At 38.6% G+C, this 288,358-nt stretch overlaps 6 protein-coding genes across 20 annotated transcripts; 4 read left to right on the plus strand and 2 right to left on the minus strand.

Moving 5' to 3' along the window:
* Nucleotides 1–13,528: 13,528 nt before the first annotated feature.
* On the minus strand, nucleotides 13,529–23,108 carry tedc1 (tubulin epsilon and delta complex 1). Its single transcript, XM_056767076.1, has 8 exons — nucleotides 22,938–23,108; nucleotides 22,691–22,781; nucleotides 22,389–22,600; nucleotides 20,790–20,963; nucleotides 20,601–20,690; nucleotides 18,542–18,628; nucleotides 16,914–17,120; nucleotides 13,529–15,077 (listed from the first exon to the last, which is right to left on the minus strand). Exons 1-8 carry the CDS (start codon nucleotides 23,067–23,069, stop codon nucleotides 14,715–14,717), a joined length of 1,356 nt encoding a protein of 451 aa, XP_056623054.1. The 5' UTR covers nucleotides 23,070–23,108; the 3' UTR covers nucleotides 13,529–14,714.
* A 1,206-nt stretch (nucleotides 23,109–24,314) lies between these two features.
* On the minus strand, nucleotides 24,315–26,792 carry dnal1 (dynein, axonemal, light chain 1). 2 transcript variants are annotated; one of them, XM_056768184.1, is made up of 8 exons: nucleotides 26,710–26,792; nucleotides 26,267–26,305; nucleotides 26,054–26,163; nucleotides 25,898–25,953; nucleotides 25,756–25,811; nucleotides 25,541–25,667; nucleotides 25,255–25,395; nucleotides 24,315–24,441 (listed from the first exon to the last, which is right to left on the minus strand). In XM_056768184.1, exons 1-8 carry the CDS (start codon nucleotides 26,710–26,712, stop codon nucleotides 24,392–24,394), a joined length of 582 nt encoding a protein of 193 aa, XP_056624162.1. In that variant the 5' UTR covers nucleotides 26,713–26,792; the 3' UTR covers nucleotides 24,315–24,391. The 2 variants fall into 2 exon arrangements, with proteins under 2 accessions (XP_056624162.1, XP_056624160.1); XM_056768182.1 differs by lacking the exon at nucleotides 26,710–26,792 and adding an exon at nucleotides 26,508–26,644.
* Nucleotides 26,793–27,851: 1,059 nt separating this feature from the next.
* Nucleotides 27,852–110,071, plus strand: fut8a (fucosyltransferase 8a (alpha (1,6) fucosyltransferase)). 3 transcript variants are annotated; one of them, XM_056768378.1, is made up of 11 exons: nucleotides 27,852–28,017; nucleotides 51,316–51,375; nucleotides 70,869–71,386; nucleotides 87,652–87,770; nucleotides 95,947–96,109; nucleotides 97,306–97,420; nucleotides 99,693–99,930; nucleotides 104,296–104,542; nucleotides 106,586–106,762; nucleotides 107,598–107,748; nucleotides 108,738–110,071. In XM_056768378.1, the coding sequence occupies exons 3-11, from the start codon at nucleotides 71,184–71,186 to the stop codon at nucleotides 109,068–109,070; spliced, it is 1,746 nt and encodes a 581-aa protein (XP_056624356.1). In that variant the 5' UTR covers nucleotides 27,852–28,017; nucleotides 51,316–51,375; nucleotides 70,869–71,183; the 3' UTR covers nucleotides 109,071–110,071. The 3 variants fall into 3 exon arrangements, with proteins under 3 accessions (XP_056624356.1, XP_056624358.1, XP_056624357.1); XM_056768380.1 differs by lacking the exon at nucleotides 51,316–51,375; XM_056768379.1 differs by lacking the exons at nucleotides 27,852–28,017; nucleotides 51,316–51,375 and adding an exon at nucleotides 57,998–58,217.
* A 21,297-nt stretch (nucleotides 110,072–131,368) lies between these two features.
* gphna (gephyrin a) lies at nucleotides 131,369–210,381 on the plus strand. Of its 10 annotated transcripts, XM_056767589.1 has the most exons (27): nucleotides 131,369–131,473; nucleotides 158,384–158,462; nucleotides 164,046–164,103; nucleotides 164,551–164,643; nucleotides 166,743–166,837; nucleotides 166,962–167,028; nucleotides 171,659–171,931; nucleotides 172,896–173,012; nucleotides 174,062–174,193; nucleotides 186,101–186,142; nucleotides 187,250–187,324; nucleotides 189,284–189,346; nucleotides 191,316–191,358; nucleotides 191,433–191,570; nucleotides 192,638–192,793; nucleotides 197,550–197,642; nucleotides 197,843–197,898; nucleotides 199,723–199,842; nucleotides 200,790–200,848; nucleotides 201,044–201,197; nucleotides 201,281–201,402; nucleotides 201,641–201,728; nucleotides 202,155–202,228; nucleotides 202,847–202,911; nucleotides 207,881–207,984; nucleotides 208,067–208,163; nucleotides 208,936–210,381. In XM_056767589.1, exons 1-27 carry the CDS (start codon nucleotides 131,410–131,412, stop codon nucleotides 209,067–209,069), a joined length of 2,661 nt encoding a protein of 886 aa, XP_056623567.1. In that variant the 5' UTR covers nucleotides 131,369–131,409; the 3' UTR covers nucleotides 209,070–210,381. The 10 variants fall into 10 exon arrangements, with proteins under 10 accessions (XP_056623567.1, XP_056623571.1, XP_056623569.1 ...); XM_056767593.1 differs by lacking the exon at nucleotides 192,638–192,793; XM_056767591.1 differs by lacking the exon at nucleotides 189,284–189,346.
* A 460-nt stretch (nucleotides 210,382–210,841) lies between these two features.
* Nucleotides 210,842–234,767, plus strand: pals1a (protein associated with LIN7 1, MAGUK p55 family member a). 2 transcript variants are annotated; one of them, XM_056768400.1, is made up of 15 exons: nucleotides 210,842–211,046; nucleotides 220,723–220,834; nucleotides 223,486–223,993; nucleotides 225,545–225,753; nucleotides 228,372–228,449; nucleotides 228,792–228,941; nucleotides 229,793–229,954; nucleotides 230,121–230,198; nucleotides 230,304–230,487; nucleotides 230,674–230,745; nucleotides 230,887–230,958; nucleotides 231,103–231,270; nucleotides 231,580–231,782; nucleotides 231,865–231,966; nucleotides 232,148–234,767. In XM_056768400.1, the coding sequence occupies exons 3-15, from the start codon at nucleotides 223,552–223,554 to the stop codon at nucleotides 232,322–232,324; spliced, it is 2,097 nt and encodes a 698-aa protein (XP_056624378.1). In that variant the 5' UTR covers nucleotides 210,842–211,046; nucleotides 220,723–220,834; nucleotides 223,486–223,551; the 3' UTR covers nucleotides 232,325–234,767. The 2 variants fall into 2 exon arrangements, with proteins under 2 accessions (XP_056624378.1, XP_056624377.1); XM_056768399.1 differs by having other exon boundaries at nucleotides 210,846–211,046; nucleotides 231,856–231,966.
* A 738-nt stretch (nucleotides 234,768–235,505) lies between these two features.
* Nucleotides 235,506–238,475, plus strand: eif2s1a (eukaryotic translation initiation factor 2, subunit 1 alpha a). 2 transcript variants are annotated; one of them, XM_056767825.1, is made up of 8 exons: nucleotides 235,506–235,671; nucleotides 235,999–236,265; nucleotides 236,345–236,424; nucleotides 236,506–236,657; nucleotides 236,751–236,857; nucleotides 236,974–237,071; nucleotides 237,673–237,816; nucleotides 237,910–238,475. In XM_056767825.1, the coding sequence occupies exons 2-8, from the start codon at nucleotides 236,025–236,027 to the stop codon at nucleotides 238,033–238,035; spliced, it is 948 nt and encodes a 315-aa protein (XP_056623803.1). In that variant the 5' UTR covers nucleotides 235,506–235,671; nucleotides 235,999–236,024; the 3' UTR covers nucleotides 238,036–238,475. The 2 variants fall into 2 exon arrangements, with proteins under 2 accessions (XP_056623803.1, XP_056623802.1); XM_056767824.1 differs by having other exon boundaries at nucleotides 236,018–236,265.
* The last annotated feature ends 49,883 nt before the right edge of the window (nucleotides 238,476–288,358 follow it).

The raw sequence follows: 288,358 nt of genomic DNA on the forward strand, positions 1-288,358 counted from the left end.
TTTTTATTATTTGTTGTATGTGGTGGAAAATATTGAAACATGAAATTGAAAATATTTATTTTATTTAACTATTTAGTTTATTTGGCTGTTATTTATTTCATGCATTTGCATTTATTTGATTTATATTGATTTATAGTATGAGTCCCTGATGTCTATGTTTCATGTTCTCTTGTTTGTTGGTTTTTAAAAATAAATAAACCAACATTTAAAAAAAAAGGATAGATTTGTACCGTTTTGAAAAAAATAAAAATAAACTTTGAATTTATAATCGACAATATTGTTGTTTCATTTAACAATCATTGTTAACATGTTCAGACTGAGCCAACATACCATTTTAACAGGATAAATTGAATATTAACAAAATGTATGGGTCTAGGTAAAGGAATGTCATTTTCATGAATTTATTCATGAATCATGGATTTATAGCGTTTCGGAAAAGAGCTCTTCAAATATATTGGAATTAAACTACAGTACTTAGCGAAAGGTTTAAGTATACAGTGCGGTACTTGGCAAAAAAGTGCACAAAAATACACTATATTTGTATTAACAGTGCTTTATTTTCACAAAAAATGTGTCTTTAATACATTTTCTATATAGTCTAAATGAGAGACTAACTGTGTTTATTTAAGACACCATAAACAGAAGTACTGAAGGTAGTATATAAACTGTAATATGTGAAAATAGAGCACTTATGGAAGTTAACAGTCCTTGGTGTTATTAATTTAGTGCACTATTTTTTGCCTAAGCTATTTGGCCTATACTGGTTATAAATCTTTTGATTGAGATATACGAATTATGTTATCGACTAGATGTTATTCCTCTTTTAAATGAGTAGCCTTATAATATTTCTTCCGCATAGTTTTACACACGGTCGTATAAACGTACATATTCCAGTTCACATAGTAGCAAGTCAACGTTGGGGTGAAACTGCGAAAATAAAACATGCATTGAACTGAAACGGATCTTTTTACACAGTGATAAGAATTCATCATTCTACTGAAAGTACCTTTTCAGCCATACATTTCAAGTATAAAATGTAATACCTAAATAGGAAGTTAGTAGCACAATGTAAATAGCAAACATAATACATAAATAGTAAACTAAAGTATGATGTTATGTTCACTTAAACTGTGCATTGAAGCATAAACCTAGTAAACTAAGAGTACACTTCGAATTATAGTTTTATAAATTAAAAATAGTTAACCAGTGATTTCCCTTATAGTATAATTGCAGTACAACGAAAATGCTGTTGTAAACAGTACTGAAAGTTTAGCTACTATTGGTACACTTAAAAGTACAATTTTATAAGCTAAAATGTGTCAGTCCCAAGAAAATATTTAGTCCCAAGAAAGTAGTATTGAAATAATACACTTACTTCCATTACATGGATATAAGTAAACTATACTCACTAAATAAAGTTATATCTTATATGTACTTGAGCTTAAGTAAACTGTTTAGTGGCACGGAGATGTGCTTTTTTATATATGTTTTGGGGGATTTTTCTAAGATTTGTTACCTAGTTGCTTTAAGGCAACACAAGTGAACACTATTGCACAATAAACTATCATTCATTTTGTAGACTGACCTAAGAGTATTAATTCCCATGTCACTTTGTCTCCTCTCCACTATAGTTAGTATGAGTTCTGGCACTCTCTATCTACCGTAAAGCATGTGAGAACGCTGCTATTTGAATGCAGTGTAACTTATTTGTTTGTGTTACTATTAATATTAAACCGATCAAACAACATGCTTGGCTTGCAGATGAGAAGAATCCTGTGCAGACAGATCGAGCTGACGTGAACTTACGGTGGGTGCAATTCCATTAAAGTACTGTGAAGCATGAAAGAGTAGAGGTGGATTGCACATCTGAGAGCTGCTTGTGTTTGCGGATGTGCCATGTGCTGCCCTATGGGGTTATCAATATCGCCTGCCAGAATCAGCCACTGCAGTTTAAACAGATGATGCTAAACATTCCCCCTCTCCTTTAATGTCTGTATATTTGCTTTGAACGTTTACTTTGGTTTGCCAACCAGCCTGTAAGGTGACCAGTCTGTCAGGAAATCCTGTGTTATCTATGCCCAGCGGATTTTTCACATTCCCAATGGTCATGTGACAAGGCAGAGATTGTCCGAACTGGCTGCATGAGAGTTCATTTTACTAATCCCAAAAGCCGAGCCCTCCCTGATTCTATATTTCTGAAATTCAATTGCTTGTCTGTGGGAAAACCAACCTGTTTCCATTTGAGTGGTTAACGCTGACAGATTATTGAACTCTGCTAACATTTGCTTTGGATTTTGTTTAGGAGAAACATGTCATGTAATTGTGCGTTCATCATAACAAGTATGTAAAAGAAAGCATATCAATTCGACTGGATCCCTCACCCTGTCCACGACATAGCGGAAAAACTGCTGAATATCAGCAGTACCCTAAATGAGTTCCATGGCAGATTCTGATAAATATGCCGTACGTCAGCATTTGTTAAAGAGTTCAGCTGATGGGTGGGAAATGTGGATAGCCCATTAAACTGTAAATATTTACCCTATTTCTGAGTAAAAACACCTTCTTTATCCCCGGGGGTCTCGCTAGGTCCATTTTCTGATTGGCAGGCTGTGGAGATGTGTTTGTGTTGCAATAAATATATGAAAAACATGTTTTTAGCTAACAATATGAGTGTGGTGTCAGCTCTCATCATTATTTCTATTTTACAGAATTCAGCAGGTTTTCTAAAAGAAGGAAGCAGAGAAAATGAAATAAAAGTTATATTCTGAAATGCTTCTAAAATGTGGAAAGTTTATTATATAAAAATCTAGGCCCTGGTTTTACAGACAAGGTTTAAGTCTAGTTGCTACACTAAAATTTTAATTAACTGAATATAACTTTATCTACAATATCAGTGCTATTGTTTTGTCTCAAGATGCAGACCAGTCATGTTTTCTTCCAAGGCATTTTTATAAAAGCGACATAAATATCTTAATTCACAGCCCTGGCTTAAGGTAAACCGTGTCTGTGTAACCGGGCCTAGAAGTGCTCAAACTTTGCATTAGTACGCTTTTTTGTATACATTTTTAGACTTTAAAAATTGCGTCTAGACCTTTAAGCATGGTGTTTTAAGCCAGATGTTGACGTGTTGAGCTGTCATTCATGTCTATCAAAGTTTGAAGGATTTTTTACCTGGCTTGAATCAACTTCTCAAAATAAAACTGAGTAGTTATCAAACGTTATCAGGCCATGTGGCCTCTTAAGGAAGACTTTCCCAACAGCTGTAATGTCTTGCTCCATTGATATTTCCACTGTGTTAGTACGGGAGCCGTTGAGTGATGTCAAGCCATATACCTTACCTGTGATATAATAGAGGTTGTTCCTTAAAAGGTTAGGATACTCCACCTAAAATGGAAAATTCTGTCATGAATTACTCCCCAGCTACTACTATGGTAGTCCAGATGTCCCAGAAATGTCAGTTGCTAACATTTTGCCAAATCTCTTTCATTGTGTTCATAAGAACAAATCAATTTGGAAAAAGTTGAGGGTGAGTAAATGATGAAATAATTGTTGGGTGAAGTATCCCTTAATGTACATAATTACAGAACCAGTAACAAGTTGTGTCGTTTGTAAATGATGTTTCGCCACCAGCCATTTACCTGGTTGCATTTGAACCGGCATTACGACCTCTCAAGTGACGTAAACCAATCGACAGCTTAACATTTAATAACAAACAACTGGAGGATGCCGGGATGCAGGATGTCTGTCAAGGGTTTTGTAATAGTGGAGATGTAGACATATGTGACCCTGGACAACAAAACCAGTCTCATAGAACACTATTAGGGGTCGAAATTTGGAGTTTTACATCAAAGGAATGCTGAATATATTAGCTTTCCATTAATTGTGGTTTGTTAGGATAGGACAATATTTTGCCGAGGTACAACTATTATATATATTATTATATTATATATATATATATAAAAAACTATAAAAAATTAAGAAAATTGCCTTAGAAGTTGTTAACCAGAGGCGCTGTAGCAGGCCGTTGCTCAGACGAGACAGGTTTGTTTTAACACCATCTATGGGCTTATCGCTGTAATGACGTTGTGCCGAGTAGATGAACAAAAGAGCTGCATTTCTAGGCTTTACAACCAAACTTGACTGGCTAATTTTCAAAGAGCTGGCAGCAGCGAGAGAAGTTTGTAGGAGTGTTTCTCGACATTTTTGTTAGCAATTAAGTCCACTCTCAAAAGTTGATACATTTACTATAGGAGATTTACTAAATATATTCATCTTCAAGGTCCTAATGATTTGGACAGAAAAATCTATAATTTTGACACACGGCCTATATGGTTTGTTGGCTTTTGCCACAAATATTCCCGTGTTACTTAAGACTGGCTTAGTGGTCCAGGCCAGGGTCACATATATTGACGAAATCTACAACAATTTAAAGTGCTGCACTTTAGCCGTTAAAAACGTTAATTCGGTGCAAATCAAGCTTTGCTAGTAACACCAAGGTCATGAGCTAGACCGCTAGAGAATGCAAATACTGATATAATGTAAACCCTGAATGCAGCGAAACTGTTTTGTGCCAAATGCATCAATGTGAGAATGATGGCATGATGCACTGTAATGTTTAAATTTAAGATGCTTTGTAATGATTATGGGGAAGTATTCTGTTTGGTGCATTTATGCATAATATGCAAAAATATGTGGTAGATGATGCTGTTATCCCTTCTGTTCTACTGGAATAATACACTCTGAGAATTGATTTGGATCATTTCCCAGTTCTGTATAATGAATGGCCTGTGTGCGTGTCAAATCATCTGGAATTAGCCAAGTGTGCTGGTGCGCTCCTAGGATTTCACACATTGTTACGCTGTTCCAAAACCACTGTGGGCTAATACCTACATTAGTATGTAAGGCCTAATAGCTAAATGCAATGGAAACATGTATACACTATTTAAAAAAAGCATACACAAGGTATGGATGATACATACGGTATATATTGTACATATAAGAATTTATCCACCATTAAACAGTCAATTCTTTATGCTTAATATTGAATTCTGATGTTCAAATAGATTTTTTTCTTCGTTGCCCATGTACAGTTCAGATAGGAAATACGTAGTTATGTATACGTAGTTATTTATCTTTATGTAGCAGTTTTGGGTGAGACTTTTGCTCCTTTTCCCAGCGAAAGTGTTGTTTTTCTTACTATCTGCATTGGCCGTTTATACTGTCAAAATGTTATAGGACTATACTGAAAGGTTCTGCAGATTCAGCTTTAGCTAATGGGTTTATGGGTGGTGTTTGAACATTTTAGGAAAGATCCAATGTATGGAGGTTCTCTCTCACATTCCACTCACGTACATTCACCGTAATGCTGTCATCTACGAACCCAGAGTCTTTATTGACGTATTTATGATGGTTTGGGGTGGGTGTTTGCAGGCGAGATAGAGGAAGTTCAGTGAATGAGAGATTGGCCCGCTGGGGTTGAGGGAGCATTTCGAGCTCTATTTATTGCCGTGTATATCAGACAGCCTGTATGCATGACCGGGGGAATTTGGTGAGGGGCTTTAGCCAGATAGTGATGAGCAGCCAAAACATTCCATGGAAAGCTGATATAATACAATGTTAAGGCATATTACAAGGCTTGAAAATAAATGTATTGTCCAGATATCAATTTTGATATGGTGTGAGGTCAAATTATTATGACAAACTTTCTCTTGGAGTTTTGGTTCAGGAAAATGTCCCTAGCAGAACCAGTGAGGCAGACAACTTCAATAAAAAGGGATGGAGTAAATTTTAAATGGTTAATAAGGGTCTGGTCTTACAGATAAAAGAGCAAATAGGTTTTTTTCTTCAATCAACTTAATAATGAAAACAAACAATATATACAGCTGATCTCCTCAATGTTCAAGTCAAAGAAATAGTCCGATCTTTCCCTTTTCTGCTGCTTCAATGCAATGATAACACTGGCTCTGTTCTGACAGTTTTTACTGAGTACACCTCAGAGATTGTATAGCGATGCACCACAGAGATTGTTTTTGTATAATCATATTTCTCCCTTATGGCACCTCTTTCCTGATACAAACAAGATTTATTCTCACCAATATTGTGTAAATGTATTCTGAACCATAAATCTTCCTGAAGCATATATTGCAGTATTGTGCTTCGGTTTTACCTTTTTCAGTTTAAATGCGAGCAAATGTTTTTATAGCTTTGCAAGTGTTAGAAGGAAGAATTTATAATTCATATTAACAATCACAATTAACAAGACGGCATTGCATTATTTCAACATCGCAGGCTTAAAACAGTACCTGTATTATCCAAACATTGGAAGATTACCAGAAACAGTATGAGAAGACGAGCCACTCATAAATTAAATTAAAATAGATCTGTTCGGGTATCTGATTTACATAGCCATTACACACTGTGCCAGAATAATACAAATTATACCATGGTCCGTTTAAATACTCAATTCTGATTGGCTGGAAGGTGCGCATTAAAAGCGTTTAATGCACAGGTAGTTCCAGACAGTTTGATCAATGTTTGAAATGAACTGATCAAAATTACACTGTAATGGGGGGTTCACACCAAACGCGAATTAATCGATTTGTGCGAGTAAATGACTTACAAAGTCAATGCAAAGACAAGAAATTCGCATGAGTGACACGAGCTAACAAATGTTTTCAATTTAAGCGGAAGACAGAATGCAGCCCGTTTCTTGTCAATCGCATCGCCTTCGTTTTCCAATTAAGTTGAAAACATTTGTCAGCTTGTATCACGAAAATAACTAACTTTTCCCGCGAGTAAAAAAGAACCATTTGGTGTGAACCCATCATAAACATCAAAAGTACTGTGGCCTCATGAACGGCATTACTGTTGCCTCACAGCAAGGTTCAAGAAGGCTCGAACCAGGAGGCCTTTCTCTGTGGAGCTTGCATCTTGTGCCTGTGTCAGCATCCCCACAATCCAAAAACAGCAAGTTAGGCCATTTGAAATCAATAGAATGCCCTTGTGTGTGAATATGTGTGCGCTGTGATTTACGTGCCATCTACCCAGGGAGTTTTCTGACTGTGGACCGAGATACTGGGATAGACTCCAGCCCCCTGTGACCCTGAGAGGACAATTTACATTAGTTTCTACTTTGAAAAAACTGCATTCTTGTTTGTAGGGAAGTAAAGAATTACTCTGCCAAATCCAAAACATAGCTAAAAAGGGTTAGACAAACGTTAAGGATCGGGGTCAGGGTTTGATGTATGACTAATATTTATGAAATTGTATTCAAAATCTCAAAACTATTCTCCTATACTGATATATGAGGATCAAATAGAAATATTTTAATTTCCATCCTAATAATCCCATCTGACTATTTGCACCCTATACATATATATCAACCGCGGCTCTCCTGTTTTGGCCAAGTGGTTGATATCCTTAGGACAACATCATGTTGACCCTGGGACAACATTTCAATTAACCAATCAGATTTCAGAAATATTTAAGTTTTTTTTTTAAATTGAATCTTACCACCAGGATTAGGTGCTTCTAGACCATTGTTTTTCACGCATGATTTTGTAAGATTCTGGCATTCAAGTATTTCTATATACTGTATATCAAATATTTTGCTATATTTGTATTGATTACCCTCTACACAGTTCACAACATCATGGTTCTATCCATGCTTGCTTGTTTGTTTGTTTTCTTGTTTGGCCCTGTTATTTGATGACTGGCCAGCAACTATTTTTCTATTGTGCGACTGACTGAATTATAGAAACTGCTGCTGACAATTAAAAATTGATAAACCCTATCCACCCATACTAACAGCAGACGTGGGCCAGCACACCTCCGAGGAGATATATCCCCTCATTTTGACAGATTTTTTTCCACTCAAAGTAAGTTCTACTGTATGGTAAAGACATACGGTCAGTTACCACCCTCCTCTTCATGTCAGGGGGTCTAGCCGTGGATTACCCCTTACTTAATGCATGCTTATAATGAAAGTTATAAAGAAATTGCAATAAAGCAACACACTGTTTCTTACAAGTACACTTTTTTATTTGAGATTCAGTTTATAAGTTATTTAAGCAAGTATACCTGTATAAGCTGTAGTGAAGTACCTGTATTATCTTGAGATGAGCAAAGTCATTTCAGGTTGATTTCAGGCAAACTGAAACTACCACACTGGTTGCCCAGTGGACTAACCTGCTTTCAAAGGACTTTAGATTCTGATCTGTACTGATCTTCAGCAATCTGCTGCTCTGGTCTGTATGTTTGATCCTTACAGGCCAAATACTGGGTTTAATGTGATCAATCCTTCATGCTCAACCGCTTTGGTCTGAGGCTTGCTGAGAAGATACAGGAGGGATCAATAGAGGGCTGTAAATCCTCTAGCCATTGTGATGGGTATTGATTTAGCGCTCAGAGCCCGTACTGTCTGCTCCATGGTACAATCACAGACGTACTCTCTCCTATGTGCCATTGATGTGCCCTGGGGTGAGATCTCACTGTTTTATCTGTTTCTCTCTCTATTATAGATGCAGAATCACATTAGTCTGTTCTCCATAATTGCTTTGTTACTGAGGTCCCCATTGATGGACTAAAGAGTCCCTTGGATAATTACTCTAAAAACGAGTCAAATGGGATGCGGGTCCAATTTGCTTTAACGCTGTGCTGGCCAATGTCTAGTTTCATTTGTTGGAATTCAAATTATCAGAATTACTCTTCAGATGCATTCTGAATTTCAATAAAGTGGCGGATTCTGTGGCGGTTGAATGGTAATTCATTTTCTCAAAAGGCATTAAAGTATTAAACAATTTGCGGTTCTTAAATAAGACTGATTGCTCAATAAGTGATGAGAGTCGAAAAACAAATACTGACTTTTAATGGACCAATATACCAATATAATGAAAAATATATTTTGCCCAGATTTGAAAGTTTAAAAAGTAGCATAAGCGTATTGATGGAGATGATGTTAACCTTTGGAGATTTTTGTCTGTAAATTCCCCCTCTGGGATCGATACTACAACGTATAATGTTAAATAACATGAACTAAAATTGCGCAATAGTTTTACAGAATTTATTCATAGTTTACATTTGTTTGTTTCATTCATAACGAAACAAAGAATTGTTAAATCATATTAGCTAAGAAAGTGGTTCTCAAACTGTGGTACACGTAACACTAGTGGTATTGGAAGAGACCACTGGTACTAACCGACACGAAATTAAAAACTTTATTTGAACTTACAATTCGTGTTTTAAATACAATTTAAAATGTTTAATACATGAATATGAAATTCGGAATACATATCAGCCTATTTGAATGAACTATCGTTTATTTAGGCCTATCATTGATCGATGTAACTCAGGCGTGTGACAGCTCAAACACAGAGCGGGAGCAGACAGACGGTTGTGCGTCTCTCATTCACTCTCTCTCTCTTCCGATGAGCTCCGTGTAAATTAAGCTTATGTATTACTGCACTTGAACCGCTGTTTAAAGTTGTTATGGCTGTAAAGTGCTTAACTCAACACACGTCTGCATCTACTCGAGGTTAAATCAATGAAGTGCGTGTTGTGATTGACGCGCCGCTTTGACGAACAGCTGCAGTAAAGTTTGAGTCACTGTTTGTTATATACAGCTGTTCTTGATGTTTAATTATATGTATATACATCTTCTGTTTTAAATACCCTTTCCACATTTTTTGTCTTTAATACAGGTTTGTAGACTTTCTGCATGTCCCAACAAAGTTAATAAATCGCCCATAAAAGTCAATAGTGTCCACTATTACTGCTGACTAACTTGAAAACATGGAAAAAACATGGTAAAAGGTGTTTGTATTATTAATATCACATTCAAATTGGAGGATGAGGTTTAAAGATAAAGATTCACATCTCTCATCTGTTTATTCAAATTATTTTCGATGGTGGTCTTAAGCTGGTAATTTATTAAAGGTGGTACTTAATTGAAAGGTATGAGAACCACTGAGCTAATGCATTAAGTACTCATACAACCTTATGGCAAGGTGTTACCATCAGTATTAATATCTATTTTTTATTATCAAGTTGAAATCACATCTTTATGCTGCTTTAAATATAACTGAAACTATACAAATCAGCATATCGCTGCCGTCCTTCTTGAACCTTTTTTTGCCATTAATCATTATTATAAGTCACCATTTAAGTATTTTTACTAGGTCTTGCAATAAAATGTATTAAACTCTGACAACACACTATTTAATCGTTGAAAAAGTAGTGTTTTTTCCATGTCCTGAAAAACAGCGAATTTGGACACAATGTTTCAGAAGGACAGCAACGATATTTCATTTATAACTGACTGTTTTTATTTGGATTTAGTCTTCCTGACTTTCCGTTCTGTTCCGTTTGTTCTGTCTAAACTACAGAACAAGTTCACTCTGTCTCAACATTTTATTGAGCAATGCTTAAATAATGCACCTCATGTCTTTATATTCTGATGGGGTTTAAAGGCTTGACTATAGCTGCACTTGTAAGGTTATATGGGTACAACTATAAACTCTAGTATCTAAACGTGGTTTTATGTTTTCAGATTTCATCTCTTGTTTCTTTAAACTTTAGGTATCAGATTTCCAGAAAAAACAAGCAGTTCCCAATAAAGCAACCAACTCCCTATAAATCAGTCCACCTGCTTGCATATGTCATGAACTCATAAACATTTTTCGATCCTAAAGTGCTCTTTTATCTGCATTATGTCCCTGAGCTGTGGAGCCTGACGTCTTCCATGTTTTATTGGAGTTTCAAACCCTCTGCCTGCAGTAAACTCAAAATTTTTTAGCTGTCACTATATCTGGCACTGACTGTTAGACTGCTTTTGTGCTCCTACACCTTTGAAAGCGGATGAAAGCGAGATGCCATCCGTGTGTGCCAAACATCACAACTCCTGCTTCATTAATTAGTCTGATAGATCCCTGTGCTCGCGTATGCCTACCGGATCTCCGAGGGGGTTCGGAGTCACGCCCCCTGGCCCCTCTGCCCCCCGCCTTGGAGAAAAGGCAAAGGAGAGGGCGGCCAATTAAATAAAGAGACATACCGGGAGAATTCTTGCAAAACGTTCTCTAGTTCTGCACTGTGGGTACTTAGCCAGGGCCCTGTTGTACATCAGGGTCCTCAAGGGTAAAGTGAGTCTCCATGAGGGATGACGCCCGCTTTCTCGTTTTTCTCCTTTCCAGCCGAATACCTTTCAGAGGCATCGCAGTGACGATGGGCTTCTCTAATGGCCCTCTGTCTAAATCAGATGCAGCAGCGCGTGCAGTCGTACCGCACTGACCCTGTCGTCATCCATTAGGGGAGGCGTCTTTGGGAACAGTGGGCTATCTGCTCCATGCAATGGGAGATCTCATTTGTGGCATTATGTTCATTCCCAGATGGAGGCTGGTGTTTTGTAATGAGAGCAAGAAGTGACAATGTTGGGATTGGCTTGAACATGTAGAAATGGAAGAATGACTCTGAACCTCCAGAGAAAGGCATAATCAGGATTGTGACACATCTTAGGCACTACCGGCTGAGCATCTTGGTGATTTTAAGGCTGTATCATATACATCTCGCATCTGCAGGGCGTATTTCTTTAAGCTATATAGCTATACAATTTAAAATGGTTATGGCGAAATGGGCCATTTAGAACGATAACAAACTTCATTTCGTCTGCATACAATTAATTTATGTAAGGAGAGGATTTACATTTTAATGGTGAATAATGCACATGGAACCCTCAAAGTAAAACTGATGAAATTATCCAAATTTAGTCAAAGTCTCTTTAGAGAAGTTGTAGCACTTGGCAACCGTTTGCAATGCCTCCAGGTGGCTATGTAAAACCAAGTCCTGTCTACTAGGATAAGGGAAAACAGATCATTCTAAAATCATAAAATAACAATTAAATAACATTTTTGACAGACAATTAAACCTGACATCAACTGTACCATAACTTTCAATTTTTAATCTCAAATTGCACTAAAAACACTTTTTAGGTAGCTTCAGCTACTCCGCAAATTAGAGGCTGGCAAGTGGCTCACAACTTTCAATTAATTATTCGGCTCTCTTTAATTTAAGGCGGGACTTTCTTCGCTACACAGCCAAACTAAGTGTTCCATTTCCTCACATTCACAGTAATAGCAGTGTCTCATTTTGTTAACATTTATCATCTTTGATTTAGTCAGGTTTACAAATGAATCAGCATGGTTAAGGATGTCTAAAGCTGGGTTAAGACTTGTGCCAACAGCAGATTAATGAGCACTGCGATCAAAGTTTTCTTCCGATATTATTCTGCCAGTGTTAGAAGTTTAAGACGGTGTCCCCGCAGCATGGCTTTTATACTATGATAATGTTGGATGTAAAAGACAAGTCTTCCTGCATGTGTCAGTTTTATTTAAAGTTCTTTTGACATAATTACCATACAGAGGAACGACATTTCAGAGGAGATAACTTTATGTTCCTACATGTAGCGGAATGAAAATGAAGCTCACTTGACTTGACTTGACTAAACTAATTCAAACGTCCTTTAAGTTTGTCGGAGCCAATAGCCTTGTGGTAAGTGCTCCGACATATGGCGCTGTGGCACTCCGGGCGACCCAAGTTTGAGTTCACCCCCTCTCTTACCCATTTCGCTTTCTGTCGTCTTTCTCCTACTGCATTAATAAAGGCAAAAGGTGAAAAATAAATCTTTAAAATAAGTCCTTTAAGTGGTGATGTATGGTTCTGTGTACCTCGCACACCTCTCCAAATGTAACTACACATCAACTCCATGCAGAGTGATGCGGACCCTAATTGTTCTGCAAGCACTGTGATAAGTCTGCTTGAACCCCTCCCTCAGGTAATAAACTCTGTAAAAGCGTCGCGTTTTACTCATAAGCATTTCCATGTGAATTATATAAATTAATTATTTACTCTATAGTTAACCATTTGCAACAAAATGCACCATTTTTTGCTATCTTTTTGTTTCATTCTGTGAACTACTTACAATATTTCTACCAAATTTTAATTAAAAATATTGTTTCTACTTGCATTTATTTCCAGAAAATGAAAACTCAACCAAATAACAGAAAAGATGCTCTGTATTCTTTCAGATCTCCAATTCACTTTCAAGCAATTCAACAGCAATATTTGTATTTAGAATGGATTTTGACAAAGTAAAATACTTTTTTATCAGTTTTCATGCATCTTGTCATGCTGTCAGTCTATTACATTGTTTCTGGATGACTTTGTCCCCCTCGGGTTTCATTTTTTTTAATTTAACAGAAACTGGACTGTGATGGCCAGAATGCTTATAGAAATGCTAATTAAATTAGAATTTAGAATGGTCTCTTAATTTCTCCTCGCGTTTTTTAAATATTAATATCCCTCTACATCTATATGTATAAAAAAATGCCTTAGAAATAAAACACTGGGGACCAGGCTAAAGTCCACATTACATCTTATTTTGAAAAAGCATATTGATCAACTAATCCCAGATGCTTTTGTTTAACACGGGCAGGTTATGAAATAACCTTTACTTTAATTATAGTTGCATCAGAAAATATTATGTAAATAAAGATGTAGGCATCTTTATACCTGACCAAAAGAACAGAGCATTTCAGACAAAACTCAGAAAACAAAGCACAGTTATACTTATATATCTCCTATTAATGTGCTGATCAACAGAACTACGATGTTCATCGAAAAGATTTTGGAACAGATATACGTTGTAAATAATATGTGTGAAAAAAGGGCTTGTTATTCAAATATTCAGAAGTATTCTGAAAGTTGTAGCCACCCACACGGGCTCTCGTCTCTGACACTGGCTGACCCTCTTCACAACAGCATAAACACAACCTTAAATTTCACATACATTAGTTCATTTGAAAAAGCAGCAAAACAGAATCGCCATGTCTGCATTCACATTGTAAACAGTAATTCTGGCCTTCCATAAGAAGGAGGAGGGTAATGGAGAGAAAATCCTTTTAGAACTTGTCATGCAGCATCTAGATTAGGATTTCTGAATATAATCCTAACAAAAATCAGTGTTGGAAATTACTTCCTTAATAAGCTAATACCGTCGCCTGTGCCAGCTGATCTAGTTGCCAACCACTCATGTTATCTTGCACACCTAGCTTGTTTACAGCTTTCCAAATGTAATCGAGACCACACTGGTATTGGCTGGTATACTAACACACTCAGCATTAAAGGTGAAATCTTCCTGTATTATGAACTGCTGAGCACAAACCATGTTTTGGTGTCTGAGGAGTACAGAATATCTGCTGATAATTATTGGTGTTTGATATCTCTCTAACATCGATCGTAACTTTACAGGTTGAAAAACATCGAGAAAAATGACCTACTTTGGAAACCGCAGGCTGTTTTCTTCCAAGAAATGGCAGGCATTAAAAAAATATTTGAAACGTCTACCATTTCCTCCTGCACAGAGTACTCGAGCATAGAGGTCATCTTATTTGTTTGAGTCAGTCATTAGAGTTGTATTCAGTGTAGTTTCATATTCTTCTGTACTTGAACTAAACCTTTTTATGCGAGTATAATGAACAGCCTTGAATGCAGCAAGTCTCTTTATTTCCAAACACACTGCAGTGCAGTAGGTTCGAGTAATAACAGACTGTAAAACTTCCATCTTCTCTACTATATATTATACATCCATTGTTTAGGAACTCAAACTTCAGTCCGTCAAACTTTATAAAAGATTTTCCTTGTATATAAAGTGTCACCAAATGTATTTATCTCTTGATTGGTGGGATGAGTACCACCCCTTCCATTGTGCTGGCAAGTTTATGAATTTCACCTCTCATATTTTGCCTCAGTCTGTCCAGCTGCCATTGCAGTACGGCTTCTCCGTCCCTCAGCTCTTTTAAAGCCCACAATGCCTGGAGCTTTCCAGCTGTCGCAGTCAAGCCAGGTTCCCCCGTCTGGAGCCTGTGAGATGGCTTTGCGGGAGGCCAGTCTTGGAGATATGGCAGGAACCCTCTTGATGTGATCGTGGAGGCGTTTGTGAGACGGAGGCCTTCCAAATAGCCTGCAACCTTCTTCTCCACCTCTATTCTTTGCCTTTCAGAGAGCCGTGAGACCTCCTGATGTCTTCCCTAATGAGAACGAGAGCACAAGTAATAACAGACTGGAATACTGATCAAACTTCAAATGGACACTAATATCAAAAGGAGAGGCCGGAAGATTAAGCCGGGGTATAAATAGTTGACTTTTACAGCGCAAAGAATATTTTGAGAATTGATATGAAGAAAACATTCATGCTAGCTTCAACTATGCCAGACACTCATTAATCCAATTGGTTATATCCATCTGTGTATCATAGAGACCACCTAATTATCTGTCAGACCACACTGGATTTTCATACAAAGAAGTATAATTTATTCAGGCAATAACAGTATGCAGTGATGAGATGACCTAGTTTTTAACTAAAAACCTTTCTCATTATCAGGATATTAAAACCCTTCTGAAGTCTGTTCAAAGAACCTTTGAACACAGGTAATAAAACACGATGAAGAAACTTCGCAGCAAACCGCCCGTCTTAAAAAGAAATTGGGTGATGCGGGTGAAACTTAAAAGAAGGATTAAGAAAAGATTGAGAAACAAACTAGGTAAGAAGGCTGAATTGATCTCTGTTCCAAAACCAAGCAAACCTAGCTGCTTTCTAAGGTGAAGGCTATACCATTAAGATTATAGTGGCCAAAACCAAAGTCTAAAGAAGCATTAAATCTATTTTTTGCGGAAAATGTAATCCCAGAATGCATTGTTTTGAGGTCAGGGAACAAAAATCAAACCAAGAGGAAGGTTGATTTTGATGTACATGTATTCAATACAAAAAAAAGATTTAAAAGAATACATTAGCATGCACTATGTGTATTTATACTCAATAGCTTATTATTGTTAGCCAAGCATGACTCGGCTTGTGCAGCATGTATCTCAGAATGCTGAAAATGATTGCTTTGTTGTATTTATCTTCATTAGCGTATCATTGTTAGCTTAGCATCACTCGTTTTGTGCAGAACAATTGTTGATTAAAAACAAACTAGTATGCGCTATGTTCTGTATTGTTTATGCTCATTAATGTGTCATCGAAAGTTTACCTAGCTTCGCTTTGTTAAGTATGTAACCCCAGAATGCATTGCTTTAGGGTCAAAACATGATCTGAAAATATTGACGAACAAAAATATGAAGATGCGCTATGTTTATGTTCATTAGCGTATCATTGTTAGCTTAGCATCACTAGTTTTGTGCAGTATGTAAATACAGAACAATTCTTAATAAAAAAATATATTTATGCTCATTAACGTGTTATCGAAAGTTTAGCTATGTAGCATTTGCTTTGTGAAGTATGTAACCCCAGAATCCATTGCTTTAGGGTCAAAACACAAAGATTGCAGACAAACTGAGTGGAAGGTTGTTTATGATGTTTTCGGTGCTGAAAAATGATTGACAAACAAAAAATATGAATTTGCGCTATGTTTATGGTCATTAGTGTATTACTGCTATCTTAGCGTCATGGTCATTCGCATTGCAATTCCAGAATGCATTGTAATATATATATCCTAGGTATATTTATGTTTAATAGTGTATTGTTAGCTTAGCGACATACTAACAAACTGGTCAAATGTGAGCCACAAAATGCAGGAGCACAATTTATGCATCATCAGTCATGTATGAGATAAACTTAGGATGTTGCCTTCAAAGACAGCTTACTAAAATTTAGAACAGAGCCCTCGATACAGGAGTGAGTCAATATAGATTTTTGTTTCGTGAGGCTTTAAGCCACGCTGTCAGCATCTTAAGTACCAAAACTGACAGAGCTTGAACTTCAGTACTTCAGTACTTTTGTGGTAAAAACCCTGACCTTATTATAAGTTTAAGCCTTCCTGTCAGGTGCTAGTGCAGGTGGATCTTATCTACTGAACGGTCATTACCTGTGAGGTGAGTGTGAGAGTGGACCGCTCTATTCTTCTGACCCTTAGTTCTGTCTGCAGCCTCAGCAACATCTTGTCAAGCCGTCTGACTGCCCTCCTGACCTTGTCGCCGTGGGGACACTTAAGAGTGACAGCCCGCTCCCCTGGTGGCCAATCGGCGGACTTCACCTCGCATGCATCGGTGAGGGAGCTGTCAATCACACTGTCCTGATCAAAGACAATGGAGTGAGCGCAACAGGTTTTCCAAGGTTGAGCTATATTGTGCGTATAAAGCATGCCAGATCAACATGAAGAATGCTAAAAGAATGAGAATGTCCTAAATAAAAATTTCTAAAAAGCTTTAGAAGACTTTATTGCTTTGTCTAAAGACATTTTTATTTAACATCAACATGATCTGGTTCTTACGAAATCCAACTTTCCTTGAGTGCCTCCAAAGAAAATCAAAGAACCTGTCCTATTCAACAGTGCTTCGACCAATATCTGAGAACTACGATCCCACCTATGTGGACAAGACAATTCTGTCCAAATAGCACTCCATCACCAAAATGTTTGGTTTTCATCAAGCCCCATAGATTTTCCATTGACACGGTGGAGCTGCTATTTGATTTCCATTCCCCGACTTCCTTTTTATTGGACAAAAGAATGTCTGCTCGCGCCTCAAAGCCGAAGATTGAATTTCTCACTAAAGGCCTTGAATTTACAGGGTTTAATGTATTTTTAAGAATCCGCTTCCTCTTCAATATGCCTAGTTTTATAGAGGTCTTTTATAACTCAATGAAACTAAAATAATGTTTACTTAATGCACTTTATTTTGATTGTGTGTCTTCTAATGACTCTAAGGAGCAACATAAAGGAATCACTGAAGAAATATTTCAGACCTTTTAAAACACTGTTTCCCTAGGACAACACAGACCCTGCTCCATTTGTCCAACTCAAAGATACCCATGAGATCACCTCTTTTACTGAAAAGCAGTTAAAACATCCCCTTTTGTACTTCAATATGCACACTCGGAATGAAAAACCGAACTCCTGCCAAGTGCTCGGAATCCACTCCCGCTAGCCGGAAACTTCTTTACAACTTCATTTTGACTTGAATATGTGCCAACCTGAGTGAGGGCTCTTGTCTGGCAGATTCAGAGCCCGGCAGTGCTAGTGTATCACCGTGAGTGACAGCTCAAAGCTGGGCGAGGTTACCATCGCCGGAGCAGCAGTCTGGCTCTCATACAACAGCTGGGCTAATATACATATTAGATTTAGAGTCATAAGTAGGATTTTAGATGGGGGCATGTGCGGCATGTCACTTCAACCTACCAGGCATGCACAAATACATGTGCTAATCGACCACTTAACAATGACGCAACAGTATAAACAAATACTTTGTTGTTCAAACAATTCTTGCTTGGATTAAACAAACAATAAACGCTCAGACTGGTACATTTCACAAATATAATTAAGTCGTAAAGATGTTTGTTCAAAATTTCAGTTCAGTTCTAAATTTTCCATTGGTTGCATTTTGTTCAAAAGTGTGTACTGTTAAAAATGAGACGGCAAAAAAATATTACATGCATTATGGATCGAATGAATTGAAGGTGGTCTGTGAACGTGCCATCTGACTATAGCAAACATACCATCCAGCTGTAGAATAAAGGCTCGTGAAGTTTCCAATCCAGATAAGCTTCCAGAATTCCGTTCAGGGTCTGTATTCGCTCCAGTTCCTACAAGACGAGCAAAGCGTAAGAAGCGATTACACGCAGTCTGGCTATGATGATTTTAGAACAATTAAACCCCCAGTGGCCCTACAGTGCAAGTACAGGTTAGTGAATGCTTGGCAGACACTTTGATCTTTACTCCTGGGCAATTTTTCCCTATAGGAGCCTGGCTAATGCCTCACGTCTCTGCAGTTAAATAGAAGTGCTCCAGGGAGTTGAGAGAGATAACTCCTCTCTGTACCCCACACAGATTGAAGGGCAATGGGGAGAAAGAGAGAGATCCCTGATCTGCCCACTATCCTTCAGAGAGCTAGAGAAGAGAGTGCCATTAGCATCTGTCTGGACTCATCCCACATCGTATTCTCCCGAGAGTCAGACTTGACAGAGCACCCCGCCCCCGTGCTCACTTCTGCATATTCTTTGACAAACTGAGAAACAAAAAGTGCAAAAGAAAGGTATTTGAATATCGCCCAATGCCCACCTTGATTAATTTCTGTGAATATTTTTTTTAAATTTGAAAAGTTGAATCAACGACTCGCTCAAATAATTTATAAAATGTGCTGCACAAATAAAAAAAACATATATGTTGGTAAATATTTTGATTAATTAAAAGATTATTAATAATAACAATGATAATAAACTTTATTAATTAATTAAAAATACATTATTTTATAATTAGCAATTACTATTAATCTATTAGTAATGAAACTAATAGTCATATTAATAACAATAATTGAATAATTATTTTTATTATAATAATAAAGCCAATAATTATGTAACCACATTGTTAATAATACAAATATAAATTTTTATGTAAAAAAATATCAATCAGTAAATATTAATAATAATCTTAAATAAGCGTATGCAGGGGGGCACGGTGGCTTAGTGGTTAGCACGTTCGCCTCACACCTCCAGGGTTGGGGGTTCGATTCCCGCTTCCGACTTGTGTGTGTGTGGAGTTTGCATGTTCTCCCCGTGCCTCAGGGGTTTCCTCCGGGTACTCCGGTTTCCTCCCCTGGTCCAAAGACATGCATGGTAGGTTGATTGGCATCTCTGGAAAAATTGTCTGTAGGGTGTGAATGAGTGAGTGTGTGTGCCCTGCGATGGGTTGGCACTCCATCCAGGGTGTATCCTGCCTTGATGCCCGATGACTCCTGAGATAGGCGCAGGCTCCCCGTGACCCGAGGTAGTTCGGATAAGCGGTAGAAAATGGAATGGAAAAAGTGTATGCAATAGAAAACATGTCTTAATTGTTAACTATATTATGGTGCAAACATTTTTATCATAATTACTTTTCGGATTAAACATCTAGCATCTAACACAATGACCGTTTGGATCAAATGTTGGTTCCTCGGATTAATAAATAAATAGCCTAGCCAGGTTTTAGTTTTTCCTCCTCTTTCTTGGTGTCTGTCAATTATTTTCTCTTTCCGAACATCATAAACAACCAGCCCTTCGTTAGATGTCAGGAGGAACACTTTTTCTTTCAGGTAAAATACTCCTACAAAGCCTCTAAAGAGCAAGGGAAAGATGAAGGGAATGAGAAAGCGTGTGCCTCTTGACTTCTAAGATCAAGATCCAGCCTCATCACACAAGGATTTCCAAGCCTGTCAACCTATCGCACAAAACTCCGCATCTGCAGATACACAGAGGTGGTTAACTCGCTACAACCTCCCCAGCAAAAGCCAGGAGATAAAAAACAGTTTGACAGCTGCGTGCAATCATCCCTTGATCGAAACGAGTTTGTTACCTAGCTTACGGCGGTTATTATCGAGCGTTGATCACCATATGCTCTTACGAAAGATAGATGTACTTGACGTACGCCCAGGGAATATAAATGCAAAATATCTCCAGAGCGAATCTATATTAGTGAAGGTGTTAGTTGTCACGTAATGACAATTATTAAGGGCACAGTAATGGTAAATTCACCAAGGTTAAGCCTATATTTTATTCAAATGTTCTTGAGTTTTCAGGTCACCTTGTCGAGTCCAGTTGACGTCATGTTGATGTGATGGGAACCAGAGATGTTAGTCTGACAGATAGCAGAGGCGTTGATATTGGAGACGACCTGAAGAACAGATCACAGACAACTGATGTATTACGTTTCTGTATTTTAAAACGGATTTTCAAGTATTTCTGACTATAGTACACCGGTTGAGTGACTTACCCTGTGGGTGAGTCTTGACCTTTCCTCTTGAGCTGAAAGTAAGCTCTTCCACTGAAGCCTTAGTTTCCCATATTGCCACTGTAGTATCTGCAGTGTCTGATCATTCTTTATAGCGTCTGTCTCTTCTTCTTGTGGTCCGTGTGGCAATATGTTCCTTTGACCAAGCATGATACCCTTAAGGACAACATGTCCAAATGTTAAGATATCATAACATATATAATTCTTATCGTTTACTCTTTAAAATATGCACAGGTAAATCTTAATGGCACAATTCCAGGGTGCTATGCATACACCAAAACCCACAAGGTGGCCCAACTCAAAATTCCTGACATTCTTTTTCCTAGATGTGCCTTGGGTCCACGTAAATCTGCAGTATTTTTCCCATCCACCAAACCATAAGTCAGACGTCTGAATGGTTAGAATAGTAATTCTCCACTCTCCTCGATCCACACAATGCTTACCTTAGCAATTGCCTCTAATAAATAGATACAATTTAGAAGATTCTGAAAGCTTTACTAGATTAGAGGTTTAGGATTTGACCAATTCGATTTCCAAGAATGGGCGAAACAACTTTAAAATTGATCCAGAAGCAAACAGGATTTGATTCATTCAGATCTCTTTGCGATTTATTTTTATTAGAAAGTAAATTACATTAGGCCAGCCAGGAGCACACAGAACCGCAAGGTAAGCATTCAGTTTATGTAAAGTCTAAAGCTAACATTGTTCCTGAGAGGACAATGATAAAAATGTGTACACCATTGTTGTTTTTAATAGTGCGGATTACATTCTTGTGCATCAAAATACAGTGTGGTGTTATTCTGCTCTCTGCTGGCTATAGACAGAACAGCACTTAATAAGCTCTCCCATTAGAAATCCATTTATTTTGCATTAGTAGACTTATTAAATTATTCATCTTCCTCATGATTCACCTTCAAAGATTAAAAAATGCACCAGCAAGGTTACTGCCTTACACAAAAAAGAGGGATCATATATCCCCATACTTTGGCCTCTTTATATTGGTTACAAATTCATTTTAGAACAAAATATAAGGTCCTTCTGTATACTTTCAAAGCTTTGCATGGACTGGCACCAAAATATGTTTCTGATCTTATAAACTTTAGCAGCTCACAGAGGTCTTGAGATCCCAAAACCAGTTGCTGCTTGAAACTCCTCATGCCTAAAAAGCAAAGGAGATAGTGCTTCTTAGTCGCACCTTGTGGAATAGTCTACCTCTGTCCATTAAAAGTTCTACCTTAGTAATCATGTTTAAAACCCACCTTTAGACATATTTGTTTGATGAGGCTTTTTGCTAATATGTCAATTAGTTTTATTATGTGACGTTGTTTTTAGATTTATTTTTTATAATTATTATCACTGTTTTTGTTTTACTTAATCTATAGTACTATTTTGCTTTTTATCATTATATTATTGTATTTGATATTGTAATATTGTATGAAACTGTACAGCACTTTGGTACACTCTGTGCCTTTGAAGGTGCTATATAAATATAATTTTGATGGATGTATTGATTGATGATTGGATTTCAATATTTACATATTACATGGTCATATCATAACTGCTCAAAACTCAAGGTCTCACCTTTGGTGGAGATGAGAGTGTGTCTAACTTATAAACCTTTTCTGCCAGCAAGGACTCCAGCAGATTTCGAAATGACAGCACCCAGCCCAATGCTAGAAGCAGATCTCGGCTTCCCACTTCTTCTATGTGACTAGGGGGCTGGGGTCCCACCACCCACAAGGCCCCGTAACCACAGTGCCATAAGGCACTCCTTACAAACAGGACCTGCGTGTCTGGAAAGACAATAGTTAAATGGGTTACACAGTGTGTTATTACATAACATATCACACATGAACTTTAGTTATGAGCAGCAATAAATATACCAAAATCTTTGTCTTTAGAGTCCTGGCAAGCACAATCCAGCACAAATGCCCTCTGCAGTAGACTGCTTAACAAACTCCACATGTCCACTGCCTAAAAGCAAAATATGTTTTTGAGCAGACTGGGATATTTAAGTTTCACGTTTATCAAGGTAATGAAGACACAAACTAGCATTACTAAGTTACATAGCAAATCCGTACATCCGTACACTATATATTTACAGGAAGCATAGCATGGAATATAACCTACTGCATCCATTCTGTTAAATTTGGCTCTCCTGAACGCTTCGGCTGTCGGGATCGATTCAACATTCAATCCTGAGAGAAGTCTACAAAGAGCCGTTATAACTTCCTTCACTTTAACACTCCTTTCGCGCTGCATTTTGCTGGGTGTGTAGTTTGTTTACAGCGTGATAGTCGTTAAGCAACAGACACTTCCTGGTTGGCTGACATTTACGCAGTTTTGATTAGTTACTGTTTTGGCGCGTTATATGATTGACGTGAAAGCTGTCCAATAGGAATTCTAGACTTTAAAGGCGTCACATGAGCGTTACATTGCTTGCAGATATGTTTAAAAAAGAAAAAAAATATTTTTTAAGAATATTTATTAAGTAATATTTTAGAGAACAAATTTCTTGATGCTTTATTATGTGTATCCTTAATATTATTCTGTATTCTGTTGCACATAATAAAATGAATTATTGTAAAAACGAAGAAAAGTACTCAAAGGATGATCTATCTGTAAAAATCTGAAGGGAGATCAAACCGTTTATTTTATTTATTTATTTAAATTAAAAAACCCTTAAAGAACAAAAAGTAACATTCAAAGAAAGTTATTCAAACAATCACAGAATAATTAATTAATATGATACGTAACATGATAGATTTTCTAAATAGTTTGTTAATGTCTTACAATTGTAGAAAAACTGGAAACATATAAGTGTTCATGATGATTCATTTTGAGCTAAAGTCAGAAATGTATGTTTCTGTTACTGGTATTGTTTATAAATCCTCTACTGCCCTCTGCTGTTGAAGACTTGTAATCTCGCCTTAATCAAAATTGTAATGCATTGCGACACAAATCTGTTGAAAATAATACAAATCTAATCACAATTTATGGCAGAGGACAACATTTTTTATTTTTCTTGGGATATAAAACAGTAGACAATTTGTTTTATCTTCATACCATTTAGAGATCACAGACTTCCTCTTTTATTATCATTTCTTAACACATGGTACACATGTTTGCGTAGTTAAAAAACGTAGTTATACAATTTTTAACAGGGAAAAAATCCAATAACATTAATTTGTGTGTTACAATTGTGGTTATAGCGCCACTGCCAAAACATAGTAAGTTACTCATTCCCAGTGATTTTTAAAATTACTCGTAAGAAACAGGCTTCAATATCAAAATAATCACCTTGTGCTTAATATTTACTATAAAAACAATGTATAATAAAGAACCCGTAGGGCAAAAACTGCCCATAGATTAGACTTATTAAAACCCTCAAATAAATTTTAGATTCAAAGCAGTTTTAGTTACCTTTGTAATACAGACATTATTTATTCGAGAAAGTGAAAGTAGCTTTGCAGCTTATATAAATACACAATAAAAATGAAAATAATACAAATATTGCACAGAGTTTTAATTGTTAAAATGCTGGTGTTTGACATAAAACAGACCAATATTAGAATAAAAAAGCATTAACTTTCCCCTTCAGCTTCCTCTTCCTCTCGCTTGATGACTGGGATGCCTAAAAACAAAAATAATTATTTTTCCGGAATCAAGTTTTGCCATCCTGTCATCATAAGCTGATGAAATAATTGAGACTCTGATACTGATTACAATTATGCAGCAGTTTTGATTGGAAAAGTTTGATTGATTCAAGAGGGGCACTGGTCTGTTGTATGGTACTGTATGCTATTTAAAGGAGTCATATGACACGGCTAAAACGAATATTATAATTTGTTTTAGATGTAATTCAATGTGTATACACGATTTAAGATTCAAAAACACTGTATTTTCCACATACCGTGCATGTTTGTATCTCCTCTTTGCCCCGCCTCTCTGAAACACGCAGATTTTATACAAAGCTCATTGCTTTGCAAAGCAAGGTTTGCTATGATTGGCCTGTACTGACAGGAAAGTCATCCTTACTTGCGTATACATTTGGGTGGTCTTAGTCAAATCATACCACAAACTTATGTAGATTTGTGGGGGTGTGGTTACACGAGCATTTCAGGCAGGTCTGGTGAGCTTTCGCTTTTAGATAGAATGCATCTTTTGTTCCGACACTTTCATTTTTGCAATTTTACGTGTATAATACATGCATTGGCAATTTATAACACACCAAAGACAAAAAATCACATAAAACACGTGTTCGCACCATATGACCCCTTTAATAACACTTAATTTACACCAGAACAGACTCTGATTAGTGCCTTTGTACTAAATTTTAGCACTCTTGCTTGAATGATATTGCCTAAAACACCATCATCCTTAATTCATAATCTGTTTAAATTTGGCTAAAAAAGAAGCATTCAGAAATTAGACATATCCTACTCACCATCTAGCTTTTTAAGCTTGGGAAGCCTCTTTGTAGCTTCCTCTATCCAGTTGCCATCAGCAGCGTACTTTTCTTCTAATGGGTTCCCCACAAACACAAGATCCACCAGAGATGGAAGGTCTGCCATTTTCAGAAACTCAGCTGAAGAAACAAACCATAAACTCTTAAATCTTATAAAAGATTCCACGCACTGTCAAAACAAATTATTTGGTAATTCGATTGTGTCATAACACATGATTAAGTTAATTTGCTTCCACACTTAAAGTTATCTTTCTGCTATGCTCACCCCACTCCTTGACCAAGTTGTTGGACATGTACAGAACTTTGAGTTTCTTCATAACATGTATCCCCTTTAGCTTTTCTATGAGGTTATAAGAGATCCACAGCTCCTCCAAAGTATCACCTACTGCCTCCTGTGAGGATCAGAAAAGGCATAAAAGAAATCACTGACATCCATGTCGAAAAATCTCCTTCAACATAACCATTTTTTTTGTAACTTACAAGTCCATTAAGGTTTTTGATGTTGTTCCTCCCCAGGGACAGTATTTTCAGGTTCTCTGTGAACAAAAATAGTTTCATTATTATACATATTTGATAAATATGTATACACCAGCTATGCATGTGAGGGAATTCAGATACTTACTCAAGCCATTCAAGTTGGCAATTTTCTCAATACAGTTTGTAGATAAGGATAATCTCCTAGACAGTGAGGATATATTTCAAGTTACAATATCTGATACAAATGGCAGCTGTTTTAAAGGAAAAAACACAAACTGAGTTGCTTATTTAGTCGACTCACTCGCAGTTGACAAGATTGGAGAGGGATGCGTCCATTTTCTCAATGGGAGGAATCTGACAGTAAAGCTTCACTGCTGAGGCCTCGCTCACCTTTTCTTTAGTTTTCTCCTCCTAGTAAAAAACCCATTGCAATCTATGAACACAGCTGAAAGTGACACAGAGCAGGACATATTTAACATAATGTATTTACAGGAGCATATAATACATATTTTACCCATTTCTCCAAAGCCTCTTTGATTGTTGTTGCTTTTGCCTGAGGGAAAACAAACATAAATGACATGTCATATTTTTGTGAGGAATATTACAATGTTAAACACTGCAGCAATACATTTATCATTGGATTTATTCGAAAATCAGCACAGAGAAATTCACTACCCTTAACAACATTTACGGTGACGTGTTGTCTGGCACAACTTGCGATACCTTTCACCTGATATTAATACAACGTTTAATACCTTATACATCGAGATATATCAAATCCATCGCTAGTGTCTATCTGCTGAATACAGATTCGTACGGATAAAGATGCGCAAATTTTTATCATAATACTTATAACATCAAATTCTTACATTACTAATTTAGTAAAATGTGTTTATTTTTCGCTATGTAACATCGCACAATAAAGTGTATTAAATGCAAAGAAGAACGGAAACTCACCATGTTGGTTTATGGTTGCTATGGAACTGCCCTGACGCAACGCGCGTGCGCAGAATACTTCCGACGTGCAGTCGTTAACATAAACATCGCGCTTGTATAAGTGCAAACAAAAACAAGCACAATGTCCATGTATTATTAAGGATAATGATTTGTAATAATTCGACCTCTTTATTATAGTAAAACATAACCATGTTTTTTGGTTGACTGATTTCTAGTTTTGTAAACACTAACAAATAACAATTGTTTTTACAAAGTTTATACATTGTAATTATTCCCCCGTATTTATTGAATTTTGCTTTAACCTTTATATTGGATATAAGTCTGCTTTATCCCTGGAATTCTCCGACTAAACCAGCGGAAATTTGACTGGTTTAAAAGAGTCCGTGGTGTGATTCTAAAGTTTCACCGCGAGGAGGGAGTGATGCAACAACGAAATAATTCCTGCTGATTCGGTGTGGGAAGACCCTAAAATAACGATAAAATATTGCATAAGTGTGTGTGCAGGTTTAACTCTACTTTTGAAGGCCATTTTGAAGATGTACTCATAAATTTATTGAATAATGTTGAAAACCGACTTTTAAGGACGTTTGAAGTTGCCGTCACTCTTTGGAATGCTCATAAATTGACCAGGTCATGATGTGCTTTAAATCAAATGATGTCAACATGTTTGCGTGAAGGTTAAGTTCATGGGCAGGACCAGACACGTCATATGATATGTTTTCGAGCCTGCTTTTAGACGGAACTTCATTGTAAATGTAATATGCATCAGTGTGTAATACACCACTGCGTTAAACATTAATAACAATAATCATCATTATAAAATAATAATTATATTATAATGTTATTAAATTTTAAATAAAACCAAGAATGCTTAAATATGTTTATTTGTCACATTTATACAGGTAGACAAGTGGAAACTACTTGCAGTGAAATGTATGTGATGTGAAATATAGGTTAATGGACTGCTTTAAATAGCATCCCTACATTCCTATATTAGTGTATTAATATACTGTGTCACACGTATACTGATACAATCAGCCAATAAACTATGAATAATGAGATCCAAGATATTGTTTTCAGTGCTGAGGAGCGCCTTGTATCGCGAAGATCTGACACACGCATGCGCAGTACAGCCCAGTGACAAGCGAGCAGCCTCCTTAAGAGCCCAGCAGCGAGCGAGAATTCAGACAGCAGCAGTCTCCCCAGTTCCTGTTTCCGCCACGACTCCAGACGCACATCGCCACAAAGCATCAATTTCAATAAAGCATACGCGCTTTGGAGATACCCGTATTCTCGTGCGAAAACAAGGTAAGCGTCTCGCCGCTATTTTACGATTGCGTTACGTTAAAGAAAGCGACGTTTTTTTTCCGCCGGCGAGTTGTCTCCATCCCGGCCTGTTGCTAGCTACCTCGAGTGTTGTGCGGTAAAATAACGGTCAGGTCTGCCGCTCGAGTTCATTGTGTTGTCGCACCGTGATATTGAAGTATGTTTTGCTCACACAGACAGTCATTCTGGCACCATTATGACAACGGCACACGGTGTAATGTGTTTCAATGCTAGAAAGAGGTGAGGACGACTGCGAAAAATTACATGTCAAATGCAGAAAGCATACTTAAGCACAGACCTATTAAAATCATCCACACAAATGGACACGTTTGAATAAATGGCAGTTGAAGTGGTGCAGCGTAAATGGCCGATATGTTGGGCAGACGTTCAGCAGAAATCACAGCAGCAGTACAGCGTGTCTGTGTTTATGTGGGTAGAAAAGGAAAATGATAAGTTAACAGTAGACACTGCCTCCTTTCCTGTAATAAAGAGGGTTTACCTTTAGACCCTTGTAAAGAAGCGTGTGTATAACTGATGATCTCTGCAAAGTGGTGGTTATGATTGTAGTCAACATTGGCCTAATCTAAAAAGTCTGTTTCTCAAACATTCAATAATAAATAATGGTTATCATGATGACTGTTTTCCCTAACTCAGTTCCCACAAGTCCTTTCATTACTTAACGTTATCCGTTCTGCATTAGGATCAGCATTTGTTATCCTGAGCAGTCTAGTAAGTTATAATTGGGCATCATAGACAGCCATTGTTTGTATCTTCTGGTGTTTCCACTTAATCCACTCTTATATCACACCCATTGCACTCTTTGGGACGGGCACCGTTAATTATCGTGTTATAACTATTTGGCTTATCTCTTTTAAAGTTGTTTGTTTAATCTCTTTGCCGTGTATTCCACATTTTTCATCCAAAAGAATGAGCTTCACTTAGGAGTCTTGTAAAATCAATGTCTTTTACAGATGTTTGGTCACGCAGTCCCTGTTTTCCAGGTATACACATTGACAGACTTTCTCAGTCAAGGGTGGTATTTCATCTACGTGGAGTTTTGTGCATTCTCTCAGCATTCGTGCATCTTTAATGACGCTTTCATGAAATTAAGCAGCTTATCTTGCTGCTTGGGATTGAAGAATACAATTATTCACTGTGATAGATGATACCTTTGAAGGATTCTGGTCGTGCTTTGGGTTTTTTAGTTGAGATGATGAAATGTTTCGCCTCTCAAGTCAAATAGTTTGCATCAAAATATTAAACCTGTTTTTTTTTGCAATGTATTGGATATTGAGCAGCACCGGTTTTATGGGTCAGGTAGAAATAGCCCTTTTGGGAAGCAGCTGCAAGTTTTCACTTTACACAGCATAGTCTGACAAATTGATGGAATTTATTGGACATTCCTCTATTGTGTTTATTCACAGTGGTCCTCAGAGCTATCTTATCCATTCCCTGGAAACTCCCCAAAGAGTTGTTCATTTAGCCATGGGTCTATAAGGGGAATTAAAAAGAAAAGTCTCACACACTGTTAATATGTTTTGTTAGGTGACCTAAATGTCTTTTATTTGGTTTCATTGTAGTACAATTTATTTTCAATATGACTAGATCAAAAGTATAAGGTAACCCAAAGTAAACAATTACATTAGAGTAATTTTATAGGTTAGGTGGTATGTATTAAATAAATAGTTCACTTTCAAAATGAAAATACTGTCATCATTTAGACGCCCCGTTGTCATTTCAAACCTGTATGACTTTCTTTCTTCTGTTGAACACAAAAGAAGATATTTTGAAAAAATGTTTGAAAACATTTTTCAAATGATCTTCTTTTGTGTTTTGCAGAATAAAGAAAATCACATAGGTTTAAATGACAACAGGGTGAGTAAGTTATAACCTTCACTTAAAACTTATAAATATTTTCATTTTGAAGGTGAACTATTCCTTTAAAGTGATACTCCACCCAAAAATAAAAATTCTGTCATCGTTTACTCACACTCAGATTGTTTCAAACCTGTGTAACTGATCAACACAGATAAAGATATTTGGAAGAATGTTAGGAATTTTCAGTTCTGGAACATCATGCACTACCCTAGTGGGAACATTTCTATTATCTTTTGTTCTGTTGAAAACAAAATTAGATATTTTGAAGAATTTCGGGAAACAAACTGTTCTAGGGCACCTTTGACTACCATTTAATTTAGCCTACTAGGACACTCAAGGTTTACGAACAATAAATGACTAACATTTTCCAAATATCTTTCTATGTGTTTATCAGAAGTCATTTATACAGATATGAAATAACATTATGGTGAGTAAAGGAAGACAGAATTAAAAAAATTTGGTGAACTATCCTATATGATAACAACCGTACGGTTCCACTTTTTATCGTGCAGTATCAAACTTCATGTTCCAATACAGATTGTAATGAAATAAGAGCAAAGAAGGTGCATGAATGGTTAAGCCTTTATCTTCAATCTAAAGTGCTTCTATTTGTCTGTGCTGTTGGTGAAAGAAAAGGTTCTGGTGCCAAAGTAAAGCTTCAGTGAATCTTTACTCCACAATAAAAATTTATCAGACTTTTATTTTTATAAATGTGTCTATTAGTTATTGAAGTTGTGTTAGCGTTATTAACATGTCAACTTTCTAAAAATAACAAAGATTACTTTGTCACAGGCCTCTGGAGTCTCATTTCAGTTTCTGCCACACATGAGTGTTTTGGTATCTGATCGGCCTATTACGGTCATGAAACATTAACTCAAAAGCATCATGTGGTTACGAGATTTCCATATTGTGAAGCTCAGTATCGTCCCACATGATTTGGATCTACGGTACCTGTCCTGTGCGTTGCAAGTGTTTTGCCCTCATTTCAGCAGATATTTAAATGAATGATGCTGATGTGGAGGCCGCACACGTCGATCACATGATCACGTAACAGGACACTTTGTTTTACGGAAATCCACTGCGCATAGCTGTCTTGTCATATTTGTCATATTTGAGTAATGAACTGAGAAATCTAATAATGTCTGCGATATATAATTGTCTCCTGGGGTGAATTATGAAGAAAATTATTAACCCAGGAAAAGACGGTTCTGGTTTATGCTCATTTTATTGAGATTGAATGGAGGAGTAATCGAGTGCAGGGGCTTTGCCACTTTTGCTTCATACATTGCCCTCGTGCTGCGATGTGAAGGTCATGACGGGGCTGTAATAAACCTCCAAATCACAGATCAGACGGGAATGAAGGGATTTTGACTCCCCTCCCCCGCTGCCCATGCTCATCTCCTCTGTTCTGCCAATATCAGGTGACTACTCTTGGCTGAGTTTCCATAGCAATGTGGGCAGTGGGCGGGGATAAAGAGTTTCTGATCAGTTTTAATGATAGTGTAGTTTGCCTCTCTGAGAAGGAGATGAAAAATCTCGTCCAATAGGGTTTGATTGGAATGGAAAGGAGGAGTGGGACGGAGCGGCACGGAAATACGGCGTAGCGTGTGCACGTGCAGGTGTGTGAGATGGATGAGGAAGCCAGCAGTTGGGATAATCACAAGGACTAGATTGCTGGCAGGGATCCTAATAGCAGACCATGTACCTTTCCACATGATGAACATTTGCACTCATTCTTACCCCATTATTGTTGCGTGGCGAGTATCAACAGCCCCGCCTTTCTTTTTTACTCTCTCCTTTCCAGAATGAGGAGACCATGACAAATTCTTCAAAGCCCTGTGGACATAGTAAAAATCTTTGTGTGTGTTTTGCTGGTATGTTGTTGGCTGACTGCTTTTGCACCCATCAGATTTGACAGCGGCCAACGTCTGGGAGCTGTATCATCGGCTATAAATACCACACTGCAATGTGGAGCGTCGCTCTAGCAGCTGCAGGGGAACTGCTTTGCCATTGGCCACAGACAAGCAGAGAAGGGTCAGGATTACAGCATGCGCAGACCTTGTGTGACCCCTGCACGGTTTTGCATAAACATTCGGTCAAAATGAATAAATGGGCACATTCACCCTGCAAGCCTTTCATTTTGCAGTCACTAAAGTCAATGATTGCCTACTGGAGGTCTTCTGTTAAACTAGGGGAAATTGGTAGCACATGGCAACGCTTTACTCTCAGAGTCCTCTGTGCCCTTGCCGACAGATGAACATGAACCATTTTGCCAAGTGAACATCTGCAAAAGCAGTTGGGAGACTCCTAGACTGTACAGCGGAGAACTGTTGATAAACCAAACCAAAGACACTTTAATGACACTTTAAACTTGGAGATGAGACCCCCAAAGGCAAAGTTTGCACTGTGATTTTTTCTTCTGCCTGCTTGCAGAAAATGAGGCCAAGGTTACTTTATTGCAGAACAAGGGTAAACGCTGGAATTAGAACTAGACCACAGGTATCATATAGCAGCTAGAAAATACAATCTGTAAGCAAAGTGTTGTTAAGATGTAAAGCAACATAGTCTTAGAGCAGTTTGTAACTATTTAATGAGGTGGCTAATTCTGATACATTTTTAAGATATCATTTATATGGTTTAGTATGATTTGCTTTTGCGCGACAGTGATGTTAAAGTTTAAGGACTCGGGCTACAGTATTGCTTTTTTCAACTAATCGTGTGTTTTTGTTTGTTTCACATCGTACGAATTCATACGTATTAGCCACCATCGTAACAAATTCCTGTGAGATCAGTCTGTAAAAAAGACATGAATTCATGAAAACCCATAATTCCTATATGAGTTCATGAAGTGGGGTGTAGGGCAGTTGTGTCACAATGTGGCTGTTTGGAAGATACTTTGGCGACACAAACATTTTTTAATTTGGAAAGACCTTTTTTGCGACCCCTTCAAGTATGCAAAACACTCTAAGGAACTCGCCTTTGAGAAGTCTTTCCTAGGAAAGCACCACGCCCATGAATAATTAAGTACAATGTCTTTTCATTGGATAAGAACATGGAGTCTCTTGAATAATTATGAGACACTTACAACAGCTTGCAGATTTTGAACCTAAAACATCGCCATTAATTTGTTCCAAATCTGTGTACATTTCTTTGTTTTGATGAGCACTGAGAAAGATATTTGGGAGCATGCATGTAACCAAACAGTTCTTGGTCACCATTGACTACCATAGTCGGAAAAATTACAATATTAGTCGAAAGGGCCCCAGAACTGTTTGCTTTCCATACATTCTTCAAAATATATATTTTCAAAAAATCAAAGAAATTTATTTCGGAATTAAAAGAAGACATAATTCAAATTTTTCATTTAAAATATTCAACCCACTCATAGTTTAAATGATTGACTTTTTCACAGAATAAATGACCTGCCCATTACAGGAAGTCCATAATTCCGATTCCTCCAGGCATGTAGTTTTCTTTTCTATGACTGTTTGACAGACACTAGCATGGTTTCTGTTATTGTTACACCCTGTAATCTACCTTTGTGCCAAAATACACACCTTGCCCTATCAAACTTGAGCCCTACCCAAGAAGACACCAACACACCCATAAACTAAGGTACCTAGAGCCACACTGCAAAAAAGTGAGAGAGTGAGTTAGACTAAAATCCCAAGGGACTCGTGTCCAGGGTAAGGAGGATGGAAATATTTTTGAAGCATTCGTTCTGCATTGCTCAGCAGTTACCTCAGCAATAATACGCTGTCTCAGCTCATCCGGAGCATGCTCAATGGCATCTCAAATGCCTTGTGGATCACTAACGGCTTCTGTGGGACAATTAAAAATCTCTTCGGCGCTCACAACGATAGATGGGGCTCCGTGTAAAAAAGCAACAGGGGTAGGGTCAGAGGGCCAGTGAAGATGTCTATTGCAAAGTTATTAAACAAACCAGATTTGTAGGGATAGGGCATATCATCTGCTAAGTGCCAGACCTCGGGAGACATGGCTATGGTTGATGGTTGTCAGAACGGGGCACATCAGCATATTGTATCCTTGAAGCATTGTCGGGGGATTGTAATGCTAAGAGGATTCAGAGCGATGTGGCTAGATTGGTATGATTGGATTTACCTTGTGCCGATTGATAAATCCAGTACTGTCAAGCATATAGAACCTATATACTATGTTTGTATCAGTGTCTGTAGGAGCATTGTGGGTAATATACTTCACATAATACATAGCTGCACAAGGTTCCCTCTTTATCATAAATTGGTCCGTATGTCATCTTGGCTATGACTTCCATAAATCCTTGGTGTCGCCTTCCCTCTGTTTTTATAGGATACAAACCATGCATGAAACAGATGTACAACTTTAGTTATAGTTCACCCAAAAATACAAAATTCTGTCATTTATTCACCCTCTTGTCATTTAAAACCTGAATGACTTCCTTGCACAAAACCAATGCAAGTCAATGGGTAACGTCGTTGCTCAGATACCGACATTCTTTAAAATATCTTCTTTTGTGTTCTGCAGAAGAAAGTTATACAGGGTTTGAAAGACAAGAGGGTGAATAAATGACAGCATTGTCAATATTAAGTGGACTAATTATTAAATATAAAGAATAATTATAACTTTATCCTGTGTTTTATTCACTATTTATTTGCTCGAATAAAAAATACAAAAATGAAATCTCTTTTTTGTCACACATCATGTACACAAGTGAAATGATGGTGAAATTCTTAGGTACAAGATATGGAAAATGTACAATATACATAAACAACAGTATACTGTACACACTTTACACAATATACATATATTTACACAATAAATAATAGAAAGTTTGCCTATACAGTACACACATTTCAATAATATGTGTTGCTCTGTGTGTATGTTGCAATTTCTTTAATTAAAAGATCGTTTTTGTAAGCTTTTATTAAGACATAAAAACTGCCAGGGAAAGCCTCTGGGTTTATGTGTATTTGACGATTTTATCAAATACAGGCTGAACTGTCACAGCACCTCAAGAGTTTGTGTAAAGTTTTGACATAAAACACTGCTCCATATGCTGAAAACATTACAGAAACAACATAGTAATGCTTATTCTCTTTGAAGCGTGCAGCACATGCAGACTTATTTTGCGGTTTAATAATCACACTTGGCCACATTGCGATTAGAGTTTGATTAATTGTGCTGCCTGTTCTTTTGATTCATTTTCTCTAAAATGAAATTTCTTACAGTTCTTCCTTATACTCCTTTTACAGTTAATTCCATTTTTATGACTTAGTTTCTTGTATCAATTATGTCTTCTTATTTCAGTCCTTTGAATATTGCCATCCAAATCCCAAGTTATCTGCTTCTACAGTCCCTTACTTTGAATCCAAGGTGTGCTATGATATGTTAGAGGGAATGTTTGATGAGCCAAACCTTTCGCTTTTCCTGTTTGAACTTTAGCCCTCGGAGAGGTAGGAAAATATTAGCCTCACTCCATTGATGTTTACATAAGCCGATTCAAACTCTTGAGTTGTTTGTCATTGTTGGTTTTGTGTGCAGATCTCAGCTACCTTATGGCTAGTGGCCAGCTGCCCTGCGCCCAATGAGAAAAGTTGTTAGCCGGAGGGTTTGATCAGGTGGGCTCTACCACTTACACAGAACAAAAACAGCAATTGGACACAACTAAAGAAAGAAGACCAAGGCTGTCTTGTTATTTAAGTTTGCGTGCAGTCAGTCATATACTGTAGGTTAAAATATGTCAGATTATATGCAAACATGCAGCAGTTTAATCAAACATTTATGAACGTAGTGGTATTTCATCAGATCTATTACTTGATACAGAGGAGTAACTGCTGTTCAAGTGAAATTAAAATCTGGGTATATTTGTCCCATTTCTCAAAAGCTCATGATCACGGATTGTTTATCATCTGTTGGTGTCTAACAATCGGCACATGATACGAATGCCAATTTGGTTCAGAGCCACAGAGGCAAACCTCACATGACATTGATGTCACAGAGCGAAGACGTGTCACATTTGATGTTTTTTTTTTGCATGTCTCACTTCAATCTTTTTGAACAGTGCTGAAAAGGTTAGGCAGGTAACCTTTTCACTTCATCGTGCAGGTGAGTTATTTAGCAAAACCACCCTGTCTTTATGCCTTTCATTTCCCTGCTTTAACACTTCAAATGCAGTTTAGACACCATAAAGTAAGCAGCACCAGCCTGTGCCAGCGAGTGTAAGGCAGGGAAGATCCTGTTCAGAGAGATAATCTGATCAGTGGATTTGGTCGACTTAATTTTTCTCTAATCCTCATAGTGTTGTGGCAAACCCCTTTTGTGTTGAAGCACAAGCCCAGGTTGTCTTAATTGGGATCAAGAGTTGGATTGCCGCTCATGCTAACTAAAATATACCTTGGTTTTATAAGACAAATACACAGAAACGTTTAATGGATATTGATCTCACAGTCATGTTGAGTAAAACTATTATTCTTGCATGACTTAAACTGATAGATGCGTCATTAAACAAAATCATTGAAACATCATGGCTGGGGCTATGTTCAAAATATCGATACGGCGATACATCGTCATGAGCTCCTGACGATGTGCATCGATACATCTGCCTCCGGATCGATTCTGCTGCACTTTTCAAACTTGCCAATTACTATGCAAAAAATATTGTGTAACAATTATTAGTGTTTCAAAAGATCTGATCAGAGTTTATCCGTGTTTTGTATGGATCGCCCCTCACAATTCTATATCCATGTGCCCCGCGGATTAACTGCAAGGTTTCACCATCTTAAAGTGAAAGTTTAACGGCACGCTCGCTTACCTTTACTCTCCATCCATGAGCGCAGTATACATGAAAGCGCATTCTAGAATCATTCAATTAAACAGTTGCGTCTAAACGCAAAGTGTATAGTTTAGTGTGGGGTAGGAGCTAATTCAACACATACATGACACAGCACTGCTTCTGCTTTATCAACCATAAAACTAGGCCTATTGCACTAGTTTAAAATCAATCAAACTGCCACCGCTGGAGTAATACGGTAACGCGTTTGAAATGACGTGAAAGAGCCAAAGAAAAGGTGAGTGTAATAGATAGTGAAGAGCAAAGGCCTGCTTAAATCTTACAGCTACCTTACATTTATAATCTTATATCTAGAAATCTAACATGTAGAAATCCATCATATATTTTAATTATATTTTCATTGCGGTGGAGGTCTGGAAGATCCTTTAAAAAAAAAAAATGTAATCAGTTGAGCCCAAGCGAATATGTATATAAGAAGTAAGCATCTAATGTATTATCAGGCCATTTATTTTATATTCTCATACCCACAGTATGTATGAAACATAGAAGGAGTGTTAACAGAGAACATGTGTTGTAGGCTCTGGTGCTAAAGCCTAACATGGCATGCTGATTATTAATGCTATTAATATCTTTAATGTTTAATGTAGATACAAGACGTATATACAAGCAATCTGTCACAAACCTATAAAGCAGACAGCTATCCGTTTGACAGCTAAAAAATACTTTATTAGGCTGCTTCATTTTCGTTTACAGTAAAAGTGTCCATTTATTTTCCTGTTCTTGTTGTCTGCAGGTCTTCATGTGCGACGATGGCGAAGCAGCACTCGCGGAGTGGAAAGGGTTCAAATGAAGCTAATTTGGCGTTAAATAAAGATATTATTAGATATCGGCAAAATACGATCAACTTAAATGTCCCTGAGTGCGTGTGATGTGTACAGCTCAGTTAGATGTGCTGAAACTACAGAAATAGTCTGATGTTTTATTGTTTAATTATGTCTCGCGGTCCGGATGGAACGAAGACTGGTGAAAACCGGTCACCCAGTGGTGACTGAACTTTTGCTGCTTGTCAGGTGCAGGGCGTGAATCTTTTCTGTACTTTGACTCTGAGCAGGACAGCGAATCTTGCCATTTTAACCACACTGGGAGCGTTTAAAAACGCAAATATTTTAATCTGCTTTTCAGATGGATGACGTGCCATATTTTCAGACAGGCACTCTGTGTCCGCTGATGGGAGTGTGCTATGAGGACCTATGTATTTGCGCGCACGTGTCTGGAACAAACTCCCTCTTGCCACAAGATCAGCAGATTGTGTAGTTGTCTCTACCGTAAACATCTGACCAATTAGTATAGTCTTCTACTTCTTTTCTACTTTCCTCTCCCCACCAAAAAACGCTTTGTCTACTGTGGTAGGCTAACTGAGACCAGTTTCACTGCACTTATGCATTGTTGATCTTTTGTTGAACAAATTGCTTCTATTGTTTTCTTCGACTTTGTAAGTCGCTTTGCATAAAAGCATCTGCTAAATGACTAAATGTAAATATGTGTGTGTGCGCATCGGGCAGATCTTAATATGGAGAGCAGAGGAGAATTGTATACACGCGACCACGTAGAAACAGAAATGGCATGCCGGTGTGTAAGATATATAACATAATGCTATTTAGTTTATTTAATAAAAGAACAAGGAATATACAATGTCTATAGGAAAGGTAACCTAAAATGACTTCTCTTGTGATCAATGCGCTATATAGAAAATAAAATGAACTTGACCTTCAAAGGAGGCGGGGGTTGCAGTTGGAGGGGTGGGACGCCCACTAAGGTAATGGTAGGGGCCTTGCACAAAGAATAATTTTAACATAGGAATGAGTTAATTTCGTATTTTATTTCATTTTCTAATGAAAATCTCATTACCATACACATCCAGCTATGTCTGAGTAGCTACATGAATCAAATTAAAACGTTTCGAAAAAGTAATTGGATGTTCTACTAGATGTTCTCAAATGATAAAAAAAGAAATAAAAGAAATTGACAGAATATTTATGTATAATACAAATAAAAAAATAGTGGGGAAAAGTTCTCATCCTCCGCAACATTTTCAAAGGAGAGTTTACACACACACTTACACACACAGATCATTATATTAAGGTTGATTTTGTTAGAAGTAACACGTCTACCAGTACCTTCCTAAAGGCTACCAGGCTAAAAGATGAAAAAAAAACAAGAATGTATAAAAACATTTAAAAATACTCTTTACAAGACTATATTGGTTATCATTACTGTAGTTTCCCACATTTTTATTTAAAAAAATCGTTAATGTATAATTACTGTAGGTAGACATCATGACTTCTCTCTTTTATTTATTTTTTGCAAAACATGCTATTAAATGGACAATTTTACGCTGTTATAGTAATGTGATTTTCAAGTCAAATTTAGAAAAAATAAAAAGTGTTGGAGTTTTAAAATTAAACTGTCTAAACATTTCAGACCATGTTTGTAGATGCAAGTATATTTTAAAAGATTATGTTTGACATCTTTGACGCCAAGATTTCGTGAGAATTATATGACGATATGCTAATAAGAAATTACAAATTTAAAGGTAGCCAAAATATCTGACATACTGGCATGTGATAAAGAAACTAAGGTAAATTTACTACGCTTTCAAATGTATCACCTTGCCTCGGCTGAGATTTGCAGGAATAAAGAATACTGATAGCATGTCAGAGAACAGAAGAAAGTAGCTGACTAACCATACAGGAGAGAAACAAGGACAAGTCTAGTATGTGGTTTATTTTGCTGGGGTCTAGATATCGAGGGAACTGGCCTCTTTAGTGATCCACTGACATGCATGGTTACAAGCATGCTTAGTGACAGACGATGCAGTCGCTACTCACTTGAGTTTAGTGCGAATGGATGTTTCGGTAATTCTGCGATTTGCACGGTTTATTGGTGCGATCAGAGCGCCTTTTGTGAGCATAAAGAATTGCGCGTAAACAGGCTTTTCGGGATGGCAAAACTGAATTTCAGGGCTGTGAGAATGCCCTCGGGAGACAATCACAAAGAAGCTTTGCAATGTTTTGGGATGCCTGTGGCCTACCGCACGGCAAGCACTTTGTGTTCTTCTGACATTACCGCATTTGTTTGAGATCAATCGCCACTATTAATTCACCTAGCAGCTTCTTCTGTGCGGTTTGGGTGATGCATTAGTATTCTTCTGTATACCTTCCATGTGGGTCCTAATGTGCATGGTAGCTGGAAACATAGCGTGACATAAAGCGGGTTCTAGCAGGAGGCATCGGGTGAGATAGGTATCATTTGTCTGAATGAATCACCTCATCTCCTCCTCTCATGCCGCACACCCAGCGATTTTTATAGCATCATGTAATTGGCCACTCTGTTTCCCATCTGTTGCCTGCTTGCATTCCTTGTCATATTCCCTCTGCTGTCCTGCCCACCCTCGGCACTGGCGGGCGGCACAAGGGACTTTTGTGATTTGCCAAACAAGAAAGATCAAATAGAATTCATAAAAGTCGATAAACATCCGCCAGCCGTTTCATTATCTTTGCATCTCCTTTCTACAAGTTGTAGGTGTGGGTGCCATTTATTTCCAAGGAGAAGCTCTCTTCGCTCTTGATGAGAACATTTTCGTTCTTGCCCTCGGCGATGTATCAGATTGACGGGGTTACTTGCAGCTGAGATCTCTTCCACAATTCATCACCCTGTTTTTTTGTTACATTTTTCCTTCAGACAAAGTGTGGTCCATTACATACTGGCCCGTGAGAAATAGCTGTTTGGTTCCAACCCACAGCCTATTTTGTTTGGTTTCTTTTGGATTCTTTTTCGTTACGGTTAGAATACGGTTGGGTATAATCTGGGCAGCTTGTTTTCAGTGTCGAAACTAGCATTGCTCAGACCAAAGATTTTCCGCACAAAAGCTTATTGTTAGTGATCTCTGATTTATTGTCTTAGAGCAATGGCTGTCGTAGGGTAGGCTCCTACACTTACTGTTGTGCACAGAGGCCTCTTTCACCCTATTCTGAGAGCACAGTGTTGTTGGATTTACCAGTCTTGAAATGATGTTTGAGCTCTTCGTTTTAAGCTTTTCAAGCTATGGGTTTGAGAAATGCAAACAGATTTTATATTCTATACACAGATGTCAAGGACTCAACGGGGTGATGTTGACTACAGGATGGATGATAAAATCACAGATGACAGGTTTGTTTATGCTACGCATTCTCGAAAACAATCGTGAAAGATTGCTTGATGTTAAAGGGTGAAAATATGACGGATTCGTAACTGTAGGTTTCTTTGATGTTTTTTGGAAGGATTTTCCAACGATAGATGGGTCAGTTGAGTTTGTGTGTATATATATATATATATATATATATATATATATATATATATATATATATACAGTATATGTGTGTGTGTGTGTGTGTGTGTGCGCGTGTTAGGCTTTGTGCCGGTGTTCGGTAACCACACCACGGTTGTGAAAATGTAGTGAACTTTTCCTTTGACTGGATAAAATAACACTCCGTTTATGCTGCGTTAGCGTGCTCTGATGTATACAGCCCGGACAACCCTCACGTGGATAAGAATGGAGGTTGGCGGAGCGCTGCCGACATAAGGTGACATAGCTTCCATGTTCCCTCAGTGGTTAGAGCCTGGCACTAGCAATGCCAAGGTCATGGGTTCAATCCCAGGGGATTCCACACAGTCAGAAACATAATTTAATACAATGCAATGAAAATCGCTTTGGATAAAAGCGTCTGCCAAATGCATAATTTTAAATATGAGTTATGTCAAGCCACTAATTACATGTTTCTGAATACCACATAGAAACAAATAGCTGAACTAAACGCCAAAATTGCATGGATTAGATTATATTGCCATCTGCATTCCTGACAGTTAAAGAATTAGCTTGGTCCGCCAGCTATGGCGTTTTATCATATTTAATTAAACACACGACAAATTCTCATTAAGCTGTTCTTTCTGATTTATTTCTTATTATTGGTTGATATTTGAAAAAGCTATTAAACTTGTTTTTGACCCTATAACACTGATATTGGCTTATTATTTCAACCTGTTTTAGTAAAGCATTTCATCAACGTGATACAACCATCTACCATAGTTAAAGCTTCATCAATTACCGACAGATAAAAATGTACTACCGTCACAAGCCTTGTGTGTGTTTGAGTACACACACAGTATTTGATGTTTATTGATTTCGTAGACCAAATTAAATCCTGTATTCGGAAAATCGACCTGCTCTTTTTGTTTTAAATCATGCTAGTCATGCCCAGTTTATTAGTAACATTGCACTAAGAACGTTTCAGTTTATGAGGCATTTTATTGCCTAGCCCAGTTTCTGATATCAGCCCAGCTCCGGGAGAGCTAACCAGCTGTTTCTGGTTTCCTTCCTACTGGCACCTACACTTGACATGTGTCTTGATTCAGATTCAGCTTGTCTGTTGGATGTTTACACTTGGCCACAGTCATGAGTCAACTCAAAACTGATCATTTATCCGATCTAATCCGACACTGTTCTTCTGCCACATACAACAGTTCACCCCCATGTTAATACTGCGGGTAGTAAAGTTGTTGCTCTTTATGGCCGTTAATGTTTGAGTGCGATGGTTGGTCGTTCCATGTGTCCATGAGACACATTGATGGCTATTTCTTGTACTAGTAAGTACTAATGTAGACTTGTTCACAAGTTTTTATTTCTTTCCTGTACTGCTCTTGCTTAAAATAAATGGTATTTCATATGGAAAATGGGCTGCTTTTTTATTCAGATTATGTGATTAGGTGCTTAATCAAGCTACATTTCAAAAGAAGTCTAGCACTCCGTCTGTGCCTCATTTTAATAAAAACATCCTGAGCGATTACGAGTATCACATAAGCTTGAATGAGGTGGTAGGGCGGTAGTGATCCTTCAGCTCCACTCTGCCTGTACCCGCCTCTTCAGCACAGTACGACCACCCTCAGCCAACTGCCTTCAAATCAATATAACCATCTCCAAATTAGCTTGAGTCTCTGCCCAGAACTCACTGAAAACCATCTGTCAGACAGATTCTCAGAAACACACAAGAACACTCCCTAAAATCTGTCTCTATGGCATAACCAATTGCCGGTTTGCTTCAGTCTTTCTTGATCACTGAATAGGCCCAGTTTCTCCGCCAGCCACATTACACTTACACGCATGCAGCAATTTGGTGCAGAATGGTAAGAGCCTAATGATACTGAAACTCATCACCCTCGTCATGAAAGGTCTTTCGTGTAAAGCAGCGTGTGAAGATGTGCAAGCACCATCAGGCCCAACGTTGAGTGAACTTCCACGGGGTCATGTCTGGCACGGGGTCTGCGGTACTAATTGCACTCCCACTACATTTATCTTTATAATTCTGTCATTTATGTGGTGAAACTTGCATTTAGGATTTTCAAAATCTGTTGGGTAAAAGGAGTTTATTCAGAATTGTTGCTATATTTAGTTCCAATCATTTAAAGAGTACATAATGTGAGATCATGAAAATAATTGTATCCAGTGTGTAATGTTGCCGTGTGTGAATGTAAGCAGTCTGCCAAGTTGTAAATCCGAAGGTGAATGAATAACAAAGTTATTGGCTTGGAAAAAGGGAGTCAACTAAACGAGCCGTCCCCAGTCCGATTCAGGAACCGCTGCGGATTTACCTCACTAAATATAGTCCCCGCCCATGTTTTCCTAGGACTGCCCGCGAAAACTTCAATCTTCTCCCCCAAACACTGTAGCTCGTGAGTCTCATTCGCACTAGATCAATCACAGCAGACTAGACCATCTGACCAATCACATCAGACTAGGCTTGCGGAAAGGAGGGGATTAGACAGATGAATCGTTAGGTTGTTCGTGCTCCGACATATGGCGCCGGTGCATCCCTGGCGACCCAAGCTTGAATCCCAGCTCGTGGTCCTTTCCCCGACCCCACCCCCTCTCTCTCATCCACTTCGCTTCCTGTCCTCTCTAAAATAACTGTCTATCAAATGCAAAAACACCAAAAAATAAATCTTAATAAAAAAAAGAAGTGAGGTTAGAATAACTGACTATTATTACAAAATAATAGTGTTTTTATACCTTCTACGTACATAAACTTGATGTTGAACTCTTCATATACCAAAGTAGGATCTTAAATAGTCTTATTTTTATTTATGTTAGGTCTTAAATTTTATAAGACATTTTAAGTTAAATATTTTTATATTTCATATAACGTTAAATAACATGATCATTTAAAAAGTACAGTGTTTTTTCCATTTCCTGAAAAACAGCAAATTTGGACATTCAAGGTTTCGTAAAGACAGCGACAATATATAACATTTCAAACAGTCTTAACGTTTTTCAAGTTTACCCAGTCCCGTGTTCTGTATTTGTAAAATACAATTTCTCTTGTCAGGCAAATTATATCACCTGTGGGTTGAAAGTCTTTTGGGTACATGCCAATAATGTCATTTAATAAACACACCATTGATCTTTTCTTTTGCAAATTGGATTATCTACTCCACATTATATAAATGATGTCGCATCTATCAGATAACCAGTGTGCATGCTTCGTAAGCCCTGTTCTTAGTAGGATTCAGCTAGGTGCTAATATATTTGTTAAATTCCCCCCTCTTTTCTTCACTGGTGCTTCAAAGACAAAATCCGTAAACCTATTTATGGCTCAACATTAACGCTTGTCCGCCGGGACTATTGGATGTTTTATATGGGCAAGTGAGAGAGAATTTCACTTGCCCGACCAGACAAGTAAATTGAAAAACCAACAACAGTGTGACATATATGTAGAATTATAAGAATATGTGAATTAGACAGAGTGTAACAATAATGTTTGTGTGTTACAATAATCAATGGCGCACAATTGAGTCCATGTAACTAGATGCGGAAGCAGAATCCTGTTATTTAAATGTCATCTGGCTGTTCTGCATGTCTGAGTGAATTATGTGCACAGTTTAACATACAACACAAGTGATGGCCAATGATTTATCTGCGTCTGCACTGTATTAGGAAATGAACACATAAACTCCAGAGTTGCTAGTTTATTTTACTACAGTTTTTCTATTTAAGTGAAGCTATCGGCAAACACAAAAACTCAAGCGTCTTCCCGAAGACCTGTCAAAATAAAAGTCTCTTTAAATTGAACACTCAGACAAAAATACTGTAGTGTACTATAGTATTTGCTATTGAAAATCGTAGCGCCCTAGTTGTAAATTGATAAACACTGTATACTATAGCAAAGTTCAAAAACACTATAGTAAATACTATAGTATACTGCGGTAATTATGTGGAAAAATATACCACTATTGTACAGTAAAAAATGAAAAACACAGAACTTAGAAAAATTCAAACAAATTTTGGTAAACTTAACATGATATGGCCCTAATTTATGCATCTGTATGTATCATTAATGACATTCCTCAGTTACCTGCCTATTCATGATGATCTGCACTTGACAAGTAATATTTGATTTGTAAGGACAACCACATGACAATGCTTAATGTAAAGACCTGCTACTCTCTTTTTGAGTGCGTTGTCCCATGCCATTTGCATAACGGACATAACTGATTCCTCAAATTTTTTGTTTTTTTGCGTAGAGGTATGCTCGTAACTTCTGAGTGGTTGACCTACGATGTTCACCTAGCTGGCACATGCACAAAGAAGCAAAAGAAATCCAATAAACTTAACATTAAAAAGAAATCAACAAAGAAAAATAGCTTTTCATTAATACCATAGTACTTTCTTAGCCACACCCTAGCAACCAGCCCTAAAACCCTAGCAACACAGCATGTCGAAAAAAGGACATGGACTCTTACCCTACTTCATTGTATAAAGGTCAATTTTAACATTGTGATGGCTAGTTTTTCATGTCTAGTTTAGAATGATGATCTGCAAAAAGCTGTTCCAATTTCTATAATATGCATGTAGCTTGTGGTTGCCTATCTTCTACTAACAGAAAGACTCATTTTATCTGCCTGCTCTTGTTTCTCAAGCATTTCATTTTCTTCCTATGTGGGTTGTGTGCTCAGAGGCTTAATATTGTTGTCATTTGTCAAACAAGACACTATTGATTAGATCAATTTATGCAACAAGCGGATGAAGATTTGTATACATATTTGACCTCATATACCTATAGAACCCGTAACCCCGGGCAACTGATCGAGTTACTTTAGGATGGTTTACATACAAATGGTACTACAGTACATGAATTGCAGCTGTCCTACTGGTGTAACCTGAGGTTAAATACCTTGTTTAAGGTCACAATTATTGAAGGACTGGGAATACATATCAACACACAGTCCATGTCATCAGCTTTCTTGGACACAAAATTGAGCGGAGAAACAAATATTTGTAGAAGTGTGAATGTACAGAAATGGAGTATGTACTCCTTAAATAGACTGTCATTTTATTGAGGTAAGACCTGCTAATTCAATGCTAGCGACTTTCTAACATTCTTCTGAAAGGTGGCCTGGTGCCACAAGAATTATCTTCCTTTGTTATCGTATTTTGTTTCATCAATACATTTAAATTTAACCAATCGCTATCAAGGGTTTTCTTTAAAAAACTGCTGGATGAATTTAAACCCCCAGCAAAAAAACAGTTTAACATGCAGCATTATCACAGGATGAATATGGAACAAATTGGTGAATGTGGCCTGAGGAGAAACCGTGTTTAGCTTACTTTATTCTTTAGCGCTCTTCCCAACAGCACCTTCACATGTGTCGTCCTGCTTTTCGCTCCCCAAGGCAACTTCCAGCGTTGCTTTTTCTGAAAAGACAAGAGCTTCTCAATCTCATCAACACTTCATGTAAACCGACTTAATTCCACAACGAACTTCACTTAATATTCACATGATCAGCTAGCAGCACCATGTATTGCCGTTTGTCTCTATGAATGCATGCCGCCATGTATAAATTACCTGATGCTCTAAATATTTACAGTCAGCAGCTTTATAAGCAAGTTATGTTTATATCTTGTCGTAACCATGAATGCAACTATAATTCAGTGACACAGACCAATCATACCAAATATTTGAGGACATATCGACTTGAGGAAATGTGAAGACAGCTTTATTGACAATAATGGGAGCAATTTGCTTTTGACGCATCAGTGTGTTAGTCAATTAAATAAGTGAAGCGTAAGGGTGCACATGTGCCTATACTTTCATGTTACTGGAATTATATATGGCTTCAAATACCCTAGGGCTATCGTTCCACGGTGCTACAGTTCACCTTCCCATAATGCTTATAGTGGAAACCTGCAGTCCCCATGACTGCTCACACATCCTTATTATCTACTATGCAAATTTTCCCAACCTCCGTGGTTTAACTCCTCATCTGCACTGCCTGCAGGGCTCAAGTGATGCAGGGCTTTTTCACACCGTCTGTAGTTTGGAAATTTATTCTGTGCGTAAAATATATCACACATTTGCAGTACTGAATTGGTTCATAGCCATTAAACATTCATTTCCTGGACTCAGAGGAAAAGTTCACCCAAAAATGAAATTTCTGTCATTATTTGCTCCTCCTTATAGTATTCCAAATCAGATTTCTTTTCTTCTGTGGATCACAAAAGGCTTTTTTCCACGTATTTATATGGGGCATGTTGTTCATGAGACTTGTGCTCTTTATTTTAAGTTTTTCTGTGTAAATAACAGCCTGAAATTCAAGTCATTATTCAGTGATTTTCCCCTCCAGTGAACTGTCAAACTTCCCAATCATTGAGTCAGTAAGAGCTGAATCTGTCTGGTTCATAAATGAATCATTCAGACTGGTTTCGTAAACCAGATCTACCAATTCATTAAAACAATACAATTCAAAAGGACATTTTGTTCAGGAATTTGCACAGTTTTACTCTCATCATTATGAATAGAGCTTATGTAGATTGAAAAGTCTTTATGAGTAGAGTAGCTGTACTTGACCATGTTTATAATGCTTTATAGATTTTAGACAGATTTTGTACAGAACACTCAGTCTGTCACTGTTAGCGATTGACAGCTCTAGTCCTGAATATTTTCTTTTTGTTGTTGTTGAAAACCTTTCTTAAATATAATTTTTCGTGGTACACAGAAAGAGGAAACTCATAAGTGTTTGGAACAATAATGGGGTGAGTAAGTATTGAATACATTTGAATTTTGGAGTGGAGGATTTCTTGAAGATTTCCTTTCTTTAACTCTTTCACCGCCATCGACGAGTTATCTCGTCATTTAAAAAAAAACGGTTCCCCGCCAAAGACGAGTTATTACGGCAATCAGTGTTTGTACTGTTTTATAGCAGGTGGTACTATTACAAACCTTTGGGAAAAAGAATCCCAGAACCTAGAACGTATATGTTTTGGCAGTTTTTAATGATTGTTCTGAGTGTAATCTGGGCGGAATCTTTGACAAAAAACTTTAATTATCTCAGTGATTCATTTTTGAAGAAACCTACCCACATCTACAGAGTGATTAAAAACGAACAAATGAAGATAGAAGAATACGGTTCCTTTTGTTTCTTTTGCTGAGACTCGGTTCTTTCATTTGACATATTGTTTGTCCATATATTCTTTACAGAAAATTTACTGTGAGCCATTAAATTTGGGTGAAAATTAAAAAAAACGCTGGCGTAGGCTGGCGGCGAATGAGTAAAACATGTACATTTGTTGTGCAAATACTTGTGATCATGTCTGGGGAAGAAGAGAGGAAGAAACAAGACTTATTTCCAAACAAGGTTTCAGACTATTTCAGTCCACACTGCACTTTTCTCTCTTTCTACTTCCTTTTTCTTTGTCTCATCTGTGTAGGATGTGTAGGACACACTGAAACTTGTGCCGCATGATTGCTTTGCAGTCTTACCTAAAATCTGTACATAATACAATTCTCATTGTGTAAGGCACAATCATACATCTTGAATTGTTTTTCTCACTAATGGTCAAAAAACTGCCTTGTGTGTTTAATTCTTTAGAATCGGCCAATAATGGGTATTGATTAGAGCAATTTTTCACACGGATGGCTATTGGTCGTTTTTAAAACAGCTGATGATCAGGGTCGATATATCCTGTCAATCAAAAGGGGACAGGAAAATGCAATGAATTTGTGCAGTGACTGAAAATGTTAAAGGGATACACCACAAAAAAATACAATTGTTTCAAACCTGTATAAATTCCTCTTTTCTTTTTAACCCATAGAAAGATATTTGGAAAATGTTAGCAACTGACAATTTTGGCACATCATTGACAACCATAGTAGAAATATTGCATCATTCTTTTTGTTCTGTTGAACAGAAAAGAAGATATTTTGAGGATATACCTTTGACTGCCATTTTGTTCTACTATGATAGTTTTTATTGCCCCAGAGTTGTCAGTTGCTAACAACTAAGCAAAGAAATGTATTCAGGTTTGGAGTAAATGATGACAGAATTTTCATTTCTGGGTGAAGTATCCCTTTAAGAAGCATCACCAGTTTGTTCAATATAATTTTTCATTATATCAATTAGTAACATTCAGAAAGTTAAGAAATATTAAATTAATCTTCAGAATCAACATCGGCAGATTCCACTATGAATAACATCTTTTTGATTTGAATATTGGTATAGGTAGAGAAACGGTCGCACAGTACAAAAAGACAAAAATACATTGTATGGGTCAAAATTTTTATTTTATGCCAAAAATCATTAGGATATTAAGTAAAGATCATGTTTGATGAAGATATTTAGTAAATTTCCTACCTTAAATATATAAAACTTTTGTTTTGTGAATGGAGGGCCTACCGCAGTGCTTCTGATGAACAACTTCGTAGGCAATTTTCTCAATTTTTTAGACCAGAGTTTTAAACGGTTGTATCTCAGCCAGATAGTGTCCTATTCTAACAACTCATACATCAATATAAAACTTATTTATTCAGCTTTTAAATTATGTTACAATCTCAATTTCAAAAAATTGACCCATAAGACTGGTTTTGTTGTCCAGGGTCACATATGTGAATCTCTACTGTGCCGTGACCAAAGTCAAGCTAACTGAATGCTAAAAATGAATCTAAAGAGCAATCGTAAAAACATAATTCAGCATTAGCTCAATAAGGCCAAGATCTCAGGGGCATATATAGGTCTGCCAACACCGCCCACCGCGTTTGACCCTCCAGGAAACACATCCATCCAGAAATGCCCATCTGCGCTTCTACCTCCTCCAGTGAGATCCGTGTGCATGCGCTTATACCTGGCAGCTCCACATTGACAGTGCAAACACACTGCAGGGGTGTTTCCGTGTCCCTCTGTCCCGTCTCCTGTACGCTTGTATAAAAGGAGCTAGTCTGCACCACCTGCACAGCGTGAAGAGAAACAGATTACAGTGGTGCCCATCACATCCCCGCTGACACTTTACCTTTGGTTTCACCTTTGATCTCCAACACTGCTGACTTACTGCAGTAAAAGGCTCTGCTCAGCAGTCGGTGCTTCTAATGAGCTTGATGACATTTGCTTTGGTTCGTGCATGTGCGCAAAACATTGCAGCCTCATAGGCAAGAACCGCATATTGCAGGGTTTATGGAGGCTTATAGGCACTGAATTTTTGTCACAAGAGTTTTTGTCACATCAAGATTTGAAAGCGAAACAATGCCTCACAAATAAGTGGCCTTACCTTCATGAATCTGTGCAAACATATATATATATTTTTTGATAGTTCACCCGAAAATGAAAGATTTGTCATCATTAATTCACCCTTTGGTATGAATGGTTGATGTGGTGATGAGATGTGAATCGCAGCAGGCACAATTGCTACATTTCTTGTGCAAAGAATTTGTCATCCCGAACTGTACGAGCAAACATAGTGCCAGACAACATCCCTCGACTGACTGGGATGCCAATGACCAAACCCATCATAAATCATTCGGATTGGACTTTGTGTAGACTGCAGCCACACATCTCCCCTTCACCACAGTCAGAATTCCAATATCTGCCGCTGAAATATTAAGCACCAGCATCTCGTAGGTGCACTAGCTCTGGAAGAGAGCATTTAATAAAACATAACTAGCTTCTATATCTAATATCTCTAGCATAGGATTTGGTATCAACTCTCCCATCAACTCTCCCAGCTTTGAGTGCTTTGAAATGAAGAAAGAATTCTTTATACACCCCCACTGTGGTTTTGCCTTATTTGCCATGTTGTATCTTAATTATTATTTATATTCATATTTAAGTTTGTCCTTACATTTATGCTAAATTGATCTCTTTAAAGGTGTTTATACAGCATGTGTATGTTTGTCATTGCTTTGGAACTGAGCTTTGCTTAATGGGTTTCTGTTACAGCTGATGGAACCATCCATCCTAAGTTCTGTTGCCACGGCAGCAGGGGAGAGTGAGTGTGGCGGTTTTGAGCCCTCAGCATCAGCACCCGTTTGTGATTGAAACTGCGGGCATCTCATATACACCCTTCTCCTCAAAACTTTTACTGTTTTACTTTATGCGGTAACTTGTCAGTTACCCAGATGCTCTTTCCGGTCCTCCATGAATACCCTTGAGGAGAAGACAAATTACCCCTGTCTAAGAGCTCTTTTTTTGCTGACTCTAAAAAAAACGAGAGAATATTTACCGTGTCAGTGATGTAATTTGTGTGTGTGTTACAGGAGGAGAGAGAACCGTCCGCATGTGTCACAGCTAAGCATATTTATGGGACGCATAGTCTGGTAAGTGGGATATGCATACACATTTTGGTTGCTTGTTTTACTGAGATAATATTTGTCAACACAAATAGAACAGAACAGAACACAACAGAACACAAATAAAACAATGTTTTGAAAAATGTTGGTAATCGAATGTTTGTTACCCATTGAGTTGCATTGGTTTAGTGTCTATATATAAGTGAATGGGTACCGCCATTGTTTGGTTACCAACATTCTTCAAAATATATTATTTTGTGTTCTGCGGAGGAATGAAAGTCTTACAGGTTTGAAATGAAAAGAAGATGAGTAAGTGATGACAGAATTTTCTTTTTTCTGTGAGCTATCCCTTTAATCCATATTAAAGATGCATGTTTGTATGTGTGCATCCATGCATACAGCATCCAAACATACTTCTGCTGATGTATTTTTTTGTATATCTTTCTACACACTTTGCTGCGAGTGTGCGTGTTACAGGTTTTGCAGCGATGAACACGAGGCTGTTTCTCTCTCAGTGAGTTAATGTTGTCCTCCATGTGGTTTGTGGAAGTACTGAGTGAGTCGGGCCTGTTACTGCTGTCTCTGTCCAGACTCAAAGCTGCTCAGTGAAGGAGAATCCCAGCACAGAACCCCCCCCTCCCTCTTAAACGTGCCTTAAGCATCTTTCAGCAAGCCAACTAGAGCATGACAGGAGCCTCTCAGCCTCATTCTCCCTAAACCCCCTGAAAACACTCTTCCTCTCTTTTCTCGCTCTCTTTTTCTGCATTCTCTCCATCGGACGCCACAGTCAGGGGGCAAATGTGTCACAAGAGCTCAAGAGTTTAGTTATTTGCCTTTCCTAAAGATAGACATTCGGGATGTGGCTCTTCATTTTTTCCCTGTTTAAAATGTCAGGCTTCAGGAAGTCTAATGTTTCACCTGCATATCTCTGTAACATTCTTACAGGCTTTTCTTTTAGAGCTAAGCAGAGTTGCTAGGAAAAAATGGAACATACTAAATTCTTAAGACCTCACTTGCAGGACTTATTGTAGATTGTAAAGCAGAACTGTGATTAGGAAATGTCTTGAAATTTGTACTCCCTCAAAAATCAACGTACTAACATGACAACTTCCACAATCGTAATTCTGGTCTAAATTTGGGACATCCTCTTTTTCAGTTTCCTCTTTCATGCCAGCATGATAGATGGCAATGGCAATTGTTAATATTGGTTAACATGAGATGCAGTAATTGAGTTTTAGTCGTTTTTAGGATCTTTGTAAACCCAGATTCTTTTGACAGCAGTGTTATGTTTATGTGAAACTTTCTATAACTAGAACTTTTCTCTTTTCACTACATCGGTATCATTGTAACAGGGCCTGGAAAACTAATTTGAGGCTAGATTTTCTGAAATAAGAAATCCTGTAGGTCTCTTTAAGCAATACTTTGTATGTAAAGAGCACACCTGAGAACAGAAGAATCACTTTTACATTTATTTTCATAACATTGTCTCAAAAAAGCTCTGTAATGGAAGGCTGGAGGTGTGGGCTGTGAATATAAAAAGGCTGTAAAAATACTATCCTGTCGACATTTGACAAACTGTCACATAAGGTTCTTTCTAATTTACTTCATTTTAATTCATTACATTAACATTGTTGGATGCAAGCAACACAGAATTCAAATAAGCATCTAGACTTCTTTCTTGTTTGACTTTTTTACTTAATGAAACGGGGCAACACGCACACATTATTATAATCATCTCAGATACAGAGATGTTTTAACTTCCTACCTGTTATCACAGGCTTTTCACAGAAACTCACCGCTCAGCTAGACAAAAGACTTTTGCACTTGTTACCACCCCCAGATGCAATCAGCAGAATTTTTTTCTAAGGTTTTCTGCTTTTTGGGCAAAAGCTTGATCATGGAATTAAATATTGTAGAATGTGTTAAGTGGAGCCTTCAATACAACACTCTTAGAAGCTAAAAACAACACAGACCAACCACATCCATGAATTATTTACCGGATTGCAAAAGTCATGATTGTACTTGATTAAAAAAGCTTAGATCAAACCTGTTTTGAAAACAAGACGGTTTATTTGTATGTTGCAATGTACCGCTGAAATTGCGAGCATTGTGATAGTCTGTGTATTTAAAGAGGATTTGCCCTCCTGCAGATGCTGAAGTTGCTTAGCAACAACTGTTAGTGGTCTTCACGAGATGTTGGTTCCAAGCTTTTTTGCTTGACAGTGCTTAGAGGAGCTCCCTTTACTAAATACCAATAAATTGAACTCACGGCATCTCTTTTGAGAACACGCACATACACTTATCCATATGGCAGGGGTGAACGGCCTTTTTATTGATTTTAACAGCAATGTCCGCTGTTACCTTTCTGAAAATACTGAAGCAATTACATAAACCAGGTCTGGCGTAATCATCCAAATAGACCACACGGCATTTAAGAAACATTTTATCTGACTGACCGTATGTGGATCCTTTCACTGGATGCATCCGCTTATGAATGTATGTGTTACAACATGGTGGTTTTAAACTCCAGCGGCATCGTGCAGGTTTAAACCTTCAATCCAGTTGAATTTTGAAAAAGCCCATGGATATAATGTAAATGCACAGAACTTTATAGCATGTCTTTACAATGCCTGACATCAACATAGTGACACAGATCATTAAAGCACTAACATCAAAGTTCAGTGACTACTGGTGGTTGGTCAATGGAACAATAAGCTTTTCTTTTGAAATGCCTTTATACTAAAATTCTAATATGTTGGGGTGGAACACTGGCATGTTATTTATTTATGATTAAGAAATTATAGTAATATACTGCAATTATCAGCATGCAATGACATACCGATGTAATAAGTCATGAAATCAGAAGCCATCCCCTGTCGTCACTGGAGATGTGTGAGACATACATGGTATTACCAGCTGAAAGACACAGTGACTAAGAACTGGAATGTAAAACATGAAAGCAGTGATTTTGTGACACATATTACTTATCAAAGAACAATGGCATGTACATTAACAGAAGTGTAATACAAATGATGATTACACTAGACACACCTACATGCATTTAGGGTTGGTGCGAAGAAACAATCCCATGACGTAAACAAGAACTTCAAAATAAAAAAACGTAAAAAATGAAGTCATATCTACAGAGTCCCACCCATAGAAGCAGCATGTTACACCCAATAAAAAAAACAAGACTTGTAGACCAGGACTGGTAAGAGTTTATGGCCTGTTTTTGTGAGGTGGTTCCGGCTCTATTATTTGAAATATATACATTTATTTTTTTCCCTATTTTATGTATTTTAAATTTAATCGTGTGTCTAGCATGCTGTTAGTCTTTCACATTGCTGTTGGAAGACTGTTGGAGCCCCAGACTTTTAAATATTCTCAGAAAAGGCTTAGTCATGTGGAAGCGCCTTTCCTGAAATATACACTGCATATTTGCTTTGAAGCTGCTGGCTGGCCAAACGTTTTCACCAGAGCCCACGTGAGCTGAATGCTGCTCCAGCGGTGCAGAGGAAGAACGGGACGTGAGCTGACCTACATCATCCGGAAGAATGCTGTGATGTTGACATTTCTGCCCGCTGTGTCTGTTCGCTAGAAAACCCATATCATAGCAGCCATAAACAGTACAGACAGGGATTGGCTTGTTTAGGAGATTGGAGATAACGTTTGTGCAGGGACTGGTGCTTGTGTGGTCATGTTTGTTTGTGTGATGTGTAGTAGTTCGCTCTCCAGGCTGTAACGGCACAAACTGGGAGCAGGCCCAGACTCTGCAAGACCCTTTCGGCATGCCGGCTGAAGTCCACCCTCAACTTCCTCCATCCACATCCAGACAGCCTTTGAGGAACTGCGATTCGAAGAAAGCATCGCCTCCTTTTTGTGTGGGTCTAAGATTAGATATTTGGACTGTGGTCACCCACCTCTTTTGTTTCCTTTTATTTAGGCGATGGCCTTGAGGGTAGCTGTCAGAGATCACTGCCCTCGGTTGTTTAGAGACGCTTAGACAAAAGCGTTTGGATGCAGTGAGAGCCTCCATTGTGGTTGGATGAAGGAGGTTGATGTGCCAGGATCAGCCAGGACTCTATTGTGACTAAGATAGCTGGCACAGAAACCCTTAAAGTAGCAGCACTTGAATTAAAAGGGAGATGGAACTAGTACCTATGTTAAAGGGAAATTTTACCCCAAAAAGAAAAATGATTTCATCATTTATTCACATTGAAAATCCATATGACTCTTTTTTTCTGTGGAACACAGATGAAGATATTTTGAGGAACGCCTTAAAAGTCAATGGGGTCTGATGTTGTTTGGTTACCAACGCTTAAAATATATTCTTTAGTGTTCTGCAGAAGAAAGAAACAGGGCTTAATGTTTTCCGGCACCGTGCCGGATCACCGACTTGCCACGTTTGACTGCCGAAAAAAAAGATTTACTTTAAAATATTACATCTAAAAAGCTTCATTAGTTCGCCTACCAGTGGAATGAGAGGAACATGGCTATCACTCTAAACCAAACAACATTATTAGCCAATCAGAATTAAAATGGGGCGGGTCTTGGTTTCCGGAGTGGAAACGTCAAGTTATAGAGGACGTTAGCAGGGGATATAAAGCCTGAACCGGGGAGCAGCTTTTAAGTCCACTTTGACAAACTTGACATACACAAATTGAAAACTGTAACATAAAGATCGATAACTATGTGTTGTTTTGGCAAATCATCAGACCTCCGCTTCCACTTCTGCGCGTCACACACACTCGCTCATCCGCGCACTAACTGCGATTGAGAAATCAAGGATCGATTTCTAAAACATTTTCAAACTTTTTCACAGCTTATTGCACCAATCTCATAGTTAGGTCATAAACATAGGGGTTTTTATCTGAAGTGAGTGTAAAAAGTTGAGAAAGAAATCAGACGGCAATACATTACTGACAGCAGCCTCATATTCCTGCTATTCTATGTGGTTGATATTTACATTTATGCTTTTGGCATACGCTTTTATCCAAAGCTACTTAAATTGTATTATCCTATACATTTATACGTAGGTATTTGCAATCCCCTAGGATCGAACCCACAACCGTAAACGCAATGCTCTTACCGCTGAGGTACTGGAAAGCTTTTTGAGATATGACTCAAAACAAAAAATTAAAAGAGAACTACTCACTGCTGACTCAGTAACCTTTATAGTTTTAATAGGAATTTATATTCTTTTCGTTTCACAGCTTGTAGTGTAAAATTTGCCAGTAGGAGTTTAAAAATAGAAAAAATCTGCCCCCCACTAATTATTATAAAAAACAGGCTCAGATAGGGGATCACTTTTGCTTTTTTGAGGGCTCATATATGCTTACCTGCTTTGACCAATTGTGATCTCATTACTATGTTTTGTGGATCTGACTTGTGCCATATCATCACCATTAATAGCTATGAATCTAATGATTCAATTACTACACATAGTGTACAAAATTGTTTAGTAGAGTAGGGCAATTCCAGCGTAATGGACGTGACATTTTGGGTTATGGACGTGAAATAATAATGCTCAGAGAATGAATTTGTTACAATTATATTGAACCATTTGTTTATATTTTACCGAACCCTTGTTGGTAGAGTCTAAACATCAAAAAATGTCATTCTATGAAAAAAATCTATTTAACAAAAGAGAAATGTGACCAAAAAGGCTACGTTTTTTGGGAGACAATAAACTTTGTAGGATATCTGTAAAATAAAATGCACAATCCTGAAGCAATAATACCCACTGAATTGAGAAGGGATGCCTCTTTATAGAACATGAAATAGTTACATTATATACATTTTCATGTGTCCATTTATGAGGAATGTGTAGCGTTATGGATGTGACAATCCTGAAAATGGCACTTACCTGACTATGAAGAATCATGAACTATGAATAAAGCAAATGCTTTATAAATTTGAAGAAAGATCTCACATGGGTATTTGAACCACCAAATGTTAAAATCTGTGCTGTTACCATTGTAAAAACCACAGGTAAAAACTTATTTTTTCGTGGTAAGGTTGACATTTTCTCACGGAATTACCCAGTACAAAACTCATCATAGATCTGGTCACTTTATTTTTCTCTCAAAATTCCACCCTCAAAAGGACAAAAAAATGTGAGTCTTATTTGTTCTTTTTAAAAAGTAGGATTTTTATTATGATGAATTTGGTATGTTAATCTATGTTTTCATACCATTGTTGCATAAAACTATGGTTGTGTGGGTTATAAATATCCCCTCACTTCTTTCTAATCATTCTGTGATCATAACACATGGCATAGCATGAAAGTTTAAGTAACGTCTGTCTGAGAAGCTCAGAAACGGCCTGTTACTAGTTAGTTTCAAGGGAAATAATGTTCAAATATTGTGGGGTTTTTTCTTTGACAAATAACCCTGCTTATGTGTCTACTCTCGAAACCCCGGACAAAGAAAGTTCAGGCTTAGCATTGTCTTTTGCTTTAACCCCCTGAAGTAAGTCATACATATTTGAAATGTCATTAGTAAATGCTTGACGCATGCTCTTGCGTCAGAGTCAGAGGTGTGAAGATGGGCAGAGTTCTGACACGCCCACTCACCCTCACACAGGTTTTAACGTGTTCATTCATCTCTCAGTAGCACTCACAAACCGATTAGCGCTGCGCTCCTCACCGAGACCGTCTCCTTATTAACCAAGCAGTGCTCAGATCAATAGAAGAGCGTAAGCCAGAGAAGACGCTCCGAGACCGATTTCAAACAACTGCCCGGACCGTCCAGAGACTACATTAAAGCACGTGGAAGGACATCTCACTCAATTCCTAACACGCGAAACAACTGGTTCGGCTAATTGCTTCCAGGTCCACTTTGAAGGGAGCATACTTGAAGAAAGTGGAGGTAATTGATTTGTGTTCTCCATCTTTTGGTCGGGGGCCTTTAGATTTCTCTTTCATTATCTTGTCCCAGGATCTGAAAAGTTGTGAGCGTTTGTACTTTCAACTCTCTAAACACTGCTTTTTCATTGTTTTGTGATTTTGTTTCTTATTTTCGGGAGTCTTGGGTAGGGTTGTTTGACAGTGAAGGAGTGTAATCACCACGTCAGGAACGCATACCGTTCTCTCACTCATAGACACGCAAATGGAGTGTTTGAGACTGTCAGGCTCGGAAGACGTTTTTGTCTCTAAACACATCCAACATTACTTTGCTTCTCGCACTCATGACCCCAGTCTCACTTCTTTATTTTACCTTCTTTATCTGAATGTTTATAATATACTATAGTACATTTTGAAGACAATCAAATATAGTCAAGTATATAATAATGTAAGTATACTTTACTGAAAATCGTATTAATTTTTTCACTCGAATGTCATTCAAAACCTGACTAGAAGATATTTTGATATCTCTCACTGATTTTGTGTCCATACAATTGAAGTCAATGGGGTTACCAACATTTTTCAAAATATCTCCTTCACGTGTTCTGCAAAAGAAAATCATACAGGTTTGGAATGACATGAGTGTGACCGGACCCTTTATTTATTTTGCTTTGAATCCCTCTACACATGTTTTAGTACAAATCATAAACACATGATTCTTAACACAGGGCAAAATGAGAGTTTGCCTTTTTCTCGATTTCTCTCTTTCTGTCACATTCTGGCAAGCATCTCTAGCACACATGATGAAGTAAAGGTCATGTGTTGTATTAGCTCATAAAAAAGAACAAGCCTCGACTCTGTCCTCATCTGCTCTATCATACATCCTTAGTAAGCTAACTTGACATTAAATAGATTTGACGCCCTTCCAGGGACCACTGCAGTGATGCTCGACATCTAGTGACTGTTCCATTAAGACAAAATATGGCTTTGTACTGACTTCTTGGGCAAGGCTATAAGGTGTTCCTACAAGGTCCGTCAGTAAAATATATTTGATTGCAAGAAATGGTCTAATGCAGTCGCTTCAAGGAAAACAACATAACAGGCCTGTGTAGTAATGTGTGCATTTGACACCAAAGTGTACGATAGATGACTATGCCAGATGTGAAAACTGGTCAAGAAGGACTTACAGTATCATAACATTTTTTTAGACATGCTTAATGAAATCTGGTTTATCAATGTTCTGTTGTGTTCAATAGCATTATCTAACATATAACAATATTATTGGCTATTTCAAAAATCCAGTCATGCACTAATGTCCCCTTTAACTCAATTCCATCCTCACACGTTTCAGTTTTAATTTTGACGGCTGTAAATCTTTCTAAACATCCTTCCAGCTTTAATCTACTGCTGTGATGGATGGAAATAGATTTGACTTTTTGATCTACTATAGCTAGTCCGTAAAACACGCACCAACACCCTTAATCTTTAATAAGAAGTTAGATCAAAGTTAATTTCACCCACACACGTATAGCACCGATCTCACTTGTGGCCCACTGAGAGTCATCAAGTCTATTACAGCTCTTGACTAAGAACTTCCGCAGCTGATTCATTCAGAGTCATTCTGGATAATCTGGTTTTTTTTAAGCTCTATCATAAATGTTGCTATTAAATAAAAAGGACTGTTTAGTAATATATAGTGTCACCGGAGCTTGGGTGTTATTGATGTTAATGGTGATCGCCAAGCAGGGTTGGGTGTGACTAGTTACGAAGTAATTAGTTACTGTAATGCAATTACTTTTCCCTTAAAAAAGTAAAATAAGGGATTACTCTTGTGCTGTAGATGTGAATTGTTCTATTTGTGTGCTCCAAATGAGCTAGATACCAGAGTATCATAAAGACTAGGTGAGGGGGTGTCTCTTTCACTTGGCCCAACACGCAACCACTAAGCAACCAACCTAAAACAACCTAATAATGTCAAAGAAACCCACTAAAATCCATTTAAACCACCTTTGCATCTGGCAACAACCCACATCTTTTTGGGTGATATCATGTATTGTTTTCAATGCAATTCTGATACAATAAGAGACACTAAGCTCTGTTTCGTTTTCTTGTCATCTAAAACCTTGGATGTACAGATTTGCTGTTTTTCAGGATATGGGCATTTTACATGATTAAATACTGCGCTGTCCAAGTTGACAAGCACTTCTTAATACTTTTTATTGGTTAGATATTTGCAAAACCCAGAGACAAATAGAAAGGGTAACTTATAATACTGAATTATGGCACAAAATATAAATCACAAAATAGGGAGATACAAGGTTCTAGAAGGAATCAGTGATATATGTGACCCTAAAATCCATTTAAACCACCTTTGCATCTGGCAACAACCCACATCTTTTTGAGGGATTTCATGTATTGTTTTCAATGCAATTCTGATACAATAAGAGACACTAAGCTCTGTTTCGTTTTCTTGTCATCTAAAACCTTGGATGTACAGATTTGCTGTTTTTCTGGATATGGGCATTTTACATGATTAAATACTGCGCTGTCCAAGTTGACAAGCACTTCTTAATACAAGAAGGGAGATACAAGAAGGAAGTAGTCAAATATGTGGCAATTGACTTTGTACACCGACGCATGTGTCATTCCTATTTTGCACCCGTGCAAAGCGCGCTTTTCCCTCCACAGAAGCACGTCGCTAAACTAGTGAATGAACTTGCGCTCCCTGGGCGGTTCAGCGCATAAAAGGAGGCGTGTTCCGGCGCAAACAATCCCTGGTGCTATTTTGCTGTTCCATTAAACAATTGCGCCACTGACCAGAAAAAACCTAGTCTAAAGTCAGTGGCGCGTTGCGCGTTGTTCATTATGCTATTTTAAGGGCGCATGCTTGACCATAATGTATAGCGTACACAACGCGCATACACTTTGATCATGTAATCTACACAGATGCAACAGTTAATTTTGCAAATCATAAATTTTTACATTAAAAACATATGAACACATGAGATGACGGAAATCATTTTGGTGTGCCACGAGGATGTGCAAAAATAGGCATAAATCTAGCTTACAAATTATTCAGGCTAATTGTAGTAATTAAGGATCAGACCTGTTTGCCCAATAGTGGCAATAAGACATATATGTATATAAGGACATCTGACAAATTGGTTTGTCCGTCAAGAACCAGGAAAAAAAAAATCTACTGAAAACTGAAAAAACTGAAAGACTGAAAAAAAAGACTGTGAAATCATCTTTACCATAATGTAAGTACATTAAAAACCTTAGTCTTCAACTTACCAGTTAAGTTGAGCGTGCTCATATTTTTGCGCCTGGTAAATACGCCATAATAATAGGAATCCATAATGGAACTTGCGCACCTGCTTTTAAAGGGAATGTTGGATGACGCTCTGATTGGTTTATTTCACGTTACGCCCAAACCACACCTATGAATAATGAAGCTACTTCAGACCAACCCATTTTATATTTGTGCCGGGCGCAAGAGCCTTTTATCCCGCCGGGAAAATAGCAACAGCGCCGAGACCCGCCCAATACGTCAATGGAAAGCTTATATTTATTGAGCTTTTAGATGATGTATAAATCTCAATTTTGAAAAATGTACCCATTGTCCAGGGTCACATACTGTCTGTATAGCCTCAAGTATTTAGTTAACTTCACATCAGCTTTGTTGTACAAATACACACATGCTCATACACACACACAACTACAGAGACAACACCAGATTGCCTAACAGGTGTTGCCTGCCTAATGTGACACTTATTGAATATAAATTTGATGAAAGAGACAAACCAAAGCTTTCCTCTCCTAATTGCCCTCCCACCCCCTGTTCAACAGGCCCACTCTTTTGCATAATTGTTTTTTATACACATGAACCCTTGGAGAACGTGTCTGTTCTTTCTGAGCAGGTGTGACCTTTTCCCTGATAATCAGAGATAGCCTCAGGCCACACCTTTTACATAAACTTTACTCGTTGTCACAGCAGACTAAAACAAAAAACACACACAAACAAAACTGGGGTAACAAGTTTGCGGTGTCTTGCTTCAACGTGGCTTCTTCGCAACCTTTCAAGTTTTCCTGCACAACTTTCACACGTTCACCCACAAACTCAACAGTCTCACGGTGCATCTCAAAAATCTCACACAAACTCTGCTCACAGCTTCATTTGCAGAGAATTGTTTGGATTTGCTCACCCTCAGGTTACAGCTACATCAAACAGGGCCGGAAGCTTACCTTCTTTAAAAGTAAAATCGGCAAAAGTGAAAAGTGCTGTATTCTTTATGTATCTCAAAAGCCGTAAAGACCAACTTTCATTCACAAAATTAACATTTAAAAAAATATATTTATTTTTTATCGATCACATACATCTGATTGGGTTGGTTGTAGTGTTTCTTTGTAGTTTCGTTCCATAGGAGAAAGTCATATGGGTTGGTCTGGCATGAGGGTGTGTGTAGGATGACAGTTGGTTAAAACAAACCTGATGGTTCTAGAATGACTGAATAGCATCATTTGTTTTTACATATATTCGATTCAAACAAACAAAAAAATCACAGACACAATGTCCATGTGTTACAGACAATGCTTAGCTTAGTCCCAGACTTAAATGCATGTTTAGAATGTCTTAACTGAAAACAACTTGTATTATACAGTATCAGTCTCTTGTCATAAGATGTGCACCAGTAATGTTTAAAAAAGGCATGTTTATAAAAGGTGAAAGTGATCAGATGGTGTTCCATACTTGGAATTTTTGCTCTGCATTCAACCCGTTCAAGTGCACACACACCCAGAACAGTGAGCAACCATTGCAGTGGCGCCCGGGGAGCAGTTGAGGGGGATCGGTGCCTTGCTCAAGGGTCTCACCTCGGCCATGGTATTGAAGGTGGAGGAGAGCACTGATCATTCACTACTCAACCTACAATCCATGCTGATACTGAGACTCAAACAGGCAACGTTTGGGTTACAAGTCCCAGTCTCTAACCATTAAGCCACGACTGCCCATTAGAAGCTTTCTAAACTAACTTAACTTGTTGTTGTCATGTTTACATTGGATATATGTAGTCAAAAGTTTATTCAGGCTATCTCAGAAAGTTTTCATTGTAACACAGAAAAAAACAGTCTAAGTAGGTGAAGTAGGTGTATAAATATATCTTGAGGGTCATCAAAATGGGGCAGGGTGTCCTTGTTGTGCCAGATAAGTTCAGTTCTGCTCTTGCACACGTGCCAGTAGGTCCAGAGACCATGTGCAAACTGGCCATTAACTTTTCTGCAGATCGACTACAGTATGTCGCGCATCCATGGACCTTGAAGACACCTGATACTTGCACGTGGGTGGATCGGTCACTCCAAAGGTGTGACCTTATGCTGGATTTATAGCAGCGGTAATGAGGCATGGTACACATCAGGTGCACCTCATGTCATCACACCCTGCCAGCGGTGGTGCGTGTATGTGCCTATCCTCCTAGCCACCTGCTCCTGTTGTGACTCTGGACCTGGGCCGGCAATAATAGGGCCAGAGGGCTGATAATTGGAGGGTGGACAGATCCTCTTTTGCTTCAATTGGGACTTTTGGTGGGCAAGGGAAATCCTTAACTACCATTTAAATAAATAGTAATAATAAGTGCTTGTGGAGAGGTTTTTTAAGTATTTTGAGCAAGCACCCTCTTAGATGACCCTGCTTTGGTGCTTTATTGAACTTCAAAGAAGTTCTTGTCTAGTGGAATAAATTCATTGATTTGATCAGCCTGTATATTTCTGCATCTTTGGTTAAAAAGATTCAATAGGGAAAATTGAGGGACCTATGTGTGGATCTATTTAGTGCAATTCATTTTTATGTCTTCTTTTGAGCACGTTTTTTTCTATCTACCCAGGAACGATGCGTGCCGATTCCTAGTGATATGCAAAGTTTGCAAATTTAAAATGCAAATTTTATTGTCAGTCCATTTTTCCATTTATTTTTTTATTTTTTGGTCTTATATATATTAATATTAATATATAAACACATTTTAATGTTAATTTTCATCTTTTCTTTATTTGCCTATTTTTTCTGTGAAGAACTGGCGTCCCTGTCACTTATTTAGAGCAACCTAGCAACAAACACGCCACATATTGTGCAGCGCCTGGTTGTGGAAGAACACAGTCGCTTCCTTCGGATTCTGATATAACAAATGCGTGGATGAAGTTTACTTTTAAAGACGTTCCAGCGTTTGTTCGCTTCATTTCTGCTGGATTTGCAGTGAGACTGAGATGACAAAGCAATGCTGTGCCGTCAAAATTGAATCCGACCGGATTTGTATATGTACGATGCGTTACTATTGCTTCTTTAGCGATCGCTTTATATGTCCTGATTATGTGTAGCGTACCTGTCTAACCTTTTTTACAGAAGGCTCCAACTAAGCATGTAGCTTGTCAATGAGACACAGAAATGTACATCACAGAGCACACTGTTGTTTTTTGGAACTGTTATCTAATCATCTTCAGTGCGGCCTGCCCTAAAAAAACGAGCGTTTCTCAAGCCATCCTCAAAACCGCGGTAGAAAATAGCCTATTTCTCGTTTATTTTGATGTTTTTTAATGTCATAAGCAGACATCAGACAACAGTATAAAATAACAAAAAAGGCAAGTTCAGGACACCTTTTAGTAACTGAGATGCGGGTGAATGCTTGAAGTTATTTTTGTTACTAAATAAAATATTGAGGAGACTAAAAGGACTGTCGTAAAATACTCCAACCAAACCTATATCATCATCGTCATACAATTCCTATATACAAACCTTTTTACACGTACATTTACCACCAATTCTACTACTAACCTGTCAAGGGCATTGAAGAGTTCAAATAAACTAATGCCGATGTCAGTTAAAATTGCCGACCGGATGCTCAACTATGGCAGATGTTAGCACAGTGGGTCTGGGTCTCTGTGTGTGACAGCTGCAGTGTGTTTTCTTTAACTTAAGTAAGTCTAAATGTGCTTCCAGCTATAGAGATAAGGAGCAGTTTTTCTTTGCTGTGTAAACACCTGATGGTCTAAACCTATTTGTCAATGTAAGACAGAAATTACAGTGAATAGAGAATCCATGGAGGATTTTAAAATGTTGAACATTGGATGTTAACTGTTAGTCATGGTGGGATTTAACTTGGCTATGTGCTTTTTTTAATAAAAAACAACATATGCATATGGTATTATTTGAATACCATATGCATATGGTATGTTTAAATGCAAGTTTTATACATTAAGCATTATCATTTTTCTTACAATGTGATCCTTTCACCTCCGATGCATAAGAGGTATGTTTGAATGGTCCACTTTTAAGTGGGTTGCCTTAAGAGATAACAACTGTCCTCTGAGAGGTTTTTAAGAGTAAAAGTTATTTTAAAGATCACACATCATCCTTATGGGGCTGTATCCACCAAAGCGCTTTTACGCGGCTGAAAACGGCAGGAGCTCGGCTGAAAACCCCCCCAAGTTGAGCAGTTTTCAAATTTGGGGGCTCGATCGAACGCCGGCACTGATAGTGGGAAAAACACATAGCACCAGCGCTGAGCACAGAAAAAGTCTCAAGAAAGCAAGGCCTGCTTTTCATGTGAAACATTGTTGCCTTTATTTTTGTGTTTGTGTGTAATAGTGTTATTAACCCTCTCACACTAAGCCCCCGTAGGCAAAGCTGCACTAGATATTGTATAAAACACACTTATAGTTCACAAACACGCATACAGGCCACACCTGAAGTTCACATCCTTGTATTTCATACCAAATAATTAACTCATTCTTCGTCCTCCTTCTGAATGATTAATACATTGATCTTCTACTTAAACTGAAAGCTTATAGGTTATCAGAGTTTCTCACAGGACATCGGATCTGTACTGAAGTCTGGTGGAAGAATAGGCTGGATAATGCAGTTAGAGGGAGTGGTCGATAGAGATATAGGGCTCCCACAATGCACATCTATTGATGAAAGGAGTTCACCTGACGTTTCCGAATGGGAAAGAACGTCAGAGAATCTAGTATGTTGTGTGTGGTTCATCTATCAAAAGGCTATCGTGTTTATTTATAGCTGTATAGTCAACAAACTGAACTAAACTAGTCGGAGTAATCTCAATATTTATTCAATAGAACATATAGTTGGAAAGATTGGAAAATTATTGCTCTGGATAATATTTTGTATCCCCTTTAGTGTGTTTCTGCGGGTTTATGTTTCTGAGTATTCCATTTATAGCTTTAGACAGCATAGTGACCATTTTTATTGATTCAAGTGTAGTATTTGACATAATACTTTTGTACATTTGTAACAAAATGTTTCTGAAAATTACTTCTAGAGGACATATATCCTGACAGATACAAATACGCTCCTGAAGGCAACGCTGTTTAAAAAAATGGTTATAAAATAAGTATAACCAACAGAAGAAGCTAACATATAGGCTACCCTAGGGGTAGAGGGGGAGATTTGACTCGTGTAAAATGTAAATCTGCATCCGGCAAGCTTAAAGTAAACAATGTTATCGTCTATTAAGGCATGTAGTTGGTTCTTAAATTACTAATCCATTAAACCTGTTGGTGCGTCCTCATAACACCTGTGTTTGAATGAGAGGTGATGTGGTTCATACGACAGAGAGAGAGAGATGTTACAGACTTTTAAAGACAATTTATGCTGTAGTTTTACATCACTGCATGGAGCGGAGGTTGGAAAAGTGAGTAGATGCTTTTATTATTCACAATTTCTATCCTGCTGATTGCTTGAGAAGGATGCCAAACATGTTTTGGCTTTGTGTGAATAGCGCTTTTAGTCAGATTTGTTTGTTGATGACAGAGGTTTCTGTTTACTCATCTCAAAGTTTCACCATGACTGACAGCAAACAACTGTAAGAAAGGGAAAAAAATGGCAAGCTCAGATGTCTCAATAACCTGAGACATGTAACAAGTTTATTTTTCAACCACATCGTCAGGTGCCTAGTGGTTTATAAGTGAATTATTGTAATAATTGCAGTTTTAGTGATAGTCCAAGTGAAATAAAAAATGACAATTCAAATTTTTGTCATGAAATATTGCAGCGTTAATAGTAAATAGCTTATTAATGTGGGTCATTTTCTTTTGAAAATCCATGTACCGTCATAATCTTCAGTTAAAATCTGAAAATGCACATCCGGATTTACAGAAGTAAAAATGATCGCAACTTCCGTTTCACGTGGACTTAACTGACAATGCTGGTTTGGTGTCAATGAGGGGGTGAGTTTTACTAATGCTTCCGCAGAAATACTGCATAATATTCGTTTAGGAAACACTGTGGGACAATGTGAAGGTAGCAAAATTTGTCAAGGTAGCATTCAATCGATAAATATTGATTTTTAAATATTAGTATTTGACACTTTAAGATTCTGTCATACCCAGCTGCTCTATGAAAAAGCGTTGCATGGAAAGTTTGTTACAAAGCGCAATTAAATATTTCATGGTACGTTGAAGATCTGAGGTATGAAAAACCTAATAGTGGAAGTCACTGTAGCATGACTGTATAAATGACTGCTCAGCTGGTTCGAGTTTACGGGCTCACTTTGTGATTTATAGTTTTAAAATGAAGAACAAGGTCCGGTTGTGAGTTCTGTTAAAGACAGAATTTTCATTTTTGGGTGAACTATCCCTTTAACTACAAATATAAAAAAATCAGTAAAACCAATGTGTAGTTATATGTTTTTCATAAATGTGATTTATATGTCATTACTTTGTTGAGCAGCATGACCGGTAAGAACCGAAGCGCCATCCTCACCTGAGCAGGCTGTTGTTCTGCTCATAAATGCAGGCATTAATTATGGATTTATTGCTGTCCTTGCCTGCACGCTGCTGCTGTGTCACTATGCAGATCTCAATTATTCATGACTTCTAGGAGCGGGCTACTGGAGGGTGCACTCATGCAGGACGGTGCAGTTTACAGATTATTTCTCTTTCAGGACCAAATCGTCCGGTTCGGTTTAATGCAGCATTTTAATGACTTGCTCCCCATTTTCCATTTAAAACTAAGACTAATAGCAGTGAATGGAGACATTTCTGTAATGAGGATGTTGAGCGTGAACTTACACTCGCTGTCTCTGATATATGTTTGTGTAGGAAACGTGGAATATCCAATTCACCCATCAGTGTACCAAGTTAATTATAAGCTTAAATAAGTACAATGTCATTGTGAAGAGACACTTTATATAGTAAATAGATGTGTCTTTCGGTATTGCACACTTCAGGCCTGAAGAAATGAAATGTCATTCTTTGTTACAAATACATTTGTGCTGCATGACACTAGACTTTTTGCACGTTTTATTTTGCTAAGCAGGTGTCGACATTTGTGGTTAGTTAAAGCTGCATTTTTACGTCTTTAAATTTAGAAATAAACAAAGAATTGTTATGTGTACAAGTGCATAAAATATAAAAATAAATCTTTGTTGAAAACTGTTTTCTAGGCCCGATTCTCAACTGTAAGATTGTAAATAATGATTTATTCTGTAAATTGAACTGTCGGCTTTGATTTTGCTGAAAATGTAAGAATGTTATTCAACTCTTTCCCACATAATAATACATTTTTACAATTGTATACTGTAAACGGTGATGAAAATACACACACAGAAGTTACGGATGCACTTTTAAAGGTCTAATGTGTAATTTACTGGAGGATCTACTGACAGAAATGCAATAATAACACCTGTATATGATGTGTAAACGCAGGCGGTAATGTTGATATTCTTAGCATTACATCACTTCTGACATCAGTGCCATGATTTCAGAATGAACTTGTTACAATTATTTTTAGAGATGTTAAAATGTATAATGGTGAACTGTTTTGTCAAAAGATTTCCATGTTTTAGACCTGTTTTAATAAGTAGGATGGATGCATAAGATCATAAGATGATGTTGTGTATGCTAATAAGAGCGCGTGCAACGACTTTTGTTTACGTGTAGCTCCCGATGCACATACGCCCTGTTGACTGCAGTAGTGATGTGCATAAATAGCTGCCGGTCTGCTGTACTCAGACACTAGCAGAAGGTCACTCTATTGATTCAGTCCCGCACTGCAGCCTTTGATTACCGGGTCTGACACACCACCGCAATCTATAATGCATGTATATGCTCCGCGCAGAAATCCATAATGGGTCTCTATATTCCGCCCTCATTCATAATGAAGGATAAGCACTGCCTGCATTCCCCTATCTGTCAGATACTCCCGTCCGTCGGCCTCGTTTTACATGCACAGTGAGTGGCACGTTATTCCGGCTCCGTAAATGCTTTGCTTTTAAGATATGCCGTGGGTGCGCCGTGTGTATTAACTTTAGATTGTGCTACAAGTGCAGTTCATCTGTGATTGCTCATTTAAGTCAATAAATGAATGTACAAGCGGTCTCGAGTCGAGCGAAAGTCACAAGGCAGGTTTGTGCGTGCCTGTCACGGCATGTCCCGCGCCGCTTTTCAGCACCGACCCTCAATCTGCGCTGCCACGGCGAAATGAATTATTGTGAGCCGTGAGTTCGTCGTCTGAATTGAATGTGATGAGATAAAAAAAGACAGATTGCCGTACATAATACAAAGACAATAAAAGACATCTCTTTCTGTTGCTGTAAGTGTTCCTAGAGCTTAAATGGCGCTTGCAATGGTAAGGTTGAGGGTTCCTGCATTGAATGTGTGTGTATAAAAATCTAAAGACCACTCCAGTTTTGTTTTGAAAGCGGCATTTCTGCTTGTATTAATTGTCATTTCGGTCAAGTGTCATTTGAATTTCAACAGAAACAAACCTCAGGAGTGACATAAAGTTACTCAACAGTAATGTGTATGACTGACAAAATGCAACGATGCATGAAAGTTGAGAAAAATGTTCCATCATATAATCTTCTTTGAGCTATTTGAGCTTAAAATACATGAAAAAAAATATTCACTACTATATATATGTGTGTGCGTGCATGCATTCATTGCAGTCAGATGCTGTTTTGACATTAACAACAAATTTGTTTAACAAAGCAAAATTTGTAGCATGCAAATAGTTCCATTCTAGAAGCTGCAATAGTGAGATGATCATATTACTGTATTAGATTGACATGACTTTCAATACATTGTTAATTTCGCTAGTTGCATCCAGTCATGACCTTAGAAAGACATTGGCAAAATATAATAAGCATTTTAGTAGGTATTCTATTCCATGGTCACATGAAAGTTACAGGTCCTGAGTGCATTGTACAGATACAGTATCCCACACTGTGTAGTGTGCGTACAAAATATTTGCATACTATCCGTCATACTGTGTATATAACAGGAGCCCTATTATGGTGTTTTATGCAGTTTCCTTTCATGCATCAAAAGAAATCAATCTACATATTTGCTGAATCATAATACTTAAACTATTACAGAATATTTTTTTTCCTCTATTAATACACTTTTCCAACATGCAACTCATAAGTTCATAATTCACACTAACTTTCTGCTGACTTGAATCTCGCTCTGACTTCTTGAGCTCATTTTAATCTTCTTTAATAGCTGTGCGACTGTAGCTTTCGCAGCAGTGGAGCTCATTCCAGTCTTATATCCATGTGGAGGAAAGGGCGGAGCTGATAATCTCAGACCTCACTTATTCCTTTATCTCTCACTGTTACTGCAAGCATGTCCTGCCATCTCACTTATCACACACGCTGCTGTGTTTTTACAGAGGCAGAAATCCTTGGAGACGCCCTGCAGGAAGAGGAACTAATCTGAGCCATCAGTCCTCTGAAGTTCTCAGAGGATCTCGAAGCAGGGGGAAACAAGATCCGGGCATACTCGAACGCTCCGCTTCTTCTCCCCGAGGGGCCGCTGCCATGATATAACCTCTGAACGACTACACGCACGCAAGAAACGCCCCATCGACTCCTGACATTCACCCTCTGCTGTGGAGGAGCCTTGAGGTGGTGCGTTGCTGCTGGGGTGAGCATGCCTCAGACTCCTGTGTTGTGAAAGGAGTGTGTTCTGGGCAGCAGTAGGCGCCATGCGTCCCTGGACGGGCTCGTGGCGCTGGATTATGCTAGTGCTGCTGGCCTGGGGCACGCTGCTTTTCTACATCGGGGGTCACCTTGTGCGGGACAATGATCATCCGGAACGGTCCAGCAGGGAGCTCTCCAAGATCCTGGCCAAACTGGAGAGGCTGAAACAGCAGAATGAAGATCTGAGACGTATGGCCGAGACGCTCAGGTGAGCTTTTGGGATTCCTCAGAATTCTTTACAAATCTCACTGTGTTTTAAAGGGATTCTCTTTGAACGTGAAATGTGTTGAGCTGGTTATGATTTAACGTAAAACTGGGATGTCCCTCATAAAAATACACTTTACAATAAGGTGCTATTTGTTAAGTGGTAAATGCATTTACAAACATAAACTAACAATGAACGATAATTTTTTTCAGCATTTATTAATCCTTAATCATGTTACTTCATGTCAATACAGTTATTCATGTTAGTTCATGGTGCATTTAATAATGTTAACTGTGACAATGTTTGATTTTAAAAATGTTTTAGTAAATGCTGAAATTAACATGTACTAAGATTTATAAATGCTGTAAAAGTAATGTTCAGTGATAGTTCATGTCACTAATGTTAACAAATACAATTTTATTGTAAAGTGTTACAAAAGTAGTACAAATTATTACAAATAAAACGCATCCTAAACAGAAATTAAAGGGGTGATATGACACGGCTGAAAGGAATATTTTCGTAAGTAATGCGTAAAGTATACACAATTTAAGGTTAAAAAACACTCTATTTATTGTATTTTTTGCCTCGCCGCTCTGAAACGCACAGATTTATTACAAAGCTTATGGCTCTGAAAAGCGAGGTGTGCTATGATTGGCCAATTAACCAGTGCGTAGTGATTGGTCGAATATGGCAAGCGTGTGACGAAAATGTTACGCCTCTTACCATATTTGGAATATCAGGTTTCAATGCAGTTGTACTGTCTTAGTCAAATCATACCACAAACTGACGTAGATTTGTGGGTGTGTGGCCACACGAGGCGTTTCAGGCAGGTCTGGATGAGCTTTCGCTTTTAGATAGAATGCATTTTTTGTTCCGACACTTTCATTTTTTTAATTTTACGTCGTGCACGGGCAACTTATAACGCACCTAAGACACAGAAAAACACGTATTCACGCTATGTGACCCCTTTAACTTTGGTTTATTAAAGTAACAATATGTTTTTTACATTTATGTTATTATGACTTACAGTGACTGTATAAAATGATGTTTTTTTAAGAAATAGTTTGTGTTAAATAATCAAATGTGTAAAAAAACTGTTTTAAAGGGATAGTCTACCCAAAAATGAAATTTACTTTACATTTTGGGTGGATTATGCCTTTAAGCCAATAAAAAGAAAATATAAAAAAATATTGAGATTTGTATTGAAATTTTGCTAAATATATAAACAGTTTATGCCCAGCCCAGTTACCATTGGACCTCATTAGACAGCGCTGGTTTTATAAGGTCAGGCCGTTATTAGTTCCTTTCTACTATGCATTTTGCGGTTTGACAGGTAACCACAGAGCTATTTCTGAGCTGCTTTGTTAGTTAAATGATCAATAGCATGGAGAAGGCTTTATATCATCAACCAACATAAACACGCTGCTTTACAGTTTACCCACTGCATGCATGTGGTTCAGGTATTATGAAACATGTGTAAAAAATTGCATTGAAACATACTAGTCTGCTCTGTGTGTATGTTCCAGGGCAGATTATTTCAGTGTGTATACAATATGCAAACTCACGCAGTTCATGTCACTAAACTCAGTGGTCTGTCATATATCTGGTTATGCATTATGCAAGCTCAGTTATCGGTGTCATAGTAAATGATTAAAATGACCCAGGTGACTCAAACGTGCCTCTTAATCTTTCTGATATTTGACTGCATACATATATAAACAATTTAATGCTTGCACTGAATCACTAGAATATGTTTCAAGTTTTGATTGTGGATATACATGGTTTCCGTGACATGTGTAATGTTTGCAGTTGGATGTGTGTAAGAATCAACATTTCTTGTTAGAAGACAAGACTGATGACATTTGAGTATGCAAATATACCAATGAATGTCATCGCTGTAGGTTAGGTTTTCTATGGTAAGCAATGTAAGACAGTGGGGGAGTTTTCTAAATTGAATCTTGCATTTCTTAACTAATAGCTGATAAAGACTGTAAAAGAATAGATGAATGTAATGAACTGTTGTTTTCTGTGTCGACTAGTTGGAGCTGTACTGTTGAAACGACAAGTCTCGCACATCGTTAAACTACATAAAGAATAGTTTATGTTTTTCATCCCATAACTTTATTAAGTTTAAGAATATGAAAGTTTTTATAGAAAAAAAATGAAAAATTTCCTTGAGGGATCTCAAGTTTTCACATAAAATGTGGATTTCATAATTTTTCATGACCATTTCCACCCTTGTCCCTTTTACATTAAATTGGCTGATGTTTGCTACTGTGCCTTTTTTTGGACTATTTTAAGGACCAACACTTTACATGAAAAATGAAAAAAAAAAACTGCTTACTGCGACTTTCCTGCTGGTCCAATATACTTGGCGCAGCTCCATCCTTCACAAACAGCCCCTCTGCAAAGCCTGCATTACAGTGTGACAGGATCACAAAACAATCAAGGCTGAATTATGCTGCATAAACACGCACTTTTGTTATGTTTTAGATTTATGACAGGGCTCGACAATAAGGTTGGCCCGGGGCCAGTGTAAGAGAGATTTGGGCCAGTTAATCGAACTGTCAGTTGTCCTATTGGGGCAGTGCTGCATGCATGATTTCAGTTCAGCAGCGCAATTCGCGCCTGCATGTTGCAAGCGAACAACACAAAAGTACATACTTAAGACAACATGCAACAAAGCAGGCAGGCAGCAAAAAAAAAAATATTGTGTGCTGATACTGAACACATAAACTACAGGCAAATGAGTAAACGCACGTTCTTGCGTCATTTTTATGGTTTGAGATTAACAGGAACTTTTTAGTTCCTGTTTATAGGATCCTCTCACATGTTCTGCATTCCTTTTCACATCTGGGTAGTTGACAAATATGAAAAGAATGGAAAATTAATGAATAGTATATTATTTTAAATTATTCATTTAGATATTTATTATTTAAAATAGCATAAGGGATTGTTTTCATTTTCTAGTTTTTTTCTACATTTTTTGTGGCACAGTCACACCATAGGATACATTTACGGTATATAACTCCATATATACCTTTTTCAAACAAAAAAAATGATGTTGAATTACAATAATTACAATTATTCATTACAATAAGCTCACAGATTTTTATGTAGTTGTTCAGTAACAGATTTAAGTTTTTTATCTTTAATATGCATAGATGAACATCTATTGTATACTGTAATTTATAATCAACTCGTATGATTTACTTTGACCACGTCCCCGTACATTTACTTTCTCTCTGTTTGGCATTGGTTAAATTACACTTCTGTAATGAATTATCTGCCCAGTTGTCACAACGTAAAATCCCTTTTGCAGATTATTCAGAACATAGTACATAAGTAAGCTTTGGTTAACATCAAACATCAAATGTATCTTTTTTATATCAACACCATAACTACTTATGACCCTTCCTCTACGGATAATATGAAAATCAGCCTTCTGTAAACAAAAAGAGGAAATGCAACATCCTACTTCCAGCACGGATGTAAACAAGCTTATGAACAAAACAATAGATCTGTTTGGTGCTTTACTTGGCAGAACATCTACAGACAATGTTTGTAACACAATTTTCAGAAGCGTTTCCAAAGAGAAGATTTTTCAGCTATTTTGAAATCGAAGGCTTTAAATAAATGCCTGTTTCAACTGCACACGATTTCAGTGAGAAGCCGATGTATTTCTACACTACAGATCATTTAAGTTACATACAGTTCAACACCGATGAAAACAACTGCTGTGAAAGCTATTCAATAAAAGACCAAAAATTATTATAAAAGTATGATTTTAGTGACAGGCATTTCCCTGGCATAAAACAGGGCACACTTGGCCAAGTCTTTGTTTTAGTGCAATAAGATAAATTGAAATCTTTTAGCACCAATATGTGATGTTTCTTCTTTCTATATAGTGCCACACAGATGATTTTATTAATATTTGGGTTGAGCAGAATAACATGTAAAAAATAATAATAATATATATGTGTATTGGAGGAGGGACCTGAGCATTGCAGTGTATAGGGACTGTAAGCAACCACCCACAACACTCTAGTAACCATATAACAACCATACAACAACCCTCTGAAAACCAACCAAAACGCTATTTATTATATAGCATTCTTATGCTAACTACGTACAGAACTCAACAGGCAAGTTTTGCATAAGTGAGCACCACTTGCATTTCCTCAGAAGAAAACAACCATTTTTTTTAAATGTTTTTCTTTTCTGTCTCCGTCTTTCTCTCTTTAGAAATGGGCATTGAATGTTGTTTGCTCTGTACTGTTTACAGTAGCTCTGATCTGACTGGTAAAGTAAACAGTGCTGAACAGCGAGAACACATTCTGATTGAAGTGTTTGCATGCTGCAGATATTTGAATTCTCGACTGTGTGTGTGCTAACACAGAGTTGGACTGGATAAAGGAATACAATATTGCCACACATCACAGCGAGGGGAATTTTTTGTACATACAGCTATAGAACAATACAAAAGATCAATGTGTGAGGGCAGGAAACATGGATACACTTTTGTATACTATAAAAAAACAATGTGCAGAATACAATGCACAAATTTGGATGCACTGCATATTACCTATTAACGGATAGCACAAGAACAAGGAAGGCCTTAGATCTGTTTAACACATATTGTGCTTGTAGTGCGGATTCATTTTGGCGCCCAGATACTGCACGTGTGAAATGTGGCACATGCTGAACTCAAAACAGTAACCTACTTAAAAACGCTTTTTTGCAATATGTGCTTTGAAAAATGTGAGTGATGCAGTTTCACATGCAATGACAGACGCAAACACATTCTGTTCAGTAAATCCGACTGTATTCATACTTTTTACCGTCATTTAGACATTTTACAGTCTACATTTTGGAGGTTGTGGTAGCATGTAAATGAGTTACTTTGGATGGGATTGAGCCCGTCCTTCTCATGTAAATGAAGTTGAGGTCTATCATCATTCTCAATGACCTACTCCCTATAACTATTTCTAGTTTCTGGCTCGCTGGGATACTACATTCTGATTGGTCAATCACACCATCCAGCAGTCTGATATTCCTGAATAACCAGTGCACATGCATTACAAGAATTAAGTGGCATTTGAAGCTCTTGCTAGACAGTTTAAGGATTCTATTTAATGTATTACTTAATAAAATGTTTCAAATCAATAGCCATCCATTCGTTTTCAATAGACAGTTTCAAAGCAACAACATAAACAAACGTTACTGCGCATGCACGCTTTTGTGGTCCAAACTGAACTTCCGTTACACAACCGCAAAGAATCCTAGATTATTTCTGATAACATGCTAAATAAATAACAAGTAAATTACAGTTGCTTGCAAGTTACAAGTATGTCTACACAGTATTATTTTGGGTAACCAGTAGAAGAACCGTTACTTGGCTAAACTGAAATGTGATAAAGTTAAACAACAAATATAAATAAAATTCAACAAATGTTTATTTAATACAATTAGTATACAATAAAATATTAATATAAATTAAATATAAATTGTTATATATTAGCCACTAGCCAGACCAACCAGCAAACACAGTTAACTACCGTCTATACTGTACGTCTGGGTCATGGGCAGTGATGGAGCCCATTCCATAACTCAGGCCAGGAGATACTGTTATTTATTTATATGGCAAAAATTGTACAGTAATATGGTCATATTCGCTAAATAAACTTATTTCTAGTGATACAAGATCTAATCACCCTGTCTGGGTTTATTTTCAGATAATAATCGTCTGATATATGTAAAGGATACACTCAATGTGGTAGTCCAGTGTGCAAGCTTCTGTAGGCCTGCTGTTACAGTCACACACCCTAAACACGGCTATTTGAAAAATGGTAGATTAAAACGCCTTGAAATATATAAACCTCTACAACCTTAATGAATTGTAGCACTTAGTTCTCCTCCTATCTCTTCTCCACAGCATAGTATCAATACTGTCAGTCCCTCATTAAACCCTACCTGTAGGATTTATCAGGTGTTGATAGGCACACACATACACTGTGATTTCCCATTAGAGCCTTCATCTCTCTTTATATTGACTTTTGGATAAATGAAACACGCACAAACACACACACAGAGGGTGAGTTCAGCAGATATGGGGATAAGTGACGAGGCAGGCTAAAGATGGTGCTGTGATTGATGGAGAGGCAGGCAGCTTGATGGAAAAGAAGGTGTGTGACTCCAGCGCTGACAGGCACTCATTACTTCTCCCTCACACACCATACACACAGAGTAGCAATGATGTGCAGTAATGCAGTGTTGAAGGGGACTATCACAAAGCAATGATGATAATCCCCCATTTACAGACAGAATAGACTGCCACATATACTGTATACTTTAACATGTGTTAAGATAGTGGAAGTGATAAAAAATGATAAAACAATTATACATTTAACAAAATGAGCAAGTAATTAGATACTGCATGTGTTGAATATCATCAGAAAGATAAATAGTATTGAAATGTTTGTTCAGACGGGAGTGAACACCAGGATAAGAAAAAGAAGTGGACTTCAGCCACTGAAGGCGATGTGCTTTTCTGATAAGAACAGATATTTACATTTTTTATGACAAAGGCTGCACATACACACACCCTTTTTATCAAGGCATGTGCCAGCATGTGTAGGACCCTTTGGTTTTGTCACATTTGAGGCCGTTTTATGTCTTGCTGACACACACTTCTGATGTATGAATAGCAAACGCATCTCGTTCAATTTATTAAGCTATTCATAGGCCCAGTTTTATTATGTATGTCCACACAACATTTTAGCATTTTTTTTTAGAAAAGTAGAAAACCAATTAAGGTTTGGTTTCGAGGTAACCACGAAAATAAAATGCCACATAGTTCAATCTTAGCATTTTATTACATATATTTTATTGAATCTATGACGTTTTGATCGTGTTTAAGTTCCTGGAGGATCTACCAACTCATAAGACGTGATAAATGCAACCCAGTTAGTTTGTTTTGGTAAGCCTTTCTCTGCAAATGTATAAGAAATTGACCCCATCAGATTTCGCTCCCCTTATGAGGTAGCAATGGGTTCTTCTTATAATATTACCGCCCATTATTCTGCACATTTCCTCCACCGCAGCTGCCGTAATTGTTGTTTCCGCAAGCTACCGCGGTGAACTTGTTCTGACATCATGGCAAAAGTTCGTAAAAAACATGAAGATGAACACAAATCATTATTTAGAGGCCTTGGAGGAGACAAGAGTGGAGTGTATTTATTTTACTTTTAATGGAAATCCCTCAGAAACCTGTTAAAATCTGCCTGTAAAAAGCCAGAGTGATTTATCAACCTGGGACAGTACAAGCAGGATTGGCTTCAAAGTTATTCCTCAACCAGGGAGCAAGACCAACTGAACGAGGGAAAATTATATAAGTAATATTTATCAACAGTCTGAATTGACGTAAATGAGCAGACCGTATATGAGAATAACGTTAGCATATGATAGCGAGAGAAACTATGTTGGGCTAAATAGAACATTCAAAGCCAGCTTTAAACTTACTCTATATTTATATCTTATTTTTGGAAAATGGCACTTGGAGTTATTTGGGTTGAAATGTTTAACTGCTCCTAGCTGTCACTAATGATTATTGTTTTGCAAATGAATGGCGAGATAAAGTGCTTTTTATGGGTAGAACCAGGGCGAACACCGCGGTTAAAACGAAACTAACCGCGAAGGAGTTCGGGAAATTTCATTTAGCCAAACGGTTGCCATGGCAGCACTACAAGTGTGTTTTGTCGACACGCCGGACGTAAGAGAGGTGGGGTGTGCAGTAAAGGTCTTTGTACATACAGTCCGAAATGTTTGTATGCGTTTGTATTTGACGCATGTTTGTATGGTGTCTCTGGATTGTCAAATCGCCTCTAAAAAATGCTTGCTACGGATGCGAAAAACCCAGAAAATTGAATCCAGTGTTATAAGTTGCCCATGCATGTATTAGATTCGTAAACTACCTAGACCTGCCTGAAACGCCTCGTGTAACCACACCCCCACAAATCTTGGTCAGTTTGTGGTAGCATTTAACTAAGACCGCCCAAATGTAGACGCGAGTAAGGAGGGTGTACTTGTAAATCTCACTGTATTGTCACCGCCGCAGCCATGTCGCCGAGACACTGTTTGTTTTGTTGCGAAAAGAAAGACTCTTTGTTTGCCATGCCAAAAGATGAGACAACTAAAAATGAACCGTTACATTTTATTTACAACACTGTTCCAGAAAAGTACAATCCGAATGTTCGAATGTGCAGTGCATTTCTCTGACGATTGCTTCACGAACGTGGGAGAGAGATTAAGACCGGCTATATGCGAAAGCTTCGCTTAAAAAGTGGGGCCATTCCAACAGTTACAACTTCGCCGGCACTTCAGATTCGCAGCCTGTAAATATATTTTCATTTTAAAACACTTTGTTACGGACTAACGCGGGTTGAGTTTGTCATGTGTTTGTGATCTGCTAACGCAGACACCTTGTCAACCTGAAAAAAAGAAAACATAAGTCCTAATAATCAGTAATAATGTTCCAACTAGAGGCAACAAATGTGGTGTTTATAATGTCTTTTTATTTTGTAGTTATTTTGGGTTCATTGTCTTTATTGAGTCGTGACGAGACACTGGTTGATCAAGAAGGGTAAAAGTGCTCGCGTTATTTACTGTTACCATTCCCTGCTGTAATGCTAGCTTGTTTCTATCTTCTATCTGTATGATGTATATGGTTGTTTGTTTATAGTGTTTTTAACGTCGTATATAAAAGGTAGAACAGTTAGCTATAGTTTTAACTATTTAACATAATATTTTTTTATAAAACCTTACCAATCCTTTCCATCCTGCTCAAGTCGAGCTGGCAAAGTTGATTTATCTGCTTGATCATCTTCATTTTCTGTATCAGATTCGGGATCTAATTGATATAAGGAAGTCTCAATAACATTTTGTCACCTGTCAGTACAATTGCTTGGGAACATGATGTTGCGAAAATGGTAAGGGGCGTTACATTTCCCTTAGGCTCTTGCAGTATTCGACCAATCACTACGCACTGGTTAACTGGCCAATCATAGCACACCTCGCTTTTCAGAGCGATGAGCTTTGTAAAAAAACAGCGCGTTTCAGAGAGGCGGGGCAAAGAGGAGATACAAACATGCACGGTGTGTGGAAATACAGCATTTTTTAGAGAGTACTGGTGTTTTAGGAGAAAATCTGGATTTATACAAAAGTTTCCATTTGCTGTCTTGGAAAAACAATCGAAATATTAAATATCCTTTGTGATTTTTTCTTTCCTATGAGGGCTTTGCATTGATTTTAATAATTGGCCTGCCGATAAATGCATCCTGGAGGCCAAACATGCGTGAGGTTGGAGCCAATCACATTGCAGGATATATCGCCATAGCGACAGTGAACTGTGGATTTCGGTGACAGTCCATTAGTGCCTCTTAAATGTGACTAATTACACTCGGGTGTAGGCTCAGCCTTTTATTTGGCTGCCCTGTTTGGTGCAGCTGTAATAAAATTTATCAAACTCTAATTAGATTAGATTTGTGTAGCACAGCCCTCCCACCACACACACACGTGCACACTGAAAATTGTTTAAAGAAACTTTTTTTTTTCGTTCAATACAAACTATGCTTGACAGAATTTACTGTATTTGTCAAAGCAAGAACACACTTTTTTGACCAAATGAGCACTTTAAGAGTCTCCTCCTGCTTTTTACAACAAAAACAAAGAGACACACTGTGGGACCATTCCTAAAATACTTACCTTTTATCCCATTTATGTTTACATACTTTATACTTTTACATTTGTAATAAAAAACAGCATAACACTTTCTACATTGCATAAAACATTAGCTTTAAACCTTTTTAATGGAGAAAGGTGCAGTTTACCTTCAAAATGAAAATTCTGTTATCATTTACTCAACCTCCTTTCATTTCGAACCTGTAAGACTCCGCAGAAAACAAACGAAGATATTTTAAAGAATGTTGTTAACAGCACCCAAATTCACTTCTGAATGGGAGACGTTGCCGTTCTGTTACCAATATGTTTCCAAATATCTTCTTTTGTGTTCTGCAGAAGAAAGAAAGGCATACAGGTTTGATGACAAGAGGGCTTGTAAATGATAACAGATTTTTAGTTTTGAAGATGAACTACTCCTTAAAGACCACATCTAATAACTGTCAGAACACACTAATCGTTGCATCGATACATGCATTATAACTGTTATATATGGCATATGTTTATTCAGGAATGTATTTTCAACTTGGTTTTAACTAGTTTGCTTTGATTAATTGAAATGGGTCGTGTCACACTTCTTACTGCTGGTTTTCCGCACTGGTTTGTCCCAAGCTATCCAGCAGGTCAGTCCTGTTTATTTATGTAGTTTCAGCCCTTCTGCTGTGGGCTGTGCAGTTTTGTGGGTAGTGTCGTTTGCTCACCCACATGGTGTTCCTATCCTGTGTTTAGCTTTAGCTTTAGCTTTCAAGTGAAACATTGTAGGAAACAAGGATAAGTTTAGCAGATAAGTATAAATCTGCACTGTTCTGTTTTATAATCAAAGTGAATGGGGACTAGAGGCTATCAGAGCAAAAAAATTGACAAAAACGCAACCTTTTATTTTAAGTGTTCTGAATTAAGTACTGAAGAATGTAGTAGTTTTTGATACACATTGAACCCAGCGTGGAAGTGTCACGGAGGGGGTGAGACATGGACTGAGGACCCAGGCGCATACAGCGGGTAAGGGGTTTTAACAAGATGTTTAATAATAACAAAGACAAAATCAAAAACATGCGCGGGGGTAACATAAAAAAACAGGGGAATATAATAACATGACAAGACAGGACTAAGACTAAGACTAACTTCACTTAAACAAGACTAAAGTTAAACATTTGACCTTGACTTGACTCGACTGAGGCACTGGAACTCACCATACAAGTCACAACCAACCAACACAGGGGCATTATAAAGGGATCAAATAATGAGGAAATGAGGGGGCGGGGACAAAGACGAGACCAGAGAGAGTGCATGACATGTCAAAACCTTCATTGCCATGTCTCTCTCTACACTAAACACGAGGCTCTGTCATGATCCTGCCACTAGATCAAGAGATACATGACATGATGGGACAGAATCATGAAAGGAAGGCAGCATCAGTTTCGTGGTTGTATGTGGACAATCAGAGTGACGTGGGTGTCGAAACTCGGTTAGGAGCAGCTGTCTTAAAGAGACTGTTACCCTCAAAATGGAAATTTTGATGTCGATTGCACACCCACATACTGTTCCTCACCTGTGTGTGGCTTTATTTCTTAAGTGTAACATTGTAGGAAATAAGTAAAATTTACCAGATGAGTTTAGAACTATATTTCTGTTTTTTAATGAAAGTGAACTCTAATTAGATGTCACACACACACACATACACACTGAAAGATGTTCAAAGAAACTTTTTTGTACAAAACAAACAACCCATGATAGAATTTACTGTATTTGTCAAAGCAAGAACAATAAACACAGAGCTTTCCTGTAGCTCAGTGGCAAGAGCATTGCGTCAACAACGCAAGGTTGTGGGTTCGATCCCAGGGGATTAAACATACCTGAGTATAAATGTATAGGTTAATGCAATGTAAGTCGCTTTCCTAAGCGTCTGCCAAATGCATAAATGTATTTAAATGTAATAATCCAGCAGGTCAGTCCTGTTTATTTCTGTAGTTTCAGCCCATTCTGCAGTGGGCTGTGCTGTGCAGTTTTGTGGGTAGTGTAGCTTTGTCATAGGGAATGAAATCTTGCACCAATAACATAAGAAACAGTTATCACAGTGGGGCACTGCTTTTGTTTTTTGCTGTACTCGCAATATTTTAAGCAGTTGTTCCCAACCAGGGGGTGCGAGAACCAGGGTACATAATCAGATTCTAGGGACTACTGTTCAGATTCATTGTGCTACTGTATAACAGAAAAAAAAGAATCGTGATTAATGATTTTGTTCCATTCTAACCAAAAAAACGTTAATGGACAGTTTCATCAGACGCACACGTCTGGCCTGAAGTTAACTTCCACTCTATGTTTGGTTATAGTATAACAATTTATTTTCTATTCAATTTATATTCATATTCATTTTTATTCATATTTTATTGTACTTCATTAAAATAAAACGATTTAACAGTTATTGATACTGGTCAACCAGCAGTTGTTAATGTTGTTGCCATCTGAAACTGAATAGCAGAATGTGTCCTTTTATTCTTTAAGCTGAAATTTGTCAATTTTGTTGGTTAAAAAATACTTGAATAAGTGCATAACAAATCACAACAATTTACTACAATAAGCATATAATAATGATTTAGAAATTGTCAGGTACAATATTGTGGCTAATGTCAGTTTGACGTCATTTAAATTCAACTCCCATAAAGATAAATACGTAACATGCAATTTCCTGGTTAAACTAGAGATATAGAGTCAAAAGATTTCTGCTTTTTAAAATGATCTCTTGTAATAATAATGATAAATAATATCCCATATAATAGGAGTTATAAGTATTGCCAACACCAAATCTTGGTGTTGGTAATACCAAGTACAAACATTGTAGTCCCTCTATTATTGAGTTCATTCGTGGTGTGTGCATAAAGAATTTAAGAATTTGCAAAATAAGAATTGTCTGTTGGTTTTAGACAGAATCGAGCATGTCAACTTCTCATTTATTCATGACCACACAACTAGGGCAGGGGGAATGTGAATTTATTACAGGGACAATCCCGCAGGATTACCGTGAGGTTAAGTGGCTCGCTCAAGGACAGAATGGTGATGGATCGTGATTGGCTCCCAGCGGGAATCACGCCCGCAACCTTTTGCTTACCGGCCCAGTGTGGTTTTAACCGCTGCACCACACGACCCCGTTCGATCTGACAACTTGAAGCAGCAGTCGAATTGTGGCATCATTTCATGTTTTCAAATCTGAACGCACCAGGAATCAGACAAACCGTTGTCCAAAACGTCAAAAATAACTAAGGAGGTTAGCTGTCTATCTGTCACTCAGAGAGAACAGAACCCATAGCCGGAAGCAAGCTGTGGGTTCTTCTGCCTGAACGTGTGACAGTTTTATGTGTCTTTTACTTTCCGTTTTCACACACTTTCCTGGTCCCGTCTGCGAGCGCATGTGTGTGCGCGAGCGTCCTACTTCAGTACATGTGTCTCAGCGGGCTGGTACAACGTCTCAGCATCAGCAGAAAACACAAGGCCTCGTGGGATTTCCATCACACCTCCCTGACAGCCATTCTCACAAAGCGCAGTGTGTTTCTAAATGTTTCTCTCTGTCCCTGCTGTGAGTGATGCGTCCTCATTAGCTAGTGATGGCTGGTTATGTAACACCACATGATGAAGCTCAGGTGTCTGAGGCGAGGTGATGTGTGAGGCGAAATGGAGAGAAAGGTCAGACGAGCGTCAGGTGGAGCAGGCGTTAAAATAACCGGATTAAAAAGACAATCGAATGTTTCTTACACCCAGCGTGGAGGGAGTTTTGTGGCTTTATGTGGACTATCAGAATGACGTGGGTGTCAAAACTGTGTGGAACAGCAGTCTGAAAAACATAGTTATGCTCAAATTGAAATTTGGATGTCGTTTGCTCACCCACATGCTGTTCCTTTCCTGTGTGAAGCTTTATTTTTTAAAGTCAAACATTGTAGGGAACAAGGATAAGTTTAGCACATAAGTATAAATCTGCACTGTTCTATTTTATAATGAAAGCATATGGGGACTAGAGGCTATCAGAGCAAAAGAATTTACAAAAATGTAACCTTTTATTTGAAGTGTTCTGAATAGTACTGAAGTAATACACTAGTTTTTGACACACATTGAACCCAGCATGGAAGTGTCACGACCGGGACATGGATAGAAGACCCAGGCGCATACAGCAAGATGTTTAATAATAACAAAGACAAAATCAAAAACCCGCGAGGGGATAACATAACAGGGGAATATAAGACTATATAACTAACTACTCTTAAATAAGACAAACAAATTGTGGTTGTATGTGGATAAACAGAGTGACGTGGGTGTCGAAACTGTTCGGAGCAGCTGTCTTAAAGAGACAGTTATGCTCAAAATGGATATTTTAATGTCGATTGTTCACCCACATGCTGCTCCTAACCTGTGTGTGGCTTTATTTCTTAAGTGTAACATTGTAGGAAATAAGGAAAATTTACCAGATGAGTTTAGAACTACCGTTCTGTTTTTTAATGAAAGTGAATTGGGACTAGAGGCTGTCAGCTCAAAAAGGACATAAATGTACACTTTAATTTTAAGTCTATATACAAATACATCTATACAGTCTATATAATTCTATATATGTGAAATATATTGTTTAGATGTTTAAAAGTAGACATCAATGTAAATGAAACAGAGTGTCAGAGTTTGGCTGGCATGGTTAGTATGGTTCCATTAGCCCCTGCTGGTTGAATTTATAACAACATCATTTTAGCATGATTAAAACTTTGATCTATTGATAGCCATTTGAAGATAGCGGTGTGCTCCGATGAATTGAAACTTTCAAAGCAACATATTTCATTACACTTATTGTTGTTTATTGTGGGTTTATTTACTCTGAATGCAAGGCTGCTTTTAAATGGCCAACAATAAAAAATATGCTTTTTCAGGGACCGGCAGGTGCAATTACAGCATCTGTCACCAAGAGCTAACTGGCCTTTGCTAGCCAGCAAAACCTTGACCCCTCTGGTTTTATAACACCAACATTGATAACATTACTAATGTAATTGTATAAAAAAGAAGTCATGTTGACCACCCCCTCCCTTGTCTATAATTGTGTACTTGGGCAAAACATGTTTAAGGCCTTAAAGGAACACTTTCTCCAAAAATGTAAATTGTATATTTCATCCTCGAGTTGTTCCAAATCTGCATAAATGTATTTGTTCTGATGAACACAGAGAAAGATGTTTGGAAGAATGCTTGTAACCAAAAGTTCTTGGTCACCATTGACTACCATCGTATATAAGAATTGCTTTGTAAATTGCTTTTCTTCTGTTGAACACAAAAGAAGATATTTTGAAGAATGTATGAAAGCAAACAGTTCTGCGGCACTTTTGACTACCATTGTAATTTTTCCTGCTATGGCAGTCAATGGGGGCCGAGAACTGTTTGGATACAAGCACTCTTGCAAATATCTTTCTCTGTGTTCATCAAAGAAATGTATACAGATTTGGAACAACTCAAGGGTGTGTAAATGATGATAGAATTTTTATTTTGGGTTGAACTGTTCCTTTAAATTTGGTAAATAAGTGAATTGGATTCAGATTCCTTAGGATTAACACCGTTTATTTTCCTGACATATCGCTCAAACATAAAACAATATCCCCCAATGCACATATACTCATTTTCTTACTCTCATTTCGTCCTTGACCAGCCAAGAATTACATAATTGTTTGACATATCAATTTTTCTCCCAATTTCATCGTCCCTTCCCCACTCACACTCTCGCACAATCTCTCTCTCTCTCTTTGACATCCATATTATCATTTACATCCAGGTGAAATAGAAATGCATTGTTTACCAGTTCAAAACCCCTCACATGCCCTCCCGTAAATACATTTCCATCCTTTCCTCTTCGGATAAGACTTCCTATCCCGCTCCTCATTTTACTCCCTTTCTCTCTATCGGCGTCTCTCTTTCAGGTGTGGCAAAACTTCACAATGATTTCCATTCACGTCAAACGCATTTCACATCCAGCTCAGATTTCCATTGCAAGGACACAGTGGCTGCGTGAGAAGAGACACCGCAGCCCTGTGAAGCAATCCTCTGTGTGTGTATAAAGTTTTTCATCTCATAAATTAACTGCTGGTCGAAGGAGTGTCAGGTAATGATGGAGGTTCAGGTCTTGGGATGTTTGTCTGTAATGAAGTTTATGAGATAAAAATATGTGTGTGTGATAGGTGTTAGGAGCCCACGCCGGGCAGGCTCAGGTCAACAGTTTGTGTGTCAGTGTATGTGATGAATAGCTCCTGCCACCAAATGAACTGCCCACGTTGGCTGCCGCAACAGATCATTGCATTAAATTGGCACTGGAAGCAAGGAGCATGAGAGCAAAGACCCCTGGGAAATTAGCCAACCACAATTCACCTTGACCCAGTAGACCAGACTCTCACATTCACTCTAACTCATACAACCGCTGATGTTCACAAGTGTGAATGCACGACTGGTAAACGCAAGGCTTCTCCAGGCGAAGCTCATGCTAACTCTCTCTCTCTTCCTCTCTTTCTGTCTTCCTCTTCCAGGTTGCCTGACGGACAGGCTGACGCTGGTCCTGGAGCCGTGGGGAAATTACGCAACCTTGAAGAGCAACTGATCAGAGCTAAGGAGAAGATCAACTCTTACCGCAGTCTCCCGGCTGATGGTGTGTGACAACTCATAAAAAACTATTTTTTATAGAAAGCTAATATGTCTCAAGAGACTTCATGCTCATATTGCTGACCTTGAAAGAAATATGTGATATATTTATCATTGATAAAAACTTATTTTTTAATAGAGAAATTTCTCTAAGACAATAGCCAATGATTTAGAGTGATATCTGCCGATACCGATTCTGAAGATTATATTTATATATCTTAACATTCTGAATGTTATTAATCGGTATAATGTCTATTGATATTGAACATCAAACTGGTGATGTTTTGTAGGCCGACCTGGAAGTAAGTGCAGCGCTGGTTTCCTTGACCAAAAGCCTAAGCATTTATACCATAGACTTTTGGAAGATCGCAAAAAATGTAATCTGTGATTAACAAATATTCATGATGTTTAAACGTTTTGTCTATCAAGATCATCTTTACAGAATAACACAATATTTGCAATTTTTATGCCTAAATACAATCGGCAGATGTAAAAAGCTAACACGAGGCTATAAAAAGATATGGTCACTCAATATCGTCACAACCACCAAGCCTCCGATAATTGTTTCAAACTTGAGAAAAAACGTGTTCACTGGTAAAATATTACTCTGTGAAAAATCCCAAACAATGTTTTTGGAGATTTTTGCCCATGTTGCATTATTTGTGGGATTAAGTATATGCGAACTGAGGTCTAATGTCCCCACGAAAGGAAGTAGTCACTTTAGCAACTTGTTAGCAACCGGCATTTTAAAAACACAATAAAGGTTTAAAAAAAATCACGAGCAGGGGATAACTGGTGTTATATGTCATAGATTAAAACGTCAAAATATTTTGCCGGTTTGTTAACCACCGACCTTATTTCATGCGATTAACCAAAAACACATAGTCTTTGGGCCGATTGAATCGGAAGTGTTAAAATGCTAACTCGCTTTTGGGGTTTGCATACAAAAATACGTCATCTCTTAGATACTCTATTGCTATTGTACTCTATAGTGTGAAAAAAATGTAATCGACCGATACCGATTATTGCCGATTATTTTTTACTATCATTTTACAACTATTTTATTATACAAATTTAGTCATTTTATTTTTTAATTCCCCCCAAAATATAAAAAGAACAATAAATTATTTCGTTTTATTACACAGTAATAGCATTTTACGCTCTGTGACAACTAGAAAGGCTTTAGCTGTAAGATGATGGCATACAGTTTGACTTATTACTGCTAACTAATTCTTCACAACACCCTGACAAAACCTTGTCAGATAGCTTGACAACTATTTGCATCATCAGAATTTACAAAACCAAATGCTCAGAACATCACAGAAAATCACTGTAAGTCTTTGCAGCGCTTAAAAACACATTTACATGATATGAAAGCTCACTGGAACATAAGAACGTAAGCACTGGTCCGCTGTGACACGTGTGTCTCCTGAACGCTCTTAATGCCTTGCTGCTAATGTTGAGTGAAGGAAAGATGAGATGTTTATATCGTCTTGGTTACGTATGTAACCTCAGTTCCCTGATGGAGGGAACGAGACGTTGTGTCGAGAACGACAGATGGGGTTCGCCCTTGAGAACCAATCAACTCTGACTACTATAGAAAAGGCCAATGAAATTTGGCGAATGCAATTTGCATGCCGGGCTCCGCCCCCGGAAATCCGGTATAAAAGGAGGCCGGCGTGCAGCATTCACTTACCTTTGTTCTGAAGAGCCTGAGACCTCTCAAACTGCAGCAGAATACGATACGTGTTCGTGGCATAAGGGACACAACGTCTCGTTCCCTCCATCAGGGAACTGAGGTTACATACGTAACCAAGACGTTCCCTTTCTGTCGGTCTCTCGACGTTGTGTCGAGAACGACAGATGGGGTTGCCTATGGAAAACGCCACAACGCTGTATCGCGTCACAATCTCTAGCGAAGCGACGGTAACAAGCCTGGGCGTGTCATCTCGAAGCTTTCGTGAGACTGTAACCTTCCAGTGTGGTGGTCGGGGGGTTCCAGAGCTTTCTTGGAGAAAGATGGGTACAGCCCTGACCGGTAACTTTCACGGACGGGGCCTTAGCTCTCTATAGGCGAGAGGCCATCCAGATCAGTTTACACCGGGTAAGCGCGACTCTTAATCAGAGAAGCGCTACAGAGGCCACCTCCTACCCGTGGGGAGGAATATGGTGGATATAGGTATGGTCTCGTCCTTGGAGGAGAACGCATGGAACGTGCGGACTGAGTAGTTAACCGCGAGGTGGAGGCCCACCTGGGGAAGCTCATGGGTTACCAGGAGTGGGAACCATTCTCATGAGGATACATCAGACGGAACAGCCCACGGAGGGGGTGTTACAGACGTCCGGTAGCACTAGGTCCGGTTAGAGCTATCTGTGATAGCTCACATGGTATCCCGGCCTAAGGGGGAAGGCTGCTCTGCCCAGCCAGCCCCCAGGGGGTGCTTGTTTGGTGATGGATGGAATGCCTATTCTTAACCAGTGTCTGGGTAAGAAGGGAGGCTGGTGAGGTACCAGTTTCTTAGCGATGTGTTCGGGTAAGAAGAAAAGGTAAATAGCACACTGACCCAACCTGTTAGAGGGTGGAAAGGTGCTTTCGCAGGCATACGCCCCCCCGGATGCCAGTCCTACATGTCGCCACGCAGGACGTGGGCTGACACCGGGTTTACGCGAAGGTTGTTAACCCTTGCGAAGGTGTTTGGGCATAGCCCAACCCGCAGCTCTACAGATGTCTGCTAGAGAGGCGCTTCTGCCAGTGTCCAGGAGGTGGCTAAACTCCGTGTGGAGTGAGCCCTCACTGCCAATGGGCATGGGAGATTCTGAGATCGGAATGCCGTCGTAACGGCGTCCACGACCCAGTGCGCCAGCCTCTGTTTGGAGACAGCCTTCCCCTTCTGCTGTCCTCCAACAGACACGGAGCTGGTCAGAGCTTCAGAGCTCTGCGTGCGGTCCAGTACGTACTGGACACAACACTAATCGGGTTGGGTCTTCCTCCCCTATGGGGAGCGCCTGCAAGTTCACCACTTGGCCCCGGAGGGAGTAGTGGGAACTTCTTGGGCACGCATCCGGGCCTGGGTCTCAAGATAACGTGAGAGTTTCCAGGGCCGAGTTTAAGGCAATCCAGGGACACGGAGGATGCTCGGTGGTCCCCTACCCTCTTGAAAGAAGTGAGCGCCGTCAGGAGGGCCGTCTTACTCTATGAGGAAGATCGGAACCTCCGAGGGGCTCTTTGGGGGGCCCTGAGGCTCCCCAGGACCACTTAGGGTCCCAAGAGGGTATGGAGCGGAGATGAGGCGGATTCCGCCCTCTCGCTGCTTAGGAACCTGGTGACCAGGTCGTGTTGCCCTAGAAACTTTCCACCGACTGAGTCGTGATGAGTGGCAATAGCGACTACATACACTTTCAGTGTGGAAGGGAGATGTTAGTCTCCAGTCTCGTGAGGAGGGGAACACAATCCTGATCAAGCACCTCAGTGGGTCTTTCTCGTTGAGAAAGACACCAGGACGAGAAGAGGCACCGTCTAGAGGCGTGTAACCGCCTAGTAGATGGGGCCCTAGCCTGGGTGATGGTCTCAGCCGTATAGGGGGAGTAGCCATCTTAGGATCTTCTCGTCCCGTCTAGAGACCAGACATGGGTGTTCCAGAGGTCTGATCTGGGATGCCAGAACGTGTCCTTCCCCTGAGAGATCAGGTCCTCTGTCAGGGGAATGGTTCAGGGGGAGTCGCTGTCCAGAGCATCGGCTCTGAGGCCAAGTGCGGTTAGACCGGTGTGGTGTAACCAATAACACTTGGTGCTCCTGCTCCCTGACCTTGCACAGAGTCTGTACAAGAAGGCTCCTGGGGGGGGGAAGGTGTGCTTCCGCCCATCCCGCGGCCAGCTGTGCGCAAGGATATCCGTGCCGAGGGCAGGGACTATCAAGCGGGCAAATGGTGGTGTTACGGGAGGTGAACAGGTTTTACCTGGGCCTACCCGAACAGCCTCCAAATGAGCTGGACTGCACGGGGGTGGAGTCGCCACTCTCCACGAGGCATAAACTGGCGAGAAAGCACGTCGGCTGTCTAGTTCAGTTTGCCCGGGGTGTGTGGCCTGCAGGGAACGAGTCACCTGTTGACTCCACCGGAGGAGGCGTCGAGCAAGTTGTGTTTAGCTGCTGTGTGCGAACGCCACCCTGACGATCTGTATTCGCTACAGCTATAGTGCTGTCCTCGGAACAGCACGTGCATGTCTCGCACGAGAGGCCGTAGCCTGCTCAGTGCAAGTAGCATAGCCCACAACTCTTGGCAATTGATATGCCAGCGCAGGCGGGGGTTCGTCCAACACCCCACCTGCGTGCCCGTTGCACACTACACCGCACCCCTGCAGGGAGACTTCAGTCGTCACCACGACCTGCCTCATAACCTGCTCAGAGGGACCTGAGTCCGTCGAAAAAGTCATAAAGACTAGGGGTTATGGTGCGTCGGCAGCAGGGCGGCATCACCATGCGCCTGCTGCCGGTGTGCCACGCTCTCCTCGGAACTCGACTCTGAAACCAGTGTTGGAGCGGTGTCATGTGCATCAACTCGAGGGGTATTAGCCCGCGAGGACGCCATGTGTCCCAGGAGCCTCTGAATTGTTTCAGGGGGACCGCTGTCTGCCTAAAAATGTTCATTTCAGACAGTTCAACACTGGTTGGGCACAACTGCGGACAGGTGTGCCGACATGGTGACAGAGCTGAGTTCCATACCGAGAAAGAGGATGCTCTGCACTGGGGAGAGCTTGCCCCTCTCTTGGTTGACCTGGAGTCCCAATCGACCTAGGTGCCGGAGCACCAGGTCCCTTTGTGTACATAACAGATCTCGCGAGTGTGCCAAGATAGGCCAGTCGCTGAGATAGTTTAGTACCCGCTCGCCTTCCTCCTCTCAGGGAGAAAGGGCGGTCAGGGACAGACCGAAAGGGAGGACTCTGTACTGATATGCCCGCCTCTCGCACGCGAACCGTGGGAACGGCCGGTGTCGAGGAGGATCGAGACATGAAAGTAAGCGTCCTTCAGGTCGATTGCCACGAACCAATCCTGACACCTCATAGATGTCGGGACGCGCCTCTGTGTGAGCACCCTGAATGGCAGCTTGTGAAGGTGCTCTGTTCAGGGTACGCAGCCTTTGGGGGCAACCCGCCGTCTTTCTTGGGAACGATGAAGTGCGGGTGGTGACCCACTGAACATCTTGGTTTTGAGGGACGAACTCGATGCCTGTTTTGCCAGAAGGGTGGGGACCTCTACCCGAAGTACGGAGGCGTCCCTGCCTCTGACAGAGGGAGAGATGATGCCCCGAAACTTGGGTGAGTCTCTGGCGAACTGGATCGAGTAACCAAGACGGACCGCCCTCATTAGCCAGCGAGACAGTGTGGGCAGCTCTCGAGCTCCCAGGGACTGTGACAGGGTGACCAAGGGGACGGTCTGCTTCATCATTCCCACGGGGGGTGGTTCGTCGGCTGGCGGAGCTAACCATGTCGCGGGGAGTCCCCGGAGGGAAGGTTTTTGCTCCGCCTGCTTACCTGCCTGGCGGGACAACGGCACGCACTGTCGGTTTGAGAGTGGTGACGGCTGTCGTATATGTGTACGACCTCACGCCTCGCCAGGGTGTGAGGTCGGTTCTCCGAGCACAGTCCAGTGGAGTGTGCGATCGGCTGCAAGTAAACCCGGGGAGAACAAAAAACTCAGTGAGTAAGTGGGCGCCAAGCCCTAACAAGGGCCCGGCTTTGGTGACGAGGCAGGAGTCGTCCCGTACCGACCGATCAGAGCCGTGGCTGTGAAGGTTCGGGCCCGATGTTGTTCTCCCTGGGGTCTTCCCGTCAGTGTCCCTTCTCGCGAGGAGGTTGCTGACGGGGTGGAGGTTTCCCCCTCGACCTCTGCTTCCGGGGTGCCGCCTGTGGGGGCACAGGAACCGGAGCCGATGTCGAAAGGGTCCTGGGTTGCAGGGAAGCAGACGTCACGTGAGATCTCGGAGGCCTGTAGGCGGCCGAGTCGCGGCGTGAAAAAAATGTGGTTAATTGCCACTGTCTGCTTCGCCGTCAAAAAACTGCTGAGCGCAGTCCTCGACGGTGTTACCAACAACCCACCCTGCGAGATGAGTGCATCAAGAAAGCGGACTTCCTTGCTGTCACTCTTCTGCACAAGGTATAGCCGGGGGTGTCTCTCCTGGACCACTACCGTGGACATCGTCCGACCCAGGGCCCGTGCCGCCGCCTTAGTCGCCCGTAGAGCGCTGTCAGCGGTGGCACGGAGATCCTGCATTATACCCGGGTCGGCCTTACCCTCGTGGAGCCCTCTCAACGCCCTGGCCTGGCGGACCTGCAGGATGGCCAAGGCATAGAGAGAGGAGGCAGCCTGGCCCGCAACATCGCAAGCTTTCGACACCAGTGATGCCGAAGTCTTACGTGCTTTGGACGGTAGGAGTGGTCGATCCCCCCCCAGGTGGTAGCCGTCCGCGGCACAGGTGCACCGCAGGCGGACGTTCCACCCGGGGGATCTCGACGCAGTCCTTGGCTGCCTCACCATCGAGGGAAGTAAGGGAGCCGGAGCTGGTTTCAGTTTTACACAGCTCCTCATGCACCTCCGGGAAAAACATGGCACCCGGGGTGGGCGCGGTTTGCACCGCGCACCGACCTCGGGAACCACGTATCCCCGGGTTAGCACGGATGACATCACTTCTGCTTCCTCCTGAACTCGACCGCTGGGGGTGGAGTTTGGATTCGGCAGAGTCGGATGCCAGTCTCCCTCCGATGCTGCGAGCGACATCTCATCTACGTCACACATCGTTTCCGAGTGTGTGCGTGAGGATCCGGACGGTATGCCACCGCCGGTTGGGGAACGTTCAGAAGAGCGAATCGGGGTGCGATCGGCCCGTGAGCACTTGGCTGGCGGGTTTACGTTCGCAGAGTTCCCCGTATCACTAACGCTGCTAACGTGGGTGGTCATCGGGGCCGTAGCCACAGATGTCACAGCCCGGGTAGCAGACGAAATGGTGGCTGGTTCCCGTAGGAAGACAGCCACCCGTGACCGCAACTTCTGAATGACAATCTGCCCGCAGTGCAGGCAGATGTGTCAACGAACGCTGCTTCAGTGTGCTGGACGCCCAGACACCTAATGCAGCGATCGTGTCCATCCCCCTCCTCGATGAGGGTGCCGCACCCAAGAGAACAGCGGGACATGCCGCGCTGGAGAATGCTCAGTCAGTCCTGAAAAGGACTTTTAGAAAAAATCTCTAACACCTCCGGAACCGCCGAGACGCCCAGGGGAAGGTCGCTGCAGAAAGGGACGATCCGCTGTAACACGTCGTAGCACCAGCGTGTAGTTGTAGAGGATTGAATCCTGAGTTGTACTCATGAGCGATGGCTCTGAAGAACAAAAGGTAAGTGAATGCTGCACGCCGGCCTCCTTTTATACCGGATTTCCGGGGGCGGAGCCCGGCATGCAAATTACATTCGCCAAATTTCATTGGCCTTTTCTATAGTAGTCAGAGTTGATTGGTTCTCAAGGGCGAACCCCATCTGTCGTTCTCGACACAACGTCGAGAGACCGACAGAAAGGGAAACTAAATTAATAGGAGCTTTTAATATTGATAAAAGGGTGTGTGCGTGTGTGTGTGTTCATGGGTTCACAGTGAAGGACGGTCATATCGCTGTCTGAAGTGATCCGTTGTGTTCTGACACACAACCTTTTAGCATTTTTGGACAGTGAAAAAGGGGAATTATATAAGTTTTACCTTTTTTTTTTGCAAAGACAGATGTAAGTAAACCATTTGTAGGTAGATGGAAGTATAAACTGTAAGTTTGGTGCTGTCAAAAAAATGCTTAGGTTGTTTTTTTGAGCATCTTGACTAACCTGATACAGCAGCAGTTCAGGAGGCACTTTTGTAACAGTATATAGATCACAGGTATGTGCAGGATTGTCTTACAGCCACTGATCCCCTTATTCACTTACACTATTCTGCACTCATTTACATGGCTGAAGTTCCAGGACACACATCTGTTTACTGCCGGTAGCACAAACACACACACATGACACATCATGGGCTACAGCAAGTAAACCTTTCTTACCTGAAATGCAAAATGTGATGTAACTACACTAACATTTGAAGTGGTCAAATATGCCTTGTCATTTTTCTGCCATAAAGTAATGAATCTTTGTTTGTTTGTGCTTTCTGCAGGCCCAGGAAAAGATCAGGAGGAGCTGAGGAGGAAGGTCGAGAACGGCGTTAGAGAACTGTGGTATTTCGTACGCAGCGAGGTGAAGAAACTGCCGCAGGTGGAGACTGGAGCTCTGCAGAAACATGTCGACACTCTCCTACAGGACCTGGGACACCAGCAGAGGTTATACACGTATACATGTCAGAGATTCAGTAATAGATGGATATTTATATAGCCGCGGAAATAAAATACGAGACCATTCCAAATTTTCAGTGGTTCAGCGTTTCTAGATGTATTTTGGCCATTCCAATCCCATTTCAACAAAATCAAACCTAAAGAGTGACGTAAAGTCACCCAACAGCAATGTGAAAGACTGATGGTTGAAAGATTTCTTTACTTTTTCTAAATATATGTTCAAGTATTACTGTTGTATTTGTTAAAAGTGAATGTAAAGGTGTTCTTTTTTTCTGTTTTTGAGGTCTGAAAAAAGACATCTTTTCTGTTATTTAGACCTCTTTTGAAAATTTTTAAATGCAAATAGATGCAATATTTGGGTTTGAAATTTGGGAGAAACATTGTTTGTTTTATTCATTAACACCATTCCAGCATCTCAAGCTATATTCATGGCAATATTGTTAGTAGTTCATAGAATAAAACCAAAATAGTAATATTACCTATAACATATATCTATAAACTATAAATTCAAAAAAACTCTTGATCTTTGAAATTATCCTTTTTTTATATTATATTAAGATGATATTCCGTCTATCCTATTGCGGATAATTGATACTTTAATAAAATGCATCACAATGACAGAAATTGTATAAAGGAATTAAATAAAGTTTCCTGTCTAGTTAGGGTTAGAGTAAAACATGCCTAGCTTAGCTAGAAGTGGCTTTCTTAATATATAGCACTCGAGTGGAATATCTTGACACACGCAAACACACTTTTTCACGCTTAAGATCGCATCCACTTGCTATAATCATGTGCTACATTTCATTACAGGGAAAATTCTCTCCCTCTCTAATCTCTTTATAAACAGCTTTAATCTCACGGGCTTGTAATGCCATTACCCAGCTTTAATGGGTGTGTACGTTAAGATCAGCGCGTTTGCTCGCACGTCAAAAAAAGTCGACCGGGTAATGCCGTGCAGAAGCTAACAAATGATGTCATTAATAGAGCGATGCTAATTGTGGTGTGGATGATTAGCCATGCTCAGAAGCAAGGCCCGGCTTTGGTTGAAACCTGACCGCCAGATGAATTTAATATTATGTTTCTGTGGAAAATGCTCTTTAATTAGTCATAATTGATGGCTTTCATTAACTGAAGCTTCTTGGTGCGGTTGTTAGGAGTTGTAAACTGTGTTTTGTGATCTTAAGGTCCATCATGACAGACCTGTATCATCTGAGCCAGGCAGACGGCGCTGGAGATTGGAGAGAGAAGGAGGCCACAGAACTCTCCGACCTAGTGCAGAACAGAATTACGTACCTACAGGTAGATCACACACACAAACACACGTTATGTCCATATTGGTGGACATAATCTTATAATCGGTGGAAAAGTGATTTCCTTCCATCCCTCACAGCCTCAATTTAATTTATCACATTAAATAGGGCGTATACTTTGACTAAAGCCTATAGCAGAACAAGTACACTTAAATGTACACACCCTGCTGCATTCCCCTGTAAAGGCCATATGTCAATACCATTTGTATAAGAAGGGTGATTATATAAAGCAGTTGGTGGAACAGCAGTGTATTGTCTCGCTTCATGAAATGAGAGTAGGAACAGTTGTTTTGCACCAAGTAAAGTGTACAGGGTGTAACCAGCTGAGCTTGATTTTGTTTAAGCTTTAGAAAAACTTTAATCTGCTGTCAGTTATGACATATGACAATATGCACATTTGTGATATATTTACTTGTATCACTGACTAACAGTGTATAGACGGTTTCAGGAGCAACAACATGAACAAACATTATGTAATGGCTAGAATACACAACTGATTCCAACTATCAATCACGCCACCGGCCCACCTCACGGCTCCTGTCACGTCTTCATGACCACATATACAATAAAATATGAATATAATTAAAAAATAAATTGTTATATTATAACCAAATACAGACCGGAAGTTAACTTCGATAAAACCATATATCCTAAATATGACTTAAATTGGCTATATATTGAGCACTGGTAATGTCAATAAGAAACGGTATTTTGTTAACAAAAACAAATACTAGATAAATAATAATTATGATTATTATTATTATCAACAAAAATGTTAAATTAAATGCTTTTTAAGTGAGAGTAAAACGGAGTATGAAATTGTGGAATTTAATAAATGAAAGTAAGTAATTCAATTAAATTGTTATATTAAAATTGTTGTTTGACAAAAAAATGATTAAATTTAAAGACATAGATAGACATAGACACAGATTAATATTGTTCCACATCTGTCTCCCAAATAGTTTTCAGTTTTCCCACGAAGAATAATACCTATAATGTTATATGTCTTATGTTAACTATTAGTCCTCACCAACTTATTATTTATTCTAAGCTTGTGCACTTCAGTTTTACATAATAAATGTGCAAATTCCCTTAAATATGTATGGATTTAATTTCAATTTTTTTGTATGTTCATTTTTCATGACCTAGAAAAAAATGTGAAGTGACCTGAACAATATTGTCTCTTATATTTATCTTTATAATTATAGTTCTTGTTGTGAACAGGCCTGTACTCTCTACATCAAGCTTGATCATGTAGCACTAGTTAACTTCCAATTTCATTTTGAGCGCTCTCCATCAGACACGTATGTGTGTGCGTGTGTGTGTGTGTGTGTGAGAGAGAGAGAGAGAGAGAGAGAGAGAGCAGTAATGAGTATAGAAGTGTGATTAAAGTGATGGAGTGTGTTTTATTGTTGGAGTGAGAGAGAGAGACAGTTTAATAACAAAGAAGCCTGTCTATGTGTCTCTTATGAGGAATGACAGTTGTGCCTGTCTCACTACAGCACTGTCACCATCCTTTATCTACAGCTCACCTGCTCTCTCTCTCATCCTTTTTTAAATCTCTGTGGTCTCTCGCTCATCCTTTTCATCCTTTTTTCCATCCTGTTTTTTTCCTCTTTTTTATCAAGACCAGATCATTCACACATCATACTCTTCTGCCATCAGGTCCACATTTATCATTTCCTCTCGCACATACTAAAAATATTCTTAAAGCATTTCAAAATCCTCAACCTATCATCAGGGTTTTAAAGTGTCTCCTTCAAATGTTGTTTTCCTGTTAGTGAGAGTTCAGTGACAAACTGCTCACAGATTACAGTAAATGTCTTACAATTTATTTAAAGAACGCATGAATGTTTAGCAATGATACAATCTGTTGTTAGTCACTTTTTATGTTCACATGAAATTTCTTGTTCCTTTTTTGTTCATGTTATTGCGTTTTTTCTAGATTTATAAACTGATGGAGATGTTGTTAATCACATAAAGTGTCGTGACAAATAATGTCTTGAAAAGAGTGAGAACCCTAAATGATGTTCTCCACCCTGTTTGTTTTGTGTTCCGTCATGTTTTTTTCTTGCTGGCTGCCTTTAAAGCTTTATAATACAAATGTCTTGGACCTGCTCTGTGAGCAGCAAAAAAACACTGAGCTGTTTGTGTTTGCCAAATGCTAATTCATGTGGTGTTGTGCAATGACATCTGAGAGAGCAAGAAACTATACATTCAGAGCGCTCTTCAAATCTTTCTCTGCTCATCTATATCCACAGAACCCACAGGACTGCAGTAAAGCGCGCAAGCTGGTGTGTAACATCAATAAAGGTTGTGGTTACGGTTGCCAGCTCCATCATGTGGTTTACTGCTTCATGATCGCCTATGGCACGCAGCGGACGCTCATACTGGAGTCACAGAACTGGCGTTACGCTACCGGCGGCTGGGAAACGGTCTTTAAACCTGTGAGCGAAACCTGTACAGATCGTACCGGCGCTTCTACAGGACACTGGTCTGGTAAGTGACAATTACAAAAGATTTTTGAAAAGGGCGTACACCATTCTTATAGCTCAAATGACTGTATTTTTGTGGTTTAAATAGTGTGGTTCCTCATAGATGGGCACAGGAAATTAAAATAATTATGTTTGAATTATTATATTTTATGGGTGAAGAGCTATCCTTCTCCATTTGTTGGGCATTATTGCTGCTGGTTTGTGAATTTTTAATTCACAGAAATCCTTTTTTGGCCTTTTTTGACACATCCCTAACACATTTCTCTTAAAAAACATGTGATCTTTTTTTATGTCTGAGCTCTATCAACATGGGTTTTGAAAAATATAAAAATACGATTCAGTATACTGGTGATACAAACATTATTTGAGAGTTCATGTGTCAAGTTTTGACTGACATACAAAATACTTGAAGTACCCTGGCAACACATACAGCTTAGCGTTAGCAACGCCAAGCTCATGGGTTCGACTCCTAAGGAATGCATGCAGTGATAAAAATGCAAAGCTTGAATGTTCTGTAAGTTATTTTGGATGAAAGCATCTGCCAAATGCATCAATGCATGAAACAGACTTGCGTTCGAGTCCGTTGCTGTAGTATCAAGCTAATAGACTGGATTTGGCATTCGGGGGAATCTTTCTACAGCTGGAGTGAGCCTGCTGTGCCTCTCAAAAGAAAGCCGAGGGGAAGGAGACGCTGCCTTTTAAGCATGAAAGAAATGACCTCAAAACAAAGCAGCGCTTTGCTGTCACTCTTTCTTTCTCCTTTTTATCCCAGAGGACAGAATCTCTTTAAGTTTGCCCTAAAGCAGAGTTTCTCACTATTCACTGTTGGAAGAAAAAACTGGCCAAACCAGCCTAATCTGGTTTTCAACCTGGTTTGGCCAGACTAGATTACAGTAGGTTTGGAAACTGGCCAACCAGCTAAACAAGCCCTAGACCAGCATAAACCAACTAAAACCAGCATAGTATCTCAGTGTGTCAGATTATAGAAGTCTGTTTTCTTAAGCAGGTTCAAAGACCAGAGACAGCGTAAGCCATGTTAAAATCGCTATTTTAACTTCTGAACCTTTCTTAACATTACAAGATTTTGATAGTTGTCTAATGAATTCGCGTATTTCCAGCGGAGCTTTCGTGAAACAATCCCTGCAAGGATCATAACGTAACCCTCTTAATATCTCCCGTTCTGACACACAGGAGGTCAAAGTTCAGACTGAATCCCACAGAATAATCCAAACGCGCACTGCATTAAAATGAGCGGGTGTCAGACACGGACACTACGAATTAAAAATAATAAAGATTCGTCCTCCCTGGAGCCCCCCTTCAATTTATTCATCAGGATACAAGGACAAGATGTAATTTAGATTCTCTTGCAGCTCTAATGAGGATGAGAAAGTTATTTTGTTTATCAGTGCAGTGAGGGGTGCTGGCTTGGAAAAACCCCATCTCCATGCAAACCCTGACAGCAAGGTTATATAAGAACAACTGGGGAGATTCTTCAGCTGTTCTTCGTGGGAAGCAATGCTTTCTTAACATTTAATGCAGTACATGGCAGAGTTTAAGCTTGGCACATGCAGTACCGTCTGTTTAAAAGCGTTTGATGAGGATTGTCCTGATGAATAATTTTGGTTTAAACTTGAACAGGAATGGGAATTTGGTTTAGATTGATGAATTATGTTATTAATGATAAAAAGAAGACCAAAGCACGCACATCAACCTCAAGTGGGTGCTCGACCAAAAATAATAATAAAGAATTGTATATCAAGTCGGCACACCAAAGCTCCAAAAATATCAAAAAAATATTAATTAAAAAGACTTTTGTATGGCTAGTGATGTTTCGAACGCACCGGCTCTTCATTAGACGTTACTGAATGTTATTGATGATAAGCAATAAAATGTCACTAAAATATAATATATGTTATTCAAAAAGTTACATTTATTAAACTAATAATTGCTATTGTTTTTGAATATTTTCATGTATGCTTCCAAGATATTCCAGATAAAAACTAAATTTGTATATTACAAAAATGACTATATAAAAATAATAATTAGTGTTAATATTATGCATTAAAATATACATTACTGGTCAAATGTTTAGTGTCACTTAAATGTTAAATGTTTAACCTTTTTAATTTAAATGAATTACAATTTTGAAATTCAGCGAATTCGTTACAAAACAAACATTTTATTATAAAATGTTTCTTTGCACTTGGAGTGAATAATGAAGAAAACTACTGTCATTCTTACTATTATTATCGGTTTACAGTAGGGCTGTGCAATATATTGAATTATCGCAAATGTGTATATCGCAATATGCATTTCGCAATGGTTTGCAATAAATTAGCTATTTAATTATTCGAAAAGATATGTATGGTGGTCAAAGTTTTAGGTCGATGGGGATCGTTGTATCTATCTGGCAAGCGGATGTTAGTTGGGATATACGTGCGTGCGAATGCTAGCGTCCATGTACTCTGTCGCAAATCAATCAACAATCTGCGTCGCAAACCTTTCATAGCGAGCAAAGCCATGAGCCATCCCGAGACATCCGCAGTGCTGCTGACGATTTATTGCTAAAACGAAGAAGCACCTCAAAGATATGGCAGTATTTTTTAGCAATCTTTTAGAAGTTGTAGTCATGCTGTCTATCTCCTAAAATAATGTGAAACATATGTTGGTTATATAATGTTTTTAATATGTTTTAATACAATTTAAATGGATTTTAGAAAAATAAATATCGTATCGAATACCGCATTATTTATCACTTTTCCTCAATATCGCACAGTCCTAGTTTACGGTAACACTTTTTTTACAGTGCTCGTTACACATAATGTACAGACAGCCAGTGCTTCGTGTCGGGTCCTGTTCACACTGTCGGGGCTTATTTCGCGGCTTATTTCATGGCTACTTGTACATTATCCCGCTTATTACACGGCTACTTGCCACATGAGAAAAATACTGAACATAATATGTAAATTCTAAATATTTTATTAGCTAATTTTTACCGAATGCGAGGAAAAGCTGTTTAGTTTCGGTTTTAAGGTAAGATAATTATAGTTAATGTTTGTGTAATATTAAACTGCCCTTCTCAAAATGATTTGCAGCATCCGGGTTACAGGGTGTTTTTAGTTTTGTGCAGTTGTTATTTGAAAATTACAACCCTTGGAATTTCGCCAATTAGAATCAAGCATTCAAATGAGCCGTGTAATACATTTATTTACTATACATTTTGCATAGCTACAATTAATTAACTCTAAACCACACCCCTACCCTAAAGTAAGCACATTCAAATTTCATTATTTATTTCTAAAGCACATTTAAAAACAACTAGTGTTGGCCATAGTGCTGAACAGGGGTGCGTTTCCCAAAAGCATCTATGGTCGCAAGTTCCGTCATTCCACCATAGTTTAACGATTGTTTCCCAACCCCATCGTTGCAACGATCATTCGCAAGCAGCATCGCAAAGTTGCGTGGTTGGAACTGCAGGTCTAGAGCTGTGTTTAGAAGCATCGTTCCTTATTATTATGACAACTAGACTTTTTATCAAAGTAAGCAAGCAACATGCAGTGCATTCCGTATCCATCACTCGAAATATATACAAGTTTAATTGAACATCTTTAAGTTTGTCAAGGAACGTATTAATTACTAGATGTCAATACTCCACCAGCTGTGTGGCGTCAATAACTAGATTGCTGAACCAACTTGGTTCAAACAATTGATCTACGATGAGTTACTATGGTTTCGGGAAACAGTCCCAACTACATTGTTAATTCCACCAACAATGCATCTTACTATGGTGGTTAACCAGCGAGTTATGTCGTTGTTCGTGAAACGCACCCATGATCAGGAAACTCAAATAAAAAAGAAAATCCTAAACAACATTTCAAATATATAAATACACTGTAGCACTTAAAATAAAGTGTAACCAACTTAACTATCATTCTTAAAATTTGAAAAAAATATAAATTTAGAATGAGTAAGTGACTTCTGACTGGTAGTGTACATGTACTACATTAAATATATATCTAGATTCAGTTTATATTAGCTAGCTACCTATATAACAACACATGTTGTGAAATAGTGCATAGCAGAGACATAAAGAGGTGTCACCCCCTCAAATCCTGAGGTTTGTTACCCACATTAAGTATTTCCAGCGGGACCGTGTGCTAGGGATGTGTTGGCCAATCATTTGCATCTGTGTTTTGCTGTTCCCAACCCACGCTGTTCTGTGCGTCTCTGTCAGGCTTTATTGATTCGCTAATTGTAAATTAATCTCACATTTGAAAAGCGTTTCGTGCCAAGTTACAGTCTGTGCCACTTTTATTTCTTCTCTTTGTTCCTCCATCATTTCCACTCATTATTGTGTGTTTGTCTATAGGTGAGGCTAACGATCGGGACGTTCAGGTTATCGAGTTGCCCATCGTGGACAGCCTCCACCCGCGCCCCCCTTACCTGCCCCTGGCCATCCCGGAGGACTTGGCAGACCGGCTGCAGAGGCTTCATGGAGATCCGCCCGTGTGGTGGGTTTCTCAGTTTGTCAAGTACCTGATCCGCCCTCAGGCCTGGCTGATGAAGGAAATGGAAGAGGCCACTGTCAAGCTGGGATTTAAGCATCCCATTATAGGGTGAGACATACTAAACACATCTTGCATTGCTTGTATTATAGTCTTATTTTGGCAAGTGTAACTATTGCTGTTATGCTTATGAATGATAAGAGATTTGAACACACCCTTAACCCTAAACATAAAACTTCAATGTGGTCAGTCAAAGATATTTTAATATTAGGGAGATATCAAACCCCTCTGCTCAACCATTGGAAAACGTAACGGCTAACTTGAAGGATCTTTTTCTTTTATTATTTATTTAACGTGAATTCATTACAGTTCAAAGGCATATACAGCAGAAAGATTTTTGATCATTCTAATTTACTTGTTTAAATCTCAAAGCAGTAGAATGAACACATTATTTTTTTAACTATATCAAATATTCTACTGTTTTTTATTGCTACATTCTAAACTATTTATTAAAATATTTCATTAAATGATGACACCTGAAAGATAAATAAAGTATTCATCAATATTTGTATTGTCTTCAGACAAGTGGCTCTTAAACTTTTTTGTTGTAAGACCCCCTTTGTGTAGAGTTCATTTTTTTGTGGCCCCCCAAATAAAGACTTATGATCTCAAACTTAGAAGTTCAATTAAACCAAAAACATAATCAGTTATACAATTTTGGGACATCGATTGTTTTAGTTGATGGTCTTATTTTTCTGATGTTTGATTGCATAAAATGTATGATCGATTTCTAGATTTCATAAAATGCCACAAAATCTTTGGTCTACCTGGATTCTGGCCCTCAACTTGAGAATAACTGCTTTAGACAATATACATTAAATAATATTATGCAATTTCTTTAAAAAATAAATGTTATAATATAAATAAATATTAATACCGGTGGTGATGTCGTAGATGACTCCTAACTGTCGCAACATTCTCTTCTCTTCCTTCTATTATAAAATAGCGTCTTAATCCTATAAAAACCTACATTTACTTACCAACAAAAGTATTTTTTGCATAAAACCTGATTAGCGGCTTTGATGGTCAGTATGTGCAGATGATAAATATATCATTATGAATTAATGCCTCCAATGTTTAGGAAATGTTAATAAATCTGAATAAACTACTCTCTTCAAGGGAATAAAGTTCATTTTGCCTCTAGTCATAATAGTGTAGCAGCTTGAGCATTAATATATAATGTGACGTTACATAAGCGCTCTACTGTATTTCTTCTATTTGTTTTATAACTTACAGGTTAAGAGAGTTTTTCTTCTGTCTAAAAGTAAAAAACAAAACCCTTTTTTAAAATCTTTTTAATTCATGCAGCGTGTATGTGGCCTTGTTTTTATATCCTGGTAGGGACCTAAACCTGAATACACACCAACACCTAGTGACTCGTCTCATGATGGGGACCAAAATTGAGGTCCCCATGTGCAAAATAGTGTAAAAATCGTACAGAACAATATTTAAACAAATCTAAAAACGTTTTCATTGATCTTTAGGTTTAGGGGAAGGGGATAAAATATACAGTTTGTACAGTATAAAAATCATTACGCCTATGGACTGTCCCCACGAAGATAATAAACCAGACAGGTGTGTGTCGACCTATGATGTGAAGCCCAAATGTAGGAAACACAAGCACTGATAGGTTTGAATGTATGTGTGTGTGTGTGTGTGTGTGTGTGTATAGAGATCATGTACTTTGCTCTTGCCAAAGTGTGTGAGGGCACAGAGCACTCAGCAGGTCCTACAGGAGAGACCAGGGGATAGAGAGAAAGACACTTTCACTCAAACCAGCTCTGCTCCAACAATCAATCTCCACTTACATCCACTTTGCCGTCTACCGGGAGCCCGAGCGCTCGCAGCCATCTCCTGTGTCTGTCTCTCTCACACACGCTCGCCTTTTTATTCCGCCCCTCCTTCCGCCCGCACACAGGCACATGATGGCTGGCGTTTTCCGAGCTCAAGTGTAAAACCTTTAAACATCTGTTAAAAAGAACTGGGGGAAATTTTATTCTGCCGTACTTTATTTCTCCTGGTCTTTGTTGACCTTGAATGGTTTTCTCCGCGGACGCACAATCGGTCTGACCCAGGTGTTGCCTCTCTCTCCAGGGTGCATGTGCGGCGGACAGATAAGGTGGGGACGGAGGCTGCCTTCCACCCCATAGAGGAGTACATGGTGCATGTGGAGGACCATTACAAGAGCCTGGCCCAGCGCATGCACGTGGATAAGAAACGCGTTTACCTCGCCACCGATGACCCCTCTCTACTGCAGGAGGCCAAGACCAAGTGAGTGCGGAAGGCTGTGTGAAACATGAAATGATGGGATCTCGACAGATCATTGAAGATGTATTCTCAACGGTTTATATATAATTTAGATATCCTATAAGTGGCTAGATACATAAGGCTGTACAGCACAAGGTTACTTTCTTCACTAGATAACAGACTCTTAAAGGAACACTTCACCCAAAAAATATCATCATTTATTTACCCTCATGTGGTACCCCCAGAGATTTTGTGTCCATACAATGGAAGTCAATGGGGTCCAGTGTTGTTTGGTTACCAACGTTCAACCAATTTTCAGAATATCTTCTTTTGTATTCTACAGAGGAAAGTCATGCAGGTATTGAATGACATGAGGATGAGTAAATGATGAAAGAATTTACATTTTTGTGTGAATTATCCCATTCAGTAGTTCTTACAGTTGATTTTAGTGGAGTCTGACTTTAGCATGTTGCTAGGCTAACATCTGATTTCATAATATTCACAGCACTTACAAATGATTTATTTATTTTTCATTTGTATCTCTACTTTTCAAAACAGAATATAGAAATCTAATTAAAACTAGTCTCAGAAATCCTGTAATGCATTCTGGGATTGCCTTATTCACAAGGTCTATTGTGATATACCATACTGATATATACACAATACTAGAATGTGGCTGAACCGAGAAGTTTCTTAAGATTAAAAAATTTTCCTCCCTGCTGTTTAGAACAGTTTTCACATGAGGAGAGCTCTTATAATGTTGGTATCTGTTGGTGGCAGTTCACGGTTTCGAACAAAGCCAAATATTTGCAGTATGAAATGTCTATTAACACATTTGTTTTGATTTGTGTGCATTCAGATATCCTGATTATGAGTTCATAAGTGATAATTCAATTTCATGGTCGGCTGGGCTACACAACCGCTACACTGAAAATTCTCTGCGAGGAGTCATCCTGGATATCCACTTCCTGTCTAGGACCAACTTCCTCGTGTGCACCTTTTCCTCACAGGTACAGTAAATTTGGACCACTTCTTGTGAACGGTTTTGTTCTGTTGGTCTCTCAGTCACCTACAGTACGTTTTGTCCTTTCACAGAACTCATTCAACTGTGTGATCATTGTGGGTTTTCTTCCACATATTGCCCAAACCTCCTACTACATTTCTGTAAAGTTAAGACTTGACCCAAACATAACCCCTCATTTTAAACCAGTCTTTTGTGGCTTTGCTTTAGAATTTTGTTTCATTTTTGAATCCATCTTTGGTTATCCTCAGCTTTTTTATATGTTCTCTTTTCTCTGGTACAATGTGGATTTTGTGGTTTACTTTGAGTTGGATAAATGGCAAGTTAATTTTATATTCGGTCTGAACATGCGCTTTTATCTCCAGACATGTTGTCTGACAATGAATAGCCATACAAAGCTTTGCTTTGACCATCATCAGAACATCTGGTGCACTTTTCAATTTATTTTGGCTTGAATCCTTCGACTTAGACAGGAAGGTCTGACAGGCTGTTACACCACTTTTTTTATCGCACTTTACAGGGCCGGTGAATTTAAAATGTATTATTACAAATATTTCAGATTTTCAAATTTAAAACATACAGTACAAAACATACAGTGATACTCAATGATCTCCCATTTACGTACTGCTAAGTACGTACTAACTTTGTAAAATCCAGATTTCCCCCAAAAGTGGTTGTTGCAGCTATGACTGCGGTTGTCCAGCAAACCGATAAAACCTCTGTGTCTCTGAACGTACGTAAAACCAGCCTATCATATCTTTTGCATCCAGTATAACGTGAACATTGTGCAGGTACTTTGTTCCAACGGTCCTTAATCTTCCCCTTCTGCTTTTTTATAAGGGGCAGTCACCATTTTAAAGTACATTCATCTTTGTCAAGTGCACCTGCATGTGCTCTCATCTCCACTCTCCACACAAAACCAAGCCCTGCTTTAAAGCGCCGCATGAACAAGCATCTCTGTTTTTCTTCTCCCCGCAGGTGTGTCGAGTGGCCTACGAGATCATGCAAATTCTCCACCCGGATGCCTCTTCCTTCTTCTACTCCCTCGACGACGTCTACTACTTCGGCGGCCAGAACGCCCACAACCAGATCGCCATCCACCCTCACCAGCCGCGAAGCAGCGACGACATCCCTCTGGAGCCCGGAGATGTGATCGGCGTAGCGGGCAATCACTGGGACGGGTTTTCCAAGGGCATCAACCGCAAGACGGGCCGCACCGGTTTGTACCCGTCCTATAAAGTCAAAGAGAAAATCGAGACTGTGAAGTATCCGACATACCCAGAGGCGGACAAACTGATCAAGAAGCAGTAACGGTATAAATACTTGTGTACTGAAATGAGGAAACCCTGGACCACCCGGACGGGAATGCACTTTGTGTGTGTGAATGTGTATGAATGTATTCATGCGTGTATGTGTGTGTGTGTGTGTAGTCTAGGGCTTCATTACAGGGTTTCGGACACGTCCTTAACCCTGGTGCTTGGACTTTGAGTCCCTCGGAAATGGCTATCAGGGTCATGGATGACAAAAGGAATAAAAAACAAAGAGGAAGAACTTGACAACAAACAGAAGGCACTGTACTGTAGGTACTGTCTAATTAATATCCGGTTAATGAAGGGAACTGATACGTTTATTTAAGAACACAACTGGACGACTCTGCAACCCCTTGAACTGATCATGAAAATAAAAATGAGGACCCGGTTACTCTTTTCCTCCTATGCTCTTATACCTCCTTGTGCACAATGATGGCATTCTGTACTCTAGTCGCACTTCACCCGTTTCTCTTCGCCAACTGATACTCCACAGCCATGAGCTTTTAATTTCCACTGCCATACTGTGCTTTTAAATGTGACTTCTTGCTGTTTTTAATTTTCATTGTATGGTTTATCATGTGTTTGTATGTGCGTTTGGAAAACGGTGCCTGTTAGGGCGGACGACTGACTTTTAGGAATTCTGTGATATTTGACTCTGGAGCCTTACGGACCAGCCTTTTCACGCGGATTTACACTCCACTCCCCCTTTCCACAAGGTGTCTTATCCACACGCACCCACCCCTCCATCATGTTTTTTAGGAAATCATTTTATGTTGTTGCGTTTTAAAATACAAAAGAGATAAGATGAGAAAAATGATATGTAATATGAAGATAATGAAACTAATATTATTAATAATGATATGAGATGAGAACGAGTAATTATAGGAACAGTGACACTTGTTGTCATTGAACGTTTTAGCTAACCATGAAGGAATTGTTCATTGTTTTATGTTTGCGGGCATTGTCTTTGGTGAGCAGATCAAATAAACTTGATCGGCCAAACTAAGATTCTGTATGTATTTTTAAATACTCTGTGTGTGTGTGTGGACATGTTTTTATATCCCGGTGGGGACCTAAACCTGAATGCACACCAACTCATGGGGACTCGTGTCACCGTGGGGACCAAAATTGTGTGTGTGGACTTGGTTTCTATATGTTAGTGGGGACCTAAACCTGAATACACACCAACTCATTGGGACTCGTGTCACTGTGGGGACCAAAATTGAGGTCCCCACTGGCACAAAGGCTTATAAATGGTACACAACGGTGTTCAAAAAAAAGTTTCCAAAAAGTTTTCTACAATGTTTTCAGATCTATGATGATGGAATTTGAATAAATGACATTTCACACTGGGCGTGTCTGCCCAGTAAAAAGCCTCAGAAATAGAAACCAAGTTATCTATGAAATTTGTCGCTCCTTCTGCGCTGTGTAAAAGGTGACATGTACATAGCTGTGAATTTGGACAACACCCTCAACCATCATTCATGCTTTGACAGGGGCGTGTGCATGGGTGTAGCCTTGGGAAGAGGTTTAGATCCTGTCAAAAACTAAATACAAATGATGTTTGTGTGCATTTGTCTCATAGTCCAAATAACAGCCCTGTGTCTTACCCCCAGCAGTAGACTAAACAAACACGATGTGAATGTCTCGCAGGTGATTCTCAACACAAGGGTCTCTTTAATGAAACCACAACATTTTGTTTGACATTTTAAATTCATTTTATTGATCAATGAGCCATCTTTCACAGGGGAAAATATAACAAAAAGGTAAATACACTAACAGCAAGACGTTATGTTGTTCTTGGAGGCTTTCAAAAGAACACACCTATCAAAGGACCGGATCTGTGCCTTTTGGGTTCAGCATTGGGGGACTGTGAATTGGATGATATCATCAGTTACTCATTCTCAGGTTGTCTACACCTAGTAACTCCAGCCAATTCTGTCATGAATTACTCCCCCTCTTAAGTTTTTCCAAACCTATATACATTTTTGATGAACACAGAAAGGTATTTGGAAAAATGTTGAAAACTGACATTTCTGGGACATCATTGACTACTATAGTGGGAAAATGTTAAATGATAGTCAACAGCAGCTGTACTCTTTAGGAGACTAAGATGAAGTGCTTCAATAAAGACCAACATTTTGTCCAAGTAGGAATTGAAAAATACCTCTCGAATAAGTTTTGCAGAACGATTAGCGCCCAGTCTGCCTGCAACCTCAATTAACTGCCAAAGACCCCCACATCACTATCTCTTTCTTTCTCTCTCTCGTTGGCATTAGTTTGCATGTTGGCCGTAACAGCGTGTTTCTGGTCGTCGAGCATCTGGGCTTTTAGGGCTGTTAGCAGCTGGGCTGATCTGATAGCACAGGTGATTAAGAGGTTGCGTCTCCGCTGCGACACACCGAAAAATTGCAGCATGGCTCTTATCTCTTCACACGTTAAACGTCTTTACTTTTACAGCCGGTACTCATCTTCGCCGCTCCATCTGTCTTTTTCCGCTTTAGATGCCGGACTGTAGAATAGAGATTTGAAGGGAACGGGGACAGTATTATTCTTGAATCAATCTCAACTCTGTTACTGAATGTCAATATGTACTTAAGGTAAGCCTTTGCCTGCCTGATGGTGAAGACTAATAAGTGGGCTTGACTTTAGTCACTCTGTAGACATTTACCAGTTACCTTTTTCAACGCAATCTCACAGGACTTTACGAAGTGGCTTATTCGTATGAATTCATACAATCTTTTTTCATTTTCAGTACAATTTGCTTTAGGGCTAGTGATGTTAGGGTTAGGGGAGGGGCTTCACTATTTCTTTTCTCTAACTATCATTTTTTTTGTACTATTCACAGTGTATGAATTCATACGAATTAGCCATCTAGTAAAATAGTTATGAATTTCTGTGAGATTGGTAAATGTCTTCAGAGTGAATTAAGTCTGTGTACCTCAGTGTACCACTTGAGAAAAAAGAAACAAGAAAGAATCTCCACAATCCATATTTGTAGTCCTTCCACATGAAACTGTAGTTTATGACAATAAAAAATCTGGTCATTTGCTCCAAGGATGTTTTCTATTCATTTTACAGACATTTCCGTTAACCCAAAATCACAACGCAATGCAATGCAAAATACAGGTTGAACAGCTGTAAAAAAAAAAAAAAATGTTAATGCACGTATTAATGTACAATGTGCCTTATTTGTAGAGATTTTTTGTGGGTGATTTAGATTTTAAGAAATTACGATTTTAATGAATATTTTACGAAAAGACAATTTTTGCAAAAACACAATTTTTACATGTTTGCTGTCAGAGCACTTTTTGAGTCTACACATAGAAACGCATGTTGGAACTAAAATGGCGGTAACTCATGAATTCTTTGGAATACAGACTTTAGGTTGTTAGGTTTGTTGTAAAAAATAAATAAAAAAAGTTTATATTTTTCTTTCATTAAAAAATACATCAAAAAAATACGGGTCGCAAAAGGATAAAAAAATCTAAGCTAACTCTTTATAAAAAGAATCAAATTCTCTACACACATCAATTATTTTAAAAGACACCAAAGAAATCTGTATTCTAGAGTCTCAGACCTTTCCAATGATATATAGTTCGTCATGAATCGATTTGAAATTACATGCACAATATTGACGCAAACTTAGGTGTCCCGTATACGGAACGGGTGACAGTTAATAGGGCTACACACTCTGAAATGCCTATATTGCTCTTTTGTAAGCACATTAATGGAAATACAATCTACATTACAATTATAAAAAATATTGTGACATTTAGCGGTGAGGTTGTGAATTGCAACCAATGGTTCACTCCACTCCTCGGCCCTCCCATTCGAATCGCTATGGCGACAAACGTCTTCGCTTCTTTGCTGAAGGAGATACCATATTTACGAAATGTGTTACATGACTTAAATACTTGCCATAACTGCCATGCATGTTAATTTCTTGCATCTTTAAAACAATACAGCCCTATTTTATGAGTCTACGCATAACAGACACTTCAAGTGATGCGTCCTTACATGTCTCTACACTGACTGCACAAAAACAAAGCCTTTCTAAACCAGCTTGCCAGTTAAACTGACCTCCACTCTGAATATGCAGCGGTTCTCTGACGCTTCTAGAAATGATGTCAATGACCCCAGAAGCTTTTTAAATGAAGAAACTTCCCCTCTACGTTTTCACTCAGCCGACTGGAGGCGAGTCGTATGGATGCTTTGAAATGACAAATGACTTCGTCAGCGCTTTAAATGAGAAACCGCTGAACTACATCAGACAGCAGATGGAATCCGTTACTTTAAAAGCTTTTTGGGGGATTTTGCATTGAAAAGAAGTAATTGTCTGTCATTTGGACTGTCATTTAATGGGCTGTGTATGCTTGCGTGTGCATGTGCACGAGAGCATGCTGGGATCGCTGCAAGACCAATATCCCACTCTCATGAGCTGTTTTATCGTACCGGTAATGCTGCTTTAGTCCTCTGAGAATGAGACATTTTAATTAACGCTACTAAAGAATAAACAAACACTATTAAATGATGAGCGCTGGCCGTGACCCTGTCGGGCAGTTAGTGAGCAAGCAAGAGAGAGAAAAGGAGCTTGTGAAAGAGTTGACCGATCCCGGGAACGCAGGCCATCCATTGTAATTAAGCTGTCAATCTTAGACACTTAAATAAATATGTAGTGAAGGCAGTGTTGCTTTGGAAAGACAGAGGGGTGAATTTAGTAAACGCTTGGGACACTTTTGGCACATGGTGATTCACTGTAAAAATCTGGAAATAAAATCTGTTTATCATCTAATCACTCTTCTGTCATTCCTAACCTCTATGACTCTCTTTCTTCTGCAGAACACAAAATAAGATATTTTGAAGAATGTTTGTAGCTGAACCACAACGGTACCCATTGACTCGCATTGGATTTGTGTCCATGAGTGAATAAATGGGTACCGCCGTTATTTAGGTTAATAATATTCTTCAAAATGCAGTACCTGCAGACGTAAGAAAGTCATACAAGTTTCAAACATATAATTCAGCATAGCATTACAATTTTGCTTCATTTTAATCCACTTTCCCCTCACAGAATGACAATATATGTCAATATTCGCTCTTCTTTTCACCCTCCTTAAGTTTCTATTCAAATCTTGAACAATGACTTTGTGCCACATCTGGTCAAACCTGAAGTCATCCGCACCTGTGTGTATGTTTGTGTACTGTGATGAGTGTCTGTGAGAAAGATAAGTCCTTGGTGGAGAAGTGAGAATGAGTTGTACGTGTGAGAATGATGGAGCGGCGGAGTCCCCTGAAAGCTTCATTTCCCAGAGTTCTCTCTGGTTCAGCTGCCGCGACTGCCGTCTGGTTATAGCTGAATAATGAGTCTGTTAAAAAGAGGCATCCCGTGCGAGCGGGTGTGGATGGTTCGGTGGGCAGCTGGCTGTTAGATGCGCTAAATGAGCGCTTTTTATTATCATTTCATTTTCCAGACGCTTTTCAAGAATCCTATTGCTGTTTGCTGGCCACCCCTGTGAGAATGTCCCATCTCTTTGTTTATATTCCCTCGTGAGAATAAAAAGGAAATAACAGAGGAGTATTATATTGAATTCATGTTGTTTTTTTCCTCCTTCATTAAATATTAAACGAATGCGGTCCATGGCACGTAATGAAATCTAAATCACTGAAGGATATTATGCCAATAAATATGATAAGTGTTTCAGTGAAACCATGCTCCAGGTAACAGTATGATTCTGTTTGGTCGGCAGTGCTTAATAGAGAGTAGAGTGTTGACTTTAAGAGCCATTGAACAGAGTTAGATCACTGCAGAACTCTCTAGTGTGCTACAATTGAACTCAACCATTGGTGACCGCAGCGGGTGAGACCTCAATGATGTCACCATGAGCTAAGATTTCTGTGTTCCTAATACACATCAACCATTCTTTTCCTTTTATACAGGTTTTCCTACTCATAAATGCTTTGATAAAACTGTATTCGATTACAGTTAATATAACATTATTGGGTAAGACTTTATAATAACTGCACGCTATGAATCATTAGTTAAGCATCAGTACATAGTTAATTAATCATTTATGAATTATTGCATTTGGGCAAATTTAGTGTTATCAATGTGGAATTTTGGGTCAAAACAATAAAGGCATAGAGAATGTATTCATTACCAATATATTGAATCTGAATCTGTTTAGATTTGACTAAACCCCTAAAGGTAGAGTCCAGACATCACATATGCACTAGTTTTCTGTAAAAGAGAGAAAATGTGTTATTGATGTGACAAAAAACGACTTTTCTGTGAATTAAAATGTGCTAACTAGAAGCAATATTGAGGATGACTCTCTATAGTACATAAAATTGTTACTGTATTTTCATGTGCCCATTATGAGGAATATAGACTGTTATGAACGTAACAATTCAATATGACCTGAAAACTGTTTTAAAACTTAAGAGACTTAGGTATTTCAAACCACAAAATATAAACATCTGACCTATCAGTGGGTTGAAATTTGCATGGAATTGCTGATTTATTTATGTGCAGTATATGCACAGCATGTCTGTATGTTGTATATTTTCTGTGAATAGTAAGTATTCATGAAAAAAATGAGAAAGGAAATTATATCTTAGCCTTCTTTAATATCTCATTTGTTTGTTTCTGTGGTGTGTATTTTTCCTCCGATATTTTAGGAGAAACATCTAGGACTGACTGAGAGCTCTCAAGTCTCCTGAGGTATGAAAGATTGACCTTCAAACCATGAAAATTTAACCAGGGTCTAAGAGCCTCACAGTGATGCTATATATGTAAAAAGGGGCTATTGCCATGATAACTTCATGCAGAAGTTTTCAGTGTGTGCGTGCCTGGAGATTTTCTGCAGAAGTCAAAGTTTAGCTAAACTGAAGGAGACTTTGAGGCTGAATAATTTAGAGGAACAGAGAGGCTTGGTCCACATGGTTTGCCCTAAAGAATGACAGAAGCAGAAGCTTTGAGGACATACACTGCGTGTATTTGTGTGTGTGTAGACAGAGAAAGTGTTCTTAAATGTAAGAGTTCACAACATTTCTCTCTCCCTTAGTGACCTTTGAAGAAATATTATGTACAAAATGCAATTTCTGTCATTATTTACTCACCTGCCCCACGTTGTTCCAAACCATATTAACAGCTCTTTTCTGTGGAACAAAAATCTGATTTTAAAAAGCATCTTCAAGCAAATCATATAAATGCCTTAGATGGTATTTAGGAAATGGAACGAAAACACTGTACTTTTTTAATGATGAAGAACTGTGTCGCCAAAGTTGACAAGCACTATTTGATCATTTTACCGGTTATACAGTATATTTACAAAACAAAGTGATAAAGGGTGACTAATAATAATGATTTATTATTTTAAAATGGAGATAAATAAAGGTGCTAAACAATGCCTTGGAAAATAAATTTGGCTGTATGGTGCTACCTTATACATTTTTGTTTCACAGAAGATTCTTTTTGATGGAAAAATGCTCGTTTGACTATAATGTACAAAATAAGTGTTTCTTTTTAAGAACCTTTGACAAAATGGTTCTCGGGGGAACCAAAAACTGGTTCTTCTGCAGTATTGTTGTGAAGAACCTTTTATAGCACCTTTATTTTTAATAGTGTAAATGTTTAGATGAATTTTCATTTTTGGGTGAACTGTCTCTTAAACCAAGCCAGACTCTGACACTTTTTGACTGGAGATGTCCTTCTTTCCACCCCCAAATCAAGATCTTGGCATGACATGTTTCATTTCAGCTCACTTCGAGTGTAAAAGGACATACTTCATGTTCTTCTCCCCGCTCTCCCTGCTGATAACTGAGATGGGAGACTAACGTCTCATTCGGATGAATATTTGATGAGGCTTGTGTTCTGACAGTCTGCTGGCCCACTATAGATGCAGGAACTTGCTCTTGGGTGAAACTCATAAAGATCTTTGGGTCAGTGCCCAGATCTTCTTATATCTGAACATGAAGGCGTTAACAGCTCCTGACTGACAGGAACGAGTGGTGCAGCTGCGAAGCTGTCAGAGTCTACAGCCCTGTGTGACGCCATGTTTGAAATAGTGATAAAGGAGAAGTGGGCTGCCCTTGTGGTGACAGCTATAATGGGATGAAATGTGCTGACTCTGCACTGCCAAGGCCCCTGCGGACTACAGTGAGGGAACCTGTTACAGTGCGGGGAAAGACTCTGTGGATTCAAAGTGGTGTTGGGCACATTTTTATTGATCTTGAAGCATCTACGAGATCTATAACATGAAGAGAAATCTTTTTTTGTTGACATTCCCATTTATCTTAATAGCAATTGCTCGGTTTTAGGTTCTAGATCAAGCGTCTTCTGATCCAAATGGTAATGCTTGTTAAGAGGATAGTCGCCCCAAATAAAATTTAGGTCATCATTCATATACCCATATGTCATGCAAAATCTCAAGCACACAAAAAGATAAATGTCTCTGTGGTTTTTGTCCATACAATGGAAGTCGATGCGGAACAACCGTCTTTCAGATTCCAAAAAACATTACATGGCAAAACAACATGGTGAAGGGGAAGTGCGGTGTATGTAGATAGAAACAGCTCATTCTAAAGTAATAAAAACATAACGCTTCATTATGTGAGGTCTTTACACACCTATGAAGACATAGTTATGTATATTATATTGCATTTCTGTCAATAGATCCTCCTTAATATTACACATTGTAGCGTAATACCAACGATCACAATTTGCTTTTAGTCAAATAACCTTGACTGAAAGCAGGAATGAATCTCATGGATAAAATTAAACTGATTAAAAATAATTATGATTTGACCGCTTCAAACTTCTCTGTTTCAGTACAAAGTGTAAAGCTCTGGCTCGCTGCTGTGAAATGCAGTACGGTGCCTCCCAATTAAAATGTGATGTTTGACAAAGATGTTCACCAAGCACAAAAGCTTCATTTCACACGATAAAATCATTTGGTTTGAGTCTGTTCATTTGCGCTCGGGCAAATGGACAGAGAGAATGAGGTTATAACTCTAATTAACAGAGCTGATGTATATGGTTCTTCTAACAGATTGCGCACAAGCTCTCGTCTGATTAAAACAGATTTGGTACAAGCTTTCCAATCTAACAGAACAAAGTCGCTGATTTCTCATACATTATACTTATTAATTTCACCCCAAAAATAAAAATGATGTCATCATGTATTCATCCTCATGTGGTTCAAAACCTGCACACTGTAATTCCGTCTTCTGCAGAAGACAAAAGAAGATACAGTATTTGGAAGAATGTTGGTAACGACAGCGGTACCCATTGACTTGCTTTGGTTTCGTGTCCAAACAATAGAAGTACATGGGTACCACTGTTGTTCGATTAGCAACATTCTTTAAAATCTCTTCTTTTGTGTTCTGCAGAAGAAAGAAAGTCGAACAGGTTTGAAACGAAGAGAAATGTTGACAGAATGTTCATGTCTTTAAGCACAAGACAAGGGAATACAGTTTTACACAGTTTTTACACAAAGGTTATACACAAAAATATGTCACATTTTCATTACATATATGAAGCAGACAATTTTATAATATTTTGAAATTCTTGTTACACAAAAAGCATATTTGAATATCTTCGACATTCATACATGAACATCCATAAATCCCTTTTTTGAATGTAGTTGGAGAAAGACAAATGTAAAATGCGTCACTTCTGGAATGGAAAGCGTCTGCTAAATGACCACTTTCTCAATTATTCCTCAAATGCATTGTTATTTAGTGTTTCTTTGTCTGTGTCGATTCTGTTGTTAGTTGGGCTGGACATGCCTCGCACAATGTTGATGAAGCTGCTTAAATGGACTTGTTTACTCAGCTGACACAAACACCGCAATCCATCACATGCCCGTCCGATAGAGAGAAAGTACAAACAAAGTGTCTCTCTCTCCTCCGCAGGGGAAGCTGCTTTGCCAAGTTGAGACAGAATCCAATCACCAAACCAATGCTGACACACAACAAGCGGGAGCTCTCACTTTGATGAATAATTCCTCCAAGTTGACATATGTGTGAGGACACACACACACACACACCAACAGTCAATTTCAGCAGCTGGTCCAAGTGTTTCACTTTTCCAAGTGTCTTGTAGTAAACTAAGGTAGTGTGGGTGAACATATGGTCAGAAAGACACTGTTAGCAGAAGATAAAGATGTCTCTCTCCATCCGGTTCCGTGTTTGTGTATTTCTATCATGGCCATGGTAATCTCCTACCATTTTTAGGTATTCATTTACAGATTGTTTGTTTATCATTCTCTTCCAGGGTTCATTTACAACAGCCTTATCGTAAACCATAGGGGGCTGTTTGCACATCAACGATGAAGAAAATGGAAAGGTTTTTTGTTTGCGTTTAGTTTGAAGTACACATAACAACGTTAAAAAACTATATGCGTTCACATGCTGTAAAAATGCTGTAATACACATGCCAGGCCAGTAGATGACAGTGTCACTGTGTAAAGAAACACTTTGCACACACATATTTAAGTTTAACCCCAAAGTTTGTTTTGAGTTTGTTGATATATTTGTATGTTTAAAGTTTGATGTATGTTAAAAATGTGTCTCCACTGGTTGTAGTGGTGCAGTTAAGAAACGTTTTGCGTGAGAAAAGTTAATTGGTGTGTTGTGTAGCACAAACACACAGTCCTATAGGCCGCCAATGTTGTTTCGAGTACACTTCCCTACTAATAAAAAAACATCTTAAACCAGCAGGCTACGTGTTTAACTAACTGGTCAGGCTGAAACCCACCAGCTAAAACCAGCTGAACTTGCAGGTCTTAACTGGTTTAAGATGGAGGTAGCTGGTTTTAGCTGGTCCACACAGCCCGGCAAAGATGGTTAAACTGGTCTTCCATCCTGGTCAAGCTGGTTGTAGCTGGAGTTCCAGCCTGTGCAACTAAATCCCGCTTGACTAGCTAAAAAGTGTCCAAAACTTCTTTAAACCAGTTTGTTTAACAAGCTAACACCAGCCAACCAGCTTAGGCTTGTTATAGCTGTTTTATTTTTCAGAAGGGTTGAGCATACTAAGCACGTAAAACGTGTGTGCATGACATCACCGTATTCCAAATTTTGTGTTTTCACAGTTTATACAGAGATGGCAGCAGCATTATTTTTTAAGGTGAAAGTGTTGTCGTATAAGTGGCTTCTAAGTCTTTCTGATGTAACACACACTTATATGTTTAGAAAGGACAGTCGAGCTCTTCACAAATATACAATTTTTGTGTTTGCAAACTATGTTTGGTAAATATATTACCTTTTTTTTTCATTACACTAGCTGGAAAAGGAAGATTAAATTGAGTACATTGCATTGTGGGATACATCCACGAATCGAGCTCTGTTGCACATTTTGTCAAATGTTCCAGGTCATTAGATTATTCCATGCATACAGAAATGTCCATACTGTGCACAGTACACATGCCGTGTTATAGTATGTCTTTTCTTATTCTCAGAGAGGCAAAAATATTCACAAATAAGAACCATGTAAATTACACCCAGACCACTTCACTGGTGGGCACAGGTGGCAAATCAAATGAGGTGGGCGGAAGATCCCTGCAACCTCTCTTTACCATTTTCGCCAAAGCCACTATAATGATGGCATTTATTGGGAATGGATGAAGACCCTAAATTGAATCTTTGAAATATTCTAGGACCCATTTCACATAACGTTGCCTACGTAATATGAGCGCGATAATTAATCGGAAGGGGCAGAGATGAGAGGCCGTGCCGTACTGAGTGATGGATGGACTGGCTGAACGGGCATAAAATGGAGTAACTTCTTTCTCCTGTTGCAAGTGCCTCATTTCCACATTTAACTCCACATCTCTGGTGATTATTAATGTGGGAATGATGTGAGAAAGAGAAATAGAGAGTTCACATGAAAGGAGAACAGACAAAGGGAAGGACACGTAAAGAGAGGAGAATTGGGGACAAGGGAGGGTGAGAGAGGGAAAGAAAGGTGTTTGGATGATGAAATAGAGATACGGATAAAGTTAAGCAGAAACTAGAGAGCGCCCAAGTAACAAAACAGGGGTGGAGTCCACAGAACAAGAATAGGCTGTGTGTGAATGGGTGGGTCTATTTGCAATGAAGAAAAGAAAAGTGGGCCGTAAGAATGCAAAAGGGAATAATACGAGAGGGAGGAAAGGTTGATAGATTCAAGGTCATCATAACAACAATATAAGGGTCTAAAACACCTGAAAAAGAAAAGAAAGAAAGAAAGAAAGAAAAGGAGTGTTGACAATAGGACCACATGGACTCTGTCCCTTATTTAACATTTTAAGCAGCGATCGAGAGGGGGAATTTGCATAATTCTGTGGGATGGATTTAAATATGGTAAAATGAGATTAATGGAGCTGAAAGTGAGCCATTGGTATCTAATGTGTGTTCCCGTGACACTTTTTTTTTCATCAGAATATCTGTCAGTTTGTGTGATTCCATTTATCAACATTATATTTGAATAGATTGCAAAATAAAATAACATTCCTTCATTTTTATATTTAATAAAATGTATGTACATGCTTTTATTGCCTATGGGTTTTCTTGTTTTATAAAATGCTTTTAAATTTTTCTATTATGCTGATCTTGTCTTACTATCTTACTATGGTTCCAAAACTTTTAGCATTTCTCAAAAATCTTTTTTGTGTGCATTCCAATTAATATCAATCAAACTACATTGATTTAAGCCACAATAACTGAAACAATCCAGCTAACTAACACACTAAAACACAATAAAAACTTGTTAACGTTACAAAAAACAAGATTTTTGAAAGAAATTAACAAAGTAATGTCTCCTTTTATGATCAATTTTCAATAATACTAACACATTTAATTCTATCGGAGCGCACTAAAACTGAATAATTGGCTACTATTAATTCACAGTAGTGTGAACCACCTCCTCCCTCCAGTACATCTACACCGGGCGTGGTGGAGGAAAACCTGAAGGATTATTACAGACTTAAGTGAGAGAGATGGTCCATAGCATCTTGCCGGCAATGCGACAGCTTTTTCCTCCGAGCTATCAGACTTCTGCACTCTGATACCCTTTGCACTTTATTAGTCTTCACTGGACTCTTTATTAGTCTACGCTGGTCTCTGACTAGCATATCCCATATCCACAGCATATGAATGCTAATGCCTGTTACTGCACTCCAATGCCACATACTGTACCGAGTATATTGTGAATTATTATGTATATATTGTGAATATTGTATAATCGAGCAGTAAGTGAATTGTGTATGCCATTATTTCTGTAGGCTATATCTTGTCTGGTCACAAAATCTGCAATGTTTCTGGAATTGCAGCCAATATTTTTTTACTAGCTGCTCTGCTTGTGTTTATAGTGTAGTGACAGGAAAGGGATTTTATTATTTTTAAATGCAAATAGAACAAAGTCCTATTTTTTTTTTTTATAAATTAGATATTATAAGAACCCTAAAAGTACTGTGACAGGGTCACAGGTTGGAGTCTGTAGGTTTACACATTTGGTAACGTGAATAGACATTGTTTTCTTAATTGGCATTGACATAAAACAGTTACCTCTGCATCTCTTCAAACACACTCATATGATTGCAACAATGTCAAACAAGGGCAAATGATATTTTCAAGTTTACTGGCTGTGTGGAGGAGCAGCACAGAATATTAGAATCAATGTTTTGTATTTCTCCACTTTATTCCCACTAGCGACCAAGAGAGACACGGCACGGTGGCGCACACCCTTCTCACGCATCTCCACGACAACACGCAGCCAGGTTAAATCAGTTGTAAGTCTCACAGGGAGAAGGCACATTATCTCCAATAATTCCTCCCAACTAAAAAGCTTTTTTGTTTCGCCGTGACAGGCGTGCAACCAGTGGGAAGCGCTCCATTTGCCAGTATCAAATAATGAGTGTGAAATAAAGCTTGTCTTTTTTCATTTGTCTCCTCTGATGAACTGATAAAATGGGTTGGCCTCTAGTGTATGGTATCCATTTGGATGCTTCCTAGCGTTTGCATGTTTCCATATTGGCTCGTTTACTTAGAAAAAAATGCATGCCATTGTTGACCATAGAGAATCAGAGTTTGGATACTCACAAGGTTTGTATGTTAACTTGAAAGACAGTAAGAAATAGGATTCATAGGCTTGTTTGAACAGACACCCGTTCTTTTGTGTCCAAGCTTTAGGACACATTACAGTCAAGCTGTCTTGTTTATGTTTGAGGGTTTTAGAAGACCATGAGACATTTTTGAACAAGTGTGTGTGTGTGTGTTCACATTCTTCATACCTAAGGGGGAACAGAACACAATAGTTGAAATGTGATAAAAGACATATAAAAACAGCACAGATGAAAAAACGCCAGGAGAAACCCTTAGGGGTGTGTTTCTTTTTGCTTTGAAGCGTAATTGGCTTATTTTTCTACACACAGGAACTAAAGGTCCCTCAGCTGCTATTTCAGTCTGAAGAAGACGGAAGAACAAACAAGTGATGGACATCCACCCAGCCACAGAAAAAATTAGATGAACATATTTCAAATTATTTTCAGATTTGTTGAATTTACTATTTAGGTCAAACGATCATTTTTGTTTCGTTCTGTGACCTCAATTTCAAATAAAAATATTGTTTCTCTTTGCATTTATTAAAAAAAAAAACTGGAGAAACAGCTCAGAATATAAGAAAAGATGCTCTGTATTTTTTTTTGACCTCAAATACTGCAAAGAAAACAAGTTCATATTTAAGAAATACAACAGTAATATTTGTACATGCATTTGGGAAAAGTAACAAAAAATCATTTAATAACCGTCATTTTTATCACAGTTTTCATGTGATAAATGCTGTAATAAATGATCAATTTCAGTGTTCATGCTGTCAGTCTTAAACATTTCGATGCAAGTAATACATGGTGAATTACGCACAAATACGTCTTCTTCTCATTATAAGCAAATATTTTCTTACACTTTTTGTACTTGTGTACTAGTGCTCATTCTAACGGTAAGGGATCTGAACAAATCCCTGGCCCAATGTATCAAACTTTGTCACGTAACTCATTCCATACTGTTTGTGCTACAGACATTAATCAAACAATGTGCAATGTGGATTGAAGTGTGCTATTATTTTTCTAAATGATCAGACTCCAGATTTTGCCCTGTGGACAATAAAATATGAGAAAAAAATCACATTGATTTCCACTGAAGGAGAAACCCAAGCCACATAAAGGTGCCACCGCCAGACTGAAAGACTTGGTTGTGCCAGTAGACAACCACCTACACGGAACACCATAGCAACCGTCTACCAGAGCCCTGGTAACCACCACCAGCATCATGACGATGAGTTTCGCACACACTGAAAATGTAAAAATGTAGTTCTTATCATTATCCTACCCTCCTTTGCTCTTCCCTGTTAAAATTCTGAAAGTGAGAGAGAGAGAGAGATTACACGTTAAGTGATAATTGGAATCACACAGAGATGCAGTGTTCATAATTGCAGTGCTTACCTCAGTACAGCAGATTTTCTAGGTAATGCAATAATCACGATCAGAGGGGTGTGTTTTAACAGCCTTTAGCACATTGTGTGATATGAGGCCTTTCTGCATGTCTAATCCACCTAGATTTTATGACCCTGTGAGTATATTGCATTACATTTATGCAAAGCTATAAATCTAGACATGAGAACGAGCTCTCATGCAAGTAGGGAGTTGAGGTTAGATGTTTTCCACGGCTCACAGATCACAGGTCTCTTATCTGTCTCACTAGAATTTAGGTTCCTCTCTTCGCTAGCATTCGCTTGGCCTGACAAGCACTTTTCTGTGCTAAGCTGGTGAAATCCTGTTTTGACCTTCTTGTCTCTTTGGCTGCCTTCATAACCCCTCCATCTTTTCCTTTTCCCTGTTGCGACACCGTATGGCTGTGTGTATTTAAAGAAAAAGTTCATTCAAAAATGAAGTTCTTTTAAATTTCAGACAAATTTATTCTGTTTGGTACACGTATCAAATGTGCATGTTTGTCTGCTCTCTTCCATATAATGGAAGTGGATAGAGACCCGGAGATGTCAAGCTCCAGAATTCATCATAAAGCATCATGAAAATTAGACTCCACTACTCTTGCACTACATCTCATGTCTTCTGAAGGAATATGTTTGTGTGAGAAACAGACTGAAATGTAATATGCAATGGATTGAAAGTGTTGCGATGAAATTTTTGCATGCCAGCTGTGGTCGCCATGCGCTTACATTGCATTTAAAAGAGCCACCTGGACATTATACTGAAAAACTCCTGCCATCCACAGACGAAATAAAATCATTTTTAAGTTTTCAAGTTTTAAACATGCGAACGAGTAAATCACAGGGTTTTGATTTTTAGAAGGAACTATTCCTTTCAAGGTTTAAGAAAGCTGTAGGCTGTGTGTAAAGGACCAGGTGTCGGTTTAACAAGCTTGAATGATGCCGGCTGGATTTATAGAACATATTTCAGTACCACATGAGACTACAGGAAAGTGGAATAGACAGTGGGGCTGTGGGACCATTCCGACACCTTGGTTGTCAAATATAGTGCTCCTTGAGCTCGGTGGGTTGAGGTGGAGATGACACCACCTGATCCAAGTTCTGAGACAACAGAGGTTTGTTTCATTTCTGTTCTCTCAATTTCATACAAAACTTAAGAGTGTGTGTTATTCAAGGATGGCTGATCATCGCACTTACATTTGTCAATGCCTTTCTGCCACCATAATCTTAGAAATAACACTAGTTCTGGCCCATTTGCCTTTAAGAGGTGCTTTTTTGCGTATACCCAAGGGTTTATTTATGATAGCGTCCTTTTTTTATTTTGCACTTGTGCCACGATTAACAATAAGATGTGCCAAAATAGTGGCCAAACAACACAATAACATGTGATCATAATTGAGTGGAATAAACAAGGATGCTGAGTTCAGGCCCACCAGCACCTTTCATAAGAACGCTGCTGCCATCTACTGGACACTTTTAATCGTTCAGGGCACCAAAGCAATGCAATTCAGTTTGAGTCCGCAGGTCTGTATGTTGAGCACAGCACAGACCAGTGATGTGTAAATTCGCCCTAGTAATTCCTTAGAGTAAAATGAACACAAAATAACCTCGTTTTTGTGTGTATAGTTTGGCTACAGGATCATGGTAAATGATTACTGGTTTTGTTGCAAATGAAACTAAATGAAACCACTATGACTTACTTAATCTATGGTTGATTTTCGTAAGGAATAATACCGATATGGTAATATAAGAGTAATGTTTAATACATGTTTTATTAACGGTAGTTGGCGCTTATGCAAAACGCACCTTTAAATGTCTCGCAAGCTGCGAGATTATGAATATTTATAATCAAAGGCTCAGCCATTGGACGGTTTCGACGCAACGCAAACACTCTCTGAATATTCATGAGCTGACACTTTACAATAGTAGAATTCATCAGTTTCCGGACCCAATGTATATGCGTTTTGACCTGAAAGCTACGCTTCAATTCTCTTTATACATAGTTATTACATAGAATGTATCTTCTATCAACTTTTTTATTTCATTTTTCAACTAACACACTGTCTGCATTAGTTTGATTTTCCTTTGTCATGACAGGAGTCGTCTAAACAGACCCCAAACAGTATGTTACAAATTAATCATGATAACAGGATGAAAGTTTTGCATTCTTAAAGGGTAATGGATCGTTTTAATTGTGCATTTGCACGAATGCTCTCTGGATGGAGGTGAGAGGTGGGCCTCATATGAGAAACATTCAGCGGTGGGTTTCAAAAAATAGACACATATAATTGTTGAGAATTGAATAATGAGTTATATTATATATTATATAGCAGAGTTTTTCAGCTGTCCCCTGTTTGTTTTAGAGGGTCACAGGGTATTGTCTCGAAGGGTGAATCAGAGGGTCATGGGTCTTTAGGGACACAGAATATAAATGAACTGGATATCTTTATTGATCAGTCATACAGAGTCAAGGGGATGCCAAATAGAAATGGTGACCCCTGCAAGCATATTTATAGAAAAAATGATGCATCAATGTTTTAGCCTATATTTAGCTCAAGTAAATTTTGAGTTTATGTCATTAATAGATTCATATCAATATATTGCAAATAAACAAAACTCTGGACCTTGGTTCGTGAGGACAGTATTAGTCATAAAAGACAAAAATGATCAAATGTACACCTCTGTTGAGTTTTGGAAGACTCACTTTTAGTAACTGTTTTGTTACACTGTTGTTTTGAGCTCAGTGTTTTGCCAGTATGTAATTTCTGTGTAACGATACCGAAATGTATAAATTTGCGAAAATATTTTTTCGTTTCTTTGTGAGTAGGCCTACTGTTAATGGGAATTGTTATTTTTTGTACTCAGCATGTTAAACTGCATAAAGAAACACAACTTTAAAAAAAAGTGTTACATTGTGCTATAGGTGGAACCAGAAAAGTGTCATTAGTAGTTCACCACTAATCTGACAATATCTGATTGCGGTCCTGAGTTTCTAAGAAACCTTTTATACCCAACAAAAATGATTAAAAGTACTGCATCGGTCACATGGATTCAGTGTGATTTTAAATTAAACGCTAATGAACTACACTGAGAAGATCTGAGCACTTTAACAGGGATCTGCTGATTTAGTTATCGAGTTGCTGCACATCCTTGTGGCTTGATTAAAATTACGATCATTGTTGCGGCTCATATGAAAATGATATGTTGTTACTCAGCAGGATGGTGATGGCCACTGGCTCCATCATTACCCCTCCCCCTTTACATTTCCCCGCCAAGACGAATCGATGGCAAAAATTAATTCAGATGAACCTAAACCTCGCCTTTTTGCGGTCAGAGAATGTCCAGCGATGGCTGTTTGTCTTGCTGGCTGTAATACATCTGAAATCCAATTACAAAGAAATCGCAGTGGAAAGATGCTAAACTGAAACACGCTAAGATGAAAAATGGATCTAGAGTGCATTTCGCTCACTCGAGCTGTTTGGTGAGGCCGGGGCACAAACTCAGTTAGGACACACTCGCTGGAAATACACATTATGCTGACATTAGCATAAATGGGTTATCGATTCTCATTGAAGTTAACCTTCGGTTCTGTCCTGCGGAATTAGCAGGGTGAACTGAAAAGCTTGGGTGTGCATGTGCACGTGTAAGGGAGAAGACAGTAATGAAGATGTGACCTTTCTGTTTGCCCCCGCCATGACCCACCCACATCGTACTCACCTCTGCACGCACACACGCTCCTACATCAGTGTCATCCAGCTCACTTCAGACATGCCCTGTTCTTTCATGAGCTGTCATTGTGGACATCTACCAGCCTTAGCCCTCTCAAGTCCTTTGACAGGAAGTTTTGAAAGCTTGAGCAATGAGAGGATGTCTTTCCCATCATGCAAAGGGGGAATGAGAAAGGGGTGGAGGGACATGCGGTGGAGACTGACCAGCGAGGATGGCAGATCGGTAAATAACAGTCACCCCGGGGCCGTGTCTGGGGTGCCTTCTCATCTGGCCCCTAGTCAATTTAATTTAAATGTAAATTTCAGAGATGCGTGGCGTTAAAAGGCTTATATTAGCAAAAAGGGAAAAGTTAATGAATGTATTTCAATCTCTGTAACCACACGACCCTCCTCTTTTACCTCTTGAAATATATGAGTGGTGCCTGCTGGAAATTGGGACTGGGGTTATGTACATGAATAGCCTTCCTGTTAAAACAGCGCTCACCAGTCCTAAATCCAGTGCATCGTCTCGGTTTATGATTCACAACTGAGTCGAAGAGGAACCAAGTTGTTACAGTTTAGACAGCACACGTTGTGTTTTATCCAAGAAACAGTTTTTATTACACTTGAAAGGACATAAATTCTGTATTTAACTGTTAATTGAATTCATCTCAACTCTGTCTATTCAAATATATCGTCGCTGTCCTTCCAAAACCTCGGCTGTAGCATTTTACTGTTTTTAAGGAAATGGAAAAAACATTGCATAAATTGAAATGGTAACAAATAAAAATCACGAAATATGGAGATACAAGGTTTCAAAATTATTGCAGCGATATGTCAGATTACACAGCCGGAAACCAAGACAAAAAACTAAACAAGAAGTAGGTTGCCTTTACATGTCTCCGGATTGACCCCTCCTGTCCAGTTGAGTGTTTCTTGGCTAGAAAAAGCTTTTGCTTTTTGAAGCTGGTCAAAATTATAATTTCCATCAGAACAACCAAACCAGAACTAACCAGCTTAAACCATTTTCTTACCATGGAAATGTATTCAAGAGCGAGGCTGAGAGGATGGGGGAGGTGAAAGAATTGAAGAGCGGCGTGATCTTGAAGGAAGTTGCCAGGTTGGTTAAAATTCTGTTCGCATATGTGTGAGTAAGAGAGCAGCCGCTTTTGCATGTGCTAAGGTTTTCTTCTGAAATTTTCATGCCACTTCTAGTCATTGCAGTAGACGCATAGACCACAGTATGGTCATATGGCTTTAGATAGTTAATAATAGAGTAAAAGAGCAATACCTGGCGAATCTCAATTATTGTGCCTTTCACTGGCTCTTGTGTGATGTCAGAGCCAGAACAAACATCGATCGAATGCAATAAATTATCACCTTGGCTTTTATGTGATATATTTAAAAATCCCCCTGTTATTTAACAGTATGTATGATACATATGTATGGGCCGCATGGCCTCAGGTGCTTCAATTAGTGTTGGCAGTCATGTACATGGTAAATTAAGACATTTAAGAGATGGATCTTGATAAAGAGGGCATTTCTATGCTGTGTTTTTGTGCTCTGCCAGCAGAAAACAGGCGCTCATTTTGTTGGCTTGAGCTCGCTGCCAATTAAGAATGCTTAAATAATGACCCGCAGAGAGCCGTTGTCCTACGAGGCCCGTGCCGAAGTGCTGACTTTTCACTCAACTCCAGAAAAGTCAGACTTCCTGTATGGCGTTAGGTGGTTAAAACTGGTTGCCAGTAAATCGTTCCCCTGACCCCTGCAACGTCAGGAGGAAAAAAAGGGTTACTTTAATTTTCACCATAGCATTATCACGTCTATTAACGGACATCCCTAATGCCTTCTATTGTATTTCCCATAATGCTCATGTGCTCGTGTTAATAAAGCTGGAGTGTTTTCACTGAACCTTATTCCATTATTATTGCCGAATCCATTATCTGAGCTTGGTTTTCTGCGATGCTATAAAGTGTGTAATTAATTTCTGATACAGGTACCAATTCCCCTGGTTTCATTTACAGAGGATGTATCTCTTACTGACACCTTAATTTCTTCTGTAAAAATCGGGCCTTGATAGGAAGCTGAAATGCCCTCTATAAAGGGATTCTGAAGGTGACTGACCATCACATGTAAAACTCTCGGGAAAAACATGCGAACAGTACAACATACAAATGAGTGCAGGCTGCAGACGGGCGGTTCATCTTTTTTTGTGGCAAATCACTATGGACAAGTCATAAAATTGGATTCACTTTTTGAATTACTTTTTATTATTTCACTCATCCGTTCGTTTGGTTCATTTTCTCTGAGGCTTCAGAGTATCTGCAGAAACATTTGTACCCTTATAATATAAAAATAACTGTGTTTAAATGATAGCCCTATTCTAAATGTGCAGCAACAGGTGGGTCTGTAGTATTGCTGGGATTGTGTCTAGTTACAAAATTCAAGCAACGTTTAGGCATTATATTTTACGGAACAGTGTGTTTATATCAACTGCTATCCAATGATTATATTAATGTGAATCCATGAAACACACTAACATGTGTTAAAGCAAACCGGACACTACTAAAATCCCTATTGATGGTAGTTACACAGCCAAAATGTTTAATAAATAGGCTACAATGATTTAAAGAACCCCTTGCACATGCTGTGTAGGTTAAATCCCTTAACGTTTTGACCAGTTGCAGTAATCTGAAAATGTGTAATTATTTTCATGTCAATATATTAATATAAGGGCTGCTGAGTAAAGACAGTCTGATTTATGTGAAATCATTAAAAGTTTAAAATGCATTAAAATGGACATTCCTGCCATAACCCTTTGCAGATTAGTGCTCATGGATAATTTACCTATAAACAAAACATCTGAAATTATTTAGGTAAAAAAGTGAAATCAACAATAATAAATTACGTCAACCATAAGTAATACTATAGATGCCCGACACCTGAAACGCAATGGCATGCTGCTTTCTTAACAAAATTCCGTACACGAAAAAATATCAACATGCATGTACCATACCATCAACACACTGCCCGTTCCAAAGCGCGACTCAGGGTTCGGCTGCTTCTTCCTGACTCCGCCCCCTCCGCTCGACGCGCTCGCGTCTCGGCTCTCCTCAGGCTCGTCAGTGCGGGCGAGAGCGCTGCTAAACATGGCGTCGGACGGAATGATTTTAACTAACCACGACCACCAATTCCGAGTTGGAATATTAACAGGTAAATACGCAATGACACCCGCTCCTTTACCGTCTCGTCGCTTATCCTCACGTGTTTTTTCATGCTGTTGCTCGTTGCTGTCTGTCGTGCCGGTTATGATATGTTAGCGTGGTGATTCCTATCTGAGCGACTTGTGCCTGTCGCGCGCGTTCCTCGACTCCGTTTGCAGGCGACGGTGTTTAAAAGCGGAGCTTTTATTCTTCTGTGTGTTTCGTAATTCAGTAACGCATCTGTGCATGTGTGGATCCGGCTTTCTGTGATGTGCCTTCGGTCTGTCATGCAGCAAAGCTCAGTATCAAGACAACAGTTTGTGTGATGAATTATTCATACCTTGTACGCAAGACATCCAACTAACATAAAGCAGAACGCCGGAAAACCCTCGTATATATGTGAATGAACCGACCAATCGCTGACATATGCCTTTCCTCAGCTGTATTGATGTGTTTGGCAGATGAATATTGCTGGTTTATGGATAGGAGTTGGTATTTGGAGTTGGTCACGGAACGCAGTGTTTTTTTCACATGGATTTCTGCACAGCAGCATCTCAGCTTCGGGGCTGCTTTCAGGCTTTATTTGTACACATGCAACGCGATATATATAAATAACACCCACAGCAGCTCGTGCAACAGATCCAGCTGTGTTCGATGCATTTTAAAAGCGACTTTCAAGGTTACATATAATGCCTTTAAGTATGTGCACGCTTTGCATTAGGCGATGCATTTGAATAGTCTCCGTTGATCGCCACCCAAATTTTTTTCTTCGCCTAACGGGAGACGAAGCAGACGCCTTACCGTTAAATATCGCCGTTGGTGCCCCACGGGAGCGGGACGGAATGAGTGATGAAATGCACACAGTGGCTGAATGCAAATGTCAGTGAGTTTGCGGTGTGTCACGTATTCATGACATTCCTCTCGGCTTGTTTCTGCCTTTCTCGTGTGCACCTATACCGCGAGCACGAGCCTCTGCGATGATTGTCGCGAGGGGGACTGGCATACAACAGTATGGGAATCCCCCTCCCCCTATCACAAACACATGCATTAGCGCCCGCGCGCACACCCCTGTCAAAGCTTCTTGTCGAGGGTGCTGTCCATCGCTTTTTAGTGCTGAAATGTCGCCAACTTCATATTTGCGTCGTTTTCAAGCTCCATACAGCCACGAGAGAAATATGTTTGAGATGGTGAGGGGGATTTTCCCGAGGACATTATAAGCCCCCCTTTCTCTTTTCTCTAATACTAACATCAGCTGATGTAGTCCATCATTAGTCACAGTCACGCCTAGCCCTTCTAGGAGATTGCTTAGCATGCCTTCACTGTGTAGGGGCATTTCGTGGTAGCGCACGCTTATTGATGAGGAACTCTGTGTGTGTAAATGTGTGTGTGTGAAGGAGGCAGGGAGGGAGCTGGAGTATGGATGCCTTGGAGTGAGATGAAAATGGGTCCAAGCACACAGAACTACGGAACATGCATACTTAATAGCGAGCAAGCTTATTGGCAACAGAGTGAGGGTTTTAAACAGTCACGCGTTGGCAAGCCAAAACCTTTTGACCTGTGGGGCATCCACGCTTAAGATGTTGCAAATTAGCGAGACGGAAACACAACGGAGGCGTTCAGATTTGGTAATAATGGTTCATTGATTGTGCTTTTCTATAAATAGATCTATAAAGCCTTTACCCTAGGCATTCAAAACTGCATTGAAAACAGAATATGAATTAGAGGCTATTGATTTTGGGCTATTCGGAGTTGATTTGATTTCGTATTTATTTTTAGGGTGGTAGTTGAAAGTGAGTATGCACTTTGCAGATTTTCTAAGTGGTTTCCAGGCAAACATCATGATTCAGGGTGCTGTCTATTAATATGAATGTTTTATATGTAACTTCCATAGCCTGCTATACATTTAAGAGAGAAAACTGTTGGATAAAAAAGGAGCATATTTGGAATTCTAGCCTGAGGTTTTGTTGAATGCTAATAATGGAGGCTTTAGGTTTTTAAACTTTTTCTCTTAGATTACAATATGTTTTATCAACAATTCACTTTCTGAAGAGAATAATGCACATGTAGTGACTTAATATGTTTATTGTTATGTTGTAAATGGTTACATGCATGAAGTTTGTTTTAACAACACTCACTTATTAAGCTTTGACGTCATGAAGTTTTTGCACATGTGAATTGGACACTTTATAGTGTCCATTGGTAGATAGTTCAGAGTTTTCTTTGATACGTGAAATAACACGTAGAATAAAAGCTTCTAGATCAGAGTTACATTCACGGCTGCAATAGCTGTCAGGGTCTGTCTGAGATGTTCAGAGAGATCCTCCCGTGTGGAAACGGCTCCTCTATGTTTCCTCCCTCTGAACAGCTGTCGTGCTTCAACGAATAGACTAAAGTCGGGTATTTTCTCAAAGACAGGATATCAGCAAGTTTTTTGTTTCGTGTTGTTGCTGCTTTCTGATCCACAGAAAGTGAACTTATCGCCTCGGAGTAAAATAGTGATGGCTTCAACAGGAGACAGATTTGATTTGGAAACCTGTTTGAAGTTACACAGAAATTACACAGTTTAGATTTATTACATGTTCCTGGTCTTATTGTGCAGTTTATTTGTGCATGTTATTGGAAAAAGATGACTTTGCCATCAACAATTCATATAATGCTCCTTTTCTAAAACAGCTTTTTGGTCTTTAAGCTCTCCTATTTTTAACACCTAATAATGACCACATTTCTCCATTATCTTGCGTAATAGACACTTCATGATCCAGTTAATTTCTAACTACTGCTTTAAGTTTTTACCTCAATGTAGATAAATCCTGTTGTATTCTGAAAGACTTGGGACCACCTTAGGATCCCACGTGATTCAAATTTCCTTAAAGAACATTTAACGGGTGCCTGTTTACAATTTCTACAAAAAAATATGTTATTGATGTCGTTGAGCGGTTTTATAATGACTTGGCTATTATTGTCAAAGTGATGTGATGTGTGAGGCCAAGTATGGTGTTTCATACTCGGAATTTGTGCTCTGCATTTAACCTGTCCAAGAGCACACACACAGCAGTGAGTAACACATAAACCATGAACAAACACCCAGAACAGTGAGCAGCCATTGCTGCGGCGCCTGGGGAGCAGTTGCCTTGCTCAAGGGTCTCACCTCAGCCGTGGTATTGAAAGGATGGAGGAGAGCGCTGATCATTCACTCCCCCCACCTACAATCCCTGCTGGTAACGAGTCTCGAACCTGCAACGTTTGGGTTACAAGTCCATATCTCTAACCATTTTGCCACTACTTCCCACGATTGTATTTTAGTTTATATGTTTTATATACTATTATATAACCAAAGCAATAGGTTGACACATCAAACATTTCTCGCTTTTACTGTTGTTTAGTTATCTTATGACCTAGCATTATATGGTTAGCCTATTGGCTTAGTTTATAGATTACAGTTTAGTGTTGGGCCTACACAATACAATCAAGTCTCATTTTACAACTGTGAAACTCGCACTGTATAGATGACACACGCCTAAATTTATGACTGCCCTTTTCGTGCTGTATAAAGAAAATGTGTCTGCGCAGCTCGTGCCTAGACGCGCCTCACTTTGTAACGCAGCAGGTCAATGTCATCGTCGCAATGCTTCACTGAAGACATCATCCAATTCCAGTTTGGTGGACATCACCCAACCTTACTACAGTTGCACTTGCCCTACCTACTCTATATTCACAAGATTAGGGGTGGGTGGAATGGCAAAAAATCTATTTCACGAAATGAGTAATTTTGTTTCATGGTAACAATCTCCTATTATAATTCTATATCTTATATGAATTCGTACAATGTAAATGAAATAAACAATGTACGATTTTGGCATCGGCCAAATACCGGTTTCAAGGTATAGTGCATTTGGAAAAGGTCACGGTTTCTGTTTTACCGTTCCCAAGGTATGAGATCTTTTACTAAAGCATATGAATAAGACTGTTTAACTCAGCTACCTTGTAATTTTTTTTACGAATTTGCGTTAGATTGCGATGGGTGTCATTTCAGACAGGGTAGGGATCACAGTATTGGAAAAGCATTGATGTTGGAGTGTTTTATAAAAAAAGTTTGATGGAACAGTTACAGAAGTTTATCTTGGTAGATTTTTAGATTCTCAAAATATTGCCTATTAGTCACAAGTCATGATTTGTTATTTATATTGCAAGGGCTGGAACGCTATATCGTGCAAGTCTTATTACGGTTAAATGCAGCCACATCCGAAAGTCAGAAACTCTGTATATGGGACACAGAAGAACTACGATTTACACACGTAGTTCAAGGAAATGCCAATGGTCGTATTCTATAGCTGTTCTTCAAACCTTTTCAGGTATTTTATGATAATAAAGTATAAAGTGTTGCTTTTCAAATACGCATTGTGAATGACTCAATCTCGTAGTGATTTCAGATCGAGCTGTACTACCTACTGATCAAAGAGCCGTAGTTCACGGGAGAGTTGTGCAAAAAACACAGAATCTAAGCCCTTGAGATTTCAGAATCTCCCTAGACAGGTATAATTACTGTAGTGTGAATTGTTATATACATTGTCCCAGCCCTACGTAGTACCCTTCTGAGCACTGTTTTCACATGAAGTTATTCATTGCCATTGTGGTGTCAGAGCATGTTAGCACCCATGTGAGTGGTGTTTTTCTGATAACACTCAAACACACACCCAAACCTGCTTCTTCTCTTAAGTTTGCACTTCAGTCCCCTGTAACACCTTTCGACACCCTCAGCTTGTAAAGGGGCAGATGTTGAATAGCAATTGGGAATCCTTGTGCCAGACTTAACGGCAATAGAGGACCTTGTCTTTGAAAGACATTGGCTTCTGCCAAGATCTAATCTCAGCTGAACGTCAACAGTTGCCATTAATAAGCCTTAATGAAAGATAGTTCAGATGTCAGCCCCCAGGTATCATTTCGAAGCTATCAGTATTGAATTACAGGGGTATAATTTCACAGGTGCTGGAAATTCAGACAAGATCAGCCCCGTAGAACACTGATAACCAAAGCTTTCTGGTCAGTGTTCTCAGATTGACCCATACATTACGTCAACACCAAGTAAAATCAACTGTATGGCTTTTTTGTAGTGGTTTATACGAAAACCCATTTTGTGTGGAGGTGTATGATATTTTTGTGGATTTATGCTTGTGTTTTTGGACTCGGGTTTCACTTTAGGAATGTAGAGGACAAATTACTTCAACGTGATGTATTTACATTTATGCCACTTTGAAGTTTGTCAGCCTTTTGTTTTGACCTAAAAAGCCACATGTAAGCGTTTATGCACCTCATTGAGGAGGATTTTGAAGATGGCAGTTATTTTTTAAAGCTAATGACTTTGTTGAAAGACAAACTTTATTTAATTTGGCAATATTTTACATGTCTTCTTTTGTATAGTTCTTAATTTTGTTTTTGGTAGGGCTGCTCACCGATTTATCACACAGGACAATTGTGTTTCATATTAATTTTGTATGTACACTTGTACAGTAAAAACACATATTCAAAAATAACCAAAATTTATAGACATTTATATATAATTTCAATTATATATTAATATATCAATGCAAATATTTTCTAAACATACATGTATGTGTACGTGTTTATAAATACAATATAAATATGAACAGTGCACAGACATATATTATGTAAACACAAACTTTTATTCTGCATGCGAACAACTTAAATTTTTGTTACTATTTATATTTGTCTTTATTATAGCTTTTGTTTTAGGTGAAAGTTTGACATGTTAAATTATTATAATGTATTTCAGCCGTTAAATAAAGGTAATATGATAAATATAGTATGTACATGAAACAGTTTGATTATTTCATAAGCATGTTATTATCACCTGCATATAGTCCTTAAAGGCTGAGATTCCTGCTCTCCCATTGGTCTGCATAGCGATTGGCAGTTCTCCTGTCCCATAGCAGTGTGTTCCAGCAGGGTTGGCGCCAAGGCCTGCCTCTATTACCACATCACGAGCTCCATTCATAAATGTGTAATGGCTCATGAACGTGTTGGCTCTGTGTCTGTGTCCTGCTGGGGATTTGGAGCGGTGGGAAATATGATCCAGCAGGACTTTTATGCCATATCGTCTAGCCTATGCTTCACTTCCCACTTGCACTCAAAGCGTGTGGAAAGCGTGTGAACTCATTGCAGATGGTTTATTGCATTATGCTCACAGGGATTGTGTGACCATTATAGAGCCAGTCACACGGATGATCATATCACAGACACACACATTTCATTTGAGTTGAGTTGGAGAGTAAAACATTTGAAAATACATCTACAAACTAGATTAAGTGTAATGTCTGGATGCATGGTGGGTAATCCCCCATATATATGCGTATATATATAATCTAAAGAAATCGTCTTTACGTTGTTTTCCACCTTTATTGTAAAGATTGTATCTGTAAAAGAATGTACCTCAATGTGTATTTTTTGTATTTTTAGCTGGTCATCTCATGACTGAAAGATGGTCTTTAACTTGTACATAGACAGTTTGTTACATTCTTTTAACATGATAAGTGTATTTGTAGGAAAACAATATTTTTACAGGCAGGTGTGTTAGCTTCATAATTGATTGTGGTTTTTGTTAAGTCTTTTAGTACTTTTGTAAAAATATAGTTTCTAAGATATAATATAGACTAAGATTTAATTTTAGTTGCACATCGAAATTGTAGTTTTTGTGTGCTTTATTGTTAGTCCTTTTAGAACAAAAGGCATTTGCAAAAAATAGCATGTTTGAGCTAAACTCAAACGTGAATGAAAATTGAATTCTACGCATTCAGAAGACATTGATTCGCTCAAATGCTCACAAGATCCATTTCTGTATGACAATATATCACTTTCAACAAGAGATTATTCGCAAAGTATCACTTTTAGTTCAGTGACCTCATGTTTTGTTCTTCTGTTAATAATTCAGAAATGACCTTTACCCTTCTGTGTCCCATGATGCCCTGTGACCTGGCCTTCAAATGCTGGATTTGACATGCTGCTGATTAAATAGACCTCTAAAGGGGTTCAAGGCTGGTCATATATTTGTCACATGATCCATCTTTTGTGTCCCGAAAGCCGTTAAGAATCCTTAACAGACACTGGTTTGTGTTATAGACTTTTTTGATTTAATGCAAGGCTAATGAGGTTTTCTGTGAGAAGATTTCCAAAACTATGGGCCATTTTCACAAGTTAAGCCAAACCCATACACACACAGATGTACAAACGCAGGGGTTGAAATACAGCAGTATTAGATGGTGAGCACAGCAGAGGCTGAAAATGAGCATGATAATCCTCATGCAGTTTTAATCGTCCTTTAATCATTACACTCATTACACCCCTCCACTGTCAGTCGCACTCTATACACACATTTGTACAGAATTACAAGCATACAACCATGAATACACAACGGAAAGTCCATGAATCTGAGAGATTGACAACATAAAAGGGAATGTTTTATATGGGTAGGGATGGGTGTCGTTAAGGTTTTAACGGTATTACTACTTTTATCGGTACCACTTATCGATCCGGTACTTTAACGGTACTCTTATCGGTAATTTTTGTTGTGTTTTTTTTATGAAAGATAAAACTAAAGCTGGAGTTGTTTTACTCTTATCGGTACTTTTTGTTGTGTTTTTTATGAAAGATAAAACTAAAGCTGGAGTTGTTTTCACTATTTAAAACATTCTTTACTGACCTTACATATCTTAATGCATGTAAAAGATGACTGATTCCCGCCTATTATTCATAGAGAATTAAAATAAAAATGCATGGGGGCCTAAGTTTGTTTGTGTTTTGTTGTTGTTGTTGTTGTTTAATACAGAAAAGGAATTCCAATTATGTGTTGTGGCTGGAGCTCTTCTCTTTTGTGATGATGTGTGTAGTGTAGCACATGCACATGCATCAGCAACAGGCCCTGTCAGGTTCATGCCTTAGACACTTTATACATTCAAGTCCTTGCTATCAGATGCCCAGATGTCATTTCAAATCATGGTCTTGTCCTGGCTGTGCAGTGTAACATGTTTGGGCTTAAAAGTTATACAGGTTTGGAACCTCTTGCAATGTACACACACACAAAAATGTTAAACATTTTTTTATGTATTTCATCACTACAAATTAATTTTTAGGGAAGCTCTGCTTTATAATTTTTTTAGCGTAATTTACCATTATTCATCCTTTTTAAATGCAGTACTGTAAAAGCATTTTTTATGTTTAAGATTTATTTAGGCTACTGCAGAAAAAAAAACTCTAAATATGTATATATAGGCTATTCTTTAATGTGATGTGTGTTTATTAAATTATTACATACTAATTTAAAGAAACCTTATGCAATGTTTATGTCGGCGGTAGGCTACGTACCTCAGGACGTGGATGATGAACTAGTAGCTAGGTTGTCGAAATCTTTGCATTTATCTGTCTGCCCATTAATCACTTTTGAAAGATGTTTTGTCAGATTGTTTGTGTTTCGGCTCTTTCAAGCAAAAATCTTGTTTCACTTGTCGCAACGAGCATTGTCTGCATCCACTCGACCGTTTGATTCTCTCCGCCATCGTCACTCTATTAAGCGCGAACTTTCGTGTTGTTCGCGTGCTCGCGATTTCATGTTGTGTGTGCGCGAGCTCTGTGTAGTGTGGGACTGACGGACATTTCGCGTGCGAGATTGTGATTAACGAAAATGCAGGTAAATGTCTTTAATTTTACCGCATATTAGAAATGGTTGGTCAGTTAAAATATGCTAGGTACGTTTATTTAGCAACAAGAAATAGGAAATGTTTTTCTTAATTTATCCAGTACCGACAGCAGAACCGTTAACGTCAGAGCTTATCGATACTTCGGTCTTTCATAATTCAGCACCGGGACCGATAAAGTACCGAGTTTCGGTACCCATCCCTATATATGTGTATGCCTTTTTGTTGCCAAATTTTTGGTGGTTGAATTTTTTTATTCTAGCAGTGACAGTATAACAAGCATCTTAACTAATTGTTGTGTAATAGTTAATGGTTTAGTTTTTTGCGCACCTCTTAAAGGTGCTGTGTGCATTTTTTTTGGAGGATCTATTGACAGAAATGCAATATAATATACACAACCATGTCTTCAGAGGTGTATAAAGACCTTACATAATAAATAGTTGTTATATTACCTTAGAATGAGCTGTTTCTATCAACATACACCACAGGTCCCCTTACATGGAATTCACCATGTTGTTTCTACAGTAGCCCTAAATGGACAAGCTGCTCTACAGTTTTGTAAATGTGTTATATCTTATGGCAAGGAAGCAAAACGCGACGACATCATACCTGTTGGGTCAATTCGCAACCTCACCGCTAGATGCAGCTGAATTTTACACAGAACTTTTAAAGTGGCACCTGCAAAAATATTTTAAATTTTAATTAAAATTTTCACTTTAAAGGGGTCATATGACACAGCTAGAACAAATATCATCGTTTGTTTTAGATGTAATGCAATATGTATGTATACAGGATCCATATACCTTGCATGTTTGTGTCTCCTCTTTGCCCGGCCTCTCTAAAACTCGCAGATTTTTACAAAGCTCATCCCTCATAGCGAGGTGTGCTATGATTGGCCAGTAAACCAGTGTGTAGTGATGCATGCGTGTGATGGAAATATAACGCCTCTTTCCAACATCAGGTTCCAAAGCAGTTGTACTGACTGGTACAACCACCTTACTTGCGTATACATTGGGGCGGTCTTAGTCAAACCATACCACAAACTTACGTAGATTTGTATGGGTGTGGTTGCACAAGGCGTTTCAGGGCAGGTCTTTTGACCTGTGAGCATTCACTTTTTAGATGGAATGCATATTTTGCTCCGACACTTTAATATTTGCAATTTTTCGTGTCTAATACATGCATGGGCTTGTAACACACCAAAGACACAGAAAAACACGTAATCATGCCATATGACCCCTTTAAATATAATAAAATAGTGTTAAGGGGTGCTTGTGTGCATCAGAGTTTTTTTATTAACTTGACGATATGTTTGTATTTGTTATCATTAGTTAATGCATTAAAGAACATAAACTTAAAATGAACAATACTTCTACAGGACCTGCATTTATTCATGTTAGTTCACGTGACTCTTGCTGCTCTGTGTTGCGGGCTGCAAATCACATTGTCAACAAATGTATGGAGCCCGCAAGCTTGCATTCTATAGAGCAGATGCGACTGACTTTATAAGCTTGCGTATAGAGAAGATGAGTCTGACTTTATAGCTGCGTAATCACCCCTACCGGTCTGCAATTTTTTTTTCTTCCAACTGTGCGCGTAAGTTTGATCCGGTATACCGCCCAGCACTAACTCATGTTAACTAATATAAACTTATTTGAAAGTGTTACCAGTTTTATACTTTCATATTTGCTTATCCTTTATCTCACCCATATAAGCAAACATTATTTGTTATAAGCTTGATTATGGTTTGGTCTAATAAGTAAGTTTACAGTATAAAAGTTACTTATTACATGAGCTGTCTGGTAAAATTTTATTTGAGTTCAACCCATGTAATAATAAGTATTTAAGGTAATCTGCATTTTTAATAAAGAGTCAAAAGATTGCTATTTTCAACAAACAGTGTCAATAAAAATGTCAGTTTAAGCCAAAAAGAGTCAGTTTAAGCCAATCATAAAAAAGTTCAATAAACAGAACAAGAGCGCTCATAATATACAACACGAAACACAACAACCGTGTTATTTTGTGGAAACACCCCTTACAGTGAGGTAAAACTGTACCAGTAACCGCTCCAAAGCCCCATATGCTCGAAACAGACTGTGTGAGCGAGAGAATCTGCCAAAGTGTCTTAGTAATGATCTCTTCTCTTGAACATGCTTCCCCATCTGAACGTCCCTGCGTTCTGTTGGCTCGTGTCTTGATGAATAATTTAAGTCAAGTCTTATCTGGACACAGAGTGACTGTAGCGTCTTAGATAATAGAATGCAGACATTAATCACAGACGTCCCCCACTCACTGCTGAAGAAACCCTCTTTTCTCAGGAATCTCTCTCTTACGCAGATCAAACTGACACTCAGCTCTTTACATTTTTCTTACCTGTTACACAAGGTTTTTCCTGTATAGAGAAATTGGAGGCGGCCGACTCCATCAAATGTCGTGCCGCCTCAGACTCTCACAAAAATTTTGTTGGGTGTCTTCAGAAAGCATTTAACAGACTGTCATTTGCAACTGCAGTTGCGGCATTACGCCACAGTAAAGGTGCTGTTTCGTTATCAGTACACAGAGGCTCTAAAAAGAGTTGCAGAACAAGAATTAGCTGGGTTTCACAGCTGTTTGTTTTACATCAAAGTACACTTAAATTCTTTAAATTTCTTAAATTGACATGACGTACATCATTGTAATGTCTTTAGCTGTGCAGTTGGATCGTTGAATCATCGTATACTGTACATAGCGAGTTCGCCAGCATGAACGCACATCATTGTAATGTCTTTAGCTGTGCAGTTGGATCGTTGAATCATCGTATACTGTACATAGCGAGTTCGCCAGCATGAACGCACATCATTGTAATGTCTTTAGCTGTGCAGTTGGATCGTTGAATCATTGTATACTGTACACAGCGAGTTCGCCAGCATGAACACACATTCCGTGCAGAACCACTCGCACACGAATGACTCATTTGAACCGATTTAGTTAAACTATTTAACTTTTCAGTCATTAGCGAATATATAAGGTTATTCATTGAAGCATAAGTAACCACAGAGAATGCATGATGGAAGACTTGTTAATTCAGCTGGCTATTGTGGGCTCTAGAGTTAGTTGGAAATGATCAGAAAAGCTTTATTTGATAAAAAAATCTGTTTTGTTGAATAAAAGTAATGTTTTATATAACTTAATAATTGTAATTTTCATCTAATTTTAATGTAACTTTTAATATGTCGAACAGTCAAAGTCACCTTGGTTAAGCCACGTGAAGGTACGGTAGGCCTACATGTGTGTACAAGATCATGATGGCACCACCTCAACCTCATTTTGAGCCAGGAAAAACTCTTGTTACAGCTTGTTCACAGTGATGGTTAATGTCATGTTGGTAATGTTTTCTGCGCTTGACACCAGCTGGGTGCATTTCTTTGTCTGAACTCCATGAGGCTAAAGCAGGTTGTTGTCTTAGGCTGCATGGTATTGAAGAAAAGTGTGACATGCTATAATTGATATATGCAATACGTTAATGAAGTGTATTAAAATATATTTAAAAACGAATGATTATTTTACAAAGATGCATGTTTCAAGTTCTTCCACACATGCACGCAGACACTGACATTAGCATGTCTGATATCATTAAAATATAAGGCTTTCAAACGATTAATTGCGATTAAGCGGACTCAGAATAAAATTTTATGTTTACGTAAATGTATATGTCTATTTACTGTAGATTTTTTTTGTATTTATGAAAACATACACATACATGCATGTATTTAAGAAAAAAAAGAAAAGAAATTGAATAGACATTTATTTAAAATTTAAATGATGGGTAAATATAAATAAATAGATGTTAATATTTCCTAAATATGATTTGCACAAAATAATATGCACAGTACACAGACATTATGCAGTAAATGTAAACAAAACTTTTATTCTGGATGCAAAAAATGTTATGTATCGAGCGGTCCTAGCGGTGTCAGACACAAAAAAGGCATAGTGCTTGGTTTCTTATTCAGAAGATGTAAAATTACTTGACCCAAGTGTGAGAGGATTGGTTATCCTTGCCAAAAAACAAGAGCTGGTGTTTAGCAAGGATGACTTTTCTTTGCCAAACAAGAGAAGTCACATTTGCGTTTAATAAAGTGCATTCAATCTATAGATTTTTGTACTATGAACATTTACTGGGAAATGAATTCACAACCTTTGTGTTGTTAGAGCCATGCTCCCGTAACATTAGAAAAGAATCAGAAAGTCAAACAAAAACGTGTCAAATTTGAATTGGTTAATTTGATCCAATTTCATAAGTTGCAGAATGACAGTATGGAACGGGTGTGTACACGTTATATTCCTTGCACATATTGGGGTTTATAAAAATAAACTTTCCCTAAATACGTTCTATACACGAAGACCCAGGTTCTATTACTTTCACACTACATCCACCCCAAACCTGTTATTTAGAGATTCTGAATTACGATTTAACATAATACTTGGGTCATATTGCAATACATATTGCGGTTCTTTTCATAAGCAGAAATAAGAACAATATTGTAGAACATCAAGACTTACTGGCTTTATGAGACATCTCTTGCAAATTGCATGTTTCATATCAAGTTTTTGTTTCTCTTTAATGCTGTTGAAGGGCAAAATGAACCAATAGACTCTACACAGTGAAAAAACCCTTTCATAATACTAGAAAGTATTGACTCTGTATTGTGATACGAGAAACCTTATTATATTACATTTAATAATTTATTTAACATTGAATTACATTTTAATTATTCCACCTCTAAATACAATAGCCTGTTTAAAATGTGTGATTGTTTCTACTTGCATTTCAGTTAGAGAAACATGCACATAACACTGTAATTGGGCAATATAACATGATGTTGTGATTAGATTGATTGTGTTTTTCAGAGAAGTCAGTGAGTAGATGCCTTGGTAAGGAGTGTTTTGTTGGGACTCCTGCATGTGTTTTAAAACCTCTTAATGTATTCTTTCTGACAGTCTTCTTTTCATTTGAATTCTTTATATACATTCTTTAACGCATGTACTTTTTCAGAGTAACGAGTTAAAAATATTTTACGCCATTAACGCAACATCCGTTTTTCTGCATCATTGTCTAGCGTTACATTATATAATCAAGCTCTTATTCATATAAAGACCTTTAAACTATTAAACTTTGAATTTGTTGTATTGACACGTGCAGTATAGAAGTTAGGGCTGGGTTTTGCGACCAAATTGGCGATTCGATTCTTATTTTTATAGTTTTGAGTCGATTCAATATCGATAAATTATCAGTACTTAGATTAAAATGCTAGTTTTGCAGGCATGGAATCCACATTTAAGTATATATGCTTGCGATATAATGACATGATATGGTGACATACAGTCAGTTGCCCTGGAGGTCCAGCCGTCACAGGTAAGGGCAACTCTTTCTGCTGACTGGAGAGATGATGCGACAGTGATCTTAACCTCGGCATACTTTTTCGGAATTGCCTTTTCACTGAGGTACTTGCGTGTCACCATACGTATCTCGGCTCCAAAACATTGATTAGATTGTGAAATCCCTCGTTCTCAACTATCGCGTATGGTCTTAAATCCTTGCAAATCATCATTACTATAGCATCAGTTATTTTCTTAGCGCGAGGTGAATCTGACTATAATTTGCAGGCAAAAGCAACATCTAGCGATTGCTGTCCAGAATCGCATCAACCAGATATCTCGACAGGTGGTTTTGTAGGTTTGTTGCAAAATCGTAGCTCTTGCGCGCACAAATTGCAAACAACAGTTGTTTGGTCGACCTCACATTTGCCGTCATTGCCTTTAAACATAAAGTTCCTCCACACATTAGACTTCAATTTCGCTGCCGCTGGGGTCCATTGGCTACCATGGGCTTCTGCCATGATCCTTTCTCCCTCTCCCACTTTTTATTTGAATTTATTTTGTTTTATTTGTATCAGCGGGATTTCCCGAATCGATATTGTTTCGTTAAATTGAAAATTAATTAAAATCGAAGAATAAATATTTTTTACCCATCCCTAAAACATTGACAGCTTCTGGCAGTGGAACACGGCTCAACGCAACGCGACAGCTGTCAAAAGAAAAGAAGAAATCAATGTGATTTTGTAGCTTTAATGAGGATTTTTCTGTATTTAGCATTAAAGACTTTAAAGTGTTTGAGAACTTAAACAGGTATACACGTAGGAAATGGACACTTATTATAATGGATTGGATAAGTAGAAAAATATATATTTTTTTATAAAGACATCAGCTGCAAAGCAAACAATATTAGAATGTTATATTATGAACAATATTAGAATATTAGAATGATTAAAATTATTTATCTATTTACAGCCCTAATTCTTTATCGTTTTATCATTTTTGTGATCACAGAAGGCAACTTGACTTCCATATATTGATAAAAAAAGCATCACAAGAATTCTTCATTTGTACCTTCCCCTGAAACTTGCTGCATCGAACCAGGAGCCACCAACTTCTGGGGGTGGTATAATTTACCATCTCAAAAACAAGATCTCAGTCTGGCAAAACTGACGCAAAACAAAACTAGATTGAGAAGTTGTTAACACTGGAAACGTTTTGGCAACGGGCTAGAGGAACTACAGAGTAGCTGAATGGAATATCTTTGTGGTTTGTGTGTCTGTGTTTGCCCAGCATATTAAGGACCAGATTCGGATGCAGCGTTGGATTGTGGGATTACAGTACTCTAACACTGGAGCACGACTGAGTTTCCAGCCGCAATATCAATCCCCACTGATTAAACTCCCACTGTTTGCTAGTCAAGGACAATACTGCTGTCACACTACCCAGAGATGATTTTGGCAAGTAATCTGCAACCTGAGGCCTTCTGAAAGTTGTTGCGTTAGACTGTGGTTTTGAAAAAAATTGACTTCATTGTGTAGGCACAAATCCAGTCAAGGATTTGAATGACATGATTGTAAATTAGTGGTGGTCATAGATTATTTTTTTTTAATCTAGATTAATCTTGGAATTAATCTAGATTAATCTAGATTAAAATGGCTCATTTGAATTCTGCCGAAGGCATTCAGAATATGTGTGCTACCCAAATAATGACTAAAAGTAAGTCTTTGAGAACGGGTTTCTCAAGCCTGGTGGCGCATTAGACCAGGGGCTCATCTCCTGTTTCCAAAATGCATCACAAACTGCTTGAGAAAGCTGTTCTTCTATGATAATTGGTGATGAAAATAAATTCTGTTCACTAAAATGTACTTGTGTTTACTTCCGCATTAGCTAAGGATGCTTTGCGTTAAGGTGGTACTTGAGACTTGAAGAGCTCCTACAGTACATTTACATTTAGTCATTTAGCAGACGCTTTTATCCAAAGCAATTTACAGAGAGTTAGGGAGCAACAAGCGATATGTCATACAGGAGCCATAATACATTAGGTGCCAATACAAATTTACTGGTTTCAACTAAATCTAGACCACTACCTGTTGAGAGAAAGTTTTTTTTTAAAAACCAATTCCGCATTGGACAAGGTGCAAACAACCTTAGTCTTGTCGATGTTTCCATTGGGAAGCTTCTTAAAAATAAATTTTCCCTGAAGCAACACGGCGGCTTCAAAGCTGCATCCATGTTAGCACGTCACGTTTGATATGGTAATTTCACAGTAACGTTATGTTGTGTTCAGACCAAATGCGAATGGCGCGTCAAGCGCTAGTGATTTACATGTTAAGTCAATGCAAAGACGCAATACACCTACTTCGGGCGCGAATCGCACTAATGAAGCCCTGCTCATGAGATGATGATGAGGCGGCGCGAATGACGCGAATTGCGCGAATGACGCGAGTTGAAAAATCTCGTTCTCGCCCGGTACAATGCAATTAAGCTAGATATACATCTGCGCTAAAATATCAAGGTGAAAGTCATCATAGCTTGCGTAGTATAGACCCAGCTCCCAACCCAACTTTGAGAATAGATTAACGGCGACATTTTTTTTATCGTGCGATAAGAGTCTCATGTTAACGCAGCACGTTAACGCCGTTAACGGCCCACCACTAGTGTAAATACATATTTTGTATTTAATTTGTGTGTTTTTTGGTGCACTATCCCATTGGACATGGAGGTATACTTATGTCACAGCATTAAGTTTCACAATTTTGAAATAAGCCCACAATAATAATCAATAATTACAATAAAAAGGCCCAGTGTATGAAGTTTTGTGGCATCTAGCGGTTCGTTTGTGAATTGCAACCAACAGCTGCCCCTACCTCTCACCCTCGATTTCGAAGCACTATGGCAGCTCTCTCAGGACTAAGATGTCGCTTGTTTTACCTTGTTTAATGAAGGAGATAATGTATTTATGAAACGCACTCTGTAGAGCAGTTTGTCCATTAAGGGCTACTGTAGAAACAACATGGCGAATTCGATGCAAGGGGACCCTTGTAGATAGAAATAGCTTATTCTAAGGTAATAAAAACATAAAGCCTCATTATGTAAGGTCTTTATACACCTCTAAAGACCATGTTTGTATATTATACTGCATTTCTTTTAATGGATCCTCCAAAAAGTACACATTGGACCTTTATTTGTGTGTTTATAAACCGAGGGACAAATTAAAATAATTTTGTGATAGTCAACAACAGACATAACTTGTATTAAATCTAAAAGACTCATTAAAGAGAAACATCTGAGTTTTAGTTTCATACGTGTTACAATGTCATGCTTGTATGTGCAGACACTAGACAGAAGTGCTAATGGAAGCGCAGGGGTCATCAGCTACAGGCTTGAAGATAATTACCGGCCATCACGAGGGGAATAGATCTGTGCGTGTGTGTTTCTGGTTGTAAGGAGGTTGCATCATTCCTCTGTAAATCTTAACTCTCTCAGTCCAATTGAAAAATGTTCAAAAATTGTATCTTTTACAAATCAAATCAAATTTAGTTTTCTTCAGTGAAACACATGAGATTTTTACCTAAGATTGAAATTGATTTTAGCTGAAAAGTTGTTCTATTTACATTCTGCAAGATAACAAATGGTTTTGGAATGACATAAGTGACTATCTGGTGACATCATTTTCATAGTTGGGTAAAGCATCCAAAGGATCAGATAACTTGCTCTTATGTAAAAAGATCTGACAATTATGGATAAATTTGTAAGTCACAATTTATTTTATTTAGTCAAAGAGCCATGCTTAAATATCCTTAGCTATATTTCATTGGCTACAAATGCTAAAATTTTAACTATGAAGGTCTGGAAATGTTAGTTTACAGTGTGTAAACCCTGTATTAATAGGATAATTCAGCCAAGAAACATTATTTCTGCATGTTTTACTCAACCTCTCAAGGCATCCTTACTGAATATGAATTTCTTCTTGAAGAATAATGCAGTCAGAGTTATATTACCATGAATACTTTTAGTTCCAAGCGGTAGATTGGGAGGCAATTTTTTTAACTTTCAAAAAGTGCATCCATCGATCAAACGACGGCTCGACACAGCTCCGTGGTCTTACAAAAGTTTCTGAAGCGAATTGATGCGTTTGTTTGAGAAATATCCATATTCACAACACTGTTAATGGTTATGTCTAGCTTCCATGATCCAAGAGGCTTGTTTATCCGGCAAATGATGGTGACACAAGCTCCCGCACAGAGGGGCCGGTATCCTATTGGAACAAAATGAAAAATGCTGCGTTTGTCACGGGAACTTACGACACGCCTACTACATTTGCTGGAAAAACAAGCCTTAGGTTTTGTTTCTTGGCTGAAATATCCCTTTAAGACAACACAATTAAACAGTGGGTATAAACACCTATATTGTAAATATGATATGTATTGGACTTTGATCTTCACTGTCTTTTTTCAAGTCTCTTCAGCCACAATACAGGCAAACGACATTGAGGTTGCTTTGAAGTATTTTATACTGTTACTGTGTGGTCTTGTCTTGCTGTGTTGCTGTGTGTTTTCAGTATTGACAGATGGGATACATTTTGCTAAGTTAGCCGTGGAGCCGGTGTCTATGATGTTTTATTAATCTGCCCTGTAGAGAAAGAAGGCAACTTTCAGCTTGTTTTTTGGGTTATTTTCAAGTCAGGCTGGCGTTCCTGTTGTTATTTAGCTTCACCTGTTATGTCAGGTTTTGACGATTCAAGTCCTGTTTCGAGTTCTTAGGGGCCTATGAAATCCTTTTTATTATTTAATCAAAATTTATTTTTCCCCAAATTCTATTTTTCTTTTCTGGATTCTATGTTTTCAGTTTTTTTACTTTACAATAGTAATATTTTTATCCACATGGAAAATACTTACAGCCAGAATATATAATTTGCACAGTGTGATATATACACAAACCCAGAGAAATTCCTGTTTTAAATAATGGCTCGTTTCTTGTCTCCCTTGTAATTGTCGCATATCAGTGATTTAATATCCGCATCCTCAGTTTCCGGTTGTAGAAACTACGGCAACACGCAAATGCGGAAGTGGCAGTTATGGATCATGATTACTCGTTGGCTAGCAGGCTAATGAACAAACGTAGCAGTAAAACAAGGATTAATATTGACATGGCCATTTGGACATGGAGAAAGCTTTGCGACCAATTTAGACTTGACAGAGACTCCACTCTCGCATGTGTTTTAATAGACAAGTAAGCAAATAATTGTTATTGGCCAAGAAAGGGTCATGTTTGAATATATGAATGCAGTTACCCTATGAAATAGCCTACAGTATATGTTCGTATTTTAGTTATACATTTTGTTATAGGTGTTGTTCGATGACTCGGTATGCAGTCGTGTAATGTTAAAATGTTCTACTCATGCAGGTATATTGTACGTTATTTGTACTTTAGTAACGCTTTTTATCAATCATGGTAAACAAGTCTATGGCATTGTAATTAAATACAGTATGTGTTGCACAAAAAATATGTTGCCAGTAACGTTAGTTGTAAATACCGTGGGTTCGTCGAAATGAAAACTGCATTAGTGGTCGACCGATTATCGAATTGGCCGATTATCGGCGTCGATATTAAGGATTTAGACGATAATCGATATCGATCATTTTCAAAGCCGATTTGCAGATAAAGTCATTTAATTTTGAAATGCGCTTTTTGGCTCTGACGCAGCCAAGGATTTAGTGAGAGCAGTCGGAACACGTCGCTCTAGGGGTTTGCCTAGAGTAATGCCCGCCCACTGCCCCTCTGATTTGTTGGGACTAAGTCACGAGTCTGGCCAATCAACGCGGGAAGCTGCGGAACATAAAGTGTTTATCACTCTCACACCGAAAGCGCTGCTTCGGGTTCATGCTCTATGAGGTAAAGCAGCATCAGACGTTGAAATAAATCTCAATCCACTACACTGAAGATGCAAAACACTTCAATATAATTAGTGCCTGAATTTCGGAGCAACTTTGCGGGTTTCCTGCAGGTTCCGCGGGATTTACACATTATTATCATGTAGATATAATTCACATCCTCAGTATAACAATGATTTGCTCTGCAAGCGAGCAGCACACTGCACACGCGTTTCTTGTAATTGATCGAGCTGGCGTTTTGCACGTCACTTAAAATGACGCCATTTCAAAAATACAATACATTTTATAGCATAAAGAATTTGAATCGTCGATCGTCTGACTTCAGTCAGAGCGCTCTCATGCACGCGAGCACACACACACACACACACACACACACACACACACATAGACTCCGCAATCTCAAGCTGCTCGCGACAAATGTTAGATCGAGTTATATTTCGCAACTTATTTATACACATAAATGTTCAGAGACACACATGGCTGTGATTAAATTCCCGTCTTGCCGACAATTCAATCAAGGAATAGGCTTATGTACTAAAGTGTGCCTAAAATATGCTTTTAATGTTATATAGCTTCATGAAAATATTGCGGTCTTTTCAACAACATACACAGTAAATCTATGAAGGCAGTTCAATTATTTACACTTATTATATAAATTCAAATTGTGCTAGTTAATCCAATGATTAGCTAAATGATTAATTGAATAGTATTGTATGCAATGTTAAAGTCATCAGAACATATTTTTTCCCATAAATAAATATAATTTGTTACATTCAATAATTTTTTCATTTGTTCCTTGTTGTTTTTACTGTGTTGCTTGTGGTTTACAAAATGTTCACAGAATTCTGCTGGGTGCTCCCTTCTTTCTTTTGTTAGTATTAATATAAGTGTTATGATTAAGATTTCTCAGTCAGAATTAAACATGTTTCAAATGTTTCAGAGCATGTATTCTTAATTTCTATATAAATTTACGTTTTTACACCATATATATATCGGTTCAAAATATCGGTTATCCGTCTAATTTGCATGGAAATAATCGGTATCGGCCTGAAAAACGCATATCGGTCGACCTCTAAACTGCATGACCATTTTAAACACGTAAAACTGCGCAGCATTGCGCTACCAAATCAAATATCAGTGACTGGCTAACATAGCATTACATTCCACGTATCAGGCAGCCAATTTATTACGATGACATAAAATAATGTTATCAAACGTAATGCACTCATTCATTATCTCGTCAGTGAACATGATGGAAAATTTGGAGTGAAGTTTACGTTAAAAAAGCGAGGAAACAGTTTTCACTCTGGAAATGTTAGTAAATTTATCAGAACTGTCAAAGTAAAGGCTAAACGCATGTATACGTTTTTCTATAAATTCCCAAGTGCGGGCTCAAGTAAATTTTTGTCATCATATTTAAGTAATGCTTCTAAATATACTTAATATTTCTTTACAAGAGACTTGGTTATCTTTTGTGGGAATCGTTGGAACAAAACACATTACACACATACATAAAGATTGACAATTAATTTTTTTAATAATATTATAACTCGCATTACGTTTTTCTTTAGGATCTTATTTGCTATGTTCAAACCTGACCTTACAACCTAAAAAGGAAACTAAAATGCCTGTGGATGAAACTGTGTTGTGGGTATTTTAATGGGATACATGTGCTTGCTTTTGGAAGAGCAGTCTCTTGATACAGGAGTAGATTGTGGATCATGCTCCACTGACAGACGCTGCCTTTTTTTTCCACGTACGCACGGGATGAGAATACTAGCTGACACAAGTAGGAGGTTGAAAACGCCAATAGCACACTGGCTGCGCAGTCTGGCGGTTTCGCATTAGCACTTTTGGTGCGCACCCGGGCTCGATTAACGTCGGAGTTCTTTAGAACTGTAAAAGTGTCTTTATACAGCAAAGACGGTACATAAACCAAATCTAAATGTATAAAACAACGAAAATGAGTACTACTTACGCTGGCCGTTAATGCGGCTCTGAAGCAGCATAAATGCATTTACAGAGGAATTAAAATTATGCAAAAAAACATTTACATTTATGCATTTGGCAGACACTTTTATCCACTTTTATCGACTTACATTGCATTACTATATAGTTGTTTTTTGATAATGTGCAATGTATAACTCATTCAGTACTGCACAGCGCTGCATGATATCCAACAAACCTAATATTTGGTGCAGTCTGAGACATGGAAACACAGGTCTGCATGTCATGTGATTGTTTTTTCTTAGGAATGAGAGGAGCTGAAGGAGGAATTTAAACATATTTCATGTCATGCGTTTAAATCAAAAATCAAACTGCATTCTGCACCTGAGTCACAAACAATTATACTCCAAACATTTTTCTAAAGAAACTTAAAAAGAAACTCAAATAAACAAATGTAATTTGCCAAAATTAAAAAACAAAACTATTTAAGTTGCTGCCGTCTCAACAGTCTCAAAATTTACTTCATGCTTTTAAACTCTGCCACAGCCTGAGTAAACAGCCACAGCATAAATAAAAATACTTCAAACATTTTTCTATATGAACATAACAAACAAACGAAATGAAAAACTTTAGAACTTTAGAGCGGATTTATTATTAGCCTTATATGTAGCTGTGTGTTTTTTGGTTCATCGTATTTGCTCTCTCGCTTTCTGTTGACATGACGATGACGTTGTCATGCGTTTCTTTCTAAAAAGTAGTAAAAATAATACATTTGATGAATTTATTTATTTGTAATTAATATATTATCACAGTTGTTCCATTTCTTTTTCAAATCGTCCTTGTTTCCAGAGCTGCAGTGTTGTGTGGTCTTGAAGATGAAGGCAGAGGGCAGTAGAAATGTTCATCGATTAGGTCTAGAGAGAGAGGGTTGTGTAATATATAATGTTGCTCTTGGGGAGTTGTTCAGAGGTCTTGTGTGATTGGTCAGCAGTATGTTATTCATTCTGTACTCTGATTGGCAGCAATTCTCTCCATGGAGAGCAAAACAGTAACAGTGTTTGAATCTGTTTGTTAGTTATGCTTGCTATTGCTTATGCTTGGGTTGTGGGTTTGGTATGTTTTCCCACAGGTTTTTGAGAGACTTGTGGCGCTGATGACATCACAACGTGTTTGGGTTTGGTCTAGTGTTGGCTCTTGAAATCTGTTTTGCTTCTACTCTCTGCTCTAAAATAGTGACTAACCACGACCCAATAACAACTTGTGTTTAATACAACCAGCTGTCACTAACTGCTGCTAATATCCTTATTGATATGCAGCTTCATCTGACAAAATCTCCATACATCTACATTAAAGAGCAGTTATATGGAGTAATTTTGGCAATGTTACTTATTTGTCTCATGCAGCGCGCATACGGCTGTTGCTCTTCTTATCAATATGTTGCTGTATTATGAGTGCTTTTTTATTTTAAATGTGAGTGATAACATCTATCTGTGACTGGTGACGTTCACATGGAAAGGCTGGTACATCGAGGAACGCATTTTGAAAACACCACCACATTTTAAAGGGGTCATATGACATGGCTAAAATGGAATTTATTGTTTGTTTTAGATGTTATACAATGTGTCTACACGATTTAAGGTTAAAAACGCTGTATTTTCCACATACTGTGCATGTGTATCTCCTCTTTTCCCCGCCTATCTGAAAGGCGCAGATTTTTTACAAAGCTCATCGCTCTCAAATGCGAGGTGTGCAGTGATTGGCCAGTTAACCAGTGCACAGAGTGATTGGTCGAAAACTGCAAGCGTGTGACGGAAATGTAACGCCTCTTACCATATTTGGAACATCAGGTTCCAAAGCAATTGTACTGACAGGTATGCCCACCTTACTTGCGTATACATTTGGGCGGTCTTAGTCAAATTATACCACGAGCTGACGTTGATTTGTGGGTGTGTGGTTACACGAGGGGTTTCAGGCAGATCTGGTGAGCTTTTAGATAGAATGCATCTTTTGTTCCTACACATTATTTGCAATTTTACGTGTCTAATACATTCATGGGCAGCTTAAGACACAGAGACACATGAGAGAGAAATGGAACCATAAGACTGGTTTTGTTGTCCAGTGTCACATTAGTAAGACCAGTGTACATGAGTTGAACAATATTCAGCAAAAACACAAAAAACATGTTTTTGATTGTTGTTTACATTATTTTGTCGTTGGGGCCTGAAATCTCAAAACGATACTGTAATTTTCTCTTCGTTAATTCCAAAATGTAAACTACTTGCCTGGCATACATAACAGTGTTTTTAGTCATTTTTCGTGTGAACAGGTATTGTTTTGACAACACTAGTTTTTCAAAAATGCAATGGAAAAACATCTTTATAATAATTCTTTTAAAATATTGGTGAAATACAGGGAATTTCTGCTTGCTTGATTTGCTCCATAATGCCAGAATAAAGCTTAGTTATATAACTCTACTGAGAAAGTAAATACACTCGATTAGCTGATCATCCAATCAGAAAAAAAACTCCTTCCTGTACCGTGAGCTCTTCCTCTAGAAGTTTTCGTGAGTAGTCCTTTATAAACAGGAGGGCTCTTCAAAGTGAATGCAGCTCAGAGGTTTGTTACCCTAAGCTGAACTTATGTGCTCCCAGGTCGGACCTGCGGTGTTTGAGGAACAAAGCGGGGTCCACTGCTTCTCTCTGAATGTAGGCAGGGGTTAACGAGAGCGGCTTTTACAACAGCTAGCTCATGCAAGTCTAACTCCTACTCACAGCCGCAGGCAACACGCACACACACACGTCTCGCACTGAGAGGGAAACTCTCACCTCTCCAAAGTGTCCATGCAGACAGACTTTTCCGTCTGCAGAGCTGTGAGTCACAGACATGAGGTAGAAAGAAAGTGTGTGTGTGTGCGCGGTCTCCCCAGGAAACAGGACTTGAAGGATTCAGTTTCTTTGAGACTTGAGAATTGATGGCCTTAAAAAGCATTTAAGATTTTTATTTGGTGTCTTTCTCTGCAGTTTGTAAAAAATTACCAAATGAAACATGATAATACCATGACTTCAGTCGGGCAATTCTTCAAAGTGCTTTGGATTTTATATCAGGAATACCTTTGTGTTTACCAACTTGCCACGCGAATACCGTGATATTCGTAGACACATGATGTATATTAAATATATGTACTGTTATATTGCAATTTAGTGATTGACCAACATGTTTTTTCATAAACCAATTGACAATGATATGATTTTTAGGACAGGTTTGCCAATAGCTTATGTTATGTTTAAACACAATTTCATGATAAAAATGCATTTTACTAAAAAATTGTTGGATATAAATCACTACACAATGACCTTTTCTGTTAATAAGCCAGTTCAGAATGGGCAAAAAATTGGCTGATTAATTTGTCCCTTAGTATCTCATCTCGTCTCATCTTATCTCATCCTGATTTCCATTAACATAGTGATGTCTTAATGTCTTTGATGAATGTTCCAGCTGCTGTCTCTCCCTCCCTCACACACACACACACACACACATATTGTCAGTTACTTATACGTTACACATTGGCAGTAGAATTCGCCTTCATTCATATACACACACAAACAGACGTTGGTTGCATCCCGGTGACAAGAAGTTTTTTCTCTCGAAGGAGATCTCACTTCTTCTGCCTCCTGCAGGGAACACCAGGCTATTTATAGATCAAGGGTTAGCAGGAGAGAGAGCGAGAGCAAGAGATGAGGAGAAAAGAGTGAGGGGTGAGAAAATACTGCAATTATGAAGCAAGTATTGCACCGAGCGTTTGTGCGTGATGGTGAACACTAGAGATGTATCATTTATTTACGCCGCACGGGTCATTCTGCATGATTTTAACCTGTTTCGAGCTGCGCTGGAGGCTTTTATGACTATTGCGGTTGAAATCTTGACAAAAACACTGTTACTATTGTTATATGCTGTCTGTTAATGCTGAAAACAGCTCTGTTGATGTTTTATTTACAGGTCATGTAATTGCATTTGCATCTTTTGTTATTCCTGAAATGTGATGCAAGAAAAAAGAGGGTGGGGTGTGTTTTTTATTTGATTATTTATTCAAAGGGATACTTAACCCACAAATGAAAATTCTGTCATCATTTACTCACCTTCGAGTTGTTCTAAATCTGTAAACATTTCTTTTTTCTGATGAACACAGAGAAATATTTAGAAGAATTCTTATAACCAAACAGATTTTGCCCCCCGTTGACTGAAAATTACTTTATTATCTTTTTTTTGTTCTGTTAAACACAAAAGGAGATATTTGGAAGAATATAGGACAGCAAACAGTTCTGGGGCACATTTTTGACTACCATTGTATTTTTTTCCTACTATGGGAGTCAATGGGGGGCAAAGTCTGTCTGGCTATAAGCATTCTTCCAAATAATATATACAGATTTGGAACAACTCGACGGTGAGTAAATGATGACAGAATTTTCATTTTTTGGTGTAAATTCCTTTTAAATAAGTAAGTTGTTTCTATAGGACAAATAGTTTGAAAGCAAGAGAGTCTGAGAAATTATTTCTGATGTGTAGCAGGATTTACATTTAGATTAAAGCTGACAAAGATATGAACCAATGAATCATTTACTGTTAGAGAACATAAATTAAGAAAATTGTTTTGCTTTAAATGTTAACGTTAATGCATGATATGTTTGACACTCTTCCACATAATAAAGATCATGTAGAAGAATGACACATTTTATGAAAATTATTTTCACTTTTTGGGATGATCAGTGCCTGAGAAACACAACAAAACCTCAGACTAAGATTCCCCATGCATGTTTCTCCGTACATCTGTTGAGTAATGTGTTTTGACATAACTCATATTCTCTCAAACCTCGGGACTTAAGTGACGTTTAAGGAATGAGACGTATTGGGCCTGAAAATGGGCATTGTGTTATTTCCATGAAATGATGTGCTCTTTATCCCTTTTCTTTCCTTTTTTTCATTTACGTCTCTCATCACCCGTCTCTTTATTCCCTGCAGTGAGTGACAGCTGCTTCAGAAACCTTGCTGAGGACCGCAGCGGAATCAACCTCAAAGATCTCGTCCATGACCCATCCTTGTAAGTGACACAACTTGTAGCCTACTGTTTGCCTGATACCACCACCCATGCATCAGGTCCTGTCTGCCATAGGGTTTTGCCAAATAATCTTTCTGTCCTTCTAAGTCTTTCACTGACTACAGAGGACAACATCTCAAATTTCTTTAATTCTTGGAGTCTGGTTGCGTTGATGTTTGATGCTTCTTAGCTCCACAGCCCACAGATTTTGAATCAAACCCTTTCAGGACTTAACAGAAGTTTAGACTTACAAGTTCAAAGTAGAAATGAACGGTCTGTGCTATTGGTTTTCCCTGTTAAAATGGTAGGAAATTTTACAAGGGGAAATTTATAACATATAATCCTTGTAACAATCATTTAAAATGTTAAATAATGAATAATGGGTGTACAGTTTTTGACTAGAATAAGCTGCAGAGACAACCAGACTTTATGCTGGTGGTCAAAAGACAAACCTATTTTATTATGGACAATAACATGATTTCTTATGAACTTCAAATGTGAGCTGTTATTGAAAACAATATATTTCTATTTTGGAGGTGGTGCATGATAAATGCTAAACAGCATATTTACTCCTCTCATACAGAAGGTTATTAAAAGGTCTAGACAAAATTTCCTCATGGATGACTGCTGTAGATTGCATTTATAAAAGCTTGTGGTTTGTGTGTTGCATCCACTCTTACAAGTATGTCCTCTTCACATAATGCAGGCCATGTACTTTTCATGAACTTCAGTGGAGACCTTTCATGCTTTTAAGAAACCTCATCAGAAGGAGAATTCTTTTTCACAGACTTCATCCAAATAAGATAAAGTTAAGTTTGTCCTTGAACATCTGAATTGAATGTTCATACATTATGTTGTCTGCTGGGATTCTTCCATTTGTTCTTTTATGGGTGGGAGCATAGTGATGTCTTTTGTTTTCTATGATTTCCCATAATCCTTTTGTACTGTCTAAGAGATGGCTGAAAAGTACTTTTCTTAAGGAATTTATTTCAAATAAAGGATAAGATTATAGTTGTGGAACGTCAGCTTTATGTCAAGTCCAGGAAAAATGACAAAGAGAGTCCGCATGCCATATAGAGTACATTCAACGTCCAGGATCTATTAAGGAAAAATGCATTACTGCAGTTCTCAAGTGACGACAAAATACAAAAGTGCCCCAAGAAACGTGATTCTTTAGGGCTATGCAATTGATTGAATTAGATTTTCAATTCAATTTAGGCCTCCAATAAAAAAATATATATATATTGTGCTGTATTTTGTTTTGCAAATGTTGTGAACTTATGGCAGATTCAGACGGGGGGACGTTGCCATAATAGCAACCAACAAGGTCCCACTTACATTTCACTTACTGTCTTTATTAATTTAATAAACATATTTCGTGTGGCCCAGCTAATGTTGCTTAAATTGATTTGGATGTGGAGCGTCATCACTTGCACGTACTGATGTAAAGAATTTGTGGGAAATACGATTTTGTATCAGGTCACCCATAACCTAAACAATGCATCCCAGGCACAGGGTTTTGAAAGAAATGCTAAATCTTCTTATTTGTGTGCTCATGCACAAAACAGAAAGACGAGAACGACAAAATGGGTACATGAGATACTTCTTAACGGGGGATATCATAATTTCTTATTTATATCTCTGGATGAGATTTTCGACGCATCGTACAGCTCTAGGAAGTTAATAACAGTTAAAACTGTCTTTTCAACGTTCGTCTGCAAGATTAGTAAAATGTTCTATGATTGGCTGGTAATAATCTGTTCATTGATTGGTTAAATCCGATGCGGCTGCCGCTCACAAGAACATCAAATATTTTTATCTTCAGCGGCGCCTTCCGCAAAATGCCGTGCCTGTGGAAGCGGCAGGATTTTGGGTGAATGAGCACCGCCTGCGTAGAATGCCCACCGCCTGCGTAGAATGCCCACCGCCTGCGTAGAATGCCCACCGCCAATAAAACTGCCGGCGTTTTACCACTTAGCGCATGTTTCACATTGAATATGAACTGGACAAACGCGACTGCCGTGTACAGTGTGAAAGGCCCATTATTTAGCAGTTTCACTTTAAATAGATATGGAGTGCGGATTCAATTTGTTGCTTCTTATTGGACTGTATGAACTGAATCGACACCTGAGAATTATTTACATGCATTATTTGGCACTGGATCTCATATTTTGTCTTCTGAATTTTTCCCAAATTTGTCAGAAACCTGTCTGAAACTTGTCTTCATTTAAAAACAGCTTTTTAAGTCATTGATTGACCTGGCAACAAGGCTTTGGTTTCACACACCTCCAGTGTATTATGCACCTTTTGATTCATCTGGGTGTAATATGCCCATATATTTATAATATATATAGTGGGTAAAGAGAGGGGTTCTGTAGTTTCAGTAATCCCAGTGATGGATCACATAGGCGGTTGTGGCCAGACTGCATAGCACAGTACCAGCGGAAACCACATTGTGTTTCCACTTAAGCCTCAAAAACCAAAGCTTTTGTTTCATGACTCGATCAAGGCAGGAAGGAGGTACAGAGACTGCAGGAATTAGGTCCCTTAGAGGTGGAGAGACATACCAGAAGGTAGGAATGGATGAGAGAGTATTGATGCATAAGGTGTGTGTGTTGACTGTTGACTGGTGAGCTTCTCTCTGGTGCTCTGTCAGCTCAGGTAAATTGATTCATCGGAAGGCCTGTCACTTTTACTAACGAGGTATGGTAAAAATAGAGCTGAATTAATCACAGCGGGCGCGTGTCCTCTGGATGGAGGCAATTCCGACGTCGTAGCCTACGGACAGGCAGACGAACAGACGTTTTAGAAAGAGACAGCTGAGCGCTCGCCTGAAAAATAGAGATGGACGTGTCCTCATACCGGAGCACAAAAGCAGAACCTCAGAAAGTGCCACCAAGGTCATAGTTGCTTTCGAGGGCGACTTCCATTTTCTGTGGCCATGCGGATGAGTCTCTGTTAAACTGTCAGGGTTTTGGAGGGTATTAACCATTATTTTTAGAAAATAAGAGAATATAGTGAACTAGAGGGCGAGAGGGGCGTTGGTGAAAGACACATTGCAAGTTACTGCTGTGCAATTAATCCAAATTGATTTTCAATATCAGTTCTTTCAACAATCATGAAAACAAAATAATCGTGGCAAAACACATTATCGTGACACATTCTGTTTTGCAAGGATTTGTCTAATTTCTTTGTTATTTTATATTATTTTATGTTTTATATGTATATATTCATATTTTTTTGTTTTTCAATGTCCAGTGTGTAATTTTTTGGAGGATCTATTGAGAAAAATGCAATATTATATACATAACTATGTCTTCAGAGGTGTATAAAGACCTTACACAATGAAGCGTTATCTTTTATTACATTAGATTGAGCCATTTCTATGTACATACACCATGGGTCCCCTTGCATGGAATTCACCATGTTGTTTTTACAGTAGCCATTAACTGACAAGCTGCTCTAAAGAGCGTGTGCCGTTAATATGTTATCTTCTTCAGCAAGGAAGTGAAAACACGATGATATCTTTGTCCTGTGAGAGCTGCCATTGTGCTTCGAAAGGCAGGGGTGGAGTGAGCCATTGGTTGCAATTCGCAACCTCACCGCTAGATGCAGCTAAAATCTCCACATTGCTTCTTCAAATTGAATCCATTGTTAAATTGAAAACTTATTTATAAATAATTTGTCTATTTGGATTTTTGAAATAAGTCAATAAGAAATCGTGTTTATAATTTTTGTCATCAAATTGAAGCACAATTCGAACCCACATATCTCACGTATATAGCATCATTGAAAATTTGGATTTTGATTGGTATATATTTGAATGCTGAAGGGTGTCATTCACAAATGTAGAAATAATTCTACAATTTCCAAACCTTGCATGTTCATTTGTTAAACAATTTGTCTAATTTCAGCATGCATTCATCAGCCCCCTCAGCTGTATCCATGTTTCCTTGAAATCCTGCTGATATTGCTTCTGAAAATGCATATGCATCCATTGAAGCACCTCTGCATGTGCACTAACCACTGCATGACAGCTCAGAGTTCTAGACTTTGAAAATAGTGTAGTGTACAGGCTATTTTCAGCCTGAAACCTCTGCCGTAACTGTAGACACACTCACATTAATTTAACCACACACACTTCTGTAAAGATTCAAAAAGCGCTTCTTTCACATTCACCGTTCTACCTCCACTTCGCTTCGTTGTGTGTATGTTTTTGCAATTTCTACTCACTTACACAAACAAAATACCCAGGTTGAAATCCCAAACTCATCTCCGTTTTAAAGCACCTCTCCCCAGACCCCCAGTCTTCACACACCAACGGTTTCCCTGGCAACCGGATTAAAGAGCTCTGCATCTTTGTGTTCAGCATATTCTTCTTTTAGTCTCCGCTCTGCCCGTGTCTCTCTCTCTTTCTTTTTCTCTGTCTCTATTTCTCGCTTTTTTGTGGGCATTACACCATAATAGTAAGATGGATAGATAGATGTGCGTTGTTGGCCCTTAAGAAAAAAATGGATGTAAAAGAGCAACATAATCAACGTAAAGTGCACAGATAATAATATACAAACGTAAATACACAATACAGCTCAAGAACACCAGTCCTGGGCTCTACTATAAATGGCGCTATATTTCGATTTTTTTGACACATGAGATTCGTGACACACACTTATAAAAGCCTGTGGTTGAATCTGCGGCGCAGAGGGTAGTGCACATGCTTGTGTGGGTGATACAAGTTTGATTCTGGCTCGCAACATCTCATTCCAACAGTAGTTTCCTTTGGCTGTCTACTGTATATGTCTATATAGATAAACATCCATACGTTTTTTAATGTAATACCTGATATTTTAAATAAGAAAGTAGCTGGTAACAGTGGTGATAGGTAAATAGGGAAGGAGGGTTGGTTGTTGTTCAATAAATTTGGTGACTACTAAAAATAATGTTAATTCTATACAAAATAGTAAAGCCCTTGCACAGGTCCAAAAATATTTTTAAATAGTGGTTAAGCTGTAGTTTTGTATAAAGTTAATAGATATATAGTTAAGACCAAAAATTCTGAAAATGTGTGCCCTTTATAAAAAAAAATTCTAAAGCTGCCTATTTCTTGAATTATTACAGGCTGCAGTTCCCTAAGCAGCCACTAGTGTGCGCCGCACTTCAGAAATTCAACCCGATTTGCTTTAGAGTCCTTAGAATGTCTGTTCAGATTCTCCTTCCCTCCAGAGAATTTACGTCTGGTCGTTTATATAGGAGACTTGAGCTTGAAATCCAGCCACTGCACCAACCCACCTGTTATGTGGCCTTAGAAACAGCACTGTCAGAGTTTAATCCTCCATGAGGCATCACCCTGGAGTATGCAGAAGTGAATAAAACAGCAAGGGCCTCATGAAAGGAAAGTTCTTCTTTAACTGTCATTCCTGTTGTGGGTGGAGTGTGTGGGGATGTAATTTGACAGCTTTATGATACCTCTGGCATTGTTTTGCTCTTTCGGTTTCCTGCACCCTGTCACATTATGTTTTTTACCTCTTGCTTCCTGCTGTTGGGACTGTATGTGCACTAACACTTGCCTCCCGTGTGTTTCATCCACAGGCTCGGAGGCATAATCGCTGCATACAAAATAGTCCCCGATGAGATTGACGAGATCAAGGTACGGTTTCCTCTCACCCGTTACATGAGGCCAAACATGCATGTGCACGCACACAAACACCTTTCAACACTGCTGGCCCCTAGAGGACAGTAGTAGTATTGCACTGTTACTCATTACAAGCACAAGTTGATTGTCAGAGTTGCAACTGTTTTGGAACGTGACTTCAGAAGTCATATTATGCTGCAAAATCTATTTGGACACTTAGAAAAAATAAAGTACAAGCACGGTTTTGAAGTAAAACATGGCACAAAAAGTTTCTTATTTATTAAATTATAAAGCTGTATTTATCTAACACATTTAAGTTGAGTTTTTGTGTGTGTTGCTGTGCGCAATATGATGTAGCGCCATTAGATTTCAGGAGACTGCTCACATTATAGGATTACTGATGAGATGTTTCAAACACCCTGTCGGTTTTGTTGATATTGTGTGCGTGTTTGTGTGTTGAAGGAGACACTGGTGGACTGGTGCGATGAGAAGGAGCTCAACTTGATTCTAACCACCGGTGGAACGGGCTTTGCTCCCCGTGATGTCACACCTGAGGTGCCACACTGTTGTCTATGTGTGTTTGTTTGTGTCCGTGTGAGTTTGTGTTATTTGTGTGCATTGTTTATATTTTTGCTTATATGTACACACAACAACAACTTAATATGTAGCATATAGTAAAGGGTGAAAGTCAAATATTTAAAAAATCTCAGAAAGGGTTTTAAAGGGAAAGTTCACCCAAAAATGAAAATCAGATACTCACCTTCTTGTCATTTCGAACCTGTATGGGTTTCTTTCTTCTGCAGAACACAAAAGATATTTTGAAGCACGTTTATAACAAAACAGCGGTGGCAGCCCTTGACTTCTATTGTATGGACACAGAACCAATGCAAGTGAATGGCTGCCATAGCTGTTCAGTCAACAACATTTTTCAAAATACCTTCTTTTGTGTTCTGGGGAAGAAAGAAAGCCATATAGGTTGAATGACAGAGGGTGAGTACATAATGAATATTCATTTTTGGGTAAACTATCAGTTTAATGTGATGCAATCAGTGATGCATCTGTTGAGGTAATCGATTATAGGTTGATGCGCTGATCCATTCCTGCTTTGTATTTTATATCGTATTTTTATTTATATTTATTGTATTAAGATAAATGAAAACTACTCAACAGTTATTGATTCTTTGTGGAGGTCCACCGGAAGTTAGGTGGGGGTGACATAACGTTGCTCCTGAAAACTTCTTCCAAATCAGTTTGGCTAAAGGTGTCGGCAAAATGCATAAATGTAACTGTAAGAATGCGTGAGATAGCAAAGCGATGTCAGGAAATAATGCAAAGTAGTGGATTAAGTGGGGTATGATATGTTGTTGATTCAAACCCACATCGCCTGAATGAGCAGATCTTAATTTCTATGGATCATGGTTTCTGTGTGACTGGTTACAACCACTGTAACTGGTTATTGATCACAAAAAAAGTTTGACCCAATTGACTAAGAATTTGACCAAATAGAAACTGCATCACAGACGTAATGCATAAGGACTCCAGGATATCAAGGAAGAGTTTTGTGCATTCGGATAAAGTTATTGGGCTGGGTGGAGTCTAGCAGGAAGTAAGTGGACTTGATTTGAATTGGAGTTTAAAATGATAAGCACCGTGTGCCACGATAGATGTGCATGAGTGAACCGTTTGGGTTTGTTTTGTTTGCCTTGCGTATCTGTATTCCAGTCTGGTGTGGATTATGCCTGTGTAGTTTCTCTTTTGATGCCTCCTGCTCTCCTTCTCCTTTTGACTAATGGGAGCATTTGAAGTGTCATTCAATTCAAGGGCACAAAGTGTCATATTGGAGAGAAACTCTCCTTTTCTTTTTTCCTTGTTTTTTTTTCCTGCCCCATCCTGCTGAGCACTGTTCTTCAGCCTGTACGTGTGTGGGGTTTTGTGCATTTGTTTGCTTGAATATGACTTAGTGTGTGCCCACTGGATTGGGACAGTTGAGATGGAAGGGATGCATCCCAAGGGATGCTGTGAAGGGTTCAGAGAACGAGGGTTTTAGATGGAAGTGGAGAAACATCAAAGGCAGCCCGGAATTGTGTTTGTAATGAAAAATCGTGGTAGAGAGCTGTGCTTATATCATGAATATTGTGGTAGTGCTACAGTGAAAAATTAGACTGTTAGCAGGGGTAATCACAAATCAAGAATTATGTTTTTATGCTAACGGAATAAATGTTTATTAAAAAGGTGTTGTTAAAGAGTGTTGCTAGATTTTTACATTTATTGGATTCACGCGATAGCTGTGAAGCTGTGGGAAAATGGTATCCTGCATTCAACAAAATGAAGCCCACATGTGTTTGCTTTGAGGTTGTCTGTATGCTTATTTACACAAACAGACTATTTGAAGATATTAAAAATAATGAATTGATATATTTTGGGAAAAGAACCAAAACTGTAACTGCTACAAACTTTTTGTATTTAGGCTTTTGCCCTAACACCAGATTCTGGGTTCAAGCCCAACCTCCCTATCCCATTTTCTACACCTATGCCCCCAATATTTCCTATCAGTTCTTTATGATATCTAATAACGCGAAAAATTTAATGTAAAAGATAAAACTAATGACTGTTGTGCTGAATTGCTTATACATGTGTATACTCCCTCCTTCCAGGCCACCAGAGAGGTGATCGAGCGCGAAGCTCCAGGGATGGCTCTAGCCATGCTCATGGGTTCCCTAAATGTCACACCGCTCGGCATGCTGTCCAGGTAAATGCACATGCACAGACATGTCCTCTTGTTTCTTCTCTGCATCTTTTACACTTTAACACTCTGCTGAAGAATGTGTTTTGAATACTAATGGAATTGACCGCTAATCATCTCTTTCCTGTAGACCCGTATGTGGCATCAGAGGCAAAACCCTTATCATTAATTTACCTGGGAGCAAAAAGGGCTCACAGGTAAGCAGACAGCGCGTGTGTCCGTGTGGCTCTGCGCATATGTATTCTGATCACTTGATGTTACTGCAGCTTGTGAATGTTCAGTACAGATGTCCTTTATGCTTATCACTCAACATACTTCCCTAAAAATTGAGGTTAAAGCCATAAAACCATCTTTAAGAAAAACTAATATATCATAGAAATGCCCAACATGGCAAATAAACACATACAAATCACACACTTGCAATAAAAAGGGGATTAAATCATGTATTAAAGTCCCCGTATAATTTAAAATAACAATTCCTATCTTTTCATGAAATATTGGAGTGTTTATTGTAAATAGTTTAGCAATGTGGGGCATTCTCTTTTAATATTCATGTGTCCTCATAATCTTCAGTTAAAATCTGAAAATGCACTATCACCCTCTAGTGACTATAGATCTCAAATGATGTAAGTTAGACTGCTTGGGCGGACCATCTATTAACTCCCCCCTTCAACTCTCAGTCTGCTTCCAATTCCATTTCAAAAAGGCACCGCTGTCATCCAATCAAGTCGCTCAGGAATGCGTCAGAATACGGATGTTAAAACGACTTAACTTCTGGTTCACAGTGACTTTAAATCAAGCATATATTTATTTATATTTTTTTATATCTAGTCCTTAAAGGGGTTCCAAATTAAGCTTTACATTTATCTTCAAAATGTTATAATTGTATATAATAATAGTATTAATAATAATAATAATAGTTATTTTCTGTATTTAGATATTGATTGTCAATTGTTTATATTAACGTATGCGGAAGTCAAATTACGCCAAACTGACGAATTACCAACAGCATAAATGATAAATGATCATTATAGCTTGCTGCTGTGAATTGTGGTTAGGTAAAGAGACACTTTTAAACAAGGTTCTTTATGTACTAAATATTTGTTTTCTTTTAACAAAAAATGTATGGCTTGCAGCTGTAAAGAGGATGTGTACTCTATTTCTTCATTGTAAATATATAAAACAATCATGTAGGACATGAGAGCAGGTAATTCATGGAATTAAAGTAAACATTTAACCGAAACTTTGATTTTGGATTAATATAAATCTTTGACATTTTTAAAATGGGAGTACTCCCCTTCCATTGCTTCACCTCTCCGAAACACTTTCGCCTATGCTTACCGTGTTAACATTGTGGCCAATCCTATTACTGCTCTTTCCCCGTGGAGCTCTGCTGATAGGGCCGTGGTATTAATCTCCATTACCCATCAGCCTCAGCCACGGAGCACTTCACTGTCACTGGCTCTTTGAAGTCCAGAAGCAGAGGCGATAAGGGGATTAAACTTTTAAGAAGCCCTTTATGTTCGGTCCAGCTCAGCTACAGCTCTCCCCTTCTCCGTTCCTAAATAAAAGCATTGCACGTCTACAGCCTATGAAAGCAGTCCTGCCTGGTTTTAAAAAGGGAGGCAGAACCCGGTCACCACACTGCAACGTAGATACCGATCCAGAGATTCCACAAAGCCTAAGGATGAGTGTAAATTACACTTAAAAAGTGGCTTTTGTAGAAGAGAATATGTTACAAAATTATACAGAATTTTTTGATAAAATCAACATCTTATTTATAACTCCCCTTGGATAAAAGCGCCTGATAATGTATATATGTAAGATTAATAAAAGCTCTACAGGCATTGTTTATTGTTACTTCATGTTATCTAATGTTACAAATAAAACCTTACTTTAAAGTGTAACCAACATTTTTATGCTTACATTATTTTTGTTCATTTTAAATAAAGTTTAGTAGTATTTAACATTGAGTGGATAGTTTTCGTAAATCATAGTTATCAGTATTGTCAGAATCAGTCGCCCTGGGCGACTCGCCCATCATTTTTCCCTTGGAGCTCACATCCATTTCTCCTGTGCACTGTGCTCAGATCTGGAGTGTCAGGGCGCGGACACACATACACAAACACACACATGTGCCTCACCTTGCACCAGGAGGACAAAAATAGTCCGCTTCTACACACACCAAGATGAAGTAGCCTATGGACTTTTGATGTCTCCACACATTAATCTACTTTTTAACTTTGAGTCATAATGGAGAGATACAGCCACATCCGACCAGGGGTGAGCAACACTTCACCGCATAATCCTTCCCTAGACTCTGGTCTCCATCCCCTCTGCTGTCCATTCCTTCATAATTATTAATGTCTGCTGTCTGAAGTGCTTAAGCGATGCAGTTTAAGAGCAATCCAGTTCGGCCACCTGTGTTACATTCCCAAGCTGTCCCCTTATCTGACTTCAGCGCTTCAAAATGGAGGATGTCCAACTGTATTAGGAATTCCATTAAGTTGGAGTCAATAGGTTGGCCTGTAAGTCGTCCTATTAGGGGATTCGGATAGATAGTGGGCCTTCACTAACACAGCGTTACTTTGGCGGAGAACAAGAGGGATTTGTGCCGGGAAGACCTAACATTACTGCTAAACGGTACATTTAAAGCAGAGCAGAGAATTTTTGAAGCCCCGAAAAACGTAGAATTATGAAGAGTCGCGTTGTTGCCTGTAAATTTCCTAGGGACCCCTAAAAATTGAGAAAATATTCCAAGGACCCCCTCAAAATTATAACGTTTTCCACATTTTGCTCACATTTTTTTGTTCATTTTAACTAAATACTTCAGACAGGTTTTATGGTGATCAATTAAAATATGAATCTTGAATCATTTTAATTCCACTTAAATGCTTTCAAAAAGGTTTCTTTAGGTGATTTAAGAGTTCTAATAAAAAAGCACAATTTTATAATTTATAATATACAAATAAAAATGCCAGCTTCCAGCACTAGTGTAAAATTACAGAATCAGTCTTTAATACTGTAATACAAATATCTGTGTCAATATCTGCGTCACTGCATTTAAAGCATTTTAATGGCTAACGTATAATATGAAATATCTGTTTTTAGATACATAATAATACAACATGAGTCCATGTCTAATTTTGTAGTAACGTTACATGTGTCAATTGATCTGTTTTGAAACTAAAACTTTAATAACTCATAACCTTAATTATATAAAAATAGTTTTATTGTGGAAAATTAACGTTAAAACGGTGGCGGAGTATTTGGCCATCCTGTACCAACATCACACCGTGGTGGGTTTAATATAATGATGTCGTAAGCAATTCAGATCTTTATCACAGATAAGTGGTTTATCCTGGGATATTTGTTGTTTATGACACCATAGAGAGTTGTCTCAGGCTATGTAAGCACAGCTTTCACTGCATTTTAAGGGAAGGATCAGGATTGGAATGAACACCAAGATTGGAAAGCGGGTAAAAAAACAGTATGGTCACCTTAAGGCGAATACTTGTGTTAGATATCAGATAGCAGTGAACTTTAAATATGTTTCTGTTTTTATTATTTCTTGATTTGCTATCTTGAGATAATGTCAGATACTGTATGTAATGAGCCAAGATACAAATAAGATTTAAAACGATCGCGTGATTTTTAAACGACAGTCGCACATGCTACAAAAACATCTGTTTGTGTTAAGAATAAATTTACCAGTGTATCACGCGTGCGATACAGTTTTGCACGTGTTTTAGACAGAGACGCTTTTTGTGTGAGGTGTATTTGTCACGGTGCTTGTTTGTCTGTGATGTAAATCCATGGTGCTCCACTATTTTAGTTGTTTTTGCGTTTAAAACTTATTTTTCCGCTGCACTGAGTCCATATTTATAGCCCTGTGATTTCCACGATGTGAAACCAGGGAAGGAATAGCGTAGGCGCTATCCTGTTGTGGTTGGAAGGGATACAGTGACGCCCGGAAATGATTTCAAAATCTTGCCATAAAATTACAATAAATGACATTGGCTAATGCCAACACCTACCCTTAACCTAACCTCACAATAATAAATAAAATGGTAATTAACTGTTGTCAGAGTGTTTATTTCACATGCATTTCACAGTTAGAGAAAAGATATGGTCAACCACACACTGTCAAACTTGTGACAACCTGTCAAAATTAAATAAAAACACTATATTGTATTATAAAATTAGGCCTCTTGTAGCACCAGTGCTACTTGCAAAAAAGATAATGTACAGCCCTGCAAGACAAGATATATTTAAACCAAAAGCAAAATGTCAGACGCATAAGTGTTTTGCTTCCGATGGACACTCTTCCTTTGTATTAGGAAAATATTTAGGAAGGTGCACTTCTCTGCAAGATCCTTTTTAATGTTTTTATGGAGCATTGGGATTTCTAGTCGAGTGCTTATTGGACTTATTTTTATGATAACCTTGAACTATCAACCAAAATCGACATTTTTCACTGCCTGTAGCACAAAATTAGACCATGCGAATTTCAGCTGATTATGCTATAGGACGGGTCCCAAATTATTTTGTGGAATTATAAAACACGGACCCCCAGAGGTCCCCGGACCCCACTTTGAGAACCTTTGATTTATACAACTGATTCTTTCTGATATTTAATATTTCCCCTAATACTTTAGCTAAATAAAACATATCAGATGTTGCAACAAAGAAACAAACTTTTTTTTTTACAAAAGTGTATATTTAGTATATATTTAGTTTGGTAATGCTTTGACATCACCATGTCCTGTCATTTCATTCTTTCACATTCCTTCACTGTTATTTCCTCTTTGCCACCTTCTTTTTCAGGAGTGCTTCCAGTTTATCTTACCCGCTCTGCCTCACGCCATCGACCTGCTGAGGGACGCTGTCGTGAAGGTAAAGGAGGTACATGACGCCCTGGAGGACCTGCCATCTCCTCCTCCACCTCTCTCCCCTCCACCCACCACCAGCCCACACAAGCAGACAGAAGACAAGGGTGTGCAGTGTGAGGAAGAGGATGAGGAGAAGAAAGACAGTGGTGTGGCGTCCACAGAAGACAGCGGCTCCTCTCACATCACAGCAGCGGCTATAGCGGCTAAGGTGAGCATCACTGGTCATCACAGCATCACCTCCCATGGAAACATAAAAAACACCATTAAAGTGTTTTGGATAAAGTTTGAACAAGTATAGACCACTTTGCAAGATGTAACCACTGGTCCAGCAGCTATTCCGGTTTTATAAATAATGGTGCTATATAGCAGTGGTTCTTGGCTCGTAATGATAAGGGAACCACTTTAAGTGCTATAAAGAACCATATTTTGGTGCTTTTTCAGAGGTTCTTTATTGTTTCTTTGGGATGAAAGCGGTTATACATAGCATCTCAGTCATCCCAAAGAACCAACTGAAGAACCTCTGAAGATCCACTGAAGCACACAAATATGGTTCTATGTAGCACTTAAAGTGGTTCCCCTATGATTACAAGCCAAGAACCACTTTTAGTGCTATTAAGCACCATTTTCTTTTAGAGTTAATTTTTTCAATCAATCTTAAAGATGTTTGTTCAACATTTTGATCAGTTATAAATGTTTTGTAAACGTTCTTTTAGTGTTAAAAAAACTAAACGGGAAGTGCTTTTAATCAGCCTTGGACCAGGTTTGTTTACATCTTCTAAGTGGTCTATAGTTCACTTGATTACTATATTTCAAGTTATAAAATAGCTGTGTGTGGCGATAATTTCTTTCTTTGGTCCGAAATTCAAAAACGACGCATTGTGTTTGAGTGCCAAATATTGCGGCAATGTTTTTATATATTGCTCCTTAGCTGAAGTTTTGTTACCAGCTTTGACAGAGTTTATATGTTGTCTCTTTTATGTATTTATATGAACTGCTAACACTGCTTGTTATGAACAAATAAGAAAGTTTATAATTTTTCTGTCAGCCAGTTTGTTTGTCTTCAACCTCCAAATTTCCATCTTGCATGTATATTGTGTTTTGTGTGTGCATGTATGGCAAAAAGTTTGTGTGAAGTCTCTTGTCATGTTGATGTGTCTCGTGTTCACCATCAGAGCATGAAGTCCCATTCCAGCCATGCTGTTTTAATGGCGAAAGGTGGGCGGCCCCTGAGCGGCTTCATCCCGCCCACTTACATTCCCTCCCATTTCACCTGCTCATGCAGCGACTCGGTAAGCAACACACACTGACATCCCCACCCATGTTTTCCTGTCAAGCCATTTCATTGGCGGTTTGAGTGCGCAATTTCGGCATTCCTTATTGAATGATATGATGTCACCCAACTTATTTTGGGGGTTTGAACTAATCAGATGCCCGAAGTATTCAACTTTGACGTAAAACTTACTATACCTCAAACCACCCATCACTCAAAACACCATAGTTACTGCATAGCAACACAGTCTCATGATGTTCAGTTTTGCACGGGCAAGCACCTTTCACGTTTTTCCTTGGAAAATGTGCAAATCTAGTACGCTTATACAACAGTGTGCTTTGTCAGATTATTCTCCAGTAAGCAATATTTGTATTGTTATCCCGCCACGGCAGGTCTTGTAAAGCTTTTCCCTGATAACAGGGCTTTGAATAAATATCCTGTATTAGCTCTCTTTATATAGTAATTATAATGGGGTCGTGCAGGTTGGCATTACTGTGTTCTCCACAGGGAGCGATCGTAGGGCGGGTCTCCCGGGAAGGCAGAGGTTGAGTCGAGCGCTATTATTAGCACAGTGTTAGCATCAGCGCTGGGTAATTAATGCGCTTGTGGAGCTGGTCCTTCCTGCGAGGCCTTGATTTAGCCCCAGTGTTAATTAGTGCTCTGTTAAGGCCAAGCGTTACCGTGGAAGATCCCTACGCTCTTCACCCTTCTGCCCATCAGACTCGCTCATAATCCCACAACCCTACTTCCGGAGAGCGTAGCTGCAGTTTGTTTCTGCGCAAAAGCTCGCACGCTGGATCAAAGGTGGTGTGTGTGAATCTGACTGCAGTATAAAATATCAGGCCGTGTATGTTATGATGTTTCATAGATTACAGATATTGTATTTTATACATTATGAAATGCCCTATAGAGAAATAAAACAAGTATCACTTAGCAATAAGTATATTTCTGTAGCCTTTCCTGATCGTAAGTCAGTCATTGATGCTCAAGCTTCTGCCAAAAAAATGTATGTGAAAGACAGTGCCTTGCTATATTTAACTGACACACACTATGCTCTTCTATTTACAGATACCAGAATCCATCATTTCACGAGGCGTGCAAGTGTTACCGCGGGACACCGCCTCTCTCAGCACTACGCCTTCTGAATCTCCTTGTGCTCAGCAGTCCCGCCTCTCCACTGCCTCCTGTCCCACCCCAAAGGTAAAGCTCCTCCCCTTTTCCCTTCACTCACACCATTCCTTTCTCCCCAAGCTCAGCTTTCCGTTTCGTCATGCTGTTCTTATACTTCATGGCTGGATCTTCATCTGCCGCCACCTCATTGGCTGTTTTGCCGCACTGCTATGCATTCCGGACAGCAGTGACTGTCGGAGAGGAGAGGCGGGGTTTCTACACTGACGCAATTTCAGTTTGCCCTATTTGATTCACGTGGTGTAGCTGTGAAGAGTTTCTTATTTCACATACAAATGTGCAAGGTGGTTAGGAACGTGAATCTTTTTCTTTTTTAGGAAAGAATGTGTGCAATGTTCAAGCTGTTTTTTTACGTATTTAGCATCTGAGGCCTTTCTCATGTTGAGTTAGCCAATGTGTTTTAGTAACTAAGTCACGGTCATGCGTATCAGTTTAACTTTTGACTGAAATGTGCTTTTATTGTAGCTGAGTATGCCCTGTGTCATAGCACGGCATTATGAACACCAGTATCTCTTTGCTGTTGAGATCTTCTTTTATCTGAACGCACATGATGCTTTTGGAGTGTGTGACATCAAGATTTCAGCTCTTTTATAGGAAGAAATCTTTCAGTTTTATTTCTCATTTTGTTACGAGGTGTTTGGTGTAAGCCTGTGCTAGAGTTTACGCCACCGTATAATGACTGTTCCTTGCCATTGGTCTTGCTCACTTATTCCCAATGCACTATTTTTGTCAGCTCGATGAAACAGACACTAGTGAAGCGCTGCGTGTCGCTTTGTCTTAGCTCAAGGGTTTAAAGGTTGTGTGTATGAATGAAATTTGTGAATAAGAAATAAGTGGGATTGCAAATCCACACTGCAACAATCTATTCGTCCCACTCTCTTGCTTCTCTCCTGTTCTCACAGTCTCTCCCTCTGGTGGACATTTTGTATATTACAGGATCTACTGACTATGACAGACACCGAAGAGTTGATTCTGCAAAAAACGTAGTGTTTAACAAAAATGTTATACTTTTAGTTTTTTTGGGCTGCGGTGCAAGTAAATTGACTGAGTTAAGCAGGGTTTAATAAAGTAGGGGCTTTGACCTCAGGCTTGCTTAATTCTGCTTACTGCTGTTCTTTCCTGACAAGCGGATTGTGATTTAGCTTTAGATACTAAACAATGATGTCAGGTGGCACTTGGTAGTTACAGAAAGCAACAGACTGAGAGTGTGTGTGTGACCCGTTATAGATGATTTTGTGTGTGCACATTTTACTTTGGGTGCCGGAATTGCAGATCCAAAAAAATATTAAAGTCTGTTGTTAGAGGTTTATAATGTGCAGATAATTTATGTGGGTGTATTGTGTGTGACACATTAAGAGTAATTCTACTTTGTTTTTTAGTGGGTCTGCAAAAACTCACATTTTAAATTCCTATTCAGTTCGTACTATTTAATTTCTATTATACAACAGTTCTTTCTGGTTCTCGAATCTTGGCTGAGAGCCATGTGATATTCCATCAGTATCACCACGGGAACCGCTTCACTGAAAGTTTGTTCCGCCACTAAACTAACTCGGACCAGAGCAGTTGGAAAAAAAGACGGTTGATCTTGCCGCCGTGTGGTCACGTGGTTCATGGAGCACTCAGTAGTTCCAAACAAATGCATGCTGTCAACCTATTTGAATAGATTATAGCGGGACAGACAATAGCAAGTATATTTGCATACATTTTGCTAATTATATTAGCACATCGTGTACACTGAATACTAGGTTGACTACATTTATAGCAGCATTTTGTCTGGGAAGTAATATGAATATCAGATCTATGAATATAAGTTATGTCTGCCAACTCGTTAAAATGCTGTTAATTTACCAACTGTACAGCAAATGCGTTTGGGAGACATTGAAATGAATGGGCTTCAGTGCAGTGTTTGGAACTATTGGTCACTCCATGACACGAGTTACTTCTGCATTTCATTCTTCCAACGGACATCTACGCAAGTGTCGTAAATCTGTTGTTCAACGGCTCTGACTTGGACTAAGCTGTCCTCACAACTGCGTCACTATGAAGAAGCTAGACATCTAGGAAACAAACAAACAAACAAACACACACACACATCCAAAGCAGTTAATCTTTTTTTCTAGAATGTTTACCACTGTGACGCTTACTCATTTTTTGTAAAACTGACAATAAACAAGAAATTAAATTACAAACTGCACATTAACTAGAGGTGCCTCACACATCCTGAAAAGTGAAGCTGCGGGTCATAAACCCCGCCCTCTCCATGTAAACAAATGGCACTGGAGCCAAACTATAAAATCCAATTACACTTCAAATATTTTTTCCAAATATGTTTTCTGCTATTTAAGTCAGTTTTCATCACAATGATGTATGTCCAAGTGTTCATTTTTGAATAAGTTTGGTTTTAGTAAGTTATAAGATGTAATAAAAATGGAGTGGGCAGCAGGACCATGAGACCGTGCTCACTACTGCGCAGATTCTTGACATTTTTCCATAATATATCTGCGCCCATCATCTTACGCTTTACGCTCAATTTATTACAAAGGAAGGCTGCGGCGTCATGCTGTCCATCTTTTATACAGTCTATGATATAAATGCGTGCGCTGCAAACTCCACATGGGTGTACATGTGATGCAATAAGACTTTCTTTCATTATCATATGCAGGGCAGTGTTGGCTTGCTCAACGGGAGACTGCATTTATTTATTTACTAGATATAATTTATTAGAATGATCTTGCTTGGTCTATAAACACCATGCACTGTGCTGTGTTTTACCTTCCTGTGTTTTTCTGTTTTTCTTTTTAGCTCCTGTAAAGCTGCTTTTGAACAATGTACATTGTGAAAGCGCTATATAAATAAATTGAATTAAAATTGAATCATATTATAACGATCACAGTTTAACTGCCAAGAATCAATATAATGTTAACACGTAATAAGACTGCTTACAGATATTAAATAAACTTATAATTCTCAGAGGCAAAAATTGTTTGCACTCTGAACTAAAATTGATGCTGCACGTTTACTGAAATCGAAATCTTTCCTGTAGCTAAGTGGTTGGAGCATGACGCTAGCAACGCCAAAGTCATGGGTTCATTCCAGGGATTGCACGTACTTGGTAACAAATGTATGGTAAAAACTAAATGTAAACAGCCTAAATTTTAAAGTGACGGTTTGGAATTAGCAGCGGAGGTTTGTTTAAATGTTATGCTGGGCTGGAATTCATGGCGGAATAAAGTACTTCCCCATTTCCTTTAAAAATGTTTTTTAAAGACACTCCGACGTTGTTTCTGTTTTATTTACACAATTGTGCCCGTCAAACTGTTAAATAAATGTAATATCGGTCTCGTAGTAGTGTGATGGGGCTCTATATCAGTGGCTGTGATCACCAGCCTGTATAGAGCCCCATCACACTCCTACTCGAGTGATGGTGTGACAGCAACATCTTTGGAAAACAATAACAAAAAATATATCGCTTATGCTATTTTATATTATCATTTTTTTGCTGTTACACATTTTACACACACACACAAGTATATTTGGCCTGTCACAATGTCAGACCTTCACTACAATGTTATCATGGCCAAAATAATGAGATGGGAACGATATTATTGGTATGTCAAGATATATTTTTAAAGAGGTGCTGCAACGATGTGTCATGCATTCGGAGTTCTTTACAATGTTAAACGTCCTGTCTTCTCATGCTTACATGGATTAAAGTTCTCCGTCGCTACGACGGATTTCCATCAATTGCATGCTTCCAGTCTGTCCTTACTTTCTTTCATTCACTTTTCATAACCCTTTGACGCGTACGATTACATCGGTTTGATTATAACATTCAGTGCTTTGACTGGCACTGAGCCAGAGACACGCAATCCTGACACATATCACAACTATGCAGTGCTTTCAACCACATAATGTTTATTTTAGGCTAAAGACATACACACGTGCATATACAGAAGCGGCAATAACAATCTCCTCAAATATAATTTGATAGATGTTTTATTCACATCAGATACTTAGTATCTGAAATGAAAGCAATTGTTTAGATCTCTATATTCTTCTACCAGTTCACTAGCCACTTACGTTTGTGTTTTTTGAGAGAAGTGGATGAATTCACGTGATCCGACAAATCTCAGGCCGCGGCAGAAAGAAATATGACGGCGCCCGCTTAACGCGACCATTCTAAAAGTGTTTAAATAACAAAACACATTAACATGCACATATTTGACAATCGGAATATCAGATATTTCATGACACAGTTAACAGTTTATTATGTTAAAAGGAAAACGCAGTGCTGCGTCGCCATGGAAATGTTAAAGTGATACCTCTGAAAAACTCACGCCAGGTGGTCATTCTAAACATTATGTGTGTAAATGGGCTTAAGTTTCTTAAATAGTGTAATAAGCGTCTTAATTTTAGTTTGAACAGGCCTTCAATTAAGGCAAGACAGTATTCTGCTGATGGGGATGTAATCAAAACCTGGAGTGGAGCAAAAGCACGTTCCTCTCTCCACTCTAAGCGTTCTGTAATCACTCCGCTCTGAGCCCACTCCGGGTTTTTCAGCAGTGTTTTCTGACTGAAGTGTGTTAATCTTGGTTTTGGAGAAGTGCATGTCAGGCTGTGGCTGAGGTAGATATATGTTTCTCAGCCAAAAGGCTGAAAAAATGAATTGCACTCTAGAGACTTTTGCACAAGAATTTTGCACAAGAAGCACTTCTCTCTTTTTTTTGTTAATTAAGAGTTTCAGAAAACATTGTTTGGTTGGTTTATTGATTGAATAAATAAAAACATGCAATATCAAGTTATGTATATGGTTGATTATTTGTCAAATATTTTTTAAAAGATAAAAAAATGCTTTTAAAATACGCAAACTGGCAATATTAAAGCGGTTTAAAACATCTCCCCTTAAAACGCTATTGGTCTCGATGGGTTGGTTAAAGGAATATTGGCCTGAACAATGAGTTCAGTCAGAAGAATTTTTTTCACTTTAATCCATGTGCTTAACATGGTCAACTTGTCAAAAAACGAGTTGGGCGCATTACCTAGTATTTCTGTGCTCAACTCACTCCCCTAGCGATCGTACAGGTTTCAGATTTTTTTTCGAACATATAAAACTGTTTTGTAACAATTTTTCTTAGTCCCTTATTGGAGAATTCTCCCGGAAAAGCATGCGGCAGCAAGGACAGAGAGAGAGCATAAGTTCACGAATTTCAGGTGTTTGTTTGTTCACTGAATTTGGGTGATGGATGTTATATGAACAGTGGAAATAACTCTGGACTTGGAGATTGTTTGAAACGGATATATGAAGCCGTTCCAGCGCTAAAAGATGCCGGACATGAACCACATGCATTGAGAGAAACTGATGTCTGTGTTTTGCTTTAGTTCAGCCTACCCCTCCCCCCTGCACGGGCCATAGGATTTTAGAAGTACTCATACATCGTGTATCTATCTTTTATAAATGTGATCAAACTAAATACTCTTCGAAGATATGACGAATGCAATACTACTCTATAGGTAATCAAGATTAATATGAGATTGGCAGAATGTGTGTAAGGGCCGCTTTAAATTGGAACAAAAATATTGCATTTACTCGAACACATCTTTAATTCTCTCTTTTATCACACTCAAAATTCGGGACACCCCTAAAATATGTATGTATATTTATTTATGTATATAAACACTGTGTATATATATATATATATATATATATATATGGTCACACTTTATTTTAAGGTCCAATTCTTGGAATTAATAAACCGTTAACTATGACTTTTGCCTCAGTAAACTACAAATTTGTTGCTTATTTATAGTTAGTAAGGTAGTTGTTAGGTTTAGGTATTAGGTAAGATTAGGGAAGTAGAATATGGTCTTGTTGAATATGTGCTTAATAAGTACTAATAAACAGCCAATATTCTAATAGGCATCTAATAAGCAACCAGTTAATAGTGAGAATTGGTCCCTATACTAAAGTGTTAACTATACTATGTGTGTGTAAACATATACATACATACATACTGTACACACAAAAATATGAAATATTAAACCTGTAAGCAATCATTTGTCAGGACACGGGGACTACGGGGGTCAATCACGGTTTTACGGTGACACTGCCCCTTTGGCCTCCCCTAAGATGGCCCTTTTCTTCGCGAGTTATAGAAAAGCTTGATTAAAAGCCTTTACAAAGCATACATCAAGCTCACTGCAGTCCCTCAGTAGCATGTCCAGCTGTCACATAAGACTCTGCTTCCCTACTTCTTCCTCTCTCCATCTTTTAACTCCTTTTTTTGCCTGAAGACAGATTGGTTAAGAAAACACACACGCACAAGACAGCAGTCAGGCCCGTTCCATTGTACAATACCGCTCGGTAGCACTCATATCTGTTGCCATGTTTCCTCTAAATTTAGAGCCTCGTGGTCTTTCCTCATCCGCTGGTTTTGTTCTCATCTGTTTAAAACGAAATCCAGGAATACAAAACAGAAGCAGAGAAATTTGAAGCCTGGCTGGGTTTATTTGCACTGTAAATGTTCTATTAACGTTAGCTTCACATGCTTTATATCCCCCCTTGTCTCCACCTCTATTTCTCCTCCTACACTCAGCTTCATGCGTGTAGCGTGTGTGTGTGCCAGTGTGCGCATGGGAGACGTGCAGCATTCTGCTGTGTATCGGGATACAGCATGGTAAGAGCTGGCTTTCTCCGCTCTGATGCGTCACTCTGTTTTGTCGCCAGCGTGTTTGTTTTCGGATGTGCGTGAGTGCTTGCGCATGCGGTACGTTTGTAAGACGGTAGGTTTCCAGACAGGCTCGCGGGGAATCCGTGGCCGATGTGTTCCCGGGAGGGATGCTCTTTTCTGGGGTGAATTCAGCGTGCGATCTGTGGCGTATGGAGCGGCCATTGGCCAGCGTGGAGTCCTGTGATTTCATAACAACTGCAGAGCCCCAATGCAGCACAGGAAATGTTAGTGTCAGGGTTTGTGAATGGCTCACTTAGTTGATACTGTTTGGAGTTGCAGTTGGTTAACAGGAGTCTTGGTGTTGTTCCAGTACCAACTGTGTATCATCACCTATGGCTCACATGATTTTGTTATCTTACTTGTTGGCAAATTTGTTCTGCAGCCACAAATGCACACGCTACTACGTGTGATGCATGCATGTTTATTTTAATGTTTTTCTTGTTTCGCATGGGATTGCACTGTATGTGCACTTGTCTGTCCGTCGTGGAATGTGTATTTGTGTGTGTAGAGGAGGCGATGTTGTTTACTGTTACATAGTATAATTTCCCATTGAGGTTAACAACATATGCTTTATAAATTGAATAACTCTGACGCCAAAAAATATTTTTAATATATTCTGTTAAAATAATATTAAATGGGATTGTCATAAGCGGTATGAACTTGGGGTTAGTTAGGCTAGGCTTGTTATTTTAGAAGTCATAACATCAACGGTAGGTGGGTTCTTATTTAGTTCACAGCTGGCAAATTTACCATTATTGGTTTTCTGCGGTGGTGCCAAAATGGTGCTGCATTGAATGAGCATTAAAAATCACTTCCGTTAATTAACCTACCGAAATATTTTAAATGTAATTATAAACATTATTTATCATTTTTGTTATCTGGGACCCTCAATGTCAATTTTTATAGATTTACTCCATTCGTAGTACATAAAAAATTAGCATTTTCATATTGTTTTCTTATATATCTAAGAACTTTATCACTTTTAAATGATAAAATATAATGTATTTTCTGTATTTATTTTCTGTAATTACTGTGATAGATGGAAAAACATGAGTTTACCTTTTTTTCAAAGTCACCATATTTCTGTTGTGCTCGCTTGTTTTGAGAGCATGTGAAAATCTAAAATACAGACTAATGATTGCTCTTTCATATGAAAAAATATACTTGTAATAAAGGGATAGTATTTACACTTTTGTCATTTTAAACCTTTATGACTCTTTCTTCTGTAGAACAAAATTATTTTGAAGAATGTTTGTAACCGAAACAGAATTTCTGTTCCACAAATAATGTAATTTTTGACATTTTTTTATAAACGGGACAAAAAAAATATAGGTCTTGTGTCAGCCCTATAATTTGTTTTTATGTTGTTTGCTGCACTTATTGTAGAATGACCATCCAGTATGTCAAAAAATATAAGATGTGCAGTAAGTATCACTATTTTTTTTTATGACTCCCGATTCACATCATGTGCATGAAGTATAGAGGTTTGCTGGATTTGTGTGGATTTTTTTTATAGATGCTTAGAGGGACAGTGTGTATGTGTGTGTGTGCGATTACTGAGGCGAGTGTGTGGCGTGCTCACTAGTGTGTGTGGGGATGAGGTTGGCTAAGGATACACCTAGAGGGCCTTTTAGCTGAAGCTTGCCGTGCAGACAGACTGTAATTAAACAAAGAGTGTTATTATCGAATGAGAGCTGCTTCTTTTACCTACGCAGAACACGACAAACATACACGGCAATTTTTTGTTACTTTTTTCAGCAAATTTCAAAATTAATTTATAGAAATGGAAATGTTTAGAAAAGACATTTTCGAAAAAAATTAAAGTTTGTAGTTATAAGTATTGTTAAATGTTATTAATGTACTCACATTTTCTATAATATTACATTGTTTTGTCAATTAAAAACAGTCAATAAAAAGAGTATTTTTTCAGGAATTTCAGTATTTGTTAAACGACACTAACCCACTTCTACACTTCTGTAATTTGAATGTCATCCTAAATCAAATCACCTCAGCACATGAAACTCAGAGAAACATGCAACTCATTGAACACGTACATGCTGTAAAGTATGTGGAGAGACAACATAATCTTTATACGGGATTGAATCCCTACATTTTTGTTCTGCATGTGAACGGAACATGTCTCCCTTTCCAAACTGTCAATTTTGACACAGAGGTATGTTAAAAACATTAAATTGTTTGTTGTTGTTGTTCTACCTGGATTACCATTTCCCTTCTATGGAGATTCAATGCGTTAGGGTGTTCAAAATACATCGTCATGAGCTCCTGACGATGCGTGCATCGAGACACCTGCCTCTGTATGGATTCTGCAGCACTTTTGAAATTGGCCGATAATTATGCACAAAATATTATGTATCAATTATTAGTGGTGTAAAGGATTTGATCGGAGTTAATCCGTGTTCCATACAGATTGCCCCTCGCAATTCTACATGCATGTGACCCGCGGATTAGCTGCGAAGTTTTACCATTATAAAGTGAAACTTTAAGAGCACACTCTCTCACCTTCACTCTGCATCCATGAGCGCATTATACATGAAAGCGCATTCTATTATCATTCACTTAAACGGATGTGTGGGTGTAAATTCAACACACACATGACACAGCACTGCTTCTGCCTTATCCACTATAAAACTATTGCACGCGATTAAATCGATAAAAAATTTCATTTAGTGACACGCCGCTCGCTCATAATACAGTTACGCGTTTGAAAAGTTGAAGATCCACAGTGAATGTGTGTGTAAGAATGTGAAGAGCGAAGGCCTGCTTAAATCTTAAAGCACCGGTCACATTTATAATATATCTAGAAATCAGTCATCTGTTTTAATTCAACATATTTCTTTTTTAATTAAATCTGCTCGTTTATGCATATATTCATATTTATTCGTTATACATTTTTACCCTTTGTAAAACACATGCATACATATGATGTAGCCTAGAAAGCATGTTTTAGAAACAAGGGTCTCTGTATAAGTACTTGATCTTTGCAACTTTATACTCATTCTCAAAACTACTGTATGCAGTGATCGGTCAGATTAAGAATGGCTTTTTTTGGCAAGTCAATTTGTTCTAATTCGTTCATATGGAGATGTTATGAAAAATTGACCAGTATGGGGATATGTATCGTATCGTGGCCTTGTGTCGGGATGCGTATCCTATTGTGAAGTTGTTGGCGATACACAGCCCTACAATGCATGGACATTAACAGTCCCTTTGGACATTGTTGACCACCTCCTCTTTTCTTGATTGATGAATGAAGAGGAGATTGAAGGTTAGCTAAAGGAGAGAACAGGCTCTTGACGTTGCCGTAGCGATTAGTACATGGCCCTGTCATTGAATCTGACAGGTGTGTGACAGTTGTTGAAGAGATACATATTGTATTTGGCAGCGCCTCTGCATTTAATTTGTTCATTACTGTGTGTGTGTGTTAGTGTGGTTAGAGTCTGGTACAAGCATCAAGGGCATAAACAAAGAGAGAGCTCTGAATACACAGTTGTGTTTAATATCTGAAAATGCACTTCCGCCCTGTAATGACTATCCATCTTAAATGACATATGTTAGATGGCTTGGGCGGAGCATCCGTTATCTCCTCCCCTTCAACTGTCAGTGTACTCTCAGTTCAACGATCTCAACTTCCGGTTCACTGAGACTTTAAACCCCATGTTTCTTTTTTTTTTACACATTTGATTTATTTACACACTAATCCATCCTTCATCCCACAGCTGCATCTCTTAACACTTGTTTTGACATGGAAACAGGGTCCAAAATTAACTTCTTGCCACACTTGTACAATTTTTGCAATGTATTTTGACCTCAGCAATGTATTAATTTAAGTTTTGTGTCCAAACGAGAGAAAATCATTGACTTTACTCTGTATATCTGCGGCAAACAACGCAGGTTATGTTCACTACCAGCATCATAGACTAGCCGGCCGAACACACAAGAACTTGAGTTATGACAAGAAAAGAAAAAACTCTAGACTTTCTAATGTTGTTAGAAGAGGTGTTATAATGTCCGAGTTGTTTTGCTCATGTCATTTTATTAAAAAACTGCAAATATCAAAAAAAAAAATATGTTGCAATTCCTTAAAGGGATAGTTCTGTCATGAGTTACTCGTCCCCATGTTGTTCCAAACCTGTATACATTTTATTGTTTGGTTGAACACAAAGAAAGATATTTGGAAGAAATTTTGCAACTGAGATCTCTGGGGCGCCATTGACTATCGTAGAATAAAGATTTTTTTTTTTTTTCGGTGTTAAAGGTTCACTAAAAAATAAAAATTTCATGATAATTCACTCACCCACGTCTTTTTCTGTCCAAAACAGTTTGAGGCTTATGAGGAAAGCTTTCCAGGATTCTTCGCCCATATAATGTACAAGAATGGGGGGCTGTTGGTTAAGGTCTAAATTTTTTAGTTTCACCACAGCTTCAAAAGGCTCTACATGACACCAGCCGATGAATAAGAGTGATTTCTAGCGAAATGATTTGTCATTTTCCAAGAAAACTAAAACTAAAAATTATTATTATTATATTTATATTATTATTATATACTTTTTTACCATAAATACACAGCTTGCACTGCCTGCACGAACACGATTTCCGTATTACGCATTCGTGTTGGAAAGTTAGATTTCATGCGTGATGAAGATTTCCAAAGATGTTAACATCCCTGATGTACACAAACTTTTGACAATCATTTTAATTGTAGCTAATGGTGCAACCCAGTAATCTCAGTTGCTAACATTCTTCCAACTATCTTTGTTTGTGTTCAACAGAACAAAGAAATCTATACTGGTTTGCAACAACTTGAGGTTGAGTAGTTCACTGACAGAATTTTGATTCTTATGTGACCTATCCCTTTAAATTTCTATCCAAGCCAATTTATATCCCATTTGATGCTTAATTTTGGACCTATATGCTAAGTGCTAACAAATTTACTGGTTTGTTGCATGTTCATTTTTGAAGTAACTTTGGATTTCCTCAATACTAAGTGTCTTGATGATTGTGTAAGTTTTGTGCAGACACAAAATAATTGAGATTCTTGCTGCTTGATTGTTTCCCTATGGAGTGAAGGCCAGCGTTTGCCTATAAGCCTTATAATGTTGAGAATGCTGTATGTTTTTCCTTGCTTGTGGCTGCAGTGTTAACCCTCCTGTTCCCTCTCTCCCTGCACCAGGCCCGGCTCACCTCCTGCTCATCCACTTATAGTGTCACAGAGGTACAGCATGTTTTACAAAGCACTGCCCATCTCCCTGAGACTGACCACACCCCTCTCTAAGACTCTGCTAATCTTTGCTCACATACCTCATTGATCACTGTCTGTCAACCCTCTTTCATCAACGGTCCATTTCTTCTCAAAAGTATCCTAGTTTTAGTGTGTGTGTGTGTGTGGGCACACTTGAATTGTGTGTGATTCATCAGTTGATGGCTTCAGCTCATTAAGTTCCCATAAATCCTGAACTTTTCTGTCTAAATAGGTAGAAACATGACTTTTAACAAGATAAATGTTTAATGTGAAATGTGCTGCGTTTCATAATTTATGGCTAGGGTATTAATTTAAAGGTGCACTAAGTGACATTTTTGGGCCGTCAAAAAGTTTCACACACAAAAAAATAAAACATACCTATTTGTAAAAGTCGGCAATCATATTAATGCCACACTAAAAGCTATAGGTGACCCTTATGGTTGCTGTCATGATGTTGTGACCACACCAGCCGAAAACTTCTCACTTTATTTGACTTTTATCAGACTTTGGGTCAAGGATTGGGTTGTGAATTAAATTCATTCTATTTGCGCTGTTTACCATTTGCCTTTGTTTAATTCCACATCCACACCAGCAGGTGTCAGTAAAAAGTCTTTGCACCAAACAAAGTGTTGTACCGGCAAAAAGCGAAAATAGCATAGTGCACCTTTAACGCATGTTACAAAAATACAGTCTTGTCCCTCAAGACCACAAGATAACATCTCATATAACAATATTCTTTACTGCAACGCTTTCCATTTTTCAAAGTGGGAGGGGTAACAGAAATTTGTTTCAGATTCTGAGTACTCATTATCCACATCATCTCTTTTGTTCTTTGAAATCAGCTGAAAACTCGGTGTAGAATACAGAGACGCACTGCAGCCCCTTTTCTCTTTGGTTGCGCCCTAGCCATGGGATTATTTTGCTTTGTGTTTCGCTTTATTCACATTCTTCATACCAGCGTTAGCTTATCTTTAGATAGAGTGTGTGTGCGTGTCTGTGATAGTGCTTATTGTGAAGTGTGTTTGTATGTTGACGGGGATGGCTGTCTCAGGTGAGTTACTGTCCTGTGGCTTTCCCCAGGCCTCACGGAGAGAGTTCAGGGCTCACCTGGATGATGTCATCACGCTCAAGTCAAGGTACTCTACCTTGGACCAGGTAAACGGATATTCCCTTTCTCCCCTAACCTTCACATTAATTAGCACTCAGTCAATCACACACGCAACCACGCACCAGCGTCCTCTTTAGATTGTTGCCCGTGGCCCACAGCCTGTAAAATTGGATTGTCAGGGCACTTTATTTTGTTTCAACTCTTCTTTTGTTTCAACACTCTCTCTTTCTTTATCTCTGTTTAAAAAATAGTGAGCTGTCTGTACTGCATAGTACCTACTCAAGCAGATCGTTTTTAAGTTGAATGTTTAAACAGTATGCATTCTGCATTCAACAGACTAATCCTTAATTTAACTTGCTCATGGTGCAGCACTGAAAAAATAACAGTATGCCAATAACCGTGATATAAAAACCGTGATTGGTCAAAAAAGGAGAAAACACGAAATAAACTAAAGTGAAGGTGCATTAGTTGTTAATAAAAAAAAAAAAACATAAAATAGATACTGTGATGATACCTTTGTAATAGTGCCACTGGTAATTCTTGTGGTTTCGATATCCATAGAGTGAAATTCTTGTGACTGACGTAGTGACAATGTAAAGAGCACGCCAATGTTCTTTATTGAAGTTCTGTTATAGTTAGATTTAAACATTTTTTTTAATTAATTATAATAGAAATATTAAAAACACATATTTATAAATATTTATAAAAATAAAATTATTATAATATTAATAATAAAATAACTATAAACATATGTATTGTTTGTGGATCATGTCTGTAATGATACCCTAAAATCTCTAGGAATTCAGCTCACTAGATTTCTCTCTCCTCACTGTCTCTCTGTCTTTGAGTTATTAGTTTACTAGTTATTATTGGTTAATCACATTGGACAGCTCCTATACTTGACCTGACACATACTTGTTATTTATTCATCGCCCATCACTGTTTCCCAATTACACCATCTTCATTTCACTGTCCGTGGATCAGCTTTCATCTGTCCATATGCTGATGCATCACTCTCTATCATCTGTGTTTATGACGACGGGTATGAAAAAAGGACGAGCGCTTTCACTCCGATAATCCTTTCGTCGGAACATGATTTAAAAAGATCTGACTTCCCTGCATTGCTTTCATTGCATCCGTCCGTTCCTTCAACCCTTCCTGTGATCATTGGTCACCTCTCATATTCACCTTGAGCTCAAGCTATCTGTTGTTTTATGAAGCGAGAGTAGATGTACCAAAAAGAGTGGGGGGAAACAATATCTACAGGAATGTGTGTCTTGTGCACTGATTTGTTCATATTATATATTTTTAATACATCCATTTTAATGCATTTAAAAACATAAATAAAAATATATTAAGTATAAGCAATTTGGAGATTTTTTGTTGTTCTTTATTGTTAATGTGCATTTTTTGTGCATTTTTTTTTTTAAATGTACATTCAAGAAGCAATTTTATTGTTATTATCCTCAATTGTCCCGTCTATCCATCCATGATCCTCCTGACAGAAATCTCCCACATTCCACATGTGCGCACACTTACGTTCACAGTCCCTTCGGGCCTCATATTTAAATAAAATCTGTGACCTGGTTTATTGGCTGTCTGCACAGATACACCCTAGTACCCGTCTAATGTTTTTCCTAGTTTCCTCCCAAAATGACTGGACCAGGAGTGCAGTATGTGCTGTGTGATTCCGCTAACTGTGCTGAATGACATTGTGCCTCACCGCACCCCTTTCCCCCGCTAACCTGTGCTAACTTCCCGGCTGGCTGGCATAACAACCCACCCACCCCTTTTATACGATATCCCATAACCGAATGACGGTCCAATCAGATCTCTTCACCTCTCAGTGCTCGTTCCCTGTCATCCCTTGGCTTGTTCTGTGTAAACTGAGCAACTGCTGTCTCTTTAAGTCTTTAAAACTCCTTCGATTTCCTTTTTTTGGTCTCCCAAAGCTTTTCCTTTGCTCTGTCTGTTGTAAACCCTTTTGTTTCTGTTCATTGCCGAAGCTCCACTCTAGGCTGGAGGGGCTCAAAGATGATCGCAGGAACCATAGGACCTTCGACTCGCGAGTAACTATTTCCCACCCTCGCAAAAAAAAGGAGCTGCTACCATCCGCAAACTCTGCTTTGCGTCAGGAGTCCAAACTCCTTGCTTCACACTCTTTTTTCCTTGTCTGTTTCCTGCCCTCTCTCTCATGATCTTGTCTGTGGACGTCGCTCTATCTAAAGCTCTTTGTTTTATTAGACGTTTGGTGTGTTGGAGTCTCTTGTGGACCTTGAGTTCTGTTTCTTAGATCTTATTATCGTTTCTCTCCTGTTTCTTTTTGTTCCTTTTAAGTTTTGATCTCCATTTAGACGCAGTGTTTTACTCGCTGTTTGCTGTGTGTCAGCTGCGCCTCATCTATCGTTTTCTCTCTCTCTTTTTCTCTTTGATTCTCTCTCTCTCTGCTCTGTGTCGATCATTGATTTGTCGTGTTGGTGCTAGTCTGTTGTAACTGGATCGTGAGTAGAAAGGATTTGGGACTTGCTTGTGTGTCTCCCCCTATAGGCCAGGGGCATTGCGTTTCAGCACGTAGATGTTTTTCAAAGCTTTCATGCAGTAATTAGAAGAAAAAAAACATATTTTTATAAACCTTTTTACCCTCAAGTCTGTGTATTTTTTTGCATGGAATTTGATTGCTCTGTCATACCATTACTCTTGGCCTAAGGGAACTCCATACTTTATAATACTTCGTATTGGTAGATTTGACAGTTACAGCTGAATGTATAATCAATTTGCTATTATTATTATTATTATCGTGAGACATTCATGGGTCATTTTGGATGCAACGTAGCATAAAGGGGGTTTATATTGAATGGTGAGGGTGCTTGTGCTTTGCATATGGAAGAGTCTTGAAGTCAACATGTAATGATTTTTTTACTTAATACACGTTCTTTAATTTATTGAGTCTGAGAAGTCAATGTTAACTCTTTCGCCGCCATTGACGAGTTATCTCGTCATTTAAAAAAAACCTTCCCCGCCAAAGACGAGTTATTACGGCAATCAGTGTTTGTATTGTTATACAGCAGGTGGCGCTATTACACACCTTTGGAAAAAAGTACAGAATCCCAGAACCTAGAACGTATATGTTTTAGCAGTTTTTAATGATTGTTCTGAGTGTAATCTGGGTGGAATCTTTGACAAAAAACGTTAATTATCTCGTTATAACGTTAAACGTTAATGTTTAATCAAAGTGATGCATTTTTGAAGAAACCTACCCACATCTACGGAGTGATAAAAAACGAACAAATTAAGATAGAAGAAAACGGTTTCTTTTGTTTAAAAGCTGAGACTCGGTTCTTTCATTTGACATTTGTCCATATATTCTTTACAGAAAATTTACTGTGAGCCATTAAAGTTGGGTGAAAATGTTAAAAAACGCTGGCGTAGGCTGGCAACTTTTTTTTTAAAGGCTGGCGGGGAATGAGTTAACGTAACCAAATTAAAAAAGTTAACGGTACAAACATGTATTAATGATCGATTTTCTAAAGAAACACAGCTATTGGGATAAATCATTATAGAAAAAAAGGCCCCATTGTGGACTCCAAAATTACGGGGCAAGTCTTAACCTGCATATTTGTTATTTCCATCAGATATGTCACTTTTCAGAAATAAAAGAATTTGAAAACTCTGTTGACCATAACGTCGGCTTATCACATCATTTCTTGTTACTGGGTAGTTTTGGGTAGTAGAATGATACAACATTGTAACCTTCAATGGGGCACAATATCAAGACTATGATGGTGATGATAATGATAATAATGGCAGTAGGGCTGAAAATGTTTTCTGTATTTTTTTATAGCTAGTTTCATTTGGTTGTTTCGTCTGAATGTGTAGATGATCATTCCGATCTTAAAGAATCCTGTCAGTGGAATGCAAACACTCCTGGACGAAGGATGAAGCTCCTTTTGTGCTCTAACTCCATCTCTCTTTTTTTCCCAATCCATCTCTCTCTCTTCCTCATTTCCTCTCATTCTCTGTCTCTCTCTATATTTGTAGGTCCAGTCGCGATGCAGCAGCAAGGAGAACATCTTGAGAGCAAGTGGGTGACCGATTGTGCGTTGTCAGTATAGTTTGTGTGTGCGAGCGTGTGTAAACTCTCACTTTTGGTCTCAGGTCACAGCGCAGTGGACATCACGAAGGTAGCTAGGAGACACCGCATGTCCCCTTTCCCACTCACTTCTATGGACAAGGCCTTCATCACTGTGCTGGAGATGACTCCTGTCCTGGGAACCGAAATCATCAACTACAGAGGTAAGACAGTTTTTACAAAATATACAAGTAGACCGAAGGCCTTGTGACAGAGTTTAAAAGTCAAACTGAAAATACACTGTATTTTATAAATATTTTACAAATAAATTAAACATGTATACACCATATTTGCGGCGCATGCACACAAAAATGTTATATTTTCGTCATGCTTTTAAAAAATGTAGACCTGCTAAAAACAAGTCATCTTTTATTCGGCTCATTCAACTTTTTTCGGTGGAACTTCTTTGAAAAAAATCTGCATTATTTTGTCTTGTATGGAGGAAAGTAAGTCATGAGTTTGGAACAACAATTCTCGCAAGCTAATGATAAGAAACGTTTCATTTTTGGTCAACTACCGGTATACTCCCTTTAAGATGAAAGTCCTTTCAACGGTACCAAAATGAGTTCACTCATTGGCTTTTGGACTGTGGTGTATATAGGCCAGTGAGTGCTGAAGGCGTATAGTTGCCGTGCTCTCGATGCTTTTCCAGCTTTCAGCATTGCTTTGTTGCTTTTTCATCTTTCATGCCTATAGCTCCTCATCTGTCGTACATCTGTTCTTTCTTTCATTCCCTCGTCTCTCCATTCTTTCAGCTTTAATCTTGTCCTCTGTTGTCTCGCTGACCTCCTCTGAAGCTTTGATGCCATTTACGGTTATCTGAAGACAGATCCTGTGATCACTTTCCAACAGCTATGTGATTGCCACAACACAAACCCAAGTGTAAAAAGCTCTGGAAGGTTTCCATTGCTAACACTACCGAATCTACATGAACAGGATCAGCAGAATTTGACCGCTCCAGGGGCCAGATTACATCCCATCATTTGTATTTTATTTACTTTATGGTCGACACCACTGTTTTGTTTGGTTTAAAAAAAGCTCATGGTTTTTATTTCTGGTGGGTCTTCTTTGGTTTTCACGGCAATCATTAACACAGAGCAGCCACCCCTACATGTGGATATCAGTTGTGCCACCAAGATGCTGGCTGTGAGCTCAGCATTAATTTTGGTCCATGTGGTGGGGGATTGTGGGATTGCCCATGTGGTAGTGAAATGTGCCGTGCGTCTGGCAGGGCCCAGCGCAGGTGACATGGCCCCTCCGGCACGAAAAGGCGTCTGGCACCAGAGTGGCTCAAGCTGGCGGAAAATGCCTCTCTGTTCTGGCCCTGAAACAAAGACAGAGTCGAGGTCCTTGGCCAGTGCTGGCCACACCCCCAGGTATTGCACAGGTCAGTGAGCACCTCCGAGCATGCCCGATGCTCATCAGAATCTGCTGTGGAATAGCTGTCTTTCATGTAATTGCATCATTTCACCTCCAGACCTGTGAGGGGTGATAGAGGGTTCTCCGCCGATAAGAGGGTTGAGTAATGAACGATATGAATGAACAGATCTCAACATGACTGAATCCAAATTCATATAACGGGGTATATGCATACAGGGCGATGACATACTTCCGCTAAAATCTCAGCCGCTAAGCCACTTCCGCTATAATAGCGCTGTGTTTAGTAAGCAAGCATTAACATTTCTGCAAACCGACAACTCTATGGCTGAACATTGCTATTTGCCTTTGTCATCTTGCCTCGAGTAAATGCAAAAGTTTGATATTTTTCATATTTGTGAATGTAGCTTGAAACGGAAAACCTGTAACGCTTCTCCTTTTAGTTTTGGATGTATGATTTAGTGTTTGAATAATTAGATTCACGGCGTTGACCGTAATCCTATGTGCATCTTGAAGCGACCGAATGAAAACGCCCTTGTTTCTAATGATGCTATGTGTGCTGTATGTAACAGAGCTGGCTGAGATTTTAGCCGACATACGTCATCGCTCCGTTGGCATATACCCCATTGCTTTGCTTAAATTGCATATTAGTTATGTAAAGTATGTGTAAAATACATCATTATTTTGAAGTAAGCCAGTACAAAAGCATGCAAGATTGAGTCTTACATATGCATATTAGTTCTAGGGCTGCGTGATAGGGCTGCGTGATATTGAAGAAAATGTGATAACTTGCTAAATAATGTGATATGCAATAATGCTTTAAATTTGCATGATCAATTTATATTATATTGAACTGTATTTCAAAACGAATAATAAAAAAAAAACAGTCATATTCATATGTATCATCAGAGAAAGCATCATTACTAATTCTGAATGTGAACAGCCATGTTTAAATATTGCTGTACTGTACATAAAAACTTATCTAACAATGTTATTGCAAACCATTGTGATATGCACGTTTGCAATGTTTTGATCATTTTCATATATTTTGCAGCCCTAGTGTCATAGATCCATTGCAAACCGCATTGCATTTTTGCATAGCATGAATCCACCTATAGACAATCTACCAGAAATCGCCCTTTAAATGGCTTTGATGTACAATTTTTGATTTTGTACAGAGACTTTGGGATTTTGGATTCAGCCCATAATGCACTAGAATCTTTTCATCAGCAAACGTTAGCTTGTTTCACTGATTTTGAGTTGCTGTTGATCATGAGGCATTTTGCTGAAACCCCTTTTTGGTTTATCAATGGAGAATGGCCACTCGTTTTGGAGAGCTTCATTGTCATTTTGCATTCCACATCATTTGCCAATGACTACTGCTATGGAAACCAGCAGAAACTCATCAGTCAACGCCGAATAATGCGCAAGTCTGTCTAAACAAACGGTGTATAATTGGGAGTATTCAGACGTAACGTTTCAAAGAAGCCGTTTACATTACATAATTTCATTCTTGTCGTCCAAAACATATAGATAAAGTGTAGCAGAGTGTAAAGACGTCATAAAAACCCACTGCTTATGACTTAAGTCAATGAGTTAATTTATGTAAGACCAACTATAAAATCAATTATGGTACTATAGTTGAGTCCTGGTTAATTCCCATGAGAGATCAGTTAACAAATAAAATTAGTAGCGAAACAGAGAAAATCTGCATATAAAGTAATCAGCCTACTAAATGGTTAGTCATCCCTAGTCTGGTTTAGCCAGTATTTTCACATAAATAGTAGAACGCAAGTGATACACACATAAATACTTTTCAATTTCTAACCTAAACCAAACCCAAGCAAACATTCATTAAACACATTTTCCACACGTCACCTCTTCTCATAAAACCCCCAACACCTCAACCGTAGTTTCAATCTATCAGTAACCCTGTGTAGACCCGCACAGTTCCATGACCGATAAAAGTGATGGATTTTTAGCTCAGCGCCGGCACAAGGAGACCAGGTCCAGATCAGCGTAAATAGAGGAAATATCCTCACCGAGCCAAGTAATGTCGCTCATAAATTTTTGAAATAGCGTTGTTCACACACCAAGATGGGTGTAAGTTATGAGCGGGGTGTATGTTTTAAAATGTCTCTCTGTCATTTCGGTTAATAAAATGAATGTGAAGAAAGATTTATAAATGGACTCGGCCTCGGAGAAGATTGGCCATTTAGCATAAGCTGAAGTGGGGACTGTGGTTTCCGTTAGACATTTACGAATTTTCAACTGATGCCAATTCAGCTGATAACTGCTTTTTGTTATAGATCACAACCAGTGTATTGGAGGTAGTATTGTAGATCTGTAGTAAATCTGGTGTACGTAAACAGTGAAGTTCAGGGGACTCATTTATCAACAGTTCACAGAAAAGGTTCTTTATTTTGTCCTACGAATGAAATTTAGATTGTGTCTAGGTACAAAAAATTCTGTATTTATCACACCTGTGTAGGCGGTTCTTAGGCATACCAGTGAGTTATCATTGTTTATAAATCCCACGTTCTTAAGCACCATGCTCGTTCACGTTCAGGGTCATTTGCATTCGGAAACAACCCCAATGAACCATATATGGTGACCTCCCTTTACAAATCACGTGAATGTACTTTGTGCTCTCAATAAACAGATCTTTGAAAAAACGCATTCTTTGGACAATGCGTGTTTAACTCTAATTGATTCATAATTAATTAAAGGAGATTTATTTTGCATAAATTAAAATGTTCTAAAAAAAGGAAATGAATTTGCAGTTCTTTTTTAGTGAAATTACAATGTTATTATGATTAGGTAAAGCGATGTAGTAATAGAAAAGCATGAAAATGTTAAAAAAATATATAAACCTATATAAATATATGCAAACCTCTTTTTGTTATTCTCCGGTATTTGTAATTATTATTTTTTCATATGTTGTTCTGTTACATAGTGCCCAAATCATCCAGCAAAGTGAGATCAGCCATGACACTATAACTACATTTCAGGTGATTTCCCATGTGTCTTTTGTAGCTTCTCACATTAATTATACAAATGTCTAGCTTGAACTATGAATTTTCTAATTGTGTTTGCAAATAAAGGACACACACGGTGGCACTTTCTTTTTGTAGTATCACTGTTTCTGTTTTCTGTGTTAGCATGCTCAGAGATGAGCTTATATTTACACAAAAGTACAAGTTGGTAGATCCCACACTTTGCGTGCAAATGTTCTTACGCACTCACTACGCACACATATACGCACTGTTGATAAATGAGCCCCCAGGAGATTGTGCTAGTTTAGGGATATAGTATAGTATATGTGATAGGTACAGTGTTTCTCTAGCCTTTGTCAAATTCACAATGTAGCACTGCTTCAGGTGTCTTTTGTTTTTTACATAATACCAAATAAAAATATTCTACACAAACTTAATTCAAACTTTTTAATAATTCATTTTACTAATTCATTTAGGAAAGTGAAGAAACTACAGAAAATTGAGCCAGTCGACAAATTCTGGTCGCCCGAAATGCTATTAAAAGGATAGTTCACCCAAAAAAAATGTAAATTCTGTCATTCACCCTTGTGTCATTTCAAGCCTGTATGACTTTCTTCTGCAGAACATAAAAGAAAGAATTCTTCACAATGAAGAATGCTAGTAAACAAACAACAGTTGCCTCATTGTATTCCATTGTAAGGATACACAATCCCAGAGACATTTCTCGAAATATCTTATTTTGTGTTCCACAGAAAAAGACGAGCCATATACTAGTTTGAATGAAATGAGCGTGAATAAATGATGATAGAATTTTTATGTTTGTGTGAACTTGCGATGATTCTAGGGGTGGGAAAAGTAATCTTTCATACAACTATTCGTATAGATTGTTTATATTATCACAAGTGTGAGTCTTTGTGTCTATGAAGTGAACGCACCTAGTTGCGTCTTGCAACTGTTTGCAACGCTAGTATGCACCCTGTGTGAACACCGTTTAGATAAATATTGATTCGTTTTTTTGGAGTAGTCGGAATGGCTTGTTGTACTGTAGCTGCAGGGTAGCGATGCAGTTTTATGGCGACTGGGTTGACAGCGCTCTCAGTGATGAGAGCTTGTGTACTCATCGCTGTGTGTAGATAACACCGTACCCATCTGTTTGATCTCCCTATCCAGACATGCGCTATATTTAGAGCCACGTCAGATGTGCTGTTTTAGAGAAATAAGTCTTTTCTAATCAGCCTCCAGCCGAGCCGAGGCCTCATTAGCATCAGCTCGCTCGCCCCTTCTTATTCTCACTCTTTATCTCTACACCAGTGCTTTTGCTCTCTCTCTCCTCTCTCTCTGCTCATTCTGGCTCTCCCAGATCTTTCATTCTTTTGTTTTTTTCCCTCTCTCTTTCTCTCTGTCTGTTTTTTCTTTTCATGTGTGGGTGGGTGCTTGTTGCTCCCTCCAGAGACTTTGTGTTTGGTACTCGGAGAAAATGGCATATCTGTGGATCAGGACACACACACCTCTTTATTTTGAGTTTTCTGCCTGCATCACCTCCTCTTATTGTGCGTCCCTCCATTCCTGTTCTCATCAACCATGTGACCACATGCTAACATTTGCTTTCTCATGGAGCTTTCGCCGCACTCCAAGTTCCAACATTTCTCAATATGTTCCCCCACTCCTACACAGAAGCAGACTTGAGTTGTGGTTTCTATTTATTTCATTCACGATTGCGTGCTTCTGTATTGGAGCGGTACATTTTTTTCTCTCATTTTCTGTTTGTAGATGGAATGGGTCGCGTTTTGGCTCAGGACGTCTACGCCAAAGACAACTTGCCACCTTTCCCTGCATCAGTTAAAGATGGCTACGCCGTTCGAGGTGAGATGGTGGTATTTAAAAATTGTGGATTCTGCAAGGTTTTATTTTCCGTCTTTCACATTCTTCTTAATAATGTATTACGTCATATTCTTTTCTTATATCTACATACGGTACTTGTTCACTCAGGTGGTAATCCTAAAATGATCATTTTAGGAAATAACTGAGAATTTATTCATTCATGGTTATGTTTTTTCTTTCAGCTGCTGATGGCCCTGGAGATCGTTTCATCATTGGGGAGTCTCAGGCCGGGGAGCAGGTGAGCTAAACTAACACATGTATACCGTGTGTGTTTGTTCATCACATGTGCCCTAAAAACCTAATCCTGATACCCTCTTATACACAAAAACACACTGGAAATGCTTTTGCACTGCAGGAAGTTTGTGCACTCAGATGGCAAGACAACTCGAACCCAGTGAGCATGGTTTAATCACAGAGAAAGAGGGTGGGAGAGATAGAGAGGGAGATCCCCATTGGCCATCTAATAGCTTTGCGTTTACAGCTTTTGCTATACTTTTGAGGGCCAAGTTTATGGAAATTTCCTAACAAATATAAAAATATTTTCGGTATTCCTTATATCGGCCACATCATGTTCTACAGGTTTGTGTGTGGCTAGATTTTGGGGTAGTGTACAGAAATCATTACCTTTTATGAAAAGAATTCAAGTCTGTTGGATGTTTTCAGCAATGTATATCGTTTCATAGGACACGTGTGCGCCTTATGTTGTGTTTAGACCAGCCACGAATGAATGGCGCTATTCGCGCGTAGTTGGACGCTTGAAAATTTTAGTTTACTCGCTTCATTCACGCGTCAAATTCACTTCATTGCAGACGCGAATTCGCGTCATGGGAGGGCGGCTCCAGTCCCATGTATATATATATATATATATATTGCTTAAATTGTGTAAAGATCGTTTATGACAGATTGTCCGACCTCCTCACTCACTTTCTTCCAAGCAAGATCCTTATTATTGCTGTTTCGATAAAAGTAAGATGTATCGTACAGCTCCCGGTATCCACATACAGCAACAATGATTTTTTTCCTCCACTGTTGTTTGGGATTTCTGCCTCCCTCGCAACATCATAATCACCTGACTGCTAGAGCAAGCTCCTGATTGGTTAACGCGGCGCGAATTTTCGCCAAAATTCAGATTTTTCAACTCACGCGATTCGCGTCATTCGCGCAATTTGCGCCATTCGCGCCGCCTCATTCGCGCGATTCACGCCGCAAGTAGGTCTATCGCGTCTTTGCATTGACTTAACATGTAAATCACTCGCGCTTGACGCACCATTCGCGTTTGGTCTGAACACAACACAACATTACAGTACAGTATAACTTACAGTATAACTGTTAATTTTTTACTTCATTGATGTAAATGCTCATTTATATTAGTATTTTACTGGATAATTTTGTTGTATGTTCATTTGATTAAATAAACAATTTGGTGAATGGGTCCTGTAGTTTTGTCGCATTTAAACAACCCGTGTGGTACTGTACATTGATATAGTGGTTCAGATTGGTATCTCAGTCTAAATTCAAAATATTGGAGAGACAAGCTCAGTTTATTTTGATTGTTGTCAGAAATAGTCTACTGGCTCTCTATTGTTTGTGAATGTGTACTGGAAGTTAACTGCAGGCCACGAACGCGCAGTAACGTTTGTTTATGTTGACACTTTGAAACCGTCTATAGTAAAGCAAACCACCTCTGTGAGTTTGCATGTGCATCATGCTATACTGTTTTACACTTACATTGTTCCATATCAGACATGACATGATACACAACATTTATTGGAATTGGACCTTAAAATAAAGTGTGATCAAAAATCTAATATAGAATCCATTGTAGCTTGTTGCATATTGCTGTTTCAGCTAGTGTGGACAAAAACTCAAAATAACATAAAAAAATACCTGTGATGTCAAGTCGTGTCTGGTTTGAACGTTGTGCATTGCTTGACCTATAGAGTGATTCAGAAAAGATGCTTGTTTTTTGAAACCCCAGTATTGGTCATATAGGCCAGCCACAGAAATGCAGATATGGTGTTCTGTCTTTACTGAATGTGTTTCTCTTTGTGTGTGTATGTAGCCCTCTCTCACAGTCATGCCAGGGCAGGTAATGAGGGTAACAACAGGTGCTCCTATCCCATGTGGTGCTGATGCCGTTGTGCAGGTAGAAGACACAGAACTTCTACGAGAGTCTGAAGATGTAAGTTTATCACACACTATCATTGTCTCATTTTCAATCTTTTACATTACGTAGAAAGGTGTGCTTTACAACACTACTGCTTTTGGTGTTGTCAAAGAAACATTTACATTTTACAGTACGTTTGCACTTGTTTTTAGTAGTTTATGTATTAGTTAACATGAACTAACAATGAACAATAATTCTACAGTATTTATTTATCTTAGTTGATGGTGATTTTCGCATTTACTTAAATATTTTTTAAATCAAATGTTGTAACTGTTTACATTAGTTAATGCACAATGAAGTAACATGTAAGGGATAATGTACAGGCGGCCGGTTGTTATTGGGGTCTTGTATCACACTGAAGGGGCTTATTTTTCTGCTTGTACATTATCCTGCTTATTACACGGCTACTTGCCACATGAGAGATAAACTGGACATAAAATGTGAATTTGAAATATTTTATTAGCTCATTTTTACAGAATGCAGACCTTCAGCAAGGAAAACCCAGTTAGTTTTCAAACTTCGAGAACAGGCAAATTGGTTTAATCATTAATAAATACTATATCATATATGTTATTAAAAGACATATTTATAATTATTTTTGTGGAATATTAAACTGCCCCTCTCAAAATGATTTGCAGTATACGGGTTACAGGGTGTTATTAGTTTTGAGCGGTTGTTATTTAAAAAGAACAACCCTTGGAATGTCGCGACTGGCCAATCAGAATCAAGCATTCAAATGAGCCGTATAATAAGAATAATTAAGACATGATCTAACATCAACAAAGATTCTTAAATGCTAAAAAACTATATGATTCTTTGTTAGTTCATGTTAGTTAATGCATTTACTTATGTTTACAAATACAACCTTATTATAAAGTGTTATTAAAGAAGGTACTATACAAAAATTGAACAAACAAATGTATTTCTTTCTACATCTTCATTTATATACACATGAATTATAGGGTACAGAGGAGCTGGAGGTGAGGATTCTGGTTCAGGCACGTCCAGGACAAGACATCAGGTCAGTGGAACAGGAGACTTTATTCAAAATCTGCCAAGATTGTCTGCCAAGAAGCAGGAATCCCCTATTGTTTCATGCTAGCCCTATTTATTTTCATCTCAAGACTTGTTGTCCATTGCAAAACAGCATTCCCAATTTGTAATGTTTCATCTTTTTCATGCATTTCATCTCTGCTCTTTTGTCTGCCACTCACAGGCCAATAGGACATGATATAAAGCGAGGAGAGTGCGTGTTGTCTAAAGGCACTCACATGGGCCCGTCTGAGATTGGGCTCCTGGCCACTGTAGGAGTCACAGAGGTGGAAGTGCAGAAATTCCCAGTTGTAGCAGTTATGTCCACCGGCAACGAGGTACAATTGTCTTTTATCTTCTTTTTCCTAAGTGGCTTCTCCGCAGTACACATTTGAACGTGCCTGTGTGTTCTCGCCTGCAGTTGTTAAATCCGGAGGATGATCTACACCCAGGAAAGATCAGGGACAGTAACCGGTCCACACTGTTGGCCACCATCCAGGAACACGGCTACCCCACTATTAACCTCGGGATCGTCGGAGACAAGTCAGTGTCCCACACTAACTGAACACACTCATGTCTAAATCATTCCACAAAAGGAATGAAAGAATGTCATATGGGACGACATGAGATATAATTGAGCATCATGAGTTGATAATGTCAGCATATCTGTACGGATTCTTCAAGGATACAATGGCAATAATCGAGACTACTTTTCAATTCAATTGACTTCACTGACCTGACAATAATTTATTCATAATTGCCATTTCAAACTCCATTGCAGCCCAGACGACCTGCTGAATGCCCTGAACGAGGGCATAAGTCGTGCCGATGTCATCATCACATCCGGGGGTGTGTCCATGGGTGAAAAAGTGAGTTGATCACATCTTCCGTTCTACATTAGAGAAATGAAATCCGCTTTGCATAGTAGTGGATTCCATCAGTTTGCTCACAGGCATTGTGATCTCAGACCAAAACACTTTTATGATGTCCAGCAGCCGGAGTTCACAGTGAAGTGTGAAGTGTGCTGCACTGCCATCTAGTGTTACTCGGTTTTATTTTATGCCACAAAGCGTCATTTGTTAATTTGACCTTTTATTCTGGGTTTTTGCCCAGCAATTCTCATCACCTCTGCTGTGCTCCATTTTCCACCCTACTAATTAAAGATCTTTAATTACCCAACGTTCCACTTCATCGGATAGTGCTGTTGGACAGGCTGTAGTAGATCTGTTGTTCTACATGAGAGGAGAAACACAAATACACACAGCCTCGCAACTAAAGTCTCTGTTTCCCTGCAGGACTATCTGAAGCAAGTACTGGATATAGACCTTCATGCTCAGATCCACTTTGGCCGAGTTTTTATGAAACCAGGGTAAGTAAGGGGAGGCTAAAAACGGTTACAGAGCCAGACTCGAATTAAGTCTGCGTTATGGGTTATTTGTGATAAGTTTCTGTGATAAGATTGAAAAGGTTTATAGATTTTATGGACCGATCTACATTGTACACTTGTATTCTGGTAGTTCCATTTGTAGAGCATTGTATTAGCATCCTTAAATGTTATAGGTGTGATCCCAAGAGAACACGGATACTTGTAAAATGTATACCTTGTGATTTACTGTAAGTTCCTGTGGATAGAATTGTCTGCGGAATACATACATCAGTGTTATTGTTCACAATTTTTTTTAAAGACTGATCAGTTCTGTTTCTCATATATTGATTTATTATTTATTTGAAAAGATTCGATGTCACAAAATTGTCTCTTTATTAAAAAAAATCATATCTGGAAATTGAAAATGTATCCCAACTGTTGACAAGATTATAGGGCTGATGCAGAGGAACCACTTCTATGAATCGGCCAATCAGATTTAGTTGTTAACCTACTTGATAAACAGTTATGATTGAGACCAAAACCATTATGTCACTGATATCATAAGCATTAAAGGCTTGATTATTATATTGATGTCCTCTCTTCTCTTTTTTTTCTTCATAGTTTGCCTACAACATTTGCCACCTTAGACACTGACGGTGCCAGAAAACTGATTTTTGCCCTTCCAGGTATTTCTCGCTATATCTGTGTTAAGAAAGAATGCGTGTTTGTGTATGTGAATGAATGGAGCATTTTGTTTGACTGGCAGAAAGTGTCTGTCTGACCTAGTCTTGAAACTGTGTAACACGCACAAACACAATTGACAAAACGACTCTCTGTTGATATTATGCATATACTTTTGCTTAAAAACTTTACTCTTTCTAACTATTAAGCCCAACTCCAGACCAGATATATAACAAAATAGTATCAGCTCGCAGTTCTGAATACCTTCGAACCCGAGCCCCACACTTCTGCTCCATGTCTTCCTGCCTGCCAACTCGTCAGATCAGCTTCCCCAAGCTTGCCCCCCACCGAAAGCCCACTGTGCTCCCACCTTTTACCTATAGAACCCGGGTGGTCGAGGCCGTGGTGACAGTGGCAATTTCTATATTCCCCTTCAAAGGTAATTTCACCTACAGAGATACAGGGGCGACTCTACTGGAGGCTGTGCCCTTGAGTGACATCGAGGCCAGCAGACTTCCTGTGCCCCCTCCCACACGTGGAAGTAGGTGCTCTTAATTCAAGAAATAAGCCCTGTCCTCAGCCCGAGCTCAGAAAACGGAAATGGACTTCAAATTTGACCCTAAATTAAGGGTTTTCTAAACCAGAATAGGTTTGAACAGAAAATGTCTTTATTAGTTTTGGCACATGGGAGCAGTGTGTTGTCATTATTGCAGACATAAGATCCCAAACTATTAAAAGCCTTGACTTGTCTAACAACGTCACAAACATAATGAAATGGAACATCAGCATTAGAAAGAGAACTAAACTTTCTGCTGGGATTATCAAATGTGACGCTTTCTGTTCTGTTTTCTGTGAGAAATGCTTTGTGCTTTTCTTTTTTCTTTTAGGTATATGGCTATACGTGTAGCTGTTAGCTCTGTGGCACCTTCCCCAAGCTTAATGTTTGTGTATGTTATGTGGCTTATTGCTATGAAACGGCTGTTTGTCAGTAGTTCTTGCCCCTTTTATCCTTGCGTCCTCATTTTGCTTTCAATGGTCGTCTACCTTGTATCTGACATACATTTCTGCCTCGTCTAAATCAGACGTGTGGTACACCTGTCTTATTCAAAGAGGAGACTTAGGGAGCGTTCACACTGGATACGTTTTTGCAGTTAAAAACAAAAAGAAGAGAACCCAAATGTTTCAACTTACATTTTCAAAACAACAAAAATGATTTGTTGTTTTTTGTCTTTTCAACTTAATAAAAAATAAGTTAACAGGTTTTTTTTTAATTTTGAGTTAATTCAACTTAAAAATATGAAGTAACTCAGTGAATCTGATGCAAACTCATTGTGTTGTATCAGAGATACTTGGGAGGTGGAGGGTTTGTAATACTTACCATAGGAGAAAGCGTAAAAGCTAATGGATGGAATACACTACAAGACATTTAAAATCTGAACAGATTTTTTTTAAGTTAGACATCATACACTTGCAGACTTTTTTTCAGAAAGAAACACACAACTGATCAAATCTGCAGACTGGCACAGACTTTCTGTAACAAATACAGACTGAAAATCTGGGCAAAACCTGAGCAAAAGTCTTGTGGTGTATTTTAGCCTTAACTCTTCCCCCGCCATTGACGAGTTATCTCCTCATTTAAAAAAAAAGTTCCCTGCCAAAGACGAGTTATTGCGGCAATCATTGTTTGTACTGTTGTACAGCAGGTGGCGCTGTTATACACCTTTGAAAAAAGTACATAAGCTCTGAACCTTGAACATATATGTTTTATCTGTTTTTAATGATTAATTATTATAATAATCATTAATTATCTCAGCTGTTTAATCAAAGTAATGAATTTTTGAAGAAACCTACCCACATCTAAGGGGTGATAAAAAAAGAACACATGCAGATAGAAGAATACGTTTTTTTTTTGTTTGAAAGATGAGACTCTGTTCTTTCATTTGCTATATTGTTTTTCCATAAATTAACTACAGAAAATGTACTGTGAGCCATCAAAATTTAGTGAAAATGTTAAAAAACGCTAGTGCTGGCTGGCAATTTTTTTTTAAAAGACTGGCGGGGAAAGAGTTAACATGGATCATCTGAGGCACCCTCAACCAATCATATATTGGCAGTGGAGTCAGTGGGCGGAGTTCACAGTTTTATAGCAGTCGGTAACAGTTTACCTTGCACAGTTTCGCGTGGATTTGTTTGTTCATGTTGTCTATAAATATTGCACAAGAAAAGAAATTTTGTTGGTTAACCTGAGATTGTTATCGTTTAAAATAGACTTTTTAATTTTAAATTTAATTTATTTGTTGAAATCTGGAAGTCATAGAAACCATATCTTTATATTTATGTATTTGTTTATTTGACCTCATTCACTAAATTGGATTGTCATGATCAACGCAACAGTCATAAGATATTCCATTTCAAATTTATTGAAAATAAATTTATTGAAACATTTTAGTTTCATTCAACAACAAACATGCAATATGATATTTTACATTACTCATGTCCTATTTTTCATAAATTTTCATCAGTGTCATATTAGGGTTGGGCCGATAGATGACGACATCGTCCATCGCCTATAGCAGACAGCAGCCATCCCCTGCATGACGCATTTTTCGACATCAGTAGTTGACTAATCACACACACAGTATATCTAATCGTATTTCCACATGAAATAATAACTGGTAGAAATTCCAAAGTTTCAGGTCATACATGTGCGAGTACTTGTGAAAAAAATATCAAACTGTCTTGAAAACTGGTCACAAAATGTGTTTTGGATAAATCGTCCATCGCTATGTTTCACTGTAGGCATGGTCCGATGCCAATTTGGTAGATATCCCCCAACCCTACGTCATATGCATACATGTAGATTCAAGTGTTTTCATAACTGGTAAAACCTGAAATCCGCTATTAAATTTTATGATTACATTTATGCATTTGGCAGACTCTTTTATTCAATGCGACCGAATCGTATACTTTAGGTGTCTAAGTATATGCAATCCCCTGAGATCAAACCCACGACCTTGGCGTTGTTAGCACCATGCTCCTACCACTGAGCTACAAGATAATGCCATAAGTTACACCTACCTGTCGTAACATTCACTACTCTGCCTTCTCTTAATTTTGTTTAATTTTTATCATGATAAAATCTGCATATTCCCAACGAAAGTATTGTTTGTTGTGAAACTTGTTGAACATTAATGGACAGGCTGTCGATTCCTTAAATGAATAGCTGCAACTTACTAAAGATGTTAATACTGTGTAGAGAAGTGTCAGCAGACAGACACGGGACACAGAGGTCAGTGCTATTGCAAGGGATTTTATTGAGATACAAGATAGAATCAGGTTAAAGCACAAACAGTGGAGATGAGGAGCTTGAGCTGAGAGAGTCTATGAATCTTATCTGGTTTCTGAGTAGAAAGTTAATCCACTGGAGCAGACGGGAAACAAGAGAGCCAGGAGTTGAAGGTGCACACACAAACGTAGAGTAGAATCCAAAGTCCTAGAAGAATCTCAGGAGAGTAATGCTGTAGGGTAATTTCTCATGGAAGGTTTGAGACCAGACAGTGAGTGAACCAGGGAAGTGTAACTTTATAGTGTGGGGTTGATGATTGGTGGCAGGTGAGTGATCAGTACTCAGGTGAGTGAGATCTGTTGATTGCAGTGGGTGAAGCTGGTGGTGTCTGTGTTAACTCTCTGACAAGAAGCTTCTCTTCCATTGACATCCATTCAAAAGAAACTGCCTCTGGTCTCCTTTCCTGCACATAAGCCGTTACCTGATTTTGGCTAAAAGTTTCAGGCTTTCCTTCTAAAAGGGCTTTGCTAATATGTTTAAGTTGAATTGACTCAAAATGGGGAGAGACTTTGAAAGAACAGTGAGATGTGATGTAACAGTTATCGTCTTAAAACAATCCCTGCGTCCAAAATCGCCTACTCCCATACTATATAGTAGTCAAAAATAAGTATGAGTCACGAATAGTATGTCTGAAAACTCAGTATGCAAAAAACAGTATGTGAGAAATACCCGGATGTTTAACTGCTTCCGCTGAGATTCAATTGTTGAATTTGTTGTGACTAAATTGTTTTTATCAGCACCTACATTCAAGTTGTTGTTATACGTCATATATTAAAGAGCATACGGGTCACAGGAAAATAAAACATGGCGGATGCAGTATGTCCGAAATGTTTTCATACTACTCCCACTCATACTATATAGAACATACTGTTTTAACGGGTAGGTACTTATTCAGATTCAGTATGTACTGTCACAGTATGTGATTTCCGACGCAGCAAATGTTTGTTTAGATTAAAATAAAAAATCTTTGCAATTGGAAACTAAATGTGTCTTGTGTGAACGGCACCTGTTTATATTTTTACACTTTGTTCAATTGATTTGGGGCAAACCAGAGTTGGTTTCATTTCTCTCTTCTTTCATGGCAAGCAAAAGTTTACGCTTTTGTAAATTAGGCCAGAAAACTTAGATCTTAATTGGAAACTCATAATTTCTCACCATCCTGTCATTTAAACCTGAATGTCTTCCTTGCTTCTGAAGAACACATAAGAAGTATGTATAAAATATATAATTTTGTGTTCTACAGAAGAAAGAAAGTCATACAGGTTTAAAATGAGAAGGATGAGTAAATGATGACAGAATTTTCATTTTTGGGTGAACTATTACTCTAACACCTAAAAAAATTTTGGTCTGAACCAGAAGCTTTAGTGTGAAAATACCCTTATGGGCATTTATAGCCGACTTATCAGGAGTCAAACTGGATTCACGTCTACCTCCTCTGTGATTCACAAACCCAATTTGCATTAAAAACCTGAGAAACATTTTGCAAAAACAACTACGTATACAGTCAATTTCAATTGAATGATCCACAACTGTTTGGATATCTTGTACAGACCGACACCACTACCCCAAATCCTAAACCTCTGTTCCTTTACAGTCACCTCACCAGTTATTTTTACTGTCTCCGTCAGGTAACCCAGTGTCAGCTGTTGTAACCTGTAATCTCTTTGTCATCCCTGCATTAAGAAAAATGCAGGGGATTTTGGACCCAAGACCCACCATCATCAAAGCCAGGGTAAACAAACAGTCACAGCTTTCAATATGACATTGTGGATCTGTTGTACTCGAATGTCCTTATTGTGCCTTTTTCTCTGCAGCTGTCCTGTGATGTAAAGTTGGATCCACGTCCAGAGTATCATCGCTGTATACTGACATGGCATCACCAGGAACCACTGCCCTGGGCACAGAGCACAGGTATACAAATCTGATTACTATACAGATGTTTCTCCTAACTTCACACCTACAGCATCTGGATAATCTGTAAAATTTGAGTAGGTGGAGCCACAGGTCACACCCACTTATTATGTCATTGCGTTGGACCAAGGGCATTTAGAAGGTGTTTATCAGCCAGTACAAAGTGTTCCTGAAAGTGTGCTAGGGAGCTTATTTAAACCACTGAATAAACCTAAAGACATCTTTGTTTTGAACAGATTTTGTGTCGCATCTTGTTATTTAAGTATATTGTATAACAAATTTAATTCACACATATGATATTTGGAATCAAATGATGAAAAGTAGAAACCGGTGCCTCAACTCACTCATCAAGTCCATTAGATGCTTCCAATGTACACGGCTTTGTTTATTTTATTGAACACAATCTATTTTTTGCAGGTTAGTTTTGTGTCAGACTGCCAGACTGAGTTGTTGGCAAGACAACTTTATGTAGTAAGAATGTTATTCGCCTCAAGTTTCTTTTTAGGGGCTTATGCAGAGCAAATTGTTCCCGCCCTGAACCATCTTTTTATTGAAGCGTGTGAAAATGGGCTAGATGGCACATCAGCTTTTGCTCGAGCACTTGGCACCCCGTTGGTGGAAAAGGGGTAATGGGGAACAGCATCAGAATGTATTATCGTCGTAGCCTTGAGCAAAGCTCTTGGGCTCGCTGTGTAGTATTGCATGAATTGCTTTGTATAGACATTTTCTGCTAAATGGCGAGTTAACACCACGTTTCTCCTCTGTTTCTCAGGAAACCAAATGAGTAGTCGGCTAATGAGCATGCGCAGTGCCAACGGCCTTCTGATGTTGCCTCCGAAAACAGAGCAATACGTGGAGCTGCACAAGGGCGAAGTTGTGGACGTCATGGTCATTGGGCGGCTATGATGTCGTCTTTAGGGGACAGACCAAGTGAAGAGCAAGACAGTGGTGCATGTCCACATATCATTACTATTCTGTAATATGCAACGGCACAGCTAGTTTTTATTGATTTGGAAAAAGTTGATCCAGTATAATCAACGTTTCAAATAAAGATTAATACGTGAATAAATGAAAATACGACTTGGAAGACATCATAGTATTGCAAAGAGAGAAAATATTATACCTTTTAAAGTGAGAATATATATATATATGAAATATAAGAGATTTATTCTGTAATATATTGTTATAATTATTATGATTATTAATATAATGATGACTATTATCATATTAAGCTACTCTGTTCTCTTTTATTGCAATTGCTTTGTGTGTTCAATGCTAGAACTTATAGATAGCGGTAGCATTTTAATAGACAGCTGTTGGCACCTGTCCACACATCCATCAGAAAGCTTATTTTCTCATCGGTAGAAAATGTGCCACTGAGGGATGAAAAAATCTTAAAACATTTACAACAGAGACCCCTTTGGACTCCTGACAGAAACGTGGATCTTTTCATCTCTCCTCAAAGTGCACCAAGGTGACCCAGCTATCTTTCCCTTTAGTATTATATGCTCCATAAAGACTTCATTATGCTTCATAAAGGGTTTACAAAACCGCTTTGCTTGTCGTTTAAATTGTGAGTCGTGTTTATGTGCGCGGTGCCAAAAGCCAGTGCTGTGGGGGGTGAGGTCTTGTGGTTATGGCTGTGCAAAGCAGTGGGTGCTGCTGGGTAACACAGATTTTGTACAGATCCTCGAAACACCGTTTTGCAAATGATGACCAGTCAGTGAACTTCTGACGGGTCTGTGTAAATTCTATGCTATTTAAACGCACCCAGAGACTTATCCTGTGCTACAGGCTACCTTGGTCTGGAGCAGACTTCGTGATAAACTGGCCCTCATAGCTCTGCCCTTATTACTCTCTATTTTACCCACTACCCTTACATTTAAACTCGCCCGGCCCACTCCTAGAGGCTGAGCTTCCTGGAAACATTTATTTCCGTACCTTCGAAGATGAAGACAGCTTATTTAAGTGCTGACAGCCTTTTTAAACGAATTACATAAAATGTACAGTCAAAAAAACGCAAGAGTGACATTGTACAGATAAGTGACCAGCACTACCGAGGCATATACTAAGGTATTGAAATGATATTGAAAAACTCTGTACTATAATATCATTTTCTGTAATACTGATCAAATACGAGAATTAAAATTCTTGATGATTATGTAAAGACGTGGTGCAGTTTCTTTTTTAAATAAACACAAAGCTGATTAAAGTTTTAGTTCTCTTTATCTGTCTTTTTTTTTTTTATATGTGAAATATATGGGTTTGTCATTATGGTTACTATAGTCCACTAATGTAATATCTTTTATTAAGCATTTTTACAGTTTTCACTCACACTTTCTAATAAGGTAGTTAGTTATTGCAACGACCTTCAAAAAACTGCACAATTATTTTATGAATATTGGTCAATGTCTTTTATTTCTTTCATTTTATTTCTACACTTCTTTGTATAAATGAATATGAATGTATTATGAATAAACAAGAATGAACGATATTAAATGTATAAGTGAACATTATCGTAGATAAATTCTGTTGAAATGATACCTTGTAATCTAATCTAATAACTAATAATCCAAAGCATTTCATTCAGTTTCAATTGAAACTGACCGCTTTGCCCTATTCACTATCCTAAAGTAACGCCACGCCTGATTGGACAAAGGAGTTAAAGCATGCTGAATCTGTCCAATTAGAAGCGTTGTCTCATTCAGTGTCCGGAGGCGCTGTCGAGCCACTCTCCGTCAACCAGTCGCACACAGTCCCGAAACTAGAGCGACCCGTCACACAGTATGACAACAACGTTTTGCGCTACATTGTGAATAAACGCTCGTTTGGAAGTATATCTGCACTCATTGGATTAAACGGTTCGATTATCCGACTGAAGAGGTAAGATATGTGTCTTTAAAAGTAGTTTTTGGTCGTCAAAATGCGAAGTGTTGTTTGCAACAGGTTGCCTGGAAAAGAAAAGCAGCGCTGCACTTCGGGAAGTGACCTGCTAGCCGTGTTAGCTATGCAAATAACAGCAAAACACACTGTTACATATATCAATTAAAACTCTTAAAACATTTATGTGACTGTTTATACAAGTTTTAAGTCTTCTGTTTTACTATTTCTTGCTTTAAGTCTTTAACAAGCTTAGGCTGCCCCTTAGGCTGCGTTTGTAAGCATCATTGGCGCGTTAAATGACTCTAAAAGCTTTTCTAGGTAGGGACCTCACTAGGTTTAAAGCCAGTTTGGGGTTTAAGTCACTGCGAATATGAATCCACCGAATAAAAGTAATTCATACAGCACCCTTAACAACCGGTTGAAACCTTGTGGAAGTTTATTTAATGAACGAACGAGCTGCTATTGTCATCTAACTTCATTAAAGCCATTGGGACACAAATGTCGCATTGTTTTCTGGTCCCTTTTGAGAAGGTTAGGTGCTTTAAAGAGAAACATGATAGCACTGGCTCTTCATATTCTCACTCGAATGACTACTTGGGAAACAAGGGATCAAAGCTGACATGGTAAGGGCGTTATTATATCTTTATGACTGTGAATTGCTTGGGAGGTGGAGTAGATAGAAACGTATTCCGCAGCTCAGCATGTCTTTAAAGGTACACGTTTATATTTCTTGCTTTATTTATGAATTGAAGGTCCTGTATCATGCATGAAGAGTGTCTCTGTGTCTAGACTCACTGGCATGTGTTTACAAGGCATTTACACTGTTTATTTCCATATAAACCTGATGTGCTAAGTGGTCAAGTTTATTTTATCAACTCGCCTTTTAGTAGGTAAAAAAGGATCTGACAGTTTTATGTACTGTAATAGAAAATGTTAAGGAAATTCACAACGATTATACGGAATGATAGGTATGCAATATGAATGTATAATATTACTAGGTGTCCCCAAACTAATTTTAACTACCTTTTGGAGTATTGTATAACCGTGCATACTCCATGGTGTCATAAATACATTTATTTATGTCGTCTTAAGGGAATATTAACTAGAGAGGTAGATAGGTAACTAGAATCAACTCTCTTGTATCTCATTTTGTAAAAAAATCGTATGCACCCGTAAATTTATATTGTAAGTGGATAACTAACATTCCATTTAATAAGTGTCCTTATTCAGGTTTCCCCCAAAGGTTACCAAGTCACAAAGGTAAAACCCAAGCACTGGCTGGCTGTCTCCATTCCATTATTAGGAACACAGTTGAATTCACAATCTTATCATTTCCTCGAATCACAAGCTGTGTGTCAGTTGGCTGCTGTGTTGTTTAAAGATAAGTGTTCACTGAATGCAGTGATATAACTCAGCTCAGAAGCAACCATCATAAGCACCTTTATTATCACAAGGGGATGAGCTTTCCTACTCTTTATGCATATACTGAAGTCAGAGGTCATTTCGTTGTGTAAAATAGAATTTTTAGTTAGTGCGGGTTGTTTGTGTAAGTGTGAACCCTACCATCCGAACCTTGGTGGGCACCAAACAAGCGGACCAAGACAAAAGATAAAAAGATGGGTCTCGGTCCGCTTTCAAACTAACTCTTTCATGGTTCAATTAAAATACGAATGCAACACCGACCAAAGGCATCTAACCAAACAAAAAAGCAACAACAACCTGAAAATCATGTTATGTATTCAATTTACCTTCGCATGCTATTCAGTTGTTGGAGAAGTCTAACCTGCAGTTATTATAGGGGATACTGTCACCATGACAGTATAAAAGGGCATTTTAAATCAATCAACAGCACTATTAAATATATCAATCAGTAGAAAATGTGGTTTAAAAAAATCCTGCCATGTACTGGGAAACGGGTATAAATCTGAAAATATATGTAACCCATCATCATTGTTTTTGATGTTCTGTAATCTTTGCGTCAAAATAAACATCATAAAAGCTGTCCAAACACATTGCTACTTTATACCAATGCTGTTAGCTTCGATATCTTTAGGTTCGCTGTTAAAATGCCAATGCGTACCAGGAATATTTTTTTTTGTTTGGGCCGGAACAAAATAACCAAGAAAACTGAACTAGAAATGTGAGCACACCCTTAATTGCAGTCTTGTTTAAGGTGATGAAAATAAAATGTGGTAATGCTAAAGGTATTGGCTTACTGCACAGATTAGAGATCTGCTACCCGACCTGAGCCCGACGGGTCTCTAAAAACCTGCGGGTTTCGGGTTGGGTTCGCGTAAATGTTAAATGAATTGCCTCAGATCGGTAAGGGTTTGTAACTAAAAAAATAATGGCTATACATAGTTTGTGTGCCGTGGCGTGCGTTTGCATGTTTGCTGCGTTGTGTCTACAAAAAACAAGAGAGAAAACACACACACAAAAAGGTTTTGTGCATAAACTGTTCTACGCATGTGCTCCTGTTCTTGTCCTTGTTGTCATAACACAGCAGGTGATGGAAAGATGAGTGTGATAAAGCAAAATGAGTGAGGTATGTCTCTCCTCCAATAGCAGGCATTTTGTTATGTTATTGGTAAGTCTGTGCTATTACTTTTTTTCTTGTGTGTTCACTGCTGAGAGGGCCACTGTGGCTTGATAAAACTGTGCTTGATTACATTTAGCGATTTGTGTAGTCATCATTGCAAGCAGTCATAAAATGCAGCATATTTCAACAAATCTTGCTGTTAAACGCACTTCGGGTTCCGGTCCAGTTAGGGCTTCAAAGGTAACTGTAATGGTCGGGCCGGGTTAAACAATCTTGGGTACGGGTGGGGTTTGGGCTTCTGTTTAAAGCCCATGCAGACCTCTAGCACAGATACGTGATGCTATAACAGATGATACAGGATTTTGGATCTGGATCAGTTGATTAGGCAAGGTTGTCAATGGTGACGGGGTGTCAGTTTTCAGTGTAGAGAGCGAGGTGTTAATTCCAGAACACTCAAGAATCAAATTACTTCATCAGCACGTTACTTTATTGGCTCGGTCAGACTGGTGAAGAGGTTTTATTACTAGGAAGCCTCTATAATGATTTTGTCGGACTTATATGACTCTTGACATAGACGCTAAAGAAATAGTTAATCAGCCCAAATGTCCTTTTTTTTTTTTTTATGACCTCAATGTTGGTATTGATGTATACAATGTTTTAAAATTACTAGTTTTCTTTTTTTACACTTTAGAAGACATTTATTAATCCCCTTGATAAGCAAAAAAGCAGCAGAACCATTTAAAATGCTAAATTATAAATATATGTATATATATATAAATATTAATTGATCAACTAAGGTGTAGAATGTTCTCTAAGATTCATATCAATTGAAGCTCATGTACAGTTTCTTTTCTGTCATAAAAAATCAATAAAATCTCTATTAAAAAAAATATTTAATAAGGTCTTTCAGATATAGACCTTGACCATTAACCTGAATCACCTGAATTCCTCGCTAGCTCATATCCATGCTGCTGACAAATACCAGAATCGAATGTTGTCTGCAAGTGTTCTGTAGTTATGTGTGGAACTTGGCCTGATAGTCTCAAGTGCAGCAGCCTCATTCCCATGTATGATGCATTTGCCTTAGGGCTGCACGATTTGAAGAAAAAAAGTGTGATTTTTCTGACCAAAATTGTGATTTAAAATGCGATTGTCTACTATTTAAAAAAGGGAGCTAGGTTTGTTGTGTTGGTTTTAACAGCATGCATCAAAGTAAGACCAAGCATAATCACAAACTATTATTACATTATGCCACTGTTTATTTAAAACCCTGTGGCCATTTTTTTAAATAAAGTTGTTAATTAAGAGAATAACAATCAGTTAAATCAAAGTTAAATCAATTCATAAGCGAAATTTTCTCCCGTATGGTCAATGGGAAAGTACAACATTTGTAAAGAACGACTCTTTAATTCACAATCCTCACATATAAAAAGGACAGTGAGACTTTGATAGGGTTCAGTCGTCCTGCTGGACCACATGTCAGTTGTTGTCGCGTAATATTCCACTTCTTTTAGCTCAGCTTCAACCTTCGTCCTGCACGTATTGTCACTTTTCCGATAGCTTGAGTAAAAAACATACGGGAGGGAATGTGATATATTTTATCGAGCGTTAGGATAAGATTCCTAAACCATCTTTTGTGAACGCATTAATCCACACCATATCTTTAGCAAGGTACCTTATTGCGACTGTTATTTCGCCGTACCTTCGTGAAGATTTGTCGTAGGGTGTGCTACTTTCAAAGGAGTGATCAATTGAAGTTTGCTTTGATGTCAGTTGTGGTGGTTGTTGCGACGAAGTGGGTTCATCTGTGGACTTTTTGTACATGTATTCATCATAGAATAGTCTGTGATACCTCTGCAGGTGTTGATAGAGATTGGTTGTGTTTAGAGATGCACCAATTGCAATTTACTTTGCTGATTCGGATTTCGGATTTTATTATAAGTGAAACCTGCCGATTCCGATTTTTGCCGATTTTATATCCACAAACTATAATTGATAGTATATAAAAATACGTCAACTTTTCTTCAATACACATTTTTCATATTTTTTATTATCATTACATAGATTATTAAACATCACAATTTCCCTAAATACAGTTCTACAACCTGCATTAAATTACATAATCTTCTCTTGTCCAAATAACTCTCAAATTGAAGAACTCAGTGACTGGAAATAATTATAAATAATAAAATATAGCTAAACTTAATCGACCTTTTACATTTTTGTACTCTCACAAAAGTCTAAGATAACAATAAAATACTTCAACTTAATTCTTCTGTTTCTGAAACTATGATTGCTTTATTTTCTTTTTTCTGAAATGTAAAATAACTAGTCTTTATCTTGGGTCTGTAGTACTAAAAGAAGTGGCTTGATTTTAGTTGCCACTTCAATAAAAAGTGAAAACTCTTGTGAGAGAATTCTACTCTAAATATGTATATGTATTTGCCCTTTTTTGTGTTAGTAAAGAACTCAATCAGATATATATCACAAATATTGGTTGATTTATTAAGTCGTGTTGAATGTCATTTTACCTCAGTGAAATGACTATAGTTTTAACGTAAGACAATTAATCGGGTGGAATGGAATTTACATTTGTTTTACACATAGTGAACGACTTCAACATGAGTTTAGCATGTGTCAGAGTTTAGCATCACAGTTAGCATGTGGTACATCCCCGAAGTAGACGGAGCAACGAAGGTGAACTACTGACAGTCAAAATTTGTCTTTGCAATACGTGATGTGTGTGTGCGCCCTCATCTTTTCCAAATGATGTTCTTTGCTAATTCAATAGCAGGTTCAGTGTTAAAATGCCCCCTATTGGTTAAACGTAAAATTGCAGAAACAAACTGTCAAATACTACGTAGGTGCATTTTATCGTATTTAAAGCCCTTAATCAAAATAATCGCAGCTTTTGCGATTTGAACATCGCACCCTGTCAGATTGCGACTTCGATTTAAAAACGATAAATCGTGCAGGCCTAATTTGCCTGCTTGGAGAAGTATGAACGTGTAGACAGGTCTTTTTAATACAGTGCAGTGTTATGGGATGGGTCTGGGAAATGTTCCAGGAATGTACAGAACCCCTGTGCTCTTTTTGACCTGTCTGTGTCCCCTGAGGAATTCACAATATGCTCCGGCTCTGCTGTCCTGATGGACCGCCATGTCCAAGACTTAACAAGCTTGTGTGGTACCCAAACTCTCATAGAGAGCCTTTCCAACGGGCCTGTGGCCTGATGTCTAGACCTAGCTTTTCCCGCTTGTTTTTAGAGGTCCATGAAGGACAGAAACAACACCTTGACCTCTGAGGGTTCACAGTAACCGTTAAAAGGAAAGAATTTGTCCGGAAACAGCTAGCCTATGTAAAATTTGTTTTGAGTGCCTGACTCAGATAAAGCTGGCAGTGTGGAAATCCTTATAAATCACTTGATTCCTTTTAGTGGTCTCTCAGATCTCTCCAGGTGCAGCAACCAGTCAAGGGTTGATGAGCTACAGATCACCAGCGCCTTCAAAGCTATGAATTACAACACATCAGCACACCTTTAAAACAAGCACGTCTTTAACAGCTGGTTTTCCTGTTTGGCTATGCTGATGATTTTATCTTCATTATGGACTTATTATTTTTAATGTCAGTCACTATAGGCTTGACAGTTGTTGGAAGATTAGTCAACCATCGTGATGTACCCCTAATGTTGGGAAGATTAAGAGTAATAGTAATAATTAAGAATGTAGGGCTTTATGTAGTTTGAAGTTCGGAAATGACTGAGTTGAAACTAATCAGTCCTAGCTTCACACCTATTATTCTCTTATTCTCAAAGGAAAGTTTCACGCTTAAAATGCACATTGCATTCTTAACTGTCTCCCATGTACTATATGTAACTGACAGGTGAAATAGTTAACTCATTAACAGCTTTGACAACACATACCTAGATGAAGGTTGGGTGCTAATTTGTTCTCTTTTCCCAGATTCAAAGCTGTTCTTATGAAATCCCCACTGCAGAGGCCAAACATTATAAATCCTTTTGTTATTGTTAATGGGTTTCTGCATTAAACTTTGCGATGCCTAAATTCTTCTATAGCTTCGTATTTAGCTTTGAAGATGCGGCTCACAGACTTTTCCGTCTATTTCTCTTTTTCCCTCTCTTTTCCTCTGTTTTTGGCATTAGTATCCCTCCTGGTACTACGTGGTACGTGGCTAGATTCTTAGGATCCTTAGGAGCCTGGAATCTGACATTTTTGTGCATAAGCAATGGGTGTTGGAATGTTGAGCTTGAGCTTTGGAGTAGATAACAATCCATGCCTGTTTCTCCTCTTTGGTGACGACCGTGAAAGTGTCAGCCTGTCCAGTGTCTTAACAGTTTTTCAACTTTCACGTCTCTGACGAGAGATCCTGGTATATGTCAGGTGTCAGCCGGTGGACTGCTTTGATAAATTATATAAATTTTTCATATTTCTATTTTGAGACATCTGAAGTTCGGGTGCTGATGCAGGGGTCCCTCCCTTTCCCATAGTTTAGGAACTGTTGTGTTTTCTATCCAGCCACTCCTCAAGACAAGCCGTTTCATGTCTGTCAGTAACAGGTTCATCAAGGCCAAACCCTACTTCACATAAAACATCAAAAATGTTTTGTTCCTAAAGTGATGTCTTTTTTAGCGGTTTACTTTGTTTTAACTAACGGGTCTGAAAGCTTTCCTGTTGGGATTAATGACTTTTCTGATTCTATTATAACTTTAGCTGTGTGTTTTAATTGAGAACCGAACAGGTCTTGAGCAGTTTTATCTGATCGCATTTTCAACGCTGTTGACTTTCTCTTTTTGTTTGCATTAGTGAAACTACTCCATTACGAAAGCTTGCTAGGAATGCGCCAAGCAGGAGAATGTCATGTCTGTTGTGTAGCGTGTGTTCACAGCCGCAGTATCTGTGAGGACCGTTTCTCAGGTGGAATGAAAAACAACAGGGTTGTTGACACAGTGCCTGCTTTTGCTTGCGTCCCATTGGCTGGGGTGCGAGGGCCACACCCACAGCCTTGGATCCTGTCGTGCCGCACCTGCTCTGGCTTGAAACACCAGCATTCAGATGTGAACCTGCTCTTCCCAATCCACCTGACAACATCCCTGTTTGTGTCTGTACTAGAAAATATGAATCTTCCCTTTGGCACTTAACAGACATTATCACCACCATTTTGCAATCAAAGATTACGGTTTGGGTTTGATTTAATTGGAAGAGCTGATCCTAGATCAGTGTAAAGGGAAATATCTACCAGGAAACGCCCTGATGTCCCAATTGACTGTATAAGAGGCCAGAAGCTTAGTGTGGTGGGCAGAGCTGTAGCTGAATCCCAGCCAGCCTGCCACTGAATGAAGCAGGAGGGGTTGAAGTAGGCTACTTAAGCTCTTGAGCAGCAGATGGTTTGAAGCTTTATTTATATGTTTTTGAGTCTGGAGGCTCTTCACTGCACTGCATGATGTGTCATGAAGGAGGGGGAAGGTGAAGCATTCAAGAGACATGTTGCATGTTTCCATTTTCGTGTTTATGTAATAAAATGTGCTTGATGCAAAACTTATGATGGTACATTTTCAACTAAATGTAAAGGTAACCATTAGTTATCTTTTTCTTCCCTGAAAATCATGTACCAAGCCTTCTTTACACTAGTTAAACGATTCGCAAACACGGCTTGGTGATGTCATAATTATGCTAATTGGTATGTGACGTCACCAGTGCAACAAGTCTCTCAAAATCCTGCGGGAAACACTGTTAGCATTAAACAAATTTAAACACACGAAAAGGTCCACAAGAAAATATGAATCTTTCAATTCTGATAATTCAAAATTACAAATATTGTCCCGCTGTCATATAGCAATCTATCACTAATTATGTTGTAATGTTATGTTGTGCTTCCTAAAAACTAGCTGTATGTTTAATTTATTCACCAGATCCATTTTATAATTGCATTTGGGTTTTGTCGGGCATTAGTTTTGGACCCAGGATAGCACTAAACCTCAGTCTTCAATCTGAGCTGGACTCATGAACCATAGATGGCTGATATGTGAATGTGCAGGCCCTTTTGGCATTGTTTGAATTGGCACAGTATTACTAATTGTCTCTGATTTAGTGTAATGGACGGCTTCAGTTTCGTTCTTATCTGTACCTAACAGGATGGCAAAGCAACTTTAACAATGACATCACCATGAGTACCTGAATAATGCAGGGAGTGTGTTGAGCTCACGTGAAAAATGGCTATTCTCAGGCTACATCTGTGTAGGTGTAAGGCTGGAATCCGCTCACCTTTTTATAAGAAAGAGAATTAGGTTTTCATTAGTTGATACTGACACATTTGCATCCAAACAAACGGGTTATGTGACTTAATGAAATAAATCACAATTAGTCTTGTTTATTACCTTGTTTTCTCACTTTTTTCATCACTTTTTTTTGTTACCCTTACTTCAGGTTTACACCAGTAATAAGAATGGGAAGCCACACACATGCGTTCCCTCACATACACCCCTTAACTCATTCCCCGCCAGCCTTTAAAAAAAAAAGTTGCCAGCCTATGCCAGCGTTTTTTAACATTTTCACCCAAATTTAATGGAAGTGAAATGTCAAATGAAAGATCAGAGTCTCAGCTCTTAAACAAAAGAAACCGTATTCTTCTATCTTCATTTGTTCGTTTTTTATCACTCCGTAGATGTGGGTAGGTTTCTTCAAAAATGCATCACTTTAATTTTTTTTAATGACGAGATAACTCGTCAATGGCGGTGAAAGAGTTAAACTATTCTAGTCTGCTGAGGAATTCTGTTCCCAGGGTGTTTTGTATTCCTGTATTGTATGATTGTTGCGCAGTCACTACAAAACGATGACATCACAGAGAACATTCAACTGGACTATAAACAATGCCTGGGCTCTTGTTGTAGGTGTCTACAATGTACAGAAAGCTGCTTTTAAGTCAGTAAATTGTTAAAACTCATAAGATCTGTCGCCTTGAATAACTATCATATTCTGGTTAAAGTCTATAGTCTTTCCGAAAATCTTGTCTACAAGTGTAAAATAACTAGGCATATTCCCATATTGGAATAAACTGAGATTTTTTTGACAGTTCTGCAGTTATTTTAATCATCTCAATATTTTCATCTATTTAATTCAGGTGGAGTCAAGAGAGACGAGGAGAAACGAGAAGGCGGACAGGTCTGGAGGGACAAGAGAAGAGACCCTACTGCAAGGTGGAGGGTTAATCCTGGACTGACTGGCAAACACGGGTGAGGATCCCCATATTGCTTTTCCCCCTGTATGTTTGGGGCTTTGTGCTTTCCTCCTTTGGTTCTCAGGCCTTGGGACCTCCCGCCCACTGACAAAGCTGTTGTCATGGCAATGCGTTAGGCAGTCGTGCGGCACAGTAATCTCGGAGCAGGCAAAGGGGAGGAGGGGTACGAAGGGAGGGCAGAAGTAAGAAGTAAAGGGATCGGTCCATTAGTAAGGAGGCAAACTAGACTTAAATGAAGAATAGTGTTAAAGATAACAAAGTGAAGGATGGAGGTTCTGTTTGAAAAGCTGTTATCAGAGAGAAGGATCTGCTGAGGTCAGATCGAGTACTTGAATGAATTGATGGTTTACAAGGAAATCCACCAATTTTATCTTTGTCACCATTACAATTTAAGTAATAAGTCAGTAAACTTCTATTGACTTCACTGGGATGCAATTGCTTTTATTTCCTAGAGCCCTTTTTAAAGTTATAGGCCGTTAAGGAATAGTTCAGCTAAAACTAAAAATGCTGTCATCGTTTACTAAAATGATAATTTCCACATAATAAAAATTCACTAATGAGCTTAAAATATTGTGAATAAATTGGCTTTGAAATATATAAGTCTAATTGTATGTTTCATTATGGTTTTAGCTGTTGATTGCATTATCCAAAAAGTCGGTTCAGTTTCCATTCCCATTCCCCTACCATGAGAAGATTATGTTTTATGTATTACATTCGTATTACCAATGTGAGCAGGTTCTTAATTTTATTGCAAGCCATGAGGAACTTATAGCAGAATGGAGGAGGGGTAAATAGGAAGACAAAAGTCCCATCCAATATTCTCACTATGTGATCACATGTCTTTCCATTATCCTATGAGATGCTTTTTCCTGGAAGGAGACACCCACTTCAAGTGTCTCATGCATTATTCAGCGGTAGAACTTTGGCATTCTAACTCAACAGCAAACACTTAAATCTTAACTCACTACCTCATGAATACCCTCATTACATGAGCTATTTAGAAGCATCTCCTCACACATGCCCGAGTGACAGAACCATGACTCAGAGCCGTTTGTTACTGAAATTCGTCTGCGAGGATATAAGGAGAAGCTTGATGGGTCAGAGGTCAGAGCCACTCACATCTGCAGGCTAATGGTGGGGGGTGAGAATGCGGTTTGGGTTTTTTCGAAAGTGTCAGCTGTCAGAAATGAGGATGATAAAGGGGCAGATAACAGGAAGGTCTGGCCTGTCTCAGGCAGCTGACACACAGCTATCAGAATCACAAGGCCACTAATGTAGAGTAAAGGTGCGTGTGTGTAGATCTGTTTATCTCTCCTTGCCTGCGGCTAAGGCATGTTTGTTTAGTCCTTATGGAAATTAATTTGTGAGGGTGTTTTATTCAAGTGAAATGGTTCCTTAAATATCTGTACTCTCACGCAGGGCTGAATGCCATAAACAGCACTTGAATGAATCAGAAATGTTGCATCACGGCTCCATCGGAACTAAACTTCCTGTTGTGAAAGTAAAGAGGCATTTGTGTTTTTATATATACATTTTTGGGTTTTATAATGTAATGTTTCGTGATCATCATGACACCATTTGATTTAATGCTCTTTTGTTGTAAATAAAAAAAATGTAATGGCCAGAAAATAGATAGAAACTAAATGTCAAAAGAACAAAAATACATTTGTGTTTTAGACAGATAGACAAATATTAGATTAGAATATGCGTTCTATTATCAATAACACAATAAACATGGTGTACACAAAGTTATTTATTGCATGGATAGTATTGTAATATAGCCATACAGTCTATTATTATACATTTTTAAGTTGCTGGTGGAGATCCTGAGCAGTAAAGCAATGTTCACACTGCAAGCCTTAATGCTCAATTCCGATTCTTTGCTCAGATCTGATTTTTTGTGGCCAATATCAGATTCCAGTGTGAACTGGTGATGGTTATAAACTGATTTGCATGCGCAAAACAACAAAAACATGTAACAGGCAGTGAAGCTTGAAATGTAATATTCAGAGGATGAGAACAATCTTCAAAGATAACCTGTGCTTTTTGTTTGACTCTTGTTTGAGAGATTTCATTCAGTTGTCTTTGTGGTTGTCCTACAATTGCACTAGCAATTTTAACTACTCGGCACAGTTTTTGCATTTCTTTAACTGTCCATACCACTTAATCGTATTAAAACATATAACGACCTCAACAAGATTCTTATAAACCATCTCTAAAATAAGTTGACTCGCACTAAAATGTTGTAACCTCCTAATACGATGCAATCTCTGCATTGCTTTTTAAAAACGCACTCAACATTTCCAGCAAATGTCAATTTTCAATCAATAACTGTTCCTATATATTTAAAACTTTTTAAATGTTCTTCAAGTGTCAAAGGTTCTAGCCCTTCAATAAAATCGTTTACACCAATTTTCAAGTAAGTTTATGTGACCGTATGTCCCTCTGGTCCAGCTTTTCTCAAGCGGTCACTAAGTGCCATATCATCAATGTTTTAAATAATTTAAGATATGAATCCTGGATCTTGAACTGATTTGTATACAGTGAGAATAGTGAAGGTGATAAAATAGTTACTTGTTGTAATTGTGTGTTTCCATAACATCTCTGTATGCAAGTATTCTCTAACTGCTGTTCATTTTCTTCCAGGTGTGGCTTCCTGTCTGAAGCCGCTACTGACCTCAGCCTTGCTGTCATGGCCTCAGCCCTCACACCATGCAGAAAGCACCCATCCTAACCCTCACCCCCCACACGCTCACACACCACACACCGCCGCATACTTGCAAAGCCATGATGACCACCTCCTACATGAACGGTTACGTGACTGAGTCAGATGGCGGAGGAGGTATTGACGTCCAAGATGAGGTGGTGCAAAAGCATAGGGAGATGGCAGTGGACTGCCCCGGTGACCTTGGCGCCCGCACCCTGCCCATCAGACGGAGCGCTCAGCTGGAAAGAATCCGCCAGCAGCAGGAGGACCGCAGGAGGCGGGAGGAGGAGGGACGCAAGGAGCTCGACCTCAACTCCTCCATGCGCCTCAAGAAGCTCTCCCAGAATCCCAAAGTGGGAATCGATAACCCCACCTTTGAGCAAATGGAGGGTCCTGGAGGCTCCATAGGAGGTCTGCAAAGCCTTACCGCACCACCCGCTTTACTAGGTGGGTGCCATAAACTGCTAATTAGCATTGTTTGTAAAGATTGGCGTTGTAAATTGTCCCTCCCCTAACACCTGTACACTGAAAAGCAGCCAGTAGGCGATTAGCCAGAGTAACGGCCTAGTGATTCGTTAACAGGTCATTGAGCTGTGATGATCATGTGGGCAACATGAGTTTGAATCTGTCTCACAGTGGTCCCATTGTCTTGTGGTCACTTTAAGGAAGTGTTTGTTTCCTTTGCAATTTGCACATTTTCGGTCATTTCTTTGTATACATTGTGAGAAAAAACTTGACGCATCAATGGATAATGTTTTTTGAATACACTTTTTGCTGTCCCTGGTGGCCGTAAGTCAGCACATATCAGTAAACTGCTACTTAAAGGCCAAATGATGTGGGCTTGAAGATGATGCATTGGAACCGAAGGGCACTTGACTGCTAAAATCAGCATGCATGAGTGAAACCATTCTTAGAGAACGCCAAGAAAGACTCCTCAAAGCAATGTTACTGATGACTAAGAGTCTTCAAGAGTCTGAGAAGACAGAAAGACATCCAAAGTCCCCTTATGTGTTCAATTATTTCATATCCCGTTCTGATTTATCTCAATCCGACAGATTGTTTTGCAGCTCAACTCTTTTTGCTTTCTGATCACAACAAAACCGTGTTCCTTCTCTTTGGTTTCTCTCAGCATGAAACCTCAGTTTTGATCCATGAGGTTTGGATAGACACACACACTTGGCCCCTCCAGTGAATTCTTGATTTTGAATAGTTCTTGCATTATGGAAGTCCAGCATGTGAGGCAGAGAAGAACAGACTGAGTTACTGTGCAAATGAGAGAGGCACTCGGCGTGGCTCCTGAAAGTCATGGCCGAGGGATGTGTGTGTGAGTGAAATTCCTCAAGGAGGGAGGAGAGGACCCTTGTAGGGGGAGGTTAATTAAAAAGCCTTTTATGAAACATTCTGACCCAGAATGCAGTGTTTGCTGAATTTTTTTTCTGGTGCATTTCGTCTAGTGTAGCTGTTTGTCACACTCTGAACTATTTTGGACTGCCTAAACGTTTATGATGCATTGAAGCTTCTGCTTGAACAAACACGCTTGAATATTTCCATCATGGTTAAAGCAAAGGCAACACTCGGGATGTTTTATTTGCCAATAAATACTTCTTATTAGCCACCCACTTAGACGTTACACATCTCGTAATGAAAACACACCCCCATGTCTCATAGCCATTCAGTGTCACTGTTCCCTCATTGTAAAGTTAGACACTAGACAAGAGATTTACAGCCCAGCTGAAGTTGGGTTTTAAGATCAGTGTTAGAATTACATTGGGTTACTCAACTACATGCAGAACTACAATATAAAATGCTCAATGGGGGAGTTTTTGTCAAGGCAACGTCATCAGATTTCTGGGTGAGTGATTCCGAGGTATGTACCCTTGTTCCTATGTGAAGTCACTGTTCCTATGTTTTCAGACGCAGGATTTTTAGAGCACATGAGTGATCGACAAGCATGCATGAGACTCTGCTTATAAACCGTGTGTTTGTTTGTTGTTTCAGAGCTAGAGGACCTGCTGATGTCCCTCAAGCAGGTGCAGCATTGTTTAAATGACTCTCAGAGTCAGGAGGACATGGAGCTGGTTCTCCAGCTGGTCCAGAAGCCTGACTTCCAGAAAGCTTTTAACATCCACAACGCCGTGGCCCATTATATGAACCGGCCCAGCCCTCCCTTTCCCTTGATGGACCATGCGCAGACCCTTACACAAGAGGTGAGCAGCGTTTTGCTACATGTGTAGATGGAGAAAGTTGAGCACCTGAGAATATAAAGAAAAAGAGGAATGTTATATCACGTTGTATGCTCATATGAGATCACTGAACTACTTTTAAAAAGCAACCAAACGAAGAATAGCAGGATGTTCTGAAGGCTGATAAGGGTCCTTGAAATCTACAAAGACTTATTTGCATCTGCTACTGAATTCTTTAGTCTAATCATAGATGCAACATTCCACAGACATAATGTCATATGACCACCCTCAACCTTGGGCTGACACGAAGAAGCTCTTGACGTGTTTTGTGAACTAGTTGATTCATTATTAAATTATACAATGGTGTCAAGGACCTCATGCATTTAACAGGTATGAGGACATCCTATTGGCTGCATCAGAGTTGTATGGCAACATGGTAAAATGCAGTTCAATAGGAGAAAGCCCAACTCCTTTTTTTCTTTATATCTCCAAACATCATCGGACTTTCTTTGTGTTGACAGAAATAATACAGGTGTAGATAAAGCAGGAGAGAAATATTGTGTGTTTCACTCAGTAATTGCATTTAGGTATCTAAGACTACTGGGGGCCTCAAGGTGGATCCAGGGGAGCCACAGATTTTGTTCCATTTTATGAAATATACAAATTTTATCGTAGATTTTATGCAATCAAACATCAGAAAAATAAGACCACTAACCAAAACAATTGACGTTCCAGCATGCTGCTTGCAGCGGCTGTAAAGCGGGGCCTTACACAAAGGGGGCCTAACAATGTAAAAGTTTGAGAACCACTGCTATAGTAGACTAATGACATGTTAGATTGTTTACCCAAAAAAATATGTATTAATTAATTTACTCACCCTTTTGTCATTTCAAACCTGAATGATTTTCTTTTATCCTCAAAACACAAAGAACGATCATTTAAAGAATGTTCGTAACCGGAATCCATTCACTTGCATTGGTTTTGTGTCTAGACAATAGAAGTGAATGGGTGCTGACCCAGCAAGCAAGTTTCTTTAAAATACATTTTTTTGTGTTCTGTGGAAGATGGTCATATAGGTTTACATAACAAGAGGATGAGTTAATGATTACAGAATTTACATTTTTTTTTGGAAGGATATACTTTAAAACTGGAGGTCAGTTTTATTATTGGTTATTGACCTACATCAAGATGCCAAATAACTGACAGGTAGGAAGTGCCTCAAATGGTTTGCATTTGGCTAAATATTACTTTTTTGGTGTGATACTGATCATGTCCAGGTAATAGTTATATTTTCTGCATGATTGTCCATTGTAAATTGATTTCTCAATCTCTAAGACTTTGAGAGTGCTGGTAACCAAAAATTGCTTGATGGGTTTTTGCATCCACTATTTTATGAGCAATCATTACTGTGCCCTTGAGCAAGGCTCTTATTCCTAGTTGATTCCAGAGGGATTGTCTCCGTAATAAGTTCATGGCGCCATTCTTACGTGGGAAAGTCATGGAAACAAGTTCAACCAGTCCTAGTTATGTGATCAGATGAAGTATATTACAGTTCCTTTTAAGCAACTCTTGCAAAAGTAGAGATAAATGGCATGCTAAATGTTTGTCTTATTGTTGATGTTACTCTATTAATGTGAACGATGGCACAAAATTGCCTAGAACTTAATAGCATCAAAGATTCATAGCATTCAATGATCAACAGCAAAGAGGCCAATGACCTATTGCAAAGTGGCTTTAATAACAAAAGAATACTATGAACACTAACTATTCCAGCTGTAGTTAGCATTTTATTTCTACTACAATTTTATTTCTTAAATATAATTTTATTCTTAAGCTTATCTAAATACCATGTATGGATTTTTGAGTTGATGAGTATTTGAACTAATGAGTCTGATGTTTGGTGAAGTCGTTAGTTGTTGTTGTGCCGTGCAAATGAGAGGCTGAAAAACTGTTTGCTTCTCTCACCCAGTGCAGGACAATAACACACAGAGAGCTGCTCTGTCCTCTGTATTCATTAAGACCCAGATCCACTGACCTGTACTCTGCTCTCACAGTAATAGTCTCTCTCTCAAGGGACCCAGTGTGAGACGCCCAAATTTCAATAGGTTTATCTCGATCTATATCTTATCATGATCTTTATACTGATCTTGTGATCAACTGTAAGAACTGATTTAGTCAGCTGATTTTACCCTTGTGTGGTGTTTTGGTGGAGGGGTCTGTCTGTTTATGTGATGCAATTAATAGTTTTTGTGAATTTAAGAAAGGTATATTAAAGATAGACATGTTTTTACCCACATCATTGATTTTTTTTAGTACGTAGTTAGCATGAATAGCATTTTATTCATAAAGGTGATTTAACAGAGGTTAATTTATGCTTTTGCTAATAACTGGGATAAAGTAAACTTCAAAAGTGTTTGTGAATGTATTGATTTAAAAACAGAATAATGTTATGAACATAACTTAAACACACATACGATTTATTTGGCAATTTATTGTGATACATTTTGATTTTTGCCAGTAAATAGTTTATGACAGTAAGTTTATGACAGTAAAACACAAAATTGATCTGAATACTTTACTGCTTCTTGGTGGTGCGGTATTAGTTTGTTGATCTGATTTGGGCTAATCACATGTCCTCACAGGTCCAGGCCATGGTGCACAACAGCTCACAGAAGGAGGGACTCGAGCTTAACAGCCTGCTCACAACTCCTCACATGCAGGTCTGTCTTTATCAGATCTACTTGGCTTTTTTTGGTCTTTTACCTGCATTTTACTTTGCTCAAACTGGCTGCACCCCAATGAATTTCTCAATTTCGCCCACTCCTTGGTGTAGTTAAAAAGCCTGTCCTACACATTCTATCCATGTCTCCTCTATACTGTTGTGCTGATGTGCACATCTGTGATCAAGCGCCTGAGAGCTCTTTGATATAACAAGACTTTGAGGTCAGGCTCATGGCTACTCTGAGTTCTGAGATGGGCTGCAAGCGAAAAGGTTCAGTGACTTTTATCTTGAGTGTAGCTGCTCATCATCTCTCATCTTTTACTTTCTCTGAATCCTCCAGGGGCTTATGATGGCCCATGACAGCGTGGCTGAACAAGAGATGCAGCTGGAGCCTCTCGTTCCCTCCCTCAATTCAAGTGAGACTCTCACCCAGTGGGGAGGAGAGACTGTCAAGATCGTGCGGCTTGAGAAAGCCAAGGACATCCCATTGGTGAGGATGACATTTCAAAGCCTATTCTTACTGTGTCATACATTTCTTTACTCTGCTTGTATTTTAGCTTAAAATAAATAGTTCACCCAGAAATTTAAAGTACGTACCCCTTGGTCATTCTAATCCTGCATTATTTTCTTTAAAGGGGTATTTGACTCGGCTACTTTATATATAATACAATGTGTATACACCATTTAAGGTTAAAAAATGTGTATTTTCCACATACCGTGGATGTTTGTATCTCCTGTTTGCTCCGCCTCTCTGAAACGTGCTGACATTTTACAAAGCTCATCGCTCTGAAAAGTAAGGTGTACTATGAATGGCCAGTTCACTAGTGCGTAGTGATTGGTCGAATACTGCACAGAAGTGTAAAGCCTCTTACCATGTTTGGAATTTCAGGCTTCGCTGGGGACGGTACAATGAGATTAATAAGACCCCCCACCTTACTTGCGTATACATTTGGGTGGTCTCAGTCAAATCATACCACAAAGTGATGTACATGCGTGGGGGTGTGGTTACACGAGGCGTTTCAGGCAGGTCTTCGTTTGCATCCGCTTTTAGATAAAATGCATCTTTTGTTCCGACACTTACATTTTTGCAATTTTACGTTTCTAATACATGCATGGGCAATTTATAACACATCAAAGACACAGAAAAACACGTATTTCCGCCATATGACCCCTTTAAGAAGATGAAATAATATCTGACCTACTTTGTTCATACATAAGTACATGTAATTCTACACTTCAAAAAGTACAACAAATCAATAAACATTTTTTATGGTGGAACAAATATGGGGTTGGAATAACGTGAATGATGACCAAATTTCTGATGTTCGTGTGTTTTTGCAGGGGGCAACTGTAAGAAATGACATGGACAGCGTGATCATCAGCCGCATCGTGAAGGGAGGGGCAGCAGAACAGAGTGGCCTGCTGCATGAAGGAGATGAGATCCTGGAGATCAATGGTGTGGAGATCCGCGGGAAAGACGTCAATGAGGTCTTTGACATCCTGGTAAGACAGAGAAATACAACAAAAGGTCTTAAATGTGGGATTTTGATGTCAGTGGACTTTTTAGAAGGTGTAATTAGTGAGAGAGAAAAAAGATATTAAATGGATTCTGTGTAACCGAGAAACATTTGCAACTATATTTAACATTGTATTATTCCTTTGTTCACAGGCAGACATGCATGGCGTACTGACCTTCGTTCTAATTCCAAGCTCACAGATCAAACCACCTCCCATTAAAGAGACAGTGGTGAGGCCATTTTAACATACTTAAATAAATGAATCAGACAAACTATTGCAATCTCTATGCAATAAAGTCCCTTTATCAAATAACTTGTATTTTCTCTCTGCACAGGTGCATGTGAAAGCACATTTTGACTACGACCCGTCGGATGATCCTTACGTGCCATGTCGAGAGCTTGGCCTATGCTTTCAAAAGGGAGACATCCTCCATATCATCAGTCAAGATGATCCCAACTGGTGGCAGGCCTACAGAGATGGAGATGAAGACAACCAGCCACTCGCAGGCTTGGTCCCTGGTACTGTATCTCATGTTTTATTAGTTATGCTGTGAAACATAATCTTTAAGCATGTTGAAATGTTTCTCAAGTTATCATTTGTAAATGGTTATAGAGCACAGATAAACAGTTTGAAATGTATATTTCAGCTGGAGCCTCTATGCAGCAGGCCACATCAGCTTACGCTTTGTTCTGTATCTGATCTAGGTAAAAGCTTCCAGCAGCAGAGAGAGGCAATGAAGCAAACTATAGAGGAGGATAAAGAGCCTGAGAAATCAGGTGAGGAACACAAACACACTCCTATAAGAAGTGTGCTACTGAAACTCCAACACTGTAGGAGGATTCTAAAACAAAGTGCAATAATTACTAACTCTTTGTTTCTTTGTATAATCTGACTAACTCGTCATCTTTTTTCTTAAGGAAAACTTTGGTGTGCTAAAAAGAACAAGAAAAAGCGAAAGAAGATGCAATTTAATGCAAACAAAAATGATGGTGAGTCAAATGCATGGTCGATTGTGAGACAAAATGTGAGCCGAGTTAAAGAGAAATATTTAAAAGAGGAAACAGTCATTTTTACCAAATGCTTGTCAAGTAATTGCAGACCCTGATGCTTTGCCCTCTTTCTTCTCTTTGCAGACTTTGATAATGAAGAGGTTCTCACATATGAAGAGATGTCATTGTACCACCAACCAGCAAATCGGAAGCGCCCCATCGCCATGATCGGCCCGCCAAACTGTGGGCAGAATGAGCTGAGACAGAGACTCCTGTCCAGTGAGCCGGACAGGTTTGCTGGTGCTGTCCCTCGTAAGTACTTAAAGATGTCATTATCTCTTCCACTTCCAGCATTTACTCACCCTCATTTCAAGGCTGTATGCATTTTTTTTTCTTCCTCCCTAGAACACAAAAGACAATATAAAAAAAAATGTGGGCGCTGTTCGGTTAACGGCATTCTTCAAAATATCTTCTTTTGTGTTCTACTGAAGAAAGAAAGTCATAGAGGTTTGAAATGACAAGAGAATAAGTAAACAATGACAACATTTTCTTTTTTGGGAGAACTTTCACTTGAAGTATGAGAACCAGTTACAATAAGTCAGCATGTTGTATCTGTCACAGACACCACACGAAACCGTCGTGATAATGAGGTGAGCGGCCGCGACTACCACTTCGTTTCCCGTCAGGCCTTTGAGATGGACTCTGCGGCAGGCAAGTTCATAGAGTCTGGAGATTTTGAGAAGAACCTCTACGGCACCAGCACGGACTCGGTCCGACAAGTTATCAACACAGGCAAAATCTGCCTCTTGTGTGTGCATACTCAGGTGAGTGTAAAGTCGAGTGCATTGTGGAGTCAATGAATTCTCTTTGATTTCATTGATCTCTATCATCTTTCAGTCTCTAAAGGTTTTTCGCAGCTCGGACCTCAAGCCCTACATCATCTTTATCGCTCCTCCATCGCAAGAACGATTGAGGGCGCTGTTGGCTAAAGATAACAAAAACCCAAAGGTAAATCTAAGCTTGTTGGAGTAAACATAGTTTGAGACCAAACAAACTTATGAGCTTAATGCCATAGTTTTATTACAACCAAAACACTTTTAAGTGGAAACTACTAATGATAACCCTAAATGCCAAACATTGCAAATCCTCCTTTTCAATACACAGCTTCATGTCTTTTTCCTTTTATCAGCCCGATGAGCTGAGAGACATCATTGAGAAGGCTCGTGAGACCGAGCAGAACTACGGGCACCTGTTTGACGCTGCCATCGTAAACACTGACCAGGAAAAGGCGTATCAGGAGCTGCTCCGCCTCATCAATAAACTAGACACTGAACCTCAGTGGGTCCCCTCATCCTGGCTGCGCTGAGATTAACCCCACTCACACAGTGACTCCTACACAGACAGGTGTTAATGAAGAGTAGATCACACGGTTTCATCCAATTGACTTCATGTATTTACACTACAAGATTCACTACTAGATAAGGACACTATGTCACCTCAGACCCTGACCGAAGTGTCTGTCTGCACTATGCTGTCATTGGGCTGGGGAAATTATAGTTTTATGTCAGTTTGTTTGTTCATGGTGTGTTTCAGTTTAATCACCCACATTCCAGAGACCTGCGAGAGTTAGCAGCACTTAGAATTTGGGCTTCTGTACTGCTTTTGATAACTATTTATGATTGTAAATATTCTATATGTATTTTTTAAGACAAATGTGGAGATGGGTTTGCATTGTGAGAGGGAGTCACTGTTTTAAAAATCTAACTAGAAGGTATGTGTGATGGACAAACCACAGGCTCTTCACCATAACCCAGGATGGTATCGACCCCAAACTCCCTTATTAGTTGACGAATATGTTTATATAGTAAATACACTATGGTTCTCTGCTTCATCGCCTTTACCGTCAGATTTACAAAGTTATAGGCAGGATAAACAGTACCAGCTTTGAGCTCTTCCAAAACACTATGAAGCATGAAGGTTGACTTCAGTAGAACCAGATGACTCTTCCATCTATTTCTGCAGCGCTGCCTCTGTGTGCCTATGGCAACCAGCACTGTGATTATATGACAGAGTTTAATAGTAAACTTCAGGTTAAATGTTCCTTTGGAAAGTCTGCTAGGCCACTCCTGTAACCACTAAATGTAAGTGGTTAGTCTCATGTAAGTCTAAGTATTCACATGCACTTCCAGCTCTCAGAAGTATGACCAGTATTGTAAATGGTGTTTGACAGCAATACAGTGATGTTCACGATCTGAGCGTCAGCACGTCTTAGTCAATACTTCTGCTTGATTTGTTGACTGATTAGTTGTTACACGTTTCCTTTAAACAAGCCATTTTGGATTGATTTGAATATTCCGTGTTATGTTTTATAGACTTTCAACATGGGCAAGGATTTGTTTTTAACTCAAATGGTTTATTTGGTAATGCTCAAATTTCATCTAAGGTCTATCTAAAGAACTAAGGTCAATCTCATGATTTTTGTTAGGCTCATGTTTCACCACAAAATAAAAATACTTTTTTGTGTTATGAAAATGTCAGGGCAATTTAGCACATTTTCCCCAAAATTCCCAATACTGTAATGCAAAATCTCATTACCATAATATGAAATATTAAGGAACACCATTGAAGTATTTGTTGTACTGCTAAGAAGTTAATTTAAATAATTTAATTGATTAGTTTAAATAATTTAATTACATAATTTTTTATTGTAATAAAGTAAAATGGCTTTATTACAACAATGAGAATTATGAAAAACTGCATAGACATATTAATTACAGTATTGATCATTTCGGGGAAAATCTGCCAAACTGTCAAATGCCAAAAATCTTAATTTTTTAAATAGGCTTAATGTTCCATATGCACATGCATTTGTTAGAAGTTTAAGGTAAATCGGGATATGATTTAAGAATTGCCCGTTAGTTTCCTTTAATTATTTTGGATTATTTAAAGTATGAAACATCAACTCTATGTTAACGTGTGATGTGTGTGCGCCTTTATGCTTGTGAATGTATGATTTTTGTGTATATGAGCAAATGCTGGAATATGGAACACATGATGAACAGTGTAGATCATTGAAAACATCCCTTTTTAAAGGAAGGTCTGTGTCAGTTATTGCAGGCAAGTATTATCTCAATCCATAGCTGATTCAAGCCCACACTGGAAACGGCTTTACTAGAATTTGTTCTGCAAAACTGTTTTACCGTTTGAGATATCAATGTGTTTAAAAGCATCAAAATTTTTAGTGTATAGAATAGATCAGCCAGAACACACCCTTTAAGTGATAGTTCACCAGAAAATGAAAATTCTTTGATCATTTACTCACCCACTTGTCATTTCAAACCTGTATGACTTCCGCAGAACACATTTTGAAAAATGTTAACTGTGACCCATTCACTTGCATTGGTTTTGTGTCCATACAGTAGAAGTGACTGGGGGCGGGTGTTGAGACGAATTTTAACGTCGGGAATGGTCAGAATCATTTTTCAGCACCAAAATATCATCTGGGTTCTGTAGAAAAAGTCTTTAATGTTTGAAATGACAAAGTGAGTGAGTAAATGATCAAAGAATTTTTTGTTTGAACTATCCCTTTAAGCTTTTTACTCTTGTGCACTACAGTCTGGTTTCTTTTCTTATTTCTGTTGTGATTGGGGATAGAGTTGTTAACCCGCTGTTCAGCACATCAGTCTCGTGTGATCTAATTACATACCAGTGAACTGGAAGTAGAATTAATGAATGTAAAGAAAAATCACCTTTAACTTCTCCGCTCTTTTTGTATGATTTATACAAGTGAATTAAAGCCCAGATTATTAGTCTGTTTGTCTTTTTGACCTCTTTTGTGGATTTTATGAATATGTGTGCTCATTTAAAAACCTTCCGTTGTATCCGAATTAAGAAAATTGAGATTAAAAAACATTGATTTGGTCAAATAAACTGTCCTGTCCTCTATTAGACAATGTTAAACCTTTTTGTAGTTCAAGTAAAAAAAAACTGTACATGTACTTAAATTTCTCTTTTTTACACACTAATTTTGTAGTTAGGAAGTACTAAAAATCTTTTTTGTAAATTAAGATAAAATTGAGAAGGTATGACCCTACTCAACTGTGCCCTTTTAAGACACCATGAATAGAACAAACCATTATATATTTATTATATTAAGAACAACGTATTGTGACAGAGAACCTTCAGTACATTATGTAATTGTACCTAGTGCACGTTACCTGGAAGAAAACACCAAATATAAAACACAAGGCTGTAAACCAAATGTCTCATAATAGATTGCCACATAATGAGAAATTGTGTAAGACTAGCTGTATTGACTTTGACCGGTAAAATCGTAAACCAAAGTGTACAATACCACACTAATATTTCATTAGCACTGAAAAATATATATTGAAAACGTTTTGTGCTTATACAGTATAATTAAAATATTAGTTTAAAATAAACATTTCTTTCAGCATTACATGAAAAAAACTACAGAGCTCCGATCCACTAGATGACGATATAGAGCTACTACGCATGCAGACAGAAGTCAACACGAAGAAGCCCTTCCTCTTCCGGCTAAATTTCAACATGCTGATGTAGTAGATTACATTGATACGCCTGTTCATTTCACTTATTTCTTCTACTTCTTTTTTGTATACGCACTTAGATTTAGGTCAACAAGTTGAAGAGTAACGTTACAAATACATTCAGTTTACATCTTACTGCGCAGTGGTAAGTAAAAGAAAGAATATTTCTTTTGGGAGAAAGAATAGATTGTGCTAAATTAATGTTAACTCTCGTGTGAGATTATTCGCTATGTTCTCCATTTTAAAAATAATAATCGCCATTTGTATTCGTCCCGCGTGGACCAATTTGTAAATATTTGTTTTGCTGAGATCTTTTGTCCGGTGTCAATGCAACGCACAGGGTCTATTGAATCATTGTCTGTGTCTCGAAACCAAGCGAACCGTCCAAGTTAACAGTTACATAGACAGCAGCAAGAGTTGTAAGCCATAACGTTAGTATGTTTCTGCAGATATGATATTCAAAATGCCGCAGCGTGTGTTTTCTCTACCAGGTTCAAGATGCCCGGGCTCAGCTGTAGATTTTACCAGCACAAGTTTCCGGAGGTAGAAGATGTGGTTATGGTCAACGTCAGGTCGATCGCGGAGATGGGCGCCTATGTGAGTCTATTAGAGTATAACAACATTGAGGGTATGATCCTGCTCAGCGAGCTCTCCAGACGACGAATCAGATCCATCAACAAGCTCATCCGGATCGGGCGCAATGAATGCGTGGTGGTCATTCGTGTTGATAAGGAGAAAGGTGTGGATCGCTGGGTTACTTATATTTTGCACGTCCCACTTATTCTGTGTTTTACTCTGTGATGCCCTTGCTTCTCTAGGCTACATTGATTTATCTAAAAGAAGAGTATCACCTGAAGAGGCCATTAAATGCGAGGACAAGTTCACAAAATCTAAAACTGTAAGTATGCCTGATGTGGCAGTGTTATTTTTGAAGCGTGAATTCGAGGGACTGGTTTCAAAGATGTTTTCTGTGTTTTAGGTTTACAGCATTTTGAGGCATGTCGCTGAAGTTCTGGAGTACACTAAAGACGAGCAGCTGGAGAGTCTGTACCAGCGAGCAGCGTGGGTGTTTGATGAGAAATACAAGAGACCTGGATACGGAGCTTATGATGTCTTTAAGCAGGCTGTGTCGTAAGTATATACATTTTTCACCCTGTATTGTTATCAGGAATCTTTCCCGCTTCATTTTCACTACATTAAAATGTGCTTTTCTGTGTGGCTTAGCGACCAATCCATTTTAGACGGCCTGGATTTGACAGAGGAGGAAAAGATTGTTCTGATTGATAACATTAACAGACGCCTTACTCCACAAGCTGTCAAAATAAGAGCAGGTGACTTTTACTCAGTAGATGGCACTTATAGATGCCATCAAAATATTGATCAACTATGAGTGCAGAAATTTGAAATCTATTCTCTGACTGTTCTTTTTTTGTGTTTGCGTGAACAGATATTGAGGTGGCCTGCTATGGTTATGAAGGCATTGATGCAGTCAAAGAGGCTTTGCGGGCTGGACTAGCTTGTTCAACAGAGGCTATGCCAATAAAGGTATGAACTCCATATATTTCTATTGATTGCCACCTGTGCCCAGATTTATAAAAAGGTTATATTTGAATGTTTCAATTGTAGTACACATTAAAGGGATAGAAATCCTAAAATGAAAACTCCGTCGTCATTTACTCACCCTCTTGTCATTTCAAATCTTTGACTTCTTAAGAACACTTATGAAAAATGTTGGAAACCAAAGAATGCCACCGCGTTACTTGCATTGGTTTTGTGTCCATATAATTGAAGTCAGAGGGTGCCACCATTACAAATATTTTTCCAAATATCTTCTTTTGTTAAAAAAAAAAAGAAATTTCTCGTCTAAAACCGTGCAGAAACGTGAACCGCGCCTTTCTCTCTTCAAATGAAAGAAAAGTTGAGCTTTTTCCATCTCTATGTAGCGCCGATGAGCTTAGAGAAATGTGTTCGCTGCGTCACCCCCTATTTGAGCTTCTACATTTAAAATAACGAATATGCGCGGAAAAGACGCAAAATGTGAATCAGGCCATACAGGTTAGAAATGACGAGGTTGAGTAAATGATAAATTGTCATTTTTGGGTGACCTATCACTTCAAGTTCAGTAAATGCATTATTTGTGTTGCAGATCAACTTGATTGCCCCTCCTCGCTATGTTATGACCACAACCACACTAGAGCGCACCGAGGGTCTTTCTATTCTCAATCAGGCCATGGCTGCTATTAAAGAAAAGATCGAGGAGAAAAGAGGTGTCTTCAACATTCAGATGGAGGTGAGGAATGATTACCCATTTTTTTAAATTCAAAGAATGTTTCAGCGGTTATTTTGATTTATACCTTAACATTAATAATTCTAAACCCTGTAGGCTAAAGTGGTAACGGACACAGATGAGACAGAACTGGCTCGGCAATTGGAGCGTTTGGAGAGAGAGAATGCAGAAGTTGATGGAGATGATGATGCAGAAGAAATGGAGGCCAAAGCTGATGACTAACTGATAAAATGAACCAGCACTGCCATAATCATTCAGGGGATTTGCATTGAATTGTTCATCATACCATTGACTGAAGACTGGAAAAGCATCGATGGACTTGATGCTTCTGAGACCCAAAATAGGGGCCAGATAGTGACACGATTTTATTTTCTGTTGTGGAAGAGGAGGAAGGCAGTGACAAAGGATTACATTCAAAAACATTTGCTTAAGTTTTGGATAGTTCTATAAAATGTAGAATTTTGTTTTGAGTGTATTATTAATGCTTATAATATTTCAAAATTGTGATAAAGTGACCTTACTGTCACCCAGCCTCTTTAGGAAGGATGTTCAGTTTTTGGTCAGCAGCCTCAAACTTCTGACAAGCCAGTTCACTTCTCTTATTCAGAGCTGTATGGTGTGGATGCAAAACAAATAATAAATCAGAAATCTTTTCAAAAATGTGTAATGTCCTGTATGCTATTTTGTGATGCAAAAATCTGTTCAGAGATAAGGTCTAACCATTTAAATGGACAGAAATTGTTATTTATTGAAATTTCAATAAGTTTACTGTCCTAATGCTTATTAGAGATGTAGATTTGTAATGTATATATATATATATATAGAGAGAGATTTCACTTCAGTTTTTAATTTGTGTGCTTTACTGCCATGACAAAAACAACATACTAATGAAAAATAAAAAATCAAGTTTCATAATCAATTCTATTTCGAAGCAAAAATCTCCCATCGCAAACAAAACTATTCTACCAATCTCATTACAAAAGTGGTCACACTATACCTCCTAAATTGCTAAAACATGTCGTATACGAATACTAGATGCATCATTTACTGAAGTCCTTTGTAAATTAATCTCTTACAGAAAGATGGCGCTATTTGATCAGTGATCGGGCACGTGTACAGTTAGGCACGTAAACAGCCTATTTAAATTATCTTTATGACAAAAACAAATCACCCATGAATCTTTAATAATATTATGGTGAAAAACGATTAAATGTTTTAGTATATTTTCGTAACTGCACAAATAGACCTATCCTTAAAACTCTCAAACAAACATGACTTTTGAAGTAGTGACAAGTGTTCTTCAAGTTGTCAAACGGAGAAATTTCAACTACGAATTTAATATTTTATATTTCATTAAGTCTTGAATAGGGGAATTTGTGTCTAATGGCATCACATTTCATGCTATTTTATCATGATCCACAGAGCTGCGGCTTAGTGTTATGACTGTACTGTACTGGTTCTGATGACTTGCCAGCTCACAGAAACTCATCAGCAACCTTCATTAGGCCCTTCTGCACACCTGGACAAAAGGACCATTGCAGGATCCTTACTGCAAACTCTGAAAAATGATGTTGACCAGGAGCACACCAGCCTTCCTCGGACCATCGGTGATGACCACCAACTTCTGTAAACAGATATATACCAGTAAATTATAAGTGAAGCCAATCTTGTGGGTAACTAGCATAAAGCATTTTCACTCAATATCATGAGACAGATATATTTTTTATATCTCACGCTTGAAGCTTTGCTTTTTCAAACACCAAGTCATAAATAAACACTGTAAGAATATGTAGAAGTCTTTAGGACAGGATCATAAAAAAATACCATGTTCTGATTTGTCCATATTTGTTATACCTTCTTTGTGCTAAACTCTAATAAATACATGAACAAAAAAGCTTCATTCAAGGCTGAACTTTATTAAGGCTGAATGGTTGAAAGTTCTTGGGCCTTTGTAATTTCATAAATTGTGCAAAAGAGGGAAAACGGGTCTGTTTTCTTTTCAAATGAAGTCTGTTTAAAATAAACTAGGGAGATTGTTCAGAACTCTTAATTTTGAAACCCTACAAGCGTCGCACCTGTTCATTTAATTGTAAGAAATCAATCTCTGGTTGTAAAACCGAGTTAGCTCCCCATCACTGAACATTCAGTCAGGTTAACATGATTAACTGCTAATGAGGGGTTATTTCTGTCACTGCTGCGTCAAAGGCTGCGTAAAGTGAGAGAGAGAGAGAGAGAGAGAGAGCACCTATAATTAAGAGGCATTTGCTTATCACCTTCAATATTAATTAGCATAGCAGTTTTCTTGCCTTAGATACATTAAGCACTTTTAATAACATAAGGTAGGCTCGCCTGAAGGAAAGTTGTGTTTTCGTCATGTGGACTAATGATATAGAACTCATCTTTTAAGAGCATTTTAACATACTGCACAATTTTTTTGTCTATGGGGTGTTTGCATTGCATCAATCAACCAAGTGAGGGAACCAAAGTATCAGTAACCATGTGTAGAGCTCAACCCATCTGCACTATTAGTATTTCCACACTTTCACAAAACTACATAAACATACGTTACTGCGCATGCGCACTTTGGTGACCCCAACTGAACTTCCGGTACACATTCACAAACAATAGAATGCCCGTAGATTATTTCTGATAACAATCAAGAGAAACCGAGAAGAACCGTTACTTGTCTAAACTTGTCTCTCCAATATTTTGAATTAAGACTCCGATACCAAGCTCCACTGCTAGATGTCAATGTACTATATGGTTTGCTTAAATGCGACCGATCTACAGGACCCATTCAACAAATAGTTTTTTTAATAAAATAAACAAAACTCAACTATTCGTTTGTTTAATACAATTATTATACAGTAAAATAATAATACTTATTATTATTAACATAAATAAAATAAAACATAAATAGATATCATTAGACACTAGCCGAACACAAACCGTAAGTTAGGTCAGGCACGCGTGTCTGATGAAACGGTCAAGCATTTCAAACTGCTTTCACTCACTTGGACAAAGCTGTTGACTGATGCGCCATTCAGACCGACACACAGCAACAATGTGAGCCTATGTCAGAACGCAGGTCTGAACGCAGCTTATGCAGTTCAGCATAGCAGCTTCGAAAAGATAAAGTTCACTATGAAGAGGAACTGTCATGTCTATCAGCAGTAAAAGTGGGTTTCCAGGACCTCCAGCTGCGGATGCCTGGAGTGTTTCACCTGAGTTTATGAGCTTTAAATTATTTCTAGAAATGTATCAAGTACATCCTTATAAATCAGTTGGAGGGTTGGTGAGGAATTCGCTGCCCATTTGCTTGTCTTGTCTATGGAAAATTAGTGACTCTTGTTTTGCACAAGTGATCACAATTTAATTCCTTCACCGTTTGGCTTCAGCAGACCAGCTAAACTCCCCACATGATCTAAACCTCTTCACAGCATCCTCCTAAAAACAATCAGTATTTCTCTGGTGTGATATTACATTTTTGTATTGTAGCTTTGACAAACCGCTTCATATCAGTTAATATAGCTCTGTCGGATCTTTGCGCGGTTCTCAAGCAATAAAACGGCACGGGCTCTCGCAGAACGTGTCAAACCGGCTCCCACAAGCCACGGCCGCACACCTGTGTTGACGTTGCTTCATTTCTCCGATGATATGTGGCAATAATCAGAGAAGATCCTGAACACAGATATGTTCTCTCTTGACTATTGAGCCATTCAGCGCTTCCAGCCATGCACCTGCACCCCTTCGTCGCTCCTGCAGCAGCACGGCATGTTTTGCTTGGCATTTCTCATTAAAACCTGCTCGGCTTGACACCGCGGTTTCCTAAGTGAGGCTTTCACAAAGAATCTGTCAGTACAAACATCCGACAGCTTGTTAATAACAGATTTTCACAACAACAATAAAGCGCTTTTGTTCAGAACGTCGACGGTCAGGTTAGACCTCCGCTGCTCTGGAAAGAGCGATAAAGTTAAAGCACTCAGATATTGTCTTTTTGGACATAAGGTGGAGAAGGTCAGACTGACTTTGGAAGGACACCGTGTGCCAGGACAACATTGGCGATTTGGACCGGCTTGAGATAACATGACCTCGATGTTCGAAAACATATAATGCTTGCGGAATTTATTACTTTGCTTTCAGCCTATTTTTAGGGTGGCGTGACATACTGCTCTGAGCCATAAGTAGAGTCTATCCTCTTTAGCGCGGGATGTAATGATCCTTGAATGTGCACTCTCTCTTACATGTGTGGCCCCTGCCACCAGAAAACTTTTTGAGAGGCAAGTTAACAGACCGTGAAAAGGCGGCGCAGATGGCAACATCCTAGGTGGTAATTATCCGGCACCTCCTCTAGAAAAAAGGCAAGAAAGTAGAAAGTACAAACACGAGACGGGTCTCTCCATCAGGTCAGGCTCTGACACCTCTTGCAAGTCAAATCAAATCAATAGCATCCTGTGGGGACGGAGGCGGGACTGATGTCACAGGTCGCATCAGCCAATAAGAGGATGATTTCTAGCTTCATTGCTTTGCATGCCTGAGAGGAATCCGATGACTCCAGAGCGCCTAAATGTTTCTAAATGGTTCTTTTCTGGTTTCTAGTATGGTTTGCATATTAGTTACATTGGATGAGCTGCTAATATACCTCGGAGAGAAACCATAACTAGCTGAAGTGTATCTGTAAGGGTGAATTGAGTGCATTTATGCCACATTAGGCTGTTTTGATGTTTATTCTGGCGCAGATAGGAAAAACTGAGGTGACGGTTCACTTAACTCCCATTTGAATTTTAGGGTGGTGGGATTCAATGCAAGGTGATAGCTGTTGCAATGTACACGCCTCCATGCAAAAATATGGAAATGCTGCCCATATTAGAATCTTTGTCTGCTTGTCATTCTCACATGGGGCACATCAAAGCCATATGACCTGATTTTGCACCTGCTGTTTAATTAAATTTACAAGACAGACACACTCTCCACTCCTGGTGATATACAAATCAGTTTTTATTACCCCGGCCCTGTAATTTACAAGGCAATTGACTGCTGTGTGGAGATGATGCCTGCCAAACTGGTCCCTCAGAAAAGATATAGAAACTCTCAACACTGCTTTACTTCGGCTTCTTGCGAGTAAGCTTGCAACTCCCAGATCCAACAAACTGCATTGACATATAGATATAAAACCATCAATGAGAACTAAAACATATACCAGATCTAATCTGTAATGCGTCTATTCAAGGATTCAAAGCACACATTTGGCTTTTTACTAGAGTTTAATAACTTGATCAGATTTATCCTCCGTTTATCATTCTGAGCAAACGACCAATAAATCTCTCCGTAAATCCATCTTATACCTGATTTGAAATTGCAGTCATATTTCGATACCACAAATATCAATGCTCTAAATCCTTTAATTCTGTTGTAACGTGTTAAATTCAGTAAAGCCGGGCAGGCTCAGGGTGCATCTCTAACATCTCAGCGCACGCTGCGGATTTGCGATTGCATGTGATTCAGACGTGCCCCCGGTCGCAGTGGAGTATGCTTCTCAGGCAATCCATAATAGATGATGAAATTTGGCAAGCGCTCGAGCCTTATGGTCCATTCTTCCACCCGCAGCTGCTTGTTTTCCCACAACTCATCTGTGCTGACCAAGTTGTGTGGCGGAGTACGTGCCTGGGTCCGTATGTCACCGGCTCTGCCTACGAACGCTCCTCCCGCAACTTTCCATTATTCAACACCTGAGACGTACTGTATAGAGGGTTCCAACTTTAAGCAGAGGGATTAGTACACACTACGAGTATGTACTTTGACGGCGATGGGAAAAGTACACACTAATGTGTAAGTGCAGATACGCCTGTTACGCGTGTTAACGCATTTGCATTAACGTCTTGCTAAATGTATTTCCTGTGCTGGAAATCTGCCATATTTAAACAACTTGACGGAAAGTGACAGATTTGTTCTGTTGTGCAGGAGATTGTGGGATGTATTATTCTAAACAGCATGCATGGATGCATTCCTCCAAGATGAATGACAATTATTTGGAAACTAAATACGGAACTGCCAAAACTTAAATAAACAATGAACGATGGCCAAAATCAGTTGACAGTCAGAGGTGCACCTGCATCAGTTCTGCACGACCTAAATGGTTTATATCTGCGTAGCGTCTAACAAAAAAAGAATTCATTTGCATAAAGCAAACTGTAAAGGGTAAGTCTGTGGTATAAAACAGTATTAGTTGACTCACAGTTTCTTAACTTTTAAATACAACTTACAAGTTGATTATTTCATGTGCTTGGAGGATGTTATTTTATTTTCAACATACTGTGATTTGGGATGCACGAATGGTGAACTTTTTTTAAGATGCCATGTCACAGTAGTCCCCTTTAGGTTTTCGCATACGCAATCAACATCGTTTGCAATTAAAAGCCGAACACTAATGCAATAAAATTGTATTTGTTAATATAAGTCAATGCACCTAACATGAACTTAAAATGAGCAATAGAGGTTTTCAGCATGTAATAATTATTGCTATTGTTAGTTAATGTCAATACAGATATTTTATTTTGCATTAACTCAGTAACTCAAAGTTAGATTAAAAAAAAATATTAGTAAATGCTGAAATCATGAACAAAGATGAATAAATGCCGTCATATGCATTGTTAGTACATGTTAGCTAATGCATTAACTAATAGTATTAACAAATACAACATTATTGCCGTCTTTTCTTACGATTCTTGCCCAGCAAGAACCTCCCACAACTGTGCTTCGAAAGCTGTTTAGAAACATTAAACAGCTTTTTTTTAGAAACATTACTAACTGAGTTTCTGAGACCATCAAAGCCGATGCGAGACTCGTGCGAAAGTACCCAACATTCATGCCAAAGCAAATGAGGTATTGCTCATTGCTCACTCCTAGTCTCTCTCTTTCACCCAGGAGGTGCTGGCTGATTGATGGCCCAGGTTGAGCCAGTATGGTAAGATGGCTGTGAGATGCAGCTGTTTTCTCAGAGCGAGAGAAAGAGAAGGAAAGTGCAAAGAAGTTTTTCGCTTGCCCTTCAGGCAGACCAGGTGTCTAAAACAGCTCGCTGTGTCACTCCCCCAAACTTGGCACCGTGTTCCCAAACAGGTCCACTCCGTTGTCGATCTCCCTCAGGGTTGGGCCCAGATGAACACACGCGCGCCGCACGGAGCGGGAAAAACACCCCAAATATGACGCCCAGAGCCTGGGTGTAGGGCAGGACGAGAGATTTCTGCTGAATAGAAATGAGAGATGGAGTCAGAGAAAGCCAGAGAGGCTCACAGGAGAGCTCCATTTGTTAAGGTGCAGGTGCAGAATTTGAGTGAATGCCAGGTTGCGCTCCTCTTTTTGGTTCCGTATTAACGCTGTCAGCTTTTTTGTTCATATCTAAATCTTTTTTGACAAAGCTGCCCGCTTTGAGTACCTGCTGTGATTTGCTCATTTGCTGTGTCGTAAAAAGTAAAAATTTGTCTAGAACAGCCTCTTGTCTTTGTTGGAACTGGAAAATCAGCCCCGTATTGTTATGGAAGTCAACGTGGAATGCGTTTAAGGACGTGAGGCGGTTGTAGGTTTGCGCAAGAACACCTGATTTACTTGCACACCAAGAAAATAAGCTTATTTTAAGTATACTTTCACTGTCACGTTCTGTCACCTCTCCAAAAAAAGCTCTGGAAAACAAGAATCATTTTTGAAGAATAAGTCTTACTTTGCGTGAAGCTTTGTCTTTCTTTGATAAAGTATTGTATGTATCTGTGACAGGACAGAAGTTAACTGAGAGTCTCCAGAAATACGTCTAATTGCTTTGGACTTTTGCAATTTTGATGATGACAGTTGGTATGGGAGGCGTATGGGCCGCAGTCAAAATTGAATAAAACACAAGGCGGGAGTTGGATGAGAGCTTTAAACAGGGCAGGCCACGAGTCTTCTCTTCTGTCTGCGGGAACAAACGCAGTCCTGCACCAAACATTGGCAACCGCAGACCACAGCTTGAAGGCAACGGGAGAAAAATAACTTCTGTCAAGAAGCAAGAACAAAGGAGAGAACACTCATGCCTGCACTTTACTCCTCATTATTTCTTGATTTCATAACCGAGACGACGGGATCTGGTCTGCTGAAACTGTGGACAGCTGGTCCGTTTCCACCATCGGGCCTGTTGGGATTTGTAGTTCTTTCTCAAAGACATGTGCGAATCCCCGCCGTCCCTCCCCTTGTTCTCGATAACGGCCGACTTTTTCAGGAAACAGAAGGGGTACGGCTCTTTATTTCCTCCCTGCATCGGATAAATAAAACATTGGGCACACTTTCCAAGGTCCAGGCAGGGGGAAGTGGGGATTCAAAGGGATTGTTAAGAATCTGGGCTGCTCCCTCGCATCGCTTCCCCATTTCGTTCAGCCGATGCGGCGTAGCGGGTCGCAGATTGTGCTGTTTTTTTCCAGTCCCTCAAGTGAGATGTAAAAGCGAGGCACCCATCTGCCGCACGGACTCCTGCGGCCCCTGCAAGCACTGGCATGTGCAACGCTGAGAGAGAAGAAAGGAAAGCAGGGGAATCGGACAGCGGTCAAACACTTGCCTTGTCAGTAATGGCTCAGAACCAGCATACAGTTTACAGACGGACAAATACAATGTTACGTAATATCTGTCAGACTGAGCATTATAGCCCAGGTGCACTGTTAATGCTCTATTTTCACACACTAATTTTGTGTATTTTATATGTAAAGAATCTTTTAGTAGTTTTTAAGGTAAACATAAGATTTGAGTGTCCTCAACTATGCTATTTTGAGACACCATGAACAGAACTAGACTACATTTTTAGTATGTTAAGTAGAAAATTAATGAGTGAAAATAGAGCACTAAGTGTACTTAAAAAAGTGTATTTTTTATAGCACTACTAAGTCTTCATAGTGGTTAACAATAACCTACTACATACATAGCCATTTCATGCCCCCCAGAGAAAAAATATCTTAAATACTTAACAGTATTGAAATATCTGTAATAAAATACACTAAAGGAATACCAAGCCCAATCAAAATATCAATGATAGAGCAAGACAGGGTTTTCAGTCCAACAATGTATCACAATATTTTGACGGCTTCTCTTGTGAGCGGTCTTGACTCAAAACTGAAGATTGAACAAAACAAGTGTATTGTCTGTAAAACTATTTCTCCTACATGGTATGAGCTGTGAGGACGGATTCGACTGCTGGGAAGAGAGCAGGTTGGGTGGAACTTCCTGTTCACACCTCCCACTCTGCTGTAAGCGAGCTCAGGAGTGTCAGCCCCCCTCCCACCACTCACATCTGTCTGCATACATGCACACACAGGTGTTCAACTCACACCTCAAATATTCAGAGAGAGAGGTTATTTTTACAAATGCTTTATATGTAACTTTTGTACATTATATTATTATATTACCCCCTTTTATCATAGTGTTTCTGAAGGTCGGTTGGTGGAGCATTGTGTTAGCAGTGCAAAGCTACATACATAAAAGAATATACTAAAAGTGCCTTGAATCCACTGTAAGCTGCGTGTACCAAATGTGTAAATGTGACCCTGGAAAACAAAACCAGTCATAAGTCGCAAGAGTATTTTTTGTTGTTCTACAAATACATTGTATGGGTCAAAATTATACATTTTTCAGTTATGCCAAAAATCATTAGGATATTAAGTAAAGAACACACCTTTAAACTTCACTCGCTGCTGCCCGATCTTGGGAATTACCCACTTAAGTTTGGTATCTATGTAAAGCTTAGAATTTCAGCATTCGGGTTCATCTACTCTTTACAATGTCATTAGAGCGGTAAGCCAAGAGAGAGCAGTAAATAAACCCGTTTCTTTTTAGCAACGGCCTGATACAGTGCTTCTTATGGACACGTAAATAATAAAGGTCTTGTGGTTGAAGAATACAGTAAAAGAGTTAAATTATGTAGTCATGTGAATTGAACACATCTTTATAATTCATGCAGATCTGCTGACTCACATGATGGCTATTCTATACCATTACAGACAACAGAGCCTTTATCTGACACCCAAACCAAGTGATGGGAATTCATCCTTGCGTCATTTACTCATATGGCAGATGTTATGTCAGGTAGCCTTGCAGTACACTGGTACATGCACATATTTTCAACAGAGCACTCTTGTGGTTTAGTCTTGCGGTTCAGGGAACAGTCTGGGGTTAATTGAATTGTGTTAGTTCATCATGTGCCACCCCTTCTGGTGCTTGAACCTGAAACTTTTTGAAGGCTGGTCTGTAATCACTGAGCTGTACTGAGCTTAATTATCCAATTTGGATGGAACTACATATCTGAATGTTTGAAACTGTAAAAGATGAAGCTTGAAGGCAAACAGTCTGTCTGTGCATGTTAAATTTAACTTGTGAAAAGTTGAAATCTGTGGAGCACCATACAGGTCCTGCAGCAACTGTTAAATGTTTTAGTGCTCATAAAAAGCTTCAAATCATTTTTGGGTACCAGAATATAGACCAAAATAACGTTCAGAAGCAACTTCTTCCATATTCATTGAAACTTAATTTATAGGCAGCAAATGCATTTGGATGTCTTATGGAGCAGTGGTCTGGGGGACTGTGTGCGGTAGTCCAGGGGACCCACTATTTTGTGCAAACCAAACAAGTTTCAGTAAATGTTATGCTCCTTACATGCAATTAAATTGTAAAAGCGAATTTTTAATTTATACATCAATAATGATTTGCATGTGTTTATGTGATATGCACGACCATAGACAATAAATGTGTTTGGGTTAAAATGCAACTTTACGCAATGTTTTACAAGGACTTGTCTTGCAATGGGTTCTCTGTCTGAAACGTATTTAGCTGTTATATTAGATATACGATTCTATTATATTGTATCAGATTAAGATAAAAGATAAGTGAATTCCATTTACAACAGAAGAAAAACGAATAACAAAAAATAGAGTCACTTTTTAACTGGCAAGGATAAGGTTTGAATGTCATCAAGTTAATATAGTCCACCAAAAGAGAAGACGCATATTAAATAATTCACAAAAAAATTGAAGGACAAGAAAGAGCAAAGAACACACAAAAAATGAGTGCCAAAGAGGGTTGAGGAAATAAATGTTCCCATGTCCACAAAAATCCATTTCCGATATCCATATGTCTTAATAGTGTTATTGTATTTATATATGGGTAATTAACAGACTAATATTTAAAAAAAAACTAACATTGAAGATGCAAAATTGTGATAGATATAAATATTAATAATATAAAACAATGTAATATTAACTTTGTTATGTCACAGGCACATGTACAATTTATTTGTCAACTACCCAAACATTTAGTTCAATTAAATTGTATCACTTTCAACTTTAATTTACACAATGACCCTATAGAATATCTTTACTTAATAAATATACTCAAATAAACAGTAATAAAAAAATTAGCAGTTCTAACATATTACAAGGTTGTTACATTAATTTAATTAATAATATTGCACTATACAAATTATATAGATAAATGATCACATGTTTCCCTTTTATTCATTTTTTCTTTTCATTTTTCTAGTATTTCCATTTTTTTAATCGGATTAGGTCACCCACCAGCTGAGCACTGCCTCTGAGGGAATGAGATTGCTAACAGATATATATACAGGTATTATACACCTCCATGCCTCAGAGCAGAAAGAGCACCTGCTTGTAAATCAAGGAAATGACAGAATGGACATTAAACAACAATGCATACTTCCAAGATAAAATGTTCCCCAAGGCATTGAAAGCCTCATTTACGCCTAACTATACAATCTACAACAGTAGAGTGTGGGATAAGAACTAAAAACATGATATTCTCTCAGAGGGAATTGTTTTGTATCCACTCCAAGGTTAATTCCACAGAGTCTGCTGAAATGGATCTGTGATACAAAGACAGACTTTGACAAAAGGGTAAAGGAAATGAAGCAAAGAATGTGTCTCAAAGGTAATACATCAAGAACAATAGGAAATTTAAATTATTAAGCTAAATCTATCAAAAGAGACCAAATACCAACTAATACATTTGGCCCCATCCAACTGGACTCATTTTATTGTCTGATACAGTTGACAAGCATTGCAAGTTAAGAAAAAATAAAGAAAATCGACAGAAGCAATTAGACCACAAGGGAGATCTTCATCTTCCCAAATCCCCCATAGACTTGTAAAGACCTCCCACCATCCAAGACAAAGTGATCCACACAGATTTCCAAATCCTCTTAAAACAAAGGAATCAAAAGATAGCCTGTAGTATCATACAGATAACTCATGTATTGTATAAATGAGCTCAAACAACTACTTTTAAATTTAACATTTATTTAATTATCATTTGTAACGCAACACAATTAAATGTTGTGACATAAGGAAAACTAAATCACTCCCGCAGTACTTTAATGTCTTACACCAATTCTTTTTGACAGTGACAGCCAAGTCGAGGAAGGAATTTAAATGGTTGCATAATTGACCCAATGCTAGCAGTTTGATTGACATTCGATCTGACCAATCATATTATGTGCCCCTGTGACTGACCGCCATTTTGTCTGACAAACATACCAGTCCAACAAACCTGCCACAGTAGAAATTTGCCGATTAATATGAAAAAAATAGCTTTAATTATTGTAATAGTAAACAGAGAGATATATACCCACCTTAAATGGATGTTCAAAATATAATGATAAAAGATAGCTAAGTTATAACTTTTAAAAAACATTCTTAATGAAGGAGAAAAGTGGAGTTCACATCACAACTACCAATACAGACACAAGACACAGTATTGTTGGAATCAATAATTAAAGAAGGAAGCATTCGGGAAGTGGTGTTTTAAGGTGGAATATAATCCTTATTGATATATTAGGAAAAACAGAAAAATGTTTTCAGCAATGAAGTCATAAAGCAACAGCTTTACTGTGTTTGTTGTATTCAACACAAATAAAGATTAAGACACTGATGGACTGTTATTCTTTTCCGTAACTGCATTTTAAAGTTTACTTTCGTTTTCATAAAGAAGGATAACGGCCAACCAAAACTCTGCCTGAAGTTACTCTCTCTCAATAAATATAAACACTTAATACATCACATTTTGGTTAGCTATACGTCCATTTGTGTGACAGTAGCCTACTGCATCGTGTCAATTTAGAATTAACATAATGTTATATCTGCTTGTGTGGACAAAAATAATTATTGTATATATACAATTATTGTTACAGTTATCTCAAATCCTGCAGGTAACCCTCGAATGCATATTGCAGACCTTTCAGTCTGAATTCAGTGTGTCATTTTTCCAGAAATTCATAGATTTCAGAAAAACTATTTAAAAACTACTACTTTCAGTTCCATAGTACAGCATGGTCTGCGCTCACACTATCGTACCCCATCCTGAACCAAACTGAACTGAAACCGAGACCACATCTGCAAGTGGACCATGGCACGGTTAAGCGTATCGCACTTGAGAACAGGTATAGGGTGCGTTCACTAGTCAATCAAACTCGACTTAGGCTGTGTTCAGACTTGACTTCTTTTTGGAAGCTGCTAGCGACGTGTTACATTATAATTCTGTTTTCAAAAAACGTCCTGAGCGCATTTTTTAAACGCCAGCACGGGCGTCTTTAACTGCAGCTCAGGGCGTCTTTTTTAGCTGAAAATTTTTCAACTTTTCTGAAATAAAAACGCTCTAAAAAAGCGAGTAGCCTAGTGTGTAGATCCATAACAACATGCAAGGGAGGTGATTGGTCGAGCAGGATCAAGCTCGAAAAACTACCGTTGGAAAACGTCGGTTGGAGAATAGTTGTGTATAAATGTAAGTTGAACTTTCACTTTCAATAAATTTTGATACTTTTTGAACTTTTGCTTATAATCAAATAGACTTCCGTTACACTGCCTATCTGTTTCTCTGGGCTGCCTTTTTGCACAGACACAGCCTCTGAAGTCAAGGTGTTCGGCTGCTTTTTGTAACCAAACGCGGCCAGCTCTCTAAGTTCTTGTCAAAAAAGACGTCAAGTGTGTTCATGGCCTTAAGGTGTCACATATACACAGACATGTGAGCACACTGTTAGGCAGGTAGTCATAATGGTTTGGCTCATTCTTATATCGGCACACCCTTAAATAATCTATACATTTTGATAAACTTCTTTATAATTCATTCATATATAAAGCCATAGTAATGATCTAGTGCATGAAAATGCCTTTTAACATACTGTACATCCATCAAATGTGTTTTAAAACATCAATTTACAGTTCAGAAAAACAATACAAAGTTGCCTGGTGAAGTACTGTAGCTCATTGAGAAGAAAGAAAATGGAGGTTCTGTGAGCATAACACTCTCTATCTGAGCACAGCAGGATACCAGAATGGGCCAGAGGGGAGAAAAAAGAAACCGTGTAGTAATTGAAAAGTAATAATAAAAAGAAAAATACAGTTTGTGGCTCTGAGCCTATTCCTTTTATACAGGCGTACAGGGAGGGCCATGGCTAACTGTGAAAATAAATGTCACTTTCAGAATCAGCACACACACAGGCCGAGTGTGTCGCCTTTACTCTTATCACTGCTTTCTCCCTCTTTCTCTCTCTCCCTCTCTCTCTCTCTCTCTCTCTCTCTTTTACACACACAGCTCTTTCTTTCTCTTTCAGGAACAATTAGCTTTGTGCTGAGGCTGAGCCTCTGAAATGTTATTCAGTGAGGTGAACTGGTTATTATATCACAAAGACTGCAGCTGAGTCAATTATTCTGGGTGAATAGGATTGTTGGGTAGAGAAAGAAACAAGACGACGAAAGGGAGAAATGGGAAAGGGTATTGTTTTTCTTTTTTTAAGTGATCAAAGCACTTTTAAAGGGAGACGTGTTGCCAATGGTTTAAAAAAAGAGAGTTGGAGGTCTGTTCTAACTACAAACTCGAGCTTTAGAGGATAGAAAAGGAACCAGAGAGACAGCAGTTACACCACATTTATTGAAAACAGAAGAGGCCTGACTTTCCTTCACACAGAAGAGGGGAAATCAACCTCATTTACAGTCTCCATTTTCACATTTCAACTTTATGTATGTATGTTTGGATGTTTGTACAGCCACAAAAAAGTTAGGAGACCTTTTAGAAATCATTTTCAGTTTACAGATTTAACCATTTATGTGTTTAGGTGAAATGATCATTTTTATTTCATTCTGTGAACTACTAAAAATACTTCTACAATTTTTCTATCTATTTGCATTTATTTACAGAAAATGAAATCTGGAGAGACACTTGTCATCTGTATATGTATTTAGGAAACGTTAAAAATATATTTTTATGTGATAACCTTGGTTTTCGCACTGAACTGGAATGGCCACAATACATCTAGACATGTTTAATAAATTAAAATTTCGAATTGTCTTTTAATTGTGTGTGTATTTCAATTTGAAATCTTAAAAAAAAAAAAAAAAAAACTCGCAAATGTCCTGTTCATGTTGTGCTTTCACTGGTTCTGGTCGATCTACATTTTCATTATGTGATTCAAGGGCTATTCACACTATGGATGATAATGCTAATGAGCACTAATAGTTATTGTCAGTGTGAATCACCCTTGATATTGCAAAACTGACACAGTGTTTACACCTGAGAACTTGAAGCTCAGAAGGGGGGCTTTAAAGAGAAATGAGCTACAGCAGAGTATTTGGGACAAACTGTGATAATATAATATAACAGCAATAATATAAAATATTTCATTTTGTTTTTTGGAACAATTAAGCATGAAATGCCTTTCTAGTACAGACTACACAACATACTACACAACATTTTTTTTAAAGCACAAGACGACCCCATATTACTTGGTATGAGATTTCCACAATTTATATTACTCATATAATACAAATATTACAGTTCCTCAAACAAAACACTAAATATCTTTCAAAGATAGTATTAATTTTTTTTTAAAATCACACTTATTTATTATTTCACTATTTCACAGTTTATTGCATCAGATTGGCAGACTCCAAACATGACTTTTCTTGGCGGGCCAGTACAAATCTATTTGCCCTCATTCTACAATGTATTAGATTGTATCCAAATATTATAGCCAGCTTGGTCTGTTCTTATACGCAACATGCACCCGGTGTCCAATCAGTGGACTATGTGCCGCCTATGGGCATGCAATCCAATGCTTAGACTAGATATAACAGCAATACCTATAAGGGAATCCAAATGTGGCTCATCGCACATTTTTCTGTTCCAAAGCGAAGAGCCAGATGGAGCTCTGTACACACTGTACAAAAGCTACACCCATTGGGACCACTGCCCAAACACACACACATACACCTCTTATGGGCAGGTGTTGGAGAAGTTGCTGCCCCCATATTCTCTCCTGCTGGGGGTCTCCACACTCCCCCTGCTGCGAAATCGGTCAAAATGCCAGCGCAGTCCCACCTGGGAGAAGCCAAGCCTGTGGCACCTGACGGGCCAGCGTCACTGTCACGCCAGGCCCGAGGCATTCACCCCTGACGGGAACACAATGGCGTGCAGCCTGCCGGCAGACGCGGGCAGGTACAGATAATATTGTTAATCGTGCAGAATGGCAAACAGGCCTCTCAGGACAAAGAGGGAGTGCGGCGCAGCGATTGGAGAATATCTTCTCTTCTATTTTTCGCCATTTCTCACCGTTTAAGCACAGAAAATTTCATTTCGCTATTTTCCACCTCACAGGGTCTATCAGCCAAGGTGTTTGCTTCTGATATACAGGAATGAAGAGTTTTGCCTTTTACAGCGGGGTATGAATCACAGGAAAAATACCCACACCCCTCTCTCTCCTCTAAGCCCTCATTCTTAATCTAACTCAGGCAACAATGAGTGCACATTGCTCCAAAATCTCGACATTGTTTCGCATTCTGTTTCCATTCGTCTGGATACTAGCAGATATTCTGCAGGAGTGCTTTGTAAAATGAGATAAGCGCATTTCTTTCCCCTACAAGCATGTTTAATTTCTCATATATTTTAAAGAGGCTAAATGGCCCCATCTGGGTTTGCTGAGCATCATCTACTTATGTTTCATATTTTGTGTCGCATCCCATTAACATCGCATTAAAAAAAGAAAAGAAAGCTTCATCTCTTTTTATACGCACAATAAATAGACGTCCATATTCTGAGCAGTGATTCACAAAGCCGCACAGAAAAAAACCCAGAGGGATTATGGGTGAGATCGACTTCTGTAAACTGTGTTAAAATGGCTTTTGAAACTTTGTATAAAAGACAAATTAGACTTACTCTAAACTTGTTGTCAAGGATTTTTGCCTAGTTGCTGTATAAAGCACTAAGTTCAATACATGAAAGCATTAATGTAGGCATCTTTAAAGGGGTCATATGGTGCGAATACGTGTTTTAATGTGTCTTTGGTGTGTTATAAGTTGCCCATGCATGTACTAGACACGTACAATTGCAAAAATGTAAGTGTCGGAACAAAAGATGCATTCTATCTAGAAGTGAATGCTCACCCAGACGTGATTGAAACACCTCGTGTAACCACACCCCCACAAATCTACGTCATTTCGTAGTCTGATCAGACAAAGGCCTCCCAAATATATACTAAAGTAAGGTGGGCATACCTCTCAGCACAATTGCCTAAAATATGCTTCCAGTATTCGATCAATACACACTGGTTAACTGGCCAATCATAGCACACCTTGCTTTTCAGAGCGGTGAGCTTTGTATGAAATCTGCGTGTTTCAGAGATGCGGGAGGAGATACAAACATGCACGGTATGTGGAAAATACAGCATTTTTTTAACCTTACATCGAGTATACACTTTGCATCTAAAACAAACAAAAATATTCATTTTAGCCACGTCATATGACCCCTTAAAGTGCTTTCATAAGACTAAATGATCAAGGTCATGATGATGTGACTTTTGCGAATGTCCAGAAAAAATTATATTACGTACACAGAACAGAAGAATGGCATCTTTTGATCTTTGGCAGAATGAAAGAATTGAGTTTATACATTGATTTTGATCAGAAGGGACAGAGCAGAGGCGTTCAAATGTTAGTGGGTTGGAACACAAGCAAAGGGTTCTTTTAATAATACGCATTGGTCACAGTTGTTGTTATGCAAAAACCACAAGTGATTTTCCATATTGTCATACGTGTAATATAAAGCCAAAACTGAGGTAATAATTATAGGAATCCTGATGACTTCAGAACAACAGACTCAGGGGCGCAGATCCGTATTTTGGGCCCCAGTCACAGAACCATGGGGTGCAGCACCATACAACACCACATATCACCAAACACAGAAGACTGCTTTTTTCACTATTTTTCCTTTAAAAAATCTTGAGTCTTGTTAATTATCATAACTTGTCATGTTAATATTATGAATATTCAAAACATCTATATGGGCCCCCGTCACAAGTAGAGCCCACAAAGGGCCCAGATCCACTATTACCATCTGTTTGACACCCCTAGACAACAAAAAATGCTGTTTTTACAGACAAACATAAAATAAAGGGTGACCAATAATATATATATATATTTTAAAAGATCTGAAAAATGTAGATACAAGCTTTCAGTCATGGCATTGAAAACAAATTCATTGTCACAACAGAACAAACGCTTAAAGGTATATAGTTCACCCAAAAATAGTTTTTTTTTCCTCTTGTCATTTCAAATGAATCAACCAGAAGATATTTTGAAGAAATACGTTTCTTCAAAGACATTTTAAGGAATGGCGGTACCTATTGACTTGCATTGGTTTTGTGTCTATACAATAGAAGCCAAAAGTTACTGCCATTGTTCGGTTACCAACATTCTTCAAAATATCTTCTTTTGTGTTCTGCAGAAGAAAGAAAGTCACTCAGGTTTTAAATAACAAGAGGGTGCGAAAATGATGACAGAATTTTCATTTTCGAGTGAACTTTCCCTTTAAGACACATTTAGGTCAAATGCACACTGTAAAAATCGTTTTTGTATCTCCCGTAACCTGACCGATAACGGTTTCTTTGTGTGTTTTTCTGTCAGAGTGGCGGTGTGGACCGGGGCTCCTGCTGCTGGCAGACACCGTGGGCCGCAGATTGAGTGACAGCAGCAGCAGCCCTGGTACATCTGGGGTGTGATTGGAGCAGGGAGCTGAGCAGAGGATGTGTCACAGACAGCACTGCATCACAGAACCCCACTCTTTTACACCTGACAGCATCCATATTCATGCGCCTGGACTCCATCCTCTGCCAGACACGGCGAGCGTAGCCTGCTCTCCCAATCAGAGATAAAGGCATGCTCGCTTAAAGGCTAGGACGAGTTCTGCAGATGGCTGTTTCACCGTGATATGTTGTTGTTGGTGTATCGAGGAGAAATGCTGAGAACTGAGGATTTTCTGTTTCTTTTTGTTTTTAAAGGTATTCACATGTCTTGAGGTAAAAATAGCAGAGTGGACGGCAAATATTTTGCATTTGGTGCGTTGTTTTCTGTGAAAAAAAATCTCAAGCATTTCTTCGATTGATTTCCCTGAAAAGTGGATACGCATAGAAAAGTTCAAATTGGTCATCTTGCACTCACCGCTTGTCGTTTCAAACCTGTATGACTTTCTATCTTCTGCAGAACACAAAAGAAGATATTTTGAATAATGTTAGTAACCGAACAATAGTGGTACCCTTTGACTTGCATTGGTTTTGTGTCCTTACAATAGAAGTCAATGGGTACCTTCATTGTTCGGTTACCAACATTCTTCAAAATATCTCCTTTTCTGTTCTGTGGAAAAAAGAAAGCCATTATAGGTTTGAAATGTCAAGAGGGTGACGAAATAATCCTTTTTTGGTGAACTATCCATTTAACACTTTTTTGAGCTATCAGACATTGAGCTAAAAGGCAACCAATGGCAAAAAGTTTGGTCCGGGACTATCCGTTGGGACACTCTGGCATTCTTTATAGAAGGAAATAAGAAAGTTGTGTTATGACAGCCCTGTTTCTCACATGGGTAATGCGTATTTGAAGCTGCCTTTTATTTGTTGTCCTTTTCCATTCAATGACAAACTATGATTGATGCGATCGCTCTTCGATGTCATCTCTTTCATAATAAAACGTTTCCCTTTTTTTGACGAATACACATAGCTAACAAGCTCACCAAACAAAGCAAGATTAGAAGTAAGGACCTCCAAAACACGTCTGCGCTGACCTTAAAAATGAAGAGTTCTGCGCAACATCTGGTTCATCAGCTGTATACTATGCATCAGCGGGCAGAGGGACACACTGGGACAGGTTTGGCGTCTGCCTTTGACAGCAACAGTTAATTTCCAACATAATCAATTTATGTGGAGCTCCATAATAACCATCTGTGTGCTGCATCCGAGACTGGGTTTCCGAGGAACGATGCGTTTCTTTTCAAATGTCTTGGCTAGTAAGAAGACAAGTCCAGTTGCACCATATGGATCTATATACTGTCTGTGTGTGGGCTTTCCTAGCCACTTTCCATGTCTCGCATTTCCATCCATTCAATGTCATGTTTCCCATTTCCATGCATTTGGAAATGTCCCCCAAATTGTTCCCAAAAATATGAATATATTGCATCTTTAAAAGACGTCATGTGATGGCAAAAATAGAAACACCTTACTGGTGCGGCCCTGGCCTCTAACAAGGTTACTCCTTATGGCAACTTGTGACACGCACCCTCTCCCTCACCTTTGGTGTCAAAATGTAGCGAGGAACGTGCCACTCACACGATTACGGATTCACCTCCCTGAGCCAATTACAGCAGGCCTGTCATGGCTAAATGCAAAGAGCGGCTATTGCAGACAGAGACAGAACCGGCTGTGCGAAGCGGGGTATGAATAGTGAATCCCGCTCCATGGCCTCTGACCTCAGCGCATGCTAATAAAGTGGCAGGGTAACAGCTAACATCTCGGCATGTTTTGACCTTAACCTGATATCCAAGGGTGAAAGAGAACTCGCCTAGTACAGAGAACCGAGTCATGTGGATGTAACATTAAAGTGTGGTCACAAGCATCGTGCCTGTTCTCAAATTTTTGAGATGTAATTTTGTTTATATTTTTTATCATTTAATTTCAAAATTATTGTTGTCACTCAATCATGCATTTCTGACCTTCTATTTCTGCTGAAGATGTACATGCTTCTTTAAAGGACCAATGTGTAATTTTTGGAGGATCTATTGAAAGAAATATATAATATACATAACTATGTTCAAATGATGGCCGTTAAGAACTTTTCACCATCATCTCGATTTCAGACGCTGATGTATATAAAATGCATCAGACAGTACAGTCACGGATATTTGTCATAAACAATGCTTCCTTAATAATACGCCTCTTTGGATGTATTGTAATTTGGTTCATTTTTACATGTTTGTCAATTCTGTCTTGTTTATTAGAATAGTTGATAATAAACAATAAAAAACGACTGCTTGTCATTTTTATAATATAAAATAAAATCAAGAAGAAACACACCTGTATGAACATATTAAGAGTTAATTTATAAAAACAGATAAATTGAAAAATAAAACAAGTTATTTTGAATGTGCATTCAAATGAATATTAATCAACCAGTTGGATTGATTTCATTAAGTAATAAGAAAAAATTGGAAACATGATTATTGAACATTTAAAAAAAAATGTTTTGCAAATAAACTCTTCGTATACTCATGGGGTTCATTCTCAGTGTTCTTTCACCGACTCTAATCGGGCAGTCATCTCCTGTTTTAACATGGGATATAGTAAGTGAGCAAGTGTACATAGGATGTATGCTCAAAAACAGAGTGCATTGTGGGTATAAAAAGAGTGAACGAACGTAGAACATAAAGTTGTTAACTCAGAACCAGTACAAAATGATGGACACCTTATAGTGCGCTTTATAAAAGATGGGAAGCACGTTTTAGACATCTAAGAACTACAACACTAGACTATAACATCTTGTACATAAATTAGTACAAGCTTTAGCTTTCCTGCAGCTCACTGTGTATAGACCCCCTGGGCCTTACACTAATTTTCTGATAGAGTTCGCAGACTTCTTATCGGATCTATTGGTTAACGTCGATAAAGTACTGATTGTTGGAGATTTTTATATCCACGTAGACAGTGCTAACGATCCATTAGCTGTGGCGTTTAAAGAACTACTAGACTCTTGTGGTGTAACACAATACATCAATAGACCTACTCATCGCCTTAATCATACCCTAGACTTGATTATATCTCACGGAGCCGATCTAACCAATATCGATATTATACCTCAAAGCGACGATGTTTCCGATCACCATCTTATAATATGTACACTGCGCACTGCAGAAATCAGTTGTATATCTCGTTATCGACAAGGTAGAACAATCACCTCAACTACTAAAGATAGTTTCGTAAAGAACTTGCCAGATCTGACTTCTCTAATAACCTTTCCAACGAATATAAAATTGCTCGATGACATGACCAGCAACATGGGCACTATTTTCTCTAATACATTAGAAGCGGTCGCACCTATGAAGTCAAAAAGGATAAATGAAAAGAACATAGCACCATGGTATGATAACACCACTCGCGCCCTAAAAAGAGAAACGCGTAAACTGGAGCGAAAATGGAAAACAACCCAATTAGAGGTCTTTAAAATTGCATGGAAAGAGAGTGCAAGCTGTTACAAAAAGGCACTAAAAGCAGCAAAAGCCGAGCACTTCCGTAACCTCATAGAAAATAACAAAAACAATCCAAGGTTTTTATTTAGTACAATTGCTAAATTAACAAACAAACAGACTCCACCTGACCTGGGTATTCCGCCGCACCTTGGTAGCAATGAATTCATGAAATTTTTTACAGAGAAAATCGAAATAATACGAGACAACATAGCTAAAACCAAACCTCCAAGTTTGTCGGAAGAATTAGTTTCAACCGTCACCCAAAAAGAAAAGCTAGAGTGTTTTTCTCCTATAAATCAGGAAGATTTAATTAAAATTATTGCAACATCCAAACCGATGACATGCTTATTAGACCCCATTCCGACTACTTTATTAAAAGAGTTACTACCTGCTGTAATTGAGCCCATTTGTAACATAATCAACTCGTCTATTAATCTAGGACATGTCCCAGGACCCTTTAAACTGGCTGTAATTAAGCCTCTTATCAAAAAACCAAATTTAGACCCAAATGAACTTGGAAGCTATAGACCGATTTCAAATCTCCCGTACTTGTCTAAAATACTAGAAAAAGTAGTGTCAACTCAACTGTGTACCTTCCTACAAAATAATGACATGCACGAAAAGTTTCAGTCTGGCTTTAGACCGCATCACAGCACTGAAACTGCGCTCGTTAGAATTACAAATGACCTTCTTATTGCTTCAGATAAAGGAAACATCTCACTCTTAGTCCTGCTTGACCTTAGTGCTGCTTTCGATACTGTAGACCATAAAATACTACTAGATCGTTTACACCATTATATCGGTATTCAGGGACAGGCACTGCAATGGTTCAGATCTTACTTAACAGACCGATATCAATACGTCCATTTAAATGGGAAATCGTCAAATCTTACGCAAGTCAATTATGGATTACCACAGGGATCGGTTTTAGGACCCTTGCTTTTCTCCATATACATGCTGCCCCTCGGCAACATTATTAGAAAACATGGAATTAGCTTCCACTGTTATGCAGATGATACTCAGCTATATATCTCATCAAGACCAGATGATTCCTTTAAGCTATCCAAACTGGCAGAGTGCATCGAGGACATAAAACATTGGATGACTAGTAATTTCCTCCTTTTAAACTCTAGCAAAACAGAAATATTACTTATAGCACCAAAATTAAGTAAACCGAATATCTCCGATTACAGCCTGCAAATTGAAAGCTGCACTGTTACTCCAACAAATACAGTTAAAGACCTAGGCGTTATATTAGACGGCAACCTGTCATTTAAAAATCACATCTCAAATATCACAAAAACAGCCTTCTTCCACCTTAGAAATGTTGCCAAATTACGAAATAGTTTATGTGTTGCAGACGCAGAAAAGCTTATTCATGCATTTGTGACCTCACGGCTTGACTATTGTAATGCTCTACTTAGTGGTTGTCCTGTATCATCGATAAACAAACTACAGTTAGTTCAGAATGCAGCTGCCAGAGTTCTTACTAGGTCAAGAAAATACGATCACATAACCCCAGTTTTATCATCGCTTCACTGGCTACCCATTAAGTATCGCATTGATTTTAAAATTATTTTAATTACTTACAAAGCCCTGAACGGTTTAGCACCTACTTACTTAACCGAGCTTTTATCACGTTACAACCCATCACGCTCGCTGAGATCTCAAAACTTAGGACTTTTGACAATACCTAGAATAACAAAATCCACCAAAGGTGGACGAGCTTTCTCATACGTAGCACCTAAACTCTGGAATAGCCTTCCTGATACTATTCGAGGGTCAGACACACTCTCCCAATTTAAATCTAGATTAAAGACACATCTTTTCAGCCAAGCTTTCACTTAATGCATAGTTAATGAACAGCAGCTACGCTAATTATTCTCTTTATTCTCTTTCCGCCTCTGCCTCGGGATGCCCATCCCGAGGTAGGAAGAAGTTCCACCATGTCCAGACGACCGACAGATGCCCATCCCGAGGTAGGAAGAAGTTCCACCATGTCCAGACGACCGACAGATGCCCATCCCCAATTTGAGATTACACCAGATACAGCTGCAGACTGACTGACCATCCCAGCTCCATCCAAGGCAATTCCACCAGCTGCCAAGAGAAATATGACCATCGGACCATCCCAGCTCAGACCACTACATCCCCAACCAAGAGCAAAGACGGACTATTTGTCTTATTAATGCTGAAGTTACAATATTTGGTATTAAATGCTAAACTAAAATCACATGTCACCAGTCTGAGTGCAGCTATGACACGTCAGAGGGGATCTGGCCCTCCCGGTTGAGCCTGGTTTCTCCCGAGGTTTTTTTCTCCATTAATCAATCATTGGAGTTTGGGTTCCTCGCCACAGCAGGGCAGTGTTGGCCTGCTCACCGGGAGACTGCATTCATTCATTTATTTATTTAGAAATTAGATGTTATTTATTAGAATGAACTTACTCGTTGTATAAATACCATGCACTGTGCTGTGTTTTAACTTTTCTGTTTTTCCTGTTTGCCCCTGTAAAGCTGCTTTGAAACAATACACATTGTGAAAAGCGCTATATAAATAAACTTGAATTGAACTTGGCTGTGCAGCTAGCCATGCCAAGGTCATAGGTTCAATCCAAGGATGTACATTCATGTATAGCTTCAATGCACTGTAAGTCACCTTGGAAAAATGAATTGAACTGTAATTGAACCATTTTCAAGTAGCAGCCGTTGGGATTGAAATCAAATGGATATCCAGTTCTGTATTGTTGCTTTGCCGTTTTAACATGCAAGCAGACTCCTAAATAACCTTGATGAACTTAATTTTTAAAGCCCCTTCAGTAGTTTCTTCACAATTTCAACATTTTCCCCAAATGTGACACGCGGAGTGCCGTGTGTCCTTGTAAAGCCTGCAAACACACTTTCCTCTGCCCTAATTGACATGCGAAGAATCCCAGCAGCTGGGAGGCTCTCTGTGAGCCCCAGCGCAACCCTGGCCACCTGGACATAATAGCCATCAGCTGCCACCATCACCAGATCGCTTTGTCGGCACCGCATTACAATATTCCTCCCTTTTTATTTATCTCACAAGGACTGCTGCCATTGTCTGTCCCCTCCTGGCTGAGATGAAAGAAGAAAGATTTCCGACAAGCGAGACGCATTTTTGAAGTTTGATTACTTGTCTGCAAACCGACAGCATTTGAATGCAAGATTCTCCATAACGCCTTACACGCATCGTACGCTCTCTCATCCCTTCGTACCGGAGGAATTATTGTCCCTGTGTGTGTGAAAACATATTGATTTCCTCTTTCTCATCTGGCATTTAGAACCTGACACATTTCTTCCTCATCTTTAATTCAGGAATCACTTTCGCTCTCCGCTTTCCAATCGAAATCCTTTGATTCCTCTCCTAGTTCTCAATTCTTTATGGAACTCTGCATTTCAAAGAGTTCCCTTTCTTATTCAGAGGCTCATCGCGGGCCAAGTCTTCGAATGAGACTGCCCATCTGAGGTTATCTGGTTTCAGCAGGGCTTTGCTCATCTCCAATTCAGGTCGTCCTCAACTGCACAAGGGGACATAAAAGCCAGCACGACCGCATCTTGTGATCCCGGTAAGCCTTCCTGTTAAAAGGCTTGATCAGCCAGCATCCACCTGGACTGCCTGACCCTGGCACGAGAGCCAGAAAGGCATACGGTATTAATGCCAAAGGAGTGAACGCTCGGTCTTACTAAAAGTAGAGTGAATGTTTATTAATACACAAGATTCAACAGATTCTACACTCTTTAAAATAAAAGCTCTTCATGACGCCATAAGTATTTTTTTTGCAGTTGAATCACTATTTGAATAATAATTTATTTTTATGTTTATTTTATTTTAGTTTTTACTGATTGTTATGTTGTGTGTAGTTAAAATTTTGTTTATTTGATGACAGTTTTTTGCATATTGTGATATATACTGTAAGATTTTACTTTTGTTTTATTTATTTATAGTTAATAATTTTAGTGCCCCAAGTAAAAAAAATCAGTTCATTGCTGAGGCATCATTTCAAGTTTTGTTTGGTTTAAGTTTTTTAAATAATATATAGGCTTGTGGTTATTGAATTTAAAACTATGGTCAGATATAATAACCTTCCCATGAACTGTCTTGATATGCTCCGTTTTCTTGTTGTGTTTTTTGTCTGTTGAGTTTCTTGTTGTTTTGACTTGTTTTATTTGCCCAGTCAAAAACAGGTGGTATTACGTGCAAGACCATTCACATTTTAGAGATTATTTTTCCATTCCATTCCATTCCATTTTCTACCGCTTATCCGAACTACCTCGGGTCACGGGGAGCCTGCGCCTATCTCAGGAGTCATCGGGCATCAAGGCAGGATACACCCTGGATGGAGTGCCAACCCATCGCAGGGCACACACACTCACTCATTCACTCACGCACTACGGACAATTTTTTCCAGAGATGCCAATCAACCTACCATGCATGTCTTTGGACCAGGGGAGGAAACCGGAGTACCCGGAGGAAACCCCCGAGGCATGGGGAGAACATGCAAACTCCACACACACAAGTCGGAAGCAGAATCAAACCCCCAACCCTGGAGGTGTGAGGCGAACGTGCTAACAGAGATTATTTTATTAGATAGAATTATTGAATGTATAACAAGAAATCAATCATTGCAGGTAAAAATGATAATAACATCAATTTAAATGGCTGCATAAAGATTAAAACATTACAGCAAACAGACATGAACAAAAAAGTCACAAATTCAGGGATGCATGCACCTGACATGTTTGGCCCTCCAATGACTTTATTTTTAGACAGATAGCAAATTGTTGGGACAGCGTTTTATTTTTATATTGCATACGATGTCCTATGTCTATACCTTTAACATGTGTTGACCCACAGGATACGGTGTGCAGTGCACATCTGTCTGGAGCGATGCCTGACTGGGATTTGCCTGGGGTGGGACACCAGCTGAGGGTGCACATATGAAGCCAGGCTGTGGAACTGCTTTGTGTATTATGAATAAGGACCTTAATGGAGACCCTGACAGCTGCTCTTCTCCTGAGCACAAGGCCATGCACTTTTTCTACCTTTAGAACAGCTGAGCATACATGTTGGGTGCACGAAACAGAGGAACCAATGTTTGCTTGCATTGTTTTGAACACAAATGTAGTCTAAAATTGCAGAGCGTGTTTGAAAGTGCTGTTGATATGTTGTTGTGATATGAAATGTTAGTGTACTGTCTAGACGCGTGAATGTGTGGTTGTTATCATAGAAAATATGTTTTGTGTCTTTGAGATGTTGTTTGAATTTAATAAATAGTGGATCTGACAGCTAAACGGCATTGATTTACTTTAAAATGTTTTCAAATGTTCATTCAGTTTCGAGAAATTCACAGAGATTTACTTGCGTCCATTATAAGCGCTGTCCTTTAATACGTCCTGCTGTTGTTTTATCGCCAACTCGCTGGAAAGAAATTATGGAAAACCTGTTGGTGTACAAATGTATCCATAAAATCAGTGCTGAACACAACTGGAGTTCTGAATTCTGAACTGACTTCATGAGTTACTTCAACTTTGATCATTAAAGACATATTTTGAAAGCTGTGCTCATAGCAAAAGACTCAAAAGATTGCCCAACAAATAGGGTAAAACTGCCTAATCTTATAAGAACTTGCACAAAGATCTATGCTAATATATGCATAGTGCACGCATGGCAACGTGAGGCTACCCACCGCAAATAAAAGCCCACAGACACGAAGAGGCAGCCGGCATTTGCTGTGTTTGAGGAATTTGGGGATTTGATAATTTCCTGTTCTCTGAAAGGGATGGCAGCACCTGGTCGGCACAGCTGTACTTCATTTGGAGAGCAATTTGAACAGCGGAGAGGGAGGCAAGAGGAGCGCCTGCCTTGTCATTAAGGGCTGTAGAATGGCCTCTGTTTGTTAGACACATGGCACAGAGTTAATGCTTTTGAATGAGGAGACGGCCGCTGTTGATGCTGCCGTGAATTTCTCCTAAGTGTTGGCAACATCTAAAAAGCCACTCCAACAAAAAGAGAAAAATCACATTTCCAATTTTTTCTCGTCAGCAAATGTTTTAGACGCTAATTGTGAAATAATGTTACGTGTCGAAGTGGCTTCTCGGCAAAGTCGGTAACGATGCGCTTCTTTATTGCTCACCGCTCTAGCATATACCCTGCACGTTTGTTGCTTTGACATATGCGCGCAAAGAAAACTCTTTCCATTGATCACATGCGAAACCCAAAAGAGGAGCTACACCAGCACAGAAATATTGTCAATTTGGTGGTTAGCTTTTATGTCTCTCGGTTTATGATGTAACCGAGTTTGACGCGCACATGTGCGTGGTGATGGGGGAGGCAAAGTATGATCAAAGGGGAGCTCTTTATCGCCACATCAGAGCTCCCCGCTGCATTTTGTATTCTACCAATCTGTCCAAACAGTCTGACAAATTCCTGTGATAGGGAGTTAAGTTATTTCCTCCTCTTTTATTCAGCCACAGATGGGGCTAGAAGTACTAAAGTGCGTCGTGAAAACACACATCCGCAAAGGTGAAAAGAGCTGCTGCAAAATTGATAGATTTGCAAGAAAGTAGCAGCCTGAAAGAGGAAAAGATTGTTCCTCTTAAAGTAATGTTTAAAAAAAAGTTCTTTAAACATTACAGCAGAAGAGAGGCACAGAAAAAGTTTGTTCATATTTGATGCATCTCATGAAGTTTCGGCTGAATATCTTTTATTGTTATCTTGCCAGCAGTTTGTGGTCTTGATAATAAACTTTGTTATTCCAAGGATTCATACTGTAACAAATGAGAAGGTTAAAGTCATTTCAAACCTGTTTGACTTTCTTTCTAGCGCAGAACTCAAAAAAGACATTCTCAAGAATGTTGGTAACGGCAGTACCAATTGATTTGCATTTTTTTTGTGTCCATACAATAGAAATGAATGGGTGCCGCCATTGTTCAGTTACTAACATTCTTCAAAATATCTTCTTTTGTGCTCTATAGAGGAAAACAAGTTATACTTCTTTGAAATGACAAGAGGGTAAGTTAATGATGACAGAATTTTATTTTTTGGGTGAATTGAAAGTAACGTAAATCATTTCTGCACCACCATGTCAACAAACGTCACTACAAAACCAATTCCTGTTTTCAAACTAGGTCTTGTGAACACTCCCCTCATCCGCCATTAGTGACAAACAGATAGTCCTGCCACAAATTTGCATTACTGCTGGAGCCCGGTTGATACATACACATGACTGACTTATAATTAACTCTACATAAGGTGTGATAGAAGTATTTCAATGTCAGAAAAAATTACACGCGTCACCTTTAAGTACTGGTTGATGCAAGTTTCCTGCCTGATTTTCAACGCACATGCAGCTGTCTTTACAGATAATAGCAATGGGACACCATGGATCCTCATCATGGGTTTGCAGCCCCCTGAGGAGGCCAGTACAGCATGCTCATTGTTAATGGGGATGTTAGTGCGTCTGCAGGCAGTGCGGGGACAGCCATCAGAGTTGGACAGGAAAGGGGGGAGTTTGCACCTGCCAGGTGGAGAAGTGTTGTAAAGCTCCATCACCAGGATCCATGAACCCCACGATGGTGTGCTGCTACTCTGATGAATCAGACATACATCAGCGAGAGTCATGCGCTACATCTGCATTGTGTTTGCGCGGGACAGACGCACATTCACACCTCATATCCACACCTTCGGCTTTACTCATCCACTCATCTGTTAGAACGCTTTCCATGACTGTATCAGACCTACTATTCGATTCTCCTTTTTGTCCCTGTTATTGGATATTTAAAGGGACTGTTTACCTGAAATGAACAATGTAACTTTCATGCTGCTCGAAATCTTATGACTTTCTTATTTTACTACACAAAGGGAACAGCATTAGCCGATTTGGTTTAGTTTAGAAATCAACTGTGTACAAAAAAACATAAAAACTATTATTATGTCACTCACATTACTGTCTGTTTATTTGCATATAGATAAATTAAGAGCGCAGCACCCTCGATCCCAAATCAATGACTTGTTCGCAATACAAAATGCACCAGGTTTGCTTGCGTGGAGACGCGAGTGAGTTTTAACTATGACAAATGCTAAGACTGTGACAGAATTTTTTTTTGTTGCCTTTTTAGTTATGACATGCTAACAGCATTCAGAGATAAATCTGGCAAACAGACAAACTACCTCACAGCTGTGCAAAAACTTTGGTACGTTTAAGCGACATGGCGCTCGGCCTCAAGGGGCGCAAAGGAGATTTGGGTCACAGAGGGCGCTTGGCTGCTCTCTTCCCTCCTGTCACATGCCTTGCATCCAGACCATGGATGTGTTCGAGTGTGTGCGTGTGTGGCACAACCACGGCCCGTCTGCAGCAGATGCGAGGCCCTCATGTCAGAAACAGGCAATGGCACGCCGGCGCTGCGGAGCCCGATCATACCTCATTGAGCCGTTTCCCCCTTAGCAGATGGCGCGCTGCTGCGGGCGCTCCTCTTCCCGATAATTACCAGCCTTCGCCACAGATGGAAACGTCAGTCAGCCCTCACAGGTCCCGGTTCCTGCCATTGCCTCCGTCCACCGCCCCTCTCCACCTAGGCAAGGCACTGCCAACCTTCACCATGTGCTTTGTGACTGCTGACTAGGCAGACAACAAAAGAGAGAGAAAGCGCCTCATAAATATGCATGAGGAGACTGTAGGTACAGCGAAAGGCCTTTAGCCATTTCGGACACTGGCTTACCTTTGGTGTATTGAGTCGAAGGATTTCTCTATTGCTCATTCAGTAGCACATTTTAGCAATGTGGAAAAAAATTGTGGAAAAGAGCAATACTTGCTGGTGCCTTGCTGGTTTGCAAGGGGCATATTTAGGAGATTAGGATAACTGTGTTTGCAAAATGGATTAATTCTAACAGATGCTGGGACAAACCCCCACTTATCTGTGATAAGGTGAGCAGATGTCCCAACTTGGCACAGGCATGCTAAGAGTTTTATTACTCTGCATCTAAAGTATCCCAGGAGATGCTCTATACAGCAGCCACACATAATCTACCTTAGCCGAGAACAAGACTACAGGGTTTGCGTTCTTATTTGCTTTGCCAGTGTAAGTATTTGTGTAAAAATGTTTGTAGTGTTGTAGTGTAGTGTAGAGTTCAAGTAGATTACGCCCAAGTAATGCTCTAGTGCAGAATTTACATAATATAGCATTGTAGTTTTTTACAGACCCTTACGAACCAAAAAAATATAGGAATACACCGAAATGTATATTGCAATATGTTAAATAATGCATTTCAATATCTAGGAACCAAGTGCTTATACATTTCAGTATATGAAAACAACAATTCCTTGTATTATTCAATATATGTGTAATATTTGAATAAGGTAGTATTCTTTATTTTAATAAATCAATTTAAATTTAAATATATTGACCGCTTACATATAGAAAAATATATAGGGGAGTGATGATTTGAGACGTGGTTGCAATGTTACGTATGTCTGTAATAGATGATAGATGATGTAATAGATGATCAGCGAAATGCATCTAGTCCAAAGATAACTTTTGGTTTGTTTTTGTTTATTGGTCTACATAATATAACAATTTATATTATATTTAATTTATATTACTATTTTACTTTATATTAGTTGTAATTAAATAATCTACTCTACAGTGACTCTGTTGTTATTGATTCTCTGCAGAAATCTACTGGAAGTCAAATTAGGGCCACATGACATTGATGTTGTTGTTGCTGAAAACCACTATTTAAAGGCTTAATGCACATATAATTTAGTTATTGTTACATTATATCAAGGTTAAATATAACCTAATCATATCACATAATCATGTAATCCATATAACATAAAATAAAAAATGTATTAGTTGATTAAATAAAAAACAAGAAAAAAAAGTTAATTAAATAAAAAATGAACGTAATTTGTTAATCCAAATTCAGATTTTGTAAAACATTAATTTGCTTAAACTGTTACTGGAGAGATGATTTAGAAATATCCACAGATTGATTCAACTAAATTACGAATACTAAACAACATGTACGATATATTTGGCAGCCACCTGGCATCTGAAGTGATCTAACACAATGAGAAAAATGAACATGCCATGAAGACTAATAAACAAAATGGCTTTGAATTTATGAGGTGTACCCGCAGAGAGCTTCTCAATATAAGCTTCACTTGCCATGGAAAACTGCAGGAATAGTGGGAATGACTCATAGGCGGTATGTAAGATGATAATTCACAGTGAGTTCAGGTGATGTGATGTGCTGTGCGTTGTGTCATTGTCTACTGTTGCAGTCGGGTTGCAGCACATACAGTAGGTGTTGATGCAGACGCCCCAGGAAAACTATTAGCATCACACTAAGGTTGAGTCACGTAATACAGTGAAGAGAACCGGACTCTTCAAGACACACTAAAACTCAACAAGATGCAGATAAAATCTAGTGCATGTTGATGAACCTCACATCTAGGGTCCTTTGATTTGCTTATGAATACCTTTTTGTTCTTTAAAATAAATGAATTAATATGGGAACAGCCCAAAAAATCTTCAATTCAATAATAAGATAGTGCCCTCGTCTCCAAAATGGAAGCTTTAGAATTAACATATTATATACATATTTACATTTATACACTTGAAATGAAACAACGAAACGAAGTACTTCAGTAACTACAGAGTACTTGGTTCAGCCTTCAAACCACTTCAAATAACATTTTGATTCCTATGATTTCTAATTTATAAAAAGTGCTAATTCAATGTAGCTTCTTTTTGAGACTAAGCTACTTAACAAACAACACGGGCTCATAAATAATTTTGTACAACAGAATCCCAACAAGGTATAGATCCTGCTTTAAAACAGCAAGCTGTTTATCAAACAAACCTGCAGAGTGACAACTGATGCAACACGTTAGCAACACATATTAAAGAGAGAACACAACATGCCATTAGTGGAACCTGTTCAATTCATGTCCATGCTCAAAGATGTAACCTTATTATTTCAAAAATCCTGGGGCATATCTGGTTCAATCAAAATTAAGACATTTTTCCACGCCTTTTTGAGATCCTTCAGAGTTGCATCAGTATTTTCATGCACTATTTATCTATGAACTGAATCTGTTTCTGGTGGTGAGCAGTGCTGCTACAGGTAGTTGTGACTAATAAAGCTTTTTTATTCAGGTTATATGATCACTTGTAGACCTCTGTGAAGTGATACACTGAATAGATGCAGGATGAGCAAGATAAAATTACAGAACATAAAGTTGTAAGAGGAAGCATCTCAAATGGCACAATAACTGGATGTAGTACAGTGACCTCCACTATATCATTTGGGCAATTACAATGTTATATTTTCAGTCTAAACTTGAAATACATATTTTCAATAAACAATAAATGTTTTTATTTCAAATATATTGAATCATTTGTTTACTAAACCCCTGATGATTGAGTCCAGACATCAGAGACATATCTGTCTATGCACGAGTTTTCTATTTTAAAAGAGGGGAAAATGTATGTGTTATGGATGTGACAAAGAGAGATGCATGTTTTTGAGAGACAATATATTGTGTAGCATTTCTGAGAATTAAAATGTTCAAACGAGAAGCAAATACTGAACAAATGGAGAAGTGATGGCTCATTAGAAGATAAAATAGTTAGTTTATTAAAAATTTTAATAATCAGGATGTGACCTGATTATGGAAAACGTTGCTTTAAAAAACTTTACATGTGTATTTAAACCACCACATTTTTTAAATCAGCATAATGGAAAGCATGGTAAATCTAGATTTTTTTTATCTTAAGGCTGACATTTGCATGGATTTGCCCATTTTTGTTATTCTTTTCTATTTTATTATGCTGTTAGGACCCCCTCTGCAAAGCTGGTATGACACACCAAATACCTATAAATCATTATTCTACTTTACCTGCAATAACAATGATTTTGACAATAATTAACATCAAAACTCTAATGCTGTACATATGCAAATATATAAACCGTTTTAAAAAGATGCATCAAGTATGTATAGATGGCAGGATGGGATGATGTGCTCTGTTCCTCTCAGCTCTGAAGAAACATTGGAGCTACATTTTGATTCCCACCCCATTATGCAGATTGTATGAGTTCAGATGGGGAATATAAGTGCAAAGGCCACAGTCGTCCTTTAAGCCTGGCAGAAATTTGCACTTAAAAGCCATTTGTTGCAGACAATAGCACAGGTGCAATGTCCTTGACAACGCTTCATTTTCTCCTGTGAGGCAGAAAGTTGGAGTCACACCTGTTTGGTCTTGTGTTCCCTCTCTCTCTCTCTCTCTCTCTCTCTTAAGAAAGAGGGAGAAATGTGTACTGCTCTCTATTTGAAACGTACAGTGATAGTCACACGGTACATTGAGGGTTTCATATGGTAAACCTGGTATAAACTGTTGGAATAAATAGAAGTGAAAATTTGAATATTACAACAAAATTTAAGTCTAGAATGTGATATTGTTGCATGTGGGCAATTTTATGTAATTGACAACCTTAAGAAAAAAGTTTTATTAAAGGCTGTCATCATACTGATGTGTCAGATGTTAATTTAAAGGTTTAAATAACCATGTGAGGTCTCTCTTAATGTTTTTAAAGATTTTTTTGTGAGTGTTTATAAAGCATACTGCTCTATAGTCAAGTGAATTGTCACATTCATAACCAAACCTTTCACATCCATGATGATCCATATTCCTCATTAATGGGCACATGAAAAAAGTAAAAAAAATAAGTTTTGAGGTCTATGAAGAGCAATCCCTTCTTCATCTGTTGGGTATCATTGCTTTTGGTTTGCACATTTTAATTCACAGAAATCACAGAAAGTATGTTGTCTCTCAAAAACATGCATCCTTCTTTTGTCACATTTGAATTTTTCTCTCTTTTAAAATAAAAAAACTGGTCTCTGTCATCAGGGGTTTAGTAAAATATAAACAGATTATGTAATATCGCTGGTGTCTTTCTGAAACCTCGTATTTCCATATTTCGTATTTTTTATTTCATTATTAATACATTAGTATTAGTCACCATTTATGTTTGTCAATGGGTTTTGCAAATATCTAACCAATGAAAAGTTTAAGAAGTACTTGTCAAGTTTGACAAAACAGTATTTAAGTGTTTTTTGGACATCCAAGGTTTCTGAAGGTGGTTGTGGTTTTTGATTTTACTCGGTTCTCTTTCTGTGTTGCACTTGGTCCTTTAGACAAGAAGATTTTAAACTCATGCATAGTCGCATCTACAATACGCTTTGCCACAAACTAGCTGTCAATGTAACGTGTGGCAGGACAATCACTAGCTGTGCCTATACGCATAATTGTACCCAGTGTGGGCCCCCAATGTTCTGCCTACTTGCTTTGTTTTATACGGAAACAAATGATTCAGACATACTATTCATTTTGCATACTACACAGGCCACACATTTGATCATACAGCATCTTTCTCTAAGCAGCAGTTTTACACAGATTAACGCTCAGTGTTTATATTAGTTCAAGTGCTGGTATTTGACTCTGTGCCATCAGATCGGTAGGATTGACCTTGTGCTTTAATCCGCTGTCTGATAAAATCATGATTTGATTTAAAACCATATGATGTAGATTAATTGTTAGCAGAATCTTGCATTTGACAGATTAATAAAGGGCCATATGCTATTTGTGAAGTATTGGGGGGCGGGATGTGATTTCATTATGAAACTCTCTGATGGCAGAACTCAGAATCACTTACATTGATTAATAGCCATCGATTTATACACTTCAGCTGAGATTATAAACACTGTTCATTTTAAAACAATCAACAATGGGGTACTTCCATGGTGAGAGGATTATTCAAAACTAATCCTTGCTTTAATTTGAAAGTTCTCTGGTCTTTGGCCTCATGAGGGTTGCACGGAGGTTTGCTCACTCAGGTTTATAACCTTATTGATTCCTTTATCTGCTTTTCATGCTTTTCGAGTCATTTGTTTGAACTATCCTTCATTTAAATTAAATTTCAACATCCTCATACAATTTCTTAAGTAAGGTCATGTTCATGTTTGGATGAAATTTCCCACGTCATTTAACCTCTAATCCCCTAAAAGCAGTGGTTCACTGATTTCCTTTGGGGGCCCCAGTTGACTTCCTAGGGGGCCTCAAGATGACTACTATTTTAAAATAAGACAAAATGAGCATTGAAATACATTAAAAAATTTTTTTCTGTAAATCGAAATCATTTTGACCTTATAACTGGGCAGTGAAACAACAGTTACCAGCAAAAACACAGTAAGAAAAAGTGAGAGGGAGGAAAAAAGCTAGGTGACCTTGTTACCAGTCGGGCTGAGTTGGACAGGCTGGTAGGAGGTTCGTGTCTACGGGGAAGGACAGACAGATGCTCACTCTTTTTCCCAGGGTGAGACATCTCGCCCGGCACAGGCAGCAGACAATCTGGCCCTAGCAGCTGTAACCCTAATGATCACTGGTGGCGCTGCACCTGACCAGCTTAATGCTCGCCCAGCCCGCATGCACCCCCGGCCCGCCAGTCTCCTCTTTGACCTACAGCAGCTCCAAACTCTGTGAAAAAACAGACACACACAGATGAGCGCTGAAGCTCATGTGCACAGGCAAGGGAAGTGAGGAGAGAAAGGGAAACAGAATGAGGGACCCCTCCCCGCGGATCCCCCATGATCCTCTCTGAGCTGTTTATCTGAACGCTCACATACTGCTCTCTGTTGGCCCAGGGGCCTGGGCTCCCTCCTTACCCAGTAGGCAGCTCCCTAAACCAGGCTGATAGTTCCTGATCCCAGGCCCTTCTGAGAGACGGGTTATGAGTGTTTGGGCTGGATTAATTACACGCTGTCCGCTGAGAGGTTATGCTCATGGGAACGCTATCTGACCACACAGTGTGAGGCCATAACACTCAGTGTACAAGCTTGTCAGTTTCATTTCCATGACTTTTCCTGCGGATTCCTTTGATATGGTCAGATAGTTAAATATTAAATAGTTAAAGTGTTTTAAATCACTTATTTTGATGGTCCAACTAGAATTTCAATTACTTTTATATATTATATATTTTAATATATTTTATATTGTTTTCTCTATTTCTATTCTATACCTTTAATACTTTTAATTTATATATTTTTCCATGTTAAACTGCTTAACAAGATAACTTTGTAGAAAAGCGATATAGAAACTTTAAGCAGCCGTGTAACGGTATTTCATCCATTCTGACTTCTTACAATTTAAACTTCTCATGCTTAACATGGTCAACTTGTCAAACATGAATTGGGCGCATTACGTAGTATTTCTGTGCTTGATACACTCCCCCAGCGATCATACAGGTTTCGGAAAGTTTTTTTTAAACATATAAAACTGTTTCGTAAAAAAAATCTCTCAGTCCCTTATTGGACAATTCTCCCGGAAAAGAACGCAGCCACCCACACGACAGCACGGAGAGCAGGAGAAGGAGCAGTGCAGAATGTGCAGAAGCCACTTTCACTTGCATGCATACGTGCGCGAAGTTCAGGTGTTTGTTTGTTCACTGCATTTCGGTGATGAATGTTAAATAAACGGTGGATATAATGCTGGATTTGGAGATTGTTTGAAACTGATATGTGGAGCCTTCCCACACTAAAAGATGCCAGACATGAACCGCATTCGGTGAGTAAAACTGATGGCAATGGGTATGGCGCACGTGCTTTATTTCAGCCTACCCCTCCTCCCTGCACGCGCCGTATGGTTTCGGAAATAAACGTAAAACTGTATCTATCTTTTATAAATGTGATCAAACTAAACACTCTTCGAAGATACGAAGTAGGCAATACTACTCTATAGGTACTCAAGATTAATATGATATTGGCAGAAACTGCGTGTGTTACGGCCTCTTTAACATGAAATGATTGACCTTGCTTATCTTGCTTCTAATAGGTTTTATGCGAAACACACGTAAAAAACAGGGCTCATCGCATCCGGTTTAACACTTTTGTATGCGTTTCATTAGATAAAGAGACGTTTTACTCAAAATGCCTTTAAATGAACCAACAAGGATGATCAAAATGGAGCCAAATCGTAAAAAACAGATTGATATATATTTTTTTATTTTTCCTTTAAAATAGAATGAAATACAAAAACATTAAATAAAAATGCTAGCTAGGTTAGTTGATTACCTTTAAATTTCACAGATATTGCTGATAGATAATACTGCTCTTAACACTTGTTCCAACAAGCGGATGTTATGAGACCTGTTAAACAGTTTAATCATATTACAGTCAAGATATACCCTATTACGCATTCTAAACCTGTGTATTGTTTTTTAGAAATTGACAAAAATGCAGTTAAATAAACAGCTTCAATATAAACAGTCAATATTCACTCATTTTCACCTTTGGTGCGCTGTTAACTTGAGTCCATTGAGTTTGTGAGTGGAACTCGAGATCTAGATCACCTCGAAATCATTTCAATGAAAAAACTGGACTTCTGTGTTGCTTTTAGAGCTCGGCAAATGTACCTTTTCTCTCCCACCGAAACATTTGACAAGAACATGAGGGTGAGCAAATGTTTCTCAGGTGAACTGTAACTTAAATAACTTAGGAGTCAAATATTTTTTTTTAATATAAAAATACACAAATATTGTTCTGTAAAATTGGCTTTTATATTGCATTTTTCAAAAGATCACAATCACGAGAGAAGAACATCATGCTTTGGAATGGTTCCTCGCACTCAAACATTCGGCAGCAAAGACCAGATGCGATCACTTCAAAAGGGGGTGCTAGTTAGCTGTTGTCAGATCTGCCTCTTGGCTTCGCAGCAAGAGCAAGCGAGCGAGCACAGATCTGTTTGTAGATTAGCCGGTGCACACCACATGTCTTTACCAATTCTAAAACTTCAAACCTTTCAGGCACCAATCCGAATGGGATGTCATAACAAGTACCTTTCCTCTCTTTTAGCGCGTCTCATTATCCCGCCATCCCGATAATTAGCCTCAATAATCAGGATGTAATGTTTTGACGAAACTACAAGGCATTACTAATAGAATGCCTCATCTGCTTGATAGGCGATATCCATGACCGGCTTGGTGATGAAAAGATCTGGGACTGGAGACTTGCTCGTACTTTGATATTCCGATGCGTTCTCAAAAACTGTGGAACAGACTGCACAGTACGTAAGAAATGTCTGCTGTTGTGTGGCGGCCAAGCCCGCAGACTGACTGCTGCTCTGTGTATCTGTCCGCTTTGGATAGCACATGTGACACAGACATTTCCCAGTCATTGTGACAACAGACTTTTCCAGCACTGCTCCGAGAACAGTTTTTATTTAGGCGTATTTACATCGTGACAGGCCGGCCTCTTACAGTCTCTCTCAAGAGCGGGGTTGTGTGTTGTTGTCGGGTAATGTCAATCTGTCACCCTTGACAACCGTGGTATTTACATAATGCTTTCCCCTTTTGTGGGTTAAACAGGCTATGTGAACATATGGTACAATGATCCAAAATATAAATCTTTATCATGGCACCCTGTGCTGTGCTGAGAATCAACTTCAAATGAACCGCAACACAAAAAAATGAACAAATAATATATATATATTTATACACACTAAATTGAGAGAACCAGGCTAGTAGTTCCACGTGTGCTTAGTTTACTGCAAGATTGCTCAGTTGAGAGAGGCCCTCAGCTCAAGGGCCTTCATTTAAATGGTAATAACACTGTCCACAGTCCAGATGCTGGTATTAATATCCCTGTATATTTCAAAACACTCACTCTTCCAGCGGTATCTTTTATTAACATAATACTTTTTCTGGCGCTGAACCCAAAGACATTGCCCATTAGTAACAAATTATCATGCCTCTATAAATGAATGCCCTGTGAAAACGGGAGGTACTTTGAATGCTTTTCTTAAAATGAGAATTTGTGAGTTGTTAGGCTTAACAAAATCAATGTACATGAAATCAATGAAGAATTAAGTTTTCGCCTTCAAAACCAGGGTATGGATAGTGTATGGACAGGAGCTGGACACATTGGAAAGTTGGATTTTTAGGTATGTTTAAACAAAAACAAAACATTCAAAAAGTTAAACAAGCTTTTTGAGCGAAATACGGTGCCAGTAAAATGCAATATTAATACTTTATGAAACTTGCATCATGAGGAGGCAGCCCCGGTTTAGACGGAATGTGCTCACTGTATTAATCAAACACCCTATCAATATATTATTATTATTATTTGTACAACAAAATACTGGTTCAAGAGCACTTCAGTACAGGTGCTTAATGAGTTCTTTATACAGAAGAACCGTGGAAGAAACTCTGAAGAAGCACCAAGATATGGTTCTATATAGCACTTAAAGTGGTCCCCCTATGACCGCTTTTTGTGCAAAATAGCACCATTCTTAAGAGATTGAAGCCCGCGTTCTTGTTTTGGTATGAAGCTCTGTAAATAAAGGCTTTTTACTATAAACATTTCTATGTGAGAGCCTGGATGTGAATCTTTGAATCTTTGCATTTTTTGGGAAGAATCCACTTTTTCAAATATTATTATTCTTATTATTAAATTCCTTTTGTGTGGGAATCAAAGGCACAAAATCAAAAGGTTTTGATGTTTTTCCCCCAGTGTCTAAATCAAGAACTATATATATATATATATATATATATATACAGCATACTTACACATTATGAATATAAATTGTTATAACAATATTAATTTGTTATTTATTTAATATTTAATATTTATTATTATTTTTATTTACTAATATCATTTATTGGTTATCATTATTATTACTTGGTTTTATTATTATATTTCGTTGTGTGGGAATCAAAGGCACAAAAACAACATTCATGGATGTTTTTTTTCCACCCAGCGCTTGTCTACATCAAGAACTAAGGTTGGTTTATACATGACCGCCCTGTCTGTAGACAGATACATACATATATCCACTTCACAAAACCACGAGCAGCGTCCCAAGGAGGACTCATCTCTGCTGGCATGCTTTTTATCAGCGGCACCACCAGCCCGCAGCTCACGTCATCCAGAGGTGCTGCACATTACCAAATTAGTCCCAGTATCAGCTGTTATCTGCGCCTGCTGTTGCTGCCAGGGCAGGGCCGCTCTCTCCTCTCCCACCCCTTCAGCTGCAGCTAGTTGAAGGATCCCAGGCCGTCAGCGATCTTCTCTTGAGCTTCCACAGACTTAAGGAAAGGTTCTTTCTTCCTTTAAAGGCTGCACTCTTGGCTGTGATGTATAAAAACATACTAGTATAAATTATACGTATATATAATGAATGCCAAGTTGGAATGATCAAGCTCTTTTTGAAGTGATATGAGAACAGACATGGGAAACACTGGCAAGTGCTCTCGTGCACTTTATTTTCAACTGATAACAGGTGTGTCTACTTGACCCTTCCTATGGTGTATGACAAGAATGACTATGGTTATCGCCTTGGCAGGCGCCTGAACAGGTAAATACAGCGCTGCTGAAATAAACCACTTAAACCAGCCTAAGCTGGTTTTAGCTGGTGTTGTAGCATGGTTAAATTGGTTTGTATGCTGTTTTAGAAAGGTTTTGAGGCTGGCAGACCAATGTGACAAACTGAAACAGGGGGAGATACAGCAGAAACAGTACATGTCTAAACCTGAGGTAGTCTAGAAAAACATCTCAGACCCTTAAATCAGCTTAGGCTGTTCTATTTCAACAGAGGTTACACAAAAAAGACGAAGAAAGAGACAGTGAAGATTTGGGATGACTCATCCATATCCTCTGTGTGACATCGTGACTGAAGACCGACTCCATGTCTGTGCTTCATATTTCAGATGTTAGTTCACGATAAATTATTGGAGCATAGAAATGGGGGTTAACAGGACCACAGCAGGCTTCATCCCCCCCAGAGCAGCAGGTGAGGGCACATCACGGGCACACGGTGACAGTTGGAGGTAGCCAAGGAGTGCAGTTGACATAGCTGTGCCAACCGGCACTAAGTACTGCCATTCAAACATAAATAAAGTATTTTTGGCACCATAAATCCACATGCGCTAATAACGCTTGCCAAGGATTTTTCCTCTCCATACTGTAGCCTCCTCGTTCACACAATTACACAAAGTTTCCGACAAGCAATACTGAGGCCTATCTTCAAAACACTTTAGAAAAGGTGTTTCAGGTTGGATCAAAGTTTCAAGAATAACGATTTTAAGCTTCCATAGAGGAAAATGTTTCTGATAAATATCAACATTTTGGCATGCTGTTTGGGAAAAAAACATTTGACTCAAATAAGACAAATGTCCCTTTAAAGCTATAAAATATTATGTATAGCATAACTCACATACTTTCATCTTGAATGAAATTAATGAGAATTTGTGACTCATGATTGTAGACTTTGGCACATTGGCAAATCTGTACACAGTTTGAGACGATTTTTTGGAACATGAAAGGAGATGTAAGACCAAAGTGCCTCTTTGTTCTCCATTTAATATCACTGCTACCTAGTATCAAGATATTAAAAGGTCTTGCTTGTTATTTTTCTTATGGGGGACATCATATAATCAACTAATCAAAACGATATGAAAACAAGACCCATCCTCTGTGAGTGAATAGACCGACGTCAAGTTTCTGTAAATTATTAATGAAACTACTGAATACTATTTAAGCGTCATGGCCGAGTGTTGTGCAGTTTGTTCTCTTCACAGCTGTATTTCCTGATGCCTCATTGTGCAGCCTCAGGCGGACTTTACAGTGCCCAATAATAAATGCGGGGGGGCAATTACGGGCTGAACTGCACTGCTTCTTAAGCAACATTCACACTGCTGATGGCGCCCTAACCCCGGGACACTGGCAAAGAAAATCTCCCGTTGCCGTGGAAACACAGCACTTTCTTCGCCAAGAACTTGACCTGCTCCCTCCACGAGCAGCTAGACTGCCAAACAGGCTCTTTCCCCCTTGCTACCCTCCACCAACGCACCCCCCAGCCCTTGTGGCTTGTGGCTTCTGTCTTCGCTTAGATAGCCCTCCTGCCTTTACTGCAAAAATAAAAAAAGACAGAATTCTCAGTAAGCTTCTAGTAAATTTGCTATCGCATTAGGCCAGCATTGACTTTAATACTCGTAAGATGAAAGTTGCAGAGCGTGCACAAATTCTCTGTGTCCAAAGAATTTGTGTGGGGAAAGCTGTCGTAATGTTGCGGTAGCGATAGTCTGTTTTTCGAATTAGAGGAAAAAATGTGTGAATAAGAAGATATAATGTCAATTTATTAGCTGGCTAATCGAATTTAGGATTAGTGTGTGAACAGGACCCAAAAGCTCTTCCGTGACGTTTCATTCCGGACAAGGGCATCGAGTTTCCTTGGCACACATCCTTTTCACCTCCAAGCCCTTATGGAGCGCTAATACCCAGGCTAATGTTTCCTCTGATCTGAGGAATTTTTCCGACTGTGGCCATCCAAACCACCCGCCTTGTTAGGACCATACAACAGGAAGTGACACATTAGAAGAACAAGCTCCTGCCTTGTTAGTTAACATAATGAAACGCAGACAAAGCCAAGCCATTAGAACCAGTGGGGATTTGTCTGTTGATAAGGCCTGACAGGGACGACTGTTTGCAGATTCTTTTCTCATGGCCTTTGCTAATATATATGAGTGCAGGCTGTCTCTCTCTCTTATACGCCCCTGGTGACCAATTACAACCCGGAAACAACCTTCAGGCAACGTCCCCACAACCTGATCCCACTGAAACCAAAAGGTATTCCACTCTATTACCTCACAGTAGGAATTAACAGCGTGACTGATAGCGTCTCCAAACAATGAAAGCGTTAATAATTTCCTAATACATCAGTATCACCTTAGCGTAGAAGAGGAATTACCGTTTTCATGCAAAGAGAGAGCTGTTAGCTGCACCTCGTGACAGTTAACGTACAGCATTGATTCAGAAATGCAGTAAACGTATTTCAGCATGCAGAGCAATAACTATAACTCGAAGAACCATGTAGACTAATGTAAAACAATGACCTCATGGGTACAGCCGAGCCAGTTCTTGCTGGGTTTGTTTTCATTGATATCATTGTAAATGATGACAACATACTGATTGAAACACGATACGCTCATGTTCATTCACTGCATCTCCCTGTTCTTAGCTCTTAGCTGATGTCATGGGCTAATTAGCAAACAGTGTTACATCTCAAAACAAGAGCCTCCGAGTTTGGCTCGCTCGCTCTCGCATCAGACTTGGAAACGAGCTTTCTGTCGTCAGGTGAGATGTGGGTCACCTCTATTCTTTTCTTCAAAGCGTAGCTGCGTAAAATGTTGCATTCTAAAAAACGACATGAGCTGTGACGGTTCGTTTATGGAAATCAAAGCAACATTTTGGACTTTCAAGTGATGGGGTGATAATTACATTAGCGCACAATAGACCTGACATCACTTTCCAAAATGTACTGCGCTGTCTTGCTGCGTACCGCCTGCATTGCCAAATGTTTTCAAAGGCAGTATAGCAAATGAAATGGAACCTCATGAGTGAATGATTTGGAATGTTATAAAGGCTCAAGATGTGTATGAGCAACACTGTAAGATATAAAAGTTGAGTCCAAAAATCGCATTCTTATATGCACTATTCTACTATTCTCTTTTGTATATATAGTGTGAATACTGTGCGTTGGGTGTTTCCCTAAGTATATATAAGTAGCAGATGATGCACTCATACAATCAAAGTTTGGCATGACACTTTATTTTTCTGTCAGTGACACTGACATAAAAAATTACTATGCATAAATTGTGTTTCATTGGCCCGCATTCTGATATGTATTTGACATTGTTTTCTGTTGTCTGGGAAAATGCTTATATCAGAGATGATAATACCCTTTTAAAATTCATAAACTATATGGTAGAGTACATAGCTTAAATGTATAAAATTATAATTATAAATGGATATAATAAATACTATTAAGCTCACAAAAAAAGTAACCGGCAAACACAAATAATGTCTGAAATAATACAGAATGAATTAGACTGAACTACAGTATATCTCTGAACAAATACAAAATAATACAACCTTTTCTTCAAAGGTAAACCAGTTGAACACCAGCTAAGCCAGGCTGCAAGTTTAGCAGCTTAGTATTATTAAAGGTTTTTCACCTATTTTTTAAATACGGTAAAACATATGAAATTACAGTAATAGACATAAGATGGGTGGGAATAAACATGAAAAACACTGTTATTTTACAGAATTTTCTGGCGCTGCCGGAATTTTACAGCTTTTTTACAGTGGAGACTGGTTTGCGCTGTTGATTTAAGCAGGACTTTTGGTTTTATTTTTGACTACGCATTACTTTTCATTATTTCAGGAACATATTCTTCAACTAAGCATACTGGGGTTGTCTTATACATGAAATATTGCTTTAACTTCGGACCAAAATTAGGTTATCTTATAGGAAACAAAAATTAGCAGCCTAGCATTTGAAACTGCCTTTGTGTTTGGAGCATATCTACTGTATAATGCATTAAAAGTAATCTAGGTAGGCATTTCACTAGGGGTGTGGAACAGAGCCATCTGTCTGTATGTTACACCATCAGCCTTTAACAATATCTTCAACTCTTTATTTTTCCACATTCAAATCAATTGAATCAAGTGCTAATTTTCCTTTAAAGTCGCACTCCAATTTTAATAACTGGAATGAAACAAACGAAACATTTTGAAACCTGATCTCACAGGAATTCATAGCTATTTTACAAGGTGGCGATGAATTGGTATGTTGTCAATCGTACAAAACCTTGTGCTTACTAGAAAAAAGCCATACTAAAGACTCACTCATCCAAAAGCAAATGGTACTAAAATTCATACGAATTAGCTAATATTATCCACTTCTTAAAATATGTAAGTTTTTGCTGTGAGATTGTGTTGAAACATCTCAAGTCTGTTGGGCTCTGTGCATTGGTCAGAACCAGTGAGGCCTGATACATGGCAGGTGCACTTCCTGTTTTTGTAATTAGAAACAAATTAGGTTAGAGTGCTTTTTCAGGCTGTGCACCGAGGGCCAATGCTCTCTGCCCCTCCAGGCACTGAAACACACACACACACACACACACACACACGCACACACGCACACATACACAGAATTACACATGACACCACGCTGACAGCCAAATGGTGAAACCTCCACCACGGCTGCTCAGGAAAAACCTGCACCTGGAAAATTCATACAACTATTTTTTCATAATTAAAGTTGCCTCCATTTATCTCCGGCACAAAGAGACGGATGAAATGAATGGCGGCCCTCGTTCGCACAAAGAAAAGGGCTGCTGTTGGTTTCGTGCGGGATGCTCTCCTCCTCCCCACCCCCTTCTTTTTTTTGTGTGCAGGCTTAATTGAACACTGATGGATTTACATTAATTTCCTGCCCACACCTGCTTCCTTTATTTCGCTTCAAGATAGTGCAGGAGAGCGATGTGCCTCCGCGCCATTATGACTAATGGACGACCGCGGTGAGCGGCTTTCTGTAAAAGAGACGAGCCAGTCACCATAGTGAACTTCTCCATACTCTTGAATACACGTCTGAAGCCTGGCAGCACACAGACCTGGGAATTTCAGACATGTGAAGGCTCTTTGCTGGGGCCACGAATGCAGAGCTACTGCAATGTGTCACCAAGCACTCGTATGTGAGGGAAGATTGTTGTGAAAGCAGAAGGTATTTTGAAATGTTTTTGTGAGTTTGAAAGGCTTAATATTTTTCACATGAATGCATTGCATTCACCTTTTAAAGATTTCAAATAATTTCTTAAGTAAAAATGTGAAGGAGGGCTTTAAAGAAACAGCAGAGATTATTCAATATCTTTAATATTTATGTTTATTGATTTATTTATATTCATATTGTAATTATCTTTCCACAGACATTTTCTGTTCACTCAACATCTTTTTGGTTCAGTAAACAGATTTTTGGAGTAGGCATAACAACCATAACAACTTGAACAACCAATTATCAACCTATTATTACCTCTATGGTATAGAGCATAGTTAAGAATAAAATTGAATAAAATAGTTCACCCAAAAATGAAAATTATTTTATCATTTACTCTCATTTACTCACTTACTTATCATGAATTTCTTTCTTTGACAGATTACAAAATAAGATATAAAAAACATTGGTGTCAAAACAACATTGACTTTCATTGTATGTACACAAAATCACAGAGACATTCCTCGATATAGAGTCATGTATGTTTTGAATTACATGGGGGCTAATAAATGATGACAATATTTTCATTTTTGGGTGAACTATCCCTTTAATTGTTCAATAGGAATGTTCCTCCTGCACCAACAAAATACACAGATGCAGAAACATGTCCTACTTGGCTAAATCCAAGTGTGCCAGGGGACTACTCTTTTGTTGCAAACATTGGCATGGATATAGGCATGTTTCCACCCCCCCCCCCCCACATTGTTGGGAAAGGATTGCCCCCCTTCTAGTTTGCACACCTGTATTGTTAAAAATTGTGATTCTATTTTTTCACTAGGGTTTATTCATGTGTAAATGATGATATTTCATACCACAAACGTTTGCCAATGGCTATGATTAATTTATTGGTTGCTAACATGCTGTCTTAAAAATAAACAGCAGTACATGCAATTTTATAGACAGTGACCAAAAATCTGCAGTTTGTGATTTTGCGGCAGGCAGTAATGGGTAACTGCACCATTGGGAGGTCATATCAGGCTCCTTTACCGGGACGGGGCAGATCCCAGCAGCTGGAGCCTAATTGTGAACACTGAAACAGAATTAGCTTTATCATTGATGATCATAATTGCGCGCAGAATCTCCAGGGTATTGTTCTATTGCTCTCACAGTTCCTTTTTGCTCAATAATGTGTTTAAAAGCTTCAGATAGTACAAATGTTACCTTTCAGGTTCACAGCGCTATTGTCATTTACATATTTAAGTGCTTCACAAGTGCACAGATGATCCGCTGAATATTCCTAAAACAGGCTTGTGCCTAAATCACTCCGCAAATGGCTTACAAACACTTAAGTGCTCTGACACTTGGTGACCCATGGTAAAGATACGGGTAACGTTCTTTGAATCGATGAAAATCAAGTTGGCATTTGTTTGGGGTTTACGGTGCCAATACACACAAATTAACAAATCCATGGTGTTATGCTTTTTGCATTCTATATCTTTCATTTGTTTGTTTTATTTTTAATTACTTGTATTGGAGGTGCAAAGAAAGCACACTAACCCAACAGAAACCAAATTGTTTCTCTCCAAGGAAACACTGGAATTTGAAACTGCCTTCCAAACTTGTAATCTCTGAAGAATGCACAATAAATTCTTATGAATCTGTGGTGAACATTAACAAAAGGCAGTCAATGAAGCACAGCGGCCAATGCCAGTGGAATTTGTGCAGACATAAAATGAAGAATCCTCTATTTATTATTAACAAGACAGAAACTTCAACAAAGACCATCAAAATGGTGTGTTTAATAGTTCTAGTTGTTTCCTGTAAAACACATTATTTCAGAATAATTGTTAACTTGTTGTTTTATAAAGGAACTTCATTTTCTGTACAAATAGAAATGTGAGAGAAACGTTAATATGGAAACCAAAAAGGAAAGAAAGGAAAATCTTCTATTGCATTAATATTATAATTCATGGTTTTCTACATACTGTACACTGGGCATTCTCAATGTACCTCATAATCCTGTGACAAAATATTCTTCTAAATTGTAGTCATGAGTACTGTACATATATACAGTAATGTATAAAGTATACATATCACACACTCCACCTTTCATCATAAGGTAGTAAAGCCAGTGCAGAGGTGTGTTTGGACATCTTTCAGGCTACAGTTGCATACAGAGGGGCAGTGACCTCTGAGCAGCAGGGGCAACGCCTCTCTGCAGGTCACAGGGTTGACCTCCGACCCCACCGGACGTGCCTCCACAGGGAGAGGAGACTGCGAGGAGTCATGGGAAATGCAGGCGACAGCAGGGGCCGTGTCTTTAACCAGATGGTAGGCTTAGATTAGTCATGTCCGCGCCGCATGACAAAAAGACAAGCACAACCCTATCAAAGCTGTCACTTCTAGCAGGCAGACTCTAAAGGTGAGTGATAAAAATGCAAAAACCATCATGGCATATTTTACAAAGTGACAGTGCAGTGGGTTGCTGTTCCGATCAATGATGTCTTCATCTGCCTTCCCAGCAGCACGCAAGATAATTAGCAGCATTTTGTGTCGATGATGACAAAACTTGCCCTCATTACGGAGGGGGAGTGAATCATTTTGGAAATGATGTCGAGTTGCTTTCATATTGTTGCTCAGATGTTTTCCTAGCAGGGCTCTACGCCTACTGAAACGTAAAAGTTCGAAAAACTGTCGCGACTGTTTGGATACAGTGACAAAACGATGGCCAGTTTTTAGGAAAGTTAACTCTTTGCACGTAAAAGAACTGTCACAGTCTACACTGTTAAGAAAACGAGGTGGTAGGCCTATAAGATAGTCATGCCTCAATGCATGCTAGGAAGAGAGTTCATTGAACTAAACCACAAAAAAAGTTTTAAAAAGTAAATAAAGCAGTCTGTAACTTTTGCATCTCTAGCGCCATCTATGTTAAAAACTAAAATTGCAGGTTATTTTATATAATTATCATTTCAGGGTGGAAGTCAAATGACGTCGAACTGTCAGCTTAACTTAAAACATTATTATAAGCTTCCCTGCTCTGGTTTCTTAACTTTAAGTTCTATCGAGATTCAATACTTGTGCTCCTGAAAGCTTCCTAATTGTAACTAAAACAAAAAACTACATCAATCATGCAAATCATTCATTGGTTTCCATTTGATGTTCCATTCAAAACGGGCTGAACTAATGGCTGTCCAGGAGAGACGCAGTCCAACAGATTGCTGGGGAATGTGAAACACACTTTAGAACTTAGATTGAGAGAGAAAGACCACGGACTCTACAGCCCTGGAGAGAGCAGGAAACAGGACAAGGTTAATGTACTATGACAGACAGGAGCCAACAAC

Source organism: Triplophysa dalaica, chromosome 15 (assembly GCF_015846415.1).
Source record: "Triplophysa dalaica isolate WHDGS20190420 chromosome 15, ASM1584641v1, whole genome shotgun sequence".
In the NCBI taxonomy this organism is placed as follows: domain Eukaryota; kingdom Metazoa; phylum Chordata; class Actinopteri; order Cypriniformes; family Nemacheilidae; genus Triplophysa; species Triplophysa dalaica.

What these genes read in the sequence shown, in the direction of transcription:
- tedc1 (XM_056767076.1), bottom strand. Translation starts at nt 23,069, where the DNA reads ATGCAGCGCGAAAGGAGTGTTAAAGTGAAGGAAGTTATAACGGCTCTT. An exon ending in CTCTAAAGACAAAGATTTTG is followed by an intron (nt 22,601 to 22,690) that starts GTATATTTATTG and finishes TTGTCTTTCCAG; the next exon opens with ACACGCAGGTCCTGTTTGTA. An exon ending in CTCTCACACTCACCTCACAG is followed by an intron (nt 15,078 to 16,913) that starts GTAATGACCGTT and finishes CGTTCTCATTAG; the next exon opens with GGAAGACATCAGGAGGTCTC.
- dnal1 (XM_056768182.1), bottom strand. An exon ending in AAGAGGCTTTGGAGAAATGG is followed by an intron (nt 26,164 to 26,266) that starts GTAAAATATGTA and finishes GTTTTTTACTAG; the next exon opens with GAGGAGAAAACTAAAGAAAA. An exon ending in TCCAATCTTGTCAACTGCGA is followed by an intron (nt 25,954 to 26,053) that starts GTGAGTCGACTA and finishes CTCACTGTCTAG; the next exon opens with GAGATTATCCTTATCTACAA.
- fut8a (XM_056768378.1), top strand. Translation starts at nt 71,184, where the DNA reads ATGCGTCCCTGGACGGGCTCGTGGCGCTGGATTATGCTAGTGCTGCTG. An exon ending in CCGCAGTCTCCCGGCTGATG is followed by an intron (nt 87,771 to 95,946) that starts GTGTGTGACAAC and finishes TGCTTTCTGCAG; the next exon opens with GCCCAGGAAAAGATCAGGAG. An exon ending in TTTAAGCATCCCATTATAGG is followed by an intron (nt 104,543 to 106,585) that starts GTGAGACATACT and finishes CTCTCTCTCCAG; the next exon opens with GGTGCATGTGCGGCGGACAG.
- gphna (XM_056767589.1), top strand. Translation starts at nt 131,410, where the DNA reads ATGGCGTCGGACGGAATGATTTTAACTAACCACGACCACCAATTCCGA. An exon ending in CCACTTATAGTGTCACAGAG is followed by an intron (nt 186,143 to 187,249) that starts GTACAGCATGTT and finishes GGCTTTCCCCAG; the next exon opens with GCCTCACGGAGAGAGTTCAG. An exon ending in GTGTGTCCATGGGTGAAAAA is followed by an intron (nt 201,729 to 202,154) that starts GTGAGTTGATCA and finishes GTTTCCCTGCAG; the next exon opens with GACTATCTGAAGCAAGTACT.
- pals1a (XM_056768399.1), top strand. Translation starts at nt 223,552, where the DNA reads ATGCAGAAAGCACCCATCCTAACCCTCACCCCCCACACGCTCACACAC. An exon ending in AAGCCAAGGACATCCCATTG is followed by an intron (nt 228,942 to 229,792) that starts GTGAGGATGACA and finishes GTGTTTTTGCAG; the next exon opens with GGGGCAACTGTAAGAAATGA. An exon ending in ACTCGCAGGCTTGGTCCCTG is followed by an intron (nt 230,488 to 230,673) that starts GTACTGTATCTC and finishes TATCTGATCTAG; the next exon opens with GTAAAAGCTTCCAGCAGCAG.
- eif2s1a (XM_056767825.1), top strand. Translation starts at nt 236,025, where the DNA reads ATGCCCGGGCTCAGCTGTAGATTTTACCAGCACAAGTTTCCGGAGGTA. An exon ending in TCGTGTTGATAAGGAGAAAG is followed by an intron (nt 236,266 to 236,344) that starts GTGTGGATCGCT and finishes TTGCTTCTCTAG; the next exon opens with GCTACATTGATTTATCTAAA. An exon ending in TCTTCAACATTCAGATGGAG is followed by an intron (nt 237,817 to 237,909) that starts GTGAGGAATGAT and finishes TAAACCCTGTAG; the next exon opens with GCTAAAGTGGTAACGGACAC.